General features: G+C 45.4%; 3 protein-coding genes across 4 annotated transcripts; 2 read left to right on the forward strand and 1 right to left on the reverse strand.

Moving 5' to 3' along the window:
• Positions 1 to 52,254: 52,254 nt before the first annotated feature.
• Positions 52,255 to 73,350, forward strand: Slc34a2 (solute carrier family 34 member 2). Its single transcript, XM_034509514.2, has 13 exons — positions 52,255 to 52,575; positions 60,859 to 60,973; positions 61,065 to 61,202; positions 61,620 to 61,748; positions 63,049 to 63,192; positions 63,700 to 63,811; positions 66,195 to 66,390; positions 67,197 to 67,292; positions 67,890 to 68,010; positions 69,097 to 69,264; positions 69,755 to 69,871; positions 69,966 to 70,090; positions 70,623 to 73,350. The coding sequence occupies exons 1-13, from the start codon at positions 52,459 to 52,461 to the stop codon at positions 71,256 to 71,258; spliced, it is 2,214 nt and encodes a 737-aa protein (XP_034365405.1). The 5' UTR covers positions 52,255 to 52,458; the 3' UTR covers positions 71,259 to 73,350.
• Positions 73,351 to 106,407: 33,057 nt separating this feature from the next.
• Sel1l3 (SEL1L family member 3) lies at positions 106,408 to 217,240 on the reverse strand. Of its 2 annotated transcripts, none has more exons than XM_076938501.1 (24): positions 217,015 to 217,240; positions 203,780 to 204,350; positions 191,308 to 191,434; positions 189,225 to 189,346; positions 188,103 to 188,218; positions 185,055 to 185,113; positions 177,176 to 177,308; positions 174,943 to 175,057; positions 172,605 to 172,745; positions 157,504 to 157,715; positions 156,048 to 156,227; positions 147,412 to 147,531; positions 146,136 to 146,276; positions 141,952 to 142,014; positions 139,046 to 139,222; positions 136,064 to 136,191; positions 132,032 to 132,115; positions 123,271 to 123,361; positions 123,052 to 123,136; positions 120,990 to 121,099; positions 116,382 to 116,509; positions 115,693 to 115,795; positions 115,545 to 115,617; positions 106,408 to 107,481 (listed from the first exon to the last, which is right to left on the reverse strand). In XM_076938501.1, exons 1-24 carry the CDS (start codon positions 217,189 to 217,191, stop codon positions 107,342 to 107,344), a joined length of 3,396 nt encoding a protein of 1,131 aa, XP_076794616.1. In that variant the 5' UTR covers positions 217,192 to 217,240; the 3' UTR covers positions 106,408 to 107,341. The 2 variants fall into 2 exon arrangements, with proteins under 2 accessions (XP_076794616.1, XP_034364956.1); XM_034509065.2 differs by having other exon boundaries at positions 174,925 to 175,057; positions 217,015 to 217,239.
• Positions 217,241 to 270,512: 53,272 nt separating this feature from the next.
• Positions 270,513 to 281,724, forward strand: Smim20 (small integral membrane protein 20). Its single transcript, XM_034509137.2, has 3 exons — positions 270,513 to 270,731; positions 280,322 to 280,378; positions 281,084 to 281,724. Exons 1-3 carry the CDS (start codon positions 270,617 to 270,619, stop codon positions 281,119 to 281,121), a joined length of 210 nt encoding a protein of 69 aa, XP_034365028.1. The 5' UTR covers positions 270,513 to 270,616; the 3' UTR covers positions 281,122 to 281,724.
• The last annotated feature ends 6,634 nt before the right edge of the window (positions 281,725 to 288,358 follow it).

Here is a 288,358-nt window from a genome sequence, read left to right on the forward strand (position 1 = left end):
AGGTAGCTACTCCAAGCCAGCGCCCACCCCTCTAGGAAGGTGGAAGTGTCCAGCTTTCCACTCGACATGTTGACTTTCAAGTTAAACTTTATAGGACTGAGTGACAGTAAACAGTAGTCACTTAGCTTATCACAAGCCCCTGCTCTTAAAAATGAAAAGTCTGGAGAGCTTTTGTAAGAACAATATTACAAACAGACGTTATTTGTTTTCTGAACTGAAGAGCTGATCCTGTAAGAAATCAAGCAGAACAAACAGAACCATGAGAAAACAGAACTCGTAAGAAAGTCCTTGCTCAACTTCCCCCAATATCTCGTTTTCTCTTCAGGCTTAACTCAAATACTCAAAAAATTGGGGAATGCAAAGGGAAGCATCCTGTTTGGTGTGTCAACTTAACTGGAGCAGTGGCAAAGTACCCAGAAGGACTGAGAACTGACATGGGAGAGGACCCTTCTGATACTGCTATTGCTAACCTGAAATTTTGTGTTGAACGGAGAAATGAAGCAAGACTTAATGCTCGCCATCCAACTGGTAAACTTCCAAAGCAGGTTCCAAGAATTCGGTTGTGTTGGCTTCTCTGTTGCCATGGACCTTGGCTGGCACTGTCAGACCCGAACTCCCTAGTCTCACTCATGATAGCCTTCTCCCTTTCCTGTGCTCCTAGGCTTATACAATTTTATCTACCCAATTAGTATCCCTCACTCCTCCAATTTCCCAGAAAGCTTTTGGCCCTGGTGAGAATCGGGCAGTTACAGTATCCATTAGTCTGTTACGGAGACTGGATGTCAGCCACCTGAGGCTGCTTCCTGATGACCCGAAAGAGGTCACTTCCAGTTGTCTTTCCGGAAAACCACGCTGTATGAGGTTTCATAAAACTGCAGGCTTTAGAGCCCTCTCATTATGCAAATTTGGGACTTGGGCACTTTTTTTTTTTTTTTCACTCCCTTGGTAATTATTGTCTGGCAGTAGAATTACTGCTGATTGTTTTATGGTTTTATAACTGCGTGTGGTGGCTTCCTAGCAGTTCTGGGCTGAGACTGGAGAGTGGATGTCCTTCGGCATTTTAAGACAAGGAGTTATCTGTGAAGTAGGCAATATAAGAGGGAGAGCCAAGGAGTTATGCTCAAGAGGAGATCTTGCTTCCTCTTTTGTAAGTCCTTTTGTGGAGCCAGTGTCTTAGCACGTGGAAACGAGGGTTGGAGAACTCTGTATGGAACAGTTCCAGATTCTACTTCCCCAGCTAAAAGTGCACCAAGAATGTCTGCTAGGGACACACTGACACTATGTGCTAGGTCTGGTCCACAACATTGCATTTTTTTTTTTTTTTTTGACAGAGTCTGGATGTCCTGGAACTCACTCTGTAGACCAGGCTGGCCACAAACTCATGGATCCTGGGCTCCTGCCTTTCATGTGCTGGGATTAAAGTCATGCAGCCCCACACCAATCCCCCCATCCAGTGTTTATAACAGACAGAGCTGCAGGGCAGTGTACACACTGTGGTGTCACTTGCTCTTTGGGCCCCAGCTCCTGACCCTGGCTGAGTGAGTTGAATGTGTTAGGCCATAGGGAACTTGCATTCTCTCTCTACAAAGAGAGAGGCCTGTCTTGGGGTTCTGACTACAGTAGTGATCAGCAAGAGACCCATGAAGAGGCTCAGTGTGGTGGTATACGCCTGTGACCCCATCACTGGGAGGCTGAAATAGGAAAATACATAGACTCTATTTTTAAATAAATAAAATAAAGGCAACACAGGAGCCCCTTTTTTGTTTGTAGACATTCTTGGGTCTTCAGGGTTGCTCCCTCTATCCAGGCCCTCCCCCACGTCAGTGTCAGATGGGGGACACTTGGCCAAGACATATCTTCATCTGGGCTGAGGGTATAGCTCAGTGGTAGATCCCAGGCCTTGAGTTTGACTCACACAAAAATTGTGCTTGTGTGTTGTGTGTGTGTGTGGGAAGGGACTATGTGGGGGAGGGCCCAGCTCTTCATGGAGTACTAGGATCTGGTGCAGGGTCACAGGAGGTCTGGGCAGCTGACTAATGAACTGCTCTGATCCTTCCCAGTCCAGTCATTTGGCAGTTACGGGGCTCACAGAGGGACCGGTATGATACACCAAACCTCTCCAACTCCTTGTTTCTCTCTAGGGCTCTTCTCAGAGGCAAAGGCTACCAACCAAACGGTCTCACATCATAAACCTTGAGATATAATATTTATCGCCATTCTGCAGGCAGGATGTTGAAATGAAGAAGAAATAATAATTCTAAATCTCACAGGAGGGCTTGGGCAATCAATGAGGTAATTGATATGAAATCGTTTGGACTCTCTGGGAAGCAAAGTATGACAAAATTTAGGCTTCATCACTGGATGGATCCCTGATTGTAGTCAATGAGTAACTCGCTTGGCTGTGTAGACGGTGGGACTGTGTGGGTTACTCTTGGATCTCAGGGTAAAATAATTCTGATCAATAAATCTGTGGACTTGATATAACCATGATGCACCGGCCTCAAGTCATTTCCTCTTTCCATTCCCCCCTCTCTCCCAGCCTTATTTTCTTCTTTTATTTATTTATTTTTCTCTCTGTGACAAAGTCTCTTAATGTAGCCCTGGGTGGCCTGGCAATTGCAATCCAATCCTCCTGTCTCTGCCTTCTGGGCATTGGGATTACACGCGTGAACCACTGTGCCTGGGCCCCGCACCTTGTTTGAAGCAGGGATTCACACAGCCCAGGCTGGTCCCAAACTAAGTAGCTACTGAGTGTTGAGGTTACAGGCGTGTACCATACTTAGCATCTTGCCATCGAATGCTGCCTGAGGACAGTATCAAGTCCTACTGAAGCCATCTCTCCTTGGCTTCTAATTCAAAGCTGGAGCCCACGTTTCTGTTCTTGTGAATCTCAATAATGTGGGCTCCTTGAAACAACATGGCAGTGTCTGTCTGCTTTGACTAAAAGAACCTCAGCCACTCCTGTGCTTTGGAAACAATTGGATTCTGTGGGACTAACAATCGTGTTCCTGGTTCACTGACCAAAAAGAATAGCTGTTCTCTGAGCTCTGCCCCCTCCTCCCCTCCAGGAGCCAGAAATCTTCAAAGGAATTCCCACTCTTTGGCCCTCACCCTGATCAGCCTGCCTGCTCATTGCAGCAAGATGCAGCAGTCGAGGCCACCCGTGTCCCCTGTGTTCCCATCATCACTGGCTGATTCTCTTCTATCCACTCTAGCGCTCAGCAGTATTTGATCCTACTTACTGCTTTGCCTTGCAGCACTCGGCCAACTCGGCCTCCAGAAAGAACATCGGGCTCTCTCACTCTCCGTCCACATTGCACAGCTCCTGGGGCCACATTTGTTCCTACCAGGGTTTGGCATATTACGGCCGTAGGTCAAGTCAGCCTGCACAGGTTCTCGTGGACTTTACTTGAGTGCGGTGATGTCTGCTGCTCACATGTGCCTGAGGCTGCTTTGTGCTATGGCAGAATGAAGTGGTGGCAACAAGGGACATGTGGCTCATGAGAGTGAAAATATTTACAGTGCGGTCCTTAATGAGAATGTGTGCAGAAAAAAATAGCGTGAATTATCTGGGGATGGCCACACCCCCTGCAACACTGGCCACTCCCGGTCTCCCTGGATTCTCGTCCTTTTCCTATACCTTTGGCTGAGTGCAACCAAATCCAGACCCTGCCCTCCTTCAATTTATCTCTTTCTGAAAGGATCTCACATAGCTGAGGATGGCATTGAACTCCTGAACCTCCTCCTTCAATATCTCAAACACTGGAATCACATTTAGGCACTGCCAACCCTGGCTTACATATATGCTTTCACATCCATGGGTTTAGGTTCCAAGCTTCTCGACAAATGGCGAGGCCTCTGCTTCCGATGGCCTTGAACTCCTGATGAGTCTGCAAGCCTGCTCTCGAAGCAGCTCCTCTCCTGTCAGTGGAGGCTTTCTACTTGCTCAGGACAAACACAGATGCTGCCTAGATTATAAAGTGTCACAAGGTAGAAATGTACACGGTGTCCTGAGCATGCTGGTTAGTCTAGCCTGACTCAGACACTTACCTTTGCCTACAATTGGGCACAAAGTTAACAAAGAGAAAGCCTACTTCTGCTATATGGCCTTCATCTATTTGTTTGTTTGTTTGTTTGTTTGTTTATGAGGCAGGGTCTCCTGCCAATTATCCTCCTACGCAACAGGCCACATACCCACACACCATGTACCTGTGAGCTTGAAAACTGTAAATTTGAACTATTTCTTTGCAGAGAATACTTTCAAATTGACTGGTGGTTTTCAATATGTTAGTTTTTGACACAGGGTTTCTCCGTATAGCCCTGGTTGTCCTGGAACTTGCTCTGTAAACCAAGCTGGCCTTGAACTCAAATATCCACCCGTTTCTGCTTCCTGAGTGCCGGGACTAAAGGTGTGCACCACCAGACCTGGCATTTCCAAATGAAAGGCCTTGAAAACTTCTTGTTTTTCTTTGGTTTGCAGAATCTAATGCCCCTCTTCCCTGGCCAGAGCTGCACAAGGAAGAACTGCCCACATTTGGGCTGTGGTGATCAGAAGAATCCATCTGTGGTCCCAAGTCCACATGGGATGTTGTTGCCTCTGCAGAAAGCCACAGCAGGTGAAGACTTTTAATCTCAGAAATTCTTCCTTCCTCTGGACCCCCTGAGTCAGGGTTCACCTGATGGTCAGCGCTGTTGCCCTGCTGGCCAGGTACAAGTCTCCTCTGTCATGATCAGGAGGCTTCTAGTGGCATGATTAACTCATGACCACCGGTCCACAGAGGTGCAGGGCCTTCCAGCCCTTGGACTCCAGGATGCCTGCATGCCAGCCATGTATAAACAGACTATCATAGTCAAACTTTGCTCCAGGAGACTGAGTTTAATCCCTTGGCCTTGGCAGTACCTCCGTTTGGTTTAGCTTTTAATCTTCTTGCAGTGTATTTGACTTCGGTAAGCTACAGAAATCCTAAGGTTCATGAAGAGAAACAGAACACTAGAGAGAATCTCAAACACCTTGCACCCTGGCTCCAAGCCTGCCTAGCCATGGTCTCTGGTCATTCTGCTCTGAGTTTTTTCTATTCTTAATTTCTGAGGCCAACCTATCATTCCAAAGTGGCTCTTTATTGTCTAGCCTTTCTCACTCTCTCTTTCTCTTATTCTTTTCCATGGTCACAATGCTCTGTCAGGCCCTGTCACTCTTATTGGTTGCTGTGTGACTGGGCACTCTGAGGTTGGCTCTCCATCAGACTTGGTTTGGGGTTGAGGCTGTGTTGTATGCTGGACAGGGAGCTCTCTGAACATCAGAGAGGAGGGCAGGGAGTCATAGGATCATGAATATTGAGACCACCATCAATGCACAGTACAAGGCCTGGGTATCATGGGTAGTATTGAAACTGTTAAGTTGTCTGTGGGTCCGAGTTCTGCCTGCCTCAGGGCACAGCCACTGGGGAGGCAGAGCTCAGGAAATTTGACTGTGCTTATCTCACAAGAGACAAAGAAAGTTTGCTGTTAAGAGCATTGACTGCTGTTCCGGAGGTCATGAGTTCAAATCCCAGCAATCACATGGTGGCTCACAACCATCTGTAATGAGATCTGATGCCCTCTTCTGGGGTGTCTGAAGATAGCTATAGTGTACTTACATATAATAAATGAATGAAAAAACCTTTGGGCTGGAGCGAGTGGCGACTGGAGCGAGTGGGAGCCAGAACGAGAGGGAGAAGGAAAGGGGGGAAACAAAGATCCCATCCCACGCAGAGGCGCTTGAGAAGAGGTTGGAGAATTTGAACAGAAAGGAAGCCTGCCTGGCCTGGGAGGAATAAGTTTCCATGAAGAAGCTGGTGTGGTGATTTACGTCTCTAATCCCAGTACTCAGAAGGTAGAAGTAGGAAGATTGCTCTAACTCTGAGGGTAGGCTGGCCTACCCTACACAGCAAGTTGCAAAGCTAGCAGGGAATTATATAGTGAGACTCTGTTGCAAGCAAACAAGAACAAGAAGAAGGTTCCATTAAGAATTGTGTGGAAATACCAGGCCCTGTTTCCAGAAAATCTGACAGGGGGATAGCAGCTCTTTATAAAAACAGAGTTTCTGTGCTCTGGCTTTGTGCAAGGCAGAACCTCAGGCACTGTACTCACAGAAACCCTGGACTCCTCAGAGCATCCCCAGCAGGTAGCTACTGGAGATGGAACCCATTTTACTGTTCTGGAAACAGCACACGATTGGAAGGAAACTGCCAGTGCTGTAAAGTCAATGCATCTTTCTTAAGGCTCACGCTCTGAGTATGCCCTGCTGCCCCATAAGCCCCTGCTGCACCCCCACCCCAGCCCTGCTGCCCTGTAAGCCCCTGCAACACCCCCCCCCCAGCCCTGCTGCCCCGTAAGGCCCTGCACCCTCCCCCCAAAAAGCAATTCTAAGCCCTGTTCTGCATGCTTGCTTCTCTCCAAGTGATAGCTGGTAAGGCGATGTGCCCCAGTCCTTCGAGGGCCAGGTGCCACTGCCTGGCCTCTCTCCTTCCTCCCTCTGCCCTAGGTCTGGCTCTGGAACCTGGAAGGGTCCTGGTGTGGTGCTGGCCAAAGAGCTCATGACCTGAATGACAGCTGATTCCAACGGGTAGCTCCGTTACCCTCCTGGTGTTTTATTCTGGGGCCATCCTCTCTCTTTCTCCTGCCCATATGCAGTCCACTCCAGCTCTCCTCCTTTCTGCTCCTCTTTGGTTGCTCAGGGTACATTCACGTGCCCCTCAGGTGAGCAGAGAGCAGTTGGTTTATCTGATAGCAGGGTGGAGGCCATTTAGTTGGGTTGTGCCCTAAGGCTCCCCTGGGCCTGGTCCACTGCAAGCTTTTTGCCTCAGCAGCTTGGTAAACAACCCGCCTCATTCCCATCCATTTTACAGATGGGGTAACTCTAATCTTTGTAATGATATTGTACAGCAAGTGGCCTTCTACCTGGGCCTCACTAAGGACTCCTTTTGCACACTAATTAGAAGATCTAAAGGAAGAGTCACCCCGCTCAAGCCGCTGGTGCAGTCCCGGGGGCAGAGTCAAGTGAGGGCTGTAGGAAGGTACTGTCAATGCCGGGTGTGGTGCCATACTCCAGAGGCAGCGGCAGGAAGATGAACAGTTTGAAGTCAGTTGGGATGCTCTGTCTCCAAATGTAAATATAAACAAGTAAGTAAGTAAGTAAGTAGCCAGGTGTTTGGTTCGTGCCCGTAATCTTAGCACTGGGGCAGAGGCAGTAGAATTGCAACAGTTTGAGGCTAGTTTGAGGCTAGCCTGGGTTACAGAATGAGTTCTAGGCCAGCCTAGGCTATCCAGTGAGACCTTGTCTAACAAACAAACAAAATAAACAAGCAAACAAACAAGAACACATAGGAGCTGTGGAAACAGTTCACTTCAGTAGATAAAGTGCACACACATACACAATTAGAAATACACGCATTTTATAATTCTGAGGGCTCCATATCCCCATTTCCCAAATCCTTGGCTGTCCTAGAACTCACTCTGTAGACCAGATTGGTCTCAGACTCAGATCTGCCTGCCTCTCCACCTCCTGAGTACTGGGATTAAAAGCATATACTATCATGCCTAGCTTTTTTCTTTCTTTTCGTTTTAATCATTTTTTATGTGTGTGGATGTTTTGCCTGCGTGTATGTCTGTTCACCATGTGTGTGCAGTGCCTCTGGACACCAGAAATGATCATCAGGTCACCTAGGACTGGATTTACAGACAGTTGTGAGCTTCCATGTCGGTGCTGAGAATTAGTACCCATGTCCTCTGAAAGAGCGAGCAACCAGTGCTTTTAACCCCTGAGCCATCCATCCTTCTGGCCTTTTTAAATGCCAATATCTGAACCCTGATAATTCAATTGGATCATCCTGGGGTGAATTGTGCAGCCTCTCCTGTGTGCCCAGGGGCAATGCAGCTCAATGTTACTGTTTTAGATTTATCTGTTTATTTTATAATATTATTCGTATGGGTGTTTTGCCTGCATGTGTGTTTGTGTGCACCATATGAATTTTTCATGCCCACAGAGGTCATAAGAAGGCTTTGGATTCCTTGGAACTGGAGTTACAGACACTCATGAGCCACCATGTGGGTGCTGAGAATCAAACCCTGGGTCCTCTGGAAGTGCAATAAGTGCTCTTAACTACCAAGCCATCTCTCCAGCCTCCAGAGAGTTACTGCTAGGATTCAGGTACATCCTATCCAAACATGTTGGTGAAAATGCTGATTCTTAAGCCCCATCTGTGGCCCACCGAGTCTCAATTTGCATCTTAGCATAGTCTCAGACTGCAATGCGCTTACACGCCACCTAGATGTCTGCTTAGGATTTTGGCTTACCTGAATCCTGAGTCTCACATTACCTTTGGGCTCCTAGGCTGTGGCTGTCATTTCTATAGTGACCCACACTGATCTCTCTAGACTTTTGAAATCCTCTTATCTGTACTTTATCTATTAACTTTTAACCTCAGTTGTGCCCGAGAGGTGGGCTTACCAGGGAGCCTCGTTCTAGCAAAGACAATTAGTTCTGTTGCACCTAACTAGATGCTGAACTACCACAGAGATGCTGCACTCTTGTAATCCCAGCACTTGGGGTGGAGGTGAGACCATCAGAAGTTCAAGGCCATCTTTGGCTCTTGAATGAGTTTGAGGCTAGCCTCAGCTATATGACACACTGTCTCAAAAACAAAAGTAGGACTGGATAACTTGGCTGGTAGAAGGCTTTGCCTATGAAGATTACAAGGGAGTTTCAGGACTCGGATGAGCTCTGTCTTCTCCCTGCCTGCAGACTCGGTTTTCCATGAACACACCTCACGTGAGTGAGCGAACTGGTTTCTCCTCTTCCTTGCGCCAGTGTACACTAATGACGCACACCCCAGCTGGAAACCAGGAACCCAGAATTCAAACATGGAAAGATTTTTTTTTTTCCTGGTACCAGGAAACATGAGCCAAACATCTTGTATGTAAAATTTGGCAGAAACAGCATAGATAGCACATTCTGAGAAAGGTAGAGGCTGATGATCTTCACTTCGAAACTGAGCCTGTGCCCACGCTGTAGGCACACAGCTCATGTGATCTGATAAAAATAGCAATCTGCTGAGAGAAGGCAGCTGATGGCAATCTAAAACACCAGGGTATAAATTAGTGTCAGCTACCTGTTCAGCCATGCACTTGTCACAGAAATGATTTGACTCCATTGGTCTGTGCCAGGCAGTGCAAAAGTACCCCCTGAAATTCATGTTGCTCCATTCTCAGAGGGACACGGAGACTCATAGACTGGGGGAAAGAGGCTGGGTTGCAGTGTGCATTTGGTTAGGGTGAGTGGGAGGCACCGCAGGGCAGGGCATAGGAGGGGCAGAAGAGGAAGGTGAGAGGGACAAGTGTCACAGCACTTGTGAAAACTGGGGAGAGGGTGAGAAAATGGGACCCTGTGCACCAGGCAGTGGCAGTGCATGTCTTTAATCCCAGCACGTGGGAGGCAGAGGCTGGTGGATCTCTGAGTCTGAGGTCAGCCTGGTCTACAGAGTGAGTTCCAAGACATCCCAAGCTATACAGAGAAACCCTGTCTCGAACCAACAACAAAGGCATCCCTAGGATCCTGGAGGTTGCTAATTGATCTGGAGGGTCTGAAAGTAGGGAGTAGGTCTGGGCCCAACAGGGACATCATAAGTTTGGACCTGTGAGCAGAAGTCCATGATCCCATTTGTCCTGGCTATAGTGTGTGGTAGTTGGGTTAGAAGATAAAGCTGAGTTATGTGCTGGCTCATGCCGTTGTCCCAGCACTGGGGAGGCTGAGGCAGGAGGATTGCTTTTGAGTTCTAGGCTGACCTAGGCTATACAGTAAATTCTAATCCAGTCTGGGCAACAGAGCGGGAGTCATCTCAACTCTCTTTTCCCCTAAAGAAATGACCTGGTATCCCAATGAAGCATTATTTAGACAGAGTCTGTAGGGCTTGGCTAGACTGAGATGATCCAGACTGGTGAGATGGCTTGGTGGATAAAGGTGCCCTATTCCAAGCCTGATGACCTTTGTTTGATCCCCAGGACCCAAATGATAGGAGACAAATAGCATACAGGGCTGCTATGACATACATGTGAGCCCTCCCAACCATACAAATCTGAAAAATATAGTAACCACTTTTTACATTATATATATATATATATATATATATATATATATATATATAACTATATATATATAATATAACTATATATATATAGTTATAATATATATATATATATATATATATATATATATATATATATATATAATATTTGGGTTTTCGAGACAGGGTTTCTCTGTGTAGTCCTGCCTGTCCTGGAACTCACTCTGTAGACCAGGCTGGCCTTGAACTCAGAAATCTGCCTGCCTCTGCCTCCCAAGTGCTGGGATTAAAGGTGTGCGCCACCACTACCCGGCTTACATTTAATATTTTAACTGTGGTTGAGGTGGAGTCTGATGTTGCTCAGGTTGGTCTTGAACTGCTGAAGTAGAAGCCAAGAAATCCTCTTACCTCAGGCTCTTGAATACCCTGCATATTTTAACTTTTATGTATAAAGGGGAATCTCATAGAAAAGAAAAGAAAAGAAAAGCCCCCCCCCCCAAATGTTTTGTCTTGAGACTATAGATATTTTATCTGGAAACGATAAACTCGTAGAGACATGACAAGATAACTAGATTTGCAATTCTCTCCAGCAGACGAAGATTCCAGATGAGCTAGTCTATGCAAAGCTAAGTGAAGCTTAGAGTTTACTCCAGTGAGCTTTGTCGTACAGGCTCAGACCTGTGGCACTTCTGTGACAACTTGTCCATTTTCTCTGCTGTTAGAGAAGGTGTGTGGCAGATATGGTCACAGAGGACACTGAACACTTGCTTTTACTTTGTTTTATTCAGTACTAAGAAGTGAACCCAGAGACTCGCATGTGCTAGGATTCATTTAGTTTTATTTTATGCGTATGAGTGTTTTCCTTGCATATATGTATATATACTGCATGTGTGCTCAGGGCCCATGGAGATCAGGTGCCCTGGAACTAGAGTTAGTGATGGTCAAGCTGCCATGAAGATGCTGAGAACCTGCATTTTTAAATTCTCTTAATCTCTGGGCTCTTGCTCCAGTCTGTCCCCAGTTTTCATTTTATTTTGAGAACAGGAACTCCCTAACTTCCCCAGGCTGACCTTGAACTTACCCTGCAGTCCAGGCAGGCCTCGAACCTATGACACCCCTGTTTCAGCCTTCCAGATAACTACTAGTCTCCCACCCCACCCCTTTTCAAGAGGATCTTGTCATGAACCCCAGCTGGCTGAGTGTCCCGAGTGTTGGCATAATGGCCTTGCGTCACCAAACTGGATGGAGACAAGGTTTGAAGAAAAAAAAGAACAGAGTTTGTGGAGACGGTGTTCTAGGTCCAGACAGCAGAGATTTAGCCATGCGTTTCCTAATGCCAGTTTGTTAATCTAGCTCAAGCCATGTCTACTTCCCCGAGTCTCAGTTCCCTGTGATGAAAACAGGCACAACGAGATCCACATTGCACAATGGTTTTGACGGGATAAGCGTGCTGCCTAGCTCAGGTCAGCCCTGTGCACTGATGCACACTGGTCTTCGAACATACTAGCTATACGAACATAGTAGATAATTGTTTATTAGAGCCGGCACTGTTGATCATGAACTAGCGTGTGTGGGGGTCAGGAAGTGAGCAAAGTAGTTAACACCACATCTATTGAGTGCCTTTAGTATACCATGAGTGGTTTTTGGTTTTTTTGTTTTTTTGTTTTTTTTTTAATTTTAAAAATTTTTTTGCCCAGCTAATTTACTCTCTATACAACTCCTGGCAAAGGGTGCACTATAATTACTTCCATTTTATATTGAAGAACTTGAAGCAAGCAAGGTTAATTAAGTTGTTCAAGATTATACCCTTTTGAGACAGCACATGGTAGGTGTGGGGGAGCATTTGCCTGGCTTGTTTCAGGCTCCTGCTTCAATCACTGGTACTGAAAAATATTTTTCAGTTAATTAACTTGTTGAAAAAGCCTACGCGTTAGCTGGGTATAGTGGTCTATGCCTGTAATTTCAACACTCATGATATAGTGACAGGTGGATTGACATACATTCAAGACCAGCTTGGGATCTATATAACAAGCTCCAGGTCAGTCAGGATGACATACCATCAGCAAAATCAACTAACAAGCCAACCAAATAAAATCAAAACTAAACCAAAAAGCCTGCACAATACAACAAACAAAGTCAAACAAAACCTGCCAGACAAATTGGCACAGTCTGTTCCTAGAATCCAGTGTGGCTCCAAGCCCTTTACCTGTAGCTCATCAGCATGTGGCATGGACCTACAGTACTCATGTGTCTTCACTTCTGCCTTTTGCTTACAAGCTTCAAAGTCTCCCCCCCACCCCCAAGAAAAATGACCTGTCATCTGCGTGGCTGAGATTATTTTCTCTACCAAGACTGCTGACTAATCTAGATAAGATTTATATTATTTGCTGAATCTGTGTCCCAGGCTCCACCCCTTTATAGTAGTGACATGTTATATTCCTCAGGGCCTCATGGCCACAGGGTGCTTGGGAAATGCTGGCCTGAACAAAGGTGACTAGTTTGGTATGGTAGACTGAGGGATGTCTTAGGGACTTTAGTACTGATAGAAACTGTGGATCTCAAACGGATGAGTAGATAATAGATAGACAGACAGACAGATAGATAGATGATAGATAGATAGATAGATAGATAGATAGATAGATAAAGGCTAGAAAATGGCTCAGTGATTTACAGTACTAGCTGTTCTTCCAGAGGACACAGGTTTGTTTCCCAGGTTTGTTTGATGTAAAAGTATCTTTTATTTGCCTGATATAATTGTCATCTCTGAGGCTTACCTGCCTCTGTCTGCTAACCTAGGCCTAGTCCCTAGGGAATGAGACTAACCTTCATACAATCTAAGCCAAGAATCTTTTCAGCCTCTTCGACTTGCTGCTGAATAAACTCACTCTTCCTAGTTCTCTCTGGTCTCTGGCTGGCTGATTCAACTCAGCTATTCCTGCTCAAACTCTTCTCTAACTCTAAGCTGACCAATTCAAACTGGCTTCTTTCAACTTCTGACTGAATTACTGTGCTTGGCTTCATACTGACTTTAGCAGTATGTTCTAATCTTCCAGCTCCTTCTCATTTTCTGGATTGTTCTGTCTTCACTTGAATCTAGCTTGTTGTCTTCCTGCAACATTTTCTTTCTTTGAGCTGAGGTCTCTTAAGTAACCTTTCTTTCTCTCTGTTTTTATGAGAGTTGGGCATACACTAGTCTGTCAAGTCTCTCTCTGATTCATCATTTTGTCTGTCACTCAATTAGATATAATTTTCAAGCTGTTTCCTTGTAGAAACTAACTTGACCTTCATTTGGGATAAAGGTATGTACTAAGGGTGTGTCTGTATTCCAGCCAGAGGGATTAAAGTCATGTGCTAAGGACATGTCTATATATTCCAACCAGAGTAGCTCTGTTGCTGGATTAAAATCCCTGTACATCTATCTGTATGTAAGCAGACAGACTCTGGGCCTGGTGTAGGGTTTTGAAATCTCAAACTCCACCCTACAGGGATACACTTCCTCCAACAAAGCCACACCTCCTAATCCTTCTAATCCTTTCAAACAGTTCTACTTCCTGGTAACTAGGCATTCCAATATGAGCCTATATTCAATTCAAATACAAAGTTTGTTCTTATTTAAATCACCACACAGGGGGTCTAACGTCCTCTTCTGTCCCCCATTGGCACTTCACATAATGTGGTAAACAGACATATGTACAGCCAAACATTAATACACATAAAAATAAAAACAAAGCCCTTTCTTGTCTTTGTTTCTATCTCTTCTCTTTCTGATTTTTGGATTTATTGAGGCAGGGTCATATGTAGCTCAGGTCAGTCTTTAATTCACTATGAAGCCAAGGTTAAGTTTGAACTCTTGATCCTTCTGCCTTTGCTTTCCATACATTGAGATTACAAGTGTACACCACCACACCTGGATAAAGCCTTTTATTATTAGAATGTATTATCTACCTTATCATGCTAGGGGCATGGATAGAAATCATACTTAGTACTTTATTTAAGGATGGCATTCTTTAAGCAAAAAGAGCACTCCTTGAAATAGTAATTTTCCTGAAGGTGACAAGACTCAGTTTCATTTTGAAGAAGGTCACTCAGTGGGAATCCTGCTACTGATTGATATAATCCAGAGACCCGACTTTCTAGAAAGTTCTTCCTTATGTTGAAACGAAGTGGGCTGAGGAGATGGCTTAAATGGATAAAGTGATTGCTGCACAAGCCAGAGGACCTGAGTTTTGTCTCTGCAAGTCACAAAATCCCAGCTCCAAATAACTGGATTCCCTGTCTCTACAGTCCCAGCACGCCTACTTTGAGACGTGAGGCAGACAGGAGAATCACCTAGAAAGTCAGCTGGCATGGATCATTATCATCATCGTCATGGTCATCGTCATCATCATCATCATCATCAGAAGCAGCAATGAGACTCCATCTCAACAAGACGGAATGAAAAAAATTAAGTCTCAAAAGTCGTCCTCGGATCACCACATGTACATCACGACAAGTGTTTGCCTGCAGTCTCATCTGTGCACACACATAGAAATAAAGAAATAAACATGTGAGTGAATATAAATGAATAAATATTTACAAAGCAAAAATATCAAGTGTGCTCTGCTGACCTATATTCAGTTGCTAAACTTTGCTGTCTCAGTCTAGGTATTTTTTTCTCGTCTTGTGTGTCTGTCTTTCTTTTTCTCTTTTTTTCTTTCTTCCCTTGCTTTTTTTTTTTTTTTTTGAGACAAGATCTCTATGTCCTCCTGGCTTCCCTAGTGTTCAGCATATAGACCCAAACTGGACTCAAACTCTCAAAGATCCTCTTGCCTCTGCCTCTGAAGAGCTGGAATTAAAGGCATGGACCACCATGCCTAGTTTAGTTATCATTCTTTTCCATATGACATTTAGATATATCAAGAAAGGCGTTGTGTTTCCAAGTGATTTCTTTCCCCTATCTTTTTTTTTGTGTTTGTTTGCTTTCTTATTTGCTTGCTTAGAGACATGGTCTCACTCTACAGCCCAGGCATTGCTCACAACCAACATTACGTGCTATAAATGCAGAAACCCTAACTCAGCTTACTGTAAGCAAGCACATTTATAATGAAGGAGAGATCTCAGGAGTTCACTTCAGCCTTTGGTATAGTTCTGTGTGGGAGTGCAATGCCAATAGGTCTTGAGTGTCTTCTGCAATGTTTTTATCTTGGTTAGAAGTTTGGTAACTGCTGGGCAGTGGTGGCGCATGCCTTTAATCCCAGCACTTGGGAGGCAGAGGCAGGTGGATTTCTGAGTTCGAGGCCAGCCTGGTCTACAGAGTGAGCTCCAGGATAGCCAGGGCTACACAGAGAAACCCTATCTCAAAAATCAAGAAGAAGAAGAAGGAGAAGGAGAAGGAGGAGGAGAAGGAGGAGGAGGAGGAGGAGGAGGAGGAGGAGAAGGAGGAGGAGAAGGAGGAGAAGGAGGAGAAGGAGGAGAAGGAGGAGAAGGAGGAGAAGAAGGAGAAGAAACAACCTGGAAATCATTACAGCTGAGCCAATAATACACACCTGTAGGCCCAACAGTTGAGGGCTAACAGCAGAAGTTCAAGTGTACCTTCTACTCCAGAGCAACCCCAAGGCCAGGCTGAGCTGACTCCTGTGCCCCAAAAAGTCTTATTACATCACTACCCTTGACTCATTACATTCCTGCCTTCAAACTTTATTGGTGTAGGAACACAAGTTGTCTACTTAGTCAAATCAACCCCCACCCCCAACTCCCATATCACCTTTGCAGTTAAGAGAGGTGGTATCACTATTCAAAATTTGAGTGAGAAAGCAGCAGTGTATTCTAGAAGGTCAGAGTGCTGGTGCCCAGTGGTCTGGCAATAGAGCCAGTGATGCTTTCTTCTTTCTCTTCTTTTCCTTCCTCCTCTTTCTCCTCCTTCTTCTTCCTCCTGCTCCTCCTCTTCCTTCCTCACCCTCTCCACAACCTCTATTTTTCTTTTTGAGATAGAATCTTACTCTATAGTTTAAAATGTCTAGGAACTCACTATCTGGTCTAAGACTTTGCCACCATGCCTGATTCAACTAATCTTGTCTTGTCTTATCTTGTTGTTGTTGTTTTTCCCTTGAGATAAGATCTTATGGTAGGGGTTGGAGAGATGGCTCAGAGCACTGACTGCTCTTCCAGAGGTCCTGAGTTCAATTCCCAGCAACCACATGGTGGTTCACAACCATCTATAATGGGATTGGATGGCTTCTTCTGGTGTGTCTGAAGAGAGCAATGGTGTACTCACATAAAATAAATCTTTAAAAAAAAAATCTTAGAGCTGGGCAGTGGTGGCACATGCCTTTAATCCCAGCACTTGGGAGGCAGAGGCAGGTGGATTTCTGGGTTCGAGGCCAGCCTGGTCTACAGAGTGAGTTCCAGGACAGCCAGGCTTACACAGAGAAACCCTGTCTTGAAAACAAACAAACAACAACAACAACAAGATCCTTAGGTTAATCTGGAACTCACTCTGTAGTTGAGGATAACCTCTGATGCTATTTCCATCTCCTGAGTGCTGGGACTACAGGCAAGTACCACCATGCTCAGTTTATGTGGTGCTGGGGACTGAACCCTTGGGCTTCCCTCATGCTAAGCAAGCACTCTGCTGATACATCCCCAATCCCACTTGTCTTTTAAGTTCCCAATTAGAGACAAGGGATACAAAGTGCAACCGGAGAAGCTCTGTGAGAACCGTACATTTAGAAGGTGGCAGAACCCCGGCGTGTGCATGCCTGACCGCAAAGCCTCATTCACAGCATCTAGCGGAGTTCTGATGACTGGAACTGAACCGTAACGAAGGCATCTCCACTTTCAATGATTCAGTAACTGCAAGTGACAAAGTAACCAGTGTTAAGTCTTAGTGGTTGATAAACTCCCCCAAAATGTGTCATGTAAGCTACACGTTTTTCATCTGGAATTCCTGGCAGAGGTAACAGACCATTTCCATGAGTGGCCAGAGACCCACCAGGGTTTTCCCAGCACTGGGGTAGGTGCGGCCATAACAGGAAACCAGTCACCCCTTCAAGGGGATTTTCATTTCCTGGTAGAGATCTGGTGCTACCTGGCATGGGTCATTACACATACAGCCACGGCAGTATGTGTCCAGCAGGGTCTCTGGAGTGGTCCCTCAGTGCTGCTGCGGCATGTATCGCAGAGCGCTGCTTTAAGACAGAGGTGGGAATGCCTCTGCACCCAAGGAACGCTCTCTGCTGCTGCTCTGCACACTGCTACGCATTCCCCTTGTCTGACTGAAAATTGTTGAAATGCCACCCCCAAGGTGAAATTATATCCACGTATTGGTTCCTCTCCTCATTGTTGTGAAAATTACCTGACAGAAGTGACTTATGGGCTTATTGTGGGTACAGTCCACAATGAGACTGTCATGGGGACATGAGCTTGAGGCTGCTGGTCACATGGCACCTGTAGTCGGGAAGAGCGAGAGCTGAATACTGTTGCTCAGCTTGCAGTCTCCTCTTGATTTGTTCCTATACCCAACTCATGGGGTGATGCCTCCTACGCGCGGTTAACACTGTCTAGAAGGTTTATCTTGGGTGACGCTAGATTCCGTCAACTCAGCAATCATTAATATCTACCACGTTTGGTATTGGGAAGATGGCCCCATATATGTAATCTGCGTGCTGTGGAAACACGAGGACTTGAGTTAAATCTTCGATAGCCACATAAAAAAGCCAGGCTTGGCGCACCATACTGCATGTAATCCCAGTACATAGGATAGAGGAGGATCCCAGAAGCTTGCTACTCAGCCAGTCTACATGAATCAGTAAGCTCAGATCCAATTAAACAAACAAACAAACCTATTTCAGCTGCGTGTGATGGCACACACCTTTAATTCCCAGCACTTGGGAGGCAGAGGCAGCCTCTGTAAGTTTGAGACTAGCCTGGTCTACAGAGTAAGTTTCGGGACAGCCAGGGCTACACAGAGAAACCTTGTCTCAAAAAAAAAAAAAAAAAAAAAAAACCCACAAAAAAATAAATTTAAAAAAAAAAACCCTATTTTTAAAAGTAGCTGTTATGCCAACAGGAGAATAAATTGTGATGTAACTACACATATGATCATATGTGAAATACCAGTTTAAAAGACTATATTAAAGCCTAGTGGTTTTGGTACATGGATTTAACCCTAGTCCTTGGGAGACAGAAGCAGGTGAATCTCTGAATTTGAGGCCAGCCTGGTCTACAGAGGGTGTTTTAGAATAGCCAAGGCTACACAGAGAAGCCCTATCTCAAAAAAAAAAAAAACCTATAATAATAAAAATTATAAAGAATAAATTGAGGTGGCCACTTATCACTATTAACCAATGTAAAAGAGGTAGGGTTGGGCAGGTACAGTGAGTGACTAGTCTCTGTAATTTCACGACGTAGGAAACAGAGGCAGAAAGATCATTGCAAACAGGGGCTGGTGTCACAGGTGACATTCATGAAATCCTGGATTTGAATCTCAGTGCCACACAGATTGGGTATATCAGTGTATCTTTGTGATCCCAGCACTTGGAGGAAGAGGCAGGAATATCTGAAGTTCAATGTCTTCTTCTGTGTATTGTGAGTTTGCGGCCAGCTCAAAAGCAAACACAAACCAATCACAACATCATCAAAACAAATAAATAAAGACAACAAATGTTGAACCAAAGCATAGATGGATATACAAAAAACCAAGGCCTGATTGGTGCCAGGCTACATGTGACATGGAAATAAGCGTGCAGACATGAGTAGTTTCAGATGACAGGATCCAGGAAACAGTATGAGCATCCAGATGACAAGTCCTTGGATGGAAGGAGAGGTTTCTAATGGTAAAGGGAAAACACAGGCATGCCAGCCACACCTGTACTCTCAAGCTTCCTAAAGAGGAAACAGACAAGAGTTCTACCTGGAATGCTGTATTAAGCTGAGTGGCACACAGAGACGAGGCGCTTTTGAAAACTCTATAACTTAAGCTGGCTTTGAATTCACCAAGGCAGATCAGGGTTGGCTGTTGGAGAGTCTCTTCATGAAAACTATGATGTGATTTAGTTAGCTGTTCTTCAAGATGGCACAGGACTGGGACAGATGGTTTAGAAAAGCATGTGTGGTCCCACTAGACTACACTTAACTACACGGACCCAGGGAAGGTAGTGTGGTGCTCATGAAAGACCCTGACTCTCTCAGGGCCTGTCCTATGGCTTCACCACTTAGAGGAGTGTGACAAATGCCTTTACCTCTCCACCCTCTTCAACACCTTCAAGGTGTTGGGTTTTGTATGTTTGTTTGCTTTTGTTTTCAATAAGACAAATGAGATGGTGGCGAGGATAAGCTTTCTTAACTGGGCTATTATGAAAACTAAATGACACAGAAATAACAAGATGAGCAAACACAAGTGTGTTTCAGTGTCTCAGGGCCCTGCCTTTGGACTGGGGCCGTTCAAACTCCTTTACCTTCTTCTCAAGGCCTTCCTGCTTCTACTCCCAAGAACTGGGGTTGAAGACTCCGAACACCAGGCCACTACTCTCCTTTTAGAGAGCAGGGGACTGGTCTGCTTCTCAGTGACCTTCAATGTCATCTCTCTCTGCTGCTTCTGCTGGGATTACAGTTGTATGCTGCCATGCCCCTTTATGCAAAGGGATCAAATGCAGGGTTTTGTGCAGTCTGTAGATGGACATAGAGTTGGGACAGCTCAGGATGACTTGGAACTCGCAGCAGCCCTCCCCCCACCCCCTCAACGTGCAGGGGAACTACAGGCATGAGCCACCAGACTCAGCTCAGGAAACAGCTGCCAGTTTATACACGTAGCACAGGCCTGTCATCCTGACACTCAGGAGGCAGAGGCAGGAGGATGGAGACCAACTTTGGTTACTCAGTGAGAGGTTGTCTTCAAACCTATATGAAAACAAGCATGTGGTGTTGCAAGCTTTTAAGCCCAGTGCTGGGGACGCAGAGGCAGGCAGATCTCTGATTCAAGGCCAGCCTGGTCTATAGAGTGAGTTCCAGGATAACCAAGGCCACACAGAGAAATCCTGACCAAAAACAAAACAATGCTCCCCCCAAATGCAGAAGGAAAGAAGGAAAGGGAAGGGAAGTGGAGGGGAGGGGAGGGGAGGGGAGGGGAGGGGAGGGGAGGGGAGGGAAGGGAAGGGAAGGGAAGGGAAGGGAAGGGAAGGGAAGGGAAGGGAAGGAAAATAAAATTGCCCAACCAACAACCCCAGCCATCTGGTTCCAGACCCTGTGTCCAGTCTCAAAAGAGACAAAGTACTCACTTGCAAAGACACAGTACGTATTTTTAACTCTTAATTCTTGGGTGGGAAGGTAGATGAAGAGAAGGGTGGGGACTAATACCAACGTCCTGGCCAGTCAAATGACAAACATGTACTATGGGTGGATCTAGGACAGCACTGGGTGGATCTTGAAGCCACTGATGCTATCTGTTCTCACACTTGGTCCATGCCTGCAATGCAGGGGTGGGGCACGAAAGAAAGAGAAGTCTACAACAAATCAGATACTTTTGGTTTTATTTTATGGTTGATAGTCACTGTCCTCCTGTTTTAGCTGCTAGAGGATAGGCCAACCCTCTGCTCAGAAACCAGTTTTGCATTAGTTTGTTGAGATAAGGCCTCAGGTATTACAGGCCAGATTTGAACTAGGTTTGTAGTCCAGGACAACCTTGAACTCCTGTTCTTCCTGCCTGTGTGTCCGACTTCTAATCAGTTTGGGTTAATAGGTAGAAAGGGAATTCATCATTAGGTATCTAGATATTCAGGCTGGGGAAACGGAGGCACAGAGGGGGGGTCTGTGCAGACAAAGCCTGGGGCACAATGGCAGTATCCTTTGCCTCTCCGGCAGAGCTCACAGCCTTAGCTCTCATTCCAGCATACAGAGGTTCAAGGACATCCACAGAAGTTCTTTTTCTCTCTCTCTGCCCAGGGATTAAACTCAGATCAGTAGACCTGGTAGCAAGTGCCTTTACCTCGGCGCCATCTTGGCTCTCTTCCACATTTCTCTTTTTCTGAATAGGAGTGTTTGGGCTTACTTTTCTACCCCCTCCTCTTCCTCCTCCTTCTCTTCCTCCTCTTCCTCTTTCTCTTCCTCATCTTCTTCCTCTTCCTCTTCTTCCTCTTCCTCCTCCTTCTCTTTTTCCTTCTCCTCTTCTATCTTCTCTTCTCCATCTTCCTCCCTTTCCCTCTCCTCTTCTTCCTTCTCCTGCTTCTCTTCTTCTCCCTTCATCCATGCCTCTTGGTATCGCTGGTTTAGTTTGGCTTTTGAGAAAAGACCTGATCTCAAACTCACTACAAAGTGATTCTCCTACATTCACCCCCCCACCCCACCCCCAGTGCTGACATTACAGGCACATCCTGCCACACCCAGTCGATGTGGTACTAGAGACCAAACCCCAGGGCTTATCCAAATGAGACAGCATCCAGCTAAGTGAACTACAACTCCAATGCTGTTTTGTTTTGAGTCAGAGCCTCACACTGCAGCCCAGACTGCCCTAGAACTCACCGCGTAACCTAGGCTTGCTGAACCTTAAATTTCTGCTTTGAGTTCCGAGTCTATGTCCTCTTTCCCACTGTTCATGAAGGGAGTTTTGCAAGAACCGAGGGCAGCAGATACTGGTATCCAAGTGAGGATTCTTTTCACACAGAATATATGTAACCATATAAGTCCACTTAGAATATAGGAACTCTTTCAAGTAAATGTGTATCTTATTAAATGTAAGTGCCTTCATGCTTTGAAAAAAAAAAAAAAACCAAACAAACCAGAAGTAGCCAGACACACATGTTCATGCCCATGACCCCAGCGGAGGCTAAGGCAACAGGAATGTTGTAAGTCGAGGTGGGGGGGGGGCATCCTGTGCTACATATTATTAGCCTAGCCAAAGATAATTAATACTTGTTTGAGGAAATGGAACTTAGTCTTTGTCTCCTTGAGACTGTGGTGAGAAGAAAGAGGCAAGGCCCTGAACTGTAAGACTTCTCTGTGTAACGGTCAAGGCCTCCATAATAATTTTCTAGGCTTGCTGCCAAAGAAAAACGTTGACCCTTCAGTAAAAATGTCTTCTGAATTTCTTTCTTTCTTTCTTTCTTTCTTTCTTTCTTTCTTTCTTTCTTTCTGTCTTTTTTTTTTTTTCTTTTTGGTTTTTCGAGACAGGGTTTCTCTGTGTAGCCCTGGCTGTCCTGGAACTCACTCTGTAGACCAGGCTAGCCTTGAACTCAGAAATCCACCTGCCTCTGCCTCCCAAGTGCTGGGATTAAAGGCGTGCGCCACCAAAGCCCTGCGTCTTCTGAATTTCAAGATGGGAACAATAGAGCATTAAGCCAAACATGAGGACACACACTGAAGCAGACCCCGTTCATTGAGAGGAGACGCTCCCCAGTATGAGAGGATTTTGCCTGCGTGAATACGGATGGACAAAGGCCACACTCCCAGAATCCCTCCTTCTTTGTTCTGAGAAGTTAGCTAAGCAGGGTGCTGGATGATGGCTGTAGAAAAGAAGTAGCCCTACAGGTTGCAGCCTGCTAAGATTTCTAGATACTGCCTCAGTATAAGAGTACCCTCCTCTAGCAACACATGGATCCAGCCCTGGAGACACACAATCTAGTGAGGGAGATGGTAGTTCTGCAAGCAACAAGACTCCAGTGCAGGGAAGCTGTGTGGAGCACTATGTTTGGAGGAACGATGCCTAGGCATCCTAAAGATGGACTTTATGTGTGAAAATGAAGCATCGGCCAGACTGGGTCCTACTCAGTCACACAGGGAAAGATGGAGCAGTCCTGGCTGTGGCCGGAGAGCATGGTTATGCTGCTCCACAGAGACACACCCAGGTCCAGTGATGGGACCGCAGTAATTGGTATCAGGCATGGGAAAAGGGCTCAGAGATTGGCCTTAACTTAGAGATGGTTCAGAGCAGACTGGTGATGGATGGAGGCAGGCTTAGAAGGAGGTGGGTGGGCATTAAAGCTGAAAGAAGAGTCAAAGGTGACCACTTGGCTCTGGGCGAACAGCCATAAAATAAAAAGGCATTTTTTTTCTTTTTTATTGTGTGTGGGTGGTGAGGAGTATGTGAGGCAGTGGTGAGCTTCTGAGGGCCAGAGGACAACGTGCAGCTATTGGCTTTCTTCTACCTTGTTGAGGCAGCCTTCCTTGTTTCAGCCACGGGCCAGCATCTAGATGAGCCCCTGCCTCTACCTCCCTTCTTGCATTAGAAATGCTGGAGTTACAGATGTGTGCTAACAAATCTGGCTCTTTTACACTGGTACTCAGGATTGAACTCAGTTTATTAGGCTTGTATGACAGGAATGTTTACACACTCAGCCATCTGGCAAACCTCAGTATTCTTGTTTCCTTCCTTCCTTCCTTCCTTCCTTCCTTCCTTCCTTCCTTCCTTCCTATTTTTAGATCATGTCAAAGGCAGGTTTGTTGGAAGCTACTCTCAGGTGGGTGAGTTCAGTGGCTCCAAGGACCAAGGCCAGGGAAGTCACCATGGGGAAAGGGGGTCAGGAGAGAAAGAAAGAGAAGGGGGCGTAAAGGGGGGGAGAGGAAAGGAGGAGAGGGGAGGGGAGGCGAGGAGAGGGGAGGGGAGGGGAGGGGAGGGGAGGGGAGGCGAGGGGAGGGGAGGAGAGGAGAGGAGAGGAGAGGAGAGGAGAGGAGAGGAGAGGAGAGGAGAGGAGAGGAGAGGAGAGGAGAGGAGAAGCAGTATTCTTGTTTTCTGAGACCTGGTCTCACATAGGTGAGGGTGAGAGCCAAGGATGACATTGAATCTCAGATCTTCCTGCCTATACGCGCTAGTGCTGAGACCACAGACACACACAACAACACATTTTTATACAGGACTAGGAAATGAGCCCAGGGTTTTCTCCATGCGAGGCAAGCCCTCTACCAACTGAGCCACATGCCCAGCTGTCTGGAAGGCAAGTTGAAGGAAACATTGTGTATGCTATTATTAATTTTATAAATCAGCAGAGACACTGTGAGAACAAAATCACTAAATACTTTAGTTTTCCTCATGGCTTCTTTCTTTGTCCTAGACCAGCTCCAACCCAATCGCCATAGCCCAAGAAAAAGCACAGAAGATGAATCACCATTTTTAGCAGAAACTGAAAACTTAGAGGTAATGTGAATACACTGGTCTTTCTGCTTCTGAGACAAGAGAGACTACCTAACCGTTGGAAAGGGAGATGTGGGTTTAAAGTTCTCTCTAGCCTGGTGTGGGAGCACACAGCCCACAGCACTCAGGAGACAGAGTTAGACAGATCTCTGAGTTCAAGACCAGTCTTGTCTATATAAAGAGTTCCAGGCGGGTTCATACTGAAAACCTGCCTCAAAAAAAATTCTTTTTTGTTGTTTTAAGTATTTAAAGGTTTAACTGCTTAATAGTCACCTTGTATACACAAGGTCCTTGAAACAATTAGCACGTGAAAAGTTTTGTGTGGCCCATAACATTCTCCTTATTTAGGAAGCATTGGGCAGACTTCAGAATGCGGCCTTAAAATAGTCACTAATCACATTCTAATCTGGGAGCTGTGAGTCTGGAAGCCCAGCCACTTACCTGGGCAGCAATTAGCACGAAGTCAGCCCGTGTCCGTTTCTCATTTCACACTTTATAACCCCTTTAGTGCTACTTCAGCAGTAATGGAGGGGAACTATTTAAGTATTTATATATGCCAAATCACACAGGCGACTCTTAGCGGGGCAATAGCTGGCATAGAATTTAGCAGGGGAATTCTTGTCTATTGAAATACACACCAGTTTTCCAGTTGCACCAGTAGCACCTCACAGTCCTGTTCCTTCCCTTCCATGTTGGGCCCTCGGTGATCACCCCTGAAGCTGTGTGATTTTCTTGGCTGGGTTTAGGAGATAGCTACTGTAACTGTGATGCTGCAGGTCCAGACGTGTGGCAAGCTGCTGTAGTAGCAGTTGGTTGAGGTGGGTCAATCTCAATCTCTCTCTCTCTCTCTCTCTCTCTCTCCCTCCAGTGCTGAGCTTGGATTGGAACCCAGAGTCCTAGACAAGTGATCTCCCATAAACCTTAACCTTTACCCCAGTGACACAGTTTCTGCTGTCCTGTTAAATGCTGCAGTGACACACTTGTCATTCAGGTAATTGCTTGGTGAATTTGGGTTTTGAGTCCTGATAAACTACACAACAGGCCTAAATGTCCATGCTCGTCTCTTGTTTCTGTTTCTCAGATGCTGTTTTTGTAGTTGGCCACCCGTCTTCTGGAAAACATGTTCTCAGAAGTTTGAGAGGCCTGAGCTGGCCCCAGGGAGCTGCATGTATGAGAAAAATCTCTCTATCTTTTCCTCCCTCCTCCTCCCCAGTATTAAGAACAGAGCTAGAACATGTGCCTGTTAGGCAAGCATTTAGGTATATCCTCAGCTGCTGCTATTACAGCTCTTCTTTCTTTGTATTTTTGAAATTAAAATATAAGTACAGCCGGGTGGTGCAGGGCACATACCTTTAATCCCAGCACTTGGAAGGCAGAGGCAGGTGGATCTCTGAATTTGAAGACCACCTGGTCTACAGAGTGAGTTCTATGATAGTCAGGGCTACACAGAGAAACCCTGTTACAAAAGACATACATATAATATATATATATATATATATATATATATATATATATATATATGCACATATAAATATGTATGCATTAATATATTTACATAGTATATAACATATACTATGTAAATATATATTAAATATATTTACATAGTATATGTTATATACTATGTAAATATATTTAACATTATATTGTATTATATAAACATATTTTATTCTAATATATAATATTATGTATATAATTTCTCCTGTCTATTTCCTCCTTTCAACCCCTCCCTTGTATTCCTCTTGCTCTCATTTTGGTTTCACTGTTGTTACACACACACACACACACACACACACACACACACACACAATTTCAGGTCTCTGAAACAAGTTCTATGTTCAGTAAGGGACCCTGACTCAAAAAAGGTGAAGAGTTGCTGAGAGAGACACTAATGTGTACCTGGAGCTTTTACATGTGCATGTGGGCACACACAGACACAGACACATACACAGAAACTCTTGTTCCTGGAGTTGAAGAATGACAGAATGGTTCTAGAAACTCAATCAAGTACCATCTTTACTGGGATTACACACATGCCTGTGGTGCGTGAAGCATAACTGGACTCTGTCCCAGGACTTCTTGCTGGAAGCAGGTGAGCATTTTATGAACAACCTTTAGGGAAAGATGCCAGGTGCTCAAATGCACAGAAATTAATTCTACAAGGACATCAGCAATTCAGAGGGTGTAAGCGGTGTCACAGATTGTCTTTTGGAGCTGAGTTGGACCGTTGCTGTACCTAGAGCAATCAGCAAGAGGCTTCTGGTCACATAGCTTCCTGTCAAAGAGTCAGACTAAGGAAAGTTTCCAATGTAGTCATTTTAGGATGACAGAGAGTAGCACTGAGACTAAAACACCTCCAGATCTTCCAGTGAACTGATGACGGTCAGTGTTCAGTTATCGATTCTAGTTTTCAGCGCAGAGACCTTGGTCACTAAACCAAGGAGAAGGAGGCCATCTCATCCATAGAGATCCTTGAGTCCATGGCTGACATAATCTTCAGGTCCTATAGGACAGCTTTCTGACTAGCTACCAGGCACACAATAGCTCCTTTTAAAAAACCAAGAGTTCTCTCCAATAACTCATTGGCAAGAGAATGTGATTGTCTGGTTTCCTTGTCTCCAGCTTGGGAAGCTGCCAGCGATTCTCTGAGGCAAGAAGTCTTCATCTGGGATGACTGAGGTCCAGGAGGATGATGCAGAAATGCAGGTCGTGAGGAGGAGAACGACTTTATTTGCATCTTCCTCAGCCAGGCTTCAGGAACACCCACTGTCTTCCATTCCCTCGGCCACAGACTGCTTAGCTTAGCGTTCTGATATATGTCCACACATACAACAACATCTATTAGAACTTACAATTATTTTGCTTGTTTAAATATCTCCTTGCCTGTGGTCTCTTCTGTATTAAAGATGAAATTGCCATTTTTTCTTGTCTCCTGTCCTCAGCATCCGTGCTTGGTTTATGGCAGATATTCAGTATACCTTTACTGAATGAAAAAGTGAATGAAAATACAAACAAACTGTGTATGAATCTTCTATAAGGCCCTATAATTTTTTAATTTTCAGTAACTAGACCCTAGTTGCTAGATATTTATTAATATGAAGCTGGGTGCGGAGGTGCACATCTTTAATCCTAGTATTTGGCGGCAAAGGCAGGCAAATCTCTATGATTTTGAGACTAGCCTCATTTACACAGTGAGTTCTGGGACGACCATAGCTACATACTGAAACTGTGTATCAAAACAAACAGGAGCTGGAGAGATGGCTCAGAAGTTAGGAGTACTAGCTGTTCTTCCAGATGTCTTGATTTCAATTTCCACCCACATGGTGGCTCACCACAGATTATAACTGTAATCCCGTGGAATCCTGTGGAACCATAATAGCTCAGGACTATGGAGAACGTCAACTCTGGATATCTTAGATGAGGATGGCAGGAGTAGGCTCTTTCCCTATTGCAACCTGGCACCATAAAGTCAGCTAGCTCTCCCACATTCAATCCTACATTACCCTGACACTCCTTGTTTGACCTTATAAGGTTTCCACCCTGCCCCCTACAACCCTGAGTATGCTGATGAAGCATCTTCCAACATCTCTGTCCTGCCCAATGGTGCATGGCCACACAAACCTTGCCCTAGAGAAACTGGGCATAAATACCCCTTCCTCCTTCCCATCCCCAATAAACAAACCAGTTTTATAAAGCTGTTCTTGAGTGTATTATCTTTTGCCACACAACCCAATGCCCCTTTCTAGTATGCAGTACAAAGCATACTAGAAAGTACAAATAGACAAAACACCCATGGATAGATAAATAGATAGATAGATAGATAATTTGTTGGGTTTTTTTTTTGTTATTGTTTTGTTTGTTTTGAAACAGGGTTTCTCTGTGTAACAGTTCTGGCTGAACTAGAATTTACTTTGTAGACCAAGCTGGCCTTGAACTCACAGAGATTAGCTTGCCTTTGTCTCCTGAGTGCTGTGATTAAAGGCATGCACTATCATGTCTAACTCATAAGTCTTAAAAACAAACAAACAAACAGCAATAATAAAGACACTTATTAATTTGAGGGCTTAGTTGGTATACTGTATGCCTGGCTACCATGTATGGAGCCCTGAGTTCAGTCCCTAGCACCAAATAAAGTTGGGTATCTTAGTTTCTTTTGCTGTGACAAAAGTCATGACCATGTCAACTTATAGAAAAAAGATTTAATTGGGATTACTATTTTGGAGAGTCAGAGTCCATGATGGCAGAGCAAAGGCGTGGTAGCAGGAACAGCTGAGAGCTCACATCTTTTTTTGTTGTTGTTTGGGTTTTGAGGCAGATTCTCTCTATGTAGTCTTGGCTGTCCTGGAATGTTCTATGTAGATCTGGCAGGTCTTACATTCACAGAGATCCTCCTATCTCTGCCTCCCGAGTGATGGGATTAAAGGCATGCCTGGATAAAAGTTTATATCTTGATCCATGAGCAAGAGGCAGAGAGAGAACATTGGGAATGGCAAGCATCTTTTGAAACCATAAAACCTGCCTCCCAAGGACATACCTCCACCAATAAGACCACATCTCCTAATCCTTCCCAAACAGTTGCACCAAATGGGGACCAAGTATTCAAGCATATGAGTGTATGGGAACTGTATAGAGTTACACATCAAGTTTAAGGCCAGACTGGAATACCTAAGACCCTGTCTTAAAGTAAAGGAAATATACATTACTAAAATGAATTGTTTACTTTTGTGCCATCTTGATGTCTCTTCTATATCGACAGTAATTTAGCAGGGCATAAAGGCACACACATGTAACTACAGCACTCTGGAGAAGGTTAGAAGGCCTTTAATCCCAACACTTGGTTAAGGCAAGCAGATCTTTGTGAGTTCGAGTACAGCCTGATCTACCTAGATAATACCAGGATAGCTAGGACTATAAAACAAGACTATCACAACAAACTTAGTTACTAGCTTGTCCACAAGGCAGTCTACTAAGTTCTCAGAAGTGTGAAGACCCTGTCCCCACCATTATGAACACATTCATTCATTAATTCTCTAACATTCTGGCTTCTTTTCCTGTCTACATTTCCTTGGCTTCACCTGATGATGTCAGACACCATAGTAGTTGTCTATTTATTAAGAGAAACTGATCTGGCCAAGACATTTCCTAAGGCAACACACCTGCTAAGCTTTGTATGCACCTCCTAGTTTTCTGTAAAGCCTTAGCCTTACCTTCTCCAATCCTATTTCCTACTAACCTTTACATGAGCTAAAAGTCACTTATTCTATAGGGTTTTGTAAGGGTTGGCTGAGTGGAACATCATAAGCACCATCAACATGATCTCTCTCTCTCTCTCTCTCTCTCTCTCTCTCTCTCTCTCTCTCTCTCTCTCTCTTTGAGTCAGCTGTCCTATAACTTTATATGTCATCTCAGAACACCTTGAGTTCATGATCTTCTTGCCTCTACCTCCTGAATGCTAGAAGTACAGATATCCATTGCCACACCCAATTTTGTTAGAGTCAAACTCTCATAAGGTGTGAAGGCTAGGCTAGCCTGGAACTCTGAATGTAGCCAAGGCTTGCATTGAACTCTTGCTCCTTCTGGTTATGAGATTATAGGTACATGCCTCCATGTTCTTGGCTTCACAGAGTAGAAAAAGGATGTCCACAGACCTCAGGATTTCTTCATTTGTTTAGGCACTGAGGAACTAACGTTTCAGCACTATTTCAAAATTCTATGCAAGGAACTAATTAGTTCAGCTCAGTTCCGATGCCTCCTCTGGTCCAACCAGTTGGGTTGGGGGTGGGGAGAACACAGTCTAAGCTTTCCACCAGAGTGGAGAGGCAGAAGATCAAACTTTGCATAGCAGGATGAGGACTTCCTGTAGCATTCAAGCCCTAGGCTAAGTAGCTCACAAGTTGCTACCTGTCCTGGATAGTTTGTCCTCAGTGCTTTAAGGCACTGAGATCTCCAGTCTAAACTCAAGAGAGCTGTTCTAACCTGGGATCCTATCAAGTACCAGGGTTTCAGAGACTCAATGGCAATAGGACATGCACCACCTGAGGTGAGACACAAGCTTCACCTGTCCAGGCAACCCCTGTGACCCTGGAGGGGGAGGGCAGCCTGTGTGGAATTGGTGACCTTAAGATGTAAAGAAGGAATGAAAATCCAATTCCTGGCACCAGGGGTAGGTAGCGTACATACGGCTAATTCAATGTAACCTCTGCTCTTGGGGTCCATGGGAAAAGAGAATGGGAAGAGAGACTGAAAATGACAGAGTTCAAGAAAGCAACCCATTCCTTAATACAGGTGCAGAGGTGACCTGAGCCTTCTTGATGACTCTTTTAGGGACACAGCCACAACTTGGGCTCTGCACACTGTGTTCACTATCCGGTGTCCCTTTGGTTGAACAAGGCTTTATTCTGAACCTTGTGACCAAGCCGGGAGTAAGTGAATTCCTATCAGAAGGGCTGTGGTTTGGTGCTCCTTGGACTCCACAGTTAATCCCAAGTGTGAGCTGCTGGCTGCCACAGCCTCCCCTGCCCCGCCCCAACCCCCCATACACACTCCAATGGACCAAGAAAGGATTAAGGGCCAATTGGCTGGGCAGGTTAGATCCTCTGGGCACATTCTTAGGGCTGCCCTCTGAAGCTTCTTTTAGGCCTGAACCATTTAAAGTCCCAAGGAGAATGATGTTCCTGGTCTGACTGAGATCAGCAGGAAGTTGTGTGTCTAGGTGGTATTGAAGATGCCAAAGGACTTAGACTGTCAGAGACAGGCTTACTTTGACAATTAGAAAAGTGCATTCTGGGAGCCTGTCCTGGTTTGCTTTCCATTGCTGTGGTAAACACCATGACTGAAAACAACTTGGGGAGGAAGGAGTTTCTTTCATTTAACAGTTTCCTGTCCATTGAGAACAGCTGCTTACTGGCTCGCTTTTCTGGCTTGTTTGACTACTTTTCTTATGTAATGCAGGACACCTGCCCAAGCGTATGTTCACACGGTGGACTGGGCTACCCCACATAATCAATTATTAACAAAAAAAAAGTGTTTCACAGACTTTGCTACAGTCTAACCTGATGGAGGCAGCTTCTGGATCCCCAGATGACTCTACCTGGTGTCAAGTTGACAGAAAACTAACCATCTCAAGGTCCCACGAGGACATTATAAAATTTGGTCGTCTGTGACTTAATCACCTCTAGTGTACTTACTCCCGATGGTGTCTCATAGCTTTCTGATTCATTTCTATTTTCTATTTTTACTTATTCTGTGTGTGTGTGTGTGTGTGTGTGTGTGTGTGTGTGTGTGTGTGTGTGATGTCTTATTATATTGTACAGGTTAGTGCTGAATTCAAGAGCTGGGCTCAAGGAATCCTCTCATTTCAGCTTCTTAAACGTCTAAGATACAAGTACATAGCACCACGGCCAGCTGTATTATGTAGCTCCCCACCCCACCCACACCACCTTTTATCTCCCCCCTTCCTCTCCCTTCTCCACCTCCCTCAACAGTGTCTTCTGACGTGACTCAGGCTGATCTTGAACTTCTGATCCTCCTGTCTCAGCTTTTCAAGTGTTGGGATTACAGACATGCACTTGGAGGTTAGTATTTATTTACAAACGGGTAATAACAATATTCAGAGAGTACCAAGTTCAAGAACATACAAATGTGCACAGGTAGGAGGTCTCCCTCCCAGCCCAGGCCCTGAAGGCCCCAGTGGTAACTGGTAGTGTTGTCTATGTTGCTCCAGGGAACCAACTGATGGACACGAGCTGGTGATTTGAGGAATTTTCTGAAAGCTAAGTGGTGGGTTTCTGTCTTACTCTGAATTCCTATTGCTGTGATAAGACGCCTTAGGGATGACGAGGTTTATTTCAGCCTATAGCTCTGAGTTCACACTTCATCACTGAGGACAGTCAGGGCAGGAATTGAAGACAGGAACCTGGAGACAGGAACCTAGAGGCAGGAACTAAAGCAGAAGACAATGAAGGAGTGCTGCTTACTGGCTTGCTCCCCATGGCTTGCTCAGCCTGCTTTCTTATATGATCCAGGGCCACCCAAAATAGGCCGAGCCTCCCACACCAAGCACTAATGAAGAAAATGTCCCACAGGTTTGCGTACAGGCCATTCTTATGGGGGGCATTTACTCAACTGTGGTTCTCTCATTTCATGTACCTTCTAGCTTAGCTTGTGTCAGGTGGACAAAAAAACAAGCAAGCAAACCAAAAGCCAGATCAGACCAAAACCAGTCAACCCAGGAACCTGTTCTTTATTCTACTGAACCCTAGCCATGCCAGACACTTCCAGAGATACTGAGGGGCCATGGCATAAGACCAACTCTGACAGCAGAGGCTGGTCCAAACTAGTCCACATATCCTTGGATCTTTGGCAAGGCCCAGCCTCTCTGAAGATCTGGGGCGAAGGAGGAGGGGTAGAGAGAAAGGAAAGGGAGGGGAAGGAAACAGCTCCTTGCTCCATGACTCCTGGCCTGTGACCAGGCACATGCATTGCTCATAAAATTCTTGCGAATACCTGTTCACAGTCTGACATTTGACAGGATGCAAGCTGCTTCAGAGCCAGACTGGATCCATCCTCAGCACCACTGTCTACTCATTAGTTGGCATGTGCCAATGCTTAATAATGCAACAGCCTGGCTTAAGTTCTGGATACTTGCCATGTCAGGCACTGTACCAGGCTTACTGAATTAGCCCGGTTCTCAACACAGCCACTGTCCTTGCTGCACAGAACAGGAAATAGAGCACAGAGAGAACATGCCACGGCTAGGGCCAAGCCAGAATGATATTGCTGGTGTTTGAACCCAGGCACACTCTGTGTGACTAGCCTTGCCTGCTTTCCCCAGAACTTTCCTGGCTTTGTTATTTACTCATTCATTCATTCATTTATTCATTTGAGATATTGTCTTATTATATAGCCCAGGCTGGCCTAAAACTCAAGGCGGTCCTCCTGCCTCTGCTTCTTGAGTCTTAGGATTTTACAGGTGTGGGTCACACTCAGCCTCATTTAGTCTTAAATCTGAATGTTCTACGTTATCCATTAGGATAAGCCTAATGCCTCAGCCTAGAGTGAAGTGAAGAAGTCTCCTGCTACAGTCACAAAGTTAAAGGGATTGTCAAAAAGTAATCAATAGGAATAATGTTTTGTTTTGTTTTATTTTGTTTTGTTTTGAAGACAGTTTCTCTGTGTAGACTTAGATGTCCTAGAACTCATTCTGCATATCAGGCTGGCCTCAAACTCATAGATCCATCTGTCTCTGCCTCCTGAGTGCTGGGATTAAAGGTATGTGCCCTTCACCTAGCTTAGAAATAATGTTTAACACAATATTTAAAAACAAAACAAGCTGGGTGATAGTGGTATGTGTCTTTAATTCCAGCACTCAGGAGGCAGAGGCAGGTAGATTTCTCTGAGTTTGAGGCCAACCTGGTCTACAGAGCAAGTTCCTGGACAACCAAGATTACACAAAGAAATCCTGTCTTAAAAACCCAATATAAAAATTAAAATTAAAATAAGTACAATGAATGTATACACACACACACACACACACACACACACACACACACACACACACAAACACACACCAACTGTATAGAGTATATGGTAAACAAATTGTCACCATTTTCCCAAGATGCTTGGGAGCAGAGGAAGTAGATGCAGTGAAGAAAAGCCTGAATGTTCTCAGGCAAGTCAGAGAATGGGGTATCTTGGCCCCCTCTTTTCATTCCTCCCAGTTGGCTCCAGAGAAGCTTCTAGTATTCCTGAGCTATCGACTGATGGCTGGCAGGTCTCAGGGGCAGTGGGAGAGCTGCTGCCAGGAGGAGTTAGTGGTCCTTGCTAGGCAATGCAGAGATATCTTCCAATGTAGAGTGAGGCTCCCCAGGGCCAGGCTGTTGGAGGAAGGCCTGCACATGAGACACAGAAGTGTTTCTCTTGGCTGCTGTAGGAGAGAGGACATGCTAGATCAGGAAAGGCTCTGAGAAGCCATGTGCTGGAAAACTGAAGGTCCAATGCCAAGGCAAAGCTGTCATATCCCAGAGGGGGAAAAGGCTCGACTGGTACAGAGGAGGATTCTGCTGAGAAGGGACAGAGACAGAAGACACCTTCTCCATTAACTTCACTTGACCCCTCTCTCCCTCTTTGCAGTCCTGGATTACTCTTGCAGTCATCACATGTGGTGTTAGTGGACTCTGCAGGGAGACCTCAGAGGCCAGAGCCTACACAGCCTCCCACCCATTGCTACAGGGACCTGCCGCTTCCCTCTGGGAAGGACACTCAAAGGCTGCTCCTTTGTGAGCTGCAGTTACAGATCCAGAGTGACTTGGCTTTTGCTCAGGTGTCTATTTTTGTATCCACTTTCCATCTCTAGATCTGAGATAGCTGGAGGTCTAAGTGCTGTGTTAGTGGCTTTGCCACTTGCCCGAGATTTATCAGAGCTCATTATGGGATCTCAGAGAACCAACCTCTCTTGACCCGAACCTTTCTGCTTCCTTCCTGCATTCCCATTAACAGAATCACCTCTTAGTTGTTCAGGCTACATTCCTACCTGTCCCTGTATGTCTTTCCTTCCTTCTATTGGCAAGCAAAGTTTTCTATGGACTTCTCCACTTAACATCTAAGGTCTCTGTACAAAGCTTGCTTGTGCCTTGCATTATGGGCACACTTCATAATGGCAAGCACCTCAGTGCTTACCTGCCCTTGCTCCTATTCCTTGGCACATTGTGTCTGCATCCATCTAACAGAAGCTTACCATAAGACAGGAACATCCAGATCTGAGTCCCTACGCCCAAGCTAATAGAGGCTAACAGTAATCCCTTGGAAACTGAGGCAGGAAGGAAGGATTCTTTCGCCAACATAGTGAATCCCAGGACAAACTGTGCTATTAATTAATTAATTAATACCTCTTTCATTTAAAAAAATATTTATTTATGTGCTATGAATACACCATGGCATGCACGTGGAGGTCAGAGGACAACTTGCAGGAGTGAGTTCTCTCCTTCCACCATGTGATTGGAACCATCTGTCAACAAGTGCCTTTACCCACTGAGCTATCTTCAGTTCCTTATCTACCTTCTCCCCCTCCTCCTTCATCACCACCATCTCCCAGCACTACTTCCTCATCCTCTTCCTCCTCCTCTTCCTCTTCCTTCTCCTCCTCTTCCTCCTCCTCCTCCTCCTTCTCCTTCTCTTTCTCCTTCTCTTCCTCTTCCTTCTCCTCTTCCTTTCCCTCCTCCTCTTCCTCCTCTTCCTCCTCCTCTTTCTCTCCCTCCTCCTCTTCTTCATCCTTCTCCCTCTCCCTCTTCCTCTTCTTTCTCTTCCTCTCCTCCTTTTCCCTCCTCCTTCTCTAGATATGGTTTCCTGTAGGCAGACTGGCCTTGAAATCCTGAGCTGAGAAGGATTTGTATTTCTGATGCCCCTGCTTATACTTCCTGAGTACTAGGATTAGAGGCATACACTACCACACCCAGTTAAATTAGTGTTGGGTATTATATCTTGGACTTCAAGCATGCTAGGCAAGCACTCTACCAACTGAACCACATCCCAAAACCATAAACTCATTTTATAAATACTTTTACATGATTTATAAACTTGCCAACACAGCTTGAACAAACAATGCTAAAATTCATTTATTTACAACTTACTTCATAAACTTCACTTATACTTTTTCTTTTGTTCTTTCTCTGTGGTACTAGGGAGCTCATGGTACCCCAGGACCTCATGCAGTCAGGCTGGTACCTTACACGGAACTACAGCCACAGCCTTGTTTACAGTGTGTGTGTGTGTGTGTGTGTGTGCGCGCGTGTACACCCGTGTGTGTTCATTATGAGATCTCAACTCCTTAGGTAACTGAAGATGATCTTACACTTCTAATCCTCCTACCTCCAACTCTCAAGTACTCAGACTACAAGCATGAGCAGGGTGGTAGTGGTGCAAGCCTTTAATTTCAGCACTCAGGCAGAGGCAGGTGAGTCTGTGAGGCTAGCCTGATCTATGAACCCTGTTATGAAAAATCAAAACACAACCAAAATATGTGCTACCAAGCCTCGTATGTGGCTCTGGGAACCGAACTCATGACCTTCTGTATGCTAGACAAGTGCTATCAACTGGAGTGTATCCTCATTTATGTTAATATTTTTGCTATTCTGTCTTTCTTTCGTAAGACTGTTACCCTGTCACCTAAGCTGTCCTGAAGTTTGTGAAGTGTGCCTCTTGTTTCGGTTTCCTGTGTGCTGGCACCATCCCAGCTGACAGTATCTCTTTTGGCATTGTTTGATTGTTTGATTTTGTTTATGGAGATAAGGTCTCCTGTAGCTTTGCCTGGTCTGGAACTCGCTGCACAGCACAGTATGGCCCTGAGCTCTGCATCTCTCCTTTTTACTCCCAAGTGCTACAGTTTCAAGCTCGTGCTACACTGCCCTGCTAAAGCTGTAGCCCAGGCTGGCCTCAAATTCTTGATCCTCCTGTCTCACCCTCTTCAGTGTTTGTCTCCTAGCACATGCCACCATGGCTGCTACTTCGCTTATTTCTGAATAAGACTAAATTTGTTTGTTGATAAAAGGATAAAAAAACACATGGGTCCAGGGCTGAAGCCTTTTCTCAGTCCTGTCAAAGACCCTGGGGTCCTAAAGGAGGGGATTTCTCATTCACTTGCTGATGTCCTCCCCTCCATCCAGGTGGCAGTATTGTAAATTTTCATCTTTCTTGATTTCTTTCTTTTATTTTCATCTTCCTTTCTTTCTTTTGCATTTTTAAAATTAAATTGGATTTTATTGAATTTTTTTTGTTTATTTGTTTTAGTTTTCGGATACTTTTAAAAGTATCCTTTCTGTGTAACCCAAAAGGCTGTAAATTTGAAGAACTTCTTTCTTCTCTCTTAATCGATTCTCATCTCTCCTGGGCCCTAGGCCTCAGGTAATCCTCTGTCAGGTAATCCACTCCTGCCTGATTGCATCTCTCCAGGCTTTGCTGAATTCATGGTCACATAAATCTGTGGCCATGCTGACCACCGCAGCAAGGCTGTAAAGGACTCGCCAGTGCCAAGCTGTGACCTTGAGTCGTGTTTTGATGGAGCAGAGAGAACTGCTGATAGAGATGAGGGAAGTCACAGGGCCACCAAGCTGCCAGTTGCACTGTGAGCAGAGCTGGGAGAGGAAATGAATGACACATATCACAGGAGCCAGAGACAGGAAGAGTTTCAAGAGAGACAATTGTCAAAACTGCCAAAAGATTGACACTGAGAGGACAGGTGACAGCCCGGAAGCCCCTGGAATCTCCAGAGCTTAGTCTCAGACCCTGATGGCTGGCTGACAGTTTTTGGTAGCAATCGCAGAGGCCAGCATGTGTGGCAGAGGCATCCCTTCAGGTAGTCACGGGAATTTCTCTGTCCCCAGGAGCTTCAGGAAGTCATCCCAGGTATTTCAAACATCTGTCCAACTCCCTGAATCTGTTTTTGTTAGGGCTAGAGGAAGAGGACAATCATTTAACTTTCTTTCAATTCCCTTTTCCCGTCTCTGTGATAAGAACTGACCATGTTTTTAACCCTGTCAGTTTTGAAGTAAAGATGGAAAGGAGTAATGGGGTGGAATGTAGCAGACTCTAGGCATGAATTTTAGGGGTAACTCCCGCCACTTCTAAGATCTGCACAGCACCACTAGCCTCTGCCTACTAGTAACAGTAGCAGCCTTTGTCCTCCGCTGTGACAGGCAACAGTGCCTCCATGTTTCCAAATGTCCTCTGGGAGCAGTCGCTCCTTCCCACATTGCTTTACCCCTTTGAAACAAGAAGAGTTTATCAGTCACCAAGATGGTCTCAAGTCAATGATTTCTCTCTCTCTCTCTCTCTCTCATCTTAGATAGGGCCTCACACATGCCAAGCAAAGAGCTATAACCCAGCTAGAGGGTTTTAACTCAAGAACCATGATTTTGCTGGGGACATAGCTCAGTGACTAGAGGGCAAGTCTGGAATATCAGAAGCCTGGGGTTTGACCATTCACAATGGCTAAACTGGGGTGGTAGAGGAACACAGGCAGCCACACTTCAGAGGTAGAAGCTGAAGGATTAAGACTCCAAGCTTAGCATGTGGTGGTGGTAGTGCACACCTTTAATCCCACCACTTGGGAAGCAGAGGCAGGTAGATCTCTGAGTTCGAGGCCAACCTGGTCTACAGCACGAGCATTTCCTGAGCAGACAGGGCTATACAGAAAAACCCTATCTTGAAAACCAAAACCAAATGAAACAAACACAAAAAATATTCCAAGTTTATGTCCAACCTCAGCCAGCCTGAGGCTCACCCAGGCTACATTAGACCCTTTTAGCCAGGGTGGGAACAGGTTTGTGATGCCAACATTTCCCAGGGAGGCTGGGGCAGGAGGGCATCTAATAGGACTAGGCCAGCCACACAAGACCCTACTTCATAATATCAGCGCCCCAGGGACTAGAGAGACATCTCAGCAGTTGATTGCTCTTGCAGAGGACCCAGGTTTGGTTCCCGGCATCTACAAGACGGCTCATAAGCATCTATTGTTTGAGGATCTTCTTAGACCTCCACAGACGCTAGGCACACACATGGAGCTCAGAAATCAGAAATACATGCAGCTATAACACTCACACACATAAAATAAATCTTTTCTTGTTTTTGTTTTTTTCGAGACAGGGTTTCTCTGTATAGCCCTGGCTGTCCTGGAACTCACTCTGTAGACCAGGCTGGCCTCGAACTCAGAAATCCGCCTGCCTCTGCCTCCCAAGTGCTGGGATTAAAGGCGTGTGCCACCACTGCCCGGCAAAATAAATCTTAAAAAAATCCAACCATTCACATTTGGTAGGAAAGGAGCAGGCTAGACTTCAGGAACGTGTTGAAACTGCTGTAGCCCATGCCCTGGCTATCACTGGGACCCTTTCCTGGTCCTTAAGGGTGTATTACTTGACTCATTCATCTCCTAATTCATTCCAGGTTCTGAAGGATTGCTGTTTGCATGTCTCTGATTCAATCCGGATCAGCTGAATGCTCTTGGGCCGGTCACCCAGTTTCCTTGAGCTGTTTTTCTCTGTACTTTCCGTCTCCTACAGGTGGGAATTGTATGGTACTGGGGCTGTCAGAGAGATGAGATGGATAGCTAACACACTTGGCCAGGATTCGGGTGTACCTGGCTCGGACGGAGCCCCCATTTGAACCAGCCATTGGTATCATTCTCAACACTGACATCATATGCAAGACAAGATAGCAGGGACATCTTGGGTGGACAACAGGTGAAGGTAGAGTGGCCACAGCAGCAATGTCTTCCTAGGGAAAGACTCAGGTCCAGCCACTTTGACTGTTCTCTAAATTAAAGTCAGGTTGTAGGGTAGGCGCGAGACTCTTCACTTCTGAGTTTTCTTTTGGGGGTTGGTGAGTGGACAAGCAGGGAGTAGGAAGTGGACCTGGGGCTGTTTCTGCCTCCCTAGTGCTGAGAATTTACCACCAAGCCTGGTGACCCTCCTTCCTCCCCCTGCTACCCCTTTTTTTGAGGTGCAGGGATTTTCTGTGTAGCTCTGTCTGTTCTGGACCCCTGGATCTACCTGTCTCTGCCTCCCAAAAGCTTTAATTAAAGCCATGTGCCGTCACACCTGACATCTCTTTTAAAACCATTAAAACAAAACAAAACAACCTTTCTTTTACAGGCTGGAGGTTGGGTGAAGGCTTTAGCGAATAAAATGTTTTCTGGGAGCTGGGGGTGTGGCTCAGTTGGTAGAGTGCTTAGCATTCGATGAGTCCTGGGTTCTATCCACCCACCCCCCCCCTGCACTGCAGGTGTGGTGGTACACGCCTGTAATTCCAGCTTTGGGGATGGAGGCAGAAGAATCAAGAGATCAAGGTCATCCTAGGATGTACTGCAAGTTTGAGATCAGCCTAGGTTAGATTAGATCCTGCCTCCAAAAGTGTGCAGAGAGAGCCTGGGGGAATAGCTCAGTGGCTAAGAGTGCTTCCTAGCTAGGCCTTAGCGGGAGGCAGAGGCAGGTAGATTTCTGAGTTCAAGTCCAGCCTGGTCTACAGAGTAAGTTCCAGGACAGCCAGGGCTACACAGAGAAACCCTGTCTAGAAAAACACAAACAAAACAAAACCCCCAAACCCCAAAATGAGACAAAGAGAGAGAGAGAGAGAGAGAGAGAGAGAGAGAGAGAGAGAGAGAGAGAGAGACTGTTTCCTGCTCTTCTAGAGGACCTGAGTGCTTATAAGTCTAGATCCTTGGGGTCCTAAGCCTCTGGCTTCCACAGGCACCAGCACACATACTCACACACACACACATATTTATTAAGATATTAAAAATAAATCTTTAAAAAAAAAGGCTTTATGTTTCCAGACTTTTATGGAGCTGGGTTGGTGGTGTATGCTCCTCAGCAGTGAGAAGCTGAAGCAGGAGGATTGACACAAGTTCAAGGTAGATGACTTCCTTGTTAGCCTGGAGCTACACAGTGAAACACTGAAAACAAAACCAAAAATGGTTTTAGGGCCCTTACAACTGCATCCCCTCCTAACGACAGGGCCTCGGCTACTGGGCTTCTGTCCACGAATCTACTGAGTGAGGGGACCACATTCAGAGTCATTGTATAATTTCTTTGTTACATTGGATCATGTTGCTATATATTTTTTCTGAAATGTTAGTTTTCAGTGACAAAAAGCATTCTAGTTCACCCAATGAAAGCCTAGTTCATCCAATGATGGTCTAGTTCACTCAGTGAAAGTCTACTTCAACCAATGAACATGCTACAGTCTTCCCAGGTGTGAAGGCACCATTTACCTATTCTGAGAACAGTTTTCCTTCTTTTTTTTTTTTTTTTTTGAGACAGGGTTTCTCTGTGTAGCCCTGGCTATCCTGGAACTCACTCTGTAGACCAGGCTGGCCTCAACTCAGAAATCTGCCTGCCTCTGCCTCCCAAGTGCTGGGATTAAAGGCATGTGCCACCACCGCCCGGCTCCTTCTTTATTTTTTATTTTGTAATAACTATTTCATGATTTTTGTTTGTTTGTTTTGGAGACAGTGATTTTCTGTGTAACTCCCTCTGTAGATCAGGCTGACCTTGAACCTAGATCTGTCACAGCCTCTGCCTCCCAAGTGCAGAATTAAAGGCATGTACCACCATTGCCAGGCTTCCTTTACATTTCTTAATAGATTTCATTCCATCCCCCCTCAACTGTACCTACTTGAATTAATAACAACAGTGGAGAGTAGCTGTCTCACCGTTTGTTTTCAATAATACTTCAAACAACCTCTGCTGTCGGTGAAGTTTTAATATGTGCTCAAGGAACAAGGGTAGTGGCAGAGTGGTCTGTGAGCAAGCCACGGTGGCATATATGTATCAAACACATATATGTAGCAAACCCATTATTTTGTATGTCAACTAAAAATTTAACTTAAAATATAAAAAGTAAAGGTCTGAGCTGGATATGGTGGCACATGCCTTTAATCGCAGCGCTCTGGAGGCAGAGTTAAGCAGATTTCTATGAGTTGCAGGCAAGCCAAGGCTATGTTGGAAACTATCAAAACAAACACACACACACACAGAGAAACCTGAGTCTGAGATGGCTCATATTTGGGATGGGTTTTCAGTTGATTCCTTTAACTCATGAATGTATCAGCATTTCAGTGTCTGAATTACTAATTTGGAGGAGCTTCACATATGGGACCAACCATACTGGTTTTGTTGTATTCAATGTGGAAAATTTTCTTACCAAATTTGCTTACCATGACAACTGACTAGCCAAATTCATGGCTTTTTGTCTAATTTATCCCTATTTTTTGTTGTTTGTTTTTTAATCCTGTGATCTGAGTTCTTTTTATTGTGTGTGGTGGTTTTGGTTTTGTTTTGTTTTGTTTTTGAGCCAGGGTCTCACTATGTAATCCTGGTTTCTGCCTCTCAAATGCTGGAACTAAAGGCGTGTGCCATCTATCATGCCTGACTGATCTTAGTCTTGAAGACTATGTTCTTCAGCTGGGACTGGCATCATGCCTGAGTTAACTTTCCCTGAATTGTGAACTAGTTAGTTAACTCTAGAAGTACACTGATAGTCCTTAACCTTTTAAATGACCATTTGTTTGAGATAGGTTCTTATGTAGCCGATTGTGGCCACAGATTTGCAGTAACAGAGATTTGTGGTAACAGAGGCAGGCCTCAAATTCTTGATTCTTTTGCTTTCTCCTATAGAGTGCTTGGCTTTGTGCCTATGGTATATAGGTGAAGGCATGGATTCTCTGAAGCTCTAGTTATAGGCAGTTGTGAACTATCTGATGTGGGTATTGGGAATTGAACTTGGGTCCTCTGGAAGAGTAGCAGATACCTTTAATCAGTGGGTCATCATCTCTTCATCCTGCATTTGTTTTGAGACATGGTCTTAGTCTGTAGCCCATGCAAGCTTTACGTGTCAGGATTATCAGTAGGGCCTACCCTGCCTGACATAATTCTTTTTTTTTTTTTTTTTTTTTTTTTTTTTTTTTTTTTTTTTTTTTTTTTTGGTTTTTCGAGACAGGGTTTCTCTGTGTAGTCCTGGCTGTCCTGGAACTCATTCTGTAGACCAGGCTGGCCTCGAACTCAGAAATCCGCCTGCCTCTGCCTCCCAAGTGCTGGGATTAAAGGCGTGCACCACCACCACCCGGTGCCTGACATAATTCTTAACATTAAAATTGGCTTTAGACTGGGTGCTGCCACTCAGTGGAATGTTTGCCTATATGTTTAAGGCCCAGGAATGGAAACATACACAACGTTTTGAAAGCAAATGATCCCATGTTATAGGAACAATTTTCATGGTATGTCACCATTCTCATAACCTCTACATAAGTAACTTTATAAAAAAAAATATCTTGGGAACTGGGCTTGGTGGTTCGTGCCTATAATTCCAGAGTTTAGAAGCTAAGACAAAAGAAATGTCTCAAGTTTGAGGCTAACCTGGGCTACCAGCTTGAACTACAGGGTGAAACACAATCTTAAAAAAAAAAAAAATAATAATCCAGGTGTGGTGGTGAGACATGCCTTTAATCCCAGCACTCAAGAGGCAGAGGAAGAGGGATCTCTTGAATTCAAGGCCAGCCTGGTCTATGGAGCTAGGCTAAGGACAGCTAAGGCTATACAAGGAAACCCTGTCTTGGAAAACCAAAATAAATAAATATAAAGTAAAAAGTAAAATTAAATTATAATGTTAGACGGACATGGTAGTGCATGCCTTGGTCTCAACATTGGGATGACAGAGGCAGATGTATCTCTGTGATCTCGAGGACCACCAGAGCTATGTAGTGAGACCCTGTCTCAAAGAATCAAAACAAGCCAAAACCCAAATCAAAATCCTTAGTGGCACAGGTTCTAGGCCAGCCAGTGCTACATAATGAGATCCGAAACAAACAAAATCTAAAACCAGTTTAGTTTGGTCGTAGAGCATTCCCCCAATACTGCTCCTTCCTCAAAAAAGAAAAAAAAAAAAATAAATAAATAAATCTGGGTAGGGTACCTACGGCTTTGTGGCTCTAAGGGTGTGGCCAAATTACGTAGCTTAGCCTGGCTGTATAAAAGCCAGTGTCTGATGGTTGGTTCTCAGTAGTTCTCAGTGGTTGTTCACTCTTCAACTGCTCCCAGGATTGCTCCAGCTCTCCAACTGTTAGGATCACTCCAGATCTCCAGGTACAAAAGCTATGGGCTGAGGGTTTTAGCAATGGTTTCTGTAAAAGTGGAAGTTCTGTGTGTGAAATGTTAGAGGCAGGCACAGTAAAATAGGTTGTCCTGTTTTCTAACTATGATGGCTTTGTATGTGTTGTTGGGGAGTAACTTTGCTTGGTGTAATAGGGGTGTTCTTATGCTATAAGCCACCCCTCAAGGCAGCCTGCTGGGGAACTAAGGAAAGAGTTGCCTATGCCTATAAAAAGTTGGCTGTTAGGGGTCTCACTCCTGATGCTTCACAGAAACTATGTTGATTGAAACTTGGGCCAGAACATGACCATGGCCTGAGCTTTGAGTTTATCTGAGAAATGGAGGTACAATCAGAAAATAATTTAACAATGTGTGTGTGTGGCCTGAACGGTTCAGGTGTGAAAAGTACAGGGTTCTGTCATCCCTGGTTGATTGTGTGGTAGAGGTAGTGTGTAAGAGGATGGGGGATGGCTCCAGGCTCCCTGGTGGCAGAAAATTAAAGAAGATTCAACTCAAATCCCAGGGTTTATCCCCATGTCGTGTCACTCTATCTTTGGGAAATATGGTTTCTGCGATGATTGTGCCTGCTCATCGGGAGGTCTTTGCATCCTTCAGAAGAAGGGTTGATAAATGGAAGATAGAGCTCATGCATGGCTTGGAATCCAGGCTCAGCTGATGGTCACGTTGCCCTTCTTTGGGTATTAAGTAAGAGGGAAGTAGTGTTGTCTGGGGTGGTTATGGGGTACCTCCTTTGGGGTGGATCTACAGAGCCTGTTTGCAGCAGAGTGTCCCCAACTCCATGAAAGGCAAGAAGGAGGAAAAGGAAGGAAAAAGTAAGATTCAGCCGGACTAGAAAAGATTTGCAAATGCTTGTGTGGGGAGGAGAGATTCAATCTCTTCAAAATATTTAGTGACAAACATTCAGAGCAGCTAGGTGGAATGGAACATGCCTACAAGCCAGTATTTGGAAGTCAGAAGTAAGAGGTTTGGTAGTTTAAGGTTACCCTTGGCTACAGACCCTGAATGTGACAGTGTTGGCCTAGCATGCCGGAGCATCCGCCTGAGTTTGACCTCTAGCACTATGTAAACCAAGCATGGGCGTGCATGCTTGTAATCCTAACAGCCTATAATCTCAGCACTAATAATTCCAGTTCCCAGAACGGAGATAGATAGGGAGATCAGAGTTTAAGAGCATCCCTTACTATCTAGGAAGTTTGGGCTACATGACACTCTTAGAAAAAGAAAAAGGGTGGTGGTGGTGGCACACACCTTTAATCCCAGCACTTGAGTGGCAGAGGCGGGCGGATCTCTGAGTTCAAGACCAGCCTAGTCTACAGTGTGAGTTCTAGGACAGCCAGGGCTACACAAAAATCCCATCTTGGGGGTTCCGGAGAGTAAATAAATAAAAACTAGAAATAATATTAAGTACAATTCAGGAGGTCAAAAAACAGTTATAAAAGAAATGACACAATCATATTCCAAATGACATGCCATGCTGGTACTACACAAATCAATCTTATTTACAAGGTCCCATCTGGACACTCTGGTTGCTTATCAGCTTTGAGTCAGTGGAACAACACTAAAAGCCCCACAAAATGTGGGATTAGGATAATCTGACTTTTTAATGAAAAGGTATCTTATAGCTCAGGCTATAGCTGACACTCCCTTCTCTTACAAAAACTTGAGGTTACAGGCACGCCTGGCTCTGGGGTTAGATGCTTGCTTAAATCTGTAATATACATCTTAAAACACTGACCAAAACAACCTAGCTTTGGTCCAAAGGGGAGAATTCATACTTTCTTTGCACCATCTGACTGGAAAAGGGGTAGGTAAGCCAGCCAAGCCAAGGACCATAAATATATCACTTATAAAGCAAGTGTCTCCCATGCCTGCCCTTTACAGGAGCCCCACTGAACAAGGCATTCCTTGAAAGTGTAAATTACTGAGGGCTTTCTGAGTTTGTAAGAGATTTCAGTGAGTCTCTGTGATCATTGAGAAGCTTATCAGGTGAGAGGATGGTGTCTGGGTGATATTTGGGGGATGGCTGTAGCTCGTTGGTGTAAGTTCATGTGATACCTCTCACCTTCCCCAGCTCCCTCCCAGTCGACACAGTGACCTGGGTTCTGTAAGGGGTATTTTGGGTTAGATATGTTTTTTTTCTTTGCTTGGGAACTTAAAATGCTTCAGGGCAGGAGATGTGTTCTACTTAGCCTCCAGGGTCACACTTCTATTCCTACGCTCTTCCTCTCAGCTACCATCTGGCCACTCAAGTTAGATTGGAGGTATTTCAAGTCTGTGTGTGTCTCTGTGTGTGTATGTAAGGAGTACATCAGTCAGCCATATCCTCGAAATCTTTTAACTATTTAGAGACAAGATTTCAGTTATCCAGACTGGCTTTGAATTCATTCTGTGAACTGGGCAGTCCTTGAACTTTGATCCTCCTGTTTCAGTCTTCTGGGTTGCTTGGAATATATTATATATGTATACATATTCCTGCATTGAATACTCACTGCCTGTGAGCCAACCTCAGCCTACCGACAATGGAGAATGGAAAATAGAGTAGTGTTACTCAAGAGGTCCGTATGCCCTTCAAGGACTGGGAGATGGAGGGAGGTGGAGGAGTTCAAGTCATCCTCTACCTCAAGCAAGGTTGGGATAACCTAAGATACATAAAGCTGGTAACATCAAGGAAATTGAACCTTCCGAGAATGGGACCAGGAAGGTCAATAGCCCTGAGACAGCATGCAAGGGGGAGTCTGAGGAACAGCAGGAAGACACTAGCTGGTAGTGAGTGAGGTGGAAGATTTTCCACTGTATTGAAACTGATAGTTAGAAGGACTGGGGGTTGTTGCTTGGTAGAATAGTACTTGCTTTGTAGGTAACAAGACCCAGAACTCTGCAACTCAAAAGGTTTAGTGGGAAAGGTCAGAACCTGATCAGGACTCTGTCCTTTGGCCATTGGATTTGGAGGAGAAAGTGGTGAAGTGGCTGTACATCTGGGTAACCCTAGAAATCCATGCTGGGGAGATTTGGGTTCTAGCTCACAGATAAGCACACACACCAGGATTCCCGATCATAAGTGAGCCAAGGCTGACCTAGAAACTGCTATACAGATAAATGGGTATAGCTTTTATTTAACTCATAATCCTCCTACCTCTACATTTGAGTGCTGAGATTACATGCACGAGCCACCAGCAACTTCTGCTGTTTCTTCACCCTAAAAGTTTAGCTCAAATTACAAATGTTCTGGTGCTTTTCTCTTTAGTGCTGGGGGTCAACACTGGCTTTGAATATGCTAGGCAAGTGTGTCACCATTGCTTGCGTTTCCCAGTCCTCCCTTCTGACACTGTTCTCTACCTCTTCCTTCTCACGTGTTTGAATCGATTACACGTCATCGGCTTGTGAGCTGCTCTAAATGAGAAATGGGAAAATGCAGCCACCCCTCGCCCGCTACGAGCGAGCACTCCTAAGAACGCTTTTGAGAACTGCTTTTCAGGATAGTCTCTGCATATTTATGAACATATCTAAGTGAGGTTGAAAACGGACAACCATTCTGTCAGCCCTGTGCTCTCTCCCCTTCACATTGCCTCATTTAAGCCTGGTTCTTTGAAGTCTGGTGCTTTCTTGTGACGGTGTAATGCATTCGCTGACAATTTCTTGAATTCTGGCCTAAGAGGATGGATTCTCTGGCAGTAAGCCTGACCAATCATTCTAAGAGTATCAAAATTGCCACAAGGCCTGGGAGAAGCTCCTGAGAATGCAGGAGCTCAAAATGGATTTGCTCTGGTGGTTTCTTGGGAGCCACTGTCTCAGGCATTTATGACACAATCCACTTCAGGCCCTTTGCAGCCACTGGCTGGTCAGGGGAGAAAACAGAGCCAACAGTTTGCTCAGCATCCTTAGAGGAGACCCCAACAGGCAGGTCTAGCCTGGCCCACTGAGTTAGCTGGGGCCGGGCAGACAGTATTCATTATCTCCATCTTCTGCCTTCCAAACCCAAGAGTTTGCAGTGAGCAAAGCCGATCCGGGCTCTGCCATTTCATTTCATCCTGGGAATTTCCCCGGCCTGGTGACTCAGAGGGTGCGGTGTGGCACCAAGGAAGAGACATTAGATAGAGCCTGGCTGTGGGTGGCCTTTTCCCTCTCACATGGCAGTCATTTCCAGTTCTTAAAGAGCTTGAAGTTCCAGCCAGGGGCTTAGCAAACAGGCAAGAAGGGAAGAGGCTTCCAGAGATGGTGGCCAGAAACAGGCCAAGGTCCATTTGCATCTGAGATGACATCAGGTCACTGTGAACATTGGCAGTCCACACCTACTTTATTTGACTTTCCCAAAGTTCAGGGTTTTTTTTTGTTTTTTTTTTTTTTTTTCATTTCTCAGTACTAAGGATTAACCCCCAGACTCTGTAGATGCCAGGCAAGTGCTTAACCACTGGGCCACACTCCCAGCACATGATAATTTTTGAGACCGGCTGGCTTGAGTTGAAAGGCACAAAGAGATCCAGGATAATCTTGAACTCTAATCCTCAACTTCCACCTCCCTGGAGCTAGAACTCCAGGCATGAGCCACCACACCCAGCAGCATGCATTTATTTATTTATTTATTTGTTTAAACTCAGCCTGGGTGCCTGGCTTCTCCAGTAAAGTCCAAAGATCTTGCTGTATCTGCCCTGAGAAGGGCCCAGCTCCAGGACTTCTCCCCCAAAGTTGAGCACAGCACCCCCTTGTGATCTATGGTTGATGGCTGGAGGATTGCTGTTTCCCCACCTGCCAGGCTGGCTAGCTGGCTGGCTGGCCTAAAGCAGCCAGCATGTTAAAAAAGATGTTTTCTTCTGTCACCTGCTGTGACTTCCTATCTTCACCACCCTCCCCCACACCACCACCACCACCACCACCACCACCACCACCACCACCACCACCACCACCGCCACCACTAGCTCTACTGATACTGTAGATGGGGCAGATTGGAAGGTGGAGAGATTTGGGGAGGCAAGCTTTCTGAGGATGTTGGGTTTCTGGAAAAGTCTTCATCTGAAGAGAAGTCAAGGGCAGAACAGACAGGAAGGGCACTAACTACCCTGCCTTTTAATCAGGTCTGTCTTTCACTGGCCTACTTGTCACCAGTATGTCACACACCATGTAGTGTGACAGCATGTGTGGGTATAGGATAAATAGAGTTAACAACCTTTGAGAAACTACAACATTTTCACCACCTGTGTGTTAGTTAGGTAAGAGAGTATGGTCTGTACACTATACCCATTTAACAGGTGAGAAAACTGAAAATGTGGATGGATAAGCCAGTTTGTATCCTTGTTCAGTCATCTAATCTACTCTTGTAAAAGCCGTAGCTGTTCGGAGGTTCTCCTTGCCCATGATTGGCTTGAGCTGTTGATTTCATCATTATGAAATTATGAAACAGAAAATACATCGTCTACTTGGTCCATTTTCTATTGCAGCCAATGTTATATCACACACTGTGTTAGTCACAGTGAAAATGTTTATTTTGGTTCATAGTTCTGGTCCAGAGTTCATCTTGGTAGCCTTGTTGGTCCAGAAGTGCTGCTAGAAGATGTAGAGGCCCAGCCAAACTGGCTTTCATTGTAGACCATTCTCCAAATAACCCATCAGCCATTAATCCACTAATTGCATAGATAGATTAATTCATTCATGAGGGCAGAGCCTCGGTTATCTCATACTGGAGATTATAATTTGGTTTGTCTTAATGTGCAGAGTGGGTGCCTCATGTCTATCACCCCAGCACTTAAGAGGCTATGGCTGAAAGATGTGAAGTTCCAGGCCAGCCAGTCAGGGCTTAGCATCCTTTGTTTTGTTTTGAGAGCATACCCTATTTCTATAGTCAATGTGAATAGGGCAAGGATCTTAGACAGTGCCTCACTGAGGAGCCCAGGCTTGCCTGGAGCTTATGCTCTTCCTTCAGCTCAAAGGGTGGGAGTTTAGTTATACATCTATTTAAGCTCTTTCCAGTCAGTGGTCATCCCCTTAGACAATATTAAAACAATACAAAATATTTTTTTCTTAGAGTAGTGTTAGGGGCTCTGAGACCTAAGGCAAAACATAAGAATATTTTTCTTTTTTTAAATATCTTTCTTCTCTCTCCGTAACTTCTGCTGCCAGATACTCATTTCAATTCAGCCTCAAACCTGAAGCAAAATCAGTCCTCCTGCCTCTGCTTTCCTAGTGCTAGGATTATAGCCCTGTCAGGGAGACCATTTTTAAATTAACGATTAGCACTGTGTTCTTAGATAAACACGCACAGTAAGTTCTAGAATACATAACTCCGAGAGGAGCCAGACTCCATAGGGAAGACATAGGGAAGAAGGGAAATTCAATTGCAGAAGGTTTCTAACCAGCGTTCAGAGCTGTGAACGACTGTAATAGGTGAGGAATAGAAAAATGACCCTGCTAATAGCTTTTTTTTTTTTTTTTTTTTTTGTGGGTGCTGCTGAGACAGGGGACTTTCTCCACCACAAGTTGCACAGTTACATCATGCAGTAAGGGATTGAACAAGAGATCCACCCCTAAGAAGCCACACACATAGCCTGTGCAGAATAACACGTGTGTGAGATACTTATGGAATGATGGGGTGCTTGTAGGTTTACTAACTGATGATAGAGGTTCTCTAGTTTGTCATGAGATGGGATCTTACTGTGCTACTCCTGAGGAGCTAGACCACAGGTGTTCATATCTGTCAACTCTATTTTGCATGGCGGGCTAAGCACATTGTAACACCGAGGCTTAGCTTATAAGAAACTTTATTAGAAATCTAGTTGCAAAGATGGCAACAGAAAGCATAGATTTCAAATGACCTTACAACGCTGGTGGAGCCCGATGGCCTGGTTTACATTCTGTCACGCACTGTGACTTTGGGCAAGACAATCTCTATCTCAATTTGCTCATCCATAAAACGGAGATGATAAACTTATCTTGTAGGAAGAAATGAGTCACTTAACGTTTAACATCTGTGTCCCGAGCAGAGTAAGCAGGGCTTCTCATGTGACAGCCAGCAAGGAGCTTGAACCCACTGACCTCTAAAGCGCTGGAACTTAGTAGGGCCACCCAGTGTTTAGGTCAGGCCCTACCGCATTGTTGTTGTTGTTATTATTATTATTGCTGTAATGCAAAGCTTAAGCAATGTGTGGTGATGTACATCTTATCCAAAGGGGGTGCTGCGGCAGGATAATCTCAAGTGCAAGGCCTGACCAAGTGCATCACTACTTGGTCTCAACCAAATGGAAATATACAGAAAGAGAATTAGTGAGACTTATGAATTGATCACAAAGGAAGTGGTCATTCCTAAGACTAGTGAGCTTGGGCAGCCCATACTGTTCTCATGGGCAGAGTGACTTCGGTGGCATGTCCTTGCTCCTGAACTTAACAGTTATACAACTAAAGCATGCATTCCTGGGAACGGAGTGGGTGGAGAGTGCAGGCAGCCCCGCCCACCGCTGGGTACAGGAAAGGCTGAGTTCCTGGATCATGATCATGTGGGGGTGGACTCCTTTGACTCGGCAGGCCTGTGCTCTTTCAGAGGTGCTTGCTGTGCACCCCCTAGTTTGCCCTATAGAGCAAAACACTAGTCCTCAACAGGGCCAGCAGGTGGGTTAGCTTTCTTCCCTGTCTCCAACTGAGTCCTGTGCTTTGTGCTGCTGTAGACAGTATTGGCACCGGTGATAAGTCTCATAACCTTCCTATCCCTCCACAACACTAAAAGGGCCCTTTGAAATGCAAGGACAATTAACACACTGAGTGCGGTGAGCCAAGGGCACGCATTTCACACCAGAGAAATGGGAGGGAAAAGCAAGGCGGAAGAGCAGGAAGACAGGCAGCGAAGATCCTGAGAGCTTATCCCGGAGCAGCTCTTCCAAACATTAGTTATGGGTACCTGGAAACCTGGAGCTTGAGGCAAAGGAGTGAGACCTGGGCTAGCTCTGCTTTTTGTGAGCCTGTGCCATTACCGAGTCTTACTTAATCTTGGCTCCTGGGCCTCAGGCAAGGCTTTTAAGCTCGGATCTGAGGCTAAGTCCACAGTTTCCATCCTTTTCAGAACTAGCCCCGGGGGGCTTCCCGGAGCTGATCTCCTGGCCACCTTACAGTGGGTGGAGGGGTGGGGGAGGAACACACTGACCCAGAGCACCTACACAGAGACAGCAGCCCTTTTCTAGGCCTGCCACTCCCCAGCAGTCAGTCTTGAGATCCATGCTGACCTTGTTCTAACTGCCCAGGCCAGACAGGTCTCAGGGCAGAGGCACCTGGAACAATCCTGGCTTTGTGTTGCGAAGGATCTTGTCCCTGAACTTACAATCTGTTGCTCAGTGTCTAACCTCTCCAGTCCGGGAGACGGAACAGCACAGAGACTCACTGGGAGAACGAGGCAGAGGGCAAGGGGCACAGCTGGCCGGCATTCGCAAGAAGCCCCGCGTGTGAGAGAGGCAGAGATTCGGGGCGCGCGGGGCGCCACCGGGGCGCAGGCCGTTCGGCCGTTCCTACTGCGGGCCTGGTCTGAGGTTTCTTCCCGCAGCTCTCGAGGTGGCGATGGGCTCACTAAGCCGGCAGGTAGGCAGTGCCGTGGCGGCGGCGGCGGCAGGCGGTCCTGGAATGTGCGAGGGGCGTGATGACAGCGACTGCCGCCGGCCTCTTTGCGCAACACCTTCGCTGTATATATACCGGGCGCTCAGCCGCGCTCCACCTGGGTGCCTCCTGCTGTCCCTTACCTGCGAAGGGAGCGCTGGTGAGTACACCGCCGCCGCTACCGCGCTGCCGGCTGCTTCTGCTCTCAAGGACCTTCACTGAGTTTTTAAGTGACTTCATTCTTGTAGACACCCCTCAAGAGACTTGACTGGCTCTGGGCTGCAGAGGATATAAGAGCACATCTTCCTAAACTTTTAGAATTTTTTTTTTTTTTAAAGATGGGTTGTGACTGCTGTCAGGACAACTCTTAAAACTAGTGTAGGTGGACATGCCTCACCTGGAGCTTCTGTGATAGCTGTGTCTGTGGCTTGGGGTGGGAGGATCTACCAGGCTGGCCTCACGCTTTGTCTGGGTTACTACCTGTGTGACTACCATTAGGTCCCTGCTGTGCAGTGGCTCTCCTCAGGACACCTGGGTCTTTCCTGCAAATTCTAGGTTTGTTCTGGCTGCTGGAGGATGCAGACTCTTCTGGGGGGACTTGGCCAAAGGGTTTTGCCGTTCAGATAGATGTCTTTAGCAGAACCTAGGGTTTGATTTCTGGTTCTTAAGGCAGAGAGACATGCACAGGGTCGGGGGAGATAGTTTGTTCAGTTCAGAAAGAGGAGTGCTTGTTTTGGGGATGGGGACAGGTACCTGCCATAGGTAGGTTTTCTTAAAACCCGTGGATCATTGGACCTGTACTTTCGGTTCGGGGTTTTCCAGGAGAGTTTTGTCCTAGCAGGGTGGCTCTGTCATCTGTGTCCCCTTTCCTGTCTTGTAGACTGAAACTTGTTCCCTGTTAGGCATTTCTGGAAAGCCTGAGCCTCCCTCCTTACAGTGAGCATTGTTTGGGACTGAGAGACCGTCTTATCCTATGCCAACTGATAATGTCCTTTTCTGTTTTACAAGCTTTTGTAAATGGTGGTAAGAAGGGCAGGCTTTGTAATCCTTTTGGATGCTACACAAGTTACTCTACCCACCTCCCCTACCCCTCCGGGGTACCACTGTAGCGGCCAGACACAGAATAGCCTGAGTTTGAGAAACAAACAAAACAAAAGACTCAAGAAAAAAATAGTATTTGGGGGATTTGATTTGGAATATACTAGATTTCAATAAAGATTGTCACATGTTAATAAATTTAGCTTTTTAACTCTCCTAAACAAGGCAGAATAATAAAGTTACAGGTCAACCACAGGACACATTGTCAACCTAAGGGTTAAACTCAGAGCCTTATGTCGCTGTCCCACTGAGCTACATAGCAAGCTTTTGGGTTTTTGAGACAGAGTCTCATGTAGGTCTAATTATCTAATTAGTATCTTTCACCGAAAATCTAAAACTAAAAAAGGCATTCTCCAATGTAAGACCCAGAGCAGTTAGTTGCCCTCCCTCCTCGTTTTGAACAAATACTTGTTGCAGCCCAGACCATCCTTGAGACTTGTGACAATCCTCCTGCCTCAGCCTCTGCAGTGTTGGGATTTCAGGCATGCAGCACTAATGCCAGCCACACCTTTCTGCTCACACAGTTCCTCCCCTTCAGGGAATTATTCTGATGCTTACAGGAAGCTAAGGGGCAGCAGTTGTTTCACCCTTGGTAATTCTGGGTCATTCTTCCAGAGTGTAAGAACTCCTCAGGCCTCCTGAGAACGTTAGGTGTGCCAATCTCCGAAGCTGGTTCATTTTGATTTTGAGCATTTTCCTGTATCTCAGGTTCCCTCTTTCATATAGTCCTACAGTTAGTACTAACCAATAAGCATAAAGTAAATCTCTCCCTTGGTAGAGTGGTGTTAAAAGTTGGTCTCAAAAACCACCACTAGCTGAGTTTGCTACACACCTGCAACCCCACTACTTTGGAGCGCCTGAGATAGGAGGATTGCCCTGAGTTCTGTGGATTACATGGTACATCTGGCCCCCCACCAATAAAGACAACCCTAAAAATGCTGGACAACTAAGGGAGTTAATACGTGTACATGACTTGAGCCTGAGCCTGTGAGTCAGAATTGACATTGAGCCACCTGTCAGTGACAAGCACTCTCCTTTATTTACTTCAGTGGTCATTCTTGTGCTATGGCCATGCCTGGTGAGAGGACACAGCGCCACTGACCTGGGCCATTTCACATTTTCATCCTTGGGCCTTAGCTAGATGAGCTCTGAAAACAGCTAGTCCCAGACAGATCCTGGTTGGAGAAGCCCAAAGAATGCAAAGTGAAGGGCGTGGGTGACCGCCAGGCACCTCACATTTCCCTGTTTGAGTCCTAGAAGAGCCCAGAAGTTTCCCCTTCTGAGCCTGCCAGGAGGAATGAGTTCCTCTTGGCATTGTGTGTGGCTGCATGAAATGGAGCCAAGAGTAAGGCTCGAAGCCAGCTCTGCAGAAGTGGGCCTGGGGTGCCCTCAGGACCTGGGGCACTTGTGATCGTTCTTGGTCTTGTGGGCAATTAATGCAGTGTCTCTCCCTCCTTGCTTGCTGCTTCTGGCAGGTAACAAGAGTGCAAGAAAGAACATGGTGTTGGACAGGAAAGCAGAGAGAACAGTGGACACAGGGGACACCTTTGGAGGGGCCCAACAGTTAAGGCCTTTCAGGAAGCAGGTTGAGTGTCATGTCTTTGGGTCAGTGACCTTAGATTCACATGAAATCCCTTTATCTGCCCTGCTTAGTATTCTGTTCCTTCCCCAGAAGTCATACCCGGAGGACAGTTGGGTCTGAAGTCTTTGTTGGGGAAAGCAGCCATCCATTACAGAATTTTTGATCACTATATTTGGAGATAGGGTCAGGGACAGAGGAGTGATTCCTGCGGTTGTAGTTGTGCTCCTGAGTCTTTGGTGATTAAATGGGGCCTGAAGGCTTCCTGATGTCTCTGGGCTGTGAGGTTTATGGTGTATGAAAAGGCTTCTGGCTTTGAAGTGTGTAATCCCTGGGTCCTCTCCCTCTCCCTCTCTCCCTCTCTCCCTCTCTCCCTCTCTCCCTCTCTCCGTCTCTCCCTCTCTCCCTCTCTTTCCCTCCACCTGCTTTCTCTCACATACAGGGCTGTGTGACTTTTGGCAGGACAATTTTTTTTCCACTTTGCCTGCCTTATTGTACCCTTTCTTACTGTAGGAGTCATGTCACCCCAAAGGCAATGGTGTGACTTCCCTTGTTTTCTTTGCTTCTGTCTCTGTCTTTGAAGGATCATGTCACAAGGTATCACTAATGTCCTTTGGAGCCCTTATTGTGCCTTAAGGCTGGCAGTAGTGGATTCATGGGCACCATGTAGTACTTAGACAGACTAGTTCACGATGTAACTCATTTCCCCAGTTGGGTGACTGTGCCAGATACTGCTCAGACTTCTCCTACATATAGTATCAATCTTCATAACAGCTCTGGGAGGAATATGACACCGTTTCAGTTTTGAGATGATGACATTGAAGCCTAGTTTGTTTAGTGATTCCACCTCCATCAAGGTTCTGGGTCTCGTAGCCATGTGCCAGAGAAGTGTTACTTGCAGATACTTGGTGGGTCCATGGAATGATGACCTAGTCCAGCGGCCAATTGTGGGTTTTTTTTTTTTTCTCCAGAGTCCTAGATGCAGGCTCTGGCTCGTTCTGCACAAGAGGCTGAGAGCATGGAGCCAGTGTACCAGAGCAGCAGAGAGGCATGGCTGGATGGTTGCCAGTTGTCATACACGTCCTACTTTCAGGGCACATGCAAGAGTCAGGAAGGGGATAGAAGGGAATGGCCGAAGATGTAGGGCTAGGTGGACACTTTTCAGAGGCTTGCCCAAGATGGCTGTGCCAAGCATGTGGATCTATGGATCCTGTCCTGATCTACCAGAATCTGGCCTAAGAGGTGATGGAGGACAGACAAAGAGCCCCAGCTATTGAGTACCAGATTGCTTCATAGGGGAAGCATTGTGCCAAGTAATTGGGCTCAGAATAAGGAAGTTTCCCAAGAAGGAGCACAGGTAATCAGTAGAAATCCATCTCCCCTTTGGCATAAACTAATAATAAACAGCCCCGGAAGTGGATGAGGACAATGCAGACTTGCCACAGAGACTGAGGACATTCTTGTTGGGTTTGGGCCAGTCATGGAAATCTGGTCACAGAACATATCCTAACAGAGAAATAACCACCCGAGTCACACTTGACTGCTGTGGTAAGTTCCTTGGTGGGCTGTGGCATGAGGCCACAGTTTCTAGGGAATAATTGCTCTAGCCAACAAATCTCAGCCAATCCAACCCGCAGATGTGATGAGGGACAGCCTCACTCAGGTTGAATTGCTACTTAGTCACAATTGGTCTGGATCATTGCATTGCCTCTGCGGGCCTGAGTTCTGCCTTTTCCATTTGCTTGCTAGGTTCATCCCTGGGCACTGGAAGAGCAATGAGCTGGCTGCTGCCCTGAGAGCTTACTTTCTATTTGTAGAAGTGAGGTAAAAAGTTCAGGAGCAGGGGACAGTCCCTCACTTCCAGATTAGAAATGGGAAATGGCTCTAGAAATTTCTCAGTGAACCTCCAAGAATAGAGAGCCCCTTATGTGAGACCCCTTCATTCCTCCAGTAACCCCCTCCCAGATAGCTCATGGCAATCCTAAAGGTTTGTGTGTATCCATCCTGCTTTTTAAAGATTTGTTTCACAAAAATTTTTTAAAGATTTGTGAAACAAATCTTTAAAAAGATCTGGCCTACAGTTTGCCATTTTCCTACACTGGTCTTTCAAATTCTGGGATTGCAGGTGTTCATTACTTTGCCCATCTTAAGGTGGCTTTTTTTGGGGGGGGGAGGGGGGGAGGACAGGTGTCTGAGACCAGGTCTCCTTATGTACTCCTAGCTAGCCTGGGACTATGTGTAGTCTAGGCTGACCTTGAACTCAGATTAGCTTGCCTCTTTGTGAGTGTTGCCACTGGGGTGAGCTTCAATGCTTAGTCTTAAGAGTCAGCTCTCCCCTGAGTTAGTCACAACACCCAGCTTGAAGTTTTAATTCTATATCGTAGTGAAAAATCTTCCCATGGCCATGTTAGAAAGATAACTGCATAACCACAAGGGCTACAGTGTGCTGGACCCCCATTGACACAGTTGTCATTTTACATACAGGCAAAAGCCTTACCCAAGGGTGCGGAGGCAAAGCTACCTAGTGAATCCAGGAAGTTGCAGTCTAAAACTCCAGCTTTCCTCTGGTGGAATACTAGGCTACGGTCCCTTGGGATATTTGACAATATTTGAAGATACTGTTAAATTTGGGGTGAGAGGATCATGACATTTAGTAGAAACATGGTTGATGCTAAATATCCCTCAGTACCTTGACCCGCATGTCACTGTTGTCAATGTCTAGGAAAACAACACCAGAGATGTAAATCACACCAATAAATGGCCTGCCACCCTTTCCCAATTCCACAAGTAAAATTACACTAGAGGGATGACAAAGTCATGTTGATGTGACTCCATGTTGTGGGTGAGGCCCCAGCCTGGCGGGACTGTATAAAGTTGTCTCTTGGAAAGAGGTGGCTAGGCTGCTTTGGCAGTAGTGTTTGCCACTCCTTTTTGTGCATAAAACCTGATTAAGAATGGACGTTGGGTACCAGTGTGGCACCGGGAAGCTCTTTGATGCTTATTAAATGGTCTTAGTTATTAGAAATGAATTAAGAGGTGTCATAGTGGTGTGTGATGAAGTGCCAGATGAGTCACTCGGTTGGCACATGCCAGGACCGAGAAGGGCAAGGCCAGAGCAGAGAGGATGTGGGCTGAGTAGTGAAGCAGTCACCATCATGCTAGAAGTGAAACTCCAAAGTGGAAGGATCACTCTGGGGGAGGCACACCTAGAGGAGAGGCATCAATCCAGGGCAGCAATGGGCAGTGGAATTTGGGGGTGTCCCTGTGTGCTGGGAACATTCATCTGTGGGAGATGTGGAGTCACACTTGGGGAGCTGTGACTTTCATCCAGTTGGGAGCTTCAGAGGCCCCCGGCTGGTAGGATGGTACCTAAACTGAGGCAGGAACTGCTTCCAGTCAGAGCCAATAGGCCTGGGAGATTTGGGAGCCGTCAGGGATGGCTTTGAAAGTCGGGGACAGTGATGGCAAGAGTTATAAAACAGGATTGTTGTACTGGAGGGACCATGTGTCTGGACTGAAGGATGAAGAATTAGCTTAAGTTGGGGCAAACTTGAAGTTGAGACTGCAGCAGGTGTCCAACAACACTGTACAGGTTGACAGCCCCAGGGAGAATGCAGGCTGGACATTCCTCCTGTACATACACTCACCTAGGGCAGGCAGGAAGCTCTGGTTTGAGCTCTGAGTCATAGACTCTTCCCTCCTCCTTCCAGCTTTGTGTGCTCTGGAAGTGGCCTTCAGCTCACTCTGCCTGTGAGCTTAGGCGAGATCACTCCCCACTTGTGGTGTGCCTTTGGTCTGAGCCGTTTCATACCTGATGCTCACTCAGATATCCCTGTTCATTCCTTCTGTCAGGATAGACAGGCCAGGGAGTCCCTGTTTTGGAAAGCGGGGGGCTGAGGTATCTTCTCACTACATTATCCCATGTTGGTCTGGAACTCACAACCTTCCCAATCTTACCTCCCAAAGATAGGATCTTAGTGGGTTCTCTGCCTGACATTAATTCAGGGAGTGGTGTACACAGACTCTGGAGTGGGAGACTCTCTCAGATAACTGGCTTTCCCATCTGAGACCTTTGGTGTTTTTTCTGTGTAAATACCGTGAGGTCACACCATAGAGAGGTAAGGGTGCGGCAAGCCTATGCAACTGTCTTTCTTGTTGTTGCTGCTGATCTTAGACATGTTAGACAAGTGTTGTACCAATAGCTAACTCCACAGCCTAGGATTATCACCTTGTACTCATTCGTGTGTGTGTGTGTGTGTGTGTGTGTGTGTGTGTGTGTGTGTGTGTGTTACCATAGGGCCCTAGTCTATAGCTGAGCCTGATCTGGAATCTCCTATGGAGCCAGACTGGCTTCAGAATCATCATAGGCCATCTACATGGCTACAATCTGAAGTTGGATAGATGTGGGCATCTCATCCCCACGCTGAACCCTAGGGGATGATGTTGGATCTTTGTTACCCTATTGTAGCCATGCTAGGATAGGACATACTGTGCCTCTTATTCATAGTAAAGAACACTCGCCTATGTTTGCCACCTCTTTTGACCTGCTGTGACACCTTGATCTGCTTCTATCAAAACACACTTCCCTTCCCCATTTCTTATTTTACAAATCTGTAAATGACTGAGCAGAAAATATCTTTTGGTCTGTGTTGTCCTCTATTCAATAAATAGGTATTGGGCCATATCTCAGGACAGGCAGAACTTCAGGTCCCAAGGATGACCTTTTCTTGGTAGTGCCTGTGCTTTGTAACCTGGAAATAGGTATCAGTTGGATCCTGGTTCTGGTTCTGGGAAGCCCTCTCAGGAGAACTGATCAGGATAAGGGAGGTGTTTCCTGAGAGCTAATGTTCTTCCCCTTCTAGTTCCCCAAAGAGTTGGTCGTTTTGAGAGTTTCCCAGGTGTGATCACAGCATCTTCTCTAGCCCAGGCTCCTCCAAAATGCCACTATATAACTCAGGCTGGCCTGGAACTCTAGAAGTTAAGTTACCATGTGCCTCAGGCTGCTGAATGCTGGGATTGCAGGTGTGGGACAGCACACTTAGTTACCACAGCACAGTAGATTAGACCCTGTGGATGCCACTTAATTTGCATATCTTGAATTACTGATGAGGCTGGAACTCGGGTTCTAGTCAGAATTTTAGCTGCTTGTACTTCCTCTTCTGTGAATCTTCTTCTGCTTCGTGGTGTCAGGACAGACTGCACGCTGTGGCTAGCCAGATGAGCTGGCTTGTAACTGAGAAAGACATTGTGGAGAAAATGGGTTACAAGGAAGTCTGCAGAGCCTGGAAACAATGCCCCTCTGATAAAGGGCCATTATTGCTGGTGATAGCTAGTACTAGCTGTGATTTATTAGACCTGTATCTCACTACCGGTCTCGAAGCCCCACATGTATGAAGAACTGTGTCCATTTTACAGAGGAAACTGGTATTGTGTGCCTACAGGCATAAAGGCACTTGGTCCAGAGACACATCCACTCATGAGTGGCAGTATGACACTCACAGAAGCCCCAGATGGTAGGGAACACAGGTGGGTTGTCTAGAAGCCTTAAACATCACACACATGTGGATGTCAAGACCACTGGGTGAGGTTTGATGCAGATTTACAGCTGAACTTGCCCCACCCCGGCTAGCCAATGGAGACCGTTGGTACAGACACCTGTTTGGTCTCTCCCACTCCTAAGTAGTAAGATTTGTAAGAAATGTCTTTTCCTTAGGCAACTGTGACATCTGTGGCTGTACCCTTAAGCAAACTCTATCTTCATTACAGACCATGGCTCCTTGGCCCGAGTTGGAAAATGCCCACCCCAACCCCAATAAATTCATTGAAGGGGCCTCAGGTCCACAGTCTAGTGCACCTGCCAAAGACAAGGAGGCCAGCAAAAGTAAGTGCCACTCACCAACTGGGCAAGCCTCCCTTGAGGGCCCATGGAAATCCGGTTCCCATTCCTCATGACCTTTGCTACATTGTTGCAGCCAATGACAGCGGGACTCCTGTAGCCAAGATTGAACTTCTACCCTCCTATTCCGCCCTGGTTCTCATAGAGGAGCACCCTGAGGGGACTGACCCCTGGGACCTGCCTGAACTCCAGGACACTGGGATCAAATGGTCAGGTAAGTGGATGTCCAGCGGAGGCCAGAGAGAGGACCTAGCTGGTCCACAGCATTTACCTTTGTGTACCAGGGTTCAAAAGAAGAATAACTAGGGGGCTCTTTGTTCTTTCAAAGTACCAGGGCACAAGGTCATGACAGGTTTTGCATATGCTGATTATGTTAGGCTTTGTAAGAGGTGCTGAGAATACATCCAGAAGACCTGGGGTGAGCAAGCACTTATTTTTATTTCAGGGGTGAGGTTACAACGCTCTTTCCCCTCTGACTCTCGAAACATGCAGGGGTGAGACTGCCTCACACCCAGGCCTTGATATAGAAGGGAGAGCTGTTAGTTGTTAGTTATGCAAGCTTCCTTGCTAATCTTCTCTGCTCCAGCCCTAAGGACTCTAACTGTTGTGCCTTTCCTCTTCCCCACCACAGAGAGAGACACCAAAGGGAAGATTCTCTGCATTTTCCAGGGGATTGGGAAATTCATTCTTCTCCTGGGGTTTCTATACTTGTTCGTGTGTTCCCTGGATGTACTCAGCAGCGCCTTCCAGCTTGTTGGAGGTAAGGATCCTGAGGTGGGAGGTGGCTTATTCTTCACTCCTGATTTTTTTTTAATTCCAGTGGGCTTCTCACAAGCCCTCTCATACTTAGCATGGCTAAGGTGGGTGAGGCCAAACCCATCTATCTTTCAGCCCTTATAGAGCAGAGAACTCAAACACCTAAGTGGCTTTGGATTAAGCTAGGAGCCTGGGCTGGAGCTAATGTCAGCTACTAGAATCCTTTCCATTGTCCCCAACCCCCAGCAGGAAGCTGCTTGACTCCCTTTATCTGCAGGATCCCTGCTGCCTCAAGGCTTCTGTCTAGAGAGTTTGAAAAAAGAATGATCCCTTAGGCCAAAGCAAGTAGGAAAGATCAAAGCCACAGTAGGTACCTTCCTGGCCTGAGCTAGGACACATGGGCCAGTGCTCCAGAAACCCCAGAAGGAAATGCCCATGGGTGCTTTGGACCCTCTCTGGGTGACAACAGATAGATAGCACCCCGAGTGACCCTGTCTGGAATAGTCCTTCCTAAGGTCCCTCCCACATGGAAGAGATGACCACGGCTCAGAGGTCACTTACTAACCACACTTTAAACACAGCCTGTAATGAATACAGTGGGATTCCAGAGCACAGCTCAGGGTAACACAAAAGACTGTGGCTTGCTTTTCTGCTTTTGCTGCCTTAGGCTAGATAGAAGCAAATAGTCTTTCTTTTTGAGACAGGGTCTTTATGTCACCCTGGCTGTTCTAAAATTCCCTCTTTAGACCAGATTGTCCTTTAGCTTTCCTATCCACCTGCCTCTGCTGCAATTAAAAGCATACACCACCTCATCCTTCCCAATCCTGTATTATAGGGGCAGGGTTCACTATTTCCGATTGGCTTCGGACACATGGACATCCTTATGTCTCTGCCTCCCAAATTGTGAGATTAAAGGCATGGGCTATCATGCCTAGCTGACGTGACTCGAGAGATGAGGGATGGGTGGTAGGTCACTCGTTAGGGACCACATTATTGAATGTGGTAAATCTCCCTAACCTTTAGGGACATTCATAAGGGGCTCGGTCTTATGGACAAAGTCTGGTTGACTAAGGGGTGGAGGGTGGAAGTTAAAGATGGTGGAACTGGAGGCTCACATGGACAGCCAAACAGCTTCCCTCTTAAAACAATGCAGGGGGGAAAAATATAAAAAAGGAAGAAAGAAATATGGCCAAGCTGAGCTGAGGGCTGGGTTCTTACTCTATAGCCAGCTGGCCTTGTGTGGACGCTTGGGACTCGTGGCACCATCCACAGCCACCTTCCAGTGAGTACTGTTTGTCTTCTAGGAAAAATGGCCGGCCAGTTCTTCAGCAACAACTCCATCATGTCTAATCCTGTGGCTGGACTGGTGATAGGCGTGCTGGTGACAGTCATGGTTCAAAGCTCCAGCACGTCTTCCTCAATCATCGTCAGCATGGTTGCTTCCTCACGTGAGTTGGGGGACTCGCTCTCTGGTTTATTATCTAGGCAGTGCCACACTTATCTTCCCATCTTTTTCTCCCTTATGGCAGTATTTTACTTTAGCCAAAATTTAAAACTTTTGCTACATAGTAAGTTTTGAGGCCAGCCTAAGTTACACAATATACAATATTTTGAAATAAGTAAATAAATAAAAATGTGTCCTCAGCTCTGGGGCTCATCCATTCCCTTAATCACTGACTGATTCCTGGGATCCTGTGAGATGGGTGGACAAAGGGGCTTTTTAGGGGGTCTGCTGGTATGCTAAAATTATATCCAATAATGGGGAACATGCAGATTTGACTCCCCTCTCTGGATTTCGATAGCTGTGCAGTGTTATGTATGACATACCACCTCACAAAGAATCTGAGAATTGCTTTCTAGAATAATTAGCTGCAGTGTGTTCATCTCGCATTGGGGTGTGTGGAACATGGCTCCCCTACCTGCAAGTTCCCTTACTGTTCTTTTTTACCCTTCAGTGCTGACCGTGAGGACTGCCATTCCCATCATTATGGGTGCTAACATCGGAACCTCCATCACCAATACGATTGTGGCGCTTATGCAGGCAGGAGACAGAAATGAGTTCAGAAGGTAGGTGATTTAGAGCAGGCTTTGTACTCACTATTTGTGCCCACAATGCCCTTAAGTAGTCATGAAGGTGTGCTTGACTGCTAACCTGGAAAGAGTCTCTAGAGTCCAACAAGGGTTGGGAATCCCAGGTTAAAATCCACTTACTACTGATCTGTAGAGCTAGAATAATATCCAGCACCAATAAGTTATTGTAATGATTAAACAGCCATACATACAGGCAAGCACATGGCATCTTGTCTGCCTGAAAAGAAACACCAGCTAGACATGGACTGCTGGGTGGTAGCCTTGAAGCAAGGCCAGTTGGGTGGGGTAGACTTTGTTGTCTCACTTAGTCATAGATAATTATAACTTCCTAAAACTCTCATTTTAGGCTAGCTCTGCTAATACTATCTCTTCTGAAAGCCAGCATGGGCAAATATAGCTTATGACGTGTGAGGTACGAAAATATAGGGCAGTTGGAAATAGACAAAGGGAAACCCTCTGTCTCAGTGTCAGAATGGGAATGAAGGACATTCCCCAGCTTCTTTTCTGACCAACCAGCCACAGACTCTCCCCAGAGCTTATTAAAATATAGAAGTGATTCCCAGCTTGTCTATGATGCCATCGTGGTGCGGTCAAGAAGCTGACATTATAGCCGGGTTTTTGGGTAGAATGGTCATGTTTGTCGTGTCTGCCGGTGAATCAACAGGGGATGCTGTCACAGTGGTCCATCTACCTGAGCCACCTCTCATTTGGTCCCTGATGACATGTCTTGATGGACATGATAACACACATTAAGACAGGCACTCTCTAATTTGATCTCCTCATGAAACCAGACAGCCTTCACTATATCCCCCACCATGTTCATCTTGAAGCCAATGGAGACAAAGTGATGTCATTGACTGGCCCCAGCCAGGATTCCAGTTAGGTTTCAGTTCTGGAAGGATTTGGCTCATCTCATTTACACCATTGCTTCCTTGTAGCCTATGGAAAAGAAGCCTAAGTAAGACCTAATGAGTTACTACATGTTGGTATATAACTGACTTAGCTCACCAACCCCCCTTGAATATGTACATTTCAGTATGCTTTGTATAACCAATATTGGTTACATGTGGCGTCTTTCTTGAAGATTTGGATTATTGCCTTAGATAGTTATAGTAATTATTGTATCAGCTGTTTATAGAGCTCCTGTACATTTTACCGAGCACCAGGAAATCTGTGACTCGGCAGTGTATGAAAATGTCTTTGGTTGCCTTCTTCAGGAAGAATGAATGAGACTGTGGCCATACATATACCAAGTACACCTAGTGGTAGTATTTTCAGACATGAAGATGTTTCTAGAAAGAGCATTTTAAAATTTTCATTGAGGAAAAAGGCTCAGGCAGAGTTGTTGCTTTTGGCCTTGCTTGGCATAGTTTCTTAATTTGAAAGGTTTTTGTTTTGTTTTGTTGTTTTGTTTTTTCCCTCAAAAGTTTGAAAATTGAAGGTTAGGAATCCAGGAGCTGGAGAAATGTCTCACTTATTTTTCTCTCAGAGGATCTGGTTCCCACCACCCCTATGGTGGCCCATAACTGCGTAGTTCCAGTTTCTAGCTTCTGATGAGACTTGTACTGGTGTCATTCACATACACTTAGACATACACATAGACAATTAATGGTGGCTTTTCATCCCAAAATTTGGGAGGCAGAGGCAGGTGTATCTGAGTTCAAGTCCAGGACAGCCAGAGCTGTTGCACAGAGAAACCCTGTCTCAAACAACCCTCCCCATACTCAAAAAAGAATTCAGTTCAGAAAGTTGATTGTCTGCCCCACTACTCTCTACCTTTCAAAAGACAGGTTGCCTTCCAAGCAATTTAAAAAGTGGGTGGTCTAGGCATGGTTAAAGGGGTGGCTCCATGGTCTTTGTTGGTCTTGCAGAGGACCTATGTTTGATTCTCAGCACCCATATAGTGACCCTCAACTACAGTAACTCCAGATGGTCCAAATGGCATGAGTGTGGTACGCATACAAACATCTAGGGACAAACAGTCATAATTCTAAATCTTTATTGATTTTTATTAATTTTTATTATTGTGTTTGCCTCTAATGTGTGTATGTATGCACCATCTGCATACCTGGTGAGACTGGAATTGCGGGTTCTGGGAATCAAACCCAGGTTCTCTGGAAGAACAGCCAGTGCTTTTCACTAATGAGTGACTCTTTCCAGGCTTAAAATTTTGGACAAGGAGGGCTTGGGGGAAGTCTTAATGCAGTTCTGCTAAACAGTGGTTGTTAGGGTTCCACTCCTAAAATACTATACTGGTTAGCAAAGTCTTCCTAGACCAACCACCTGTGTGTACTTAGGTGGATGTCTTGCAACCCCTCCCTCAGAATATAATATGGCTCTGGTGGCTTCTTTCCCACAGGGCATTTGCAGGGGCCACTGTCCATGACTTCTTCAACTGGCTCTCTGTGTTGGTGCTCTTGCCTCTGGAGGCTGCCACCCATTACCTGGAGATCCTGACCAACCTTGTGTTGAAAACCTTCAAGTTCCAGAATGGAGAAGATGCCCCAGACATTCTGAAAGTCATCACAGACCCCTTTACCAAGCTCATCATCCAGGTAATGGCTATGTTAGTATAGCTTACATCTCGGTTAGCCGAAAGAGGCCAGGGAGCAGGACACAAGCCATAGGAGGCAGAAGTTAGGGATATCTGTTAGTGTCACCTGTATTTCTTTGACATAGCCTGGTTTATCCTATTAGGAGTGGGGGCTAACTGGGTGAGGTCAGGGGTACTTCTGAGACATAAGCAGTGAGCGTTTGTGGGGTGTAGATGTCATAACAGTTTATTGATGGTTATTCCCCTTTCCCAGCTGAGGCCAGTCATTGATTGGTCTGTCCTAAATATGGGTGGAAAAGGCCAGCCATGACTTGAACTTAAATGGTTGGTCTCTACAACCTGCTGGCTATCAGTGCCCTTGCCATACAGTCAAACGCTCTGAGTGACACTGTGCCAGTTTCTAGGACAGTGGTTCTCAACCTTCCTAATGCTGTGACCCTTTAATATACTTCCTCATGTTGGGGTATACCCCACCCCCATCATAAAATTATTGTTGCTACTTCATTCATAACTGTAATTCTGCTACTATTATGAACCTTAATGTAAATGTCTGATTATTTCCAATGGTCTTAGGTGAACCTTGCAAAAGGTGTTGAGAACCATAGGTTGAGAGCTCTAGGGGATAATGCTGTTCTCAGTGGGAGGTTGGGGACAGGGGAAGGTATAGATCTTTATGTGTAGGGTGTGTCCAGTGGCTCACATTCATAGCCCCCCACACATCCAAGGCCCCCTGACAGCAACCACTCTGTCAGGCATCACTTCTGAGGATATGCTGACCCATTTTCCTGCCCCCATTGTCCCCCTCAGCTGGATAAAAAGGTCATCCAACAAATCGCGATGGGTGACTCAGCAGCGCAGAACAAGAGCCTGATCAAGATCTGGTGTAAAAGTATAAGCAACGTGGTAAGTGTGAGAAAAGTGGATGTTAACTGAAGGGTTCAAAAGCAGCAAATCAGAAGTCAGGGAGGGAGAAAAATTAGGCAACTGGAAGCCACATTTGGCCTCTGCCTTTCAGGGAGACAGCCACCTTTGCATCACTGTTAGATGTGCACACCTCGGCCTGGTATAATGCTTGTGTGTCTCACAGAAGGCTGACTCTTTGGCTTGTTTTGGAGACTGTGAACCCTGTGCCCCACAGCACAAATGTAGGCTGCAGGGGCATCTCACTTTCCAGACTGCTTTCTGAGGAGACACACATCATGGCTTGTACTAGGAACTTACCCAACCTGCTGTGCAGTGTGGGTGCAGTTCACCCTTAATTCTGGGGTGTAGTATATGTATGCATGCATGCATGTATGTTACACTCAAGGCTGGCGATGAAATAAAAAAAAAAAAAAAACAGATTTGTTCCCATGGTTCCAAGAGATTTTCAAAACTTTCAAGGGAAGGAAAGCACCCTATGATGGAGCCATTGTACAGATCCAAGGATAATGTCCCATTCGGTTCCCACTTTGTTATTTCCTACCATGGCTGCACCTCATGTTTGTCATTTTTGTTTAGACTGAGATGAATGTCACCGTCCCCTCACCTGATAATTGCACCTCTCCTTCCTCTTGCTGGACTGATGGCATACATACCTGGACCATCCAGAATGTGACCCAGAAGGAGAATATCGCTAAATGTGAGTGATAATTGACTGGCTAGCCAGCTGGGTGGAGCCCAGTGATTACTATGCGGGGCCTTCTGGTGACTCCATGACACCTGAAGAGCTTGTGATGAGATTCCACAGTGCTCTCTTGGTGTGCCTTAGGATCCCTTGGTCAATAAGTCAGGGGTAATTGATGGCTGGTTTGATTATGGGGTCTGTTCACTTAATGAGCCCCTTCTGAGCAAAGCACTAAGCCCACCTGATAGCTTCCATATTTTAGGAAGCCCTTCATCCTTTTAAGCTTTCCAGAATCTTTCTCCCCTATCCTACCACCATGTTTTGGTCTGATCATCCCTGCAGAATCAGGTGAACTTGTCATCACTGATGCCCCAGTTGCTATCTGTCAGAACGATGGCTTGGTTTCCTGGATTTGTCATAAGGAATACATAGGAAGAACTTTATGTCGCAATGCTTTGTAGTAACAATCACTAGTGAAAACATCAAGGGGTCCAGTGGTAGAATTGGGCTGGGCACCAGGGCCTGCCCAGCACAAGCTAAGTAGTTTAAGGACTGTTTCAAGGCCTGGTGGTGCCTGCTTTTAATTATAGGAGGTAGAGGTAAGAGAGAAGATCAAGTTAGTCTCCCTGTTGGAGACCAGCCTTGGCTTTTACCAGATCCTTTCTCAATATATATATATATATATATATATATATATATATATATATATATATATATATGCTGGAGAAGTGGCTCAACTCACATACTGCTCGTGCAAAAGAACTGCAGCCACCTATTCAGGTAGTTTCCAACCACCTCCTTGTATGTCTAGGGTAATCTGACTTTTGTTATATACAGGTAACAGGGATGGTATACACAGACAGGTGTGCACTCAGACAGGTGTGTGCACACACACATACACACATAATCTTTTTTTAAAATGGCTTTTTAAAAGTTGTCTTTTTAAAGTTAGCAAAACAACATTGGGTCAAGGCAAACTGCAAACGATATACCATATGTCTAGATACCAGGCAAGATTGTTTCCATGAGAAAGAAGGAATAGATAACAATCTGGTCAGGGTGGGCCCAGACTTCCTGACAAGCCTGTTTGTGTCTCTTCAGGTCAGCACATCTTTGTGAATCTGAACCTCCCAGATCTTGCTGTGGGCATCATCCTGCTTATCATTTCCCTGCTGGTCCTCTGTGGCTGTCTGATCATGATAGTCAAGCTGTTGGGTTCTGTGCTCAGGGGACAGGTTGCCACTGTTATCAAGAAGACACTTAACACTGGTAGGTCCAACACTTGACCCTGTTTCTAGCCTTTGGGGGTGGTCTTGTGTGTGTGTGTGTGTGTGTGTGTGTGTACACCTGAGTAAGGTCCTGAACATTTACATCTCAGCGTTGTCAAGAGAGGGATCCCTGTACTTAGGTGTCTGTCAAAACCAGGGGCCCAACTCTATGCATACAGTGCAGGCTTGAGTTCATAGGCCATCCTGGAGTATGCAGTGGTGCCAGGCCAGGCTAAGGAGGAGCTGGGGGCGGGGGGTATTTTTAGATCTATCTTTGTCAAGCTGTATGTTGGTCTTGCTCCTAGCCATATCCTTGGCTTAATGTGAACTTGGCAGGATGATGTAGATTAGGGAAGGGTTTCAGAAAGCTACCTGGTAATTTCAGGCCTTGTGTGGGGGTCCTAACCCTTTGCTCACCCTAACTTGCTCCTCAGTCCTAAGGAAGTTCCAGCGGTCCCTGGTACTCATGACATGCCCTCTTTGTCTTCCAGATTTCCCCTTTCCCTTTGCCTGGATGACTGGTTACCTGGCCATCCTTGTGGGGGCAGGCATGACCTTCATCGTGCAAAGCAGTTCTGTGTTCACTTCTGCCATGACGCCACTTATTGGTGAGGTTTTGTCCCTGGCTTCTCTGTCAGATCCCCATTGCCTCTTCCCAGGGTTACTTGGGCTCATGCCACGTGTTCTATGCTTTCTCAACAGGTATTGGGGTGATCAGCATTGAGAGGGCATATCCACTCACTCTGGGCTCCAACATTGGCACCACCACCACTGCCATTCTGGCTGCCTTAGCCAGCCCAGGCAGTACCTTGAGGAGTTCCCTCCAGGTCAGCAACTGCTACTGGGCTCTGGGTGGGATAAAACCTGTCTGTGTTTTTGCAGACAGTGGTTTGTTTTGAGTCAGAATCTCATGAAGCCCATGCTGGCCCCAAATTCATAAGAAATGGCCTTAAGAGGTCCTGCACCCTCCGTGCTGGGATTGGATGAACAACACTGCCATACTTAGCATGTAGACTATTTTCTAATTCACTCTGTTATATCCACAAGGAAGAACTAAGATCCTGGGAGAAGCCACAGAGAGCTTTGTATGAGGACAGTCAAATATATGGGTTCCTAAGAGTTGGGCATGTAAAACATCTACTCTGCTGAGACAATGGGCCCAAAGCATGGTGAAGGGATGGGCAAACCCTTGTCAGGTGACACCTTCAGGGCCTGAGGCTGAGCTATTCAATGGGGTTACTTCCTTCTTTCCCTGATCTCCAGACAGTAAAGTGTGTGTTCACAGAATATAGTGCTGTGCACAAGCTCAGTTATACACAAGGATGACCTTGGGTGACCTTTCTTCCCACTCTGTTACAGATTGCCCTGTGCCATTTCTTCTTCAACATCTCTGGAATATTGCTGTGGTACCCAATCCCATTCACCCGTCTGCCCATCCGTCTGGCTAAAGGCCTGGGCAACATCTCCGCCAAGTATCGCTGGTTCGCAGTCTTCTATCTCATCTTCTTCTTTTTCCTGACCCCGCTGACAGTGTTCGGCCTGTCTCTGGCAGGCTGGCCAGTGCTGGTGGGTGTGGGCGTACCCATCATTCTGCTGGTGCTCCTGGTCCTGTGCCTCCGGATGCTGCAGTCCCGCTGCCCTCGCATCCTGCCCCTGAAGCTCCGAGACTGGAATTTCCTACCCACGTGGATGCACTCTCTGAAACCCTGGGACAATGTCATCTCGCTGGCTACCACCTGCTTCCAGAGGCGTTGTTGCTGCTGTTGCCGCGTGTGCTGCCGTGTCTGCTGCATGGTGTGTGGCTGCAAGTGCTGTCGCTGCAGCAAGTGCTGTAGGGACCTGGAGGAGGAAGAGGATGGAAAGGAGCAAGATATTCCAGTCAAGGCTTCTGGGGCCTTTGACAATGCAGCTATGAACAAAGAATGCCAAGATGAGGACAAGGGCCAAGTAGAAGTTCTGAGCATGAAAGCCCTGTCCAACACTACAGTGTTCTAGGGGCACCTAGGAGTCAGGGGTGAGGAGGACCTAAGTCCCATGGGATCCACCCCTCCCATGGGTGTCTCCTGCCACCTCATTAGGATTCCTGATGAACAGTTAGAGTGTCAGTCTATAGGTGAATTGGACTTATCTTGTCCCCTACTTCTCAAGTGCCTCCCTCTCAGATAATAGAGAGATTTAGACTGTGAATGTGACCCCACAGATGACCACATCCTCCTCTGGCCTATGATGCTTTCAAAGTCCATCCTCACCCAAAGGCCAAGTGTTAAGGGAGGCATTAGGGAAGGTTCTGGAAAGATCCAATGTAAAGAGTATTTGTAAATTATATGTATAAAGCAGTCATTTCTTGGTATAAAACCTCAGTCACATCTTTTTCTTTCTTTTTTTTTTTTTTAAAATCAAAGCCCACTTCCCCTACCCCATAGCTCCTCCTACTCCTCCCTGCTCCAGAGCAGCCAAGTTCAGACCCTTAAGTAATGGTTTGGAGCCTATAGTTGTGAGCCTTTCTGGCTTATATTGCAGAACATGTTCTCTATCAAGACTTTCTATGGTGTGGTCAGGCCAAGCAGTTGACCACAGTGTCCTCATCTTCAGCTTCCTAGGATGTAGTGACATAGGGTTGGGGTTCATAACATGTTTGGCTCATATTTGGTTTCTATGCCTAGGTTTCTAGACTAATCTAGAACAGAAGGCATTGTGGCTACAGATTAATGGTGTTCTTAGAGTGATATTCCTGATGGAATCTGTAAGACCCTGTCCCAAGCCCTCTCCACTACCACCTGGGAGTATCTGCTTATGAAGGGTCTGTTTATCTTGTTTTGTACAAGGAGACTTTCTGGGCCAGCTTTTAGTGGTCTGTTTCATCCATCCACTCACCCTCTTGCTCATGCATTCACCGATCCTTCCAAACATGTTCTTCCAGAGATGAGCTTTGCCCCGCCCCCTTCCATGCCTACAAGGCTCCAAGGGAATTAGGGAGGAGATGGATGGGAAATGGATAAATGTCCTTAGAATCAAGATGAAGCCAGTAGGGTTTGGAGTGACTGCAGGGTGGGATCCTATCCATACAGGGATACCTTTGATGTGTCTTAGAGCTCACATGTAATACTCATGACAGCTCTGCAACCATCCCCACCCCCCCTGTAAGAACAAGCCTCAGCTTGACTTAGGGCAGGCTGTGTGTCTCCACAAGACCATGTCCTCCCCAACCCCTCCCCCCCATCATACTCCATATGAAGAGGCTGAGAGATGCCAAACTGAGCCCCTCTGTAGATAAAAGTTCCCAAAGAGTCATTTATGTGGCATATATTTGTAGCATCTGTACAGAATTCTTCATAACTTATATAGTAAATAGTGATGTGTTTTATAGTGTCTCATTTGGAAACGAGGCAGGGTTCTTTTATGTACTGTGAACAGAAAGAGCACCTTTGTATATTTTGTAATACTGCCTTTAATACGACTCTTGAGGCCATGCCACACCTCCCTGTAAATACGTAAATTACACCCCAGGAGGTGGCTTTGCCCTCTGTTGATTTGTTTTTTTTTGTTTTTTTGTTTTTGTTTTTTTTTTTTAAAGATGGAATCCTTGTTCCTGTGTTAATTGTATATTAAACTGGTTGAGGGAAGGGAGAAATAAAAAAATCACACCCCCACAAGAAGTGTGCTGCCTCCAATTGCAGGGTACTGCAAGCATGAGGCATTCTTCCTTACTCAAACCTCACCATGCACCACCAGGACAAGCTATGTAGCTTGTGGGGTCCCTGGTGACACTTTTAGACACAGGATTTAGTCCCACCTTCAGTTTTCTCTTTTCCAGGTCATGGGGATCAGCTACTGAGAGCTATGCTAAGTAAAGCATAGCCTTTTGTGGGTTATTGAATGTTACCAGGTTTGGAAGCAAAAGGTTTGTGTGGAAATTTTGAAATCACATAGCTGATGTTTTGAAGCTATGTGCAGGCTATCTTCAGTCTTGTTTTAGAAATTTTAAAAATTTTATTTAAAAATAGAAGAGAAGGGAGTGGGACAGTGATTGGATGTAAATTGAATAAGTAAAAAATAAATTTAAAAATAAAAATAAAATTAATTTCAATGTGGTGATGTTAATTATTTGACTTGGACACTGACAAAATCTACAGACTTCCAACTTCAGCAAGAATCCCTGGAATTCCCCTGGAATCCCTTCGGCGGTTTCTATGTATAACCTGGACCAAATAAGAAGGCATGCTTTACCTCCTGGCAGCTCAAAAGATGCTGGACTCACAGACCCCACCTTGGCCAGAACTGGGGAAGGGTAATTTATTTTACTACTATAGCACACCACTGACCTTATGCTAAAACAAGTGAATAATACAGAGAGCTGTCTGTCAATCTTCCCCATAGTTGACAGGAGGCTCATTCTGAGGGAATTTAACCAAAGGAGCCCCAGGAACCAGAGGAAGGTGGGCAGGGAGGTTCAGTCCTCTTGCTGTGTGACAAGCAACCCCAAACTATATGCTATAAACACCATTTCATTGGTTTACACTAGTAGTTGTCAGGTCTCAAATGCATACAGATTGAGCATGGAGACAGTTCTGCACATTTCCTGGTAGCATTTACATTGCATTGGGCATTATAAGCAATATATAGACAAAATAATTCAAAGTGTACTGGAAGATGTGTGTAGCACTGAGCAAAATGGCAGTGTACCATCCCGTTGTACAGAAGACTGGAGCCTCTTGGATTTTGCTGCAGTGGGCAAGAGGTGGCCCTAGAATAAGTCTTCACTGGGGATCCCAGGACAATGACTCTTAATAATCACATGAGGACAAGTCCAGTTTCAAAAAAAACCTGACACTATCAGGGAACTAGGTGCAGAGTTCAGGCCTCCAACAGACCTAAGTTCAGCGTCACTATACAGTGAGACTTGGCCCCAACAGTCACTTCAGCTGGTCTGGAGCTGCTGGCAGTGTAAAACACTGTGCATACATTTTGGCTGAAGATAGCCCAATGGGATGAAAAATAACTTTTATATGTAAGGACCTATAAGAAGTGCCTGAACTGAAGTGTAAAATACACCCTGCGTTTAGAAGATTTTAAAAACAGGAATATAAAAGTCTTACTGGCATTTTATACTGAGTACCTGTTGAAATTACAATATCCTGTATAGTTTGAGTTAAATACAACCTATTAATATTAATTCACCTACTTATTGAGAGGATGTTGGATCCCCTCAAGCTAGGTATGGGTGCTCAGAACTGAACTCAGATCCTTTGGGAAAGAAACAAGTGTTTTTAACTGCTGAGGCATCTCTCCAGTCTCATACTTGTTTGTTTGATTTTTTGAGACAGGATTTCTCTGTGTAGTCCTAGCTGTCCTGGAACTCGCTCTGTAGACCAGGCTATCCTCAAACTCAGAAATCTACCTGCTTTTGCCTCCTGAGTGCTGGATCAGGTGTGTGTCTGTATGTGTATGTGCACGCACGCGTGTGTGCTTGCCTCCACCACCACCCAGCCTTTTTGTTTTTCAGACAAGGTCTCACTCAGACTTACCTGGAACTCTCTCTGTGTAGTAGCCCAGACTTGTCTGAAACTTATAGCAAAGGAATACTGGAATTACAGTAGTATGCCACCACACTGCTCGTTTTCCTCTTAAAATATAGCTACCAGGACATTTCGTTGCATACCTGACTCCACGGTACATTTCTGATACAGGAAGCATGAATGATAAAACCACAAGCTTAGCCTACCAATGTGTTGGAGTCTTGTTTCCTTTAAATATGAAATGTGGCTTTTCTAGTGTTCCTAGAGCATTCTAAAATTAATTTTACACCATTCAACAAGGAAACTTTCCTCTGTGTTATATGCAGCTAGGATGGATGAAACTACTCAACCTTATAAAAACATAGGTATTCTCTCTCCAAAATATTTTTATTAGGGATAAGATCAAGATGCCTTTAATCCTAGGAGACCCTGACAGAGCTAATAGAGATCGTACCTATCCCTGTCTGTCACAATAAAAACCTGACAGCCTCGTAGCAAGACATAACTGAACAAGACATTTTCTTGGGACTTTTAGCTTAAGGGAGGTTTTTAAGGTCTTGTCTGAGATGTGGCAATTTGGAGTCATTATTTTCCTTATTGTCATTGTATTTACCTCCCTACAAAGTTCCATATTTTTAAGGTTTTAAATATGTGCCAGTGTTATACATTGACTAATTGCCATATGAATTAGACACTTTGGAGACTTTAAGTGCACTCTCAATCCAGCCTACAATGATATTTCAGATAATGATGGCTATGTGACCTTCGTTCAAATGCACCTGTTGAGATACCTCCAACACTAGTGATGATAAAAATCTATATGGCTCTGCTCCTGGGAGTGTGCCCGATGTGGTGACTGGGAGAAATGCTATATTTAATTACATTATCAGTGTCTTGAGAGGATGACCAAAAAGTGGCAGTTGTTAGTGTCAATGAAATAGAAACCAGGTCTGAAGAATCCCTGAGCATATAACACTAGTTAGATTTCATCCGTGACCCAAGCCTTGTCTTATTTGTATAAACTTATGCAAAAATTAACCTCAGTGCGTTTGTTTGTTTATTGAGGTCCAAGTCTGCAGCTGCACACACTCTGAGTACATTCTCTGTGACCTGAGCTCCCAAGCTGTTTCTTATAAATGCCTATATTGCTATTCAATCTAGGTATAAATGCCTATACTGAGATGGCTCAGCTGATGGAGGCTCGGGCTGAAGATCTGTGTTGATGCCTGGAAACCCACATATGGGAAAGGTACAAGGAGAAAATCCACTCCACTAAAGTTGTCCTCTGATGTCAGTATAAGCACCACAGCACATTCAACCCTCCTCCCTACACATCACATATGTGCATGCACACACACTAATAATAATGAATAAATGAATAAGTAAATAAGTAGATAGATTTAAATGCCTACATGAAGAAAAACAACTCTTTTCTACCAATCAGAGATAGCCAACACACCATGGGTTTCTAGTGCACAGACTGAATGGCGTAGCCACAACACTGACCAATGACTTGCTTCGTTTGCCTTATCTCAGTCTTCCTGCAAAGCCCCCCTTCTGGAACCATGTCACAGCTGCCCGCCTGACTCCTGAAGTCTTGTCTGCTCCCATAAGCTCTCAGTGTGCCTCATCTTATCCTCTCAGCAATCTGGGGCTGAATCTACTCCTCCCTTCCATACTCTGAAGTTCAAATTCCTCCACTGAGTCCAGCGGAAACTTGATGATAACCAGCTGGCTGTAAAAGTCGCCAGAGGGCAAGCATGCTGTGTGATCAAGTTTTTCCGACTGGCTAAAGTCCTTCGTTCCAGCTAGCATGCATTCAGGCTTCTGGGGCTCTAGTCCTTCCAGACAGACAAGGGCAAATCTTTAGCCAGATGTTGTAATACACTTATAGTCTTATCGAAATAAAAAAAAATTCAGGTCACCCTTTTTTTTTTTTTTTTTTTTTTTAATTTCCAGATTTGCCTTTTCTTTTTGAGGCAGGGTCTTATGCATCCAAGGCTATCTTCAAACATGATGTGTAGCCGAGGATCACCCTGATCTTCCTGCTCTATTTTTTGGATGCTGGGATGGCAGGCACACACTGCCATACCCAGTGTATCTAGGGGATCAGATCCAGGGCATGAAGGCTAGGCAAGCACTGTACAAGTGGAGTCACATCCCAAGCCTGCGTCTCCACATTTCCACCATTGTAGGAACATGCACATTCATAGTGTGAAGGAGGGAAATGAGCAAGCCTGTGGCTGTGTGTGTGTGCACAGATGTGGACAGCTGTGTGTGTGTGTGCGTGTTCGCGCATGCCTGTGCATGCATACATGAACACCTAAGTGTTACTCCAGTCCCTGGATGTTCCCTTTGGGATTCACCCTGTCTCTAAATCCACGGGGTTCCAGTTCCTTCCCCACAGTTGAGGATCTCTTCTCCCTCACACTGCAGGTGTCCTGTCTCCTGTCCCTGGTCGTTGAATTGCAGCTTGGTCCCACTCTCTCCTTTCTGTCAGCCCTCAAATCATCACACCGGGGCTATTTAAAGCCACATGATTTCCCCCAAACTTGAAAATGCAATAGAGCTGATGACATTATCACATGGAAAGTTTAAATCTGAATCCCCCTGGTCTGACTTTCTCCGTGGCTTCCCGACGTGGTGCTAAAGCCTGTGGACATCAACCTCCAGTCAGGCACAGGGCTCTCGAAGTCCCTGCATTGCAGATGTCCATAAGGAACATGAGCTAACATACAGGACAAGTGAGATATGCACACCCTTTACTACACAGACTGGTTGAACTTCCTTCAAAATTGCAGGTGTGGGCTGGGGAGATGACCCAGCAGATAGAAGTGCTTGCTCCATAGCCCTGACACCTGAGGTCATGTCTCAGAACTCACAATAAGAACCAGCTCCTGAAAGCCATTTGTCTCTCACAAGCATGTCATGGCACCCACGTGCCCACATTCACACGAACCCATGACACTCCTACACACACACTAAGACATTCAATAATTAAAAGTCACAGATACCCTGCTGCACCTGGACATGAGCAGTAAAATGATTTTTCTCTTCCTACAAACTTTGCTTCCCCCTGCCCTCCTGTCCCCCCAAACAACTTCAGCCAGACACTGTTCCTACGGAGGGATCTTAATTTTGCAGAACCCGATGAAATGCAGGACCCAGGAGAGTTGGAGATCAACTTCTGTAGAAATTGTTCCTAGTCATTCTGACTAGGTGGTCCTTAGTTTGGCCTTTAAGAATCTGGGCAAAGGTAAAACTCTAGGATGACTCCTCAGTCGAAGCCTGCCACGCCCTCCCCTCCTCTTCCCCTCCCTTCCTATCTTTCCTTGGTTTTCCTTCCTCTTCTTTCTCCTCTCCTTCTATTTCCCTTCCTTTTACCCCCTTCGCCTCCCCCTGACTGCTTTCCCTGCACTATTCCTTTTTGCTATGACATAAAAAAATCTATGGTTATTATGTGGTCATGAAGTTACAAGCCATTGTTTGTTGCCCCTTTGTATTTTTCTTCTGCCATTTTCCACTTTTCTCCCATAATGAACTTATGTTATTTTTCATTAGTAAGAAAATAAGATAAGAGATGGAAGGCCTCAATTGGGAACCTGGGCTCTGCCCCAGAGTCTATTCTTGTTCAGGGACAATGCCTCATTTCCCTCCATACATACTGGTTTTTTTTTTTGTATAACTCAAAAGAAATATTTCATTACATTTCATTTTAGTGTGTGTGTGTTGCCACAGTACATATGTGGAGGTCATGAACAACTTCCACATGGGTCCTAGCATGCATAGGGTTCCAGGTTCAATTCCCAATACCACAAAAACAAACAAACAAACAAAGAAGCTGGGTGGTGGGGATGCATGCCTTTGATTCCAGCACTTGGGAAGCAGAAGCAGAGACAGACAGATCTCGGAGTTCAAGGCTAACCTTGAACTGGTTGACAGAATGAGTACCAGGACAGCTAAGACCAGGGAGAGAGAGAGAGAGAGAGAGAGAGAGAGAGAGAGAGAGAGAGAGAATGAACAGAGAAAGAATAACAAAGAAATCATTAGCTCCATCTCCTAACCCTACCTTAACATCACCCTGAGCAACAATCTTTGTGAAGTCAAGGATTGATTGGTGTGTACTCCTATTTTTCTAATAAATGCTAAAGCAAATGTATAGTCAAATTGTTATAATTTTTTTTGAGACAGGGTCTCCCTATGTAGCCTTGGCTGACCTGACATTGCTATGTAGATCAGGCTGGTCTTAAACCCATAGACCATAGACCATAGACCAGCTTCAGCCTCCCGAGTGCTAGGAGTGCATGTGCCACTATGCATGGCAGATTACTAGAACTTTAAAAGTTCAAGGAGATATTACATGTAACAGCTCATGCTCCCCCATGGGCCTCAGTACAGGCATGGGGGGTGTACTGAAAGCACCTGTAGGCTGGGTACCTGTGAGGCTGGTAGACACACTTATGTTTATTGTGAGAGGAAGCACAGAGAGGAGAGAGGACCCCAGATGCGGGAGGAGGGACAGGGGAAGGAAGAAACAGCAAGAACAGCAGTGGGGCCTCAGATGTCATGAGGCGAGTCAAAGGAGACAAGGTGGTGCTTTCCTAGAAGAGGGAACAAAGGTCAGCAGGTGAGGGTAGTAGGACCTTAGGACACGAGAGCATTGTCTGTCGGGCAGGTGGTGCTAGGAGGGAAGCAAGGGAGAGAAGTCAGATGAAGATAAAGAAAAGCCTGCTCTTGTGGAAGTGTTTGAACTCTGTCCGGATATCCATGCAGGGGGTTTGAGGTGGGGGCAGGAGCTTTAGACCTGGGAGTCATGGGATCCATTGTGCAGCTGGAGAGGATCTCAGGGGAGTGACTCTGAGCAGCTCCAGTGAAGTAGGACACTGGCTGTCTGTACCAACCTCCACACGTCCTGTTTCCTCCGTCTGTGCTTCCCTTGGTTCTTAAACACAGCTTTCCAACTGGACCAGGCCATTCATTTCTGTAGAAATAAGTGCTTTGTTCTGTTTGTGTTGTCTCGAAGAAGCTGCACCTGCTTGGTGGTACAGACCTGACCTAGAAGCTGTTGGCGGTTCCTTCCCCTGGTTCATGCTCCACAAGCAAGGCCAGGAGGCCCCCAGAACCCCCATCAGTTCTGAGCATACCTTGCCCCCTCCTCCCTTGTCTCAGGGATTGTGTTGCAGTGATCTGTAGAGCAGCCTCCCTCTGGGTATGTGTGCATTTCCAGTGATTACAGAAGCCTCAGCCTTCATCTCATCTGGTCTCAGTTTGTCCACCTGTCAAGTAGGAGTGTCCTATCAATATATACACCCCATGAGGCTATTGTGGAGATGACAGGAGGGTAAAGCACTTACCTTATGCGGCATATAGCTGTCCAATAAAGACTTGGTATGAATATTATAACTCATCTTGTCATGGGAGATTTTATAGTCAGAACCTGCTCCCCAGCACCTCCCACAGGTCAGGCTTTGCTATGTGTCTTCAGTACGTCAATCAAACAGATAAGTAATAATAACAATGGGAAGAGGTTGGTTCAGTGTGGCCACACTGGAGAGAGGAATAAAGAGGTCTAGGACCCTCTAAGTGCATCTTTGACATCACAACTCGAGGTTGAAGTTTAGAGGGAGGATCAGAAGTAGGCATAGCTTGGTAGTACTGGTCAGTGTGGTCTTACCCCCATCATCATTGGTTCTGCTCCAGTTTCTATTGCAAATTTGTCTGACTGATTGTCAAAACTTGATGACCTCTTTCCAGGAAACAAGCTCCCTCACCAGCTATCACCAGGCACCTGACTTGCTTCCTCTCCCAGAATAAAATTCAACTCCAGTTTCTTAAGGTGGCTTATCCTTCCCTCCATCCCTTCCTCCCTGTGTCTCTTCCTCCCTCCCTTCCTTTTTTCTTTTCCCCCCCTCTCCCTCTCCTTTCCCTCTCTCTCTTTCTTTCTTTGAGGCATGGTCTCTCTCTATAGTCCTGGCTGGTCTGGAACTCGCTACATAAACCAAGCTGGCCTGGAACTCATAGAAATCCACTTGCTACTGCCTCTCAAGTACTGGGATGGAAGGTGTACACTACCACAACTGACTAAAGTTTAATCTTTTCTTTTGTTTTATGTATATAGGTGTTTTGTGTGCTTGTAGGTCTCTGCACTGCTTATATGCAGTACCTGAGGAGGTCAGAAGAGGGCATCAGACTCCTCTGGGACTGGAGTTACAGATAGTTTTGAGTTGTTACATGTGTGCTAGGAATTGAACTCAGGTCTCTGGAAAGGACCAATGTTCCTAACCACTGAGCCATCTCTCCAGCACCACAGGGTCTTTGTCTTAATTATCTGGTATTCAAAGGGAGGTCATAGTATATGTTCTAATATCTACACTACTGCTACCTCTTCACCAGTCATCACAGCTTCCCAGCACATCCCAAATTAGGGCTTAAAATAACAATGGTCACTTCTCTTCCAGGGTTCTGGGAGTGAGCTGTACTCAGCAAAATGGTGGCTTCACAAAACCTTGCAGCTAGACGGTGGCTGGGATTAGAGTCCATTCAAGATCTTGTTTTGTCACGGGGACTACAGTTAACATGTAGCCTGGACCGATTCACCAAAAGGCATGCAGGGATCAACAGAAAATGTTGCAAGAAACCCATGAGGTTGTGTCATCTTTTATGACCTAGCTTCAGAAATCACATTACTAGCTGGGCCTGGTGACATGACACACATCTGTAATCCCAGCACTCTGGATGTGGAGGTAGGAGACTATCCTGAGTGACATAGAAACTTTAACACTCTCCCTTTACCTCTCCCTCTTCCTCTCCCCCCTCCCCCTCCATCCCTCCCTCTGTCCCTCCCTCCCTTTCTCTCCCTCTCTCTCTTCTCTCTTCTCTCTCTCTCTCTCTCTCTCTCTCTCTCTCTCTCTCTCTCTCACACACACACACACACACACAACCACTACCACTACCACCATCAGAGAAACTCCAAAGCTGCTTCTGCAGCGAGTCTCTGACGACAGTGCTCTTCAGTTGTGGGAAATAGAATCTATCTTTTGACAGACACTTGCAGGTACATTTTGAAACCAACAAAGTGTACCCTATGGTCGCAAACCATTTACATTCCTCTCTTGTGTCTTTTCAAGACCTCTATCCCTTTTGTTTGCTACAGCACCAGACCTAGTTAATTGGCCAAGAGCCAGTCACCTACATTAACTTCAAGTATGCATGATGATCCTAGCCAGTGATTTCTTAGGTCTACATGCCTTGAGTGTCATTTCTCTTAGTCCAAAGTCCAATAAGATCAGGACGTAAGTCACAAGCCTTTTACATGCCCAGCATTCACTAGCAAGAAGATCTATTGTAGATTCCCACATTCAGGGCTGAGGGGTAAGACTCTCCTTTACTGATCCAGTTTATGGAGCAGGGTTGGGTCCTTGTGCTGGGAATGCTACATAGCCAGATGTGCCTTAGAATATAAAGCTCTGATTTTCCATAAGTACACACACACACACACACACACACACACACACACACACAAACTTTAACACTCTCCCTCTCCCCCACCCTCTCTCTCTCCCTCTCTCTCCCCTCCCCACTCTCTGTTATATACATAAAACTAAACACTACAACTTGAAGCACCTGAAACCACAGAAACTGATAGTCTCTCATTTCTGAGGACTGAAGCTCTGACATGAAGACTTCAAAAGAGCCATGTTCCTGGCCACCACCATGTGGTGGTTTGAATAAAAATGGCTCCCATAGATCCATAGAGAGTGACATTATTAGGAGGTATGGCCTTGTTGGAGTAGGTGTGGACTTGTTGGAGGAATTGTGTCACTAGGGATAGGCTTTGGGGTTCAAGTAGGCCTAATGGTTCACCGTTTCTTCCTCCTGCCTGTAGACCCAAACTCTCAGCTCTTTCTCCAGCACCATGTCTGCCTGCCACCATGCTTCCCGCCATGATGATAATGGACTAAACTTCAGAACTGTAAGCTAGCTGCAGTTAAATGTTTTCCTTTTAAGAGTTACCATGGTTGTGGTGTCTCTTCAGAGCAGCAAGACAGAAAACTCTCAGCTCCTCTCCAGTACCATGTCTGCCTGCCACCATGCTTCCCACCATGATGATAATGGATTAAACCTCAGAACCATAAGCCACCTCCAGTTAAATGTTTTCCTTTATAAGAGTTGCTATGGTCATGGTGACTCTTCACAGCAATAGAACCTGTGGGGCAACCCTTTCTTTGACATTTTTTTGTTGGAAAACACGTTACACTCCTCCTCCAAACTCAAAAGGCATTCTGCCTGTTTGGCTTCATGGTGTCTCTGTCTCTGCTATTCCCATTTGCAAATTTCTCCTTGTTATAATGATACAGGCCACCCAAAGGAACTCATTCCATTCACTTTCCTTGGTGACACTTCTTTTAAATCAAGATACATCATGGGGCTTGAGGTTAGGATCTTGTGGTAGTTTGAGTGTAATGTTTCTCTCTCTCTCTCTCTCTCTCTCTCTCTCTCTCTCTCTCTCTCTCTCTCTCTTTCTGGTTTTTTGAGACAGGGTTTCTCTGTACAGCCCTGGCTGTCCTGGAACTCACTCTGTAGACCAGGCTGGCAGAAATCCGCCTGCCTCTGCCTCCCAAGTGCTGGGATTAAAGGTGTGCGCCACCACTGCCCGGTGAGTGTAATGTTTCTCATAAGTCTCGTAAATTTTTTTCAAGATAGAGTCTCTCTGTGTAGCTCTGGCTGTCATGGAGGTCATTATGTAGACCAGGCTGGCCTTGAACTCACAGAGATACACCTGTTTCTGCCTCCCAAGAGTCTTAGGCATTTTAATACTTGGCCCCAAGCTAGTGGCCATTTGGAGAGAATTAGAAGGTGTGACCTTGCTGGGAGAAGAATGCCACTGAGGGTGGGCTTTGAGGTTTCAGAAGACTCATGTTGGTTTCAGTTAGCTCTCTCTGCCTCCTACTTGTGGTTTAAAATGTAAGCTTGTGCCTCTCAGGGGCTGCTCCAGCTGCCTGCCACCTGCCACCTCTCTACTCTGCCATCAAGGACTTTAATTTGCTGGAACCATAAGCTCCAAATAAATTATTTTTCTATAAGTTTCCTTGGCCATGGTGTTTGTCTTAGTCAGGGTTTCTACTCCTGCACAAACATCATGACCACGAAGCAAGTTGAGGCGGAAAGGGTTTATTTACCTTACACTTTCACATTGCTGTTCATCACCAAAGGAAGTCAGGACTGAAACTCAAACAGGTCAGGAAGCAGGAGCTGATGCAGAGGCCATGGAGGGATGTTACTGGCTTGTTTCCCCTGGCTTGCTCAGCTTGCTTTCTTATAGAACCCAAGACAACCAGCCCAGGGATGGCACCACCCACAATGAGCCTTCTCCCCTTCATCACTAATTGAGAAAATGCCTTACAGCTGAATCTCATGGAGGCATTTTCTCAACTGAAGCTCCTTTCTCTGTGATAACTCCAGCTAATAAAAAATTTACTAATACAGACCTCAACATATTTTTTTTGAAAACACAGTTTGACTCATAACATCTGGGCTCAGTGAGATAGTTTTCACCCAGATCTCTCAAACAACTGTCGTCAAATGCTGACTTGGGCTGATGTCATCTCCTCTCTACTTGTATGTGATGCTGTTATCAGCTAGAATATATCTTGAGCTCTCTTCACAGGGATGGGGATCTCAGAGCATCACTGTCAAAGAGAAGAAAATCAGACTCCATCTCTCAAGGGCAGACTTATTAATGAATTCATAGATATATTTTAAAATCACTCCCTTTGTTCTCTAATCATTCTTACTGTTGTTAGGAAAGCCATTTTGTAAAACTCTGACCATGATATTCTGTTACAGTTATTTTTGTGTGTTTGTTATATATATGCACATGTGCATGTGTGTCCATAAGTGTGCATGCATATGTATGTGTGCATGTAAAAATCATAAAGTTGACATGAGGTGTCTTCTTCGATTGCTTTCTGTTTACTGAGATGAAGTCTATCTGAAAGCAGAGGTGCCCAATACAGCCAGCCTAGATAGCCAACTTTCTCTTGGAAACCCTTTTCTCTGTGGAGATCACAGGCACCTGCCATGCCTGCCCAGCTTTTTACACAGATTCTGAAGATCTCAACTTGGTCCTTATGTTTGCACAGTAAGCACTTTAACCACTCTGTCATCTTATGCCACCACAATTCTTTAATAGCATCTCACTGCTGGTGAGAGGGAAGCCAGACTTTTGTTGTTGCTCTTGTTTCACTGTGTAGATCAGGCTGGCCTTGAACTCACAGAAGTCCACCTGCCTCTGCCTCCAAAGTGCTAGGATTAAAGAAGTGTGCCACCACATTTGGCTAGAAGCCAAACTCTTGAATGTGACCTATGAGGCTTGCATTTCTGCTGTCCTGTCTACCCTAGATTATGTAGAATCCAGGGTTGTCAGTGTGACATCTCCTTGGAAGTAACAGAACATGACTTCTGTTTGAGGAAGTTTCCAGAGCAATGCGATGAAATCAAAGCAGGCCTATGCAGACACCCAGAAGAGAAAAGATTCCACCCAAAACACTTGGCTGGAAAGACAACACAAGTCACTGTATCAGAAGTGACTTGTGACTTGTGCTTGCCGAAAGCATGAGTGTATGGTTAGCCACAGAGGCCTTTCATCACCAGCCCCTCCAGTGATATCAGGGGAGAGGAGATCTGGTTCAAGAATCCATTCTGAAATTCCTACAGTGGCTATTTGGATCCATTGACTGAGTGACTCCATGCTCAGCTGCCCTGGCTTTTAGGTTTTGTGGGGGGGGGGGGGGGGGAGGGGAGGAGGAAGAGAACATACTCTAAGTACTGCTTTGGGGGGATTTGAGTACTAACACACATCCATATATCTCCACAGATGAATAAACTGAATTTCTAGCATCCATCATCAGCCTCTTGGGGGTAGATGGGAGCCAGTCTACTTTGCACTGTGCCTAATGGGCAGCTGCAGAGGTGAAACCTGAACCCTGGACTCCAGAGGTGAAACCTGAACCCGGAGGAGAGTCAAAGGGAGGCAACTGGGATAGAAGGTCTGAGGAAGAACTTCTTCTCAGAACCTTGCAGTCACTTCCTTTGGTCCTGAGCCCTTGATCCTCTGCCTCACCCTAATCTCAGCCTGGGACACTCATGAGTAGTTGCCATGATACAGCGTCATCTCTACTCACAGTCTTGCTGTAGAAGGGAGGATAGCTTCGAGTTAAGGTTAAGACCTACTCCAGCTGCCTCCAGTTAGAGAGGTTCTTTGAACAGAGAATCAGGCTCCTGATGTGACCAAAAAAGCAGGCAAACTTTCATGTCTTTTAGATGCCCCATGACTCCAAGGACAGGGCAAAGAGAGCCCTAGGGTGATAAAAGTTTCCATTGACTCAACAGAAGAATGAGTATCAATGCTCTGAGTGCCCACACAATAAGACTGTCCAGGGGTAGAAGTCTGCACCCAGTCCCAACCACACCAGACTGACTAATAGGCAGGTGTTCTCTAGTGTAAAAAACAAACACAAGACCCTAGACTTTTTCTCATCTCCATCTCAGTCTCTGCTAATGGAGAGGTTACCCAGTTCAGCTGTTGGTTGACCCTGTCCAAAAGTCACTATGAGGTGTGGAACTTGGTGGAAGTCCTTTATTTTTTTTCACATGGCTTGATCAACCATGGGTTGCTGATGACATAGAGAACTCTAGACACCACTGGGTAGGATCTTAGGGTTCTGGGATGAATGGAGATGTCATTCACAGAGGTGGGACAGGCGGACAGCTCTACTTGAACCCATCACATCCAGTGTGAGTGAAGTGACGGGTAAGGAGATCTAATTTGGAATGAGATGAAGGGGACGACAGCTGTACACACGGGGACACTGAATGCTATTGCATTTTCAGTGTGAGTTATGCAAGGGGCACAGGATGGGAGAGAGATGGAACTAGAGGACAGGGAGAGGTCTCAGACTTGCCACCCATCTGTCCTGGCCAATGTCTTGGAACTCCTTTCAAATCAGTGGGGTAATGTGGCGAGGCGAGACCACATCAGGTTGTTCCCAGTTTGCTACTTGAGATTAATGTATCGTGAAAGGAATAAAGGACGTGGATGGAGCCAATTATAAAGTCAGCAGTGTTAGGAACACCAGCCAGCAGGCGTTTTCACCCTGGGGACTTGCCATTGGTCCCGTGGTTTCTCCTTCTTTCTTCACCTCTCATCCCAGCTCGATTCCAGTTAGCTTGCCCCAGAAAGAAAGCATCTCATGGAGTGGAGCCTTTGGATGAAGAGACTGATGTGGGTTCTGAATTGAATTCTGGACTGCCACTGACCATCAGAGAGAGTGTGGGCGGGTTACTTTAGCCTCTTGAGTCTCAGTTTCTGCAGCTGTGAAATGGAGGCTGAGCACCTGTCAAGAGGCTGGAAGGTTCAATGGGCTTCTACCTGAGATGTGTTTGGCAGGCGGCTCATTCACATTCCACTGATGATAGTCACTTCCGAGTCTACTTAGCGTGTCTGGGTTTTGTTTTTCAAATGATGGTTGTTCATTTCTATAATCTTAATAGGAATGGAGGAAGTGATTATAGCACAAGTTTTTTGAGGAAGTTTTCCTTCCTCAAAACTTAGTGATAATGATAGTAGATTTTTTTTCTATGTGTGGTGTCTTACACAGTCTGCCTCAAAGAATCTAGAATCACCCTTGGAGACACTCTGGTGTGTCCCAGAGGGATTATCTAGTTAGGTTAATTGAGGTGGGAAGAATCACCTTAACTGAGAGTGGCAATGTTTCCTGGGCCAGGTCTCCAAGCATAAGAGGAGGCAGCTCTCCAGTCTCTCAGCATCTGACTGCAGATCCCTGTGACCCATAACCACCTCCTGCCTCTGCTACCAACCCTTCCCTGCCCTGATGGACTGCGTCCCCTTCAACCGTAAGCAGAATCAAACCTTTCCTTTCTTAGGTTGCTTTTGGTCAGGTATTTGGTCACAGTGATGAGAAAAGTGACCAGTTCACCATGGATAAGTCACTTCTCATGTCACAGCCCCGATTTGGTATTTTGCACACACAACTCACTGTTCCCCACCAGTTCTATGAAGCAGAGGTCACTGCAATCTGATTTTACACAAGAGAAGAAACCCTAATAACACCTCTCAGAGAGAGCGAGCTTGAGTATACCAGAAGTGGCAGCTCACTCAAGAACTTTCAATGAGGAAAAGTGATCAAATCTCTCCTGCCTCAGACAGGGCACCCACAGCAAACCAAGGTACTTTCCCACCAAAGTCCTGCTTGGGGCGCCTGTGCATGTATGGTGTTTATTTACAGAGCCTATGCGACCCCCAACAGAGTAGCACCATGAAAAGTCTCACGCCAGCATGGACGATGGTATCCCCATAGCTACATAAACTCACCTTTTAGTTAACCTTCTACTGGTTATGAACTCTAGCACTTCCCTAGACTATGAAGCCCAGGCAATTAGGGCACAATGGGAAGGCTAGCTGGGAGTCCAGAGGGGAGCAGCTGGAATCTCAGATAAAGGTCCAGTGACCCTCTCCACCCGGTCCTTCTGCATGCAGACTCATGCAGTCATCAGGCTCAATCTTGAGCATGTCATGCAGGGTAGCATAGCTGCCGTCATAAAGGTGACGATTGTTGTGCTTATAGGACAGTACTTGGCAAGAGTGGTGCACGCCTCTAATCCAGCACTTGGGAAGTGGAGGTAAGATAATCACAAGTTCAAGGTCAACCTTGGCTACTTAATGAATTTGAGGTAGTCTGGGCTCAGGAAAAAAAAAAAAAACAATAAAACAAAGCAAAAATAGAAAAGCAGGTTCAACTTTCTCTCCTTGCTGGAACGTTTATTTGTTGGAGAACATCTTTGTCTCTCTCATTTTTTAAAAAGGTTTTTAGGTAAGTGTTTTAATTTTCTTAAATTTAAATTAATTTTTAAAATTTAAATTAATTTTAAATTGTTAATTGTTTGAGTAAGGGTGGGGCACACATTGGATCCCCAGGAAATGGAGTCACAGGCAGTGTGAGCTGCCATGTAGGCACTAGGAATCAGACCTGCGGTCCCCTGGAGGAAGAGCAGCCAGTGCTGTTAGTTGATGTGCTATCTACCACTCCAGACCCCTGAGATGAAATCCTTATACAACGAACTACTATAAAGTGAAAATTCAACGCATTTATTATATTCACAATGCTGTACAGCTACCAGCTTTGCCTAACTTACAAACATTTCCGTTACTCATTAAGTAGTGTCTTCCTATTAAATTCCACTCTAGACACTGGGACCCACAAATCTGTATTCTGTCTCTAGATTGATCTATTTAGGTCATTGCATATAATGGATCATACGTGTAATACTTTGCTTATTACAGTTTTTTTCCTATTAAAATCCACCCTGGACACTGGGACCTACAAATCTATCTCTAGACAGATCTATTCAGGACATTGCATATAATGGAATCATATACATAATTTCTTTTAGAGATAGGATCTTACTCTGTAGCTAAACCTGGCTTAGAACTCATTATGCAGTCCAATATGACCTCATATTCACAGTAATCCTCCCATTTTAGCTTCCTGAATGCTAGGATTACAGGTAAGAGCCACCATGCTTAGTTCAGTGTGTTAATTTTGCGTTTGTTGTTGTTTCTGGTTTCTGGGTTGTTTTAGTTTTCTTAGTGTAGTGTTTTTCAGGTTTCTCTACATCATGGCATGCATTAGCATCTTCATGATGAAAGATATCCTTTATTGTGCATGCAAAGCACAGCCTGTTTATCCATTCATCAGTCAATGGACATTTGTCTTGTTTCCACCTCTTGTGTGTTACAAGAGATGAGCATGCGTGTACATGCACCTGTTTTCATTTCTGTTCTCAATTCTTTGTAGCTCACAGCTAGGAAGAGGACTGTGGTGCTGTGTGTCAGTTCTTCATAAAACAAGTTAGAGGAATCACTGAACTGTTTTTCTCAGAAGTTGAGTCACCTTACAGTTCCACCAGTAAGATTTCTCAACATGCTCAACAACACATGTCATTTATTTTTGTGATGTTACAGACTGATCCCACAGCCTTGTGCAGGTTGGGCAAGTACTCAACCACCGAACTACAACCTGAGTCCCAATACTTGTTCTTTCTTTCTTTCTTTCTTTCTTTCTTTCTTTCTTTCTTTCTTTCTTTCTTTCTTTCTCTTTCTTTGTTTCTTTCTTTTTTCTTTTCTTTCTTCCCTCCATCCTTTTCTTTTTTTTCTTCCTCCTCCTCCTTCTCCTCCTCCTCCTTTTCCTTTTCTTCATGATCCAAATGGGTTCAGAAAGTGGTATCTCACTGTGGTTAACTAATGATGTTGTTCCTACTCCTGTATGTTCCTTTGTGTATTTTTTTTGAAGAAACATCTCCTCAAGTCCACATATTTTTAATTGATTTGTGTTTTAATCAGTTTTGTTGCAAAAAAAAAAACCAAAAAAACCAAACAAACAAACAAACAAAAAACAACAAAAACAACAACAACAAAAAAAAAAACCACAGGCCGAGTAATTTTAAGCACATGGGGTTTATTTTGTTCATAGTTTTGTAGGCTAGAGAATCTAAAAGTTTAGCAACAGATCTTTGTTTTGTGTGATGTCACAGTGGGAGGTGACATAGTAAGAAACCACACAGAAGAGTCAGAAGCCTGTCTCTGTAGTTACTAACGCACTTCACAACAGTGACACTAAGTAGTTCACATGGAAATGATGTTGATATAATTACATCTTAAGGGTGCCAACTCCTAATATCTACAATGCAATCTAATTTCAATGTGAGTTTTGATTCTTGTTGAGTTGTGAGAGTGCCTTAGACAGAATTATTTGACTTAGAATAGGTCTATGTCCAGATAAAGCCATCATAAATTGTAATTATCATAGATCAAAAAATGCACTAAATAGCCCCAATGTAGCAATCACACAATGAAGTATTGGTTATCTTCCAGGTATTCATCTTTCTGCTTTGCTGGTAACTGGTTCCCAGACCTTAGCACAACTGACACCATGACAGAAATACCATTCAGGCCACAAAACTCAACATGTAGACAATATCACGAGCCACAATGGAAATAAAGACCTAATCCATTGAAGTCCATAGTTATGGAAAAGTCTCAAAGTGTACTAACCTTCCTTTTGGGTATCTGTAGTTCTGCTTCTTCCTGTTTTTGTTAACTGAAATATGTCTGTAGAGTGTAGTTTCTACTACCCTGCTTTAAGCTCCAGGCAGACCAGGCTACCAGCCCTTATCCAGGTTCTCTTAGATCTGTGGGTGAAAGACACACACACACACACACACACACACACACACACACACACACACACGCTTATTTTTAATATGCTTTAGCTCAATGGCCAGGCTCTTCTAAGACTCCCTCAACTATCCTGCCCTTATCTACATTCCCAGCTCAACATCTCTAAATCTGCCCTCAGCTTAGTTGCATTGCTAATCTCCCACCTGCTACCCCAGGCCTAGTAGCGGAAGCAGCCAATGGTCACTCCACCCAAAATCTGACATGGCTGATGGCTCTCTCTCTCCCTCTGAAGCATGGTGAATCCCTTTCCCCCCTCCTATGTCTCTTAGCCTGCCTGAAGGAACCTGGAATTCTTGCCTCTTCTGCCCAACCATTAGCCACTAGCTAATGGTTATTGATCAATCAAGAACCAATTGGGGAACAGGACCTTCAGTGTTCACAAGCAGATTCTCAATCAAAGCAATAGAACCACCCCAAATAGATGTCAACCCAGGATATGGTTTTTGTGCTTAGAAGCTCACCCTGAGAAAGGATTGGAGATACATGGGATTCCTAACACTCAGTATAGACAGCAACAGGCTAATAAAGACTTTCTATTGGTTTAAACTCAATAAATACCCCCACAGTACTGCCAGCCTTGTGAGGACAGGATATTATAGTAAATGTTGCTTGCCCATGCAAAGACGACAATTCAAAACTTATGGTACAATCCTTCTCAATACAAGCCCCAGTTTGCCAGGTTTTTAGATACTAAACTCTGACCAGATATACAGATAGACAGTTACTTTTCTATTGCTGTGATAAAACACTATGACCAAGGTGACTTACAGAAGAAAGAGTTTATTTGGGGCTTATGGTTCCAGTGGGATAATAGCCCATGGTGGTGGAGAAGCAATAGCAGGCTGTTGAAGCAGCAGGGGAGAGCCCAAATCTCCATCCACAAATGTGAGAGAAGCTAACTTAAAATGCTACTTCTTTTAAAACATCAAAACACCCCTTTCCCCAAGTAATTAATATACTTCCTCCAGCAAAGCTGCACTCCTACCCCCACCAATAGCCACCAAGTAGGCTCCAAGAATTCAAATGCCAGAGGCTTTATGGGGCACCTCTCATTTGAATCACAACAGTTTGCAAACATTTCCCCATATGTAGGCTGTCTTCTCAATTCATTAATAATGTCTTTTTAATTTGCTTCACTTTCTTTTTTTAAAGTCTTGTTAGGGAGGCCTGGCAGGATAGGATGGCGACATCCTTTTGAAGACAGGGGAGGAATTGGATGATGAACTGTCAGAGGACGGACTGGGAGGGGGGGTAACAACTGGACTGTAAACATTATTAAATATAATAATAATAATAGTAATAATAATAATAATAATAATAATATAAGAAAAGGTCTTGTTAGGTATCCCTAGCTATTCTTGAGCTTCATATGTTTCCTGGGATGGCATTGAACTCATGATCATCCTTCTGCCTCAGTCTTTCAACTGCTGGGCTTACAGGTACACACCACCACATCTAGTTTGATAATGCCTTTTGATGCACAGAAGTTCTCATATCTGATCAAGTCCAGTTTAACCGATTTCCCTCTTTTTTTTTTTTTCTGCACATGCTCTGATGTCACAGATCACAATCCATCACCAGACCCGAAGTCATAGCATTTTCTCCCAGGTTTTCACAAGATCCTCCTGGCTTTAGCGGTTAAATTCAGAATGTTGATCCACTTTGAGATTTTTTTTTTATTATTATAACTCTTTTATATGTGAAAACTCAGTTTTTCCAGCACCAATATTCCAGAAACCCTCACTGGATGGTATCCCTCTATGATTACACTTCTCTGAAGTAGGCATGAACAAGTGGAGAAAAGCTGGTGACCCCCTCTATTGTTCTAACCACAGGGGAGATGCTGGGATAGGCTCCTCAGCTTGCCAGAGGACACTGGAGGGAGTTTCCAGAGCTGCAGGGCTTACAGTAAGTGAGAAGAGTGTTTGGTTGATGCCTTCATCAAGGGTAACTTGAGTGGCACAGTTAGAATGATTTGAGTCATAAAATGCATAAGGCTAACAATACATGATACAAACCATTACGATAATATCTAAATTCCATAGTTGGAGCTCATGCGTGTGACTGGGGAGGTGACATGATTTCCCATCACTTGAAAAGTTTACTTCCTTTATTTGCTTTCCTAATACTTTTGAATGCAAAACACTGTCCAGCTGGTCATTACAGCTAGCATTTTACTGTATGCACCTTTTTGCTAGGGCCTGTGAAGTATCTTTGTCTCTGCTTTACACAGGTGGAGACAGAGGCAAAAATAAGTTAATATTCTTGCTTAAGGCAGATTTCTTTTGTTAATCTATGTAAATGCATATATATTTTTAGGAAGCTTCTATAGTAATATATTTCCATATTTCTAAGATGTAGAAGACGCTGAGAAAGGTGTTTCATGCCTGTAATCCAAAAAACATGTACATGGTCAAGCAAGAAGATGGCCCAAAGTTTGAGGACAGCCTGGGATACATAATGAGTTACAGGCTAACCTGGGCTATAAAAGGAGATCCTGTTTGAAAAACTAAAACCCCAAACAAAACAAACAAACAAAATATAAGAACTGGATCTGAGCTCTGAGTTCACATGCTCTATTCTAGAGAGTGTCAGCAGAAACCCAAGCAATTTTAATTAAAATACAAAAATATAAATAAGCCCCAAACAGACCCAACTAATTAAATCTGGAGCCTTTCTTGCCTATATACATATTTCAGCCAATTACATGGTAATAGTGTATAGGCCTCCAGTCAATTAGACCAGAGCCAATATAGCTAAGTCCTTTAATTTATCTAGATAAGACAGGCATGGGGTACACAGTATGTATATTTTTTTGTTTTGTTATGTTTATTTGCTTGTTTTGATTTTTTTGTGTGACCAAACCTAAACATGTAGTGTAGGCTGGCCTTGAACACTCTATACAGGCTAGGCTGGTTTCAAACTTTGGATCTTGTGCTAGCCTCTCCCGTAGTAGGGCTATAAGCCTGAGCCGTTGTTCTGACTGCATATAATATATTTGATACTTAAGTACACATTGGAGTTATCACTATAGGTAAGCAAATTAATACATTTCTAATCTTCTATAATTAGTGTGTGTGTGTGTGTGTGTGCAATGTACCTACAACCTGAACTCTTACCAGATTTTCAGTGTACAACACCCCGTGGATAATTCTTTTACTTCCTTATTTAAATCAGACCTTTTTAGAGGGAGTTTTTTTTTTTTTTTTTTTTTTTTTTTTTTTCTCTTCTGAGCCTGCCAAGCAGATGATCCCAAAAGCTTTTCAAAATTGGTTCTGATATGAAGCTCTCGGTTTTAGAGTTCAGAGATCCAGGGCAAGTCCTGCCCCTTCCTTCATGGCAGATTCAGTACAAGGGCATCAAACAGATGAGGAACTGTCTGTTTGGGATTCTCTAAGCCTACTGTCCGGCAGAGACAAGTCCTGTGTAGCATACTGCTTCGCTGTTGGAGGCTGGAGTGGCTGCCAATTCAATTAGAAAAATAAATGTCTTAAGCCAGAGGCCACACCGGCCCATCTCAGCCCAAGGCAGCAAACTGAGAGGGCCATGGGCATTTCTGTTCATCTGTCATCTCCAGTCCTGGAAATGTATCCCATGGGAATTAATATGGAACATGAAAATATTTTGGTACAAAGATTATTTTCTCTTCATAATTGATTACGTAATAATAACCCAAGATCTGACGTGACATGAAATTCTCATGTAAAGGATTAAATAAATCAGATAAAATACAATTTGAGCATTAAAAAAGATGAAGTCATGTTTTGAAATAGAAAGTTGTTCTAGGGCTGGAGAGATGGCTCGCTCAGTGGTTAAGGACACAAACTACTCTTATAGAGGACCAGAGTTTTGTCCCTGCTCCCCCGCCTTAGTTGGGTAGCTCACATCTACCTGTAACTCTGGCCCCAGGGGGAATCTGACAAACTCTTCTGGATTCCACAGGCACCTGCACACACATGAATACCCCACTGGAAAACCATACAGAGAAGTTGGGAATGAAATGTGGGGGGTCCACAGGCCTGCAGTGAAGCTGAGACCAGGGACTCCCAAACTCCTGGACATCCAGGTGCCCCTGAGTTTAGAGGAGTTGGGAGCAGAGTTGGGGGGTGGGAGGAGGTGACGACTGAGGATGGCAAAGAGGCCAGGGCCCGGGGCAAAATGGGAACTTCAGCTTAGGTCATTGCCGATTGTCCTTAGCTCAGAGAGGCCTTCTATGTGAGACTTAGGTTGTGGCTCTGTAGCCGAAGGCCTTCTCCATGCTCTCGATGAAAGAGACAGTCCATGCTTGTCCGAACTGTTCATTGACTATTCACTGTGGAAAAATGGATGCGCACCAACTCCTCAGGGTATGCCAGAGATTAAACACCTTTTGCAGGGAGAAATGTCTCGTAGGGTGCAGGGAGGCATATACCGTCTCAGGTGGGTACACGAGTGCTGAGGTCTTAGATCCACTCAACCTTACCATGTTTCCTGGCACAGTTCACGGTCCCACAGAGTCCCTCTCCCTAGCCCACCCGGAGAGCTGAGAACAGACAGTGTCCAGGCTTCGAACCCTCTCTCCTCACTTCTCACAATCACGATCTCCTATAGCATGTGATTGACATGTCTCACTGCGGCTACAGAGCAGTCTCTGGGCAGCCAACATGCAGGGAAAGTGTATAGGACTCCACTGAGTGTACAGGGTTTAACTGACAGGTGGTGAATCTCTGTACTCTGTCAGACTGGAAAGAACCCACAATTCTGTCTATCTACTTGTGAGGGTATGATGGGATAAATACTCAAAACTCCCTGCAGGTGGGACTTTCTATTGACTTTATGAAGCTGGTTTCAGGGCAGAGCCTTGTAATCCTAACACTCAGGAGGCTGACACAAGAAGTTCTAGAGTTCAAGGCTAGCTTGGGCTATCTAATGAGAGCTTATCTCAAAACATAAAAACTCAATTCCCCCAAACTTGTGTTTACCACATTGGAGAGCTAAGAGGTAATAAAGTAGAAAACTCTCGTGTGTGTGTGTGTGTGTGTGTGTGTACATGTCCCAATGTAATAACTGTATTTTTTTGGTATCTATACCTAAGAACTCCTAGCATGATCCTGTAAAGAGACAGGTGCTTGTACTAATTGCCACGCTGCTTGTCCTAATAACAAACAAGAGAAACATGGATACAATAATGATAATAAATTGCATGGAGTTATGACCACTCAATGCAATGGCTATCTCTGGTGCCCTTCCTACCTCCCTCCCTCCCTCCCTCCCTCCCTCCCTCCCTCCCTCCCTCCTTTCATTTTTTCTTTGCTTCTTTTTTATATCCTTCTCATCCCTCTGTCTCTTCCTTCCTTTCTCCTACACATCTCTCCTCATATCCTTCATCCCCCACATCCCTTCCATCATTCTCCCTCTCTTCCTGTTTTTGAATTTTGCTAGTATTTGTGTGTGTCTGTGTGTGTCTGTCTGTCTGTGTGCCTGTCTGTCTCTGTGTATCTCACACATGGTATGGTATAAATATGGAGGTCAGAGGACAGGTTTTGGGATTCCATTCTCTCCTTCCACAATGTGTTCCAGAGATTGAACTCAGGTCCTCCTGCTTGTGTGGCAAGTGTTTTATCCACTGAGTCGTGTCATGGACCCGATTCCTGTTCTTTCTATCCCGGCTTTAGTAAGAAGCTGAGTTCTAACAAAGAGATGCCAACAAAGTATTTGCTACTGAGCTGATTAATCATGCTGTGACTGCTGGTAAAAATGCTTTAAACTAATGAAGAGCTGCCCAACCTTGCAGCTCTGCGGGTCCCAGCTGCATGCTCAGTTCTCTGATGGTGGTTTTTACATAGTTGGCCAGGATACCCACAAGGATGCTCTTGCAGACCTCTCAGTGGGAAGGTAGGAATGTACACTTGACCAGCCTTTCTGCAATTATGGGCTGGGGTGCAGTGCGTGGTTGAGTACCTGTTTTGCATGCACAAGTGTCTGGATTGAATCTCTAGCACCACAGAAAGAAAGCAAGAAAATACGTAGTTGATATTATAGTTACCTACAGTGTGTTTCTCCCAGTATCCTATAGAATTAGGATTGTGCTGCTTAGTTTGTTTTTTTGTTGTTGTTGTTGATTTTCGTTTGTTCATTTGAGGGGGTTGTCAACGTGACAGAGGATATGAATGTCTTAGAAGAGGGAACCTCAATAGACTAAATGCTTCCATCACTGGCCTGTAGGCAAGTCTTGATTAATGTGAGAGGGTCCTGCCCACTGTGGGTGGTGACACCCCTGGGCACATGGTCCTGGGTTATCTAAAAAAGAAGTTGAGCAAGCAAGTAGGCAGTGCTCTTAGGGTTGTGCTTCAGTTCTGGGTTCCAGGCTATTGCCCTGATTTCCCTCAATGATGGACTAGCATTGGGACATTCATGTCAAATAAGCACTTTCCTCTGACAAAATTGATTTTGGTCAATGTTCCTTGGTTTTGTCTTGTTTGTTTTCACAGCAATAGGAAGGAAATGAGGACAGGAAATGATACCGGAGAGTGGGTTATTGCGCTGACATTCATGACCACGTCTTCCAGAGGACTGTGGAAATGCTGGGCTGGAAAATGCATTGAGTACACAAAGCCAAGGGGCTGTTCTATGTCCTGTGAGAACGTGGACAATACAAATGTTGAGAGTGGTGTAGATGGTGGACGCTTAACTTGTAGTTTCAAGGGGGAAGCAGAGCCTTATCATGGCCATTTACATGATTTATTTAAATGAAGACTGTGGGTCCTGGTCCTTTGGAGCTAAAAAGTTAGGTGTGATTAACAAGAGACCAACAGCACTGAAATGAAACCTTGCTTTACTAGGACAACTTGATCTGGTTAGCTGGGGCTGAGAACTCAGGGTGATTAGTAAGAGACTGACATCACTGAGAGGAGTATTTCCTCAGAACACACAGAAGCTGTGCTCCAAAGGGGTTGGGGCTGCATCTCAAGTTGTCAGCTCAGTTTGCCAATGTGCAAGAGTCTCCCACTAATGTGGCATTAGTTTTATCAGAAAGGAGGCTGCAGAATTGAAGGGGTTATGGTGGCTTGGCACTGTGGGAGGCCAGGGGACACCGCTGGGGAAGGTGCAGACTCCACTGCAGTGGAGATTCAAAGCAGGGTCTTAGAGATTCCAGGAGTGTGGGATATCCACCAATGACAGAGGCAGGTGTGGAAAGGGTCTGAGTCTGTGAGACGAGCTATTTGAGCTGCGGCTGGCAGAGCTGAAGAGCTAGAACTGCCAAGTCCTTTGGAGCTCAGAAGACCACGAGTGAGTCCCAGACACTGACACTGAAGGGTCTTGTTTCTTTTGTTTTGCTTGGTTTGTTTTTCTTTTCATGGTTGGACTCTGGTTTTGTTTTGATCTAGTTATGGATCTACTTTTTTACTCTCGGAATTAGAAAGCATGTGATTTACTTTGGATTTTACAGGAGCCCATACTAAGTTGTGAGATTTTTGGTATTTTCAAGACATTTATCTTTTAAAGTGTTTGAGTTTAATTAAAAAAAAATAATGTATATGCATGTTTTTTTTTCCCTGCAGGTATGCCTATGAACCACTTACATGCCTAGTAGCTATGGAGACAAGAAGAGAGCATCAGATCTCCTAGAGCTGAAGTTAGAGACAGTTGTGAGCTGTCATGTAGGTTCTGGGAATCAAACTTGGGGATCCTGGAAAAACAGCCTTGCTCTTCTTCATCAAGCCAGCTGTACCCCATGTTTGAAGTTTTGAAAGACTACAAACTTTATTTTGTTTTCATCTTTATTATTATTTTTTTTTGAGACAGGGTTTCTCTGTATAGCCCTGACGGTCCTGGAACTCACTCTGTAGACCAGGCTGGCCTTGAACTCAGAAATCCACCTGCCTCCCAAGTGCTGGGATTAAAGGTGTGCGCCACCACTGCCCGACTATGAACTTTAAAACGTTATACTTTAGAATAGATTTTGCAGGTGTACTAGAGGCAGGTGGAGATGAGACCAGGAGGGATCAGACTGGGGAAGGAGGGATAGAGGAAGCAAGTATAGGAGAAATAACTGAAATTGGGGTACATCTGGGAGCAGTGTAGAAACCTAGTGTGGTGGAAACTTTCTGAAACCTTATAAGGGAGACTCTAGGGAGGACTCCTAGTAACGGAGTATAAAACCCTGAACTCGTCATCTTTCATAACTAGGCTAGGCGTCCAATGGTGGGACTGGGACACCAACCAAACCACAAAACCTTCAAGACCTACTACTTGTCCTGCCTGCAAGATGTGCTGGGGCAATGGTGGCTCATAGTTTATGAGCGTGACCAATCAATGACTGGTCTAACTTGGGGCCCAACATTGTCCGGATGGCCACAAACCACAAGCTGGATGGCCCAGAGACTTATGGAAGAACCAAACACAACTGGCCAAAAATAAGCAAATCAATCAATCAATCAATCAAAGTCAATTAAATGATTCCTAATGATATATTCTGCTATACTCATAGATCAGTGCCAAGTCCAATTGCCATCAGAGAGTCTTTGGCTGCTGATGGGAGCAGGTGCCAAGACCTACAGCCAAACATTGGGTGGAGCTCAGACAGCCCTGCAAAAGAGGGAAGGAAGGATTGTAAGAGTTGGAGGGGTGGAGGAGACCAGGAGAACAAGGACCACAGAACCAACCAAGCAGGGCTCATAGGGGCTCACAGACTGAAGCAGTGACCACAAAGCCTACATGGGTCTGCACTAGGTCCTCTACATACACGTTCTGTTGTTTAGCTTAGGGTTTTTGAGGGACTCCTGACAGTGAGAGTGGAGGTGTCTTTGACTCTTTTGCCTCCTCTTGGAACCCTTTTCCTCCTGCTGGGTTGCCTAGTCCAACCTTGGCGTGAGGTTTTGTATTATTGTATCTTGTCATGCTATGTTCAGTTGCTATCCCTGGGAGGCCTGCTCTTTTCTGAAGGGAAATGGAGAAGCAGTGGATCTGAGAGAAAGGAGGACTGGGGTGGGGAGAGATGGGACTCGTGGAGGGAGGGGAGACTGGAGTTTGGATGTATTGTATGAGAGAAGAAAAGTAAAAAGACAAAAGTTATACTTTATTTTATACTGTGATATTAGTACAAGTTAAGGGCTAAACAGGAAGAGAAAGGTTATGGTTTCATAGAGCTGTGTTTGTATGTCGAGTTGATCAGGGATCAACTTTGCTGGCTAGTTATTTTTCAACTTGAGACAAACTAGGGACATCTGACAAGAGGAAACATCAATTGACACAATGCTTCTGTCAGGTGTCATAGTAAGTAAGCCTCTGGAGGCAGTTTCTTGATTGGTGATTGACATGAAAACCACCCTTAGGCAGGTGGTCCTGGGCTGTATTAAAAAGTAAGCCTCAGCGAGTCTGGAGTCTCGAAGAGCAAGCCAGTAAGCAGCTCTCCCTCCGTGAGGCCACTCTAGTTTCTGCCTTGAGCTCCTGCCCTGAATTTCCTTTCTATGACAGACTGTAAGTAGGCAGCTGAGATATATTGTTACTTTTCCAAGTTGGTTTTTTTTTTTTTTTTTTTTTTTTGTCAGTGTTTTTTGCTTTGTTTTGCATCAATAGGAAGAAAACTAGACGGAGGAGTGATTTGAAAATTCCCTTGCCTTTAATAACCCAGCAATTACATCCAGGAGACAAAACAAATATCAAAGAACAGGGAGGCCTGACTAAGGACAAAAGTATGTTCTGTGCTCGTCTATTATTCTGGGGAGGTTTGCCAATGAAAGTACCAAGAGAGTAACAGGTGAAAAGACGGTTTTCATGACTGTGTTACACGTATAGGAGCTTACCAAGAAAGAAAGGAAACCGAAGTAGCAGAAACAGAATCTTAAGTGTCATTGTAACCAAGGAAAGGGGGTTTGTACCTCAAGGAAGAATGAATCACCAGATCACCGTACCTAGGAAACCTTGGGGTGTTAGTGAAGGATAAAGGTTTCAGAGAGGTTTTTGTTGTTGTTGTTGTTTCGTTTTGGTCTGCCTTAAATGCCTTAGGTTGGCTTACACAGTTGGCTCAACTATGAACTGATTCTTACTGATCACGAGTCTCTCTCCTCTCCTGGTACGAGAGGGTACCACTCAAGGAAAAAAATTGCCTTGCTTTTAGGCAGAGAAATGGAAGGCAGAGATCTTGTCTGTATCTATTGATTCTTAAGAATTCTTAAGTAGCATAGTCGTGTGGCCTATCCTGGTCTCTAGTTGCCCATTCACCCCAGAAGAAGGAGAGTCTTATGGAGCATGTGTGGATCCCCACACCCACAGGCTGGAACCACATGTACAGAGTCCAGCCTGGATCTGTTGAACCACATATGCCCCCCAGGTCCCTGGCTTTGAGCCTAGAGATCTTGCTGTTGTTTCTTTCTCAGAATTGTAGCGATGGCTGATTCACCTGCCAGGTGCAGGAGGTGTGTATCTTGATTTGCAGCGGTACTGTGGGAATCAGAGACATTTGTCCAGAGTCTCAGATTTCGACACTCCGAGAATGCAATTGCGGTCACCTTTACACGGAAGGCTGATTTACTGTGGTTTCTTCACACCAGAGGAAAACACCATCTCAGAAGAGGGTCCTAAGAAGTGCCGACTGAAACTTTGCCAGATGACAGTGCTGAGTTTGGTTCAGCCTCCTTGAATGGACTCAGGCTGGTCATGGGTGAAAATGCAATAGAGTTACCATGACCGACCAGAAGAGGAGTTGAGTTTCACCATGTGGGACAGCACATCTGTCATTCACTTGTAGAAAGTTATACACTGCGCCAGATACAGTACTGTGGTAATAGCTTTGATAAAGGGGACAAGGACAAAAATGTTCTCTGTCTCCTTTGTGCTCAGGAGTGAACTACAAAGTCTGCTTGGGCCCCAGGAAGTCACAGTTTGGAGAAACAGCTCATATGATTTTGAGAGCTTGTAGATCCTCTGAAAGCAACAACAATACACTCACCCTGTCTCCTTCAGCCCTTAGGGCCTATGGCTGGGTCTGGGTCTCAAATCCCCAGTGCCCACTCCACCTCCACCATTGGAGGCTTGTGCTTGAGATCAAAGAGCTAGACCAGGAAGTGGCCTGGATGCTGACCCCTGGGTTGTGTGATGGGAAGGTTGGGGTGGTCCTCAGATCTGTCAAGCCACTTGAGAGTATCTGAACTCTAATCACCAGCAGAGGTCAAGATATTTTCTCACAGGACACTGTAGTCTCCATGCTGGTCAAAGTCTGTGTGTTGTACATTATAACGGAGCCTCCCAATGCATTGGCTGTCACTGGGATCCCTGCTTACAGGTGTGACAAAGCAACTTGAGGGAAAGTGGACTTATTTCATCTTACAGTATGAGAGAACATGGTTAACCAGGAAAGGGAAGGGGAGGCTGCAGGAGCTTGAGACCAGATGGCATCTGCAGTCGAGAAACAGAGAGAGATGGATGTAGAAGTTCAACTCACTTCTCCTATTTCACTCGATCCAGAACCCCAGCCCATGGGATGGCACGGCTCTCATTTAGTATGGATCTTCTCATCTCGACAAAGCTAATCTGAAACCTCGTTCAGAGATACGCAGAGGTGTTTCTTCCAGGTGATTCTAGATCGTGCCAGCTTGACAGTATTAACCATACACAGCCATGTGGAAAGCAGCAGCTTGGTGGGCGAGAGCATTCAAGCAAGATTGACATCTCTAACTCCAGGAGGAGAGGAAGTAGCTGCACATGGAGCATTTGGAATGGCTCTCGGAAGTGATGTTAGTACTGCCAGGCTTGAGGATAGCTTGGGGTGGAATAGCTAGATAGACCCCCCAAGTGGCCTGGATGCTGGCCCCTGGGTTGTGTGATGGGTAGGATGGGGTGCTGTCCTCTGCAGGATGACTCAGCCCTCTTCTGGTGCTGAAATTCTTACAAGGCTTTCCAGAATCTCGTTAGACATGCCCTAAGTTCTACTATGTACAATTTTTCTTACAGCCGTGGCTCTTTGTAATCATTTGCAAAGCCTGCAGTATCAAACTGTCACAGGCTGGGTGGCTTGAGCAACAGAAATTTATGGTTCCGTGGAGGTGGAAACTCATCAAGGCGGGACACACTTCTCCACCCCCTTGATCTGTTCCCCTTGAAGGTGGGGGAGTTGTGCAACTCCCATTCTCCTGTGGAGCCATGCAGAGGGCAGCCTTGGACTTCAGGGCTCCCCTCATTTTAAAAGCAGGCTGATTCATCATGCGCAGATAGGCTTGTGTGTGTGTGTGTGTGTGTGTGTGTGTGTGTGTGTGTATTAAAGAGAGGGCTGGGGGAGGGACAGAGAGAGAGAGAGAGAGAGAGAGAGAGAGAGAGAGAGAGAGAGAGAGATTTTGTTTGATTTTAGAAAGGGGCTGTTTAGCAGAACCTACTGGAGCCTTGAGGGGTGGCTACGCCCAGACCTCAGCCTGCACACCGACTGGCACTGTTCTCATCTATGCTCTTCCAGCAAGACACTCCCTGGCTGAGTGGCTGGGTCACCAGAGGTGATATGGAATGTGAGCCCAGTTCTGGAAAATCAATCAGATGCATCTTTGTAGAGAGAAGAGAAAGCATAAAATATGAGCTGTCTTGGCCAAGTCAGCTGGTTTCTTTATACTGCTTCCTGGGAGAGGAGCAATGTTTGTGGTCTCTATGCCTCAGACCCGCCCCTGAAGCACAATCCTACTTTCTCTCAGTGACTCTTGGAAGCTGTTTGCCACTCTGAGAAATGTCAGAAGGACCACTTTCAGCTTCCTGAGCTGTGAAGGGGACAGATAACTCTGGGTAGCCACAAGTCTCCAGCTTCTATCTGCAGTTTCCAGAAGGTGAGTCTGGGCTTGTGGAGAGCCTGTCTGTTGAGTTCATGCACCACTGAATTTCTGGGCCATTCTGACCAACTGGAATACCATGGGTCTCCTAATCAAAAGGAGCTCAACCATGCTCTCCCCCCACCCCCTACCCCACCCCGCCTTCCACTCTTCCTGCAGTACTGTGTGCATACTCTCATCTCTAGGACCATGGCCAGGTAATTCACCCCAGGGGACATCTCTTTCCATCTACCTTGCCAAAGTCTTGCCCACCTGCCAAGGCTCAGCCCCACCTTTGTAACGATTTCATATTTAACAGCCACACTCATTGCTGAGTATCTTGAAACAGCTGTTGTGTTGTTGTGGTAGTGGAGTTTAAATGTATTTATATGATGCGCATATGTATGTATATATATATATGTATATATATATATATATGTGTGTGTGTGTGTGTGTGTGTGTGTGTGTGTGTGTGTGTGTTTGAGACAGGGTTTCTCTATATAGCCTTGGCTGTCCTGGGACTCACTCTGTAGACCAGGCTGGCCCCAAACTCAGAAATCCTCCTGCCTCTGCCTCCCAAGTGCTGGGATTAAAGGTGTGTGCCACCACTGCCCGGCTCAGATGTATATTTAAATATCTTTTCTCTTATCTACAATCAAGTTTTCCTTCTGAGTGTGCACTCCCTGGACATCAGTAACGGTGGGTGGTTACATAGGTCGGAAACACTATTTTGTCCAGTGTAATAAACTAATAGGTTTCTTTGGAAAATCATGCTTGGAATGTGTCACAATGCTCCTCCTCCCCAATCCCACTGGAAACTGATGTAATGCTGGAGCCTGCTGGGAATGTAATGAAGGGATACTGTCCAGCCACTACAGCGGACCTGTCATGGCAGCCTACTGTCAGGCTATGTACTATCTTTCTCAGGCCATTCTCATCAGATTCCTCTCACTGATGGTCCTGCTTCCAGCTTCATTGGTGCTTAGAGATTCCTATGGACACAGCTGCTGCTACAGTGCAGAAAGTCAACAACTGTGTCCTGACACCCCACCCCCACCCCATGTGCATCTCTCTCCAGGACACATGCAGATGCCTGGATACATTCAAACTGTGCAGAAGAACTAAGGTCATCTCCAACAAGACACATGTGGTAGTTTGAATGAAAACATGTTCTTCACGGGCTCATGTATTTAAAGACTTGGTCCCCAGTTGGTGATGCTGTTTGGGAGAGTTGGGAAACCTTTAAAAGGCAGTGGCTTACTGGAGGAAGTGTGTCACTGGGGGTGGGTTTCAAGAGTTAATAGCTTCGACCCACTTCCAATTTGTTCTCAGTGCTTCCTGTGTATAATTGAAAAGGTGATCTTTCAACTTCCTGCTCCTGCTACCTGGTACTCTGCCCATCCTGCTGTTGTGGAAATCTACTCTAAAACCCCATCTGGTGCAAATAGCAATAGCCACAGTGTGGTTCACAGGTATTTGAATGCTTGGGTCTCCAGTTGGTGGTGCTGTTTGGTGATGTGGTATAGCATTGCTGAAGAAGGTTATGTCACTGGGGGTGAGCCTGAAGAATTCACAGCCTCATCTCATGTCTGGCTCACTCTCTCTGGTTCATGTTTATGTTGAAGATGTTCTCCCAGCCTCCATCATACCTATCACTTACTGTGTTAACTTCCATGACGTGGATTCGTATCCCCTGGAACTGTAAGCCAAAATCAACTCTTCCTTTCATAAGTTGCTCTTGGTCACGGTGTTCTTTCACAGAAACAGAAAAATGACTAGTGAAGACAAGACTGAGAAACTGCCCCTACGTCCGTGAGCAATGGGACACAGGATATTCTTGCAAGGGTGTGACCCACTGGATAGTGTAGCTGTGAGCCGTCAGCATTCTAAGATGCCACCACACAGGGAATGGATGTGTTTGCTCTCCATAGAGGTTCGAGGCAGAGCCCAGTGCCTTGTAGGGCTCCTCACATTTCTCTCCCAACAGCACTGTCGCCCCGGACTCAGAGCGCTTTCCTGTGGTCTCCACACACTCACAATCTCTCTAAAGCCTTATGAGATGCTCAAGAAGCAGATCTTTTCCATCTACTAAAAAATCCTCATCTTATAGCACAAGAATATGAAGCCCAAGGAGGTTTAATCCCAGCATCGCTGAGTAAATTGCAGGACCAGGATTATCAGAGCCTGAAGTCTGGCCCTTTTACACATGGCTTAGATAATTTTTGCTCAAATGAGAACAATACACACGGGAGAGAGGGGGTAAACTGGAAGGTTAATCTAAAATTCAAGGAAAAACTCATTTCAACCCAGATAGAGTGTGAGGCTGGGCAAACATCTCAGATGTAGGCTTAGGATTCTTGGAGGGGAGCTCCCTGCTGCCTTCACTCCCACGTTTGTCAATGGTTAGCAGGACAATTGCTTTCCTGTAGGGTGTTGTTTTGTGTGTTGGGGGTGGGGAGGCTCCTAAGGAGAACACCTTAGCACTTTGAATCATGACCACAGTGACAATGAAAAAGAAAAGAAGCCACTTCCTGGTAGCCAACTGTAGAAAAATAATTTTATTTACTACTGTAAATAAAGTAGTGCAAAGATAGTTTGAACCCACAGTATTGCGTTACTGATTTATTTACTACTGTAGCAGCACAGACACTCTGTTCCTTTTTGCCTTCTACACACACACACACACACACACACACACACACATACACACACCCCTATACAGACACAGGCAGGCATAAGGGGTGGTGATGAACCTATGAGCTAACAGCTTGTTTTTTTTCTGCATATTCCATTGCTGCCAGTCTATTCTAACGGTGATTCATGGGGAAGAAGACTACACTTAAATTGTAAAGATTTACTAGATGTTATTGCATGTATGATGACAGAAACATAAACGATACCCAATAGTGTCATCAAATGATTTGGAAGCACTATGACCTCTAGAAAAAATCCACAGGAAAAAAAATGTAAACCAGTGTACAATGCTATTGCCTTCCCTGTATATGGTGTTGTGTTTGTTTCAAGGCTGACTGCTGGGTTTGGGACTCAGAGAGCAATCTGCCAGTTGGGCTTTTGCGGAGCAGGATGTGGCAAACAGAGGTACTGAAGCATCATCAGCCTTGGAGAGAAGTTCCTGTTCTCTAGTAAAAGGGGATGAAGAAAGACTAAAACTTTTAAAAATGCCTCTCCATGGGTGACTATGATTCCTAGGACAGTCACCAGGAATGAAAGTCCGCCACCTCAGCTCACCTCCCCCTATTCCCCTATTTTCAAGGTCATCCTTGAATTTGTTTGATAACCACAGTCTGCTCTGGGTATGTTCTTGTTTAAACACAAACAAAAAGACACCAAGTGCAAAGCTGGTATCCAGTTCACAAGACTTTCAAGGTATTTATCAGTATAGCTCCTGGCCCCAGCCTTCCCGAACCAGCTGTTGAAAGGATGGTCTCTCAGCTGGAGAGACCAGGGGTGCACAGTTCACCCACGAGGCTCAGGGTTGTTTGCCATCATGGGTGGGTCATGGTCGGAGGCATCTGCAGCTGGAGGCACAGCTGGACTTGGGGTGGATGAGGCGGGGTCTGCCGAGACCCAGGCTGGTGCTGGAGAGGAGCCACTGGCTGCGGAGACACATACAGAGTTGAACATTTGAAAGAGGCCCATGCAGAACACCAAGCCCTACCCAGTAAGGGGGGTGAGAGTGGGGGTGGGGTTGCTCCTTGGCTGGTGGCTGAAACTCTAGGTAAATAGACAACCTTGAACCCATTATCTAGGTTCTTTGAACTTTGGTGTCCCGGTCTATAAAATACCAGGTTGGAATAGCTGTGTAAAGCTCCCTGGTGGTTTTCACGGCCTGTGGTTCTAAGTCGATGCGTGTCTGCAAGGATATTTAGGCAAAAAGTTGCTGTGATCAGTTTCATGAGCTATGACCCTATTCCCCTCCCCACCCCATGATGTCAATATAATACAACCACAAATAGTGTCAAACAGTCAGAGGAGAGCTAGTTTTATTTACATTCTTATCCCATTTGAATGGTGTGTCAAATTCAGCCCAAGTTATTTTATCTAAATAATTGCACAAAACAACTGAAAAAAAATTACAATTGCTGTATTTCCACAAAGTTATTAGGTTTCTGTGGTTTTCAATATATCTTTAAAAGAGAGGATAATGACCGCGATTTTAGGGGAGCGTTTATCAAGTCTATGTCAGCAGCAACTTTCTTTTCTTTTTTCACATGTATTTAGTGAGTGTTTTGCCAGTGTGCATGTTTTTGTTGTACTTGAGTGCCTGATGCCTACAGGGGCCAGAAGAGGGCACTGGATTCCCTGAAACTGTAGCAATAGATGGTTGTGAGCAGCCCTGGGGGTTTTGGGAACTGAACCCAGGACTTCTGCAAGAGCATCCAGTGCTCTTAAAAACTAAGGCATCTCTCCACCCCCACCCCCGACTCCCCCGATGTCAGTAGTGTTCAAAGTGGTGTTTCCTTCCCAAGGACAGAGCCACTGTTGGGAGACATTTCCACCTGTCACACCTGCCCAGGAGTGGGGATAGGATGATGTCATCTACTGAGTACAAACCAAGGATCCTGTTAAGCCTCCTGCAGGACTTGTGACAGCCCCACAGCAATGAGTGACCAGCTCTGGATGCCATTCATGCTGGAGTCCACAAAGCCTGCTTTATGAGTTAAAACCCATAAGTGCCCCCAGGTGACGGTGGGCTCTGACCCACCTGTCACAGCTGTGTGACTTGGGTGAGTTATCCACATGCTCCCACCTCCAAGAGATGGAGATAATGGGTGGCTCTGTGGCACTGAATCAGTCCAGGGCTTAAACGAGAAAATGCACTTAAGAGGCTTAGAACAGTGTTTGGCCGGTGTAGGTATGCAGGAGGTGTTACTGGGGAAATGTGTTAAGATTTGTTCATTTCAGGTACATGGCATTGGAGATAAAGAGCGAAAGCATTTGTTTTCTGGATGTCTGCAGACCCCATCCTCTCCTCCCCACCACCGCCTCCCTCGAAGCTCCAGGATAAAACAACATGAACCAACAAGCCAGAAAAGACTAAGAATTGAATAGTGTTGATGTTTACCAGCTGGGTAATCTTGAGCCAGCATTTAGCTATAAAGTGGCAGTAGCAACATTCAGAGCTGTGTGATGAATGGTTAGCTCAGTGGCCAGAGTTTGTGCAGACACAGCTAGTTTACCTGTAAGCAGTGATCTTAAGAAAACTTGGTGGTGTTTTAGCCTTACTAACTTTGTAGAAAGTGGGTGGGGTTATTTTTAATCTTATGTATCTTTTTTTGCACTTATTTATTTATAATGCATATGTGTAAGTGTGTGCATGTGCCAGGCACACATGTGGAGGTCAGAGGACAGGTTGCAAGAGCCAGTTCTTGTCTTCCAACACACGGGTCTGGGGATCGAATGCAGATTTTCAGGACCGGCACCAAGCATCTTTAGCTGAGCCATCTTGATGGCTCATTGGAGCCACTTTTAAACGCCAAACTGAAATGTATGTACTAAAGAAAGATGCCATCCCATGCTGACAGTCCAACTCTTCAATGGCTCTACGTCACTGTGGGACACTCTCCCACTGTGGGAGATCGGACTTCCTAGCAGGTTGACTTTCTGCATATGGACAGGACTACTCTTTAGGGCCTCTTTCAACAGCCACAGGAGATGTGGAACCACAGAGTAGAGGAGAGGCCAGATGTTGTGGGATAGTGGAACATTACTAAGGCTCAGAGGCAGGTGACCAAGTGAGGAGGTTCAAAGACCACTGTGCCGCAGTCAGGAGGCCCAGTCTGGGTGTGTCTTCTTTACTTGCTGTTATCTACCCCTGGGCTAGATACTGACTTGTGGATATTTCCTTTCTAACTTGTTAGAATCCCTGGTTCCTCTGTTTCCTCTCCTGGGAATAGGAGGGCTTGGAGCAGCTGGTGTCTGGACCCCCTTTTGCCATAAGATTTGCCTTTCCGGTGACCTCTGTGGGAGTTAATACAGCACTAAGGCACAGACTTTCAAGCTTAGGGAATGTCTAAGTCACCATGGTAACAAGATAAATCAGCAATTGGTTTTCTGATTAAAACAAAAAGTGCCAATGTGTAAATGTAGAAAGAATACCTAATTAGCACTGTCACTACTTAATGCTCCTGAACAGGGACAACAAGGAATGCTGCTGTCCCCCCAGCAAATTTGTTATTATCTTTGTGAGGGTTCTCTCCCTTCTGTGGGGGCTGCAATCACTGCACGAGCCCCCCTACCGCATGCCCTAATTTTAAAGTTGCCCCTTTGTCTCTGCTCACCTGGAATGCATGCTAATTTTATTATTGGGCTAGAACTGAGGTAACCAGGAATATCATCGTGCTGCTAAAAAAATTACAGAGTAATTCCAAAGAGAATTGATTTGTGGATTACTTGCTGACTGGGGGATCATTTTCTGTACATTAGTGAGAACAATCAGGAGCTGGCACACACAGGACCCCGGGGGCCAATGGCAGCCACTGCCTGTTTTTGTATGGCTCACGATCTAAGAATGGTTTTTAAACTTTTAAATGGGAGAACCAAAAAAAAAAAAAAAAAAAAAAAAACACAAGAAGAATAAGATTTTGTGACGGTGTGAAAGCATTTGAAATTGAAATTCAAATGTGTCCACAGTAGGTTTATTAGAAGCCCAGCCACAACGACAGGGTGCTCCAGATATCCAGGAACAGAGGAGAAAAGCCAAAGCAATTGTTATCTACCTCCTTAGAACAGTGAGCTTCCTGGGTGTGGCTGGGATGGCAGAGCACTTTCCTAACTCAAATGAAGCCGTTGACTCCATCTTTAGCACTAAACTGGACTAGAGATGTTGGCCTACAATCCTTTGGGAAGGAGAGGCAGGAGGATCAGAGGTCAGGCTCTACAACAGGGCAAGCTTGAGGCTAGCAGGGGCTATGTGAGACTTTGCGGGGGGTGTATGTGGGGGGGAAACCCTGTTATAGTCATTGCTTACATTTGGCTGCCAGGTAGATCAGATATCGGCAGTAACAAAAACATATGAGAGCGTATACTGAAATGGCAGGCCAGGGGGGAAGAATAAGTGACACAAAGATGGCCCTGGAAATCTCACACCGTGTGTGAGTTAGTCCTCAGCAGCCCGCAGAGTCCAGGACAGGTACAAGATTCCTGTCACTAAACGGGTCTCTAAGCACAGGCACTGGAGGGCATCAAAAACTGGGGACCAGGACATGTGGGGAAGACTCCTTGTGTGAAATCCCTGACTTCAAGACTATCAGCTTTCTCCATGAGTACTCTGTGTGTGGCGTTTCACTGTGCTTTTAGCAGAAACCTCATTAGCTGGAAATGTAGGAGATAGAACAGAGCAGAGAAAGGTTTAATTAGTCTCACTTAGATTTTACATTCTGTTAAAAACAAACAAACAAACAAACAAACAAACAACCCTAGGCTAACCACAGCCAGAGAAGGATGAGTCAGTGTGGGACATACAAGGGCAACGTGAGGATAGACTGGCCCAGGCTTCATCTACCCAGTCATCCCTGGGAGCTGGAAGCTCTACAGACCATGGTTTATGTGGTGTATTCTTTAGACATCAAGTTTAGAATCGTGCTGCAGATGAAGGTTTTTTTGTTTGTTTGTTTTTGGTCTAAAATGAACAAGACCAGATGGGTTTCAGAGTTCACATTTGGGGCTTAAGTTAGACTATGCATAATGAAATATCTTATGGTCTCAAGTCAGAATGTAAAATTCATTGTTTCATATATATTCCTTATGTGCATAGATTGAAAGGTAATTTCATGTGATATCTTTGGAGCCCCTGCATTTTGACTGCAACCTGTTACATGAAGTCAGGTGTGGAGTTTTCGTCTTGGGGCTTTGTGCTGGCACCCGAGTTTCAGGGTTTAAGAACGCAGGATTTAGAGTCTTTCTGATTCTGTGTTTTCAAATTTCAATTTTTCAAAAGGAGGACTCTTTCTTTGAAATGGCATTTCTGTTTTCTCTTCCTCGTGTTTTTTTTCTCCTCCCTTCAGGGAGGCAGCCAGGCTCCAGGCTTCTTTTGTTTGAGAGATGTTTGCAGCAGACACAGGTGGACATTGACTCTGGACTCACTTTACTTGGGGATATTTGGGGTTTCAAAATGGCTGCTGCTCCATTAAGGTAATTAGGCTTGGTGTCTTTGGTGCAGAAGGGAAGGCAAGTGCTTTTGAAACACTCTCAAGCAGTGAAATAAAGCTCTTTCTAGAGTCTGAGAGGGGGACTGAGCTGTCTGTGGATTGTTCTAGCAAAGTGCCCTCCTTCTCTCCCCAGGAGCAACCTGAAACTGGAAGGCACCAAGGAAAATGCTAATGGTTCTGTGAATAGGTGAAGAAGCCCAGGCAAGGTGACCCAGAAGCTGTGTAGGCCTGGAACAATGGGATTTCTGCTCTCAGACCTGTGGTGATCAAGTAACTCCGGGGACATTCTTACTCTAAGAAGCACTAGTCTCCTAAAAAAATATAGCTGCTTTGAGGAAGCAAGTAACCATAAACAAGTGTCCTTAATGGCAGTAAGAGATATGCAGTACTTGTCCCCTATCTTGTTACTGGTGATGGATTGCTAACACATTTGTTTAAATGCTTCTAGAGTAAAAGTCCCACAACATAGCAAAAGCATGCTAGGGTTTGGTTAACGCTAACCGAGGCAAATCAGTCTCATTAAGTATGATCACCTCCTTGTGGCAAAATTTTCTAATTGCAGACAAAATGTCCCACAGGACAGGATGGACTCTGACAGCTACCAGCTTATACACACACCAAGTCATCTCACTTAGTTCTCTTGGCTGCAGAGAGAAGTAGACAAGATATTCTTTCTTCCATTTTTATAGACTAATCAGAGGCACAAGCAAGCTTCTCCCTTGTTCAGCATTGTCCCACAAGTAACAGCAGGGTCAGAATCTCAGAAGCTCCCTTCCCCACCGCTGGTGGGGCTAACTCCTGTCCCGCACCACTGAACATGAGACCATTTCATGTGGCAAGGGCTGTGGCAGGTTGATGCTACATCGGAGAGCATCAAACAAACTTGGGAGAAAAAAACGAGGCTTACTGGAGCTGAACACACAACAGATATGAACAACTTGCTGATAAACCATTAAAGTGTAAAATCAATTGATTAGAAAACGAACAAACTCCAAAATCCTGAAATGAATAGAACCCCAATTTCCAGTGGCAATCTTCACCCCGTGCTGTTTTGGGGAGGCTCCAGGCTTTCAATCCCACACCTTCTTTACTGACTACCAATCAGCACCCAAAATGAATTAATATGGCGGTTTCCCTCCCACATCTGCCACAAGTACCAGTCATTCACTTCCTATGGTGCAAAGAAGGGACACATGGGCTCCATCAGCTCCCCAAGGAAATGCCAGCGGCAGAAGCTCTGGCTTCTGTGCCTGATCATCTGCCCATCACCTCTTCAGTCACCTGCTCTCCCGGGTGAACCAATCTTACTTCAAAATGGCTGGCATGTTCCCACTCTGAACAAGGATGTTAGACATCAGTAAAAGGAATGAAGAGATGCTTCAACTCTCCTCATGAGTTCACACAGGACTGGTCGGGCTGCTGTGGGCAGGCACATTCTGGAAGCGTATGAGCCTCTCCTTTTTATTCTTGCCATTCCAAGCATATTTTACAGAACTACAGAACAGTGGTGTGGGCATGACCCAGAGGCCTGCTGCAAATGTCCAATCTAGGCTCACTTCATCAGAATCGTCATGGGGTCTGATTCCTGCATGATTCACGTGCCCAGTAAAACTAAGACGCAGTAGGCTAGAACTTATGTATGGAAACATTATTTTGTAATAAGTTATATTCTTTTACTTATCCTTTATAGTGCTTTTAGGGCAAATATGTGTGTAGGCAGGTTGATTATGAATTTTATTTCAAGATTCTAAAACCAATTAGGAAAGATTCCTACTGTGAAAGGGGTAATTAGCCTGAAATAGCCTATAACATCTTAAAATGCTGAGGTTTTGAAAGCACGTTTTCAGTTTACATCCTACATCCCTCTTGACCTCACTTCCTTAGCCCAACAGGGTATTTCACCTCTCTGGCCTCAGTCTCCTCTTCTGTCACATGCTACAATGAGAATTAAGTTCTTTTTTTAAAGATCTCATCCCAACTAAATCTTCTATGGCTGTCAAGAAGAAAGTGGGGATACACCAGAAAAGGCAAATGAAAAAGTTTGAAAAGTGAGGGAAAGCGAGGGACAGAGTGGCCCAAGGAGACGGGACAGGGAAATATGTGACATATGAAGGGGCAGGAGGGACATGCAGGCGGCTGACAATGAAAACCAGAAGAAGCCAGTGTCTGATAGAGAAGCTCCCATCCGCCCATGAATTTTCATGGCCACCAGCTGGCATACAACCATTAAGGCAATTTTCAGCAACCTTAACAGAACGGCATTCATAATAGTCACAACAGCATTTCCACAGAGTAGAAATGACAAAGATAATTTGAAATGGAAAACACTGACAAGATGCAAAATAAATGTGCTCTACCTGGCAACAAACTCAGCCACGAGACAGAATGCACCCTAGCAGGCGCAGAGGACAAGGTCTTCAGCCTGGCAGGGCTGTGGTCTGCAGCCTGCACCTCCTCTGGTAAATGAGAGGAAGACTGCATTCACCTGCGAGAGAGAGGCCAGCCTACTCCTCTCACTTTTCATTATCTGCTACACAAATACCGCCTATGCGAACACTCAGCTGCACGACCCTAATTACCCTAATTACCCATTTGTAAGTGTTTCTGTTGGTCTTTGTGATCTATTTCCTTTTCTTGCTGCCATTGGTGGAAATCTGTCACATTCCACCAAGAGACATTTGTGGGTTTGAGCCTCTGCTAAGTATGAGATATTAATGTGAATGGTAGAATTTGGGTCATCCTTTAACCCCAGAAAGACAAATAAAATAGCTAACCATCCATTGAGAGGGTTTTATGTGCCACTTAAGTAAAACAGCTCTTGGTTAACCATAGTCACCATTAGGATAAGCGTCTTAGATGCATTATTTTTAAACTGCCCCCCTCATTTTATGTCCTTTAGAAGTTATGTTAGATTCTCTTTTGATCGATGAGAAACTGAGAGATCAGAAAGGTTGAGTAACTTGTGCTAAGTCACACAGCTACTGGGTACCTAAGTCTGGAGTCTAAACCCAAACAGATGTGATGAGAGTACTCATTCTGTTTATGCTAGCTTGAAAAAGAACTGTGTGTAGCAAGAACCGAAGTGGACTCTCCAAGTCTACCCGGCTAGCTAGGCATGCTTGCACATAATGAATATTAGCTTACTCTCTCATACTTTTGGCTGCATGACTGGAATGACTGACTGGGAATGCTTCATTCAGTAGCTGGGTTTAAAATGAGGTTTTCATGCATATATAAGAAAAAAGAAAACACTTTAGTTTGTCTCCTTTTTTTTTTTAAGCTCAAAAGATAAACCAATAAAACATTTTTTAAAAAAACTTTGTGATTTGTAATAGTCTGAGGATCCCTGAAATTTGGGGACGGTGAGACAACTCCTTTGTACCATGCATGGCCATGCTCAAGAAATGAAACATGACCAAGATTATGAGGAGAGGACGTGCCACTTAATGGGAGAGAAAAAGAAGCCCCTCTCTCCTTCCCTCCTGTCGGAACGTTAAAGGAAGCTTTACCTGAGACACACTGGAGATAAAGCACCATCCAGGCGATCACCACAGACAGCAGGAAGGTTCCCAGGAAGTAGATCTGCAGACATTTGGAACATGCATCAGAGGACTGTGGAAGAGCAGAGCCTTGGGAGGGCAGGGGGAAGATACTCACCAGGGCAGACTGCAGAACAGCACCCCAGAGAAGCCGCAGGTGAAGGTAAAGCCAGGCCAAGGAGCAGGGGCTAAGGGACTCCTCGTTACTGAGACTCCAGCACCTACAAACAAAGCCCAGGGTGCCTGTGGTATCACTGGCTTTGGTGGCACCAGCCGTGATCCGTCCCTTATACCCACATGTATTTGTTTTTGCATACCCAAACTCCCTCAAGATGGCAACAGAGAATGAAACTAATTAATTCTAAGTACTTTAGGCCCGATCTGGCATTTGGAGATCCTAGCAGAAACTTCTGGAAAGGTCATACCTCATTCCTAAGGAAGACCCTGAGCACAGGATTTACTGAACAGTATTTCTGAATGTCTATCCAAAGTCCAGGTGTAGGATGGCCTCCTTATCTTCTAGAAAAGGTAATTAGGTGAATTTTTTTTTGACCACTCTCATGGAAAGTCTTGGTCAGCACTTGAACTTCAGATCTAGAACATCCTATGACAAACCTGAAGTTCAACGGAAAGAGATGGGCACTTGGGCTTAGCTGTAGTCTCTCTGATAGAAATAATTCTGGCAATATTTTCTACCTACCATTTGACATCACAAAATCAGAGGGATGCTAGCTTGAATTGAGGCCAAAGCGTCACCCCCTTGGGTCCCCCACCATTTGCATAGAATCAGAGTGGCTCAGAGCTCACCTTTCATATAGCTCCCGGAGTATGGAGGTGTTGCTGGGATGGAGTGATGGGTCAATTTCCAAGAACTCCAGAATGTGGTGTGGGATGACAGCACCTTCTTCTATCAGTGCAGCGAGGTTGAAAAATCCCTAAAATAACAAGAAAAGCTGAGCTTAGTAATTCCTGGAATAAAACCCAGACACACACCCTTCATCACAATGTAAACTTTTACAAACTCTAATTTTTTTTCACAGTCCCTAGAGCCAGATGGTTTTGTCATGTTCATTGATGAATTGTTCCCCTAAATATATGCATGTGAGAAATTTATTGGCAGGAGAGTGGGGAGGTTTTCAAAGAACGCTACAGTCCATCTGCTCAAATGCTAGGAAATCGAGACACCTTTCCTTTCTCCAGATCCCACACAGAACTTGGGGAAGTGAGTCCTTGCATCATCAATGAATCCTTAATGCTGATTAAATCCATAGCTTAAGGACCAAGCCTTTGATAACCATCAGCCTACTGGATTCCAGATAAGATAAGCAATACATGAGCACATATTTGGGATGTTCTAGGTAAGTATGGAAACACTTCCATGATTCCTCTTGGTGCAAATCTCAGCTATAGGAAAATTTCCTACCTCTTTCTTCTATATTTTGTTCCCTACTCTCAGAGCAGGACCTACCCTTTGGACTCCGTAGTTCTAATAAAAGAATGTCATTCAAGAGCCAGATGATAGAGATGTGTCTAAAACATGGGTACTATAAAACTATTTCAGAAAGAAATAACCCCTTCAACATGAAGGTATGTGGCCATACTAGATGCAACCCCCCCACCCCCCCCCAAAAAAGTAAAATGGCCTTTACTACTAGAGATCTACAAAGAAAATCTGGTATTGTCCTTCAAAGAATATCTGGTCATGCTGTAATGGCCTCCCTTTGACATTGTATTTTAATGGCCTCTGGTACTAGTTTATAGGCCATACACATGCACCATGTTGTATGCACTGGGACCCACCAGCCCATGCAACCATGATGGACACAATAGCAGCTAACTTGTGAGTACCTTCTGTGTGGGAGGCAGTGTTCTGCTTTATAAACATTCACTTAATCTCGTAATGTGAATCAATATTGGTCCTCTCACCCTCCTTATTTTACAGATTAAGAAACTGTAGTACAGAGAAGTTAAGAGATGTGATTGGGGTTACCCCGCTGGAAAATGGCATATCTAGGATGCAAATGAGAGAGGATGGGGTCCAGAAACTCTGCTCAACCCTTAGCACACTGCCAAGCAGCCTCTAGATAGAGTATGATGTGTCTTTAAGATGCATACACACATTCAGCAGAACTCGCGCCATTCTCCTTGCTTTGAAAGGAACTCTTAAAACTTGAAGTGTTAGAAGAAAAGAGAGAAAGTGGTTATAAAACTGTAAGGACTCTGATCAATGGGAAAATAAGATCAAAATAAGTGGCAAATAAGTAGGCTAGGCAGATGAGAGTTTGTATGTAGTGCGGTAGCTTAAGATTCATTATCAAGTAGGCAACTTTATAAAGAACTAATTATGACTTGAGTTTTTTAAAGTATCAAAGGACCAATAGATAAAGAACCAGGCAAAGAACAAGAATAAAGAATTCACAGAAAGAAGATATGAAGAGTAGTTCATCATCAACAAGTGCAGATGAAACGGCCCTCCTTACCAGTAATTATGTAAAAGCAATTTGAAACGAGAGTCAAGTGTCAGCCGGCAGCTACTCAGTTAATAAATTAAACTATCCATGTCAACAAGGTTTCTGTCATCGTCCTCTGCTTGTCTACTGCTCCCTGAGATAATGACTGGAAAATATAAACCGGCAATATCCTACTGTGTAGTCAGAAAACAATTGAGACTCTGTGACTCAATAACAAGGTCTCTCAGCATATAACTGAGGTATTCAAATGAGGGGGAGAGGTGGAGCCCCTAAAGTGTTGATTACAGCCAGAGAGGAGAGCAGAGAGGAGATCTGCTGGGAGACTCTCAATCCCAAGAAAGCAAGAATAGTGGGTTCCCATCTCCTTCCCCATTTTTTACCCTCACCACTGACCTCTGTCTATAACACAATAGGACTGGAAATATGAAATTTGGAAAACTGCCAAATGAAAGACTAGCATTCATCAGTGAGTGCCAATGAAAAGAGACTGTGTAACAAAATGTACACAGTGTATCAATGGAGCAATAAGATTACTTTCCAGGTAGCATGCTCCCTAGAGATGATGTAACAGACATATCTGATGAGCAGGGACTGGAGGGGAACGTGAAGACATTGTGAAGAAGTGAAAAGCCACAGTCCAGAAAGATGAGTCAGTGGGTAAAGGTGCTCGCTACCTGTCCTGATGACCTGAGTTTGATTCCCCAGGACCGACTTGGGGGAAAGAAGAGGACCAATCCCTTAAAGTTGTCCTTTGACCTCTGCATGCATGCTATGACATGCTTGCCCATCTCCATATACATACATATACATACATACATACATACATACATACATGTTAAAAAATAAAAGGCCCTGCCATGGAACTGCAGGTACATTTATTATTTTCAAGGTGTTTTGTTTGTTTTGTTTTGTTTTTGTCTTTTAAGATTAAATTTTACTGCCTTTCTTAAAACAAATAAACAAACAAAAACAAAACACAAAACTGAAAGTCAAGTTAGCAGGCCTAATTTTAAATAATGGCTGATAGCCAAGGGAGATTGTTTCTTTTGCAGATCTGGAAGAAGTAATATTTGATAGATCATGTTCATTAAGCATACTTGGCATGGGATCAAGCTTTATAACAAACATCTCATTCAGTACTCACTTCCCTCGGGGGGAAGGGTTATAATGACCGCAGTTGACAGATTCAAGAATGAAGAGTTGAGGGTCTAGTGACGTGTCATGTGAAAGTAACTGAATGGGAGAGAGGTGGGACTTTTAACCCGCCCCCTAGCTCTACTGATATAATGCCTCTATAAAATAAAAGAAGTCTGCAGCAGGAATAAGCTTCCAACTTTGCTCTGTGATCACAAACCATCCACCTACACAAGCAGGCGGCAACCCTTCCATCCTTTATTGTAGAAAGGGACCTGAGATCTTCCTATAATTCTAATTAGGAAGTCAAAGGGGGAGGAGAAAAGGAAGTATCATTAAGACAGTTAGCAATTGTAGCAGTCAAAATCTTCTAAAACTCTTGGCAAACCTGAAGATAAGCAAGATGCTTGAATAGTTTTCAGCTATCTCTCTGAGATATCTATGAATTAGTAATACAAAAATATTAACTTTACAGAAATTGCCTGTTGTAGATTCATTGTGAAATGTCCCCCACAGGGTCATGTCCTTAAACACTTAGTCCCTGACTGGTAGAGCTCTTTGGGAAGGATGTAGAACCTTTAGGGGTTGGAGCCTTACTGGATGAAGTGGGCCAGGGCAACTGGTCTTCATGCCCTACAGCCCAGTCTCCCTTCCTGTTCACACTCTGCCTTCGAAGTGTGACAAACCTTCCTTCTTGTCACATAGAACTGAAAGCCAAAAACCTTTCTCCCTTAAATTGCTTTTGGTTATAGTATTTTATCACACCAGATAGACAAAATAAGCTTGCCACTGATAAGGCATTCAGACTGCATGCATTGCTGATACGATGCTTGTGGATACATAACTTCTGTAGTACCTTCCACTAAGACAAGACATTTCTGTGTAGCCTAAACTAGTCTGAAACTCACAACCCTCCTGCCCCTGCCTCCTGGGTACACTAAGTACTTACTATGCTTTCATAGGTATTTTTGCCCCATATGTATGTAACCTCAATATATTCATAAGAAAACAAACAAACAAACAAACAAACAAAAAAACAGACCCAAAGAGTGGGCTGTTCTACAAACTATCTAATCAGGATTCTTCAGAAATTCAAGATCACAAAGACATAGAAGGACTGAGGAATTGTCACAGCTTGGAGATTGGAAGGAAAGGTAACATCTATATGTCACGTGGGATCCTGCCTGAGAACCCAGAACAGAAAAGGGACAGTGTGGAAAATGGGTGAAACCAAGTGAAGAATGGAGTTAGATAATGCCCTCTCTTGACATCTTCATTCAACAGGGGCTGTGGCACAAGAGATAAACAGTAGGAAAGCTAGATGCATGGTGCCGGGAACTCTCTGGGCTCTTCGTATAAGCTTTAAGTCTGAAATTTATAAAAGATAAGGTTCCAAAAAGGTTCCAGGGGATCAAGACCCAGTACTCCAGTCTTAGTGCATGTACAAGCCCGCTTCCTCCTGTGGTTATACTTCTAGGGTCTTGAGTTTCTACTTCACGGGTTAGTATTATGGAACATGGTAGAAATACCGTAGGCTTCCGGCAGAGACGAGGCCTTGGCTATTTTGCTTAAGATCAGTTATTTGGCCTTGAACAATTTATTACCTTGACATATGTCTGGGTGAAAAACATTGTGAAAATTCCAGCCCCATGGGATTGGTGTGAGGCCGGCATAGGAGAACACAGCTTTGTCTTGTAGTACTGTGGGAAGGGTGTGTGGCAAGGAGGATGGGTGACATCCAGTCATGCTCCTGAAGCCACAGAACAGGCTGGTAGGTGCTGGGCCTTGAGAGACAGTTACTGCTACTTACCTGCGAGTCTCCATCCAGGGCTGCTTGGGCGTACATCTGCACAGACAGCTCCAGATCTTGGGACTGGTTTTGGTGCCCATAGTAGTAAAGGTCTCCCATTTTCAAATATGCTGCAGAATACAACCATGTATCTATTTCATGATGCTTCATGGTATTTCAGATAGTTTTATTTCCAGGGGTGTCTAATCTGCTCCTCACAGGCTGGGAGAGCAAATATGCTTATTTGGGGTGACATTGTGATATAACATTATCATCTAAGATTTCGGAATCTAGAACCATGCAATCAAGTTACAGAAAAATCACACACACACACACACACACACACACACACACACACACAAAATCCATAATGCTGTATTAGTGTGGTGGTGCACACCTTTAATTCCAGCACTTGGGAGGCAGAAGCAGGAAGATCTCTATGAATTTGAGGAGAGCCTGGTCTACATAGTGAATTCCAAAATGGCCAGAATTATATAGTGAGACAATAAAACAAACAAACAAATAAACCCCAAAAGGTCACCTAATTTTTTAAACATTTTTGATTCTGATTTTGACTGTATTCTATATTATCTTAGGCTACATATGGATACCCCTGTTTTAGACCAACATGTTTTATCACTGACATTTCCTATTATAATATGTTTATACAGGCTTGTAAAGCACTGTTCTAGCGTTAACTATCAGCCTCTAATTGTAAAATTGACACAACCTAAAGTCATCCAAAACAAAAATCTCAGCTGAGAAATTGCCTAGGCCAGATTGGCCTGTGAGCGTATCTGTGAAGACCTGTCTTGATCAGTAATTGGTGTGGGAGTGTCTAGTCTACTGTGGGTGACACCATCCCTAGGCAGGTGGTTCTGGGCTATTTAAAGAAAGTCCATATAGCAAACATAAGCCTGCAAATGAGAGCACCAGAGAACAAACCAGCAAGCAGCACTCATTCCTGTCCCCAGCTCCCACCCCAACTTACCACCTTAATACAATGTGACCGGGAAGTAGATGCCAAATAAATACTTCCCTCCCCAAGTTGCTTTCAACCAAGGTGTTTCTATCACAGCAACAAGGCAAGTAGAACAAGCAACTTTACGTTTTCCTTGGTGGAAGTCTTATGTCCAGAGTGCCCCCATCTATAGGCATATTGTATTTCCCTGTTGGCTCCCTGAACATATCTGCTGGGAGAATCCCCATCAGCAGAGTCATAACCCATCCACTGAGGTTGTGTCTGACATGACATCACAGCTGCAGTGCTGTGCAGCCTGTCCTTCATGTGTCTTGCAACTTTCCGACTTTCTCTCAGCCATGTGGTTTATCCGTTTAGATGTATAGCTATAACTCAACGCCCAAAGAAAAATGCAGGCTCCATCTCTGAAGGCGGCACAGGGTACATTCACCATGTGGAAGTCCCATGTGCTGGTGTTAGAAGAGCATAAGGGCGAATGGGAGATAGGAGATGATTTGGGGATCAGCTTTTAGGAAGCAAATGTCATCCTTAGGGTACAAGAGGGTATCAGAAGATGGTTGTGATAGCATCAGGGCTTCATGGTCCCCTGTGGGCTGAGACCAAAGATGACAGAGCTGCATGGTGGAGGCTAGGACACTAAAGGGCTACTGCCAGAAGCTAAGGGCAAAGAGAAAGATGAAGGCAAATCTGGGCTTCTCTCCTCCTCCCATGATGCAATCTTCCAACAGTGCCTCCAATTGATAGATGTTCACCTGAAGGCCCTGGGCAATGGAGACTGGGTACAGATGTTCCTGAAAGCTGCCCTCTACCCAGAGACTGGGAGTGGAGGGTCCAGGAGCCCCTCTGTGGCACAAAGACAAAGGACTAGCTCAGGGAACTGCATCATAACAGCAGATGTCTTGGTTTGGAAGAAGTTGTCAGATTGCAGGAAGTGCACAGCGGGAGGCTGACAGCAGTTTAGCCCTGACCTTAATCACAGACATTTTTCACTTTCTTCCCTAATTGTTTAGAAATATCACACTCCATATCAAACTGTTGGATGGCCCCTGCTACGGAAACCTCCCCTACACTCCAGCTTAGCACCTGTTTTTCTGTACATACCAAATGAAGGAGCATCGATTTGAAAAACAGAGAAATTATAGTATCGCCAAACACAATTAACGCCCAAGTATCTCCCAGCCAGGTCCTAGGAGGGAAAGAGGAGAGAAAGTTAATTCACTAATATTTCGGCCCAGTGACTAATTTTGCCCCTGTAGAACTCAATTCATTATCTTTAGCCCCGTAGCTTCTACTGAGAGAAGAATAGAATACATTACTTACTGGCCGCTCCTCGCAGATGTGTGCTAAATTTGTCTGTGACACTTCAATTCCAGTTTCTGCTGCTAAAACATAATACAGCAAAGCTTCATGCCTAAAAATAGATGATTAATAATAAATTTCATATAGTGGCTCTTACTAATACTCAAAGAGCTTTATATTCAAACATAAGAGGGCACAAAATAAGCAGTTTTTTAAAACCACAAAATCATGAGGTTTTTTTCCCCCCTCCTTTAAATAAATACTGTTGTTAAAAATACTGCCTGCACTGATTTATTTTCTCTTAAAAGCTGAAGGGACAGATAAGGCCAAGAGCTGCTTGATACAACAGCTACCTCTACTGGTTGAAAGGCATGTGGCCATGCTGGCTGGGGACTCTCTTGCAGGTCCTAGGTTCTTGAAGCCTTGCTTCCTCGTTTAGGATGAGTGGTATTAAGAAACATCCCAGAGCTTTACAGCTCTCTGTTTCATGAAAGGCTTTCTAGGGCTTAGGGTTCTGAACAAGCTTAATTAAGCTGGGCTTTTGTTGTGCATTAGAAGTTTGACAAAAGCAGGGTGGTTTACAAGGGCTGGATAGTAGACAAAACGCAAAAGAAAATAAATGCTGAACACAACGAACAACTGTCTAGGATATCTGCATGGAGCCTTGACAAGGCCTAGGGCTGTAGATCCTACATCCTACATCAGTGGTCCTACATCCACTGAGAGAGGGAGGGCCATGAACCCAATGGCTCTGGAGGATGAGGTAGTCGTGCCAACCCAAAGAGCATCGAGAATGTGTCCTCCATGGTCCTATACATCTCGCCTGTGGGGTTTATTCTAAAGGGAAAAAGCAGAGCTACGTACAAGAACTCGTAGTCAAGGAGTTCGTGGGAGGGCTGCTCATATGAAGCATAAGAAAGAAAAAAGGATACAAACATGTATGTGACAACTAGTGAGTGGTACAGGTACTCCAAGGTGTAGCTGCTTCCAGATGTGGCCATTCAGAATAATGTCACAAGACGGTGGCTGGTGCATGCCCATAATCCCAGTGCTTGCAAGGCAGGAGGGGGTTGGATTCAGAGTTCAAGGTCATTCTTGGCTACATTCTTGGTCATTGAAGGCCAGTCTGGGCTATAGGAGACCTTGCCTTAAAAAACTAACAAAACTGGGGTCTGGGCTTGAAGCTCAGTTGGGAGAGTGCTTCACTACCATATACAAAGGTCTGGGTTGAAAAATAAAACACAACAATAACAAATAAGCATGTGTATGCACACATGCAAATGCACACATAGAAGACAAACGTCTTCTGCCTGATGCTAACTTGTCTCTCTTCTTATCGATCTCATTTGGTGAGAGTGCATGTAATTTTTATTTTTTCTTTTTAATTACCTGCTTCCTTAATTTATGTATATGACCCAGTTTATGAGTAAAAATGAATCATAAGTAGTTGTTTCCAAAGCTTATTCTTCATTCGGAGCAGTTGGTATTGGCAACGCTTCCTACATTTTAGCTCCACTTAGGAAGTGGATGGAAGAGGGGGGAGAGTTTGGGTGAGACAAAGACAGGTGGGCAGACTAAAGTCATCTCTGTGTCACAGCTATGAGAATAGATTTGGGTCACCCAGTCTTGAGACAAAGAGGCACTTGGAGGTCAAACTAGGGTGGTTAGAACTTCAATCAGACACATGTGGGCAGACACATGAGAATTAACAAAGAGTTAATTCTCATCCTATGAGATACCCAAAACAGTAGACCTATTAGCTGTGCTAAGGAGAGGCAAGGTGAGCTAAGCAGTGTCCCCTGCAAAGACAAGTAACAAGTTCGTAACTGGACAGTAAATATCACAAAGGCTGAACACTGGTTTTTTGGTATCAGATTCTTCAGAACAGAGCTGACCCCAAAAAACATACCAGTGGAACCCAGCAGAAAGCTACCTCCTTCTGTAACAAGGTTCTGTTCTTATGTTCTGTCTGTCTGTCTGTCTGTCTGTCTGTCTGTCTGTCTCTCTCTCTCTCTGTGTGTGTCTGTCTGTCTTCTTTTTAAGATAGGGTTTCATGCACCTGTACCCCAGCTGGCCTAAATTTGTTCTGTAGCTGAGGGTGACTTTGTCTCCTTTTCTCACTTTCCTAGTACTGGAATTACAGGAGTGTATCACCAGCACTGGTGTTGGAGCTTGAACCCAGGGCTTTGTGGATGCTAGGCAAGTACTCTATCAGCTGAGTTACAACCTTAGAGCTATGGTCTCAACATCTCAAAGAGTTTCAGAGATATTTGGCTTGTACTCATGCCTTGGTTTTTACCCAAAAGGCACAAGAGCCTGGTGAGGTACCACATGCCTTTAGTCCCAGCACTCAGGAGGAGGCAGAGGCTGGAGGATCTCTGAGTTTGAAGTCAGCCTGGCCTACATGGGGAGCTCCAGGACAGCTAGGACTGCAGAAGGAAGAAGAGGAGGAAGAGAAGGAAGGAAGAGGAGGAAGAAGAAGATGAAGAGGAGGAGGATGAAAGGAAGAGGAGGAGGAGAGGAGGAAGAAAAGGAGGAGGAGGAAGAAGGGGAAGAGGAGGAGAAGCGGCAGCAGAAGGGAAGGACATGGTATTGATTTTCAACCCAAGGTCAAGGTCTGGGCTATGAAGAGATGGAATGTGGCTCACATTAAAAAATAACGATACAAGCTTCTCTAGTGCAAGAGAAACTTCAGCTGGTTGTGAGAACTGAGGAGCGAGAGGTGAGCATGAGGTCGGCCTTCTCCATAAGAACAGTCACAAGGAGAAAGCTTATGACCGTGCCTCATCTCTCAGGTTACCTTGGTGATAGGGGAGAAAGGAGACTTCTGTTGTCCAATTATTATATAAACCAAGAGGAAAGTTTGCAGGATTCTGAAGCATTTCCATCAAGGAAGAACAGAAATCCATCAAAATGAGATGTCCAAAATCATCTATGTCAACAGAAATTTACCTCATCCTCCATCTGGCAGAACCAATCACCTGATGCCTGTGTGGCTGATGTCATCACATCTCCTACTGAATAGCAGAATACTCCATAGGGGAGGAGACACTCCAGGCTAACCTCCTCCACTTATTAAAATGTTTGCAGGGCGGAGGAGACAGCTCAGTGAGGAAAGGGCTAGCTGTGTACTCATTAGGACCTGAGTTCAGATTCCCTGTGCTTGTGTAAAAAGCCAGGCATGACAGAATGTGCTGGTAACCCGAGAGCTGGTGAGGACTGGGGTGGGAGAAGACAGATACAGGCAGATCTCAGGGGCTTGCTGGGCAGCCAGCCCAGTTGAAATGATGGGCTCCAGGTTCAGCAGGACTCTGTCAAGAAATAAGACGGAGTACAATATAGCAACAGAGGAAGCAACCTCACGTCCACCTCTGGCCTCCACACACACATACCCGTGAGACACAGACCTTCCTACATGTAACTCCCAGCACTCGGTTGACGATCGCAACCCGACATCATGCGGAAGTGTTATTTACAGACATCTCTACTCTTGCACTCTGGCACAAACATTTGCTCAGCATATGCTCATCTTCAGAAGCTGAAAGGCGGACTTCAAAGTTTTCCCATTCTTCCACCGAAGCCCCTCAGGGTTGAGAAGGGTAACTAGAATTCCCATGCATGAAAGCACAACTCTTCCAGGACAGTTGCCGTGACAGAGAGAGCGAGTGAGCACAAACAAGAAGGGATCCACAGACAATGGACTGAGACACAGCTTCTGTCTTCTCGTCTCAGACTGGCACAAAATGTTTGTAGCACTTTCCTGATGATGCATCTTCAGAACGGCTTATCTGGACACCTGCTGTGCGTGGCTAGCCTAAGCATCTCTGAGTGGCTTCTCCAACAATTATACTATTTCCTCTGTGCTCTTTTGTGCTAATAATGCCTGAAGCAGCTCAGGCAAGATGAGGGGGAATAATAATAATAATAATAATAATAATAATAATAATAATAACCAAAACAAAACCAAAAGACCAACACTTAAGAGTCTCTGGTGGAATTCATTGCTGTATTACAAAAAGGTGAGTCTCTTTCATCCTCAGCTTGGCATTCTTCTTTGTCTAGCAACAAGGCAACTGTATGCTGGCTAACCTCTAGGGTTAAGTGTTTGGGGTACATTGAGGACAAAGGACAGTCAAACTCGAAGATAAAACGCACAAATAAAGCGGGCAGAAATGAAGCATGACAGCTGGCCCATCCTTGCTAACTCCTTCCGGTGTCCGAGGACCGCCTCCGGCATGACAATATTGTACCAACGCAGCAAAGTCCCTTTCTCCATCACAGTCTCCCCTTAGACAATCCCACATAAATCTTAGAACAACAGGAAAAGCCACAAGCACATCAAACTGACACAGGCAATTTGGAAATAACATCCAGAGGCTGGGGACATTGATGGATGCTTTAGTTCTATTACAGCAAAATAGAAGGTACCTCACAGTAGGGGGTTGAGGGGAAAGCACTGTCTATTTCCTGTTTGCCGGTGGGGAGGGCTGGGAAGCTGGGAGAACAGGAAACCTTAGAAGCACTTTGCTCCAAATATATTTTGACAAAGATCTTCCCACTGTGATGGAGATAGATGATATTTTTTCCTGTCAGACGGAGGTCTCAAATCCAGACTGACTGCATCAGCCATATTTAGCATCAGTATTAAGACTGGCAAGGACGAGGAAGAGCAGAGACGCGTAAATGACGGCAGGACAGCAAAGGGAAACCATTTTGGGAGACAGCTAGCTGGCATTGCTGTGTGAGGCCGAACATGTAACAGATACCTCTGCAGAGATGCAGGGACCCCACTGGCAAGTTTAATTGTCAGCAGGTCCTCCACCAAGTCATCAAGCCACACGGGGCTTCAAGACGACAACAACAACAAAAAAAAGGCAAACATGCATTAACACAAGAACCTTGGTGTGTGACAGCTGTGGAGAGCCCACAGTGTTATCTAGAGGCCAGAATCGAACTGTAGAGATATGCTAGCTTAGAAACGCAGTTGAAGAATATATAATGATCTTAATAATATAAAGGTCGGAAGTAAGCCAAACTAAACCCACTGCATGCAAACATCCATGGATAGAAGAATCTAAAAGCAAACAAGAGGTGGGTGCATAAGACGATCCAGTTAAGGAGTACTGCTGGGTCCTGGGGCGATGCTGGTATTATTCAGTCTGGGAGGGGCCTGCATCATAGGACCAGAGCATTGCTTACTGTCTCTGCCTCCTCAGATTTTCTTCCCTTTCTATTCTTTTTTTCCCTTCTTCCGTATGGAACCCTGGCTGTCCTGGCACTCACAGAGATCTGCCTGCCTCTACTGCTGACTGCTGGGATTACTACCACACTCAGCCATCTCTTCCTTCCTCCCTCCTTCCTTTCTCTCCTTCCTTGATGAAAGGTTTCACTAAGTTGCCCAGGCTGTCCTTGAACTGACTACACAGCACGGGCTGACCTCAAATCTGAGACCCTTCTGCCTTAGCCCCCTCAGTGCTGGAATCCAAGGCATGCACCCTGTTGTGGGTTGCCCTGGTGCTATATTTTGATGTTAATTCTGCTTCCTCAAGAGAGGCTGCCCTACCAAGGAGTGAATCATGTACTCAGGTGACTTCATGTGAACTTTCTCCCCATTTTAACTGGTCAAATAATGGCTTAAGCCTGCTGTTTGGGCAGTGGGAAGGAAAGGTGGGACCGGAGGTTTTAGAGAGGGGAGAGAGGAAGGAAAAGGAGACAAGGAGACTGAGGAGACAGAGGAAGATGGAGGAAGAGGAGGTGGAAGGAAGACGGAGCAGAACCACGTGTCCTGGAGAAGCAGCAAGTAGCCGGGATCTCATAGCTGGGGAATAGAGGTAAATCTGCCCAATGTAGGCATGCAGGTTATAAATATTATAACTGAGCAGTGTGTTCTTTACATGGACTCATTGGGGTTAAAGACTGACTACAACAGCACCCTACCCTCGGTCCACACCCATTTTCCTCGATAGAGTAGACCTGCTGATCTTTACTGTTAGCTTCTGGGCTCATGCCTATGTGATACACTATTTTGTGTGGGGCTCTATTAAGTGAACAAAGGAGAACCAGTCAACAGCGTCAAGCCATACCTTCAGTTCAAAAGCTTGGCTCCCTACACTTGGATTCTGAACTAACTCCCTTTCCATTCTTGTCATCAATCAAGTAAAAAGTAGATACTTTGTCACTCAGAATCCCATCAGTGTCCCAGGCTTTACTGTGTCTTAATCAAGAGTTGCTCTTGCTGCAAATGGAACGGCTTAAGTTTTCCAATCTTGTTCCTCTTTTTTTCCCCTTTACTTCTGCTTCTGCAATTTTCTTTGCTAGAAACTCTGCTCCGTGCATGGCTAAGAGGACCTTCTATCCATCCTTCAAGGCTGTGTTCTCCCTAATTCTGTCGTCAAGACTGCCCCAAGCCTCCCAAGCCAGGTAGCGTCTTTTCCTCATCCAAATTTCCAAAGATGATGCCACCACCCTTCATTCTCCTTAGTTAATTCATTTAGCAGTTTCTGAACACTGCCCAGGTGCTCTTCCGTGCAGGGCACTAGAACACAGGCTGTGATAACTGAGAAGCTAGGAGCAGGCGTGCCCCAGGAACAAGAGCAGGGGTGGTGATGGGCAGGATTCCTGGGTAGAAGAAATGGCAAGAACAGAGGCTTGGAGACAGACTGAACACGGGTCACGTTAAAAAAAAAAAAAAAAAAAAAAAACCCAACATGTAGAAGAGGAAGGATGGTGAATGGTCCCCAAGATGATGTTTGTCATCCTGTAGCCAATAGCAAGGTGCCCTATATTTAGGTAACTACACTAAACTTTTTTTTTTTCTTTAAATAATGCCTTTTATCCTTTGAAGTTTTTTTTTTTCATACAGTTGGGTTTTTAAAATTTTTTTTTAATATTTTTAATTGTGTGTATTTGTTTGTCTGTGTAACAATGTGCCCATGAGTGCAGGTGCCCACAGAGGCTAGAGGTATATATGATATTCCCCTGCAGTTGGTGGTGAGCTGTCTGATGTGGGTGCCAGGAGGCAAACTCAGGTCCTCTGGAAGAGTAGTGTGTGCTCTTAAGCACTTAGCCAACCCTCCAGCCCACCACAGTGAATCTTAACAGAATCAGAAATGCACACAGAACAGTAGCCCCCTTCTCTTCCCCTGCCACCTATAGTGTAGGTAGGGGACCCCACACTATGGCTGGGTTTTAAGGAAGAAAACAAACCATGTGCATCCCTATTCATCCAAGCCTCCCTGGCAAGTTTTAAAATGTGTGAGCTGAAGTGTTTTGTGAAGTTTAATTCAAAAGCAGGCAAGAAAACAAACCCTCTGTACGGAAACACAGGCCTCAGTCACCTGACTGAGGTCTGCAGGCCTGAATGTGTTTACAGACACATTCCTCTTTGAGGAAAACACCACAAAGGAACACTTTGATAACTGGGTGTTTAGTTCACCCTAAGAAGCTTGTGAGAGGAAGAGCCAGGGAGGTTGGGAGGTTTGAGATTTTGTTTGTTTTGTAGCTAGAGTTCTGCTATGTCTTGGCTAGCCTGGAACTCGATATGGAGATACAGCTGCCCTTAAACTTGCTGTGATGTTCCTGCCTGGTTCTCCAGAGTGCTGGGAGACTAAAGGTCTGCACATAACTCCCAGCCCCGGGGTAGAGATTATTATGAACTAAATTTCACTTGGGAAACAAGATATAATGCAAAACAGATATGGCAAGGCATGTTCACAACTGGGGACAGTCTTTTCATTTAAAGAAACTTTTTCCTGATCACGAGAGGGGAAGCCATAGGTAACAAGCTGTTCCAGGATGACAAAACAAACATTTGTATTTGTGCTGTTTCAAGAGCCTCATTTCCCAGCATGCTTTGATTTAAGATCCTTGCTCACTGATCTGTTGGCTCAGCTATGGACCAAAAGGGAAAATGGCATCCTTTTGGGCCTATGCTTTTATTTTTAATTAAGGTTCGTATCAGAGTGTGATCTATTCTAGGTCTGGTCTAATGTCTTTGAGGCAGTGGACCGAGGGGATTTCTCATGATTTGCATATCCATTTTCGTTATTATGGAAATACCCAGATCATTTAGGCAATAAGCCAGCCAAGAAAATGTGGCCCGAGGGAGCAAAGATGGAGTGTTAGACTCCACAGAAGAAAGCAAAGTGAGGAAAGGAGGCAGGTGGGAGCTGCCCACCGATTTATAACAGTCATGGGTTTGCCAAAGTTTGCCGAGTAGCTCATCTCTTCAGGACAGGATGGGCTGGCTACCCATGCAAAGCTCAGAAAGGGGGCATCTGTTAGTGAGTGACAGCCAACAATCCTGGGTTCCTAGGTATGGCCAACTATTTGTGAAGGAGAAGGCAGAGCCTTGACCTTACACACTGGTCTCTCTTCTTCCCTCCAAGCAAGTGGATATGCTACTGGGCTCTGAGTCACATGCTAGGGGAAAAAGAGGTCTTACCAGGGACTGCCTGTGGAGTTTCTAACTCTACAGCCAGGAAAAACAGGTTTGAAGGAAAGAGAAATTGGAGTATGTGCGTCTCTCAACTTGATGAATGTGGACACTCCCCCCCTAGAGAACTAATTTTTGTGTATAATTAAACATGGAAATGCAATGTTTTCCAATCAACAGCCAATCAGTCTGTGTGACTCTGAATATCATTACTGACTGGGAGGCTGTGATTTCCCTGCAAATTGTTTTTAGGTTTGCATTTTTAAGGTTCTTTCTTCTAAGACTATGTTGACAGGTTGAACGTGAAGGGCCCGGGGAAGTTTGCTCTGGCGTGGGTCCTCAGCTTACCACAGACCCTCCAGGTAGGCGTTGAGGCCTTTGCGGATGACATGACCCAAGTATCCGTTTTTCTCGGCCACATGCTTTGCCCATCTGAAAAAGAGAAGAAAGAAAGGGGAAACCATGCAGGCTGCAGCAGATTAAATAATCACCTTTCCTCATATGATCTTCATAAATCCCACTTGGGGAATATTTTCTTGTTTGAATTTTTATAAAGCAACAAAGCAGAACAGAATATTAAGAAGGTAAAGAGAATACATTTTGAGAGCTCTCGTTCAATGTCCTCATTTGTAAATGCTGAGTGGCAGCCTGCTCTGGAAACAAAGCCATGTAACACACATAATATAACATTCTACTGATATAGAAAGACATCTCCACCAAGGGTTCTATATAACTGCTCCTATTAAAATAAGTTTACTGGACCTATCAGTACAGCCCAGAGGTACAACAGTGACTTAGTGTATGTCAGGCCTGGGTTCAATCCCTGATAACACAAAAATAAAAACTAAAAATGAATCCATTTACTGATATATGGTTCAGTGGTTAAGTTTTCTGTGTTTTAATCTGTTCCCTAATGTATTCTGGAGGGGTTATTAACAATTAATTACTGTGTTGTAATCTGTAGACCTAAACAACTAAAAAAAAAAGTAAAATTTTGCCAGGTGTGGTGGTACACACCTTTAATAACAGCACTTGGGATGCAGAAGCAGAAGAAATGTTGTGAGTTTGATGTCAGCTTGTTCTACATAGTGAGCTCCAGGACAGCCAGAACTACACAGAGAAGCCCAGCTCAAACCAAACCAAGTCAAACCAAAAGCATAAAAATGAATAGCTTTACGGGGAAAATAGAATAAGTTATAAAACAATTAATTAATACAAAAGAAGAGTAAGAGGAACAAAAGATGAGAAATGAACCAGATAAAGTAAACAAGAAATAATAAAATAGTATATTTTAAAGGCTTATTTACTTTATTTGTATGAGTATTTGGCTACACACATATATATGTGCACCATATGCATGCCTGGTACTCTCCAAAGGAGGTCAGGAGAAGGCACTGGATTCTCTAAAACTGGAGTTACAGATGTCTGAGTCCCCAGGAGTGTCCTCTGCAAGAGCAGTAAGTGTTCTTAACCACTAAGCCATCTCTCCAGCCCTAAAGTAGTAGATTTTAAAGCCAAGTATATTTACAATCGCATTAAATGTAAGTGGGCTAAATATGCCCATTAAAAATTAAAAAAAAAAAAAAAAAAAAATTAATTAATAAACCCCTAAAACTGTCAAATGGAATAATTTATATAAAACTCAACTATATGCTGCTTATAAGAATTATACATTAAGGCAAAAAAGTGATTCATTAAAGGACAGAGAAAGAATTAAAGTAAACAGAGACTAAAGCCATGCCCACTAACAGAGATAAAAAGGACATTGTAAAATTATACCAGAGTTCTGGCTGGAGAGATGGCTCGGTGGTTAAAAACACTGACTGCTCTGCCAGAGGTCCCGAGTTCAATTCCCAGCACCGCCGACTCATAACCATTTATAATGGGATCTGATGCCCTCTTCTGGTGTGTCTGAGGACAGCTACAGTGTACTCACGAACATAAAATAAATAAATAATTCTAAAAAAAATTATGCGAGAGTTCACTCAAAAAGCAAAATAAGTCTATGTGATCTAATTACACAAATCCAAGATGTACTGTACAACACTGTCGTAACTATAAGGAAACAAGTCAAGTCTACATACAAAGAGAGAGTTCTAACATACTTATTCCAGCAAATGGCTTAACAAGCAGAACAGGAAAAGCCAGAAGGAATACAGAAGGTCTGAACAACGTAATCAACAAATCTGATGTAGTGCTGTATGCAGACTTTGAAACTTTGAGTTTTAAAGACAGTAGAAAGCACCTAACAAAACTGTTCATATGCTGCCCGCCAAGCATGCTTCACGAGGATGGAGGTCACTAGAATATGCTCTCTGATCATCAAAGACAAAGGAGTACTAAAGAAATCTACAGAGTGAATGTTCGTCTCAAATACCCTACACAACAGTGAGAAAGGGCTTCAAATTAGCCTTAGTTTTACCACTAGGGCAAGGTCAGGATGGATTTGACCCCAGGTGTCTTTAGGAAAACATCCTTTTAGAGAGCCAGGCTCAGGTGAGATGTAGCCAGAGGCATGTTTCCTTTTTCCTATAAAGGGTGAAGTATCTTGACTTTGAAGGGCACAGCTGGGCTTTCTTTCTTTGCTTTGTAACCTGTTATACATGCTAAGAGCTTGCAGAGCCCTGCAGAGAAGGTACCAGCCCAAATCCCACCCATGAGCCACACTGGGCGAGACTTTAAAAAGCATTTTGGGTAAGCTAGACTTTAAAAATGACCCTCCTTGGTGGCTGAAGAGAGGGGTCAGTCGTTAAGAGCACTTGCTGATCTTGCAAAGGATCCTGGGTCTGTCCCCACACAGGGCTCACAGTTGTTCATAACTCTAGTTCCAGGGGATCTGATGCCCTCTTTTGACCACTATGGGCACTGCAGTCAAACAGTGCACAGATATACATGCAGGGAAAGCACACACACACAGAAAATACAAGTTAGTGAACCCTTTCTGAAAATGTGCCTCCTCAACTATCTTCAGGAGGCTGTTGCAGCATTTCCAACAAAACACTGGGAAGAAAAGGAATGAGAAAGAGTGGGTCCAGCCTGGGGAGCCAAAGCATTGCCAAAAAGAGATGGAAGGGAGGGGATGCCCCAGTACAGGACAAAGTCAGTCTCAGGGTAGCAACACTGTTCCCCCAAAAGATTCCAGGAAGGATAATGCTGAGAGATCAATTGATAGAATTCACTATGTGTTTGATCAAGGTTATGGAAAATGATGACACTGGAGAGACAGCTCAGCAGTGAAGAGCACCCTCTGCTCTTCCAGGGGACCTGGGTTTGATTCCCAGGCTCCGGCTTTCCACTTTCTGTAGCTCCAGTTCCAGGGTACTGACCCCCTTTTCTGGCCTCCTTGGGCACTAGGCATACTACGTGGTATACAGACATATGTGTAGGCAAAGCACCCATACACATAAAATAATGAGATAAAGTTAAAAAAAATAAATAAAGGTTTATTTTTCAAAAATAATATAGAAAATGGTACACACATTATATTATAGAAAATGGTTCTCTATAGAGAACAACAATGATACTTCCTCAATAGATACTTAGACAAGAAAGAGAAAACTAGGATAGCGTGGCTGGTGGCTTTGTGATATTAACTCAACCCTGATACTGTTTTAACCGGGATCTAACTGGGATTTAACTATTTAACCAGGATCTAACCGGGATTTAACTCATGGAGAAGATGACAGCAGACAGGAAGCCTCACTGGATCCCGGAAGGTAGCATCCCTAGACAAGGCCTGTGGTGAGAACACAGTGCCTAGAGGTGGAGTCCGGGAAGGAAAGAGTAATTGTCAGACAGTGACTTATTCTATAGACCAGGAACTGGAGTGGGGTGAAGGGTGGAGGCAGGGATTTCTTGTTTTGCCTTGCTGAATTTTTATAAGTAAAAAAATATAAGATACTTCCCTGTCGATTATCTGGTCTTCTTTTACACTCCAATTGTATGGTTTAGTTTTATGGATGTTTCACCCACATGTATAATACACGTGTGTCTGTGGCTGAGGTTGTCAAAAGAGGGCCTGTAAGTGGTTATGAGCTGCTGTGTGGGTGTTAGGACTTGAACTCGGGTCCTCTGCAAGGGCAGCAAGTGCTCCTAACCTCTGAGCCCTCTCTCCAGCCCTGGTTGGTTTTTGTTTCTTTTAAATTTACACTCCTGTATAACTGACAAGGGTAAAAACTGAATTTTAAAAGGTGCAAAGAGACATAAAGAAATCAGCAGAAAGGGGAGGGAAGTGGGAAGAGGAACAAAATGGTGGGGGGAAGAGGGAGGGAGGGAGGGAAGGAGGGAGGGAAAGAGAAAAAGAAAGATATCCCTTTTATTAGGCAAGGTGAACAGAGGACATGGCTTCTTAATGGAAGGTGACATCTGACAGAATCTTACACAACAGCTTTCTCCGGATCTCTAGGGAAGGTCTCCAGGTTGCCGGTCATATAGTAAAGAGAACACCACAGTGTCCCTTCGATGTGTCCGCCTTGTGCAGCTTTATGGAAGTATTCGCCAGCCAGTGTCTGTACAGGGAGATAAACAAGAGTCCCTCTCATAAGCGCAGAGTCCTCCTGACCACACTGTTCAGCAGACAAGGCCTGGAGGTATCTTAAGGCCAATGCTATCACAGGTTTATGTCTTCCGATTCTTTAAAGCAAACCAGGTCAAAAAATAGCTCCAAAAAGACAGCCCATCCCAGAGGCACAGGATTCCGTGGACTAGGTTTACCCAATAAAGAAGACACCATGTAACCTGGAGTGTGCTATGGCCTCACTGGGTCCTCACAAAAGCACTGCACACTCAGTGGAGGGGCGTGACAAGAGTCACACTGGGTGACAACTCAAGCGTTTGCTTTCGTAACCTTGCTTAATACCGTTCTTTACGCTCATGCACAAAAACTGTGCATCTAGCAGCAAAGTGAGAATTAGAACATGGCAGGGAATAAATCCACGCTCACAGATGTGTAGGAGGGTTACCAGACATTGGCAGTGCATAAAAATATCAGCTTTAGTGCAGGCAGGGAGAGGGAGGGAAGAAAGACAACAAACATTTGGGATGTGTGTGTGTGTTTATATGTGTGTGTGTCTGTGTGTACGTGTGTGTGTGTGTATGTCTGTGTATGTGTGTCTGTGTGTGCGTGTGTGTATGTGTGTGTACTGACTTCTGCTTATCACCGTTATTTTTCAGAAGGTGATGAACTATTGTTTTTTTGTTTTTGTTTTTTTTTTAGCATGGGTTTTCTAGGCAGGAAGGGCTGGTGATCAAATCCCAGCAGCTTTCTGACAATCTCTGTGCTCTGTGGCCTTATTCTCTCCAAACCTTTTTTGTTTTCTGTTTTCAAATATAAAAAGACAAACATGGTGGTATATACTTATAATACTTGTAATATATATATATATATATACTCGCAATACTTGAAGGAAGATCAGGAAGTTTGATCAAATAAGTTTGAAGTCAGCCTGGTCTAATGGAGAACTCAATTTTTTTTTTTTTTAAATAACAAAAGTGGCTTTTGATAGTTCCTAGTGGGACGTGCAGCAAGAATTACATGAGGAGAAGAATTCTGCAGGGTAGACTGGCGTCTCACAAGGAACACCTTCCAATCTACCCTGATGCCTCTTGGCAAATCTAGGGTGGCCATAATATTGTCCATCCCAACACTGGTTACTCACTCTTAATCTCAATAAATGTTTTCACTGACTCCTCCCTATTCTTATAGCTCCAATCCAAATGTGGTAGTTTGAATATGTTTGGCCCATGGAGTGGTACCAGTAGAAGGTGTGGCCTTGTCAGAGTGGGTGTGGCCTTGTCAGAGTAGGTATGGCTTTGTTGGAGGAAGTGTGTCATTGTGAGTCTGGGCTTTAAGACCCTCCTCCTTGCTGCCTGGAAACCAGTCTTCTCCTAGCAGCCTTCAGATGAAGATGTAGAACTCTCAGCTCCTCCTCTACCATGCCTGCCTGGACTCTGCCATGCTCCTGCCTTGATGATGATGGACTGAACTTCTGAACCTGTAAACCAGCTCCGATTAAATGTTGTCTTTATAAGACTTGCCCTTGGTCATGGTGTCTGTTCACAGCAGTAAAACCCTAATGAAGACACTAGGCCATCAGCAAAAATCCTATTTCCTTGACAACCTTTGAAATATTTTTGGTAGCCTATCATGAACAACTCTGGCTTTTCACTGTTCCACCTCATGTGGATGTTGGGTCAACTTCCTGTCCTGTCCTTATCTCCTCCCTAGTCAGAGTCACTAGGACTCAGGAGGGGTCTTTTGAAAGCCCCCATCACTTGAGTTGGCCCCGACTTCAAAACTATTATTGATACTTTCTTATCTCCCTTAGCTCAGAAGTCAAGTCTCACCAGGGCCTGGTCAGGGACCTCCTTGGCTTTTTCTCCTGTCTGTCCCTAGTCTCTCCTTCTCTCAGCCTTCCTGCTGGTCCTCTAGCGTGCCAAACCTGTTTCCTTCTAGAAGTTTGTGTCCTGACTATTGCTTCTTTCTGGAATGCTCTGTTAAATATCCATAAGATCCCTTGAGAAGCTTTTACAGGGTCACCTTACCAGAGGAAGTTTTCATGGTCCCCCTTCTAAAACAGTATCCCTCAGTCTCCTCCAGTCCCAGACTCTTTGTTCATCTCTTCATGGAAGGGGCTGTTGTATCCAGTGCTGTGTCCCCAAAGCCCTTAAGTAGAGGGGGCTATATGTCACAGTTCCGAGTTACGATTTCTATGACTGTGACCATGAAAAGAGAGGATTCCCATATCACACCAGGGACCAGGTCCCAACTCAAACTAACTATGTGGCTTTAATGACTCAGAGACCAGTGGTCTATTCTATAAGATGGACACAGTCATAGCTGTTTCAGAGGGTAGGATACATGAATCTGCACTTCTAAAGTGGTTGGTATTTGGGGAAGTACCAAATAAACACCAAACATGGCCTCTGCTATTTACTTTGTAACTCTGGTCTCACTCTTTGGCAACTCTATCAGCCCTTGTTCCTTTCTGGTCCTTAGAAGGTCAGTCTCCCTGAGCCATCTCCTGCTCTCCCATAGTGGATCATTTCCCTTTCCATCCTCCATGCAAGCTTTCCTCCTCCACAAGGACTTTGTGGCTGCCCCGGCCTTCCATGGAAGTACGTAGATCATAAACACATCTTTTCCTTAAGGTCATCATGCCTCCCTCACTACACCCTGAGATCCTTGAGGGCAGGCCCACGTCTCAGGTCCTACTCTTACATCCCCTGCCCCTTCCCCCCACCCCCTGCCACCACCACCTCCAAACCCCACTGCCACCATGCCTAGTCCAGGCTGGGTACACCTTCCACAAGCATTCCAGACCAGCCATTGACTGGATGTAGGGCTTTCTCAGGTTCACTCACCAGATTCCTTCCAGGAACTCCTGGGAAAATGCCATCCAAATACAGGACCCCAAGATTGTAAGATGCATCTGGGTTCCCCATTTCTTCTGCCTTTAACCAGTACTTGGCTGCTTTGGCATAATTTTTCCTGAATTTGTGGTAATACCATCCCAGGCCATTGACGGCCTGATGCAATCCCTAAATTTTAGAATAAGAGGAAAACTGTTATTATTAAATTATTATTATTATTATTATTATTATTATTATTATTATTATTATTATTAAATCTAAAGGCATCTGGAGGTGTTGCTGTGGCAGTATTCTTCCCAAGTCTTCCCCTTTCTCTTTTTCAAGGGGCAGATGGCACTAAAGAAAGCTAACTGCTAGACAGCATGAGCCTGGCTAAGAGACTTCCCAGGTGGATTCTGCCCGGCTGCTGCTGGGTTTTCTGCCTTCCAGCTCAGTAGTGATGCTGGTCCCCAAATCATCACTCAATGCCTATGGGCTCTTATGCAATTCGCCTGCAGATGCCTCTCCTCACCCGGCAGGACCCAGCGTGCCCTTCACATTTCATGAGAACTGGGTTGCAGCAGCATGTTTGAGTTTGACTCCTGAGCTGGCTTGGGATGGTTTCTAGGTGACCCGCCTGCCCATCTGTTGATTTTTCTGTCCTAAACACCAACAAGTCTCTGAGGGCAGCAGCTGTGACAATCCACATGCATCTCAGAGCAGCTTTGGTGCTCTGAGATGAGTTGGCATCCCCAGCTCTGATGGGACTCAGGGTCTGATAGGGGCTGGAGCAGCAGGGAGGGATGGAGAGGTATGGTTTCAAAACTGAGCTGGTAATGCTGGCTCCAAGGAAGGGGCTGTTTATGTCAGTCTGTGTTTGAGCATCCTTCTTCTTACTGAGTGCGTTTCAATCCAGAACTCTCTCCTACTCTCATTGATGCTTAGATTGTGAAAGCTTGGGTGTCTTACAGAGCAAAAATAACCCTGAGAGAACCTCCTGCTCTGCCATAACACATCTGGGTATACACTGAGCTATCACTTCTTGCCTGACCAAAAGACCAGGGCTGGAGTGGGGGTGGGGGTGGAGACCAACAGTGCCCTTGTGTCTGCGGACTTGTAAGGACAGAGTTTCATTATGGAAGCATGTCGGTTTAGCCTCCCCTTTCATCAGGGAGGGACTGGCATCTTAGGTTTTTATGCCCAGCACAGGGTAGACACTTAAACAATTGCCATGAATGGTGTGATCGGAAGCTACACTCTGAATGCAGGAGCAAACTAAAACCCTACACCCTTAAGGTAGAGGGTTGTACCTACAGGCCACTGAGACACCCAGAGTAAGAGGACCACTTGAGCATAGTCAGTACTGTGACATCCACAAGAACATTCTGTTGAGTCTGGGACAATGTAAATTCCCTGCAGACTCTGTCTAAAGAAGTAATAGATCAAGCCATGCTATAAAATGGCGATAAACTCTTTGGGGACATGTGCATAGTAAGAAGACATCTGAATGGCTTCTCATGGCTTACTTGGAGAGGACACAGCCTATTTTAGATGTACCTGCCACCTGCCGGAGAAGACCTGTGGAAAGCTAGGTCTTCTCTGAGAATTACACTGGGTTCTGTTCAGGAACCCACAAGAAATCCTGTTCATATTGCTTAGTACCCAACCCTTGTTCTGAACATCTCTGTAGCCGGATCAACACATCTACCCCTGTGTGCCTTCTAATTCCAAAACCAAGTTGTAGGCGACCTTTCCCTACAGTCCCTGTGAAATGCTGGGCTCCGAGTCCTTGCTGAATGAAAGAAGGAGAGCCACAAAGCACTTAAGGACACAGAGACTCTGTGTGATCCGCTTTGTAAACTGAAATAAGGCAGACTGAAGGGGGAATTCACCACTGTGTGGGGGAGGGGGACAAAAGAGATGCAAATTTCACATCTGCCCCAACAAGCCTCACACAACCCCACCTGAGGATGCCCTGGACACAGTAAATGCAGTGACCATCACTGGACTGCTTATCTATTTCTGTGCATCCCTTGGGTTGGGTCAGTAGTAGGCACGCACACAACAAGCAGGATCTTGTGCACTGCTGGCACCAAGATAGAAAAAGAGCCTTCTGGCTCACTTACTCCCTGCTTCAACTTTCTAGTCTAAAGGGCAGGATGCTCTGAGCTTCCCCAAGAAAAAAAAAAGTTGAAGAGAAAAGTTAGTGTGGTTAGATTCAAAAGCCTTGAGAACAAAGGATGAGCCAGGGACCAAAAGGAGCGAGAGAGTCCTCTGACAAGTGGAGAACCAGAGTGGCTTCTGTGAATCTATTATTGTGCATATCTGTACATAGGTGCAAGTGCGCATGCATTTGGACTTAAAGTCTGCACACATGTGTGTGCATGTGCGCACCTGTGTGTGTCTTTATTCAAGTGCTATTATGGCCTCCATTCTGCAGGATTCTATTGAAACCTGCTGCCTGAAATATAAATAGTGACAAAGGTACAATAATTCATAAAGCTCTGACCTTGGTAAGCAGTCCATCGAAGCACAAGAAGCAAATGGGGATTGGTCGGAAGAGGGTTAACTTTCCAGGAAATTAGGCTTTGGTTTCCCTAATTCAATGGCCTTTCTCCTCATTCAATTCCAAGGAGTCCTACAGCTTATCAGGGCAGCTCGTGATTATAATTTTAGCCTTCAAACAAAATCAGCCCAGATTCTACGGGTGGCAAGGCACATTCAGCCTTTGAATGGTGTTGTCTTCATTGTGGAAAGATTATGTGTCTGTTATAACTTAAAAATGACTAGTCACTGTGCTGGGGGACCCCCTCCCCACCTCGCTTCCACCTCAGCTTTGTGGAAGAAAGCTGGCCATTTGCTTCTGAGAGTGTGGGCGTGTGAGGAGCTGTTTCCTCCTGACAATATGCATGGGTTACCTTGGAAGCAGCTTTCCTCATGAGCTCTAAGGCAAGGCGTCTATTCTTCTTAACCCCTTGACCCTAAACATTGACAAACAGCAATGATTATGAGAAACATAAATCCCAAATCCTTACAAGCATCACACAGACACTACAGCATTCAATATAAAATGCTTGCATTTAAACCCCGAGCCTTTAAAAAAAAAAAAAAAAAAAAACCCAAAAACAAACAAACACCCCCCCCCCCCCCCCCGCACAATCTTAAGTGGTTCTAGGCTCAGTAGTATTTCAGGATACCGTCATCATCATTATCACCATCATCTTGCTCAAGTTTGTGAAACAGCAACAAGCCCCAACTTCCCGCTTCATCAACCATCAATCACCTCCATTGATTGTGGAAAGAACTGTGTCCCTGTCACTCATACATGCTGGGGGAGAAGCTTTGAAGCAGGTTTGGTCATCCCGGGTGCTTCCCTCTGGGTTATCTAATTGACACCCAGATAACACACGTTATCTGTGTTGAGACAGTCAAGAGTTATTGGCTCAGGTCTCCCAGGGCTGACACTGTGGCTTCTGACTCAGTTTGAGAGTGTGCTGAAAAAGAGCCAGGACCCTGGGAAATCAGTTGCCTGCACCTGAGACAAGAGGCAGAAGCTAACAAGTTTCTTTCTAGCAAACGTGAGATTTCCAGAAGAGGCAGCTTGTCCTCTGTGTATAGAGACAAGCTTTGGAGTTCTTGTTGCAAAAAGAACCTAGCTTGGGTGTCTAGAGAACTGTGTGAAGGAAATGGTGGGTCCATGAGTGGGGAGGGAAAGGGGCCCCGAGGGGAGCCAACTGAAAATCTCTGTTGCTCCAGATTTATCCGTAATCATGGGCCCCTTCCACCTTCCCAAAGGCCCAGCAGATCCTCCTGAGCTTAGATAAGACTAATGGGGTCACATGATGTGACCATGGAGAGGGCTTTCTTTTCATGAATAGGGAATCTGCTCTGTTTGGTTGGCTCTATAAGAACTGAAGGTGGTGATCAACACAGAGTGTGATCATGGGTCAACAACCACATCACCACACCTAAGCCTGCAGGGGAGCCCCTAACCTCCCATCCATCTCAGACTTCCCAGAATTATATGGTATGTGAGAATGGGAGGCAGGATCTGAACCCACAAAAGCAGACTAAGCCCTGACCATCATACTATTTTTTTTCTACTGTGTATTTTCTATCCCGAGAAAGTAAAATGACTTCTAACTTCCTGCATGGTATGGGAAAGATACCATGTTTGCTTAGCTCTGTAGTTTTCAGGATTTCCAATAAAAGTAGAAATCCAATGAATTCTACCCAAGTTTCTACTGGACCTTAACTTATTTAATAAAATCAAAGAAAAGGTAGGATGAAAATATTTTTCACAAGTATGCCTGTGCTGGATAGTTTATGTCAACTTGCCACAAGTTAAAGTTATCCAAGAGGAAGGAAGCTGGGCTAAGAAAATGCCTCTGGCCTGGTGGTGGTGACACGCACCTTTAATCCCAGCAGTCCAGAGGCTAAGGCAGGTGGATCTTTATAAGTTTGAGGCCAGCCTGGTCTACAGAGCCACTTCTGGGACAGTCAGGGCTATGTAGGGAAACCCTGTCCCGACCCACTCCCCAAGAAACAAAACAAACGAAAAAGAAAATGCCTCCATAAGACCCAGCTATGGAGTATTTTCTTAATTAGTGACACTAGGGAAGAGCCCAGCCCATTGTGGGTGGTGCCACCCCTGGGCTGGTGGTCTTGGGTTCTATAAGAAAGCAAGCTGAGCAAGCCATGAAGAGCAAGCCAGTAAGCAGCACCTCTCCATGGCTTTTGCATCAGCTCCTGACTCCAGGTTTCTGCCCTGGTTCAGTTCCTGTCCTGGCTTCCTCTGATGATGAACAGCAATGTGGAAGTGTAAGTCAAATAAACCTTTTCTCCCCAACTTGCTTTTAGTCATGGTGTTTCATCACGACAATAGAAACCTTAACTAAGACAATGCCATTACACCATTTAATTAGTGAGGAAGAAGAAGGAGGACAAGGAAGGACACTTGGAAGAATTAGATCGGGAACATGATAACTTTGGACCCCAAGAAGAATCAGAAACAGTGGAATAATGGAACCTAGGTTCATCTTTCTCAGTTTTGAAGGAATTAACCAGGCCCAGAACAAAGGTTCATGGATCTGAAGCACATCCCTGAACCCAGATATCCCTGTTTCCAGAGTAGACATGTTTCCAGTAGCCTTGCTTGCTAATCTAGTATTCTTGTCAGCTCAATCACACAACTTCTTGCAAAGAGACCGAACCATACGCTAAGCAGTGCTGAAAGTTCTTAAATGAGACCAAGGCCATACACCGGCAGAGTGTGTGCTTGGTGATCAGCCTTTGAATACAATGACAGGGAACAAACAGTACATCAAAGTCAAGGCTTCCCCATCAGGGGATGCCAGATAATATGCACGTGGCTGCCTTGGAGCCATGGCTTCACTCTGGCACCATCTTTGCACGTGGTATGTTGGGTACCCTGCCCAGCCAATGCACATCACTACCTTTTCACCCAGGATGCCCATTTCCATGGGAGGCCCTTCCATGTGCACTGTATTTTAAAAGAGCTCCTTGCCAGAGGCGACACTCTTTCCTGAGATGATGATAAAGGCTTCCTGCGTGTTACCCAGAGATAGCTTAGCTAGAATTCAACAACACTGGGAAGACAAAAACAGCTTTATGATCTGGGAAATGAGAGCTAGGGAAGCATGTCATCCACAGTCACAGATGCACACACGTAGAATGTATCCCAGTCTACACTGCCAGATCCTGGTGGGCAGAAACAACGCCTGGCTCATGCCTTCTCCTCTGGACTTTGCACGGTGTCCATCACCAACTCTGGTGGACAGGTGTCTCTCCTCTACCCCACTTCTGCCCTCTGTCTTCTCCTCCAGTTTTCGAGCCCTCTGAGGCCAGAGATGTGTGACTCACGCTGTGTCCCCCCACTGAGCATGGAGCACACAGCTGGCATGTGGCCAGCACAGAATGGATATGTATTAGATAAACACACTGGCATATGGAGAAGATTCAAATAATTTCTGTTGATTTGGTGCCTGGAAAGAGAAGGTCTAGGCCTCAATTTGGAAACCATAACAACCGATAGGCTTTCAGGCTCCAATTAGGGTGTACAGGATAGAGCTGTAGCAACATCGTGGTTGTCAGTGAGTGACCACAGCTGTGGAGCTGGAGACAGGCCTGGCCAGGCGCACAGGTGACATGTGGTTATTTGATGACATTCATTTGGGACACGGGCACAAGTAAGGTCCAAGGATTTCCTTACCAAAGACAAAACATCTCCCTTTCCCAAGCTTAGGTCTGCAGCCCTACCACCCTGAGTATACTTGTTCTAGTCTGATCTCAGAAGCTAAGTAGGACCAGGTCTGCTTCATACTTGGATGGGAGACTTTTCTGAGATTAGTGATTTTATACATCTGCATTTGGACATGCAAACCACAGATTTTAAAGTCAGTCCAACTGGATCCCTGTTTCAGTTTCGAGATGCACTGGCTGGGTGCTTCTCTTGCTTTATATGCATATAAGACACTAACACGACATACAACATCTCCCAGGCCATGAGAACTCAATGTTCTAGTTTCTTGTGAAAGGCATAATCATGTTACAGCCCTCAAAGCCTGCTGGTCATATTGTTTCATTCAATTCGTGATTATAAGCATCACCCCAGAATACATAAGGTTCTTCAGAGGTATCAACATGGGGGTAGAGGTGGGACTCTAATACCTCTCCTCCATCTCCTGGACTCTTCCCTGACCTTCCTCCTTAGCTTGCAACCAGGTTCATTCATTCTCCAGCATTGGGACAGTTGAGATCTGGCCCAAACACACTCTGTTGAACCAGAGACAAACGCGCAGCACCGTGGGGCTGGCGGCCATGTACCAAACCATGAAATATGGGTGTCACCTTCAGAATGCCACAGAAGTAGAGAGAAGCCAGGTGTCAACTATAAGACTGTCAATTAAAAATGCGCCCAGGGAAGTGCTTCTGATTCTTCCCTTTCAGTGTGCCACCCTCTCCATCACAGGTGACAGCCGCTTGTTCTAAGACTCTCTGTTTGCCTGCACGCCCACAGGAAATGTCTCAGGATGTCTATTATAAGAATCGAACAATTTTAGTCAAATTAAGTGATTCTTACCTTGAATAGCACAATGGCATAGTCATATATGAGCGCTGGATCCTCGGTCTCCAGGGCACCCTTAGCATACCACTCTATAGCAGCCTCAGGGTTCTTGGCCACCCCTTGCTGTCCCCAGAAGAGCATCTGAGCCAATCGTTGCTTAAAGACAATAGCAACTTAGAACAGTGAGTTTCCTGGGTAATGTTTCGAATGACACTTGAGGGAATGGGCGAAAAAGCCTAGTGTAAACTGTTCTAGGCTGAATGATCGGCCACAGATGGGACATCTGTATCAATCCCCGAAGGTTCACAGAATGTCTTAGAAGTGGGGGGCAGCATTCCAGGCATGCCATGACTGTTATACTCTGGTGCGCATGCATGTCTGAGAACAACTTCTGGAAGTTGGTTCTTTCTACCAGTGAGTCCCAGAGATCAAATTCAGATAACCTAGGTTATCTTGGTGGCAAGTAACCTTACCCACTGGGCCATATCACCAGGCCCTTGTACACTTTTAAAAAAAGGATTTATTTACTATTTTTATGGGTCTCAGTGTGTACCCAAGAAAGTTTGGGTGCACCACATGCATGCAGGAACCTTTGGTGACCAGAAGAGGGCACCAGGTTCTCTGGAGTTGGAGTTATAGCCACCACGGGGGGGGGGGGGGGTGCTGGGACCTGATCCTGGGCTTTCTGCAAGAGCAGTAAATGCTCTGAAGGGCTGAGCTGTTACTCCAGTCTTCCCACTGCACCTCTTGAATCCACAGCAGGTGTGATGACCTGCACGTGGCATCTATGAAGACATCTACCATGGAAGGGGGAGGGCTAGGGAGATGCTGTCCCCAGTGGCGCATGCTCCTGTAAACAACCCTAACAGAACTCAGTGGGTTTGCCCCTTCCCCCTCCTCCCCTCCCTTTCTCTCTCCCTTTTCTTTCCCTCTCTCACGGAAGTAGAAGAGAACTAGTTGGGAAGAAGAGAGGGATTCGTGGGAGGCATAAATGAAATTGAAAAACATTATGTATGTGTATGAAAATATCATAATGAAACCCATATCACATAACAATTAATATATGCTAATAATAACATTTAACACGTCTTAAGTTAAGAATATAGAATTAAAGTACATGGAGAAGCCTCATCCACCTGGCTCCAAGGAGGCAAGAGCTCTAGGAGACATGATTACAAACAGAAGATACAGCAGCATCGCTTTAAGCCACCAGGGATGAGGAGGTTTTGTTACTAAAGCAAAACCTCATCTGAAATCACTGACAGATGCTCCAAGACAGGCTTATGCATACCTGTGCTGCCGCATTGCCACGGGTGGCTTCGTGCTTCAGCCACATAAAGACATCGCCGTCCTCTTTGGTTTGGACTTTGAGTATTTCATCATCTTTGAGTCTAATAGTTTCAACATATGCCTAACAAGAAAGAGAAGCAAAAGGGGAGGAGGGAAAGAGAGGAGGTAAACACCCAAATGCCAGGAGCATCCACAGACTTAATATCTTCAAGCCAGCAATTGTTCAAGCGAAACCCATATGAATAACTTAAATCTGAGGCGTGACTACACTGTCACGGGAATGAATTATTTTTAAACGAATGTACCACGTCCTGCATATCTGCATTGATGTTTGATGCTATCAAAGTATTTGTTTGGGGAAGTCAGGATTTTTTTTCCACTCCCACTTCATTATTTAAGCTTGTTCAAAACTTGCCTGGTGTCATGATTCTCAGATCCAGCTCTCATTCCCGACAGCACCAAAAAGGGTAAATTGATATTTTTCTATGACCTTAATCTTTACTGAAGCATCATTATCTGACATAACTAAATATGTTTATTTCACAGGCTCAGCCTCAGTTCTGTTATATCCCCCAATTTGCAAATGTACCTTGAAAAAAAAAATCAAGCATGCTAAATTCTTAAGAATTTGAGATGGGAATGTTCCGTATGTTCTAAATGATGAACCCAGAGGGAAAGTTCACCGGGGAATTGGAATTTGCACACAGCCCGTCAGATAGTTGATTTCTTTGAAGAAAATAAGATCCATCTCAGTGTATACATTCTGGCTGTGTGTTAGGAACTGGCTCCCGTTGTTTTGTGGACATGCTCTTACTGCATGCCACAAGGGGACCCGGAGCAAGCCATCCACTCTCTGCCACAGGCAGGTGTGAGATATTGGGAAAGAAGCCTGAGAGAATGAGGAACCAGACCTGATTTCCCTTCTGACTGCCTTTGTTCATTGAGAAAATTATTCAAGTGCAGATTCTGGTCTGGTCCTTACAATGTCTCTCAGCTGCCCCCTGGGATGGGACTGTGCGGGGGGGCCCTAAAGGACTGGGACTGAGGAGTCCTGCCAGGCTCAGGACCCAGCGCAATTTATCCTGCCAAGTTCAACACAGAAGCAATAATGGTGGCAGCAGGATGTTTAACACATCTTCACTTAATCCCCACAACCAAGTTGTGATTCACTCCTCACCCCCACACACCCCCAGTTTACAGACAAAGTAATCAACAGAGGTTCCTGAAGTGAATACATGAACTCAGCTCAGGTATTCACTTCAGGAATACATGAATTGCACTGCCATGAAAGCCAGGCTAGTCAGGACTCCACTGAGATCCTCAGTCTGGGAGAGAGCAAGTCCGGCCAAGTGATAAACTCCGCATGGCTATGGCGGGGGTAGGTGAGACCTCAGCTGAGACTCCAAGAACACTTGTTTTCTGTGAGGAGCCTGGGTTGGGCAGAAGCTTGATCTGCCTTGGTAAAGAATTCTCTGTTTTATGTTCACCTGGAGAATTCCGGTGTTTTGGTTTTTGTTTGTTTGTTTGTTTTTTTATTTCCTTCCTATCCTGAGACTTGAAAGAAAGAGTAGACACATAGAGATAGTTCTCCCTGGGAGCTTCTTGGGTCTCCCCGATCTTGGCATTGATGACTTACCAGTGACCTTCATGAGTGGTATACCAGGTATTACCCCTCCTCTTTACCCCAGTGGACACCCACGCCGGCTAAGCTGGTAAGACCATCATGATCCACGAACCCATTGCACACATGCAGATATGAGCTCATGGAAGTTAACTAAACTGCCCAGATCATAGCTTTAAGCTTAGGAGTCTAATCCAAGCTGGCTTACACGCATGACTGGCCCTTAGTCTCCCTTGAAGGAGCAGTGCCCCTGAAAAGAAGTATCTGGTGGACTGTTTCAATGTTCCCTGTCCTCCCAATCACAGTGGACTCTCTGTGGGCACTGTTAGCTAGGTCTTGGCTAAGTCCACATCTCTGGGGAGGAATCTGAGCAACCATGCATAGCTGTAAGAAAAGAACAAATTTGCTTCTGGCTCCATGGCCTTTACACCCACCCCTGTGTATGCTGCAACTGAGCTTCGAAGCAAGAGAAAACTATCGGGACCATGTCCATTCCTGTTTGACACAGGGAACTTCAGTTCTAAGTCACCACTAGCTAAATGTGAGCTTTGGGCAGTTACTCTATTTAGGTGGTACTGCTTATCTGCAACCAGAAAAGGTGGCTTAGTATAGTACCTCCCACCTCCCAGACACTCAAGGTGTGACCCATTAGTCTGTGCCATACAAAGAGGGAGCTCTAGGCTAAAATCTAGACTCATGTGCTGGGTGACTGTTGGTGACTAGCTCCTCTGAGCTACCTCTCCAATAAGATGGGAATAATATACTGACCCTACAGGTTTACAGACCTATATGTAATCTATGCATATCTATAATCTATATACAGTTTATGCATATCTATAATCCCTGCACTGGGGAGATAGGATCGGGAGGATCAGAAGTTCAAGGTTATCCTAAATAGTTTCATGCTAGCCTGGACTACATGAAAAAGAAAAAAAGAAGGAATAAAATGTGGAGACGATGTATAAAGGCCAAAGAGTTTTTTGAGAGCTCATATCTGGTGCTGAGCTTCGTTCAGCACGTGGATGGACTGTGTGAGACGCGGACTGTGTGAGACGCAGTCATGGTGCCCAGGTGGCAGAGAAGAATGGAGGCAAGAACTGCCCAGGCCATCACCCCTACTGTGAACAGACTGGAAGTGAGCAAGTCAAATCTGACCAACCACACCATGTGCTGCACCCAGGCAGGGAAGGGATGCCTCTCCAGATTCTGGGGTCCCCAAAGTGGCAGCTAGAAGCACATCAGGTGCCTGTGCCTTCTGTGAAAGAAGATGGCCTGCAAAACCACCTAGAGTCAGAATGACCTGAAGAGGGGCAGCTCAGTGTTGATCATCCATTCAGATGGCATGCTGTGGCCAGAGGAGGGGCAGGATAGTCATGGTGGGAGTGAGGCAGGTCTGCAGAGCCACGGATGCCATACAGGACTGTTCTGAGAAATGCCAAGGTTTCTGGAATGCTCTGTAGCTGCTTTTTTCATAAATCAGTGTCAGCAGAATGAGCAGCCCTAAAGTTCACGTCTTATATCACAGGGTTAAAGCCTGGTGCCAAGTCCCAGGAGGACCAGTGTCTGGAAACTGCCAGCCTCAGATCCCTGGACCAAGCATCAGAGAAAGGCGCCACATTGTCCAGGAGAAGCTTCACCTCCTTCCCTCTGCCCAGCCTGCAGGATGCCAAGGGTGCTGTTCCCGTTAAAAGGCTGCTGTCACTGCTTTCAGGAAAGGCCAGAGATGGGAGGTTCATGAAGTGTTTTAAAGTGGGGTGGAGAGAGAGAGAGAGAGAGAGAGAGAGAGAGAGAGAGAGAGAGAGAGACAGAACGAGGAGGAAGAGGAAGAGGAGGAAGAGGAGGAGGAGGAAGAGGAGGAGGAGGGAGAAGAGAAAATGAAGCAGGGACAGAAAGAGCAGAGGAGAAGGAAGGAAAGAGGAAAGAAACAAGGTGATGGGGAGTGGGAAAGAGAGAGCAGTAGAGAACAGAACAAGAGAGGAAGCTGGACAGAAGGGAAAAGACAGACCTCAGGATGGGACAGCTGGCTGAGCGGCAGCTGGACAGCCTCAGCAGCTCCATATTCTCTGGAAATGCAGCCTTCTGAAGACTTGTGGGCTGCTGCCCAGGCAGCCCCAGAGAGCCAAGGAGAAGCTGGCAAGAGGCAGGGCCGGTGTCCTCGCCAACGCTTACACCTGCTAACCATTGCCAGTTCTAGCCCGTTGTACTGTTGGCTCCCTATGTGAAAGGGGGTGGTTCTTAGGGGGAAATTTAACATTTTTGTTTTAAAGTGGAGGTGGGAAACGTATTGACTACACCAGTAGAGAGAAGGGAAGCAAGATTCCATAGGTGGTCATAGGTGGAAGCCACCAAGGTCCTCGCCCTGGAAGCTGTCTGTTGCAGGACTCTAAACCTTAACTACACACTATAAGAGGCGCTTCTAGTATACATACACTCTATAGGCATGGCCGAGGCGTGACAGAGGTGTGACTGGGTGCTATGTGGGAGCTCCAGCAAGGCCATAGAAGATGCTGTGGCTGAGCATATGGTACAGTAGGAGGGTTCCAAAGGAAATGGTAGGGGAGGAGAGAGAAAGCCAGGCAAGGAAACTGGACAGGGCCAGGACTGTGAGCAGAGTGCTGTGGCCAAGACTGGGTAGCCAAGAGTTAGGATGGGTAGAGGGAGACAGTGCCAGTAAAAAATGGCTTACATGTTTGTCTCATACATTCCATCCTGATGGCATTTCCCCCTCCCCCTTTCGCTAGTCCCTCCCCCCTCCCCCAAATCTTCTCCCCTCCTCTCAGAAAACAGCAGGGTTCCTGGGGACATCAACCAAACACAGCATAACAAGCTATAAGCCAACACATACCATCACATCAAGGCTGGACAGGCAACCCAGTAAGAGGAAAAGGATCCACAAATAGGTAAAAGAGAAACAGCCCCCAGCCCCACTGTTAACTTGCCATTGAAGGAATGAGGATCCAATGTTCTGTCACATGCTAGGGAAGCAATGGCTGCCTGTATTTAAAAGGAAGTAGTAGAGAGGATTTAAAACAGTATTGATGTACAGCAGTGATGGGTCTTTGAGATGATGCTATGCCAATTTCCCTGCTGTCACTATTACATTGTATGTATTGAAATACTGCACCATGCCCAATAAATACATCCAATTATGTGTCTATGTAAATAAAGAACTGACTCACCAAAAAAATAAAAAAGCCTTATATGCTCTGTGGTAGATTGGGTACTACAGGGACAGTTCTTAACCCTAACTACACAGTATAAGCGTAAGAGGGGTTTCTAATGTATGGATGCATGCGCACACACACACATCCCACATATACATACATGCATGCACACACATGTATGTACATGCACATTATGCATTCATGCTAATAAAAATGCATACATACCATATCACATACACACATGTGCATTGTTCACAAATGAACACACATGTACATATACAAATAAACATGCACATGCACGCGCACACACACCCCTCAGTATCCCACAGGGATTAGTTCCAAGACCCACAAGCAATGAATCCTTGATTCTTGTTTCTTATCTAATGTGATATGGTAATTGTAAACCCAGAGCCTCAAGCGTGCCTTAAATGTACTTGACCACTGTCTGTCCCACAGCCCTGCCCCTCCTCCACGTTCTAAATCACTGCTAGATTACTTATAATACTTAATATACTGTAAATAACATATAGATGGCTATTACGCTGTGTTTCTTAGGGAGTAGTGAAAAGAGAAGAAATCAATACATACTGAGGGCAGACACCTTGTCCATTTGGAATGTTTTCAATCTCTGCTTGGCTGCATCTGAGAGTGTGGCCTCTCAGGAAGAAACTAAACAGCACCATACACACATATATTACCTTCTGTTTATGTGCAATCATCGTTAGGGATACTGGGGAGTCGGCACATCAACATTTGAATTAGGAGGAACACAATTCTGCCCCTAAGATGTGTCACAGCAGCTCAGGGGATAGACAACAAAGGACATGAGGACATGGTAGCAGTGGATATGGGGAACAGAGAACATGGGGTGGCTATTAAACGGCTGAGGGGTCAAGGCCACCCCCATTTCTTAGTGTGACCACTGGCATCCTCTGGGGAGGACTGTTAGCAGTAGAGGGAGGGAGATGCGAATGGCAAGCTTCCTTTGTGACATAAATGAAGAGTAAGAACCTTGTTAAGTGAAGATAAAGATGGAGTACTCTCAGTATGCAGAGACAGCTGTGGCTAGGGGTGTGACTGAGGCCCTCCAGGCCTCCCAGAAGCCTCAGAGAGAAAGGGGGTAGGGGGTGAGGGAGGGAGAAAAGAATGGGAAGGGTGAGAGAGGGAGGGAGGGGACAGAGAGAGAGGGAGAGGAAAGGAGGGAGCGAGAGTGAGGGAGAGGGATGAGGAGGGAGGGAGGGAGGGAGGGGGAGAGAGAGAGAGGGAGAGGGAGAGGGAGAGAGAGAGAGAGAGAGAGAGAGAGAGAGAGAGAGAGAGAGAGATCGATCTAAGAACTGGAAGAACTGGGCTGAAGGAAAAGAACTCATTTGGAATTTAAGCCACAGAATAAAAGGAGCCCTTCCAGTTCTACCTGAAGCAAAGTCTGGATCAGTCACAAGTAGGAAGCGGAGTGAGAATCCCGATAAAGATGAAGTGATGTGAACCACAAAAGCAAAGACGCAACAAGCATGAAGAAAGGCCTCATCGACAGACCCTTCGTTTGTTAATTAGAGGTCTGGCTTTCGAGAGCCCCTCTTCGGCTACATTATGCTGGTGAATTAATAGATACCTCAACAAAAGGACACTTAGATGCACGCGTGACACCTGCTTCAATCCTCAAGAAGCCATTAATTACGAATTCTTAAGAAAATGAGCGATGACACAACCCTAAGTGTATAATTCCTACCCACAGTGCCTAATCACACGGCCTTTCAGCTGCGAGACACATCTTTCCTGCTCGTCTCTCCTCCGGTTCTGACCAATTAAACATTTTCGTTCATAATCATAACATTTCACATGCCAAGTCTTCAAAAGAAAGGGAGCTTGTCAGCATCGCGCTGCTTCCTGCTGCTAATTGATGCTGAATTCGAGTTCTTAAACGCGGGATCTATACATGTTGGATGTGACGAACATGGTTGGGCTTTGTGGAGAGGTGAAGGCAGCCTTTACCTTACAACCCGAGTTTGTAAAAATGTTTTTTTTTTGGGGGGGGGGGGCACAGCAATATCTCTTGACAAAATGATATTAATTGCTGTGAGGGCTGAGGTCAAAGTGTGCAAATCACTTATGTACAGAGAATAAGAGAAGAGTCAGCTTAAGTGTGTGCAGGCTTATTTGAAAAAAACTGATATCATCTAACGGAGTTAGAATATCTCCATAAAGACAGACTTTTTTTTTTATGACTCTGTCCTTTCTCTTCCTCCTCTTCCTCCTCATCTCCTCCTCACTCCCTGCTCCTTCTTGGGACAGGGTCTCACAAATCTCAAGCTGGTATTGAATTTGCTATGTATCCAAGAATGACCTTGAATTCCTGATCCTCCTGTCTCTTCCCCTGGGGTGCTGATTACACCTGTTTTCATGTGGTGCTACGGATTGAACCGTGTCCACGCTAGAAAAGCAACCTACCAGCGGAGCTCTGTCCTCAGGCCTGCTCCGGCACATTTACCATTCACTGAGAGGCTCATTTCTCTGAGTGGTTTATTTCACAACAGAAGAGTGACCACTGTAGTTTTTTTTCTTTTCATTTTTTTTTTCAGAAGCCAACTATTTCCAAGTATCAAACAGCATTTTTCTGCACTGTGGGTTTCTGACTCAATCCCAGGTCGGTTTGGTTTCCAGTTAGTCACTAGGCTTGGGATTCAATGATTCTGACCCAGCCAGCTCTGTCCCGCAGGCAGGTCTACCCAGTAGGCAGGGAAAAGCGAAGTTCATAGCATAGATCACAGACAAATACTGCCATGGAGCTTCATATTGTCTGTGGCTACACAGACCCACATGCCCCATTTATTTCCACATTTCCCTGGCAGAGATCAGCAGGTGCAAAAAAAAAAAAAAAAAAAAAAAAAAAAAAAAAAAAAAACCCTACCCTACAGTCAAAGCTTGAAATACTCACCAGCTGGCGCCCTTTATCAAGAGGGGGAAAACCCTCTCAACCCTCACAGCAAACCAGTCTCATTATCGATGTGAACCATCTCACACACCTCTGTGTCCCTGAAGCCAACCAGCCCACTGTCCCCTCTCCCATGCCTAGGTCTGTGCCATCAAGGAAGCTTTCCCGCTATTCGTATGTAGACACCTTCACTGGCAGCCTTTTATTCTTGGTCTGGAAACAAGCCATCAGTGAGTCTAATCTAACACATTATGCTTTTTTTTGGCAGATGTGAGCCACTGATAGCTTTGTCCAATGAGTCAGCAAGATTGGAAAAACTTGTCATGCGTAGGGGCTGCCACTAGGCCCCCTTGTCTATACCCTTAGTGTGTCACGGTGATGTCTTTAAGCGTCAACCCCCTGGGAATGGAGTAGCAGGCTCCATATGAAGGAGCCCTTTCTCAGACATCCAGCGCTGGGAACAGGGATGGACATCAGGCTGGCCTCCCCCTCCCTGTGTGTGGTTAGACCGTGCTTGTTCATCATGTACAGACAGAGGTGCTGGGAGGTTAATGCCTTTCTCCCTCCTGACATCTCCAGACCTCAGCATCTCTCATATGGACAAAATGCTTATGTTTCTGGTATGTTTTCTTTTTTCAAGATCAAAATCTGCCTCAGGAGCCCACCTCCTCTTCACATACCAGTTTGCCCACTCACAGACAGCTCACAGGCGTAGGCTCATGCCTGAAGACAGCCTTCGAACCTGCACAGATGTACGAAATGGGAACAGAAGATAAGGCACTAAAACTTTTCTCTCCATCAGACAATGTGCATCCTCAGAGAGCCAACACATAAACCAGATGCAGGTGCAGACACTATCACATTGCTTGCTCAGAAGGCCCTGATAACCAGGCTGCAAGCACTCCCAAACATCTCCGCCATACCTGGTCTCCCTGCAGTGTGTGCTGGTCAAGGGGTGTCTTTGTAGCAATGTTGCTGTAGTAGGCATAGGACAGTTCCCAGTCCAGTGGGTAGCTGTCAACACCCTGGTAGTGTTTGTACCCAAGATTCATTGATGACAACCTCTCACTGCCCTGGCCTCCAACCAGACTGTACAGCATGCCCTATTAAAAAGAAATTGATAATTGATAAAATGTTCACAAGACTGTGTAGATAAGATTATAAAATCCCCTAAAGCTGAAAGGTCATTTGCTCTGTTCCATCTCTATAATCCCAGCCATCCTCAGCTGGGTCATTAGGTTAATGTACCAAAAAACAAAAAACAAAACAAAACAAAAACAACAACAACAACAACAACAAAAAACCCTAAAGCAAAAACCACACACACACACACACAAACAAGCAATCATATGCAGAGATCAGAAATTAAAAAGTGATCAGATCAGAGAACATAGTGTTTTCTTGTGATAGTGTTATCTGTCAATGTGACTATGCTGGCAGGGGCCCAGCATCATTTCTCAGGGAGTCTGGTAGGCTGTTTCCAATGAAGCTTGGAAATGGGCGTCTGAGTAAAGCAGATGGTCCTCCCCAGGGTGGGGGCCCAGCATCCTATTGAGAGCCTGAAAAGAACCAAAGGCAGGGGAAGGAGGAGCTCATCCCTGTTGGCTTCCTGCCTGCCTGGGCTGGGACTCTGATCTTTTCCTGTCTAAGAGGTAAACTTTCCACTACCAGCTCCCCTGGTCAGCTGGCCCTTCTGGCTTTGACTAGAAACCTACCAGCAGCAGCTCGCCTGGCCTCCCACTTGCAGATGGCAGAGCAGAGAACTTCTCAGACTCCATAATTACATGGGCTGGTTCTTCAGAATAAATCTCTTCCTATATATATAAAATCCCATTGGTTCTGTTTTCTTTTCTTTTTTTTTTCTGGAGAACCCTGACTAATACACTTAGGAAAATGTGACTCTAAATGTTAGGCACGTTGCATAATCAATTTGGATTCAAGACCCAAAGTAAAACTGTCTACTGCGGAATTTATTTTGATGGCAAGAGGATAGATGTGGCGACAAGAAGATCCAAAGACTTTTATTAGCTAAAAAGTAAACAGGGGTGAGGACCTCAACCTGAGGACCATTGAGCTTATCAGGAAAGAGGGTCCTGATTTTGATGGACAGGATTTCAGCTGGCTCCACTCAAACTGGCCCTTGGATGGCTGGCCAAAACATGAAAGCCATGTGCAGAAATGGAGAAGTGGTTTTTTTTGTTTTCTCTCCCTGAAAACAGGTTATTGTGTAGTTCCACAGCCCAATGACATTTTTTTTCCCTGGGTGTAGAGCTTTTTAGGGGACTCCAAGGAGCTGCAACACATCCGGTGCTAGCAGGGGCATCTCTCAGCACACATAATCCAGGTGACAGGTGCTCCTGGACTCATAAAATACTCCACCTGCAGCTGATCCCGAGGTCCATTTAATCCAGTTTCATAGAAGACGGTGAGGTAGTAGGATGCTTTATGGTATCCACAACAGCTGGAATCCATCAGAAAGGGGACGGCAGAGCTAATTTGGTGAAGGCCATCAATGCCGGAGAGTCTCTTTACAGCCTTCTCAAATATCCTCGCACCGATTTCTAATACGGAGTCATTTTGGTTCCATGGCACTGTAAATAACACAATCCGCAGCACACGGAATTAATTACCACAGGGCTGATGTGGCTGGAGAAGAAGGAAGGATAGCCAATTAAGTACCTTTGTTATTGACTAGGTGGGTCCTGCAGTACCTTGAAATATACCACCCTCCAGGGAAGTAAATTAAACCCTTTGGGGGAAGCTATGGTGTCAACTCTGTAAAAAGCTTTTCCTCTGGCACTAAATGACAGCCTAGTATCCCGGGGAAAAGGATGTGCCTCACATAGCTGAGAAGATGCCTCAAGAGAGTAATTCACTCAGTGTAATTCACCGCCCAATCAGGGCTGCTGAAACTTCCAGAGAGACTCTTCTTCTCAGACTCGGAAGAAGAATGTGTTTTATCCCAGAAATAGTTCCTTGGTACCGCTCCCAAAATTTGAGAAGGAGCGTTTTATTTTGAGATGCTTCCTCATCATCTTTCGATTCCAGTTTTGCTTGTGGGTCTCTCGATATAATGAAAGGAGTGAGTCAACTCCTGTGGAAGGCTTACAAGCCACCAAACACGGGGTCAGGCATCCTACGCAAATGAGGCCATCGGATCCGCACAAGCTTAGATGGTTGATACTATTATTAGCTCCCTCCTTCACCACAAGGGATTAAGGCTGAAGCAGCAAAATAAGTTGTGTACAATTACAAGGCTGGCAAAGGGCTGGGCCAACCTTTGAACCCTGCTAGGCAGGTCACGCAAGCCAGAATTCACACTCACCCCCTTGGGGACAGGCAAGCAGCTACATTCACCAGGCCTCCCAGTATGCATGAGGACTTGTCAGGTCAGCCTTAATATGCTTGGTGTTTTTTTTTTTTTTTTTTTTTTTTTTTTTAATGAAACCTCTCATAAATCTATATGCTGATCAATGTCCAAGTCCAGAGGCCAAGTGTGACGGCCCCATAATGTGACTGTTAGAATCTTCTAAAATTTGTCTTTGCTACCCATCTCTTTTATTTATTAATGCAGCCAAGAAATGCTTCTAGGACACGCAAGGCACTATTTGTAGGCGCCATGGTACAAAAGACCATACAGGATGGAAGATGTTATTTACAGGAAACACAGCACTGAAGTTACGTGTAAACAGGGCCAGCTTGAATGTTAAGTTAATGTCAACTTGGACTAAAGTTTTACCTGCCTAGAAACTGGTACTTCATTTTCTTCATCCTATTAGAAAAAAAAGTTATTTAAAAAAAATGTTCAGGGGGCCAATAGATAAATCATGTTTCTTAGCCTACCAGTAAGAAATAGCTGAAAATTTATTGTGGAGAATGAGAGGTTTGGATTAAGTTTATTGAAGACTAATTCCCTTGCAGTGATTCATTTTAAAAACAGGGGTCAGAAGGTCTGGGGAGTTGGCTTAGTTGGTAAAGTACTTGCCAAAATGGTATGATCACCTGACTTTGATCCCTAGAAATGACATAAAAAGCCAGGTGTAGAGGCATTTGCTTGTAACTCCAGTACTGGACAGGCAGATCTAGGAGATGTTCAAGGCTTGCTGACCAGCCAGCCAAGTGGAATTGGTGACCCTCAGGCCGATGAGACAGTCTGTCTCACCAAACAAGGGACATGACATCTTAGCAACAATATTAAAGGTACCCACTAGTCTCCACACACAGGCATACACACACAGCACATGCACGTACATATGTACACATACATAGAGGTACATATGTACACACACAGAGAGAGAGAGAAAGAGAGAAAGAGAGAAAGAGAGAGAGAGAGAGAGAGAGAGAGAGAGAGAGAGAGAGAGAGAGATCCAGGGCTGGAATCATGAACGATGATACATTCGTTTACAAGTTGCTTCTGGACCCTCTGAAAGGTAGACAAATTCCCAGCTCCAGCTGCATCTGCTTAGGCTCTACAGAGAGATTCCCAAAGCCCAGAACCACGGGAGCTGGAAAAGCCATCTTACAGCCTGAACAGCAGTGTGCCTTTTCCACATTCTCTATGTTTGCATATTTGCTTGCTTGCTTTACTCTAGAAAGACATAACTATTTGTTATGTAAGAAACGTAACTATTTGTTTTTGTAAGACAAATCAAACAATGCAAATGGTATTAAATAAAACAGAAGTCTCTGCTCCCCCAGTCTGTCTTTTGTGAAGATAAAAGCTGGTAAAAAGCTTGGTACCTATGTTTGGAGAGTTTTCCTTTGTATGCACAATAATTCATGTATGCATGTATTTACATATATACGTTTTCTTTTCCCCTGTGGCATATTATGCCACTGTAGATTCTGACTTCATTTTTATATGTTCTAAGTTTTTTATTAAACTTTACTTATGTATTTGTGTGTGTGTGAGTGTGTGTGTGTATGTGGAGGTCAGAGGACAACTTGCAGGAGTCAGTTTGTTCCTTCCCCTATCCGTATTCCAGGGATTGAAATCAGGTCTTCAGGCTCTGTGATAAGTCACTTTACCCACTAGGCCATCTCACTGGCCCAACTTTCTCTTTTAAATTAATTATGTATTATTAACATCTCTCTATGGGTCTCACAAGACTGTAGGGGGGTGATATTTAGAAAATGGCACCTGGTCTGACTTGTTCCCAGGCAGCCACCATGTTCCCGCTGCTCTTCGGCTCTGATGGGAACTCTGGCTAGTTAGATGCACAAGCCCTGGCACTCACAAGATGCCAGCGTGGGGGATGGCTCTGCCAATCCACAAAGTTTGGCTGAACCCCAGACACTATCTGCCATCCTCACAGTACCTGGTAGAAACGAGACTCTTGAAGCTTAATGATTATCTAAAGGATTTATATATTTAGAACTGCTCAATCAACAAGATGCCCACACAATTAGAGTTGTTACCCAACATCTAACCTTTTGATAGAAGTTGCTATGCAGGACAGCTTTCGACCCATCTGTGGTTCTCCATGGCTGATAGCATTCTTTTTCTCCTCCCCTTCCTCTCTGTCTCCCCTCCCCTTCCTTTTTCTCCCCTCCCCTTCCTCTCTTCTTCTCCCAGCTCCACCTCCTCTTCTACTGCCTAACCACAGAGCTCCACTGCAAATACGATGTAGCAGAATAAACATTCTGCTACACAAGTCAATTCTGTTTCATGTTCCAGTAATGCAGAGGAGGGGTAGAATAACAGCTCAGTTGGCAATGTGTTCTGTGCAAACATGAGGTCCTGAATTCAGATTCCCAACACACACACAAAAGCGACACATTGTGATATATGCCTATAACCCAGCCTTAGGGTGAGTGAGACAGATCGATCCCTGAAGCTCATTGGCCAGCTAACATAAGCTAATCCAGAAGTTCTACATTCAATCGGAGACCTGTCTAAATAGAGGCGGGACACAATTGAGGAAAGACACCAATGATGAGCTCAGACCTTCACACACACTTGCACACACATGTACACATTCTCCCAATATGAATGAATGAATGAATGAATAAATAAATAAATAAATAAATAAATAAATAAATGGTAGTAATTGGGACACCAGAATTCCCTTTAGTTCCCTACATTCTCAGTCATCCAAGTGGCAGGTAAAACATGGCAGAGTATGTTCCAATGTACATGTTTCTGTGCATGCTCTATCATACATCTTCCTGGGCATACTCACCCTCCTGTATACTCTATCAGGTGTGTCTCATCTGCAGTTTGTGGCCACATTTGGCCAAGAGCAGTGTGAACTCAGCCTAATACAGCATCTAAGCTTACTTGAAACATTATGAGATATTTGTTTGTGATTATTATTTTTTTTTCAACTCAATTGTGTGGTTTTAAAGCCTGAGTGCTGTGGATGACAACGTCCCATGACCTTATTAATCGGATGGCCACGCCCTTGAACTTGCATCATCTCTAGATTCCTTGTGTCTACTACATTGGAAATGCTAAGGAAAAGGGTTTTACCCTGAATTGTAAGGATTAATAACAAGCAAAACATGTGTCTGTAACATGTTCATTACTGATTTTTGTAGGTTTTCTTTTTCAGTGCTGGGAATTGACCTGAGAACCCTCACACACACCAAGCATTGGAGACCACAGCTCCACCCACCAGCCTGCTACTCTAAATACCCTTGATCCATCATGCACTGATGCCGAGTCCACAGGAACAGAGGGCCAACCACACCACATTTACAGCTGAACCAAGTTCTCTATTTTTAGACTCTTGGGTTGCTTCGTGTGATTTTGCTACAGCCAACAATGCAGCAATTGGCAGCCCCGGACACTTCTCTGTTTTCCCGATGGGTTTATGCCCACACGATAGCACCTTTTCCCACCAGGACTCTGAGAATCTTATTTGGGGGGGGGGGGGGCGGTTCCCTGTGTCCGCTAAGGGAAGCACTCCACTCTACGGGACCATTCCCCTGATAAGAACGTTCTCCATGGATTCAGTGAACACAATAGTACAGAGATCCTACGGCTACTTATTTATGTATTTAGTTTTGAACATGCTCGTTTCATACGCCCCTGTGTGCACATTCCTGGCAAAGTGGCATCTGAATTATCGTTAACGATTCATCTTGGCCTCACCTCACTGCCAAATTCCTAAGATGATGGGTTTTGCCTGAGCCACAGGGATGCCAGCTTTGTAGGCTCAGAGGATGGGAGGGCTCCAAAAGAAATGAAACTCTAAATGAAACACCTGCCCCTCTGACCCCTGGCACAGAACCCCAGAAATCATTATCAGGAGCACCCAGGTAGCTGAGACTGCTGGAAAAGTTGGAACAAACCCAGAATCCTCCAGTCTCGATTCTGGGCCCCAAAAGCTCTACAGACTGAAAGGGCTTGCTCATTTCTTTCTTATATTAAAATTCTTAACTCCCTCCCAGAAAAATATCACCAATTGGTATTTTCTCTGCCCAAGATTCTAAACAATTTTCTGCACTGGTGAATTTAATAAAAATAATAGTGCTAAGGTAAAATTACTCATTTCACCCAACAGTTAAAGTTCGGATCGTAACTATTGTCTAAAATCAAAGCCATGGTGTCTTTGGTGATATTAAACCCAGTTTAATGAAACTGTTAATTTCATCCATCTGGTTCAGCATATGCATTTTTTTCTAGCCGATCTGTAACTAAAAACATGTCTTGTTTGAGGAGATTAATAGTATAATGAAGAAACAAACAAGCAGAATGGGAGATTCCCGTTTCTCCATTTCCTCTCTCTTTCTGTACCAGACGCTAAGAGAACAAAAGGCATAGGCGCCATCGCCTCAGCACGGGATGGATGCCTTATTTCACTCTCCCTTCATATCAGACGGGGTGTGCTGATTGTCAGAAGAGGCAAATGGAAGCCTCTGAGAAGATAACCATCCACTTAAGGCCCACTTAAGAGCCGAAGCTGGTTTCTGATTGAGAATTCAGAAGGAGAGAGGCAGGCAGCCTTGCTCCGTGTGAGAGGGATGGAGACATCAATAGGAAAGTCATTTTGAGCGTCGGCCTTCTGGAATGGCAACACGAATCCAGAGTAGAAGTTTGAAAGAAGAGAGCAGAATAAAGAGGAGCTATCATGCCACTGTCATGATGCCACTGTCATGAGGAGCCCTCTTCATCAACTTCACTGACTTAAAAAACACTCAGAGAGTCCCTCATTTGCATTCTGATCTGAGGTCCTGATGGGCTCCAAGAAGCTTCAAGAGCCGGCTGATGTGCTCAAGTTCAGCACTGTGCTTTTCAGCACAGGGAACACCGGTTCTATCCACGCTGTGCCTCTTTCTCCTTCCTTCTAGTACAATGGAAACGCTCTGGAAATAGGTGTTACTCTGTGTTGCTTAGGAGCAAATAGCAAGAAAAAAATGTCTGAACGTGTTCACAATATGCTATTTCTTTCCTTGTTATTTTTACTGTTGGGTAGTGCTGAAGACTGGTCCAAGGTCCTCACATCTACCCAAAGTTCCACCCATCCGCATTTTCTAAATATTTACCTACAATTCAAAAATTTGTACCTTCCTTCCTTCCTTCCTTTCTCTCTTTCCCTCTTCCCCCTGTCTTCCTCCATCTCTCCTTTCAGGATTGTATTGGGGGGCTGTGGAAAAACTGTAGCCAATTTCTTTGTTTTCTTCTTCATAACCTCTGTATAAATATATATTTAAAACCCAACAATACACACTTTCAACTCCCAATAATAAAGGTCCTGTCTCTCCCACAGCCAAGCACATTTCCTAAGAGAAGGGAGGCCCTGCCACTACTGGGTCACGTAACTGAATTTCCATTGTGTCCATCCTCTGTATTTTAGTGTCTTCAAGCAAACGGTAGAATGGTTGGCGAAATCTAAATCAAAGCAGCATTCTGGTGCAGCCCCTCCCCCTCAGCAGATTATATGGAGACACTTCTCTAAATCGTGCTCCAAAGCCTGGGGCAAGAGGCTCTGTAGAAACCAGGCAGATGGTGTCAGCCCTGGGAGAGAAGCCCAGGCTTGGACCTGGCCTCATCCCAGAGCACCATTTATTGGCAGCTTTTAGACTTCCTCTAGGCACCAGCACCAGCAATATGAGCTTAGTGGTACCCGTGCAGAATGGAGGGAGAGGAGACCATCAATAGTTCTGGTCTGGGGTAAATATCCCCATGGGTACACAACCATCACACCAGCCTCACTCACACACATCCCTACTGACTTTATGGTACCTGGTCTTAACCACAGAGCTCTGCCTAACTGGATGTGAGCCTTTGAGGTCTTCCTCATTGAGCCCAGCCCTCAAGTCTGTAGTCCAGCCCTCCCGCCTCCCCCCCACCCCCACCCCCCAGTGTCGGTTCACCTGGCATCTCACTGGTCCTGGTGCCAGAGCACTCTTCAAAGGGCTTTTGATTTCAAACTACTCCATTTTGACAAGGACGGTGTGACAGGAGAATACAAGAATGAAATGGACAGAACAACTCTTAAATAATAAAAAAAGAAAGAAAAAAAACCAAACAAAAACAAAGCCCAAATGTTAACAGGGCTATCTCCATGCTCCAGCAACTATCATCTTCCTAGAGAATTCAATGCTCAGGAATGACCTATCCAAATGCCCTGCTGAAATCTCAATCAGAAGATCTTGTATTGGATGCTACCCCAGCACCCTGCACAAGTAGAAACGTAGGGACAGAGCAGGGATAGATTTCCCAGATCAAGCAAGGGAATCAGGATGCAGAGCTCATCGCTGGGATGCTGGGGGAGGGGGATCCTGAGTGCATCTATATGCACTGCAGCTGGGTTCCCCAGGAGTGCTGCCATCTTTAATTCAAAGGCTTGCAGACTCTGTGAGGTGAAGAACAAGCCCTGTTATACATTGAGACTGAAGACACCATTGGGAACAGCAGAGTTTTACAGCATGTTAGCACATCAGCTGTCAACGTTTAGCAAGCCTCCCCCACAGCGCCCCCGGGCACTTGGCCTAGAGCTGTGTGTGGGCTGGTCCCACTCTCGGTGTGGTTGCCCCAGGGCCTAGCACAGTGCCAGGAGGAACTCAGTCTATGGGTTCCAAACCGACTGTGCAATGTATATCTGGGCGCCTGTACACCTCACCATCAGATTATAGCCAAAAAGCCCTTTGAAGAGTGCTTTGGGACCAGGACCAGGATGAGAGCCACATTTCCAAAATTCTTTGGTATTCATAGAACTGAAAAGATTCCAGTCTACTTTCAGGAACTCTAGAGTGCGTCCACAGCTCCAGGGACCTGAGCGGTGTTTAACAATGGCAAGATGGTAGCTCCCAAGAGGGAACAGATTCATGACGGAAGAGGAAGGAGAGAAATACAGCAGGTAGAACAGGGAACCCAGCGGACTCTGTCAGGCTGGACGGGAATGGCAGCTTTGCCAAAGCAGACCTCGATGTTGGGTCTCCTAGGAGTCAAATTCATCACTCCTTCATGGGAGCAAGGCCTCTGCCAAAGGTTCGAGGATGGTAAGAACACTGATCCCTGGGCACTGGGAGGCGCTTGGCTTCTCAAGATTTTTTTGAGGTGAGGGTCTTCAAGACAACAGGGAAAGCTGCTTGTGGTATTGGACATCTGGAGTCCCCAGCACTTTCGAAGCTCAGGCCGGAAGCTTTCTGTGAGATTAGGGATAACCAGGACTACATGCTAAGCCCTGTTTCAAAAACAAACAGCAACCGGGAAGATAGCTTAGCTGGCAAGGGCTTTTCCCACAACTGCGAGAACCTGCATTTGATCCCCAGAACGCATATTAAAAAGCTAGGCATGGTAGTACATGCTTCTAACCCTAGTGATGGAGAAGTAGATCCTTGGGACTCACTGCCTAGTCAAACAAGCTTGGTGAGTCAAACAAACTTGGTGAGCTTCCAGGCTAGAGGGAGGGAGACTCATAAGACAAGGGGAATGGTGCCTGAGAGTGACCTCTGGTCTCACACACGTGTGTGTGCACATGTGCATGCATACCCCACACATACACAAACTCTCCATAAATAAGCATACACACACACACACACACACACACACACAAATAAAGGAAGCTGAGGAGGATTCTAAACCAGTGGTTCTCTCAACCTTCCTAATGCTGCAGCCTTTTCATACAGTCCCTCATATTGCGCTGACCCCCAACCATAAAATCATTTTCATTTCTCCTTCATAACTGTAATTTTGATACGGCTGTGAACCATACTGTAAATATTTGCTATGCAGGCTATCTGATGTGTGACCCCTGTGGAAGGGTTACTCACGTGACCCACAGGTTGAGAACTGCTACTCTAAGCTATGCAGTGGAAGGAGACAGAGCTCACCATTGTAATAGAGGAAGGCAGCAACTGGGCAGATGTACAAGGGGACACAAGAGGAGGAGCTGTGGACCTACAGAGATGGACAAAAGGCACGAGGAGGTGGACTGAGTTGGAACACGAAGGCTGCTTATCAGGGAGGAAGGAGAAAAGTGAGCCATGTTCTTTGAGAAGTCTGGGCAGGATCTTGTGGAGGAAGAATCTGTCACTAAGCAGCTAGCACGCCCCGAGAAGCTTTGCTGGCACTGTGGAGGACCCAAAGCAAAAACTGATCACTTGGATGTTCTGTGCTGCCCTGCACAAACCATCCCCTGAGGAGATCATAAGGGCATACAGAAGACCTAACAACCCTGAGTCAAAGCAGCCCATCCATATAGGCCAGTCCCTCATACCCACACGGCTATTTTCTGCCCATGAAGTTCTTTCCTAGACAAGCACATTCTAGATTCTGATAAAACCAGACTCTCCACAGTGTGTAAAATGCTGCATAAAACTTATCACACCACATAGGCGTAATGGTGGCTAGCATCAAAATAAGTAAGAAGTAAGTGTTGGTTAGGATTGGAGAACATGAATTCCTTGTGCGTACTGTGAGTAGGGACAGAAAATGGTACAGCTATTGTGAAAACTGTAGAGGTTTGTCAAAAGGCTAAGCAGGACTTCCACATGATCCAATAGTGACCCTACTGCTGGATATACAGATCAAAACACTGAGAGCAAACATGGCTGAAGAGAGGCATTTGTGTTCCCACGTTCAAAGCAGCGTTCCTCACAATAGACAAGGAGTAGGAGGGACCCAAGTGTCCATTAGTGCAAGACTGGATAAGTCAAACGTGGCCAGGACACACAATGCAAGACTGTTCGTCTTTAAGAAGGGGAGGAGATTTTGATGTATGCTATACCATGGGTGAGCACATCATGCAATAAACCAACAACTAAAAGGTGGATGGTTTCACTTCGAGGGGCCATTTGAGATGGTGGCGCCTGCTCACAGTAAACGAGAGTAGAATGGTGGTTTTCAGGGACTGGGGCAGACAGATGGGGAATTTTTACAAACAAGTGTATAATTTCAGTTTTTCAAGATATAAAGGGTGTTGGTGATCTGATTCATAGCATTCTTAACAATACTGAAGTGTATGATAAAGAGATAGTCAAAATGGAAGTTTTTATGTTAAGCATATTGGCACAGCCCTCAAAGAATTAAGGTGTAAAAAACAGCTGACCTCTCTAGGTGGAGACATACAGACTAGTCTACCTCATCTCATTTGCAGATGGAATGGAAGCTTCTCCACCCCTGCAAAATTCCATCTCTCCTTTGAAGTGCTGGCTTCGATGGGAAGTGGATGTGCCATCTGAAATCACAGTGTGTGTAGGGAAGGAATCACCCTCAAGTCTGAAATGTGTAGGTGCATAGGCCCAGAAGCAGAATGTTGACTATATACATGAGGAGATGTTTCCAAGGAAAAGGGATCAGAACTGCCACCATCCTGTTTCATCTTCTCTGTTAAAAAAAAATAGAGGGCTGGAGGGATGGCTCAGTGGTTAGAAGCACTGAGTGCTCTTCCAGAGGACCTGGGTTTGATTCCCAGCACCCACATGGTGGCTCACAGATGTCCATAACTTCAGTTTCAAGGGATCCAATGCCCTCTTCTGACCTCCCTGGGTACCAGGCATGTATGTGATATACATATATATGTAGGCAACACACACACACACACACACACACACACACAAATAATAATAAACTAAAAACAGAAATACTAATTCCACAAATTAATTTCTCTGAAGACATAAAGAAACCTGTCACTTTTCTTTTGGCTCAACTAACTTGTTAAAACATGGCCTTGCTGGGGATGTGACTCAGTGGTGGCATGTTTGCTTAGCACACACAGGCCCTGGGATCAATTGCCAGTGAAAGAAAATAAAAACATCTTGTCTGATCAAAACTTGGGCAGGCAAGATGGCGCAGGGGATAAGGTGATTGGAGTTGGATCCCGAGAACCCATGTAAAGGTGGAAGGGAAAAACTCATCTCACAAAGTTGTTTTCTGATCGCCACATGTGCACTGTCATGAACAAAGACACACCATTCACACACAGGGAGAAACAAATTAACAGTCTTCCCTTATTCTTTGTTCTGTTCTGGCTCATGGACGGCATTCAGCCGACACCTGTTTCGTGAATAAGGGGATGAACGATTGGAAATGACTTAAGAATACACTCAGTGAAAGCCTTATCTTTTGTGCCTATTTCAGTCCTACAGCAAGAGATCCAAGCATGGAGCATCTGCCGCTCGAGTCCGTTTTCATAGCTTATCTCAGATGTGGGAAATGCCACAATATGCATGCATTCATGTGCTTTGTATTACTGTAAGTGAGATTCTTGGGGTGTGGTATTTTTTCTTTTTTGAAAAGAGATTTGGTTCAAGGCACAGCTCTGGAAGTTCAAAGGGGGCGTTGCTAGCAACAGCTTGGTCCTGGGGATCATTTCACAGCAAGAGCTTGTGCAAGTGAGAGATTTTCTAGGGAGAGAGATCCAGTCTGGTCTTAACTCTTACAATAACTCTACCTCTTTAAAGGTCAGAGGTCCCAGGAGAACAGCCACGCTCCCTTCTGTGAGTCATGCTTGCAGTGTCTGAGAGACACTCCAACTAGTGCTTACTTTTTGCGTGTGTGCTGCATGTGGAAAACAAAGGTTCTACAATCCCTCTCTGCCTTAAATCTGAGACTGTGACATTTACCAAACCTGGACCTCGCCAATTCAGCAAGACTACATGGCCAGCCACTCCCCTGGATCCTCCTGTCTCTGCCTCTCCAGCACCTCACCTGCATTATAGCCATGTATTGCCTCATCTGGGTGCTCGGAATTTAAACTCAGGTCTTCGTGCTTGTATGGTCACTTCTCCAGCCCCTGACTCCCGCCTCTTGAACCTTCCCTTTCCTCCCACAATGCCACACTAGAGACCAAGCCTCTAACATATGAACTCTTGGGGTCAAGTGACAGCCAAACCATAGTGAAGAGAGGCTTAATCTAGTCTACTGATCAATACGGCAAGACATACCAGGCTGATAGTACAGAGCGAACACAGACACACTTTCTACAAATGAGTTGTGAGGAGCATGCTGGGGCTAGCCAGACACTAGCAGAAGGATGACCTTATCAGAAATGGTATTCCAGAAACCAGGTACACGGGCGTAGCAGCCTTGCTGCTGTTCTTTGGATAAGGGACCATAACAAAGGTCCATTAAACATGTAAACTGATTTTCTACCTTCAATTCTCAAAATCAAGTTTTCTGCATTTTTCTCAACCTTGTTAGGAAGCTGGGTATGAGATGTGACACCAGTTTCTCTCTCTTGGGTTAGCCAGATGATGCTATTACAGACCCAAGCAAGAACACCATACCAGCAGAGAAGAATTTGATGGGTATGTGTACCCTCCCTCTGCAGGAGGCTTCTGGGCTCTTCCAACACAACTTAGAAAAGCAGATGCCTCTGCCAGAATAGGGCACCAGCTTCAGTAATTTACCTTCCTTTCCACTCCTGAGTCCCCCTGCTCTGAGACAGTGGGGACAAGCTGTGACTGTGTGCTCTAGGTGGGACTTGCTAGATCTAGCTTGTCCTGCAAGCTCACAATTTGAGTTTTTCATTTGATTCTATTTCCAGGCCTCCACGGAGAATAAAATAGTCCTAGATTCAAACAAACAAAACCTTGAGCTGTAAAAATAACATGGAAACATTTGTATTGAGAGTATTTTCTTAAAAAAGAATGTATTGTGAAAATGACTCGATCCTCCTCCCCAACAGCGAAACTATATTTAACTATGATCAGAAATCACAGACACGAGTTTTGGTAGATGTGGTGGGAGGTTCAGTTTAAACTCCTCAGTGTTCTGCATGCACACCCTCTCCTTAGGTCTTTTTAGGTGTGGGGCAATCCCACCACCTCATAAGGGCTCAGGGCAAACCTGGGCTATCTCTTCCCAGTCATCAAAGCAGTTGGGGTGACTGGGTTTCCTGGGGACACAGAGACGGGTCAATGTCTAGTGGTGTCTTGGAGGAGAGGAGTGGGCATGGTTGGTATTAATGGGTGGAGAGGAACATAGAGCAGATGTGCACAGGAGGACCCCAAGACAAAGACCCTTCCAGCCCAAATGAGTACAGTACTGAAGAGGAGAGATGTTTCGTTGCTCAGATCAAAGCCCTGCACACTCTAGGCAAGTGCTCCACCTCTTAGCTACATCCCCACTCCACCCACAGTGTTTCATATACATGTCAGCTTACTGAACCAGGAGGGAGGGATTGTCACAGGAGTCTCCCACTGCTTCCTCCTCCCCCGTCCATTCCTCTTATTCCTCTTCTACCACTACTACCACCTCCATTATCACATCCACCACCACCACCATCTCCACTATCACCATCACCACCATCACCATCAACACCACCTCTACCGTCACCACCATCATCATCACCACCATCACCATCAACACCACCTCTACCACCACCATCACCATCAACACCATCACTGTCACCTCACTCTGTTGTGTAGTTGACGGAATGAGGGCTCAGTGAAGACAAGCATTTGCTTAAGAGCACACAGCGAGTGGCGTTAAATGAAGTGGAAGCAGGTCACCCAGCTCCAGAGACCACGATGTCACAGGGCATATGCTTCAGATCACCCAGCAGCCATGGATGCTGCAATGCTACCTTTGCCATATCCCTTGGTTCTGTCTCCATCATTCTGTCCTACTCAGACCTCCAGCCTTTCTTCCAGGACCTTGTAATCCCCTCCCTGCTCCACACTCTCCTAGCTCACTCCCTGTCGCCAACTGCTGTCAGCGTAATATCAGAAACTCCTCTGGTTACACTCTGCCTACAGCCAGACACCCTCCAACTAGTTGCAGGGACCTAAGAGGGGAAGCCACACAGATTCCAGCTGGTGACTAAGCTTTGGCTGAGCCCCTTGGTCATCTCTGGCTTCCCATCCCTTAGTGTCCTGTGCTGTCCCCCCTCCCTGCCTCTGCAACACCCACTCCTGCCTCTCTTATCTGGCAAATACCTCAAGAATCAGTCACAATGTCACCTCCTCCTGGAAGCCCTTCTGGGACACCTGAGTCTAGAAGCAGCCACTCCTCTCTTTGTGCCGTCACTTTCATGGCTTTTATTAGAACGGCTTACAATTTATCTTTGTCTTTAAGCCCGTCACTCAGAGTAGGGAGCCTCCTGCCATCTCACTCAGCCAAGTGACTGAGCATTCCTGTAGTCAATATTAAAGAACAAAAGATCAAATATCCTGTACAGCTTGGATTCTTCCAGGATGGGCAAGGTCGGTGTGTAAAGAAAGCCCACGCCTTGGGACAGTGCCACTTGCAAGAGGTCATTCTCCCATTTCCTCCACTCAAGGGACTGGTTCCTGAGCTGGAACACAATGAGTCTTTTTTTTTTTTTTATCACTTGACACATGTCCCTGCCGGGTGCTTCCCCTTGTGACCAGCTCCTCTTTCTAACAGGCATGGCTTCAAGATCTCCTGGGGCCCTACAGTGTGTACTTAACTAAGCCAAATACAACTTGCATTGGACCTAAGAGGAACCCATTAACATCCAGGAAGGACCTTCAAATCTGAGATGACAGCGAAATGTACTTCAAGTCAAGAGGCTCGGGTCCAAATGCCTAAGGGTTGGGTGATGTCTAACCGTCCATGACAGTACATGGTAGGAGGCGAAAACTCAGAGAAGAGGGGCTGTGGGCAAACAGAAAATGCCTGGACCCAGCCCTCCCTCCGGGTAGGAACAGAGGTCCAGAGCAGCTAGATCTTTGAGTATTTTTTTCCAAGTAAAGCTAGAAATTTGCATTTTTCTGAAAGTTTTTAGATACCGATAATGAAATTCTTTTCAAACACGCAGAGAGGTATTTTGCAAACTAACTCCATTTGGAGGCCAGCTCTGGCGGCGGCCTGTCCGTTATGCAGCCCTGGCTTTAGATAAAGAATCGCTTGAGTGATCCCTAAATTTAAGTTTTTGGAAATGTGCACAGATATATTCAGCGCTGTGGACACACAAGGGCAGAATTTAAATCTGAAATTAAACTAGAACACTAGGGTTAAAAATAACATTAAGGCATAAATCACCAAGAGAGAGGAGAGAGTAGACAGAAAAGCAGGGTGCCTTTCTAAGCTAGCTCCACACCCCAGGCAGAGGCTTAGTTACCAGTCAGCAGGTCCATCTGCAGCAGGGTCTGGAACAAGCTGGGGTGCCTGTCTCTCAGCTCCTTCCCCCAGGGCAAGGCTCTGCACACCTCGGCTCTCCCATACTTGCGCTTGAGGTCCAGGTAGGAGTTATGGAAGTCACCTGCACAGAAGCAGAAGACATCACCCCCTCAGGAGCGGCAATGACCTTATCCCTCTGAAAGCTGTCCTTCGCAAGGGGAGCTTAGGATGGAAGGACAGGCTTAATATTCCTGGATTTGGCTCGGGTCTTTCGGGGATTTGAAACTGGCCATGACACCTCTGTCTTGGGGTCAGCATTTGGCACCAAGTCCAAGAGAAACATGCCAAAGATGCTAATGACTGTTGACTGGTTCTACAGACTGAACAGCTGGCCTCTGACTTGTTCCCAGGAGGCCCATAATCTAGGTCATTTTTGCTGGCATGTGTGCTGAAGAATAAGACCCCAGAGCCCCCAGGGAGGTGAGGCAATTGAAGGCTTTAGGAGAATCTTCCTGATGTCACTAAACAGGTCGGCATATAGGGCTAGCTTTTCCACTCAAGGTCTCACTCCTGGTGCCATGTAAGTGATCCAAATGAGTTTCCTCTTTGGGACATTACTATTCCTGTGTGTCTGCCCCCTCTCCTGGCAGCATCTTTGTTTCTGTATGATTCAGCAAGCAGTGAGAGCAGCAGCTGGGGATTAGGACAGTGTATTCTTTTTAATTTTTTATACCTGCATGTATATGGTGAGGGGGCACACGTGTGTGGGTATGCCTGTACATGTGCACATGCGCATAGAGGCCAGGGGACAGCCTGTGGTGTGCGTCATTCCCAGAAACATCATTTAGCCTTTGAGATGTGGTTCCTCACTGTCCTGGAGCTAGCTCGACTAGCCTGGCTGACCAGCAAGCCCCAGTCTCCACCTTTCCAGCACTGGGATTCCAGGCAATCATATCCAGCATTTTTATATGGGTTCTTGGCACGGAACTCAGGTCCTCATGCTTGCAAATACTTTACCAACTGAGCCATCTCCTTAGCTCAAGATCATCTATTTTTAAATTAGATTTTTGTTCAGGGTGGGAGGATCCTGTGTGTTCCACACGGCTCAAGTGGAGAGCAAAGGGTAACTCTGAGAAGTCAGTTCTCTTTTTCACCATGTGGGTCCCAGAGGTTGAATTTAGGCTGTCAGGCTCCGTTGTAGGTGCATGTACCTACCTAGTGGCCTCTCTAGCCTGATAATCTGCTTTTGAATAGAACTGCAGGGGTGTTGACCACCTGCTACCCACTCTGACCACTATGTGACCCTGTCAGACTGGGGCATGGCTTAGGTGCATCTATGGACCCCTCCTTCCCTAGCCTGGAACTGGAAGTTCCACTCAGAGGCATGAGATACTCAAGGCAAGATTAAGATACTAAACTAGCTCTTGCTGGTGACAAACATCCCACAGGAATTTATCTTCCAGAAGGAACATATGTGACTAACTGTAGTGTCACCACATCAAACATGGAGCTCTAAAGCACAGAAAAATTTACAAGTGCTAAATCTATGCTGGGACCCTAGGAGAGAAGACTCAGCTCTGTCCACACCCTGGGTGAGAAAGGAGATCCTGGGCCATGTGAATCCTCTCGAAAGCAGTCTGTTTGAGATTCATTCCTTCTGCCGAATTTACTGGTGCCTTCCTGAGCTGATCTGAGGATTTAAGAATAAAACAGGACCCCAGATAGCAAAGACATTTTTCAGATATTAATGGTCCAAGACAAAAGTACACTGATGTGTACAATAATTTCTAGTGATTACTTTATATTTTCCAATGCATCTTCTCTTCTCTTCTCTTCTCTTCTCTTCTCTTCTCTTCTCTTCTCTTCTCTTCTCTTCTCTTCTCTTCTTTCTCTTCTCTTCTCCCTTCCCCTCCCCCTTCCCCTCCCTTTCCCCCTCCCATCCCCTTCCCTCCTCTTCTCCTCTCTTCCACCCCCCCCCCCCCACATGCCTTCTAGGTAGAAAGAACACCAGGCAAGGTTCATTTGTATTCTTAAACAAGATTGATCAGGTATGGTGGGAGATTCCACCAGTTTACGTTCATGGCAGTTGCTGGTGCTTGGGGGCGGTGGGGGGGGGGGTAGGGGTAAGGATGGAGGCAGAATGCACGCTCTGGTTCCCATCGGTCTTTGGAAGCCTTGAGGTACACCTGGCCCTGTTGGTATCTGGGCTGAGTGATATGTGGGATATGTTTCTATTTCAGTCCTCCCCCCACCCCAGAGCAAAGCTAAGCGTGTCAATGCAAATGCAGACCTTAAAACGCCCTCTGGGGCTGCGTACTTACATGTCTCTCGCCTCTCACCTCCAACGTGGACTGTTGCAGCATACGAGGATATTATGTCTTGGACCTCAGCACACCGCTCATAATATAACTTGATTTGTTCAGCCAGTTCCTTCTCAAGGAAAGGATTAAGAATCTGCGGGAGGGTAAGAAATTGCATGAACTTCAGTCGTCATCAAATGTCCTCTGGCTAGTACCTACAGAGGTGTGTTCAGCTGTCTTAGGTCTCACCAGCTACCATCCCGCCTGGATATGCAAACCAGTGCTATTAAGTGTGCCAGTCCAGCTTCTTGTGTGCTACCTTCTCATCTGCAAAGCTTCTTACACATCAGTAGAGACCTGTCCCCCTCCACATGTAGTCCCCAGAAAATTGCATTCATCTCCATTTCCAAATGTTATTTCTACCTAAGCTGGGTCTGCCACCTGAGGCCCGCCTTCTGTTTCCTTCTGCTCTGTAGCAGCCTCAATCTGCAGGAGCCAATGAAGGGCCACTGCTCCAAACCACGACTCCGTACAGCCTTAACATGTGGCCAGATGTACACACGTACCTCAGTGAACCCAAGCACGTGGGAATTAACTCCTGTCATATGACTTATTAAGAGAAACGGGCCAAAGTCCCAAAGAGCAAGCCCCTCGGGACCAGGGAACTTAATCTTAACTCTGTTTTCAAATGTATGTCTGGACCCAAGAGAGGCTCATAAGATGGGCTCACTGGGTTATAACCAGCAGTGGTTTCTTTTGTGTTTGTTTGTTTGTTTGTTTGTTTATACAGAAGGATCCAAAACTTTAGAGCACATTAGAGGAGAAGAAGGAGGAGGAATTCTTAGTAAAATAATCTTCAGTTTCATATATGAATATATATATGTATATGTTGTTCATTCTATTAATTAGGGTATCTTCAAAACATTGTTTAAAACCGGGTCTGTTGACATCCATCTGTAATCACATCTAGTCAGTAACGTAAGGCAAGAGGAGCAGAAGTTTAAAGCATGTCTAAACTCCAGAGTGAGTTCTAGGCTAGCCTGGACAACCTAGTGAAAACCTGTCTAAAAAAAAAAAGTTTAAAAAAATGTTTTTAAGAAAGGAAAAAGTCTAAAACTGAAAAAGAAAGAAAGAAAGGAAGGAAGGAAGGAAGGAAGGAAGAAAGAAAGAAAGAAAGAAAGAAAGAAAGAAAGAAGGAAAAAGCAACAACAACAAAAAATCTCAGCAGTATTCGAGCCCCAGTACCAAAACCTATTTTTATTTTGTTTTTGTGAGCAGGGTTTCCTGGGTCCCAGGCTGACATCAAACTTGATCTTGAGCTCTTGGTCTTTTTGCCTCAACCCACTGACCACTGGCTTCACCGGGGTGCACCACCATTCCACACCACAACAGCGAAATGTTTGAAGCTCAGCCTGACCCATCTTTCTTGCTTCTCCTCTCAGCCCAGGGTCTGGCATGCAGTAGCTACTCTGAAGCATATACTGCACAAGTAGATCTGTGATTTTTCTTTTCCTAGCTATCCCAAAGATAGGGAGCAAGTCGAGGCTTCCTATTTGTTCTCGTGTCTTTGCCTGGACTCCACTGGGTCGAGGGAATGAGAAGACAATTTCCTCTCGGGCATCTGGTGGGGTCCTCAATCTCCTTAGCAGGGATGAGAAGACACTGTTCGGAGGCTGTGTGGTAGGGAGCCATGAGTCTTCTACTAGAATGAAAACAGCTAGAGTAGTCCTCCATGGGCATGTTAGGATATGTGTCCTAGGTACAGTAAATTACCTCGGGGTCCAATGCCCTATTGAATCTGGCTCTCTGTGGTCCACCCACCCCAGCATGAGCTGAGGTAGGGCTTCTAAGAGGATGAGTGAAGATTGGCTGGCACAGGGCTTTAATTTGCTGGAGTATTGCTTCTTCTGATACTTTAAATAATAGCATAGAAAAGAAGCTTTACCAAATAACTAAGATTCTCTCCTTTCATTAGCTTAATCACTGGATAGGCAACAGCTTGATAAAAATCTACTCTATAATTAAGCTAGTAGTTATTAAAACAGAGGAAGTAAATGGTTCCCATTTTATGAGTACTAAATGAACCGCACGGTAACAGAAATCTATTATTGGGCTGGCTCAGGGGAAGCCTCAATATTAATTATGTTTGGTGGCTGAGCCCACGCATGCTTCCGTCCGCTTGGGTAAATCTTTTGTTTACACTGTGTTTCCTGCTCCCAGTGGCCCATAGTCACACACACTCCTGGCAAACTTCTTGATCCCCAAGGCTCACCTGTGTGGGGTGTAGGCTGCGGAGGCGATAGTATTTCACTGGTCCAAAAAACCCTTCGATGCCTGCCACATACCTGCTTCCTCCAATAATGAAGTAGCCAGCTGTGTCGTTATAATAGAAATCTTCATGGAAGCTAGAGAGGAACACAAAAGATTGAGGCAGCCCTGGAGTCTGGGACCTGATTATCTTAAAAGAGACTCAGTCATGGGCATCCCTAAACCCCTTGACCTAACTCAAGTTGCCACAGGCCTCTCAGACTGGTTTGCAGCAGTTGAGCCCACTACAGGGTCAGGAGGACCTGGGCTAGACCCTGGCTCTGCTATCAGCAGCTGTGTGAACTTGTCCCAACCACCTAAATACTAAAGACTATTGTCCTTTGTAAAATAATAGTTCTCCACTCAATGAACTGTGAGGATTTGATGCACTGTGGTTCCAGGCAAACACCTAATATCTACTACTGTTTAGAATCGGGAGAAATATTGGGAATTATTTTCCTTTAATATTTTGTCCTAAAAGGCAAAATTTTTTATTGAGCAAACAGAAAGCAGTTTAAGGAGAAGCTTAAACTTTAGACTATTTGATAAGGACGAGCAGTTAAATTCATTGAGGAGGAGGCATCCATGGCAAGGCCAAGGGTCACGGCAGATACAAGAGGCTAGCAACAGGTGATGTGCCTGCCCCATGTCTATATTGCTGGGAAGGAGACAGGGACGAAACAGATAGTGGGTGGTGTGTATAAAGGGCACAAAGGTACTTCTTGCAGTGTTCTTTATATTCAAGATGGGAAACGGAAAGTCCCAGGAGTCTACCCAGGAGGGATGGCCAGCAAGAAAGCCTTGGACACAGCTTTATTTACTATGTAAATTGAAAAGAGGGCAAACCTGGAAGAAAAAAATGCACTAAGTTTAAAAATGAAGATGGGGGCTAGGGCGGTAGCTCAGGTGGTACATTCACAAAGCCCTGGGTTTGCACCCCAGCACCACCACATAAACTAGGTATAGTCTATAACCCCAGCACTCAAGAGGAAGAGGAAGGAGGGTGAGAAACTCAAGGTCACCCTCACCTACTGTGAGTCTAAGGCCAGTGTAAGCCACAGGAAACTCTGTGTGTGTGTGTGTGTGTGTGTGTGTGTGTGTGTGTGTGTGAGAGAGAGAGAGAGAGAGAGAGAGACAGAGACAGAGACAGAGACAGAGACAGAGACAGAGACAGAGACAGAGAGGAGAATACGTTCTATCTGTGTAGAGACAGTAAGCAGATTTTTTTGTATTTGCACAAACTCTGAAATATATTCAGTAAACTAATGAAATTATTTCCCCATAGGGCATGAGGTTGAGGCTGGAGTAAATCAGGAGAGGAAGAGGCAAGGCTTGACTGTATCTTTGTTTTTATTATTTTCTCTTCCTTAGTGTTGACTTGATAAGCCACGTGCACTCATTACCTATTTAGAAACCAAAGTAGGACTATATGACCATGTGACCAGAGCATATGTGAACAGCAGGGTAGGTAAGACCCAAGACAAGTCAAGTGAGAAGCTAGGCAAAGAGAGAGCTATGGGCAGAGAGGGCAGATGGAAAGCCAAGAAGAGAGAATAAAATGACAGGCAGGCTGCCAGAAGCCAGGGAGCTGAGGAAGCCAGAAGCCAGGGGGAAAGCAAGCTCCTGACAGGTGGCACAGGGAAGGCAGGCAGCCCAGGGTTATTCCAGGACAGAGATCAACTGACTGCCTCTGAGCAAGACCCTATTCTTTAGCAAGTATACTTGGTCAGGGAGGAGGCTGGAGAGGGTGGAAATTGGGCCTATGTGTGTCTGTCTGTCTGTCTGTCTGTCTCTCTCTCTCTCTGTCTCTCTCTCTCTCTCTGTGTGTATGTGTGTGTGTGTGTGTGTGTGTGTATGTGTCTGTGTGTCTGTGTGTGTATGTGTGTATGTGTGTGTGTGTGTGTGTGTGTGTGTGTATGTGTGTGTATGTGTGTGTGTATGTGTGTGTGTGTGTGTATGTGTGTGTGTGTGTATGTGTGTGTGTGTATGTGTGTGTGTGTGTATGTGTGTGTGTATGTGTGTGTGTGTATGTGTGTGTGTGTGTGTGTATGTGTGTGTATGTGTGTGTGTGTGTATGTGTGTGTGTGTATGTGTGTGTGTGTGTGTGTGTATGTGTGTGTGTGTGTATGTGTGTGTGTGTATGTGTGTGTGTGTATGTGTGTGTGTGTGTATGTGTGTGTGTGTGTGTATGTGTGTGTGTATGTGTGTGTGTGTGTATGTGTGTGTGTATGTGTGTGTGTATGTGTGTGTGTGTGTGTATGTGTGTGTGTGTGTGTGTGTGTGTGTATGTGTGTGTGTATGTGTGTATGTGTGTGTGTGTATGTGTGTGTGTATGTGTGTATGTGTGTGTGTGTGTGTGTGTATGTGTGTGTGTGTGTGTATGTGTGTGTGTGTGTGTGTGCCACTGCCACAAGAAATGAATTCGCTTTGGCACATGCAACACCTACGGAAGAGAAGGCCTTCCTTCCACTCTGTGTATTTATCTTTTCAGAATCAGCCTTGAAGGACTATGGAAAATGAAGCGCTCTCTCTCTCCCTCTCTGTCTCTGTGTCTCATTTTCCTGTCCTCCCCCTCCCTCTCCCTGCCCCTCCCTCTCTCCTTTTTTCAAGAGAGACCACAAAGTGAGTAACTCTGACTTGCAGAACAGACCCTGTTTCTCAGGACCTTGGAAAGACTGTGATGGTCTAACTCACATGAGAGTACTTGGTGCTGGATGGATGAGAAGCTTTATTTTGAATCAGCTTGCTGGAGGTGCCCCGGTTCTCTGCAACTCTATTGGTGCTCACGATACACTGGGGGTGCTCCCTAGTAGAGGGTCTCTGGAGCCCTCATTCCTTCCCCCACTTTTAAACATGAAAATAATGTCTATTTATAGAGTTGTTGTGAGGGTTGACTGGACTACAAATTGAATGGCCAAAATGCTCCAAAATGTTGCTGATTTCAGAGGGTTTGGGATTGATCCCAGTGTGTGCATAGGCTCAACCGGTTGAGCATCCAGAATCAGGAAACTTAGAAAACCCCAATTTTCTGAAATCAGAAATGTCTTGGACATCTAAAACGCTCTAAAATCTGATGTGACACTCAGACATTGCCAGACTTTGAGCATTTAGGTTTTAGATTTGTGGCTCCTCGGCAGTTAATACATAAAGTACTTAGGACAGTGGTGTCACACGGTAGACGCCATGGCTGCTGCCTACGGGTGTGAATACTCATCTCACCGCTGGACTTCTGCTCCCACCATCGGAGGCACACGCTTACTAAGATGTGTTCGTTTCTCAGACAAGACACTGTCAACTCTATGTTCATTGTAATCCTGGTACGAACCTCAATATGTAATCTATTAAAATAGAACAGGGGAAAAAGACAGTTCCTTCCATTATAGAGCAAGTTAAGCTGGGTCTGTAAGTCCAGCCACTCAGAAAGACGAGTCAGAAGGACCAAAAATTCAAGGTCATCCTAGACAACATCTGAGACTCTGCTTCAAAATAAAACAACAAAGGCTCAGTGGTAGAGTGTGGGCCTGGCATGCAAGACCCTGTCTATCCAATCTCTAGTAACACACACACACACACACACACAAACAAAACCCACACTTGTATGCAAATTCAACAAAGGAAAGTTATTTTAGCGGTGGAATTATAGTAAGTAATTATGAAAGACTGAAGAAATCTATGAAGGGCTTGGGGTTCAAACTGTTTTTGCAACTGTCTTCTTGAAAAGGGAAAGGGAGAAAAATTGTGTGTTTTCTGGAAAAAAAAAAAAAAAAAAAAAAAAAAAAAAAAAAAGACGATAGCAAACTCCAATTTTCCGAGCAAAGGGAAGGACCTGTCTGGAAAGTTTGATGCAAACTTACACAGCGGTCCCCAATCATAGTCCTTAACCACTCAGGGGGTGCAGCCCCAAAGCCCCTGTGGGTGACTAAAACCTTGTATTGCTCCAAAGTCTACCCATGCTGACTTCCTGCCCCTGTATCGCCACACCTTTGATAAGCTTTAATTAATAAATTCCACGAGGTAAAGGATGAGCAGTAGCAAGTGACAACGTAGAGCAATTTGGGCCGAATACTATGATGAGCATACGCAAATGTGGTCCCCCTCCAAGTATCTTTCAGTGCTGTGCACATCCTTTCTGTGTGAGTGAGATGGTACTTTGGAGAGGCATCTAACAGCTCCTCTGGGAGTCCCAATTTCCAGCATCACTTCTCGTATGCTTTGGGACATGTTTAAGTGGAGAGGGGATAATATGAATGCTGGTGTTTTGACAGGATAACTGAAGACCCAGCTACGTAACGGGCAGGTAACACCCACTGCATGGATGCACAACCGAGGGCAATGCACAGTACAAAAGACTTCATCCTGCTGCTCAGAACAGCGTGCACTTTAAAATGTATACACTGTTTACTTCCGAAAATTTCCATTTAATAGTTTTAGGCCTCTGCTGACTGTGCATAAGAAAAACCATGGAAAGTGGGTAAGGAGGAACTACTGTATGTTTTTTAGTTAGCATAAGATGCTTAAGGTAAGGGTCCTTGCTTTTCCTGGTTCTTTTTCTTCCCCCCACTTAATAACAAATTACTTGGTCTCTATGTTACTGTCCAGTAATTTTTGAACTGTCATCATTATCAACAATCAATAGGTACATCTATCTTTGTCTCCATCTGCATCTCTACAGTATGTTTCCACATTTTTCTCCTCTGAAATTCTCATCGTTTGCACAAGATTGTAAGAGAACCCTTGTATTGTGCACAGTTTGATGGTCATCAATTTCCCCGGCATGAAAGCTGAGCTAGACTCCTCTAGAGCTCAGACTAGTCTCTTTGGAAAACCTCAGACAATTGTCTTACCTCTTATCTAGACATAAAGGGCCCTGGTTTATTACCAAGAGCACTGGAGGCCGGAAGATTGACCGGCGTTGCTAGATAAACCCCAATCAGAATTAGGACATAGCCAGACTTGCAGTTATTTCTAGAAGAGACTTGAGGACCCTTCACCTCTGGTCATTTTTTTTGTCTGGGGTCAATTCCTCAGGACCTAATCTAAGTTCTGAGTCTCTCAAGCCACTTTATCCATTTCTTTCCAGCATTTCTGATAGCCTGTAACTTTAAATTTATTTGTGAATTTGTTCTACTGAACGATTCTCCTTTATCGGATACCTTTCCCATTTTCCTGGGAGTAGAGTCTGCATTCTCTCTTTTTAATCTTCTCCCACTCCTAGAATCAAACCCTGTGTTGGGAATGTGAAATATGCTCAATAAATATGAGATAGACAGATAGATAGATGCACGGACAGATGGATGTAACCTAAAGGTATCCCTGTCACCAAAAGTCACTCATAGGCACTTACTTTGCCAGCACAAGCTGCTGAACACTTAATTTCTGTTCCTGTGACACTGCCCTCACCTTCATAAGATAAAGCCAACACTACATTTACATTTCAAGAGCAGACAAGAGATAGCAGGGTGTCCTTACAACACTCACAACCCAACCAGGAAGCCTGCAACTGATGCTGTGCCCTTCCCTAGCTTGCATCACTGTAAAAGTAGGGCTCTGCTTTAGATTCCAAAGTTGGCAATGAAGAATATCAGGATCGGGGCTAATATGACTAGTTATGACTCATTGGATGCTCTACCTGAGATACTGAACTGGCACAAACCTCCCAATCAGTCCTGGTCTATGCTCATACTGGTTCTGTTGTTATAGAAGTCTGATACCCTGTTCATAGATTTTTTTTTTTGCATTCATTTTTTTTTAAATATTGAATCAAAATGTCTTTTTCTTATGACTCTTAAGTTGAGTTGCTTCCCTACCCCACCATCACCAGTAAGGGCTCCCAATTCACAGTACCAGTTTTATCCAAAAGAGTCATTGCATAGAGACAGCCACACAGGGACCTAGAGGAATGTCCTGGCCACCTCTCCTAGCATGTGGCCTTGCTAACACTGCAGATTCTGGAGAATGGAGACGATGAAGTTCTATTGCCATAGCCACTCTTGTTTTTGGTACTGGGCTCTGGCCATGCCAGCATTGAGCTGCTGTCACTCCTATGATGTCATGTTCTTGGAATGCCACCCCTTACTCTCTCACACTGTGACCTGTCTACATTCACTTGTATTGGTCTCTGGGGTTTGGGGTTTTGTAGAAAAGGAAGCCCCCACGTGAGAAATGAAAAGCCACCTTTGAAATCCATTCACTTGCTTAAAATGCCCTGGGGCTGGAGTGGGTGGGGCCAGAGAGGAGGGGAGTACCACTTTTAACTTACATCATGAGACAACCCATAATATCTAGGACTCGATGAATAGATTTCCAAAGGAGCCTCAGATCCTGTCGGGCTTCTCTGTCCCTTGATTTAGTCATAGATTTTCCATAAAGAAAACCTGCCTATGTTGGATGCTTCCAATTCTGGCACACTTTAAGACTTCCACTTTATTCTTAGCCTCATTCTCTATGTTTCCAAACAGCTATGGACTCCCTCTTGACCTCGTGGCAGTAAGCAATGATACGTCCTTAACCTTTCTAAAAAACCCTAATCTTTTAATACACACACACACACACACACACACACACCCCAATTGATCTAAACTCCTGGACCTACTAGAAACCAGTGAGATTTACATGTAAACAAGAATGGTTGAAGAAGCCTGTGGCTTCTCTTCCCACCTCACTCACTCTCTGTTCTGGTTCCCTCGGTAGCCAGTTTCTGAGGGAATCTGGGTATCCAGCTTTGATGGGGTTTCCCAAATACCTAATGAAGGCTGTCTGTGCTTGACGCTATAAAACCCACTGTTACATGTGGGTCTAGGAGCAAATTAGAAATCAACAAAGCCGGGCAGTGGTGGCGCATGCCTTTAATCCCAGCACTTGGGAGGCAGAGGCAGGTGGATTTCTGAGTTTGAGGTCAGCCTGGTCTACAGAGTAAGTTCCAGGACAGCCAGGGCTACACAGAGAAACCCTGTCTCAAAGAAAGAAAGAAAGAAAGAAAGAAAGAAAGAAAGAAAGAAAGAAAGAAAGAAAGAAAGGTAGATCAACAAAGCACAAGGCAAGGCCCCCAGTTCTCAGCTTCTGCAAATGCTATGAAGACCGTTACAGACGGATGAAAAGCTGTGCCAGTATCAATAGCTGCACACATTTCAAATCTAGATTATGAACATAAATATGAAGACTGTCTCCTTTTATGCTCTACATGACACCAAAGTTTCCAGCCGTTCTCAATGAGCAACATTAATACTAAGATTTATTTTTGTTAGAATCCTTCATAGAGAATAATTCTCAAAGAAAATAAATTACAAAGTGCCACAAAGGAAGAATTTATGGTGAGATTTGGAAAAAGGATTGACTACTTTCTCCTGCTTAGTACCAAATTATGTGTGTATGTGTGTGTGTGTGTGTGTGTGTGTGTATTATAGAAAGAATGAATGCCTGTTAAAAGATAAAAATTCAAAGCCTAGCTTGGGTCCAGAGATTCTTCGATGGGTTCTGGCACTGGCCACCAAGCCTGACAACTTGAGTTTGATCCCTGGGACCTACATGGTGGGAGGGGAGAACCAGCTCCTGCAGACTGACCTCTGACTTCCACATGTATATGGTGGCTGACCTCTGCAGGTCAACATGGCTAACTTCCACATGTACACCATAGCATCTGTACATATGCATGTCTGGTGCACACATGTGAGGAGGTAGGTGGAAAATAAGATGTAAAACCAAGAACAGAATAACAACAACAACAACAACAAAGTCTGGCTTGGAAAAGCTGAATGAGGTATGCAGAATAATCTTAGGGTTGAAAGCTACAGCGTGAAGACTCCTTAGCCCATCAACAGACTACTGTGGATGAAAATGGCACTTACCTAATGGTCTGATTATAGTAGCTTTTCAAGTCCCATCCAATGCTGGCAGTGACCACTATCTACATTGGGAGAGAAATATACAGGTCAGGTAAGGCCACACACCCCACGTTATAAATATATACGATTTTTGGTATAAATTACTCATGAAATGTGCTTGTCCTTCTCCTGATTAATTTCTACAAAAATAAAATTAACAGTTTACTAGCCCTGGGTATATTTTAAGACTTAATAAATTTAGCTCTCCCCAAATGACTGGATGCTGTGTCTAAATATATCTACAATGCAATTTCTGCCAGTGGGTTTTATGCTTCCAGACTTTAAGCCAGAGGTTGACGGATGTGTCTGTCTGTGCTTCCAAACTTCTTGTGAAGAAGACAAGGAAGTACACCTGACAGTACGAGTAGGCTTAGAAGTTTTACTGGTTTTACCAGAGCCATGGCAGGGTGGGGGAGAAGCCTGGTGCTCTATGTTCTTCACTGCTGGTTGATCCCACCGCCCTTCTGGTAAGCAACAAGAGTCATTACCCTCATTTTGGTGAAGACAATGTTTTGTTTATGATGTTATGTGTTGTCTCAAGTAGGTTCTTCTTAGATCTAGGACTACTTGTGTGAGTCCCTGGGACTAATGGGGACACTTTTTCTCAGACACTTCTATAGGAAGTGTTTAGCAAACCTGTCCTGATCTTTCTAGAATCTCAAAGACTTAGAGACCACCCTATGCCTACGGAAGACAAAGGAAACCACTAGAAACCAACCGTACCAGTCACAGGGCGTGTGAAAAGAGAAAAGAACCCAACCAGTTGTGTCTCTCAGAAACCACTTTTAGTGATTGATTGACTTAGCCAGAGCAGCAAGTGTGGCAATCCCACCAGAGGTTTAAACCTATATACATGAAGAAGTCCAGCAGAGGCAGCAAGAAAGACAAGTCTGGAAGTATCTCAATATCTCAAACCCACTGGCAGAAGAGCACACACAAACACACACACATACACACACATGCTCTTGAATGTTGTACACACACACACACACACACACACACACACACACACACACACACTCACGCAGAGAGCCCTGTTTTTTTCCACCTTGTTGCCCTTCCTACTTCTCTGTGGCTTCATCACACCACACATTACACTACGCAGCTCTTCTCTCCACCTAAGGTACTGTATCTTTTGGTTGTTCAACAATATGGTTCTCTACTGCCTTGCAAGCTAAAGTCCAAATTGAAGTTTCTGCACATTCTAGCCCCAAGGACATAACTCTTTTTTCCTATTAATTTTTTATGCTCCTCAAGTTTATATATTGGAAATTTAACTCCTAAATGTGTATGTTTATGATATTTGGAGGTGAAAACTCTGGGATTCATATCATATGAAGCCATGGGGATGAGTCCCTTTTAAGGGATTAGCAGCTACTTAAGAAGAGACGCCCCCAAATGGCCCAATGGGTAAGGGTAGATCCACGAAGACTGACAACCTGAGTTTCGTTCCACACGGTGGAAGGAAGGGCTTGTATCCCATACGTTATCTTCTGACTTCCATATAATTACGGTGGCATGAGAATTCCAGCACTCACATATACACACTAAACTAAGCATATGTGTATCGATGTGATAAAAAATTAAGAAGAAGAGAAAGAGAGAGATCTCAGCCAGAATATTCTCTCTGGCTACCATTTAGTGATACCATACCATGTTGTAATGCAGCAAGAGGGTTCCCGCTAGACGCCAGCAAGAGCTTTCAAAACTATGAGGAATTAACGTTTTGTCTCTGGATAGTCTGTAGCAACAGTCAACTTGGCTTATCTGTGAACTTCCCAGTCATAGCAGAGACCCCTGTTCCTTTCCTCCCCATTTAAATTCCGGCCAAACATAAAAGCCTTGTACACGAACGCTTCCCTGAGCATCCCAGCATGGAATGCTGTCTTCCTTCTAGAAATCAATATGAATCATTTGGCAATTAAGCTTGCCTTATGACTTCTCTTCACGTGCTTAATGTTACTCCCATAAATAGTCTGTAAGTAACTGGAGCCTGGTGCCTTCCATACAGCAGGTGCAGAATCAGATCTATGAATCTGCTCTGATGATGTGATGCCTGTCTTGGTGGCACAGCATGTACCTCTCATACATGGGCGATGTGGACCTCAGCTATGGTACTGCAGATTTTCTAAGGAAAAAGTAGTATACAAAAATTTCCAGCTAGCGTCTTACTAAGTCCTCTCAGGAAGGTGGCGAGAGCTGACCTGATTAATTTTTTTTTTTCTCTTCAGAGCACAGAATGGTGGGAATGTTAAGCACAAGGGAGGACCATGAGTTATCTAAAGCACGAGACAAACAAAACGCCTCCTCCAGTTTTGTTCCAGGAAAATCACAAATCAATAAGAAAAGCTGATGAGAAAATAAAGTAACCAGAAAAAGCTAGCATGCTGGCATCGCATCGATGGAGAAATGGAATCGTCTTCAATTACAGCAACAGATTTCCCACAATCCATAAAAACCTCTGTTATGGGGGGTTTGAGAGAGTTATGAGCAACGTTTTATGTACAGAATAGATAAAGACCCTCCCTCCCAACACAATCATCACTTACATGCGTTGGTTATTACGAGTGTGTTTAGTGCCAAGCATAAGCAATTGTTTCGACTGCCAAAAGCAGTCAAATCATTTCTAAGCTGAACTAGCCAATAAATTCCTTTAAAAAAGTTGTAGATCTAATCTGGCCATGTGAACATGGCCGATGTGATTGTGACAGTTAAGTGCAGGGAGCCTGTGTCCCTAGGGGAGAAGGGCTGAATAACTCAGATAACTGTGGCTACAGTATTTACTCATTCGCCACAGAGTGGAAAGAACCACTTTAAAAGTTAATTAAATGGGATGAGAGTCTTATGATTTAAACTTCCATCTATAAAGTTCGATTTAGCAACAGCGTAATTGTAAAGGGTGCATCGTTAGCCAAATTCCCTCCCAGGCTTTGTGGCTCTTTGCCTTCGTAACAATGTTTTTTAGCTCAAAAGAGATGTCCCCAGGACTCCAGGCAGAGTAAACGCAGATACCTGGCCTCCATTGAAAGAGATGTCCAGTCGGCACCACTCCTTCAAAGGGAGGGTGAATTTGGTTTTTACAGCCAAGTCTTCTCCCTTGACGAGATGCATTTGAATATGCAAACTGCCTACAATGAAAAAAAGACAAGAGGTCATGGGGTCACTGAGGAACACTTCATGGTATGAAGAGGCAATCCTTTCTCAGTAACCCTCCTAAGAAGTTACAAGACTAAACCACAGTCCCTTTTTTCCCTTTAAACAGAAGCCAAGCCAAGCCAGGTGCCATGTGGTGAACACTTTAAGTCCTAGCACCAGAGGCTGAGGCAGGAGCATTGAGAGTTCCAGTCCCAGACCAGTCTGCTTTACACAGCAAGTTTCCCTCATCCTACATGGGGAGACTTTGAGAAAGAAAGAAAGGAAGGAAGGAAGAAAGAAAGAAAGAAAGAAAGAAAGAAAGAAAGAAAGAAAGAAAGGAAGGAAGGAAGGAAGAAAGGAAGGAGGGAAGGGGAGGGGGAGGGAGGGAAAAGCAAAACAAAACAGAATGAGCAACATCCAAAAATGCATTTGTACGTATATTTCTTTGTAAATATGGTATTTATTTTGAGCCCTTAAGGGGAGGAAAAAAAAAGACTTAATTTGAAGCTCACAGTTAATTCCCTATGGTCTTGTCTGCATAAACAGCACCCAGTTTCTAGTTTCAACTTCTATTTCCAAATGAAAACAAAGAGACCTTTGTCTAACAACCTGAACCCAAAATTCATCTGTATCTCTCCAATTTATTTTTCCAACTTTGTACACTTGTCATAATTCTAGAATTATTTTTAGTAAGATTACTTGACTGAGTCTACCCAAAATAATCAAGTGTGTGTGTGTGTGTGTGTGTGTGTGTGTGTGTGTGTTTAATGCAAGGAACAAACCTCTCTTTCTCCACTCCTGTTTTAGTGGATTACACATCAAAGTGGCATAATTACAATCCCCATACAATCCCCACTGGCTGCTTGCAAAACAAGGCACATTTTAACCTCCTAGAGCCGTGGCACTGACAATATCTCCCTTATCCCACACAGATGCTTCTGCCAGGAGAAAGAGTGTAAGAAAACTACAAGATCATTCCTTGGCTCTGTGTATACTCACCTTCTTCCGTAAGGAACACAGAAGGCGTGCCGTACATCTCATTAGAATCAACAAAGTACAGAATTCCACAGAGGCTGGCCTCGCAATAATGGAGTAAATAAAGCCACAGTGAAACGGTGACCCTAAAGGAGGGAGGCAGAAAAAAATTCTGCTGATTGATATCATCCAAGAACAGGTAATTACAGTTAACAATGACCAAGTAAATTGCTTTCTTTCTAACGAAGGGGTGGATTTGCCTTAGTGCTCATCATGGGAGATCAGCTTGCAAAGCCTGAGATTTTTAGACAAAAGAGGTAGTTAAAGTAACTGCAAAGATAGGAGTTAAGCTCCTTTGTACAGAACTTGCTGATGTTCCTTCTACCTTGCACTGAAACGTTGGGGGGTGGGGACTCTCTGAGATGCTCACGTGCCAGCAATTTGAATTCTTGATTGAGGCTGATAAAAAACGAGACGGTGAATAAAAATATGGATTTTAATAAGAGGCGATGTGATAAGGAGCTATTCTAATATCTGTGATTAGAAGGGGGAAAAAAAAACCATAAGTAGGGCTTTTTGAGCAATTTTGTTTCTTTCAGGGATAAAAGCCCCAACTGTGATGCTCTGTAAATGACCTCCCCACGTGACACACGGACACAAATGCACCATCCTACCTCTCATGTTTGGGTGCTTTAGGAGCTCAGTTCTAGCCAACCTAGGTGATACAGTTCATTTAATTGTTCCATTCCCACACGGGGCTATTTTAGTTGGGGGAAAGGAAACAAAAAAAGAAGACACTATGGCAGAGTAGATGGCTCCGTGGGTAAAGTGCTTGCCTTACAATCACGATGACCTGATAACCCAGCAACCCAAGAATAGTGGTACTTGCTTGTAATCCAGCTCTGGGGAGGCAGGGACAGGAGAATCCCGGGGGCATGGGGGGCGGGGGAGGGGAGGGGGGCTCACTGGCCAGCCTAGCCTCTTTCGTAAGTTCTAAGCAAGTGAGAGACCCTGCCTCAAAAACGAGTTGGACAACTCAACTTGAATAGCTAAAGAATGACCTTTGGCCTCTGAATGCAGGCACACATGTATCTACCTGCACACAAACAAAATGCACACACATGCAAATACAAAAGGGAAAAATTGTATATCTCTGACTTAAGGAACGAGGATTAGCAGTAGCCAACTCAACTCGGACAGTTTCAGCCAGGATACATGATACATCAGCCATTCAGGAAATACTTGCTGAACACTAGTAGGCTATAAGCTGTGCAAGAGAGCAATAGTTCAGAGACAAGGAGCAGGGAGTCAGAGTGTTTGGTCTATGACACATGACTCAATGTTAAACAAACACATCCTGCTTTTGCCACTTACCCCAGTAGCTAATTTGAAGCCTGGGTTAAGGTGGCAGTGGCTCTCAGTTCTTTGGAGGATACAGCCAAAGAACTCGTTCAGAATATTCTGGGCTTTGCAAGCTGGCCTTGAAGTCAGTGTCACATTATGCAAACAGATGGTGTCACAGACTTCCCTCCTGACCCACCCAGCTGAGCAAGCTCATGAAGATAAGTTATTACAAGGAAGCTTAGCGAGAACATACGCTCGGCGAGTGACTCAAGATCTTTCTACCGCCAGCCGCACAGGAAGAATTAAATCACTCGGCTAAATCCATCTGATCTGAGGTGAGCTAGGAGCCATTTCCAGCATCTTCAGCTCAGCAGAAGGAAAAATAGATGTGGATTCTGCTGAAATCAATGGAGGAGATCAGAGGTCCTGAGGGTTCTAGCAGTTCATCCAATCTTCCAGGACCAAGCGGGCCAAGGCCGTGACTACAGTCTATGCTGGCTGTGGGTGGCTGCACCTGAAACCTCAGCAGACCTAAGTTTCAACACCTTGCTGCCTGCTCTCTGGGACCAGCCCAAAAAGATGAAGGAAAACGGATGACTCCTATGTGCAGAAAGAATTTCCACCTAACATTAACATTTCCTGGTTCTCCTATTCTCTTTAAGCATTTGTTCACAGAGCCTCAGAGGGGATTCTGCCACTAGCCTGCCAGGTGTTCAGATACAAACAAGCCCGTCGCACCAGCCCTCGACCTTCCCACCCTTACATGGGGTAGTCCACACGCTGGCTTCGGGTGGCCTCTAGTTCTCGGTTCTGGAACTTTGAGAGCTTCTTCAAGATGCCTGTGTTTTCTCCACTGGAAGCATAGGGGAAGCCGAGGAGGGCAACTGCATCTGCAAACATCACCGAAGTCACCTTCAGTTCTCTCCAGAGAAGCAGCCCTTCCCAACTCACACCCTTCTTGGCACCCTTAGTTTCCACCAAATGCTTAAAGCAACAGCCTAAAACTATGTGCGAGCATTCACAGAACACAGAATCTAAGCCAGGAAGCACCACATGAGGCACATCACCAAGACTGTCCTCATTTGTTCTCATTAGAATCTTAGAAAAAAAAAAAAAGTTTTTGTTATCAGTCCCATTCTGTGGAGGGGAAGTCCAAGGTTAAGTTCACAAAGTTCAGAAGCTATAAGGACAGATTTTTAGGTTTAAATTCTGACATCCATCCATCCATCCATCCATCCATCCATCCACCCATCCATCTATTTTCAAGATGGGTCCAGGGCCTTGCACAAGGTAGGCAAGTACACTCAGCCATTAGTTACATCTCCAGCTTTTGTGTTCTTGGCCACATTGCATACAACCCTTTAATGCTAGGGAAAACATTTTCAATTTGTGTTACAAAGATGCTATCACATTGACAGAACTCCTGATAGTAGTCACTGCTTTACATATCACACGTGTATGACCTTGTTGAATCCTCATTATTATGGCCAGTGTACAGACTGGAAAACAGAGGCAGGATTTGCCAACATGGTAACTAACATTTGGTGTATGACAGGCAGTGTGATAAGCACATTCCAAGGGTCATATCAAGAAACTTTATGACAAAAGATCAAGTGGGACATCAGCACTTTCACTTCCGAATTTTTTCACAAACATGGGACTCTAGAGCCTGGGCATATCCTTGGCAGATCGTCTAGGGAAAATCAGGCTCTCCAGTTCCTTATCTAACAACTCCTGCTTTAACGAAGGCTAAGTATACATTTCTATTCTCCATATTCTCTTGGCCTAGGAATAGCCATGCCTTTCTCGTTCCTAAAATTCTCCAGGATTTAAACATCCATAATTCAATGATAGAAACAGCCTACTCTTCCTAGGACTCTTGGAGAGAAGCGTTGGTTTCCGTGAGAGTCGTCAAACGTAGAGTATCAGTACATATTACAGGCGTTCTCAGCCTGGGACACTAATCAGCTCAGCTCAGCTCCCAAAGAGAAACAAGAAACTGTTCTAAGTGTAGCAGTACCTTGAGTTTAATATGATCTGAAAATCTCAAAAGCAGTTTTTAGAATCTCCAGCCCTTGTATATATATTTAATAGGATTAAGCAAGCCAGTTCCTTCAAAGCATCTAAATCATGAAATGAATTTCAGATCCATTCGGGAACAGAGGACTTGCTGGTCTGTTATGAGTGTGGAGATGGAAGTTGTCAATGGAAATACTGCAAAGAGGTCCTTAGAATCTGGATAGTTTATCAAAAATGATTGATTTGAGCTCAACCCTGGCTTGCCTTCTATGTGTTGAGAGAATCAGAAAAGACCAGACAGCCACGTTTGTACCAGGAAGCCTGAAGCATATAAGGTTAGCAAAACACCAGGAAAACAAAGCTTCGAGAAAGAGGTTTGCTCACCCTAGGATCAAAGCACCCCACAGCCAAGGACTGTGGAGAGAGAACTCTCAACCAAAAATGTCTAAAATAACTTTGCAAATGGTTTTTTTTTTTTTTACATTTGTCTTGGTGCCCAACAAAAGCAAAGGCACACATATGTTCTTACCAACTCTAGCTTTAATAGTTCTGTTGTGTTTTCCCTCTGTATGCATCCTTTACAATTAAAACCAATTAGCAAGAATGACAGTTTAGAATCCATCTAAGACAGGAGAGCACGTAGGCTTGGCCATTAGCTGACAGTAGCTGTTGAGAATGTCAGACAAATGTTCCTTGATTTATGATGGGACTATATTCCAAACAATGTCAATGGGAAAAATTAAATACTAAAAAAAGAAACTTAATACCTTAATCTGCCCATCATCATTGCTTAGCCTAGCTACCTTAAATGTGCTTAAACGTTCACATTAGCCTAAAGTTGAACAAAATAATTTTACACAAAATTTATTTTACAATGAAGTGTTGGCTCATGTGATTCACTAATACTGTACTAAAGATGGGAAACACAACGGTTTTGTAGGTCTGATTCTGCACTGTCAAAAGTTTAAAAATCCCAGGGTTGGAAGGATGGTTCAGTGGTTAAGAATACTTGCTAGCCCACCAGGAGGACCTGTAATCACATTGAGGTAACCATGTAACAAGCCAGCCATGGTCTTGTGCATGCCTATAAACCCCAGGATTGATTATCATTGGAGCTTTTGGCCACCAACCTAACCCCAAAATTCAAACTCTGGGTTCAGAGAGAGAACCAATCTCAAAGGAATAGGGCAGAAAGCAATAAAGGAGGATACCCTGTGCCCTACTTTGGCCTCCATGTACACACACATGTGACTACACTTGCATACACATGTATACATACCCCCCTACACACACACACACACACACACACACACACACACACAGAGAGAGAGAGAGAGAGGGGGGGGGTTGAAAATTCCTAAATCAATCTGTCATATGTCAAGAACTAAACTAGAAAGTGACAGTTATCACCTACCATCAAAACATTTACAGGTCAGTTAGGTCCCAAGATACATTTTGTGACATATCCAATGGTCTCTGCATGGTTCACGAACGTAAGGACCTTCCTTCCTTCCTGCCTTCCTGCCTTCCTGCCTTCCTGCCTGCCTGCCTGCCTGCCTGCCTGCCTGCCTGCCTGCCTGCCTGCCTGCCTTCCTGCCTTCCTGCCTTCCTGCCTTCCTGCCTTCCTGCCTTCCTGCCTTCCTGCCTTCCTGCCTTCCTGCCTTCCTGCCTTCCTGCCTTCCTGCCTTCCTGCCTTCCTGCCTTCCTGCCTTCCTGCCTTCCTGCCTTCCTGCCTTCCTGCCTTCCTGCCTTCCTGCCTTCCTGCCTTCCTGCCTTCCTGCCTTCCTGCCTTCCTGCCTTCCTGCCTTCCTGCCTTCCTGCCTTCCTGCCTTCCTGCCTTCCTGCCTTCCTGCCTTCCTGCCTTCCTGCCTTCCTGCCTTCCTGCCTTCCTGCCTTCCTGCCTTCCTGCCTTCCTGCCTTCCTGCCTTCCTGCCTTCCTGCCTTCCTGCCTTCCTGCCTTCCTGCCTTCCTGCCTTCCTGCCTTCCTGCCTTCCTGCCTTCCTGCCTTCCTGCCTTCCTGCCTTCCTGCCTTCCTGCCTTCCTGCCTTCCTGCCTTCCTGCCTTCCTGCCTTCCTGCCTTCCTGCCTTCCTGCCTTCCTGCCTTCCTGCCTTCCTGCCTTCCTGCCTGCCTGCCTGCCTGCCTGCCTGCCTGCCTGCCTGCCTGCCTGCCTGCCTGCCTTCCTGCCTGCCTGCCTGCCTGCCTGCCTGCCTGCCTGCCTGCCTGCCTGCCTGCCTGCCTGCCTGCCTGCCTTCCTGCCTTCCTGCCTTCCTGCCTTCCTGCCTTCCTGCCTTCCTGCCTTCCTGCCTTCCTGCCTTCCTGCCTTCCTGCCTTCCTGCCTTCCTTTCTTTCCATTCTCAGAGCCCGGCACAATGCCCACTGCTTGCTAGGAATTCCCTATATATTGGTGACTAAATGAACACTTATAACTATATCCAAGTTAGAATTCAAGTCTGTCTCCCTTTTTTTCCCAACACTTTTTTTTTTATAATTCTAGAATATGCACCATGCTACCTAAGACAAATAATCCTTTCAAATCCTTTCTTCAATTCTATTTCTTGAATTCTTCTTGTATGATATGAGGTTGAAGAATGATGAAGCAACATTCACACACACACATATACACATGCATGCACATGCGCGCACACATGAGTGCACACACACTGCTATAAAGGCAATGCATGTTTAAAATTCTTCTAAAATATTTTTTGTTTTGTTTCTTCAAACTTTAGTGGAGCAAGAGCCACTGGCTATTAAATGGTACAAATCCCTTCATTTGGAGAGAAGAAAACTGTCAATGTCCTGATGAAAATTGTGTAGCTAATAAGAGGCCCAGCTCTAACTCAAACTGGAGCTCCCCACAATACACCAGGAGCAACACACAGCACGTCATCTCTCTCTGCCCATCATCATTGCTTAGCCTAGCTACCTTAAATGTGCTTAAATGTGCACATTAGCCTAAAGTTGAACAAAATAATCTTACACAACACACCTACTGGCTGCTGAAACACCAGAACATTTCCATACTGGTTAGTTCACTAATGCTGCCTTGAGTTCCCAACGGCCCTATCACCTTCTCTGCCTCCCTTTCAGTTCAGAGCCCGGCTCAGCATAGCTGAGATGAGTGGAGGGGCCATCCAGCATCACCCTGCTTCAGCACAAAGGCTAACATCCCACCATCCCACCATGAGGTAGACTGGGACCCCTACCTCTTCTTGGTTGTTGTTGTTGTTGTTGTGTGCGCATGTGTGTGTGTCAGGATCAGCAGTCTTCCTTCACTACTTTCTATTGTTTTGTTTTCTTTTGGAGACAAGGTTTGTCTGTATAGCCCTGGCTGTCCTGGAACTCACTTTGTAAACCAGACTGGCCTTAAACTCGCAGAGATCTGCACGCCTCTGCCTGATATTAAAAGGTGTGTACCACCATGCCTGGCTCTGCACTCTGTCTCTCTCTCTCTCTCTCTCTCTCTCTCTCTCTCTCTCTCTCTCTCTCTCCCTTCCTCCTTTCTTTTGAGACAGGGACTCTCACTGAACTTGGAGCTCACCAATTCAACTAGACTGACTAGCCAGTAAGATCAAGGGTCCTACACACACACACACACACACACACACACCTAGTGCTATGTTACAGATGAGGTGCCACACTACCCAGCATTTTACATGGGCTCTGGGGATTAAACTTAGGTCACCATGCCTTCTTGACAGCCTTTCCCCAAGTCCCTGTTGCATACTTTAGTGTTATCTCTGGGTGGGCGGGGTCTAGAGGACTATTGTAGTCCATCATCTAGTCCAGCCAAAGGACTGGGATCCTAACTCTGGGGAAGGTCCTGTCTCCATGCAGCAAGACCCTTCTCAGGATGAGCTTCAGACACACCGGAAAGACACACTGAGAAAGATCCCCAGCATGCACTTGGAGGAATTAGGCATCTCCCTGCGAGGAATCTCCATGGCTAGTGGAACCTAGGGACATAGAAAGTACAATTTTTCAACCCTGAGAAGAAATGCTTTCCAAACAGGTCCCTAAAAGGCAGTGGATACTGGGTGCACGGTTGCCTTGAAAGCCAGGTCTGAAAATAAAATCAGTATGTTCTTATAGGGATAATTTCAGTCATAAATGCCTTCAAAGAGTGTCTGGGAGATGAAGTGGGTTCCTTTGGAGGTCTGTGGAATATCTACTCTCAGGAGTCTGAGAATATAGGCGCTGGTCCTTGGAACTCATCCTTCCAAACATACATATACACAAAGATTCCCTTAAGGATGCTTAGAGAAGGAACATTGTTAGAAGCAAAAGAAAGGAAAGTCCTTCAGGGAGGCTGGGAATGTTCAGTATGTAAGCTGCTTCCTCTATAAGGATGAGTTCAGATCCCAGGCACCTATGCAAAAAAAAAAAAAAAAAAAAAAAAAAAAAAAAAAAAAAAAAAAAAAAAAAAAAAGCTGCGCACAGCATCGTTCACTGTAATCCCAGTGCTGGCAGAAGAAGACAGAAGGAAGCCAGGAGATTGCTAGGCCAGCATATCTAGCCAAGTCAACAAGCTCATGAGAATAATGGAAACCTACCTCTGACCTCTGGCCTCCACATGTGCACATGCTGGTATGTGCACCCCCACATACATGAGCACAAACACACATAAAACATCCTCCCCCCACACACACTTGACCTGTCTCCCGTCCAAGAAGACAGGTTAAACAAATGATGGACCGACCATCAAGCAACAGACTGCTAAGGATCTGTCAAAAAGAATGAGGCCAGGCAGCATGGTCCAAGGGAGAAAACCCTCTGCTGTATCGCTAATTAGTGTGAGGCACAGTTGCACCTAGGCTATCGTTTGCTTGGGGAGACAAGGAGCTAAACTTCAGGCTTCTCTGTGCAGAGGATTATTCTGGAAGGAGAAACAAGAAATGCTTGTACCGAGTTTGCTTCTGGGAAAAGGACCAGAAGCCTGGAGTGGGCGGAACCTCTCCTTCCCGCTAAACCTTTTTTTCTTACACGATTTGAATTTTTTACCAGGTACATGTATTACCTTTGCAGCTAAGGAAGACAGGAACAAAGGCTCTGAGCATTTCTATGCAGGCAGAGAGAAGAAGCCAGCTGCAGTCCACTGGCCTCCCCACCCCGGGCCTCTGAGGCTGTTCAGCTCAGCCCAACCGCTTCAAAGAGACAAAGTCCAGTGGGTGAAGGAAACATGATTCACATCGATAAAAATTCAACTTAAAAAAAAAAAGTCTTCCTTCTAATTTAGAACCCGGGTTAGGGGTGTGTTAGCATATCTCAGAGATGCGGCACAGCAAAGCCGAAAGAATGGAGGCTTGGACTCCAGTTAAATAATCTCCCCGAGCCTCCGTTTTCCCCTTCATTAAGAAGGGGATGAGAATAATACTGTCTTTCCCTTGAGATTGTTATAAGGATTAAATGAGACAATGTGCCTGGAAAAAGTGTTTTGTTCATTGTAAAGAGCAGTGCAGATACAAGCCACTAATTAGTGTTATTATTGGAAACCTCAGACTACTGTGATCAACTGGGGATGGGGGGCTAAGTCTGTGGTTTTTTTTAAATCCAAATATATAGCTTATAATTAGAAATGGATCATCACATCGTTGGCCTGAATAAGCCCGATGCACATACGGTTTGTTTGGGAGTCGGTTTTATTTTTTCCACAAAGACAAGTCAAGCCTGGATCCAAGTCCTGACTTAAATTTCAGTTATTTTCTTGTAATGGAATTTTGTTATAAGAAGCCATACTTTCAAGTGGCAAGATGGCCCAGGAGGTAAACGTGCTTGCAGCCAAAAGTTTAAACCTTGGGACCCACGTGGTGAAGGAGTTGACCCCCTTCAGGTTTTTCTCTGACATCCATACACACACAACTTGGCATATGCATGCTCCCCCACACCAAAGAAATAAATAACTGAAATTTTAAATATCACCTATGATACCCCAAGAGTTTCTTAGCAGACACTTGTTGTGAAGGGAGGCACGAGGGCAAAGTGGTCACTACGGTTAGTGTGGTACTTGAAAATCTTCCCCACATAGTCCTGAATAACCTCGCTCACACCTGACATTCCACCTTCAAGTGCAAATAAGTACTTCAAACACCTATCAAGCAAGCTGCTGGTTGCATCTTCACCCCATGGCGGATGTCAACAGTCAGTTGACATGACCCTTCTCATCAGTGCAGACTGGGCCTCAGAACCCTCTTAACTTCCTGCTGCAGGAAGGCAGCACACATCCTGTGTGCCATCCTGCACATGGAGGGATACGGCCAGCCATGTCCCAATCCCCTCCCCCATCCAGTGCTTATAGCTCCCTCTGTCCTTTCCTCCTTTCTGATACCTCCATCTCCATTCCTCTGACTGTGAAAGCTTTGCTTAGCTATCAGGTCTCTGTCCAAATGTCACCTCCTTTGTGACAAACCCCAGTGAAGCACCTAATAAACATATAGTAGCTTTGTCTAAGATGAGTGGCACGGAATAAATAAATAATAAATAACTAGCTTTATAACCCCAGGTGACTGTCTAACCCGATGGTTAAATATGCTGTTTTGAAGGCAAATGATTAAATACCAGCTCCAGCTCCGTAGTTAGTACTTGTGTGACCTGAGACAGATCATTCTACGTCCCCAAGTTTACTTCCCCATCAGCAAGTTTAGACGGCAGAGTGCCGGGTAGAGCAGCTAGACTCTTCCCACGGCGTCTGGCACATGACAAGGACTTGGACACAGAGAGTGGCTGTGACTGTGCCATTGCTGTGTTTGTCTCCCACACAACCACCTTAAAGTGAGGGACTAGGTCTCCTCCTGTGAGTTCCCAGATTTGGGGAAGAAACTGGTTGGTAGAGGCTCAGTTAATCTTTGTTTCATTTAGCTGAACACAATACACATCCCAGGAGAGGTACACGCAGAGGGCTTGGGAAGCCAGAGGTCAGAGAGGCAATTTCTGATTGTGGAAATACAACATGCTCATGAACACACATATATTTGTGGTTGGGACAAGAGGAGGTGGCAATTTGAACTGACACTCAAGGTTGAGGGAAGATTTCAGAAGGGACACATGGAAGATGGCAGGAGGTAAGGCTACATGCTAATGGAGCTGGTGGCACTGCCTGGGACAGTGTAGGACAATAAGTATTCTAGGTCAAAGGAACTAAATTAGGAAGACCTAAAAGTGGGAGTGTCAGACTCAACCTACCAAGGCAGAGCTGAGCCATGGGTGGTTGCAAGAGAAGTGACTGGGACCCTGCAGCCTCAGCCCATGTGATAAGCCATGTAGGAAGCTCTGGCCAGTGGTCTGTGTGCAGAGGGTCAAGGGAATATTCAGGGCCAGCTCCACACCTCGCTGTCTTCCACCCCATGTGGCATCAGCGTGTTGTCATAGTATGATCCTCCTCAGAACACAACTCAAGATCTTGCGTTATAATGGTCTACAGGAAACCAGAAAATGTAGGTATTTAATTACAGTGTCCAGTGGTTGTAGCCTATGGAGGAGACCGAAAGGATAATGCCAGGCAAAGTCACTATCTCACACCAGGGGGTCATGGAGGCGGGCATTTTAGCGCAGGGATGAAGGAGGTAAAGATGCAAGCTGAACAGAGATTGGGAGATGAGCATTTTAGGTGGCAACACTCACTCAAATGTCCCAAAGTGGGACTGAATGTGGTCTGTTTAGATAGAAGCAAGCAGACTCATGTGGCCAGGAGATGGAGCCTGCAAAAGCTGCATGACAGCATGGCTTGATCCCAAGCAGCAGGATGAGGGGGTTCGAAGGGGGAATGAGGTGACCAGCCTGCACGACACAGGGTTCCAGGAGAGAGAGGAGGCAAGGGTGAAGCTGGAAAGCCACTAAGAGGCTGTGGTCAAAGTCCAGGAGGGTGGTGACTTAGACAAGGATGCCAGCAGTACACCTGGCAAGGAGAGATTGAACACATAGCATATACAGCTTCAGCTGTCGCCAACAGCACTGGCAGACTCTCTCCTGAGGGTGTGACAAGGGAGAGGTTCTGAGAGTGGCCCAGGTTGAATGTTAACTCCAGCCCCACCCCACCCCTTGTTTTCAGTGAGTTCAGGAATGAGTCAGACACACATTGGACTTAAAGGATAAGGCCCATCCCCTCCCCCAAGGAAACAGACAGCCATCGGCCGGGGAGCCACAGGCGTTGCTTGCCCAACCATCTGTGCCTCCATGGCCGGAACATAACAGGGACAGGTATGCAGAAGGGCATGTGTCAGAGTCTTGGTTCAATGTTTCTGAAAACTGTTGACTTTGGATCTAGATTGGGCTTGCCCAGAAGAGATGGATGCAAACTTGCCAGCTGTCCTCCAAAAGTCAGTGGTTCAGCCTGGGCCTTTCTTGAGCTACTCAACTACCTACCCTCGAACATAAGCTAAGCTAGTGGCAGAAAGGACTTTAACCATTCTCCTGGAAAACCCAGGCATAGGGAGAGTTTGAGCCTTTTTATAAACAACAAAAAAGATGAAGCCAGATAGAGGTACAGAGGCAGGACCACATAGGGTGTGAGATGGTTGATTCAGAAAGCATTTCTCAAGCCCTGTCTCAAAGGGACTGCATTTTATAGGGGGGTCCTGACACAATAGGTGCCCCTGAAGCTCAGCTGGGGTCTCCTGATACTCTCAACTGGCTATTGCCTGGAAGCAAAGGAAGAAAAATGTTGCTGTTCAGAACCAGGCTTCTGTCTAGCCCCTCCGGCCCACAGCCCCATCCAGAACAAAAGTCACAGCATGTCCCACAGCCTGCTATACTCACTCAGGTGACTTCTCTTTTAAAGAGAGAGGAAAAATGGTCTCATTTTGATAAACAAATCATAGTTACAGGTACAGGGCTGGTATGAGAGTGCAAAAAGCTCCCGCCTCCATTTTCGGTGACTTTTAACTCCTAAGAAAGGTTTTCCTGTGTACTATGATTTGATTAGATTGGTTCTCACGCCAAAAGTAATGTTCTCAAGAAGGTGGGTAGAAAATTCCCACTGTGCCATTCCTAGGCCTTGCAAACAGGGCAGGGAACAACAGAAGAAAGAGAAGGTAGCTCCGGTTTTTCAGGGCACCTCGAGAACAAGCCAGTTTATAAATGATTTCATTACAAGACATCCCGCTTGCAATTTGGTCATTTTTCAACGAGAAAAATATACATTTTCAGAACATGAAATGAAATCATTAAGCCTGATGAAGTCAGTGGCAAAGCAAAACTGTGGCAGCATGTGCCCTGCACTGCTCCCTTCTTGACAAATCAGGGGTTCTTGTAGAAGGCGCTCAGGTACGGGCCAGCATGGCAGCCCTGCCTGGAGGAGGGTGGCTCACCTATGTATGCACAGTTCCTGTATTCCAGATATCTAATTACCCAGCTCTTCCCACAGTTCATGAGTGTGCATGGGCGCGCGCGCGCGCGCACACACACACACACACACACACACACTACAAACAAATGCAAATACTATGAAACCTGAATCGAGTCTACAGACAACAGTATTCAGTTGAAGGTGTTGGTTCCCTAGTTTTAATACTGTGCTGTGATTACAGAATGCAGTACCAGTGGGAAAAGCTGGACCACTGCACAAAGGAGTTTCTCTACCATTTTTATCATTACTAGTGGCTCTAATAATAAAGTCTTTAGAGTCAAATAAAGAGCTTTCAAGATACCAACTGTTTAATGTGTGCAGCAAGAACTATGGACCTATACGGCCACACACACACACAAACACAGATACTAAGCCACTTTGGGACTTACTGAGAAATTACCACACCCATTGTTTCCCCAGATATCGTATCCCAAAGGTGAGAAACAGCATGTCACTAGAGGCAGAGCATGGGATTATGTTCTTAAGTCACCTCACATCCCAGATCTGAAAAGACTAGGTCTGAGGAACTGACTGTGGAAAGGTCCATTGTCACGGGCTGTGGAATTCCTGCACCTGCCAAGCCAGCCTGGGAGCTGGGCCATAGTCAAAACAAGATCAAAGTCCTACCCACAGTCCCACCCCCTAGCCCAGGGATTAAAATTTTTGGTGCATCAGAATCCATTTCAAATGCTGAGTCTGTTCCATCTGCAATACTAGTAGATGAGGAACATTGTGTTTAAAGCAAAAACACTAGATAATTCTGTTGCAAGTGCTCATGGGTAAAAATAATACTAGACCTGTGTGGGGCTCTGGGAACAGACCATGCTGACTCCCCATGCCAGGTAAGGAGAACTGACAGGTGCTCAGTACCCCCAGAGCTTCTCCTCACATGGGAGGACTTTGAACCCATTTCATAGGTCTCCAGCTCTGATGTGTATGGTAGCTGTGGAATGACCCAGGATCCCCTGTATGGATCCTGCGTAGGCTATTACCACACAGCATTTAGGATAAAATGCAGAATTTAGACTCTCCCATCAGTGTGGCAGCTTGGTGCTAAGGGCTGGTGATGGGCGAAGCAGCTGCAGCTCATTCCGTACACATCACTTTGTTCTGAGAGAAAGATCCATGAGCCTATTTTATAGATTAAGGAAACAGAGGCTAGGCAAGTTCTGGCTACACACTTAGAAGTGACAGAGCAGGTTGGCCCCAACCACAAGTTACTACCCTGAGGCACAACGTCCCTTTCTGGTACAAAGGTGGCTTTGGGGTCTCTCTCATCTCCTCCAGGATAAAACATTCTTCTTCTAAATATCAGAAGCCATGGGGCTTGCTGGGGAGCCAGTCCTTCTTTTCTGCGGCTTTATTGTTTCTAAGCAGCTCACTAGCTCTCGAAGGTTCTCTCTGCAGCCCCTTGATTCCTTTCTGTCTTTCATCTTTCTCGCTATTCTCCCTTAATCTTCCTCTTTTCTTTCTTCCTTTCTTTTTTTTTTTTTTTTTAAATTTTGCTCCTTTTTGTTTCCAAGTCTAAAAAGACAGACACAATAGACCTTTCCAGTCTCCTTGTTTTACTGATGCTAACTTAAGTATTTGCTCCTGGGCCCAGCACGAAAGCTCAGTGGGTAAAGGTGCTTTGCTGCGAAACCTAATGACCTTAGTTCTATCCCTCTGACTGACAGGGAAGAAAGAGAGAAATGACTCATGCAAATTGTGCTCTGATGTCAATGGCACACACACACACAGACACACACACACACACACACACACACACACACACACACACGTAATTTATAGAAGGAATTTGCACCTGCTGTCATGGGATGACACCGGCAATCTCAAAACACAAGAATGTTCTCTGCCAGGAGGCAGGTGACCTACCACTTTCCAGAGGACACTGTGGGATCCGATTGGCCCAGAGGCTCCAGAGATAGTCCATGTTCCACTCCAGGCACACCTGATGATCCTTGAAAGGCCGTTCAAAAGGCGGGACCGTCTGCAGCAGGGTGTAATTCTTTGCTACTGCATGCAGCAAATTCTCCTCCCCTCGGACATTCAGGCCCCCGCCACTGTGCCAGTGAGTAATCCAGGCTCGGAGAATCACCGTGGACACCGAGATGGGGTGTCTGATCAAGTAGTCATCCCTGTACACCATAATGCTAGGAAACTTCACATGTACTATCTGTGTCCTGCTGGTATGAAGATGCTTCTCATTCCTCCACCTCTTTTTGTACACGGGAATGCTACTTCTGAACTCGGATGAGACAACCGCCTCCAAATTGACAACACAAGGCTGAGAGCATAAATACTCCACGGAGACTTCAGAGACATTGCGGACGCTCCCTTCAAAGGCAGTAAAATAAATAAAGTCTGTGTACGTTGTGCTCTGTTCTGTTCTGGGCAGGACCGATGTCGTCAGGGAAGTCTGCCTGCCCAACGATGGCACAAAATTCTGAAAAAAAGTGAAAGGGTAATACAGAATGTTTTTAAAAACATCATCTTATTAACACGTGCATAAATTGCTATTTTCTTGGCATTAAAAAGCCACAGATCTATGTAAAAGCAATGAATGCAGACAGTAAGAGATGTCAAAAGCACGACCATTAGACTGGAGAAAAACCAACACACACAAATGAAGGCTGGGCCATGCTGAAGTCTCTCCCTAGGCTCAGGAACATCTGCTGATCAAAATGTGGCTTTCAAAGCTGTGTGCCAATCATTCCCGAGCTGGCTTCCAAAGGATGAGGCTGGTCCCTGGCAAAAGTAATAGGGAAAGGAACCTGTCTTAAAATGAAAGAGGCAAGCCAGCTTCAGACATGTACAAACTACTTCAAATGGTGGCCAGACGCTGCCAATCAAAGGGCTGGAGAGAAATTGAAAGGGCATCACCAGGGAACATAAAAAGAAGGCCAGCCTGGCATATTTATCTCTTGTAAGTGTGGAGCCAGGGCAAGCCTGCAAGCCTGCAAACCTTCAAGCCTGCAAGCTGAATGGCTCAGCAAGAGGTCTCTGCTGCTCCACACAGGCAAGCATGGACCACAGCTGCCTGGTCCTGTTCTTTCATGGTGCATGATGTGGCCGGTGCCAAGAAAGATGTTAGCAGTGTGCCCAGTTGGTTGTTTCTTCAAGTCCTCTCACTGTGTGCATTTCTACCAGACATCTGATGAACTTGGTCACAAAATCTAGGCAATGTTGTTAGCCCGAGGTAATGAACTATGACCGGCTGAGCCCTTCTTGACATGACTTTGTGATTCAGGTGTCCAGAGCAAACAAGGTTACTGTGACCACTTCCCACCCATTTTGATGGCTACGAATGAAAGAAAAGAAGTGAAAGGGGGAAACAAAAACCTAGAAGGCAAGCATGGCTGAGCACGAAGAGAAATCGGAATCTGCACACTGAAGGTGGCAGGATAAAATAATACAGCCTTCATGGTAAAGACTAAAGCCACTTCTGTTTTTTTTTTTAAATTAAAAATGTTAAGAACCATGTGATCTGATCCCATGATTCCTCTTCCAAACATACCCCAAAAGGTTGAAAGCAAGAACTTGAGGAAATAGTTATATGCTGACATAGACACACTATCCCAGATAGCTAAAAGCAGCTCTCGTGTTCATCAGTGATGAGAAGAACAGTAGTCTATACACACTACAACGGTATGGGATTCTGCTGTCCTATAAAGTGAATGGACCTTAAAGATATGCTAAATGAAATAAGCCAAACACAAAACAGGAAGTACTGTATGAGGTACTTACAGGAGAAGGTAGAGGAGTCAGACTTGTGGAGACAAAATAGAGGAGGGATTGCCAAGGTGTGTGGGGTGGGGTGGCGTGCGGGATTCGTGGGCGATGTTAGAGTTTCATTGAGAACAGTAGCAACTGTGCACAATGTGAGCTTACGGAACACTACTGAACCCCACCCTTCAAAATGGTCAGCTTTGTAAATGAATACCGTATCACAGTCTTAAAGGGAGAGGTCATTTCTTTTGCCAGCCTTGATTATGAATGTCTCTAATGCCACCACTCAGGAGGCAGAAACAGGAAGATCCTGCCAAGTTTGAGACCCACTTGTTCTACATAATGAGCTCCAAACCATACAGAGGTACAGAGTGAGACCTTGTCTTCAAAGTGGGGAAGAGGGGTGGCAAGATTGCTCACTGGGTAGAGACACTTTCTGCCAAGCCTGATGACCGGAGTTCAATCCTGGAACCCACATGCACACACACAAGAAAAACAAATAAATACTTATCTTAAAAATGCAAAGCTACTCTGGTCTTACAAAGAAAGAGAAGGAAGATTTTTTTTTTTTTTTTTCTTTCAGTGTTGTTTAGAGCCATGGAGAAGCAAAAGTGGATGAGAATTGAAGTCTTGTATCAGGAAAACAGACCTGTCAATAGTTTTTTTTTTTAAAAAAAAAAGGCAAAGTGAACACGTCCAATGTGCCAATTAAATGGTAATCAAGACCAATCCAGATGACCAATAGAAGCACAATGGGGTGGAGGTCTAGATCAGGCTTAAGGGAGAAATGAGATTCCATTTGGGCTTTGTAGGGTGAAAGAAGTTCTACAGAGGACAATGCAAGGCAGAACCTGAAAGTAGCAGAAAAAGCAAAATCTGGGCAAGCAGCAAAGAACCAAAATGTTCAGGAGAAAGTAGTGTGGCTTGGCCAGGGACCAGAACCACGGCAGAGATACAAGCAGGCATGAGAATCTGAGACGATGATACAGAAAGAGAGCAGTGGGTGCCAGTTCAGAGCAGGAACACTTCCCTCTGTATCCCGGTTCGGTCCGTGAAAGGGGTGGTGTTTTCTTTTGGACTCAGTGTATGAGAGGATTAGGGTAACTGTCCAGCAGAAATCTGAGCTACTCATAACTCAGTGATGAGGATGGCCCCACTCATGGGAGCAGAAAAGCAAATTAAAGCCACACAGAGATGGCATTGTTAACCTACTAGACTCTCCAGATCAAGGTTAGATTTCAGGTTCTGCTGGCTGCAGTGTGGGGAGGCACATTCGGCTGCTGGTGGCCATTCCTGCAAGCAGTCAGTCAACACCTACCCAAAGCGTAAATGCAGTAGCCTTCTGGCCCAGCAATCCCACTCGAGGGATCTTATCCTACAAATACATGAAATCTGTAGGAAAAGGTGTAGGTAGAGGCTTTTCATGTCAGCACTGTCTGTCACAGTGTAAGGTAAAATGTGTACATGTCCACAGCTTAAGTAAATGAAATATTTCCAGTCCCAGAGCACTCTACAGCCAGGAAGACTGGCGACTTTTATATACAGATGATGGGACCATTTCCAAAGGCCGTTTTGGGTTTGTGACTTTTGTTACTCTTGCCATTTTTAAGTGGGTTTATAAATACCATACTGGATTGCAAAGCACACACACACACATGCACACTTACCGCACACATGCATACATGAAGACACACGCACACACACTTTAAAACCCAAATCACTTGAATACACATAGGATCAGTTGTTGCCATGCAACATGGAATGATGAAGAAGACAGAGTAGGGGGCAGATATGTGTGTTTATCTCATTATAGTTTGCATTCCAGACCACATGAATATTCAGAGTGGAGAGCAACCATCTTAAGAGAGGAAAGTGTCAAGTTTCCACAAATGACAGAAAGTGAATGGAAGGGCTGGCCATTCCTTTACAGGCATCATGGGCAATGTGGGGGCTGAGTCTGTAAGGAGTAAGAACATCTCCAACTGTCCACCCCTCTGAAATTAATTGTTTTCTGCTCTCATGCATACCACTAAATTACAGGGAGGAAACACACATTAACAAAAATCTTATAGTTGGAAGTGGAGCAGGAGCCATTGGTGATGGCGAGCCCTCTTCTTTGTTTTGCAGACAAGGAAACAACAAGCATCTGCCCCATCTCCCCACTGCTCGGCTAGCAGAGCTGATCCAGGAGCCAGGCTCCTGTTCTTCACCTTCACAAACCCACCACCGACACAATGCCCACCCCAAAGCACATCACAGCAAGACAAGATTCATGGCTGCCTGGAACCTCTGGGCTGCATCCTCCTTTTGCACAAATAGAGGAACTCAGTGTTGGTCCATAGGAAGAATGCATTCATTCAACACTCAAACAGAATTTCCCCCAAAGCCAGCAGTCTCTGGTGCCTATGGACCTGAACAGTTGGCCAGAGCATCTTATGCCTGGGTGACACTTTCCCGTAGAAACCCATGCAGGAACCTTTCACTTCTTGAGGCCAGACAAAGCCCAGAGTCCAAAGCCTTCCTTGGTACAATGTGCACCACAACCTGTTCTCTTCTGAAGAGTGACTCTGGAGCATATTCTTTCTATACCTTCTGAGAAACTCACCCAGGCCCAGTTTTCTTGCTTTTATTTTAATTTTTTTCTAGCACATTTTCAATGCTAAAAGGAGAGAGCTCCCTTTTGAACAGAAATGAAGGGGGAAAGCCATTTGATTCCCCTGCGAAGTGTGGTTCCTAATAAGCCTGTTCATTATTTTACATCTGATTGCTTGAAAATGCGCCCGTCACACTTTTCTGCATTAATAAGGGCAGCGTGCCACAGTTTGCCCGGCGCGTTACACTTGTCACATTGTGGCTGACGGAGGTGGAGTCACACCTCACCCCGCACCTCTCCAGGGCCTGCCTTCCAAATTCTGCTTCAAAGAAAATGTCTGGATACTTATATGAAGATTATTGTATTTTCATCTGGTTCTAAGCCCCGAGAGTCAGCAAAAGCAAACAGAAAGAATGCAGATTCAACACATATGTTCTCTTGTGTGATAGTCAGGAGGCAGAGCAGACACTTGTGACATGCTGGAAGTATAAACTATACCCTGAATTTCAAAGCCTTGCTATAACAAAAGGTTACAAAGTGTCTTATTAATGGTTTTTATATTGATTGCACGTCAAAATGATATTTGGATACATCAAATTAAATAAAATATATTAAAATGAATCCTACCTGTTCTTGTTTGCTTTTTCAATGTGGTAACTACCGAATATAAAATTACAGATGTGGTTTGAACTGTATATGGATTATGCTATTCTAGATTTGCGGTCATTGAACTTGTTCTCTCTCTCTCTCTCTTAAAGGCTAAATGGTAAAAAAGCAGTCATCCCTCAGTCTCTGAAAGGCATTGGTTTCCAGACCCCAAATAGTAGCAACATCTGTGGGTGCTCAGGTTTCTTATACAGTACAGGGTAACTGTGGAACAAGTCCTCCTATGTGTCTAACGGGAACACATGTGTGTGTGTGCACGCATGCAGATGTGATGGCCAGAGGAAGACCTTTACTGTTGTTTCACAGGTACCATCTTTGTTTGTCTAGGTGTTTTGTTTAGAGGGTGTTGTTGTTTTGAGACAGGGTCTTTCACTGGTTTGAAATGTGCCAAATATGCTCAGCTAATTAGCTAGCCAGTCCCAGTGATCCCCCTGCATCCACTTCTCTGGGACTGGAGATAAAAGTAAAATAAAATAAATAAATAAATATAAAATAAATAAAAAATAAAATAAAAAAATAAACACCATCACATTCATCTGATTTTATTTGGTCATTTGTTTTTTGAAATAAGGTCTAGCTATGTCACCCTGGCTAGCTTCAAACAGGTTATTAGACCAGGCTGGTCTTGAACTCCTAGAGATCTTCCTACCTCTGCTTCCTGAGTGCTGGGATTAAAGGTGTGTGCTACTATGTCTGATCAATGCTGAACTTTTTTTTAAAAAATGTGTTCTGGGGGTCAAACTCAGGTCCTTGTGTTTATAAGGCAAACCTTTTACTGGCCAAGTCATCTTCCCTGCCATCTTCCTGTATATTGTAAATGATCTCTAGGTGACTTATGTCATGTAAATGCTTTGTGTATAGTTGTTATTCAGTTTCAGAAAAAAATAATGAGGAAGCACCTATACATGTTCAGTACAGATGCAATCGTTTGTTCAATATTTTTGATCCTTGATTGGTTGGACTTCAGGGATCCGGAAGCTATGGGATGTGAAGACTGACTCGTCTTGGGTATCTCTGGCCACTTGTACTTCACTGTGGTGAAAAAACAGTCCACAAGCTATGACTGAAGGAGGTTGTTGTCCCATACATATAACTTCTGTTCACAAACAGGCACACTGGCTGGACCGGCCCATAGTTTGTCAACCACTGTCCAACAACATCCAGCTTTTTTCTATGTGGAGTTCTGAGACACAGAGTGATAGAAGCTAGGCCCTGTATGGAGTTGCAATGGGAGAGATGGGATAAAAGACTCAGGAGCAATGACCTGATGAGGCCTGGCTGTGTGCTTCTCTAAGGCTCCCGTGTGGTAGGTATTGACATTCTGCTATTGCTTCTTTTGGTAAAGATTCAAATTGGATAAGAACCTGACGCTAGGCTGGGCAGTGAGGTAGCTTATTTGAGAAGTGTGAGAAGTACTGTGGTAGCTGGAGTGCAAACGGGACTTCAGGAAGAGGACAGCATTTCTGTAATATGATAGGGATATGTTGGTCCTAAAATCAGCCCATGTGTCATGCGCAGAGCATTTGTCTACGGCCTCTGAGCAGCCCTTAGGATCTCTAGTCTTTGGAACACCTACGCAATGAGGCAAGCTGGCTTCTCCCAGGCTAGAGCAGGCCCAGAGGGCAGCTGCCTCACCGTGAGCTGTGGCTACCTCTGCTATGTACAAAACCAACACCGATTAGTAACACATCACACTCTAAATATTGATTAAGCCAAAGCTGATTTCCTGGCTCAAGCCATGTGTGTGGTTGTCAGCTGTTTCCTGCCAGGAAAATAAGGCAATTAACTTGAAGAGTTCCAGCTTCAGGCGTGACACGTGTCCAAGCGCCATAGGTATTTTCTTGTGCCAGGTTGCATTAACATAAACTAAAAGGCCTGCCCCCGCTTTCTTAGGTCTAGAAACTCCGAGAGCCAGAGCCTATATCCTTGTCATATCTTCAGATTCTGAAAGAGACCTTAGCATACAGTGGGAATTAGTATGTTCCTTGAAAAAAAAAAAAGCAGTAGATATGAGGGCCTGCCAGGTGTTTGAGTGGTCAAGCTCCTGCCTTACAGCCCTCCCAGATAACTAGAAACCAAAACAGCTGATCCAAACTTAAGAGTGCACTGTCCTTCCTTACTGTCCCAACTTGTCCCATGAAGGATGACTACGACTCCCCACTGAGCCTCCTTGGCTCCCTCTTACCACCAGCATTACCAGCTCGAGGAACAAACCTTGAGCTAAGACCTGAGAGGTTCCAGAAGGTGGCACCAACTGGGTCAGTTGGGACGCCTCTCCACCTCTTTTCCTGCTCCTGGTCTTCAGACAACCAGCCTGGAATTCTTCCATGCCTCCAGAAAAAAAAAAATGTAAAACCTATTTTTTTGTATTAAAAAATTTTCCCATTGACAACCCCCAACCCCACCCAGCTGGAGTCTGGTTCATCTGACAAGTTCATTCTTGTTACCAGGATAAGTAGTGCCAGATCTCTGAGCTTGTAGTCTAGGCTTATGAGATAATGCAAGGGGGAAACCCCACCACCACCACCAAAACCAAACAAACCTCAGGCTCACCGCAGCTCTAAGCTAGGCATTCAGGGTGGGAAGGGGGAACTTCTGGCCCCTTCATATCATGCTGTTTAAGCGACCATATCAACGTTCCACTCCATAAACTAAAGAATCGCTCTGTTCACTTGGGGCTGGGAAAAGACTCCAGAGCCCTCGGGTAACTGGTTCTGGCAGAAGGGATCCCCAATCAAAGTCAAATTTAAGAATGTCATGCACAGTCACAAGACATAAACTGTTTTGCCTGTGTAATTGTGCACTGTAATATTTTTAGAAAATAAAATAGATCAGTTAATGTGTGTTCATAATAGAAGAACCAAAGTTAGAAACCTTAACTCATTGATTCAGCCTGGGCATCAAGGACAGATGAGCCCATATATCTTCCAGATTAAAAAAAAAAAACAAAAAACAAAAAACTATCCACATGGCCTAAACTTCTTTTAGGATGAGTGCATTTGATTCCTTTAAACAAATCAATAAGAAGTGACTCCGTTCGAATAGCCCTGTTCCACAGAGCTAGGAAACCAGCATTCTTCTCTACATGGTCCACTAGGTATTGAAGGAATGAACAGGGATTGGAGAATCTGAAATCATTCACTCTCACCACAGGAAGTTCATTTACACCTACCAGTGTGTGGGAGCAGGTCAGATACGCAAACAATAACTGCATCTGTTTTTTTTTTTTTTTCTCATTCCTGCCGGCCACCCCATCCATCACCTAAGAAGACTGGCTCCAGAACACTCTCTCTCCAAACTGGCTGGATCAAACTTTCCATGGCCACAAAAGCAATTGTATTAGCTTAAAAGTCCTATTTTGTCCAATTTCTGCTGAGCCAATAAGCAAAACTTCCCTTGATATCCACAAAGCATGCAATTATGCAGACCGAGCGATGACGTCAACATGGCCTTCACCATCAAGATATGTCTGGGGAAACATTTCCCATCAAGCATGGCCCACCCCTTTCCCAGACAGAGGGAACCAGAGATGTACCATCCCAACAATGATCAATATTTCTACTTGTGTCAGAGACCCTCAATACTAGTTAGCATGCATGTTCATTCTAACTCAGACCCTACAAGTATGAATAAGGTTGGTTTGGTTTTATTTCATTGGGGGCCGATTGTGGCACTGTGGTGGGTGCAGTCAACTTTCTCTCCCCAACCCCCAACTTACTAGCACTGTCTCTCTTGTTTTCTAGAAGCACCCAAATAACATTCTCAGCTAACTTTCCTGTCTCCACTCTTTGTCTTAAGGTAGATCCAGAGACTTCGGCATCCCATCTTATATTGGGAAGGACCAAGACACCCTCTGGTCAATCTGTCCTACATTTTGCAGGGAAGAGACAGACACACGGGCCTGGATGTACACTCCAGCATGAATAAGCCATTCTCCGGGTGAAGACAGAAGGCAGGAGTTGCCAAGGCACAACCCTGTCAGCAATTCCTCAACCTTTCCCTCAGATCCTCCCTCTGAGGGACAGGACAAGCCAATAGAAAGAGTAACTAAATTCACTTTGGACTATTTATGGTTTGCTCCAGCCTATCCATCATCTTGGAGAATTGCTTGGGTCCTTTATTTCTTCTCTACCACATTTTCTATTGCTCCTGCACTCTTGGCAGGCAGCGAAAGCAGGAGGCAAAAGGCAAAGGGCCACGGCGTGGGAGAGTCTAGAGGGATGGCCAGGATGAACAGGGATATCACTGGCAAATAGGGCATTTGGAGATTACCTCTGAATTCCAAATATCCACAATCACAGTTCCACAAGCTGAGTAACTGAAGGTCCTTAAGATTTGTTCAAACTTTTTACATCCTGTGTTGCATACTGTGAAAGGATAATAAATAATCCTGGGTGGTAATGGATGGGCTGGATGCGCTTACAGGGGTTCCGGTACAAGACTATCACAGCCGCTGTCTGCTAATGCCCTCTTTTTATATCTAAGTTGCTAATGTCCTCTTCTTTCTTTGTCCCTATTTGTCTAACAAGCTCAAATGTCCACTCTGAATACTTCAGATATACAGCTGACATCCATATTGCCTACAGTGAGATTTATTTTCTCGCTTAAGGGGGAAAAATTACTCATTGGAGACTAGAGTTCAGTTGGCAGAATTGCCTTCTAGAAGCTCCAGTGTCAAGGGCAGGTCTAGGGGCTGTTTTAGCCAGGCAAGGGGAGGAAGGGAAGCACAGTGGTGTCAGAACACAGCAGGAGGATCTATGGGCCAGGGTGAAGCCTGTGTGAGGAGACCTCTCAGCAGCCATGACTTCAGCAGAAGCAGTTCAACCATTTGCTTCGGAGGCCCTCAGTCTCTCTGGAGGCTCTCTTCATCTTGACCTTTGGTGACCTCAGGATTTTCCAGCAGTCACTGGAACCAGGAATCATCTTTTCAACAATCTGCCTGGCATGGCTTCTCAGCCTATCTTCCAGGCCTCACAATTATTCGTGCTCTGGCAGTATCCTAGCTACAGGCACAGGACTCCGGTGGGCTGGGCTGACACCAAAGGTTACTTTGTCCCAGCCAATGAAGAAGGGAGGTGCCCTTCCTCAGAATCCTGACTCCAGGTGATAGACTCCCTCAGAAGGGCATGTTCAGAGAGCTACCTGCATACTGGTCTCTGTTAGCAAGCCAGTATAAAATAGGAATGAACCACCACCGCGTCATAAGCGAGTTGGCATTGTGGCACCCACTGCTCGGTCACCATGGGCTTAGGACACAATGCAGCTCAAATGCTGCACCTGGGGTTATTTTTTTACCTCACCCTTCCCAAAGGTAAATAGTTTCTGGGTTTACTTTTCTTTCCCTTCTTTCTTCCTCTTGGGCATCCTGTTCCTATCCTGTGGCCCATCCTTCCTGCTCTGTGCATCTTCGGCTACTTTAGACATGACCTCACATCCTGGACAGTTGCACGGCGGCTGGTAATTGCTGGAGCTCTGCTAATACACTATACATTTATGCAAGAGGGGAATGGTCTATTGGAAGCAAACTCCAGAAACATGACTGAGCTAGCATGGGTCTCTGGGAAGGAGGCTGACGTGGGCTTCATCTCAGGCTGTCTGTGTGGCTTGCAGCAGCTTGCTTAACCTCTCTGAGACTACTCTCTCATCTGAGTGGAGATCACAACAGCTACTATCTCAGTGATACTATATACTATATATACTACTATCTTAGTGATACTATAAGGTATCACTAAGATTAATACTGGGCAGCGGGCACACGTGACTTAGCACAATGGAAGCTATTCTTACGGCTTTCAAGTTCTGAAATGGCTTTCACCATGAACTCTGGTCTAGACATTCTGTTCCACCTGCCTGCCTCTAACTTCCTCCCAACCAGTCAGTTCCTCCAGGGAGCACTCTTTGATCAAGGAGAACCCACACGGTAACACATCACCTCCTCATTGTTTCCTGGTGGGGTCTCTCTCTCTCTCTCTCTCTCTCTCTCTCTCTCTCTCTCTCTCTCTGTGTGTGTGAGTGTGTTGTGTGTGACAGACTTGTATATGTTCCCCAGTTCACACCCCAAGCATCTCCAAGACCTAGAAGCCCCACCTTCCACAAGTATCTCAGGTAGAGCATACAATAGGAGCACAGTCACCAACACACGTGGCTGGCTACTCAGAGCAAAATGTGGAGGCCGCCCCTGGAATCCAGCTTTAGTTTAGGTGGGCAAACCCCTCTCAGTCAGCAATGATGGCTGTCTTGTTCATTCAAGTGTCTGATATCCTGCTATCAGACGCTGCCCCCACCCCCACCCCCACCCCACCCCCAGTAGGAAGCTCTCTGTATCCACCCCTCACCCAGCTACCTAGATGTCTGCCCATGTTGTTCTCTCCACAGTCCACCTGCTCACTTCCCTCAGTCGCTCCTGTTGACGCTTGGGTCATTTCCTCTCTTGGATCTGTCCCTACGACCCCCCATTGGTGAGCATGGAGCTTCAGTCTCGGGTCAAGTTAGCCTTTAGATTTTTACACTGGTTACTCTGATTTTGTCAGCTGTCAAGAAGTGCCCTTCCCCCAACCAGGCCTTGAGAGTCTCATGTGGAACTTTCCAGATCATCTAAATGGAACTATTTCATGGACTGCTCAACTACATAAATTCTGGCTGTGCACTCACCAGCAGAGCCCTGTACGCAGAATCATCTGTTTAAACAAAACCCCTGTCATCTGTCGTGGCAGCTTTATTTATGAGTCTGTGTACTGTAACCCTGTGGCATAAATATTAAATAATAACATCCCTTGGGCAAAAAAAAAATCATTCCCATTACCTGACATCTTCTTATGAAAATATAAAGTAAACCCAACCACAAAAAAAAATAACATTGGTTAATTCTAAAATACAAGTATAAGCAGGGACTGTTCAACAGGTAGAGAGAAGGGCACAGTTAATATTTCTATTTCTATACTGTCTTGCTTCAAGAAATGAAAGAGCCACGAAGTAAAGAGTGTTGAAAACAACAGCAAACTTGCATTGGTGCCAAATTTCTTCAAACCCAAATTCCAAGTCCTGTCAGCATCTCCCCACAGATGAGCTTTGACGAAGACTAGGATGCAAACACTGGCAGCGCCACATGAATGGGGTTCTGGACAATGACATTGCTCGTTTTTTAAGCATCCTGTGAATTTCCTATTACATCAGTTTCATGATTCAGCATTTCCCCTTTCATTTATTTACAGTAATATACGGCGAGATAACCTAAGCTTTCCGCAGGATCCTGGAACATAAGGTAGGCTGGGCAGCAAGGGTGTAGGCTTCTGTAAATTTACTATTGCTCAGAACTCAGGAATAAATGGGAGAGAGCAAGTCATCCAAACAACTGGGAAATAGCTCCTCAGCTTACTCTGAGGGTCTCAGTTTCTCTGGTATTTAAAATAGGTTACTGCCATCTAGTTCGTGTAAGTCTAACAGAAGGCAAGAAGTGTGCAAATTGCAAACTGACATGCATAAGCCAGACGCAGCGCTGAAATGACAACGTTCAAGACGCAGCTAAAGTCACCACTCTGGCGGTAAACGTGGTACAAAGAAGTAGATTTCCTCCTGGCACCCGCAACTTGGCTGGAGTGACCAAGGAGTTGAAGCGCCTCTGGAAACGCAAGGTGCGGTGGCACAGAACCGTCTGGGCCAGAAGGACCCGATGCAAACTCAAAGGAGAGTCGGGGGCTGGGGGACTGGGGAAAAGGAGAAGTTGGGCACAAGAAGGAAAAGAGCTTCAAGAAGGTGAATGACAAGCCCAGGACAGGTGGGGACAGGGCTGGAGAGCCATACTCCAAGGGGCGGGAAACGAATGCAGGGTAGGGAGGGTCCAGCGTTGCTGCGGACAAGAAGGGTACTCTAGGGGAACCTAGCCCGGGTCTCCAGCGAGGCGGTGAGGAAGAGGAATGGACTCCAGAGAGAGTAGCGGGCAAGTGCGGTCCACGCACCCGGGTACTCATCCCAAGGGCTGGGAGCACCCGGGGCGCAGTGGCAAGGAAAAGAGACAAACTCGCAGCGACGTCCTCACCTCTTGCGGTTGGGGTCCCAGGCCACCCCCACCCCGTCCCCAGGGCCCGCGCAGAAGGAAGGACCCTAATAAGGGTCCGGCGCTCACCAGGTAGCAGAGAAAGAGCAGCGCGCTGACAGGGCGGCCGCCGAGGCCCGGGGGAACACTGCCGCTCGGGGGGACCATGGCTGCGGCCCGGGGACCGAGAGCGGGCGGCGGGGGCTGCTGCTGCTGCTGCTGCTGTCGCCGCCGTGGCCACCAAAGCCCCGCGCCGCGCCACTGCATGGCGAGGCCGCCCGGATCCCGGCCGGAACAGGTCACCTGGTGCAGGGACCGGCCCCCGCCCGAGGCGCCACCTTCCCTCCCGCCCCCGGCCGGCGGCCCGCCGCGCGCGGGGCCACCTGCCGCTGCCACCGGACCCGCCGCCGCCGCCACCACCGCCGCTCCCGCCGCCGCCCCCGCAGCCCCAACCGAGCGCCGGCTCCTCCCCGCTCGCAGTCCCGTCCCCTCCCTCCCTCGGCCTCCCTGCCCAGCCCGCCTCCCTGGTCGCTCCCTCCTAACCCACGGCGTCCACCCCTCCGGGCCGTGGGCGCCCACACAGGTGGGGACCGCGTGGTCCCGCCCCCCGGCCGCTGTTCGCCCCCGGGTCCGCGGGGCTCTCGGTCGCCCCCATCCCTTTCTCTTGCTTCCTCATCCGCCCCTTCCGCGCCCTTGCAGTCCGCGATTCCCCCCCCCCCCACACACACACCCCTTCTACTACCCACTTTCTCTGTTTCCTCCACGTCCTTTCTCCCTAACTCCCTCCCTTCTCCATCTCTCCCTCCCGCATCTCTAGCCGGTGCCCACCCTGCTGCTTGCCGCTCATTCCCACTTCGCGCCCGGGCACTAGGCAGTGGGGTTTGTTTGGTGGCTTGGGGGCGGAGGGGTAGTGATGGCCCGGGCGCCATTCTGGCAGGGCGGGGGCCGAGGGTGCTTTCTTGGAGTTGAGCCACCCAGCAGCTTGGCTTCTAATCCTTAGGGATGGATTTTGACCCCTGCCAACCTCCACCTGTCTACCTGCAGGGCTTGGGGCCGCTTTCCTGCTTACACGTTTAGAGCCCAGGCTGTGCCCCACCCTGCTGCCTGATTGGCGACGCGTTCTGGATGTTTCCCCAGGGTTTTGAGTGGTGTGGCCGCTGCTGCCTCCGCGCTCTTTGTTTTAATTGTCCGGAGTATTGGCGCCCAGAGCGGGTTTGTATTTGATTTGCATCCCTGAGCCCTGGCTTCCACTTAGACGAGGAGAAAATGAATTAATTGGGCCAGTACAATCGTACCCAATCCCCAAATGAAAGGAGGTGAAGCCCTTGAAGTGCACAAACAGCTTTTTTGAAAATCAGGGCACATCCTAGGCTTTGGGGAGGCAGGGTGGGACTGGATGCTGGTAGACTTGGGTTCTGTAGCCAGTCGCAGATGAGATGGGCCTCTTGGACAGGGCAAGCAACTCAGGGCTTGCCCTTTAATTCTGGGAAGTGCTCGGCTGTCTTGCTGCTGAGAAAACTGTTTGGGGACCAAGGACTAGATAGTTAACCCATCTTGAAAAGTTTGTCCCTTTGGCACTGGCGTGGATTTGTGTGGATGGAAACTATTAATAGATTGGAAGTCACGTAACACCAATCCTTTCCCTGAGGAGTTGTCACTACTGTGGTCCAAGTCATGCCAGTCAGGGGGTGGGGGTGGGGGAACAGGAGTGAGGATAAGCCCAGAGTTGGTCCTGGACCTGGCTACAGTGGGGATATCAGCAGAGAGCTGGGAGTCCCTTGCTCATTTTTTGGGGTTTTTTTTTTTTTTTTTTTTTTTTTTTTTTTTTTTGGTTTCTTAGGTTGCCTGAGCCAATCACAGCTAGAAGGCTCTCAGACCTTAGTTTGGTCAAAGGCACCTGGAGTGCAAAGCAAATAGATGACAGATTGCCCCTGCAGTTCTGTCTCAGTGGGTCCTGGATGGTGTTGAGAAGCCTCCTGGTGAGTGAGTTTCCAGGGTGACCACAGAGAATCAGGGAGGTCTCACTTTCCGAACCATGGGCTTACAGGAAGGATGCTGCCTGCCTAGCCAGCTGCAAGCACAATAAAGCGCTTGGGAAGTTTGACAGATGTTGCCAGGATGCCTGTCCCACTTCCACAGAGACAAAGCACTTAAAATTCTCCTCTGTGATGCAGGGAACTATTTATTCCATTTAGTGTCCAAGGGAACAAAAGATGGGGTGGCTTTGTCCCAGTTCCCATCTGTATTTTTTCCATCAAAAGAAAAAAAATACTCCACAGATTTTTTTTCCTGATTTTTTTTCCCTTTTTTGAGACAGGGTCATGATTCTACGTTCCCAAACTGGCCTGAAGCATAATATCTTCCAGTGTCAGCCTCCTGAACAAGGACCACTACATTAGGTTGTTAATATATATGTGTGGGAAAATGTTGGCTTGTTTAAGAGAAGAGGGTGTCAGAGGCAAGATAGAATTTGTGTGTGTCCACCTGCCTTTCTGGGCCTTTCTCCAGAGTTTCTGTCGTTTCTTGCGGGCCCAGATTACTTCTGTCCTCAGGGAACTGAATGATCTTCCCGGTGGCTTGTGGTTAGAGATACAGTTTTCAAAACTTCGTCAGTCAGCTTTAAGCAGCTGCATTTCCCCAAGTGCAGAGGTATCCCACTAGAGATGGGCCATACTTAATGTAGTGTTCTGTATCCAGATGCATGCGTATTAGTTTGTCTTCGGTAGCACTGGGTATTATCCCACTCTTTAGGAATTCAGAAGTGGGCAGGAACATCTATTTTCATCTGGAGCAATGGGCACACTTCAGAAAACTTACCTAACTACAGTTTGCTTCCCTAAAGTGACCACTGATTAACCTTGTTGTCCAGGGAATGAGAATGGGCTTGGCTAACGACTCCTATATTGGAAGGGGGCAGAGAAAAGTCAAGAATTCACCATATAGTGATCTTTGGGTCTAGAAGACACAATCACTTATTATCCAAGCCTATCTACTATCTGCTTCAGTAGATTGCTTGAAGGGTATGGCTTTATTTTGGAAGAAAGCCCCTTATTTGGAAACAAATCTGTTTTCCCCACTGCCTTGTGGAAGGACTTGAAACTCCATCATCACAATTCATTGGTTTGAATTAAGCTTTTATACTCCACTAAAATCCAAAGGCCCCCAGGAGGAGGCTGTTTGAATCTGGCCTCCCTTGTGCCTACCTTGGTGTAAGATAGTTTATCATCTCCTCATTAAGGAGACAGGAAGGGAAGAGCAAACAAACCTATACCCCATGCTGAGCAAAACCAAGGCAGTCAAGGAAGTTCAGGTGACCCAGTGGGAGAAGATGCCAAGGGTCTAGAGCCATGGGGACTGGGGAGGTACCCTCTGTTTAAATAGCCCTGCTCATCTCTACAAGAACCATCCCTCAACCAGTTATTCTCAAACCCTGAGGTGGTTTAAGGTCAGCAAAATCATAGCAAATGTAGTTGGCCAGTGAGAAACTTGATGAGAAAAAAAAAATTAGAAAAAAAGAATCTAAAACGTATTCTGTCAACATCATTTAGCCAAAAGGACAAGGCTTTTTTTTTTTTTTTTTTTTTTTTTATTAAAGAATGAGGGAGGTAGACAGGAGCAGCAGTGCAAGCCTGTCAAGCTAGCACTTGGGAAACTGAGGCAAGAGGAGCAAGAGCACAAGACCAACCTAGAAAACATACAGGATGCTGGCTCAGCAGCTTAGTGGGTAAAGGCCACCAAACCCGATGGTCTGAGTACAGTCCTCAGCATCTACATGGCAGAAGAAGAGAACTAACTCCCAGGGTGGGGAGCTGGAGCCCCAGCACCCACAGGAAAGTCAGATGTGCTGGCTCCTGCATGGGACCTCACCACTGGGAAACAGAGACGGGGGTGTCCTTGGAGTTTGCTGGCCATCCAGTCTAGTCAAAACAGGGAGCTCCAGGTTCACTGATACACTGACCAAGTCTCAAAAGAAATAAGATGGGGAGGTGAAAAAAGATACCCTGTGTTGACCTCTGCCCTTGTGCACATCTGCACAAACGAGTACTTACACATGCACCCCCCCTCTCTCTCTCTCACACACACACACACACACACACCATAAGTAGATGATGATAGACAGATGATAGATAGACAGATAGACAGGTAGATAATCATTTAGATATAATGTAATTTGCTTGTCTCACAACTTTTCTTTGTCTCCTTCTGCTAAGGGTCAGTAGGAACTCACCTCTGACCTAGTATGGTCCATATGGACACTTGAAAACTATGTCCCAGGCAAAGAGCATTCCCAGCATAAAGAGATCTAGTCCCATAGAGGCACATGACCCCTGGGCATTAAGAGGTGGAAAGGCACTCTGAACTGTGGCCTGTCCCTTCTCTGATTCCCTCCTATATAAACCTCCAGAGCCCAGGGAAAGGACACTGGCTCTTGGAAGCCTTCTGCTCTACTTAGGGTTACTATGTTGTGAAACACCATAACCAAAGTAACTTGGGGAAGAAAGGGTTAATTTGGCTTATGCTTCCACAGCACTGTTCGTCATCACAGGAAGGCAGGACAACAACTCAAATGGGCAGGAATCTGGAGTCAGGAGCTGATGCAGAGGCCATGGAGGAGTACTGCCTACTGGCTTGTTCCTACTGGCTTGCTCCTCATAGCTTGCTCAGCCTGCTTTCTTATAGACCGCAGGACCAACAGCCTAGAGGTGACCTCAGCCCAGATGAGCTGTGCCCTCCCACATAAATCCCTAAGAAAATGTCCTATAGGCCTACCTATATCTATAGCCAGCTCTTATGGAGACATTTTTCTCAGTTGAGGCTGCCTCCTGTCCAATGTCTCTAGTTTGTGTAGTTGACACATAACTAGGCAGCACACCTTCTCTCGCCCTGTCGAAAGCACAGTCAATCTAGTAGCTACTGGTCCCTTCTGCCTCAGGTCCTTCTTGGTCAGTAGCTTATTCCCCTCAATTAAAACAGTGTCTTGGGAAGCAGGGCATGTTTTCTGAGTGCTGCTGCATGCCTGCCACATGCCTCACGAACAGTCCATTCCCTGAATCCTTCTCATGTTCACTTGTTCTTTCTCCATTCTCCTTCCCTCCCTGCCTCTTTTCCTCTCCCACCCGTGTTATCTCCCGATCTGTTTCCACACACAGGGCTCCCTTCTCTTTTCTGCAATTCCAGTTATTCAAAGGGTGGAGAATGAACTGCAACATTTGCCTTTCCCACCCAAATAGAAGAGAAGAAAGTAAAAACAGAAGGGACGTTTACCGTCAGTCAGGCCGTCCTCCCAGGAGGAAAACCATGGCCTTTCCTCTCGACCATAGACGGATGACCTCTGGCCCAGCTGTATCATGATGGTGTCCTTTCATGTTTGGTATTTCCATCCTCTGGCAATCCCTAGAGTGTCTCACCCGAATTCTTTGTTTCAGATCCTCCCACTTCTTGTCACTCCCCCCTTGTTCCTTCCTTAGATCACCCCACCAGATTCCATCCTCAACTCCTCATGAACCTTGAGCCACGACCAGCCAGTACTTCCTGAGACCGCAGAGCCTGGCTCTGAGAAGCGTAGAGAGGCAGGACTGGAGTGCTGGAGTCTTGGTGTTTTGGGGAGGCGGATGTTGAAGGTCTCAGAATCACTCTGGCTGGAGCCCTGGTATGCTCCGGAATGAGCTCTATTTCTGGGCCTGTCAAATGAAATGTCGTTGCTCCTAGTTATTTTTGGCTCTTTGCCCTTCTGCATAGGTGCGTGTTCAGCTCAATTCTTCCCTCACCCTGAGCTGGGGAAACAGGCAGCTTCCCTTTGCCAAGCCTTTCCTGGGTCAGGAACACCTGCGCCGCCAACCAGCTCACAACAGCAGTTTCTGTCCTGCACATGGGTCGTTTGGGCAGAGTACCCGTGGGCTAAAGGGAGAAATTCTCTCTGGCCTTCTTGGACCATAACTGAAGAGCTATGTGGGCTGAGCATCCGGATCAGTTAGATGCAGGTGTCCACAGCCTCATCATGCTTCCTGTCCTGACAAGTAGGCTTTCGGATTCTTCAGCCATCCTCATAGGGACTTGGGGTAAGATGGAGGAACACTGCAAACTCAGAGAGTGCAGAAACACCAGAGCATCTGGGCAAGGTACCCAGAATGCAGAAAGCCAAGGGCCTGGGTCTGTAAGTGTAAGGACATCTTTGCGTGAGACGAGAGCACGTGTGTGGAAAAAGAATGCAGTGGAGAGAAGTTGGGAGTGAACACATAGATGTTTGGGGGAATAGAATAAAAGGGTGGGGGACTGACTTGTAGCCAGGAGAGAAAGTATCAGACAAATCAGCAAAAAGACTGCACATGGGAGCTCCTGGGAAAGCCTGAGAAAGGATGTGCCTACACGTCACGACTCTGTTTCGTAACTGACCCTGCAGTCCTCCAGCAACCATTAGCATGGATTTGGGGCTTCTGGTTTATTGGGAATGTACTCTATCAAGCCAAAGAAAACAGCAGCAGCAAGGCAGATACTGGTTAACAAGCTCCACACCAAACCGGGAAACGCAGAGAAGGTTCGACAGACCTGGGTCCTCTCGGCAGTAGTTCTCTCTACTTCCTCCCACTGAGGCAAGTCTTCCTCATCCTTATCAAAGATCCCTTTGATATACCTATTCAGTGAGTCCATATGACAAGCCTCTGAAGCAGGCCCCGCCAGGATCATCAATCTTATTTTACAGATGAGAAAACTAAGGTACTTGAAAGGCACCCAGGCCTACGGCTGGAAGGTGGCACAGCTAGTTTGAATTCAGGCCTGTATTTATTTATTAGTTATTAGCATCATTGTGGGCCTGGGGGGTTAGGCCTAGGGTGCTGTGTGTGTTCAGCAAGCATACCACCACCAAGATGCTCCACAGTTTCACTCAAGGCAGTTTTATCCCAGGCCTAATGCCCCCCCTCCCAACACCAGTATGTCAGACTCGTGCTGTGAGGGACTAATGAGGTAGCCAGGCTCTGCCCAGAATGTGGAATCCCACATGGATTTCAGACTTGGATCTCGGCCGCTTCTTCACTAGTTACAGGGGAACATAGGTTGCTTTGACAGACACACCTTTCTAAGACCCAGATGACCACTGCCTGGTTGAGTTACCTTGGCCCGGCACTAAAATAACTATTGGACCTCAGTCCTCACGTCTGTAAGATTTGGAACAAAGTGGCTGCTCTGCCCACTTGCATGGTATTGAGAAGGCCAGGTGAAGTATCACCATGCATACATGGCACAGGGCACATTGACAGGCCCTGGATAAGAGGAAAGCATTGCCAGTGTTTGTGTGTGCTCACCAACTTCACTTAAAGGCTCATGGAGAAAGATGCATGATTTCAAAGACCCTGGAAAATAGACAAAGGTGCATACACAACACCACTGGTCTCTAAAGATGACTCTAGACTCTAACCATGAGCCATAGCCCCATTAGGGTGCTGTGGGAAGTCTGTCCTCTTGGAGATGCCAGCTATGGTGTGAGGGATGCTGTGATTACCATCACTTGATGAGAAAGCCCAAGCTAGTCACATAGAGGGGGAGAGTGATTCAAGGCTGGTCTCTAGTCAGCCTAGCTGTGCCAGCCCAGGTGCTGGTGGATAAATGAGCATCTCCAATACCCAGAAGTCCCTAGGCAGACGACATAACAAAGTCTTGTCAATCTGCTGACCCGTGAGAGATAAAAATAGTCATTTGACCTCTCATCTTGTAGGCAGCTTGTTCACAACAATAGGTAAACAGAACAGAACCCTGGGCAACTTGGTGTTTTTTATAGCGTATTTTTATTTTAAATGCATTGGTGTTTGGCCTGCATGTATGTCTATATGAGGGTGTCAGATTTTGGAGTTACAGACAGTTATGAGCTGCCATGTGGGTGCTGGGAATTGAACCCATGTCTCTGGAAAAGCAGTCAGTGCTCAACCACTGAGCCATATCTCCAGCCCCCACAACAACTTGGTATTCTTAACTGAAACGTGTTGTTAGTCCAGAGCTTCCTAGCATGCAAAGCAAAAACGGGAGCAGGATGGATTAGCTGCATCTGTTGTCTTGTAGTAGTATGACCTACATGAAAATAGAGCCAACCCACTTCAATGTTGACAAATCAAAATGAAAATTAAAACTGTTCAGGAGACTGCTATGTTTACCAGAATTATATACATCCCAGTCCTGCAGATTCTGTAACCTCCCCTGCTAGGGCAAACCAAAAGAATCACAGTTATCACAAAGAAGGAAATGCCCCTGTGGGTGACTCTACCAGATCAGCTCAAGCCTCCCCCCACCTTGTTTGGTTTTCATTATCTCTTGGGCCTACTGCTTCAGACTCATCCCAAATTAAGTCACAAACAGGCTCAGTGACTTCAGGGTCCTAAGCAGGCAGAATTAATGACGAAAATAGAAATGCTGAAAATAGTGGAAACCAAAGCAGATTGGATGATTTATTCAAACCTTGAGGAGAAACGACTGTTCAGCCCAGAATTGAAATTTAGACCTGAGCTTTGTAATCAGCTAGGATGTACCTCTTTCTGGAATTATCCCTAAAAAGTGGAAGGGAGAAAAACAGAAACTCTGTGTGGTGTCCTTGGGTCTGTATGTCGGTCCTTTAAGAAGTTCCTGGCACTTCTGAAAGCTGTTCTTCATGAAGTGATCTCTGAGGTCAGAGAGGTGAGCAGCATGGAATTTTAAGAGAACAGAGAGTGTGTGGTTTGTGTTCTCCCCACCGTGGTTCTGGGGATGAGCACACCTTGCCCTCTGGTCTCATTCTTAGATGCCCAGATGGTCATTCTTTTCCCTTAGCACCTTAACTGGATCCAGGTAACTCTTTGAAGGTAACAGAGTTGTCTTTTGTGCCTCAGCCTCGCCTTCTTGGCCACTCATCTCGTCAGTTTACTCTCCCCTAAAACGGACATCACGGTCTTCCGTCTGCTGACACTTGGAGAGAGCACCAGGCACAAGCCCCAGAGTTCAAGGGTTCCTGGCTCTGAATTGGAGTCAACATTGTCTCATCTCAAGAGAGTTGCATCTGTGTCTTGTTTCATTCTGCAGCAAGCCTGTGAAGTAGGTTGCTGTGGTTGAATCGTGGTGTTTAAAAAGATACATGGAGTCCAGCTCCCCATCACACCTATGGCTGTGACTGGGTTTGGAAATAAGGACCATGTGGATAGAGTCACGGTGAAATGATGTCACAGGGTGGACTCCAGTTCAGTGACTGGTGGCCTGGTAAGAGTAGGTGTGCACAGGGGAGTGACAATAAGACATGGAGAGGATGGCCATGGAAGGCTGGGAATGACATCAGAGCTGTAAGTCCATAAGGCAAAGAATGCCTGGAACCAGATCCTGCAGAGGTAAGGAAGGGTCCCCTCTGGAGACCTGGGAGGGAGAAGAGCTGTCCACAGCTTTACTAGGGCCTTGGGTTTGGATTCCCTCTTCCTGAACTGCAAGATTATACTTTCCTGTGGTTTTATTGTTGAGACCGCATCTCCTGTCCTCCAGGCTTGTCTCCAACTTTATGTGTAGCTGAGGATGACCTTGAACTCTTGACCTTTCTGCTTTCAACTCTCAAGTGTTGAGAATACATACATACTCCATCATACCTAGTTTATGCCATGCTGGGGTCTGAATCCCAAACTCAAGATGCTAAACAAGTAAGCTACATCCCAGTCTCAAATTCCTACTGTTCCAGCAGAAGGCATTATACGTCAGAGAATCTAGAAAAACAATTAGCTAAGTTAGATGTTAATTTCCCAGTTTTAAATCCAGCGTTGTTGGATACTTACTATGTGCCAGGCTCGGTGCTAAACTCTGGAACCCAAACACAAGGTAAGGAAATAAAACATAGGGAGCAAAATTTCCTGAGCAGGCTTGTGACTTTCTGAACTTATTCCATTCTGTGAGCTCCCCAGTGTCCAGAGTCCTCAGACCCACACACCCCTGCCTATCACCGGTGTCTGATTTGTGTCAGTGTCTGATGTAAAGCAACCTTGGAGGGCTAAGCCAGTTCCTGGTTTTGCAGTTCCTGTGAACTGAGGTTGAAGGGGTCCTTCAACCAGTAGAAAGGTGGCAGTGGGCTTGAACTTCTCTTCCTGCTTATTCATGATGTAAGTAAACTGAACACAAATAGGCACTAAGTTATGCATGACTGGTATGCAGTATTGTCCCCAGCCTGGGGTCCTGGAATGGAGAGCAAAGCCTTTACTGGGAGGCGTGACTTCCCAAGGACAGCCCTGGAAGAGACATGGCAGGCTGTGGCTTTCGCCCATCTGAGACCTCAGAGCCCTTAAGAAGTTTCCATGTTGGTTCAATATAGGACTGGCTCCTTAGAGATTTCTGGAGGCAGGCCAAGGAAGACCTCGCTCTCCTGTGTGCTCTGAGAGGCCGCAGAAGCTGCGACCGATGCCCTCCTGGATGCAGAAGGAGTCACTGGCCTCATTATATGCATGTACCACTACTGCTGTTTGAAACTCCAATACTGCTGAACAATTCAGAAATAGATCCATTATGGGTCTGCTCTCGCCCCAGGGCTTTAACACAGGTCACCAGAAAATCTGAGATTTCACAGTCAGTCCAACTCTTAAGAGGGAAAGAAACAAAAAAAGCATAATCACAAAAAATAAATAATAAAACATAAATTCTCGGCAGCACTTCTGCCCCTACCCTCACCCCAGACTACCAGGAGCCCCTCTTCACTTCTCTGCTGCCTTAGAATAAACAGCTCTTTAGTTGAACTCGAAATCTAAATTCTCTTCGGCTATTAATTGATAAGAGCATCTCCTCTTACCTCTCATGCTCTGAAGTAAGATTAGAGTGTAAATAAACTAGGTCAGGTTTAGCAAAACGGATGTGAATTGTTCTCTTCATTCCTCTTAATCTTAAAGGAATAACGCGGGTCTGTGCATCACTGTTCAACGAGCAGTTACATCTCTGCTCCTTCAGTCTCCAGCCAAGTCAGTGCAGGGGTCTCTAGGAGTATTCACCAGACCTCCAAAACTCACTGAGATCACACACACACACACACACATACCCCATAGCTTTCTGCCTGATGAGAGACTGTTGAGTTTATGGAAAGACTTGGCTGGGTTGGTATTCATTTCTTAGACTAGATTGGCTCTCCTGTGTGGCAGGGAGACAGGGTAGGAAAATAGGAGTTTCCTGGGCTACCCATAACCACAGCGTGCCCAGCATTTCGTGGGCATTTGCACAGCACATTAGAATCATCACCTAATTATTAATCTCACTCTAGAGCTCTTCTGAACGTATGATGTCCACAGACGTTAATGACGGCTTTTATCTATAGGTCTGGGACTGAGCCACTGTGATTGACAGTGCTTAGGGTAGTGTAGGAACTGATAGAACTGTCACAGGGATGAAGGGTTAAGCTGTGGGAAATGAAAGGACAGGAAGAGGAGGAGGAGGAGGAGGATGGTGTTGTTGATGAGGAGGAGGAGGGAGGAAGGAGAATGGAGACAAGACTGTAACTTTAAACCCCTCATTAGGAAAATGGGGCAGTTAAGGAAGAACTCACCAAGTAATCTGCTTAAACTTTAATTAATTATTCATTTATATATATTTATGTGGCACACTTTCTCCAGGGAACCCGATGTGCTTTGCAAACATATTAAATAATTAACTCTCTCAAATCTGAGTGGAAAGGCAGCTGAGAGACTCTGTAAGTGGACAAGAGGCTTGGGGAATGGCAACCAGAGTCTCTCTTCGGGCAGAAAAATCCCCTGTGCCCACATTGAGGACTAATGCGTACTTCAGGGATGCATTCTCGAGCCTCTCCCATTGGGCAGTCCAGATTGAGCAGGTCTCGTTTGGAGAGATAGATGATGATAGATGCATTAGATAAATAGATAAGCAGATATGGGAATGAGCTACTACCAGAAACCATGGGGAAGCACGCTGTTAGAAGACAGAGTGGAACGCATTTTGAAAACATGCCGCCTTCAAGATCAAAGTTAGGACATATTTTAAATCAAGAATATCAATGACGGTATTACATAAAGCAGAATTGCCAAGGCCGAACGGCAAACAGGGAGCAATAAACATCCACTAACTTGTGTTTTATCACATTTTCAGTTCCTAAAACTGTACTCTCCATGCACTGTTGACAGGATCCAGGATGTGGTGCACGTGTCCCCGCGCTTGGGAGCTCGAGGTGGGGGAGGGAGAGTCCCTGTGTGCTTGAGATCAGCCTGGGCTGCGTGTATACATATCCAGCACAACCCTGCTCCCCTGACTATCAAGCAACAGTAACATACCTTTAACAAATCTGGACCATTGGAGGTCAAACACAACACAATAGAGCCAAACTTAGCAAATTATAAAAAGACAAGAGACAGTGGCAACCACGAAGGGCAGAGCAAGGTCTATCTTGAGTGATCGTGATCGGCTGCTCAGCAGAAGGCTCAGGGGCACTGAGCTTGGGCATGATGTGTGTGTTTGTGCATGTGTGTGAAAGAGAGCACATGTGGTGGAGGTGGGCAGGGACACAACTTACTAGGGTTGCTTCTCGTATTCCACAGGGGGCTCTTACTCCCTACGTGGGCTCCATCCTTTTGCTCAGTTATAGCAACTGACTTCTGTACACTGCATCTTAAAACTAGGAAACCGAGATGCACATGGAGATCTCTCCAGCCTTGGAGAGATGGAGTGATTAAAGCCACGATTTGCTTTTAGCCAGGTAAACATTAATGGAGACAGAAGTAGAGGGTGAAATCAAGACAGCAGGCAAAAGGGAGAGAGGCTTTCCTTTTATTCTAGAGTAGGAGATGACCTTCTACTCCATCCTCCACTGGGGAATGAAAATCTAAAAAGACGGAGTGGTAAGGGGAGAGATGTTTTTAAACAAACGGAACATTTTGTTGTTGTGGAGACAAAGTCTGGCCTTGATCACTCCACGTAGCAAAGGGTGACCCTGAACTCTTTAAAAATGTATGGCTCTTACACTATTTATGTGTGTATGTTTGTGCGTGTGTGAGTGGGAGCACACATGTGCCACTGTGCACACGTGGAGGTGGGGGTGGGGCAGCTTCCTAGAGTTTGTTCTCTTATCCCACAATGGTTTGCTTTGTTTGTTGTCTTGGTTTGGTTTGGTTGTTTGTTTGTTTGTTTTTAAGGCAGGGATTTTCTGTGTAGTCTCAGCTGACCTAGAACTCACTGAGTAGACCAGATTGGTCTTTTTTTTGTTTTTGTTTTTGTTTTTGTTTTTTCGAGACAGGGTTTCTCTGTGTAGCCCGGGCTGTCCTGGAACTCACTCTGTAGACCAGGCTGGCCTTGAACTCAGAAATCCGCCTGCCTCTGCCTCCCAAATGCTGGGATTAAAGGCGTGCGCCACCACAGCCCGGCCAGATCAGTCTTGAACTCAGGGATCTGCTCTTCAGAGATTAAAGAAGTGTGCCACCTAGCTTAGTATCTTGTTTTTATGGTTTTGGTTTCTGCTTCCTGTGTACTCCAGGATAGCCTATGAACTTCTGGCCCATTTCTCCTGTTTCTCTCCCATTTTATCCCAGATGTGCAGGGACTCTATAGATACACATCACTGCATGTGCTCTTTCACATGTGTGCCTAGGGTCACACTTACTTTTACCCACTGAATCATCTTGTCCTCATCTTGAGCTCTCAACCTTCCTGCCTCCATTTCCCAAGTGCTGGGATTGCACAAAGTAAACGGGCCTGTCTGGAAACACTATGGCTCCCAAGCTAACTCATCTCGGGATGCCTACTTCCATCTAGTTTTATTTTGTTGGGTATTTTAGAAGTCTCTCTCTGTCTCCTCTATCTCTCCGTCACCCCCCTTCCTCTCTCATAAATGACTTGGTGTACAGAATAGATTGATTTGAGCCCAGACTCCACCAATTATTAATCAAAGGCTCTGAGACGCCTTGACCTTCCAAGTCGGCTTTGTCCATGGAAAATGACAGCAGCCACCTTGACGATTGCCATGTGCATTGCTTCAAAATCTGGCCAAGGACGTGCTTGGTGACATACACAAATTCACGGGGTTTCTAATGTTGTTTTGGGGAGTGAGATAAAAGTCAAATTGTTGAGGCACACAACTCCACCCCCCCCCCTTCTGTGAGACATGTCTCATATTCCTGACTGGAACTTTCTAGAATCACACTCTACTCTAAAACACCCATTCTTTTTTAATGTACTGCATCTTGTACTAAGCCCAGTTTTAGTTGGCTAATTTCAGCATTAGTCAGGATCAGTCTTTAGCCCTAATGTAAACCCGCACTTTCCTGCCTAAGCTTACAGTGATGTGAATAGCAGAGAACCACTAAGCACAACAAGAAGAGACTGTCTTTTGCCTTCAGGGGCTATAGATAAATTCTCCTCTTAAAGATAGACTGCAATGCATGCTGGCTGCCTGGCTGTTTCTGCTATAGCTTATATTCAGGTCCATCCAGGCTTCTGAACTCCATTCGTATTTTCATAGATGCTATTGTTTGTGTCACTGCCTTATGGCTGAGTCTGCAGCCTCTCCTGACATGATGGTATTGGGAGGTGATTTGATTCTCTGGGAAGAGCCTTCATGAGCCATATTAGAATGAGACCCAAAGAGCTTTCCCTACCTTCCCACTCTAGGAAGGCATATGGAGAAGGCATCGTATACAGTCAAGGTACTATGGATAAGTTTAGGTGATACTTTATTATTTATATAGTAGATCTATTGAAAAATTTATCTATTACATATGATAGTTATAGCTATATATACATATATAATTATCATCTTTCTATATCTATGTATTTCCTATCTCTACCTGTCATTTATCTATCTGTATCTATGTATCTATCTATGTATCTATCTATGTATCTATCTATGTATCTATCTATCTATCTATCTATCATATATCATATATCATGTGTATCCATCTATCTGTATCTATATCTATTATCTATCCATTTATCTGTATCTATGTATCTATCTATGTATCTATCTATCTATGTATCTATCTATCTATCTATCTATCAACTATCATGTATCCATCTATCTCTATCTATCTATCTATCTATCTATCTATCTATCTATCTATCTATCAACTATCGTGTATCCATCTATCTGTATCTATGTATCTATGTATCTATGTATCTATGTATCTATGTATCTATCTATCTATCTATCTATCTATCTATTGTCATGTATCCACAGATCTGTCCATCATCTGTCATCTAATGGGTCCACTCACCTATACGTCTTCCCAGTACACCAGCTATAAATTTATGGTGGGTAAACATGTTTGTGGGACAGTTATCAGTCCTGAAACTGTCTACTTAACCCACATAACAAAAAGAAACAGGCAGCAGATTAGGAAAGGCCTGGTGGGCTTCAGGAGGAAGAGCAATGCCCCTCAGCTAACAGCAAGGCGGTCCCCCAATTGCAATCTCATTAAACTCCACACATGCTGGGGATGCATTCAGCCACTGCTTTTAGTTTTATTTTCAGAAAAAGGACAGTAGAGATCCAGCGAGATTTGCCATTTTTCAAGGTCACACACGGACAGCATGGTAAAGAGGTAGAAAGCTGGCCGTCTCCAGTCCACAAGCACTGCACTGCCTGAGCAGTGATTTCTGTCCGAGTGGAGGACGCTGGGCAGCTGACCCTTGTCAGAGAGCCCCACTCTCCTGGGAAATTTTACAGGGCCTTTCCAATTCCTCCACACCACAGTTAAGCATCCAAATGATTCCATTACAGCTTTTAATACCCTTCAGTCTCCCACCAAATCAAGGCGGGAGAAATATGTAAAGTCTCTAGGGGAAACAGCCAACCATTTCCTTTCTTATTTCTCTAAGAATGAAGCAATTGCTAGGCTTTGGTTTCTTTCTTTTTTCTTTTCTTTTCTTTTCTTTTCTTTTCTTTTCTTTTCTTTTCTTTTCTTTCAAACTTTAAATTAAAATGCTGACCTGTGGAGTCTTGAGCTCAAAGTTCCTCAATAAATAGAGAGGAATCCATGAGAAGCAGGTTAAGGCAGAGCCACCCGCATCCACATGCTCTGCGTCTGACGAGTTTGAGAAAGAAGGCTGGTCTCGGGTTGAAATTTTTTGACCACATACCACAGCGGGGCCCAGGGGGATTCTAATTCAAAACAGGCCTTAGGCTGAGAAGATATTTGGCTATTAAACATTTGCCACAAAAACATGAAGACCTAAATTTGGTGCACAGAACCCATGCAGAAAAGAAAAAAAACTGTTGAATGTGGTGGTACATGTCGGTAATCTCAGAGAACACAGAGGTAGGAGATCTCTGAGGAAATCTGCACACTCTGTGTACAAGTAAGAGACTATGTCTTAAAAACAAGGTGGAGAGGAACTGAAGAAAATACCTGAGGTTGGCCTCTGGCCTTCACATGCATACACATGTACATAAGCCTGTACACTCTTGCATACCTTGTATGCACACACGCATCTGTACACACACATGAACACATCCACACGGAGAGACAAGCTCAGCAATAACTGCTTTGTTTCATTTTGTTTTGTAAGAGCCTCCACGTCAAGTTTGTATTCATTAATATGTTTCATTACAGTGATTCAGAAGTGGGGGAATTCCACAGCCCCTGGTAAACATATGACAAGGTATGGAGACATTTGGGGTTGTCGAAGCTTGGGAGAGGGATGACACCTTTGGGTAGTGGTCACATCTCTCTTGAAGCACAGCAGGATCTGATCCAAAACAGACAGGAGTGGCTCTGAAACTGAGCCCTGCTTCGAGTCAGTTATCATTTACGTGATAGTCAACACTCTCTCTCTCTCTCTCTCTCTCTCTCTCTCTCTCTCTCTCTCTGTGTGTGTGTGTGTGTGTGTGTGTGTGTGTGTGTTGTACTGAACACACATGTGCTCACTTGAGCTTGCACTTGTAGAAGACAGGGGTCAACACCAAGAATCGGCCTCTATAATTCTCTACTTTCTTTCCTTCTTTCTTTCTATTTTATCTTCCTCCTCTTCCTCTTCTTCCTCCTCTTCTTCCTCCTCTTCCTCCTCCTCCATTGGTTTTTAAGAGCCAGGGCTTCTTTGTGTTCTGGAACTCACTCTGTAGATGACTAGGCTGGCCTTGAACTCACAAAGATCTGTCTGCCTCCACCTTCTGAGTACTGAGATCAAAAGCTTGTGCCACCACTGCCCAACCCTCTTCACCTTATTTTTTAAAGATAGGCTCTCTCAGTGAACCTGGAACTTATTATTTCAGTTAAGCTGTCTGACCAGTGAGCCCCCAGGACCTCCCTAACTCTGCCCTGCCCTCACTGGGGTTATGGACATGCTCCACCATACCCAGATTTTACATGGATGCTGGAGCCAAACTTAAGTCCTTGTCTTTTCCAGGGAGCACTTTACCCACCTAGCCCTCTTTCCAGCAGCTCCTGACCTGCATCTGCCTGGGGTGCCGCAGCACCCACTCTTTGCAGATGCAGAGCATATAGTGTTTAGCATGCTGTGATGAGTTCCTCCCCCTCACGGATGTTATCATGTTAGACACTGCAAAAGCTTGAACCAAAAAGAAGCTTTTCCGGATCTTTTAAGCCTGCAAATGTTGGATACCTAGACTATGAAAAGCCATTATGATATATTTTATTCTTAGCTTTATACATGGAGTCAAGAGTGTTTGTATTTTGAAGCTTTGGAACATACAGGGCACATATTACCTTTTGGAAGAGAGATTATGCCAGCTGGTTGGTTGCCTCGTGTTCTATTAACATTGAAACCAGGCTTCCCTGTCAGGCCGTTCCGGGTAAATACATTCAGATCTGCAAGCAGTGAGCACAGGCTTCCAGCCCAAATGGCTCTTTGTATATAGAGGAGAAGGAAGATCCAGACCACTGGAGCATGTCTCTCACCAACCCTGAGCATCCTCCTTAGCTCAGACTTGGGAGATAGGCTCACAGCTGTCGGGGGGACATCTGTAATTGAGTCAGGCTGGAAGGAGCTCTACAATCCTCTACCTGTGCGTTTCTAAGTCTCACGGGCCACACTGAAACTGGATCCCTTCCTGTCTCCTGCCTGTCTGTCATTTTAGCCACCTCAGTTTTGCCTAGGATGACGATGAAGCTCCTTTAGGAGCCACAAGGCCTTGTCAACACACTCTGCCCCCACCCACTCTTGTCACACTGGTCTTTGTGCCTCCTCCAGAATCACACTCTGTCACCACAGGGCCTTTGTACAGCTCCTCTTGTTTCTTCAGGCTTCCCCTCCTGATCCTTCATTTTGTTAACACACCTGCATACTTCACCAAGGTCATCCAAGCTATCACTTCCTCACGGACACTTCCCAGGTCTCCTTGGCACGACTTTACAACGTCTCCCTTCATACTGCTGGAGTCTTACAATTACATGTGTATAGTTGGCATGCAGTCTGGCTAGGACACATCACGGTATCCTAAACCACCACGTTCAGATGCATCTGCATAAAGTGGGTGCTAGGAAACCATTCCTGAACCATTTGATTCTTAAAATCCCATCTCATTTACAGATTTATCATGTGGTTTAGGACTCATACACCACAGCTCCCATGTGATGGTCAGAGGAAAACACAGGAGTGCTGATTCTTCCCTTCCACTGTGTGGGGCCCAAGGCTTGGTGGCAAGTGCCTTACTCACTGGGCCACTTTCCTGGATCCTGAACCATTTAAATGCCAAATGAATGAAAAATAAACAAATAATCACAACCGTCCTGAGATCTACACTCAGAAGCAGAATGCTAGGGAGGTCAAAAGGGCATAGGTCCCGACAACCCTATGGGTCCCTAGGATTTGTTAGATAGTATATTTCAAGGTGCAAAAGGGAAGTCTTGCTGACAAACCCTGGAATTCAGAAGACACCAATCTACCTCTGTGAGAGCATCATTAAGTTAGGAAACAACTCCCACATGCAGCTGTAGGATGAGACCAGCTCGGAGACACACTGGCAGCGTGGCTCAGTTGAGTTCTCAGTGTCTCTTCCCATCCCCGTGCTTCCTAACCATGGACTATCCACAGCCTTGTTTTACATTTCCCCTGGTGAGGTTAGCCTTCCTTCCTGGGTTGTGTGTTGTACAATACCCACAAGGCCAGCACTACCACCTGAGATATTTAAATATGACTTTGAGAAATGGGTCTGTCTTCCATATAAAAGCCTACAGTCACCACGACAAACATGACCGCGATGTTGAAAAAAAAAAATCCCTAAATCAAGAGATGCCACCTTCTCTGCATATTCATGGCCAAAATGAATATTATATATGACGCTTGGTTTTGTAAGCATTCAGATAAAGCAGAAGGCGAGAATGCAGATTTACTTATTTTTATCAATGAAAACAATTCTACTTGACCAGCAGAAGAATTGTTTCCTCTGGCTTGAAGAACAATGCGCCTGCAGAAGGCAGTCATGCCTATTAGTCTCTGAGCAAAGCTTTATTTTTATATTATTGTGTCATTTTATGCACAGTCCCCAAGTGCCTTGTCAATGACAGCCACTCATTAAATCATTTGAACTATCATATAAAAAATAAAGATAGATTTTAAGCTACACTGAGCCAGGCAGTTGGTTAGCAAATTCTGACTGCTCCCTGTGGGGTCTGGAGTATTCTTTCAGGTGATGGAGACTCACAGGAAAGAAGCACATGGTCGGTTGCCTCAGGAGGACTTAGGGACCAATCCAAGCAGCAAACAGATGAACCATTTAGCAGAATAAAACTGCTCAGAAAAAAAAAACAACAAAACAAAACAAAACCTGTCTTTGGAAAGTGTTGTGAAGGTCGTCAGTACAACCAGGTTTCAGAGTTAATCGAGACAGTGGCCGATGCTGGCCATGAGTTCAAGGTTAGAGGATCCTGCCGTGAGTACTGGGAATGACGGCACGCGTCAGTGAGTCCCAACATGTGGTGACAGCGAGGTAAGAAGATTGCTATGGGTTCAAAGCCACCCTGGGCTACATGTAAGAATCTACTGGGAGGGAGGGAGGGCGGAGGAAGGAAGGAAAGAAAACAGAGGGGCAAAGCAAGCGAGGGAAGGAGGGAGGGAGAGGAAGAAGGGAGGGGCAGCCAACGGCAGGGAGGAAAGAGGAAAATAGACTGCGTACACCCCTAGGTGTTCAACTAGCAAACAACTTTCTTTAACTGGGGACAGGTGAAGCCTCAAGATGAACTTAGAGCTCCTACAAAGATTATTCTCCTTTCTGAGAAAAACTATAAATTTTCAACAAGGACATAAATGTGAGTGCCTTGCGGAAAAGAATAACGCAAACCCCAGAAAATGCGGAGCAGGAGCCCTCCAGGTAAGGGCATGGGCCAATAGAACCATCATGAAAACTGCTAGCCTCAACTGCTTTGCGGCAATATGGAACATCCTCCGCGCGCGCTCCCACAATTGCAATATGGAACGTCCTCCACGCGCTCCCACACTGAATGCTTTTTTGGTGCTATTTTTGGAGGCTCTAGAAACTTTAGGAGGTGGAGTCTAGCCAGAGGATGTAGGTCACTGGGGGTGGGGTATGTTATCCTTGGCCCTTTCTCTCCTTTCTCATCTCTCTGGCTATGGTTACCACTGCCACGTTCTTGCAAAGTGAACAGGGTCCAGGGGCAGCAGATTGAACTTTCTGAAACAGTGAGCCGCAGGCAATCTTTTCCTTCTTTAAGACATTCTGTCAGGTATTTTGGTCACAGCTACACAAACTCAGCTAAAATGTCCAAAATATACCCACCACTCTGCAATCCACTTATATGCTAGTGTCTTATATGTATATTCTATACGTACAGTGTCTTATATGCATAAAATCCAAATTCATGTTCATGTTTACCAAGGAAGAGTCCCAAGAATGTTCATGGCAGTAGCATCCAACCTAATCCGCTGTATACTACCCAAACGTCCATCAACAATGCTGTGTATGATTAAACGTGAATGTACTCACGCAATGGAATGCTGAATGGCATTGGAAGTCAGTGTCCTGCAACTACAGATGCTTCAGATGCAGGCAAATCTCAAACATCGAGCAAAAGAAACTGCATGAAAAGGAATTCATGGTGTTTTATTCTATTTAGATTTGTTTGTTTGTTTGTTTTGTCTTGAGATAGACTTTTTTTGTTTTGTTTTGTTTTTGTTTTTGTTTTTTTTTTTTTGGTTTTTTCGAGACCAGTTTTTTTGTGTAGCCCTGGCTGTCCTGTGACTCACTCTGTAGACCAGGCTGGCCTCAAACTCTGAAATCCACCTGCCTCTGCCTCCCAAGTGCTGGGATTAAAGGCATGTGCCACCACTGCCCGGCGAGATAGACTTTCTCTATGTAGCCCTGGGTGCCTTGGAATTCATTCTGTAGGTGACTAGGCTGGCATCAAACTCAAAGATTCATCTCTGCCTCTGCCTCTGCCTCTGCCTCTGCCTCTGCCTCTGCCTCTGCCTCTGCCTCTGCCTCTGCCTCTGCCTCTGCCTCTGCCTCTGCCTCTGCCTCTGCCTCTGCCTCTGCCTCTGCCTCTGCCTCTGCCTCTGCCTCTGCCTCTGCCTCTGCCTCTGCCTCTGCCTCTGCCTCTGCCTCTGCCTCTGCCTCTGCCTCTGCCTCTGCCTCTGCCGCCTCTGCTGCCTCTGCCTCCTCTGCCTCCTCTGCCTCCCAAGTGCTGGGATTAAAGACATGTTCCACCACCACATAGCTATTATTTTTAAATAACAAAGCCAAAAAAATATTATCCCAGACAGAAACTTCATCTGGGGAGAAGATAGTGAGGCTCCGGCTGACGGGACATTTGCTTACCTTGTATCCATGTTTTGTGATCATTTGCCTGGATGTGTGCTTACTTACTTCCTGTGTGCTTTTTAGAATGTGTGTTCCATAAATCATATTTCAATAATCAAAAACATTTGTTTACTGCATGGAATCCTTAAAAACAAAAAGCACCAGTATTCAAGCAAATATTTTGCTTAGGAATGGAACTACCTCCCACAACAGCTGCCTTAGAGTAGCAAATGTGTTCATCCTGTGTGATCTCATTCAAAAGCCATTGGTGTGTGTGTGTGTGTGTGTGTGTGTGTGTGTGTGTGCGTGTGTGCACATATATGTATGCGTATATGTGAGTGCATAAGTATTTACATGTGTGGACGTATACATCTGAGATCATGTTTGTACTTAGGCGTACATGTGTGATGTATTATCTGTATGTGTGTGTATGTGTGTGTAATATATATTTATCTCATATGTGTGTAAGACCTGGGTGCTAAAAGGCAGGTAGGAACATATCAAGTCTCTTTCCCAGCCTAGACAGGTGGAGGATGTGGGGTGCATCAAGGACACTATTCCCTGGGGATTTTGCCAAATATCAGCACCAGACCTGTGTTTTCCTAAAGATGGGGGTCTAGGGAGAACAGAAGGCAGAGAGCACAGCTGGCTAAGAGGCAGCCCATGACAGGCACTCACTAGCCCTCGTATTTTACGCGTGGTTGCATGACTAACAACATAACCACCTAGCCATCTTCAGCGACCTTCTGAAATGGCAAGAGTGGCCTGGCCAGATCTGTCTGGTTTGGGTATTTACTCTCTCTCTTTTCTGGGCATGTCCCCTCTACCAATGACTTCACCAACCAGTTGGAATTGACCACTTCATTAAGGCAGCAATATGAGGGGCTTAGTGCACAACTTTAGTCTCAGCATTCAGGAGGCAGAGGCAAGTGGGTTTCTGTCAACCAGAATTACACAGCAGTTCCAGGCTAGCCAGAGCTACACAGTGAGTCCTTGTAAAAAAAGAAAAAAGAAAAAAAAAGAATAAGGAAGCTGCTCCAAATTTTTCTGGTTCAATCAAAAGGGCAAAAAATGACCTTGACCTTGGAAAATGAAAACGCAATTCTCAGCAAAGTGTCTCATTAAATCACAAATATCTTGGATCTTGTTTGTTAGTCTCCACTGCAAACACTAAGCTCAGCAGTGAATCAGCCATAGCAGTTACCAGGTATACATGTATCCCAATAAAACTTTATTTACAAGAACAAGCAGTGGTTCAAATGGGATCTATTAGCTTTTAGTTCTCAGACCCCTGTTCTGAGGTTCAGCCATATTTAGGACTGAGCAAATACTGTTGGGAAATGGATTAATTTTCTGAGACCTTGAAACAAATGACAGAAACAACACCAGATAGCACACTTAATGTGCACCACATTGAGTGGCTCTTCTCTGTGCTCAGAGGCCATCAGAAGCAACCCTAGCCTGAGAACTTTCTGGGCTTGCACTCACGCTGAGCCTCTGTATCTTTCCCAGCCTCTCCCCTTGCCTCTGTAGCACACACCATGCTGGCCAACAACAGCCTTCCTGTTTCTGCCTCTGACCTCTTCCCTGTACTGCTGCCCCTCCTCTAGGAATCTCTCTTTCCTGCTTCCAAATGGGCTTTATCCTTCAAGAGATCCTTCAAGTGTCTCTACCTTCAATTTTTTTCCCAGGCATCCCTGGGCTGGGGTGATATCTCTTCCATATTCCCACAGCACTTTGAACAGAAGCACACTTTCTCAACCTTTTCCCAATGTATCTCTAATGGCTTAACCTTATCAGGTGTAGTAGAGTTTGGGGTTTTTTTTTTTGTTTCTGTTTTTGTATTTTTTTTTAATCTGCTGTTTCCTTGCTGGGTTGTGAACTCCTTTCAAATGCAGGCTATGCCTTATTAATCTTTGTTTACTCCGGGGTTAGCTGTGGATCTGGCATGGAGAGGCAGCTGAGCACATGTTTGCACACTTGTTTAACTCACGGCAGAGCCTGGTTGAGCTAGGGCCACTGGGGCTCTGTGGTATATGAGTCACAGCTTCGACTGCTGTTTTCATGAGACACTTCCAGCGAGTTAATAAGCAAGTCTTCCTGACAAGGCATTTGGGAACTGTTCACAAATGACAGAATATTAAAATCAAATCAAGTTCAAAGGTAAATATACAAATCTCTCTTCTATCTATGTCCTCTGCATTCTACATATCCTTCAAATCACACACACACACACACACACACACACACACACACACACGCACACACGCACACACAATTATTGTTCTAGTTGCTTCAACCATTGTGTGCTTTTGGCAAATACATTTTTCTCCTTCATAGGAATCTTATAAAAATCTCATTCTCATATTGGCTATGAGACCGTTGTACATAGTCTTTATAAAAAACTTTGTGGATTTATCTCCAGTTCCATTCAGAACACCAACAGGATGGTTTATTTGGAGAAAGCCCAGCAATCTCCATGTGTGGCACTTCAAGGTGCCAGCTGGATGCTTCTTCTAGTTAAATCCAGGCAAAAATAAAGGCTACCACACAGCAAATGTCCCCAGCCCCACCTCTTTATTATTTATCTGGGGTAAAAGGGCAAATTGGTGTGTGAGACTACACACGTGAAGGTGATCAAGGATCACTGTCACGTCACTGGGTTCTGTGTAGTGTTGGTTTCTAGAATTCTATTAGTCTAGAAAAGAGGGCACAGGACAAGCAGGTGGGGGTGGGGGATAGGGAATATATGTGCGATTCTGAACTGCACACCGCCTCACCCCCCACAAGGTCAATAGGGGCTACTTCACAACCTTCAACTGCAGCTATCTAGCTTTGTTCTTGTGGGGTGGTGGTCAGGGTTCGTGGCTTATCTATACCCTTGCACACAGTATCTCATAGCAGGCAAACCAGACAACCAAGGCAAATACCCTCAGTGCTTGGCACACCCAGAACCTCCACCCACCCTCCATTCCTCGGGAAACTCAGATGACTCCTTTTTCCTCATCTATCTCAGGAATTCTGTGGGAGCACATCTACGAGAATCCTCTCGGCTTTCAGGGTTGACTCAGTCATAACTCAGTTAAACAGTAACACTGTCATTTCTCCCCTCCTCTCGGTCCTTCTGGCCAGCTTCCCTTGCTCCTCTACAACTTTCCAAGGCAGATCTCCAGCTGTTCAGAGCTCGTCAAGGCCAGGGAGACCATGAATAGAGAGGAAGCCAAAGATGCTTGAAATTTATGTCTTTTGTGTTTGGCTCCTCTCCTCTGGGTCCGGACTCAGCAGGGCATAAATAGATAATCAAAGATTTTTTTTTTTCCTTACTTACCTTGGTAGGAATTCTATAATCAGAGGCTGAGTCTTCTCTTGACTTTGTTTCTTTAAACTTTCTAGATTGCACTGAGAATTTCTCTGATTTTATTTGGAAATATTTATACCTTTTAAGTCAACAGCCCTGGCAGCTAATCAGAAAGTTATGTGTACGTTAGTATATACTCTGAGATCTTTAAAAATACCACCTTTATGATCTTTTACAGTGTGTGTGTGTGTGTGTGTGTGTGTGTGTGTGTGCACGTGCGCACATGTGCCAAGAGAACTACCTAATCGCATGCACAACCAATCTAATAATCGAGGCTAGGGGATTAGCTAGCTCACTGGCGGAGTGTAGACAGGCCTGAGTTCAATTCCAGCAGTAAAAGTGAAAGAACACATACATGGATCTTTCTCTGTGTGTGTCTCTCTGTCTCTCTGTCTCTGACTCTCTGTCTCTGTCTCTCTGTCTCCCTCCCTGTCCCCCCCTTGTGTGTGTGTGTGTGTGTGTGTGTGTGTACTTGAATACAAGTGGTTGTATTCTGGGATCCACTAAATATGGTCCCTGCCCTGCTCTCCCTCCAGCCTCAAGAATGTGGCTTCCTCAAGCCTACCTAGAGCATGTGAGGTTTTCAACCCCTGTTAACAGAAGAAATTACAAAGATTCAAAGTTTTAGTTGGAAGTTAAGTAAGTCTGGGCACCTGGTACACAGCATGCTGATCTCACACACAGCACGAGACAGTTTATAGAACTGTATTCTATACTTGAAATCTGCAGATCTTAAGTGTACACACATATACACACACAGTAGTAACTGAGTGGTATGACAGATATGTAAATTAATTTGATTATAACAATCATTTCACAATGTATATGTAAATCAAACTATCATGTCGTGCATCTTGAATATACATGTTTTATTTGTCAATTGTTCTTCTCTGAATCTGGAAAAAGTGATAATAATTGAGGATACTTTTTTTTGCAATAAAGGTCTACTAGTATGAATGAAATTAGGACTTTTTTTAAAAGATGGGGGATAACGTTTTGCTCAAGTAGGATTTACAGTTGGCATTCTCTGAAACCCATTTGGGTTGCAATTGTCCATCTGTAAAGAACCTAGAACTAGGTGGTGGACTAGGTTTGGGCCACAGGCTGTATGGTGCTTAGACACAGCAGTGGCACAGGTAATTGATGTTAATCACTACCCTAGAAGTGGAAGACTCCAAACAAGCTGTCCCTGGTAGTTCCTCTCCTGGGGAGCTTTGTTCTTTGAAAACCAGAACACTTGGCCCTCATTGATTTTCCTAGAGGAGACACCATATAGACCGATAAGTATCTTGCCTCTGGTCACAAATCCCACAGCTGGCCACTTCCTGGCTTTGGGGTTTAAATTGGCTACTTTACTTTTCTGAAACATCATCTCTTGGTTGGGAAAATCTCTTGGTCTGTTTCCTGCTGCTATAACACAATCCTACAGACAAGAAAACTGCAAACAATAGGAGTAGTTTAGGCTCACAGTTCTGAAGGCTGGGAAATCCAAAGTCAAGAGGCAATAACTAGTGGGCACCTGCTTATTGTACTACAACATGGTAAAAGAGGGGGTGGCAAAGTCCCCTCTTCATAACTTACCCATTCCTGTCATCACACTATTAAATCTATCCGTGCTAGCACAAGCTTCAAGGCCTAATGCCTCTCAAAGGTCTGGCATTTTAATACTATTAAAATGGCAAGTACATTTCAACACGCTTGGGAAGGGATGCTCAAACCACAGCAGGGTATAATGAAGGTACCCACAATCCCCACACTCAGGTTAGATAGGATAAGGCAAACGCTTGTCTCAGGTTGTACTCTATACATGACTGTTCATGACTGTTGCTTTGCTCAAATAGACCAAGCAACAGCCATGTTTTAAATTAAACCCTTTCCTTAATTTACTTATTCTTCAAATTACACCAGGAGACAGTCGTTATTGTTATTCCCATTTTCCAGAGAGGGTGTGCGATTGGGTTAGATCACACAGCCAGTGTGATCTAAGAGCCACCTGGACCCAAAGGTGTGTGGCTAACTCCTGTTGGTAGGTGGTGTTCCTGTAAAAAGCCTTTGGAGAATCAGAATTCTTCTACCCTCCTGAGCTGTCACAGTTGGTTAGCTGATGCCTTACATCTGCCCATTCATTTACTCAGCCCTCTTCCATCCTAAATCAGAAGAGAGGACTACAGAATGTCCTAGAGAGATTTACTCCTGGCTGCTCCCAACCTCCCATGGACACCTGCTTCTTAGAGCAATGGACAGGAAGGAGAGGAGGAAGGGGAGACCGGTAATATCAGCATGCAGCAGAGGGTCTGGGAGAAAGCTTCCTGCTCAGAAGGCAGCAGGAGCATTAGCGCTGACCTCTTTCTGCTCCTGCTGCCTGTGAAGCACCAACCCCACCACCAGCGCGGCACTGCGAGGCGAGTTGACTCGACTGATTGAAACATGATTGTCCCTCTTAATCAAAGTGATGTCATTCTCTGATTTCCGAAAGTGAGGGATGGTGGAATTAATGACAGCTCGAGTGGGCTTCTAATGGCCCAGGGCTTTGTAGGGGCCCAGGGCTCCGAAGTCACTTGCATTTCAATGATGTGCTGTGGGATTTCTGCACTAACAAGGGTGCTATAAGTCTTAATTACCCAGAACCAAGGCCTCACCTTGCTGTGTGTCCCTGGGGAGTTTCACTGAAGTCAGTGAGAGCTTTGCCTGCAGTTCAGCACCGTGAAAACCTGCCTGCAAATGTTTGCAAATTACCCTGAGTGCCTCGGAAGGAAACGGGAGGGAATTCTTTATTTTTAGAATGCTGGCATAGCCTTGGCCCTGCCTTCCTTGCCGTCGCATACCTGTGTGTGACTCAAATCTCCCTCTGATACAGATTAATTCTCCATCATGGGCCTCTCTCCTCCTCCACTGTAAATGGAGGCACCTTGGAGGTCTTGCCCTTAGCCTAGCTGCTGGTAATGTCCCCGAGCTCCAGCCTCTGACTCCACAGCAATCTCTAGAAAGCATAATGTGCTTTCCATTACAGGACTGATTGGGTCTCCCTTTCCCTTGAAAGCAGAGGACATCAAGTGCCTCCCAACCTGCTCTTCTCTCTCTCTCTCTCTCTCTCTCTCTCTCACACACACCACACACACACCACACACACACACACACACAGAGAGAGAGAGAGAGAGAGAGAGAGAGAGAGAGAGAGAGAGAGACTGTCACTCTTTGTTAGATCAAACATGCTCCCTTCTCCAAGTGGCACCTTGCACTCACTTAGCCACCAATGCCCAAACTTGTTTTTCCCCTTTGGGGACAACCTCTGTCCACCAGATAGAAGGGTCTACAGGAGTGGAATCATTGCTTACATTCTTACATCTGTACTCCTGAGTTACCACAGGATCAGGAGGAAGCTAGACCACATTACGTCACATGGACTTTACCTGTGAGCACAATCCTCACTAAAAGTGCCAATAGGCCTATTCCTAGCCGGTGTTTTGGCAACCCTCTTGGAGGCGCTTCACTACCCCTTGCATGCAGAACAGGCTTTTGAAACCAGAGCCTGATCTTATCACTGCCTTTCTTAAAGCCTACAATGTAACCCATTGTCCAAACTGGAAGGCCTGGGTCTTAATCCTCTGGGCACTGTTGCCACCCACTCCACCTCTCAGAACATCTGCTGTCACACTTGGAAGGTCACTTCCTCCAGAGGCCTGCCGCCCAACACCCTCTACTCTGGACCCTCCCTGCAGACCAGATCCCATTACAAACTCCACACTGGCCTGCACACGTCCTGGTACTGTTTTCATCTGTCATCACCTAGTGCATAGGAGACCTGTTGTGCCAACAAGTGATTGATAATTATCTGTTGATTGATGAGACTGAATCAAAAGAATCACTGAACCAGATACTTCATAAATGTTGAATAGTAACAACCAAATTGCAATCCAGGTTAATCTTATATCAGTATCTGCCTTCTTATGGCTTGTCCTAAATAGAAAGATTCATTGGGAAGATATTAAAATAATGAACTGTCATGCCACAGACATATGTGCAGGTGGCTGAGTGTCTAGCATGATCGATATACAGATGGACCCTGGGGTTCAGGTTTTCATTTCTTTGAGACCCTGAGCCTTGTAATCAACACCTTCCCAGCAGAGCAAACTTCCACTGAATTTTAAACCACCCTACCTCCCTGCTGCATGTTCCCAATAACAACAAAACCCAAATAAACACACACACACACACAAATGCCGAGCACCAGGCTAGCTCTGATCATCCAAAAAAAGCAGTCTTGACCATCAGTGAACCCTGCTTCCAATCTGCCTCTTCCCCGTGCACCATTCAGAAAAGCATCACCCTCTGGAAAGGAGCTCTAGAGAATTCAAACTTGGTAATTGCCTGAACCACCTGATGTGACTCACCATGACCCTGACTTGCCTAGGTTTCACTTCTGAATGGAGTACCTCAGCTACTAGATAGGTATTATTCATTCCTGGCGTGACCACAGACAGAGATGCAAGCAAGCACTATTAACACATCACCAGTGATAGGTATGCAAATGAGAAGGAACAAATATGAAAACAGCTCTATCTGGCATTGCTGCTACCTTGCCTTGTCTGAAATTCATAGAAATATTAATCCTCCTGAATGCTTAGGAATGCATATGGGGTAACATTCTCAAGGAAGCTAATAATTATCCCTTGTTAGCTAGATCAACTAACGGCAGTCTTTCACTGCAGGGACAGAAAAATATTGTGACGTGCTCTGTTAAGCAAAACGAGGTGGCAGAATGAATTAGGACATTTAGACTAACAGTAATAACGGCATTTGAATCTAGCTCCTTTTTACAGATAATTGATAACATTGACAGGAAATAGACACAGAGTTAATAGAGTGCATTATTAATGGCTGATTGAGACACCGGAGACAGAATTTCTCTCCATTGCCATGTTGTTATCACTAATATTTATTAGACACCCACTGTGTCTGGTATGACTCTTATCAGAGGCTGGGATAATAATAAATCACTACCTGTCAACCTTGTGTACAGTAACTGCATTATGTGTCTAGGCAGCCCTCTTATTAAGACCTTGGAATCTATTAAAAGTCTCATTTTGAAACAATAAAGCAAGAGGAAGAATTTATGAATTGCAGGTCTTCAGCATTAACCCAACAACAGCCTTGGAGAGGAAAAGAATTCTTCAGAGAAAAAAAATTAATTCCTGCCAAGAAAAATCTAGGAACATAAGTTAGCGAGGCCTACCAGATGCCTCCAACTATGCTGAACAGGAACGAGGTACATTCTAATTTCACAGGAAAAAAGTTTATAGGCTAGTCTGTGAATCGGGCAGCATCCAGAAGGCTCCTCTACCAGATTCTCAATCACATGTGTAACCCACAGCGATGCCCTCACACATCCAAGACCCCCTCTGATCTTTGGATCTGATCAGTACTGCATTTGTCACCATGACTGATAAATCCAGACATAACTCTCCTACTCCAGTCACTACTTTAATCTGCATAGTGGAAGGGCATGTTGTTTGCAAGATTGGCTGTAATAAAGCCTCACATCAGTGTCTGGCTGTCTCTACAATGCGATTATGTTATCTACCACTAAAGTGGTGTGATCTACTGATTCCTCCCTGAAAGAATTGAGAAAAACACTTATCAAAAGAATAATTATGGTTGTGATATTTTGGCAACTTCTGAGCTTAGGCCTTAAGAAACCCTTGCAGCTTCCAGTCCTGCTGTCTTAGAACACAAAGCCACATTAGGTAAGAAAGCCCAGGCTAGCCATCTTGATGATCAGAGCTCTTGTCCACAGAGAACAGCTAACAGCCAGTAACAACTGCTAATTATATCCTGTGAGGAGCACAAGACCAATGAAGTGTATGCAGTCACTCCTTGATACCCGTTTGCATTGGACTATCTAGGTCCTGTCACACTGCCAGATGACAGCTGCTGCCCAAGGGACCCCAGAAGCAACCAAGCAGAAAAGCCACCCTGTTGAGCCCAGTGCAAGACGCTGACCTAAGAATCTCGGACAAATCAAATTGCTACGATTTTGAAGGACTCAAGTTGGAGCCATTTGTTACACAACAGTGGGTGGATGAAGAACAATGACAGATACTTTATATTTGACACAGGACTTTAGAAAAGTGACTCTGTAATACCAACCAACCAGAGCTCCCAGGGTCTAAACCACTAGCCTTCGAGCACATAGGGAGGGACCCATGGCACCAGCTGTACATGTAGGGGAGGATGACAGTGTCAGGCATAGGTGGGTGAGGAGGCCCTTGGTCCAGTGAAGGCTGGACACTCCAGTGTGGGGAAATCGTAGGTGGAGAGGTGAGAGGGTGGGTGGGGGTACATCCTCATAGAAGCAGGAGGAGGGGGATGGGATGGGGGCTTCTGGGTAGGGGGGAAATGGGGAAAAGGATTACATCTGAAATGTAAATAAACTATCCAATAAAAAAAAAAAAAAAGAAAGAAAAGTGACTCTGTTCTAACCCCTCTAACAACAGCCTCTGGGATGGCGTTAACTTGTGAAGCTAAGGTGTTTCTTCTTGTTTCCTCCCCGTCACCTCTCACAGTGGTTCACACTGAGACTGGACTGTTTAACTTTCCTTTGCCAAAAGGAATAATAAAGATCCCAAAATGCTTGTTCAGTAATTGGCTGGCAGCAGGATGACAGCATGTGTGGAGATGGAAGGCATCCCCAGATGCCCTCCTCTGTCCAGATAAACTGTGCCCACTCTACCCAGCTGCAGCACCATTGCCAAGGCCCTGAAGCCTTCTGGGAGGCTGCTGGGACAGGGACTATTGGACACGGTTAGCGATCTCCAGAGAAACAAAACCAACAGAAGCTGGTACCCAGAGAGGACTGGTTCAGGACCCACTGAGGGTGTCAAAATATGCAAAAGCTGAAGTCCTTTATATCAGGTGACATAGCTTTGCATAGAACCCACACACATCCTGCTGTGTTCCTTGAGTCACCTCTAGATTACCTACAATACTTAGTACAAGGTAAAGGCTATGCAAAGGGTTGTTATGATGTAATATTCAAGGGATAATGACAAGGACAAAAATCTATATGTTCCTTGAGCACCACTGTCTCCTGAACATTTTTGATCTACAGTTGGTCAAATCTGGGTATGGAGCCTGTAGCATAGACACTCTTCAAGGCAGACCAGAAGGATGGAGATACAAGCAAGTGTTCTATTTTGAGTTCAAAGGTAGTCTGTGTGCAGAATCTTTTCTTCTTGGGAGGTCTTCCTTTTTCCATTAAGACTTTTGTCTATTTGGATGAGGCCCACCCATGTTATTGAGGGTCGCCCATTTTCCCCAATGACTATTAACTTACATGTTAATCTTATCTAAGAAATAGCTCAGAGGGGTTATGAGTGTAACTCAGGTGGCAGAGACCTTACCTAGCATGTGCAAAGTTCTGGGTTCAATCCTATAGATTGCATAAAATCCCCTGGTGGCATATACCTATAATCCTGGCACCCAGGAGGTGGAGAAAGAAAGATCAGACATTTAAGGACATTCTCAGCAACATAGAAAGTTTAAGATATCCCTGAGCTACCTTAGACCCTGTCTCAAAAATCTAAACAATCAACAAAGAAAGAGAGAGAGAGAGAAAGAAAAGAAAAGGTTTCACAGAAATGCCTAGAATAATATGTGACCTAATTTCCACGCAGTGAAGCTTAGCGAAGTTGACCTGTAAAATTAACCACAGGAAGTGCTGAGTTGATTTGTGTCCCCTAAAGGACAGCCTGCAGACCTAGGTCCAGAGTATTATAGAAAGCACCTTACTTGGGGATAGGCTTTTTACAGAGGAAAATAACTGATGACAAAATCATCAGAGTGGGTTCCAATTCATTATTGTTGGTGTCCGTATAACAAAGGAAAATCTGAGCCAAGAGATAGACATGTGCAGGGGAAACACATGCGAAGACACGGGGAAGACAACCATGTACTTAGAGCAATGCATCTATACACCAAGGATAGCTAAGGGATCCCAGGAAACATCATCAGAAGGGCATGTTAGCAGTGTGGACTGGCCAACACCTTAACTTAGGACTTTTCACCACTAGAATTTTGGGATACTAGATTTAACTATGCAGTCCAGTTGAAGACACTTTACATTTATAGTTGCCCTAGCAGAAAGCAGAGAGCTGAGAGTCTTGCTTCCAGGCCCTGCTTACAGGGAGGGGGATGGGGCCTGAGAAAAGGGGCCTTCTTCCTTGAACCCATGGTTCTATCCTTTAAGAAGCCCTAGGAAATGGGTCTGAAAGAATTTTTTTCCTCAGAAAGCAAGAGTGATTCCTACTTTTCTGGGTCCCTACCAGGGTGAGAGTATGGAGCGGTTGACTACGAGTCAGAGGTAGAGACTTTAGCCAAGGAACCTGCAGAAAGGATTGGTCAAGCTATGTCGTAGCCAGCCTGTGGCTGTTGGCTATGTAACTCTCCTTGTGGTAGACAGATGGGAAGGCAATACCATACATGTTGCACTGAGTTTCCAAGAGGACAGTGGTACAGGCTCCAGAGCCAAGCAGACCTGGAGCTGTCCTGGTTCTACTACCTGACAGTTTATAATTGTGGCTTTATTTTATACTGTGTGTGTGTGTGTGTGTGTGTGTGTGTGTGTGTGTGTGTGTGTGTTCCAATCCATAGTGCATAGACAATTTGTGGAAGGCAGTTCTCTCTATAGGTTTTTAAGATTGAACTCAGGTTCTTCAGCTTTGTGACCAGAACCTTTATAGGCTAAGCCAACTCACCAGCCCATGGCTTTTCATCCAGGGCTGTCCTTGCTACTCTTCCCATTGCTGCCCAGTGAGAAGCATTCCCAAACTCTCTGTCAAAAGCAATTTAGTGAAGGAAGAAAGGAGGGAGGGAGAGAAGGTGCGAGAGAGGGAGGGAAAGGGGGAAGGAGGGAGGGAGAAAAAGGAAGGAAGGAAGGAAAGGAGGGAGGGAAGGAGGGAGGAAGGAAGGAAGGAAGGAAGGAAGGAAGGAAGGAAGGAAGGAAGGAAGGAAGGAAGGACAGGTTTGCTTTGTCTCACAGTTTGAGGGTACAGTCCATCGATGGTAGAGAAGGCACAGCAGGATTTTGAGGTGGCTGGCCACACTGTACCTACAGTCAGGAGGCAGAGAGACATGAAAACTGGTTCACAGACGACTTTCTCCTGTTTACTGCTGTCCAGGCACCCAGGTTAAGGGATGACACTGCCCTGGCCTCAATGATAAGGTAATCTAAGAACTCCCTCATATATATTACCAGAGGCTTGTCTCCCAGGTGATTTTAGATCCTGTCAGGTAAACAATCAACATCAACCCTCACAAATACTGAGGCACATAACCCCAGGGACGCATTCTACCAACTCATGTTATAAATGAGGCCTGTAGCTTAAAGAGGGCTGCCCAGTCTCCACAGGATGAGAACGCCAGCCATGATTCATAGACACCCCTGACTCTAGCTTCTTTATTACCAAGCCTACTAAACAAAAAACAGGCCTTAGGAATACAGATTAAAACTCTGTTTTCATTCAAGCCAAACAGCAGGCCAGAGGCAAGTACTCTGAAAGAAGTTAGTATAAGTACCCAAACCACCAGATGGCCACCCTCTTTGGAGATAATTATGACTGACATCACCCTCTCCTTTGAGAGTATGGAGAGTTTGAGTTTGCCCCCAGCGTTAGCTACTGGAGTTGCCACCATTTTTTAATGAGTTGATATTTTGCTCTCCGAACATGCCCACAAATGACTTCACTTTATGTGGGGAGTTCCAGGGTCACTAAAAGCAATTGGGAAACTAAAAGGAAGGTGGGCTGTTGCTTAAAATGTGATGCAGGAGATCCGAGCTGTAGCTGAGTACAACCCTAGGCAAATCAGCAATTAATTCAGGCTGTGGTCCCAGCAACCCTGGAGATGGAGGCAGAAGAATCAGGAGTTCGAAGTCATTCTTGGCTACATCATGAGTTCAAGGGCAGTCTGGGCTACTTGAGACCCTGTCACATACAAACAAAGAAAAACATCCTTGAACCTATTCATAGGCCAGAAAACAAATTAGCCTAAAACCAGTCCTGTTTCTGGACCAGCACGCAGTGTAATTTTGAAAACAGAAAGAAAAGAGTAGAAGCAGACGGGCAAGGCTTGCAAGCAGTGTTGCTTCGATAGAGGACTTCTTGGCTGTCTCAGTGGTCCTTCCAGCTGCTTCAACACTGCTGAGGGTAGACAGGAGTGATGGGGGTTGAGTATCAGTATACTGACTGACTGGGTGGGTATCTACTTGAGTGTCAGTGTATCACTAAGATGACCTTGCAAGAGAGACTGGAAAGTGACCATGTGAAGAAGCCTCTGTGGCAATCCCAAAGTCCCCCCAGGTATGGGTAAGGTGGGGGAAGGGGGACCTCAATGTTGGAGTATGTATTCAGGGGCTTCTGCTCTGAGGAGGACCTTGCCTGCACCCACTCAGAGGTGCCTTGTAGTGGTTTTCTACTTGGTAGTTTTATGCTATGAAAAAGGTCCCTAACTCATGTTTAATTTCCCTTGGGGAGACAGCTTTGAAATAACGATCAAATCTCCTCTCCCCTCTTTTTGCTACTCTAAGCAAACTGGGAAATATTTTCCCCTGAGGGACAATAGTCCGGTCATTCATGCAATAATCATTTTAATGCTATTTGCTTCTTTTCTTTAAAAAAAAAAAAAAAAAGAATTCTAAGACTGCTTGCATAGACCTCTTCTTAGTCAATATTTCTATATTTCACGGGCAGAAGTTCAGGTTTTGGGGGAGGGAGGTGTCTGATGTTTACTTTTGTTTTCTTTTTAGAAACTCGGCTTCGTTGCCAGGGACAGCCGTGAATGGCTCATTGATTAAATTAGCTGTCATTTGTACAATGACTGACAAGTATCTGGTACTCCCATTTCATTCTCACACAACCAAGAGGGGTATTATGCCCATTGTGTAGATGGAAAAAATCAGCCTCAGAAGAACTCTCACGAAGCACCACAAATAGACGTGAACTCAAATTGCCTGATGGATATGGAAATACCTGGCACTGACTGTTCTGAGAAGTGTGTGCAGTCCGTGTCCCTGAGCTGGGTTATGAGCTACCTCATTGTACAGATTAACCCTGGGAAGTACAATGGGGTGAATGGTTAAGATTCAAACCCAGTTCTGTCTTACTGCAAAGAAGCATAAAAACAGAGAATGTTGGGCAGGCAAGATGGCTCACTGGATAAAGTGCCTGCTTATGGTGCAGGCATGAGGACCTGAGTTCGGATCCCCAGAGCTCATTCAAGATGGTTGTGGTAGTGCTTCTTTGATCCCAGAGCTCCTGTGGTGAGATGGAAAGCTGAGGTGAGAGAATTTCCCAAAGCCCATTGGGCTAGTGAAACTGGCAAGCATCACAAGAACACACCCTGTTTCAAATACGATGGAAGACAAGGACTGATGGTTGAAATTGCCTCTTACCTCCACACTCCCACCGTGGTAAACATGTCTCTGCATTCACACAGACGTACACATATCTATACACACGTTCTATACTCAAGGTTTTATAATAATAATAATAAAAAAAAACTAAAAACAGTAAATGAAACAAGGCCACAGAAAGTATGTTAACAGATCGGGCTTGGCCCTAACATCTTAGAGGTGGTAGAGATGAGAAGAGGGGGCTCCCCCATGGTCCTGGCCTAGACAGTCCTTAGCTCAGAGCCTTAGCACTCCTGCTGAGAAGCCCTCCCTGCCAAGTCAGTGAGTGGATGAACTCTATTGAGGCCTTCCTTTGTCATCATCAGAAACACCAGAGGAGCCTGGACAGAAGCCCAGATGCCAAGGAGAAGGTATCTAAGTCACACAGTGCCAGCCTCATGCACTAGGCAGTAGGGGGGTCTCCCTGCCCCCCCCCCAAGCTGATGCAAGCAGAAGGGAACATCTGGTAAGTATCCAGGTCCCAGCAAGCCCAATTATCCTCTGTAGTCAGTAACCATGACCCTGGGCCATGCCCAGCCCTTGCACACAGGGTGTGGGTGGATATGGATACAGAAGAGGCAGCTGGTACCTAGCCCATTCTTCCTCAGCAACTGAGGACAGCCTTGTAACCACCCTTCAGCACACACACATCCCAAGTTCCTCAAAGTGACGAAAGTCTCACTTACAAGTTAATCAAAATCCTGTTGGTGAATGGGGAGGTGGGGGGGGGGGGAACGTGTTAATTAAAATCTCAGAAGATGCCAAGGGAAACAGCCTGCAGATGCCTTGTTCCCATGCTAATCTTATAGGAGTCACAGACATCAGGAATCCTGTGATTAGGCCTGAGCATGTCATCATGACAACTGGAATAAGAAAGATTGTGAACTTTCCCAAGACCCCAAGGTAATGAAATAATTAACAAGAAACAGGCTTTTCCTCTTGTCCCAAGGGAGGTTAAGTCTGCAGGTGTCTTAGCCCTGCAGTCACATATCTTGAATGTGTGACTAACATAGGAAATGGGAACGTACATTCATTCACTGAGTAGTCACTGAGCACCTACTATGTGCCATGTGCTCTGTAAGGTGCTGTAGACACACAGCAGGAGGACAGACCCATTCGCTTGCCTTCCAGAATGGGGGAACAATAAATGTTCCATGGGTACTTTAGGGGTGATGGGGGGGGGGGAAGCAAGCAGGACAATGAAGACTGGAAAGAGATGAGGACATAGTCAGACCTGTGGTGGAGACAGGTCCTGATGTAGGTGTCCTAGTCCATTTTCTGTTATCATAACAATACCACAGAGGGAATAACTTTTAAAGGTCGAAGATATATTTGGATCTTCATTCTGGAGGCTGAGAAATGTGACCTTGGCTGGCGAGGGACACCCTGGCTGCAGGTGTGGGGTCTCAGCGTACCACATGGCAAGGCAAAAGTCCCTGCCCAGGTCTTTGCCTCTTTTTCTTAGAAAAGCCACCACCTTAGAGCCCCACCCACCTTGATCTCCTTAATGAACCTTACTTATTTCCCAGAATTCCCACCTTCAAAAGCCACAGTCAAATTCATTTTCCACTTACCCAATGTTTCCCAACAGGACTTAAATTTCATACAAGTTCTGGTGTGGGTACTGAAGCCAGAGCACAAACGTCACGTGAACAGATCACAAGTAAACCCAACAGAATAAACCTTTCAGACAAAGGAGATGCAATGTAAAGGTCCTGAGGCTGGCTGGGTCTTTATTGATGTGGAGATGTAGACAGTGACAGACCATCTAGAAGCTTCTTGGAAATAAGATATCAGGATATGACCCAGAATGATTAGGTAGTCTCTAGGACATTTGAATAAAAGATCGTAAGTCTGATCTCAAGCTCTCTCTCTCTCTCTCTCTCTCTCTCTCTCTCTCTCTCTCTCTCTCTCTCTCTCTTTCTCTCTCTCTGTATGTGTGAGAGTGTGTGTGTGAGTGTGTAAGTGTGTGAATGTGTGTGTGCATGCACATGCATATGTAGATCAGAGGACAACCTTGGGTGTCATTCCTCGGGAGTTGTCTACCTCATTTTTTTTTTTTTTAAAGACTAGATCTCTCACTGACTTAGAGGCTAGGCTGGCTAGCATAGCACTCTAAAAAAATCCACTAGACTCCACCACTCCAGTGCTGGGATTACAAATGGGTACCAGTATCTTTTTTTCTTTAAAATATAAGTTCTAGGGCTCAATCTTGGGTCCCTGTGCTTTAGTGACAAGCACTGTATAGAGTGGGCCACCTTCCCCAGCTCTCTGACTTCGGTATCTAAAAGTGTAGCCTGGTAGCAATGTGGAGACAGGCTATAGGGTAGAGATGGGACAGAGACAGAAATATCCGGTGTGACTGACAGTCCACAAGGGATGGCAGTGTTTGTGATGCCCCCTGTGACAGTTCTAATAAACCTTAAATACATGGGTAAATGACATTTTTAGCATAGGTTTAGATAGCACTTGGCAGAGTTCTCAAGTTTCTGAATTCCCGAGTTAAGGTCGTGTTTTGAAAAAGCCAATGTACGATTTTTGCCTCCCTAAGGCTGAGGAGTGGACTTGGCACAAGCAATAATTGACCATAAAGGGTTAAGAAAAGTTGGCTGAGCAGGAAAAACACTTTGCTAATGTCCAGGGTGCACAGGGGCTGCATAACTGTGTCCTTGAAATGTCAAAGACACGCTTGCTCGCTTGCCCATTAACATCCAAGCATGGAACTAACTACCTTTCACAGATATCCTTCAAGGACGCTATGGATGCAGTAAGGTCGGAGATGGTCCTAAGACTGTGGAGGTTGCTGGAGACACGGGAAACAGTCTCTGTGTCTTCTTTTTGTCAACTGTAGCCATTAACATAGCATAGTAGAAGCCTCTTTTCTTTTCTTTTTTGTTTTTCAGGCTTTCAGGCAACCATGTAGTTATGTGCATAAAGGACAGAGATGTAAAAGGTTAGTCAATGTAGAACATGCTGGAATCGGATCTGTCTTCTCCTTGAATATGAAGTGTCCACTTCATGTCTGCTTCTCTGTAGAGAGCAGCCTGCTGAACACAGATTGATGCTCCAGGATAAAAATGGAATCTTTTCCAACTAGGCTCTCACTGAGCAGGAATATGGCCTTGGTTCCTAGCATCAAGGAAATCCACACTCCAGCTAGGGGGGAAGTGATCCAGAAACTCTTGAGTAGAGGGGCACTGGCCCGAGCGGGTGTGCTGCTGAACCCTGAGCCTCCATCACTTATCTTGGCAGATAGGAAATTGGAATTTGGGAGGAAACTTTTACATCAGTCCCTCGGATCCAATAATACTCCTGCTCCCTGCTGAGGCCCTACTTATGCAGCTCTCTGTTTAGCAGGCTGCTAAGGGCCTCAGGGCTGGAACTGTGGTGACTGTCCCTACTCTCAGAGCAGTTGGTGGTGGTTCCCTAACACCACTGGCCTTCAGTACTGCTTTCTCTCTTCCTGCCCTTCCCAGGGACATTTCAGCAAACCAGAACAGTGTGACTTTGCCTCATTGCCTGCAATGTCCCTGTACCACCCTCATCTTAGTTTATATTGAAGTCCTCATGTGCTGGTTTGGGTTTTTGTCAACTTCATACAAGCCAGGGTCATCTGGAGGAGGGAACCTCAAATTGAGGAAATGCTCCCATTCGACTGCCTTACAGGCCAGTCAATGGGAGCATTTTCACAGTTAATGTGGATGTGGGAGAGCCCTGCGCACCATGGACAGTGTCACCCCTGGGCAGGTGATCTTGAGTTGTATAAAAAGAGTAAATTGAGCAAGCCATAGAGATCAAGTCAGTAAGCGTTGTCCTCCCATGGTCTCTGCTTCAGTCTCTACCTCCAAACTCCTGCCCTGACCTCTAGCTCTGCCTTCCTTCCTGATGGGCTGTGCTCAGAGTTGAAAGAACCTTTTCTTCTCCAAACTGCTTTGGGTCATGATGGTTGTCACAGTATAGAAAGCCAACCAGGACACCTAATCTCTAGTATGTGGTCCTGAGGAGGGTAGAGCCCTTACAATTGGCAGTACCTTTAAAACATACCACAAGTACACACACACACACACACACACACACAGAGAGAGAGAGAGAGAGAGAGAGAGAGAGAGAGAGAGAGAGAGAGAGACTAGACTTCTTCACCCCACTTCTCTCATATGAGGATATGAGAAGAAGTCAGCATTCGGGGAATGCAGCCCTCACCATATCTGGGCTCTGCCTCCCTCTGATCTTGGACTTTTCAGCCTCTGGAACTCTGAAGATGAACATCCATTGTTCAACCTGCTCTGTCCATGGTCTGTGCCAAGACTGTGGTATTGCAGCAGAGGAGAGACGGAGTAAGAGCACATGCACTTACTAAATAATAATGGGCAAGGCTTAATCTCTCTGTGCCTCTCTTTCCTTTTCTGCATAATGGGGATGTGAATCCTGTCGGGGTAGCGATTCTCTGTAACAGATGTTATGATGTGCATTGTAGAACAACCTCACTATGGTTTGTTGCTACTGTCCTAGTGTGCTTTCTGATGATGTGGTAAACACCATGACCAAATGCAACCAGGGGAGAGAACAGCTTATTATTTTATCTTACAGCTTACAGTCCATCACGAATGGAAGTCAGAGCAGCAACTCAAGGAAGAAACTTGGGGCCAGGAACTGAAGCAGACGCCATGGAGGGGCACTGTTTCCTGGCTTGCTCCCCTATGGGTTCCTCACTTTACTTCCTTATATAACCCAGAAGCACCTACCTGCCCTGGGGTGGCACCACTCACACGAGGCTGGGTCCTCCTGTATCAATCACTGATCAAGAAAATGCCCACACAGACTAGAGGCTGACTTTATAGAGGCATTTGCCAGTTCCTCGATCCCTCTTCCCAGATGTCTCTAGTTTATGTCAAGTTGGAAAAAAACAAAAGCCTAACTAAGCAGCACACCTCCTGTAACTATTGCATGATAAGCATGGGTTGCACATGCTCTACTATCTTATCAGGGGCTTAAACTTAAGTATGCAAAAATACAGAGTTGCTTAAGAGGTGACCTATGTTATAGTTGGCGAATCATGGCGATGGAAGCTGTGGTAGGCTGAAGAGAGCTGGAAACTCTGGGTCTCTGCTTCCATTCAGAGCTCTTCTGCTCCTAGCTCCTTGCTGTTGGTCTTCATGGTAGCCAGTTGAATTGGCTGGGGATGATCTGCAATGCTAACCCATCAAGCTCCTGATTCCCTGAGCTGCTCCCTTTCAGAAGCACGCCACCATGAAAGCTGCCATCTGACAGTGACATTCTGACACTGCAGGTGAACTTCACCAGTCAACTGCGGAGTGAACTTGATGGGCAGTCCGACCCAGCCAACCCTCGGATGCCTTCGGCTATCCCAACATTCGTTCATACTACATGTTGATAAGAGTCCCCAGCCAGGGGATGGAGGGATGGCCCAACAGGTAAAGATGCTTGCTGCCAAAGCTGATGACCTGAGTTCAATTCCTAGGATCCACACAATGAAGAGAACTAACTACAAAAAGCTGTCATCTGATGCCTCACATACACTGCGACACATGACATGTGTGATAGTTTATATATACTCGGCCCAGGGAGTGGCACTATTAGAAGGTATGGCCCCATTGGAGTAGGTGTGTCACTGTGAGTGTGGGTTATAAGACCCTCATTCTAGCTGCCTGGAAGTCAGTATTCTGCTAGCAGCCTTCAGATGAAGATGTAGAACTCTCAGCTCTGCCTGACTGTATCTGCCTAGATGCTACTATGCTCCCGCCTTGAAGATAATGAACTGAACCTCTGAATCTATAAGCCAGCCTCAATCAAATGTTGTCCTTTATAAGAGTTGCCTTGGTCATGGTGTCTGTTCACAGCAGGAAAACCCTAACTAAGACACCATGCCATGCATATGCTCCTTATCCCCCACCCCACACACACAAACACACACTAAATAAGTAAATGTTAAAATAAATTTTAAAAAAGTATTTCCAATCAGTCATCGAATGGCAAAAGATAACAATGGTTTTAGTTTTTAAGCAATCAGTTTGGAGTAGACACGCAGCCACAGACAGTGGGAGTTGGTTTTAGAAAAAAGGTGATCTTCAAGCTACCACAGAAGGAAGGGTTTAGGAACGGCTTGGCAGGACAGTGACAGAGGCTCTTAGGGGAAAGCCATCACACATTAGGTTGGGAAAGAATGAGTGAGCACCAGAGGCACCTGCACAAACGAGGGCTGCTAGAGAGGAGGGTGGAGAGAGTCCAAGAAAGCAAAGGCCAGAAGGCTGTCACACCAAATCACTGTGGCTTTGGGATAAGCTCTTCTCATTGTCAGGAATCAAAACTCATTCCTGCCCTTTTGAGTGAAGGGGTTTTGTGGGAAGCAGCACTTGCACTTACGAATGGGAAGACAGGACTCTGGGGAGATTAGAAACTACAGAAAGATTGGACCTCCCAGGAGGACAGGGTTGCAGGCCGTGTACTCTATATGGTGCAGCCCCTCCCATGCTCTGTGAAGGCCACAGTGTGATGTGTAGCCCCAGCTGCCAGATATCTTAACTTCCTCTCTGATCCCTGCCATCTTCTTTGGGGAGAGGGGACCCAAGAAGAGCAAATATGTCACAGCCCAATGTCTGCCTTTGTGCTCTCCCCACCTGGACTCCTTTCTTAGAAATCCACAAGACTCCCTGCTCCTCATTCAGGGCTTTGTCAACTCCTAACCCACATCCGATTCTCATCACCTGTTCCATCTTCTTCCTAGATCATATGGCTTCTATTATTTCCCTTTAAAAATATCTGCTTTTGCAGGGCTGTGGTGGCGCATGCCTTTAATCCCAGCACTTGGGAGGCAGAGGCAGGCAGATTTCTGAGTTTGAGGCCAGCCTGGTCTACAGAGTGAGTTCTAGGACAGCCAGGGCTACACAGAGAAATCCTGTCTCGAAAAACAAAACAAAACAAAAACAAAAAAACAAAAACAAAGAATAAAAAAATAAATAATATATCTGCTTTCAAGAGGTATGGCTGTGCATGCCTTTAATCTCAGCATTCTGGAGGCTGAGGCAAGTGGATCTCTGTGAGTTTGAAGACAGCCTGGTCTACATAGTGAGTTTTGGGCTATCCAAGGTTATGTAGAGAGACCCTGTCTGAAAAACAAAAGCATATGTATGTATTATATGTATGTATGTATGTATGTATGTATGTATGTATGTATGTATGTAGAAGATGGTTAGATGGCTCAGTGGGTAATGATATGTGCCACCAAGAATGACAATCTGAATTTTATTCACAGAACCCATCTGATAAAAGGAGAGAACAGACTCCCACAAGTTGTCTTCTGATCTCCACATGCATGCTATCACATGTGTGTACCCACATACATAAACACACAAATCATATATATATATATATATATATATATATATATATATATATATATATACACACACACACACACACACATACAGCATTAAAATGAAACTGCAAGGACTAGATGGACCTAGCTTTGGTTCTTAGCACCCATGTCCCATGTCAGTCAACTCACAACCACAGGTCCAGGGCATCTGATGCTCTCTTCTGATGTCCACAGGTACCTATGTGCATAGGATGCACATAAACCCACACAGACCCACCTACATATGTCTAAATAAAGATAAGTAAAAATTTTAATACAGGTAAAAATATCTGTCTTTAGTTGTTTCCCCAGCAAGAAGGGCATGTTCCGTGACGACTGCACAGTACCTGTCCAATGCTGGGAGCTCCTGGCATGCGGTGGGTACGCAAGATAAGTAATGAGTGAACAAATACTCAATCCCCGCAGTAGTCCGGGGCTTAAGGTATCTTGTTACTCCTCAGCAGGAGGGATTTGCGGATCTTTGGGCTAATTCTCCTCAGCCCTTCACCGCTGCCTGCTATTCCCAGGCATCTCCTCCCGTCTACTCTGTGACAGCTTTTGTTTCCCAGCTTGTGCTGACTCACAGCCACTGTCTCTCCCAGCAGCCTGTGGCAAGCTGCTACCATCTTTCTTCACATACCTGTCCAGCTCCTGCCTCCCCACCCCCACCCCAGCTTTCCAGGTGAAATCCCAGACGCAGACTCCAATTTTATCGGCCCATTGTCACGGAAAGAAGTGAAGAGGGGTTTTGACTTTGGGTTTATTTTTGGCTGTGTTCTGGGTCAGACTTCCTTCATGACTCAATTAGTTATGGTCACAGGCCCAGAACATCTAACCCAGGAGAAAACTATTATTTTGCTCCTCAGAGGTGCCTGCATATAGCAAGGTGGGGTCACAGGCTTCTGAGGGGGGCAGCTCCTTTGCATTGCCATGTTGGAAGGTGACCTAACCTTTAAGAGGTGGAGCCAGAGAGTGGGAACTAAGACCAATTAGAACATAGAGGCTATCACCTTCAAAGGGAGACAAAACTGGTTTTGGTTTTTAAGTGGCAAATTCTGAGACGCAGATGATCCAAGTAGGAATTTAGGAAGGAAGAATTCATTTTTGAGAGAGTGGTGTACTATTGCAAGATTAGGTTGGACGAGAAGAACAAGAAGTGGGCTCTCCCCACGTTCTGGCTTCTCGATCTATCACGTGATCCCTTCACATTTTCTCCTGCCATTGCTGCCTTCTTCGGGAGACAAATTAATCTTTTTTTTTTTTTTTCTAATCTTGGGCTCAACCTCCAAAATGATAAGCTAGATAAACTTTCCTTTATAAAGTTGACAGCTCGGGGTTTTTTTGATATAGTAAAAGAAAATGGACTAATACAGCTATCCCAGGAGTGAAACGGCTTAGTGATGGATACCACTTAGAAATGGTGTATATATAAGACCCAGCCAAGAAGCCAGAGAGGAATAATAATGTCACGAACCATGTCAGGGATAGAGGTGGTGAAGGGCGAGCTGAAAGCTCAAACTGAAAGCTTTCTATCAGGTACACAAGACTGTATTCTGTAGAAAGCCTTGGTCCTACATATACTGGAAGTCACAGACACAGGGTTAAATGGATGGTTATGGTTACACAGTATAGACCTGTGATCCTCAACCTTCCTAAAACTGCAACCATTGAATACAGTTGTGGTGACCCTCAACCATACAAGTATTCATGTTGCTGATTCATAGGTGCAATTTTTCTACTGTAATGAATCGTAATGTTTCTGTGTTTTCTGATGGTCTTAAGCGAACCCTATGAAAGGGTCATTCAACAATCCCAAAGGGGGTCCTGACCCAGAGGTTGAGAAACACTGCTATACCAGGAAGTAAGCCAAGGGAGATATCTGGAAAGATCTTTGCAGAAAGGGCAGACAAAAGAGGAAAATCTCAAGGAGCGAGTGATCTAAACTGGAAATATTTGCAAGGTACATAGCCTCGGAGAATCTTAGTACCCTTTCACAAGCAAAGCCTCTCTTCCTGCTCCAGACCTCAGCAGCAAGAGGTCGGGCAGGGGAGCCCGCACAGACCACTCAGTAACAGACCGCGAGCATCCAGCCTGCTCTCCCCACAGCCAGTAACTGCACTTCTTGGGGATTCACAGTGTTCTAAAAATACATCCATCGGGCTGCAGTGCCACAATTAGTGGAGCTGCTGTCCCAGGAAACTCTCGTCACCATTTTGCTTAGATCAGAGAGCGGATTAACTTTGATGTCTGTCTGCACCAGGCGCAAGACACCACTGGCGGTCTGCTCCCTGCAAGTTTTCAATCTTCACATGCAGGGGAAGAAGGGAGAAGTGCCTGCCAGGAGCCCAAGCCAATTTTTTCCTTAGTGATTGAGATGAAAATATGCACCCTAGGGATACTTACATATTTGACTTACATCCTATCTTAGTGTCTCTCTCTCTCTCTCTCTCTCTCTCTCTCTCTCTCTCTCTCTCTCTCTCTCTCTCTTTTTCTCTCCTCTCCACTTATACCTTCCCCCAGACCCAAACTTCCTTCTGCTTTCCCAAACATTAGCATAGCTATGGAGCCTCAAGGCCCTCATTCATGCCGCCACGTGTTGGAGGCATTAATTGTGTTGATTTCTGTATCTGTGAGGGCTCCTGGTGGCATGGACTGAAACTGAAAAGCTGAGGTTCCCTTAGAGCTTATTTGGAGCACAGGAGCTGACCTGCAGCCTATAACACTCTAGGATCAGCCTGCAAGGAGGCACCGCCAGGGAAGCTCAAAGATTATGCGGAAAGGGGATCTGTAAATTAACCTCACCAGAACATCACCATGGAAGACATCGGAATGAGTGTTAGAAGGTCATAGGTGGATAAGGGAAGTGAGAATGGGCTCCCTGGGATGGGCTTCTTATCCTGGATAACACTGCCAGGATAAAGGGGGTTGGGTATTTAAACAGAATGAGTGGAGAAAAGAGAGACTCAAGGGCCCTATAAAATAACCACCACGGAGTCCATTCCACTTCCAACCTAAGGGCTTGCCCATTCCCCCAAAGGGAAAAGGGTTTTACTTTCTTTCCCAGGCTTGGTCTTCTGTCTTTCTCAGATGTTCAATTCTTTGTTCATCCTGGAGAACGAATTCTGCAAGTCCCTAGACAATGACCAACAACACCTTTGTATGTTTCTTGGGGTCTTTCATCTGGGATTTGAACCTGTGAGTAGGGAAAGCAAGGCCTGCAGGCGAACAGGTTGATCTTTACCGCTAAGCAGAGAACCAGGATGACAGCTTATGCCAAGTCTTAAAAGCCAAGACACAGGGCAAACCAGACCCCAAGGAACCTCCTGGGTGGGGGAGGGTGGGCTTGCCCACCTGGGAAAGAAAGGTCTCTGCTCCATAACTGCCTGATCCTACACCCAGCTCTTGGATTCCTGAGCTGTGAGAAGCTAACTATAGGCACCTAGGGATGGGCTGTCTGGGGATAGGAAGGCTTGCTGAGCCTTGTCTGTCTTTCTTGAGCTAGACAGCTCTCTCTCTCTCTGTGTGTGTGTGTGTGTGTGTGTGTGTGTGTGTGTGTGTGTGTGTGCGCGCGCGCACACATGCGCATGTAGGAGAGCTTAGTTACATGCTTTACCTGTTTGTTCTGAGTGAATGTTCACGTGGCTATTGCTGGGATGACAGGACAAATGCCCCCTACACACACACACACACACACACACACACACACACACACACACACACACACAGGAGAATGAAATGGCCAGAGAGCTGTCTGGGTGGCTGGGGTTGGGTTCAGTGTAGAAGACTGGAATAGGCAGGAAGCCCTGGGTTCATCCCCTGCCCTGCCAGTTTGGAACTGTAGGAGACTTAAGAGTCTTTCCAACTCTGTACCGCTAGCATTAAGATGGTAGACCGGGGAAAGCTCTGTGAATCTGCAGCAGCAGCCCGGGGACAGGTGCTAGACAAGCTGCCAGTAACAGCTAGAGGCAAGAAAACTGAGCCTGCTTGGGTGGGAGGTTGCAGATGAGGACTCCCCTGGGTCATAAAGCCTGCTCTTCAGTGTTTTCCTCTTCTGTTGGTTTCTGTTTCTACGCCCCACCCTCACCCCATGCCCTGGACACCCCACTTTTGTTTTTACTTTCCAGGCTGAGGAAAAAGCACATTCCATGTTGTTGAGATTATAGGTATTGTCCTTGCTTCCAGAATATAGATTTGAGAAAGGGAGGGGGGGTGGTCAAAAGGAAGGCTTACTCCAGTGGCTTTATTCAATGGTGGATCTTACACAGGCAAAAAAAAAAAAAAAAAAAAAAAAAAAAAAAATGAGATTAGGAATTCCCTAAGGCTCTGGGTATTGGAGTCACATCACAGAACAGACTCTTGATAATGAAGAAGAGAAACAGGTATCCACGGCCAAGTCAGTAAAATCTCCAGATGACACTCTAGAGAGGGAGACAAAAGATCTGGAAGATGTTTGTGATGGTTTGTATATGCTTGGCACTATTAGAAAGTATGGCCCTGTTGGAGTAGGTGTAGCCTTGTTGGCGTAGGTGTGTCACTGTGGGTGTGGGCTATAGACCCTCACCCTAGCTGCCTGGAAGTCAGTATTCTGCTAGCAGCCTTCAGATGAAGATGTAGAATTCTCAGCTCCTCCTGCACAATGCTAGCCTGGATGCTCTGACCTTGATGATAATGGACTGAACCTCTGAACCTGTAAGTCAGCCCCAATTAAATGTTGTCCTTATAAGACTTGCCTTGGTCATGGTGTCTGTTCACAGCAGTAAAACCCTAACTAAGACAATGTTCCAGTATGTTCTTTTGTCTAGAGATGTCATCGACAAAGGCTCTCCTAGACTATGCCATTACCTGTGGCAATCTTTCTATCCATGGGCCTTAAGAAAGAAATGCCTGGTGTTTTTCTGCACATGCCTAGAATACAAGGAAGACCTTTGTGGGAAGTAGCAGAGACTATGAAGAACCAGCAGGGTAGAAAGTCTCCATCGCTGTGAATAGATCCTGGTGTGGCTGGAGAGCTAGACTGACGACTTTCTTGCTGGGCAAACAAAGCTTGAGTGGCCATTGCAGGTCCTCTTTTCCTACGTACTCCACAATTTCTGCCAAGGGTTGACAATGAATGAAGCACTTTTACAGCAGGCCCCAGAAGCAACAGTTGGTCACATAGGTGTAGCACAGACCACTCTCCTCTCTAGGCCAGGAGAACACTCGGGTTCTGGAGGCAGACTGCCTCGTTCTCAGCACTTGGGTGATTTTCCTAGGTTTTTGATTCCCGTGGTTGGGGGGGGGGCGGTGCGTAGCATCTAGTTTCACTGATGTCATCTACCTGACTGTACTCTTTCAGGTAGGACACTAATCTCTTCTCTACAGGAGTAGAGTCATAGGAAAGGCTGACACAAAGAACCAGTTCCTACTGAAAAATGGGCAGGGTAGTGGGAATGTAGCAGTGACCTACACGCAGGTCCAGCATGTGTCTGGTTCATTTGGGTCTAAAAAAACCCATAGAAGCCACAGAGCCACACCCAGGAAACACTGACTTTGCCAGGTAATTTAGATTGGTAGTTAAGAGATGAACCCCAGAAGCAGAATCTTCACTGTCATTTTCAAGCCATTGTAACCTTGGGCACGCATATTGGTCAGTGTTCCCCAGCAACTTGACTGGATTTAGAGTAACCTAGAAACAAGCCTCTAGGAGTACCTGTGAAATTGTTCCTACAGAGCTAGGTGGTTTAAGAGGATAGGCTAAGGAAGAAAGACCTACCTTGAATGTGGGCTGGGGTCCCAGGATGAGTTGAAAATAAAACTTGAGAAACTGAGCCGAGCACCACCATTTGTCTCTCTCTGCTTCCTGACTGTGAACGTGTCATGACCTAGCATCCTTATGTTCCTGCCTGTGCACCTCCACGCCTGCACGCTTTCACGCCTGCACGCCTGCACGCCTGCCAACCAGGCTGGACTATACCCTCAATCCATGAGCCAGATTGAGTCTTGCCTTCTCTAGTTACTGTTGTCTGGTGTGCTGTCGCAGCAATGAAGAAGCAAGCCATTGTCTTGAGCCTCACCTCCTACCTCTGCAAGGCTTGGAGAATACTAACTGAGACAGTGACTGCACGGGATGACTATTATATGAGACTTGGTGGCAGTCCTGCCCTTCCTAGGGATGCACAGGCTCCCGGATTTATGGTCCCACCAAGGGTGTTAACTGAGAGGACACTCCATAAAGAACACCGGGAGCTCTTAGGAGCCAGGAAGCAAAGGTGCAGTGCTTTGTGTTATCCCCACCCCGCTGCCAACACCCCAAGGACAGCAGGCTTTACTATTGTATTTGAGGCTGCTGCTATGTCATCTTCAGTACCCTAGTTCAATAAATCACAGTTGAGGGTTTTTTTTTTAAAAATTAACAATTCCTCTTTTTCATCTCAATCAATCACTTCGGGCAGGGCTTTGCATAGAGCAGGCACCAAATAAATAAATAAATAAATAAATAAATAAATAAATAAATGCCAAAACTACAAGTTGAATAGATGGGGCAGTGGGAGAGGAAAAACTGGGGGAGTAGAGTTTTCCCAGAAATGGGAGAATGCTGGGATCAAAGAGATGGACTTGCATTCAGTAGAACTGGAAGATACAGCTATGGTCTGGGGACTAACCCTAACAATCTGCAAAAGACATGGGTGGCATCCTAGCTTCCTTTCTGTTGTGACAAATATCCTGACAGAAAAGCAGCTCAGGGAAGAAATGGTTTATTTCAGCTTAACTGTCAGGCTACAGGCCATCGTTTTAGGGAAGTCAAGGCAGGAACTCAAGCTGGTCACATCACATCTATAGTCAACAGTAGAGAAAAACAGATTCATCCATGTTGACAGCTGCTTCTAGCTTTCTCCATCCCACTGTCTGGGGATTGCTGCTGCCCGAAGGGGGCTAGGGCTTCCTACCTCAATTAGAGGCATCCCTAAGAATGATAACTGAGATTGTCCTCTTGCCTCCATATGCACACGCATACGCACGCACGCGCACACACACACACACACACACACATCCAAGACTTCAACACAAGCTGGCTTCTGTGAACAGGGGCTTCGCTGGCTCAGACGAACAATGGCAAGGGGGGGGGGTGGTGGAGAACAAGCAAAAGAAACTTAGTCCAGGCACTTATTCAGTTGCCATTTAATCGTATGGAGAAACTAAATTCAAGGTCCCAGACCCTAGGGCAGCTGGGAACTTCTCAACAGCTGAACAGCTTCTGTTGTAAACAGTTGTCTGAGTCCAGACATCTCAGGGACAACTTGTAAGGAGACAGTGGTCTGAGTCCAGCCATCTCAGGGACAACTTCTCCATTTTGCTGGCAGCATCTAACAAGTTTATGTTCCCTGGACTAAGAACAAACTCCTATCCTACTTTTTCAAATGTTTTCTTAATTGTCTGTTAACTGGTAAAGAATATAGAAATTGCTGTTATCTAAACCAAGGTACATAAGTTATAAAAATATACAACAAATACCTGTTATGCCTTAATTAACCACATGCAGCTGACCTGCTCCTTCCTCCCCTTATCACTCTAAGCTCTGGATCAAATGTCTTAGAGCACGAATTAAGGACCTTGGGCTCCAGACCTAATGTCTAAGAGAATGAATTAAGGGCCTTGAAGCCAGGTGCCCTGGAGAAGGCCCAATTTCCAACAGGTACTACCTTGTTTAACCCATAATATCAAAAGACAATTGGATAACACTGCAGCTCACCCCAGTTTCTCTTGCTTTGTGTTCCCATTCTTTAAAAATATTGCACCATCTCTCTTTGGGTCCATGGTTCAGATCCCCAACTGTCCACCTCTCTGAGCGCTCAGAAAGTAAAGCTTTCGTTTTTAAGCTTCTGTAACTGAAGTATGAGTTTTCTCATGGTTTCTCAGGTTCAGGGACTACTTTGGGTAAACCTGGTTCAAATTGCACATCAATGTCTGGCTTCTCTCCTACAAGACTGATCCCATTCTCAGGGCCTTGGCCCATAGCTCCAGCAACTCACTCTCTCACAATCAAATCCAGTTTTCTGGTGTAGCTGAGACAGAGTCACATGGCCAGACGGATGCAACTTCATTGGCTCAAGTCCTAGGCCAGCCAGTCCACAATGGAAGAACCTGGGTCAGTTTGGGGATGTGCTTAACTGTCAGGGAATGGAAGAAGCAGAGTGGGGACAGGAGGACCCACTTATCTATGAAAGGTGGGAGAGGAGCTGCTCCCCAAAGACATTTAAAGATGGATCCTGTACTGCTATGATAACAAGCATACACTATTGGGGCTCTTCCCTCCTGTGTTTAATTCATGTATCACACGTTTCCTCTTTGCTGTGCAGTCATGTCTCCTTACCTAACAAGCTCCTGAGGGGGCCTGAGGAGCAGCCATCTTACTGCACAGTCATTTGTCTTCCTCCCTGCACTTCCGTTGCCTGTGGGACTGCATCAGTCATCGGCAACAGGCTGCATCCAGGATTAGTTATCTTTTCATGTGTTTGTTCCGTGGTAGGATCCTGGAGAGCAGAGGTCATGTCTTATTCATCTTGTGTCCCCCTTGGCACTTTGCCTGCTGTTCGGGGGGCATAGCAAGATAGTCCATAAATCTGCTGACAGATTGAACGACTGATTTATATGCTGTGAGAGCCAGAGGTAGATGGAATCCTGATTCAACTACAAAACTACAGAGAAAAAGACCTGTGTTCACCACATCATTTCTGAGCGATTGCAGATCTTCTCTGGACTAAATAATGTTGCTGAGGTCAAGATAAATACCTTCTGTGCAGCCCAGCCTCGCTACTGGTGTCATTTCTATTTCTAAGAGATTGAGTGAAGGCCCAAGGAATGTTGGTCTTTGCTGCCCAGCCCCCTGAGGAGATCATATCTTCTGACTCAGGCTCTGTAAAAGGAACAGGTGCAGAGGTGGAGGAAAGTGATCTCCACGGGATGAGGGAGCAGGTGTCAGTCTTCAGAGGCTGCGCCCCAGGCAAAGAGCCAGAGCCCTAGGGACCTGCTGTTGACTCTGTGCTGTTCCCAGGTTTTAACAGTTTTTGCTCGCAGCCCTCTGTTAGCTTTGGGAAACCCTGTCTACTTTCTGAAACCCCTGTATAAGTCCCTCATAACCCAGCACACACAACATGGAGAGCAGAGAGGATAAGGGATCAAAAGGTAGATCACCTTGGATGCTCAAACATCCTCCATGAAAGGCTGCTTTGGTTCAGAAGACACAGTGACTAATTTTGCAAATACCTTGCAATCCTTTAGAACCAGGCGATTTGTTCCTTTGTGGCTCATGCCCACAGCTTTCAAAGAGGGAGGCCCAGTGACTCGCCCAGTCTTTCAGAGGCTTCTAGCCAGTCACCAGTCACAAAATGTCACATTAATGAGGGGGAAGGGTGAGAAAGTGTTGTTGGTGACAGAAGAGTAAAACAGGAGGTGGCAGTTGGAGCAGAGAAGGAAGGACTAAGACACGGGGCGAGTAAGAGGTCAAAAAAAGGGCACGGGAAAAGAGTGTAGTCAAATACGTGTCTGCACCGGCCACCAGTGCCTCACCCTCCACGGTGGCAGCCTGAGTGCGAGGAGGCGGGGCTTGGTTTGAGGCTCCGCCCTATGCCGCGCCCTTCCTGGAGGTCCCAGCCCTCAGATGACCCCGCCCCACTGAGAGACGCCTTTCCGCCCAGGCCCCGCCTCCGAGCCCAGAGACTCCTCCCTGCATTCAGATCCCGGAAGCGAGCTCTGCTCCGCCTCTTCCGAGTGGGGTCGCGACCTTGAGGCCGGGAATCGGGTTTCCGAGCGTGCCGGGCCCTCGCCGGCCCTGCTGCCCCCTTTCTCGCCATGGCGGCGGCCCGGAACCTACGCACCGCGCTCATATTCGGAGGCTTCATCTCCATGATCGGCGCCACCTTCTACCCCATCTACTTCCGGCCCCTTATGCGGCTGGAGGAATACCGTGAGTGACCTCTGACCCCGCACAGTGGCTGCACCCACCGCTACCCCGAAGCCCTTCAGCCTCTACCCGCTCTGTTCAAGGAGTGCTGAGGAAAGAGGTGGATTTAGGAGTGAGGCTACCCGGGTTCCAGGCTCGCCCAGTGCAGCCCAGTGACCTCGGACAAGTGGCCCCACCTCTGACCTTCAGTGTTGAGGCTCTACATATCTATTGCAGGATCAGCAACAGAACTGTGGAGCATCTTAAGGGTCACAGAGGTGATGTGTCTGAAAGCAGCCTGCACACAGCAGGTCAACACTAACAGGAGATCACACACACTTAATATAAACTGAATATTTAATGTGTTGGGTTAGGCATATACAGAATCGTTGAATTTGCACAGCCTTCCCTTGAGGTAGATGCTACCCATTTTACAGATGGAGGTCACACAGCTAGTAAGTGGTGAGGGAAACGTTCCAACTGAGGCTTCTGTCTGCAGAGTCCCCCTTCCATCCACCCAGGCTGAGGTGGTGCTATAGTGGGAGCCTTGATCATCCTGAGTTGAAAGGTGTTTTTATACTGCATCATTGCCAGCCCCTAAGATGTCTTGGAGTGGAAATATTTCAAAGCTAAACTGTTAACCTGGGTTTTTTTTGAGTTTTTCCTCAAATCGTTTTTTTAGATTCTGCTGGTTTCCTTCATTTTTAAGCTGGTTGCTCACATGACAATGGCGAATGCCCGGGGAGTCATTTCCCTCCTTAATCATTCAGGTCCTATCATTCTAAAAGCCAAACTCTCCTTCCTGGAGACCTATACCTCAGCAAGGATTAGCACTTTGATACATCTGAAACCATCTGTCAGAGAGGAGAGATGAGACATTAGAGGATCATTTTGTTCTCCAGGAAACCTGAATCATCTTGAAGATGGAATCGGGCCAGCCCGACCTCCCCCCCTCCCCCAGGGAATTATTAGCTGAGGCTGAAGCTTGGCGATTTTGAAGCTTCATGTAAATTCTCTGACCATCTCCAGTGCCATAGCACTTGGTTTCTGGAGGCGAAGCATTTTAAAGTACACACACGAATCCCCTAGCAACTTCTGTTCATCAGCTCAGACTGAGATGGTCTCTGTGCTTCCTGCCTTCAAGTCTTCCCGCATGCGCGTGCGTGGAAGGAATGCGGGCTTGTGTAAGGCTCTGCAGAATTTGTCTCCATCCTGGATGGATCCCTGCCCCAGGCTATTTTATTACAGCTTCTAGAGTTGGTCTTGAGACAGAAGGTCTGCTGTGGGTTCCCTTAGAAAATCCCAATTCTGAAGACAGGGGTATGGCTCTTAGCCAGTGTGCTGTGTCCTCTATCTGGAGATGGTTTTTGCTTGTCACAGCTAAGGGAGAGAGAGAAGGGGAAGTGAGTAGGGTGTTAGTATCTACTAGGTAGGAGCCAGGATACATTTTCCACGGTGCACAGAAGTCACCTATGAGGAAGCATCAAAATGTGAGGGCTACCCTGCTTTTAATCAGCCAGTCAAGAGGAATCATGTCTTCCAGGAATACTCCCCAGTCTTTGGCTGACCAAGTTGCTTTAGGTGGGCAGGTCAGACTCTAAGGTTACCTACTTACCTTTTAGCTTATTTTCATTAATTCGGCCAACTTCAACCAAAAGTTATAACTAAATCTTTAAAAAAGGAAATACTACTTACTGAACAGCTAATTTTTATTGGAGGTCTTTTTTCACCCTTCCAAGCACTTCAACTCTACTAAGCCATGTACTGCTCATAGAAACCCTTGGTGGTAGCAGCTGTTAGCTGAATAACGTGTAGGCAGGGTATCTCCTCACACTGAACCTCGCCTGTTCCCCCGGCTATGGTGATGGTGCACTGAACTGAATTTGCAGGCTTAGGGTGAATTAAGTACAGTATTGCTTGAAGAAGTTCCTAGTATAGTCTCATATTAGGGATTGTATAAAAAAAAAAAAAAAAAAAAAGAAAAAAACACTGTTAAAAGGAGGGCTTGGTGAGGAATGGGATACAATCGGGTGTGTGCCCAAGGCCGGCTGGCCTGGCAGGAAGCATGTCCAGCTGACTCAGTGTGTGCTCAGGAGCTGGGAGCCTGTGGCGCAGGTGAGCTTCTCGGCCCATTCAGTTTTCAGTATTTATAGTTCATAACTGCTTTCCTTTCTTATGTTCAGAGCCCGGATTTGAGCTGTCATTTATGCCTGGTGCAGTTCAGATGTGGGGCAGACCTGGGCTGGCTCCAGCCTCTTCCCCTGCCACCCTTCTCTTTCTGTCCTAGCCATGTGCATCTTGTGTAGTGCTTTAGCCCCGGAGTTCCTGCACCTTTGGTCACTAACGTCACTGTTTGTCTTTACTCACCAACTCTTCCTCCTTCCCATGTGCCCCTCATGCCTTCCTTGTGTGCATTATTCTTTTCTTTTTCTTTCTTTCTTTTTTTTAAAGCTTAAAAGAAATGTGTGTTGTTGAAGGGTCCACATATGGCAGCTTGTATGTGGTGCGATGAGAGGACAACTCTGTGGCGTCATTTCTCACTTCCCTGCTTTAACATGGGCTGGGGGGGGGGGGGGGTTGGATTTAGGTCATTGGGCTTGCGTGGCAAGTGCTTTAGTGGCTGAGCTGTCTGGCTGGCCCCAGTTGAGGTCTTTCTGAAATACACCTGGTACTACTTCTTTGGTGAGAATTTGTCATGGGAACCTGTTTTGGTTTGTTAGGAAATGTGGAGCCCTCTGGGTTGTTGGCACTGGTCCTGCCATTTGTCCTTCAAGGGCAGTCATCTGGCTTGCTTAATTAAAACCCTGCAGTTACCCACTGCTATCCTCAAAGTCCAGCCAGTGGAGGTTATTGAAGTGTTTTAACAAGGTGACTAGATTCACTGTGTGCCAGCTTCAGTACCACTGTGGGGAAGAGGGACCTGAAAGGAAAGAAAGAGGCAGAAAGATTGGCATCGAAAACACTGTCAATTTTTGGCATCAGGAAGTGGTACACAGCCTGTATCAGAATGCTCTAGGGATTGCTGAACTGATGAGCCTGTCTTAGTGTTGTGTTGCTGTAAAGAGACACCATGACCATGGCAACTCTTTAAAAAGAAAGCATTTAATTGGAGTTTGATGACAAGTTCAGAGATCTAGTCCATTTTCCTCAGGGCAGAGAACATGCAGCACACAGGCAGATATGGTATTGAGAAGCAGCTAAGAGTTCTAAATCTGGATCTGTAGGCAGCAGGAAGAGAAAGCCACTGAGCCTGGCTTGGGCTTTTGAAACCTCAGTGCCCTCCCCTAGTGACACACATCCTGGAGGTATGTGCCACACCGACTCCAACAAGGCCACACCTCCTAATTTTCAAATAGTGCCACCCCTGGTGACCAAGCACTTAAATATATGAGCCTATGGGGGTCATTCCTATTCAAACCACCGAAAGTTCCCAGAGTGAGGAAGAATGGCTCCCATCTCCCTGACTCCAGCAACTAGAAGGTGGTCCTGGTGATGGTGGCAACCAATTGGGAGGCAGCAGTTGTCCAGAGGCAGACAATACCCAATCTGGAGTTGGAGGGGGCTGCCAGCAGTGTGCATTGGGCCTTTAGCCAGTGATCCAAGATAGGAAGACATAGTGAGTACTTAGAAGAACACCACGAAGGACTGATAAGTGGTCAGCAGAGAAAAGGCCCTCAAAGGAGCCTCAGATGGAGTGGACACAGAGAGGCTTTAAGTTAAGAGAGCCCCATAGCATCAAGAAGAAAGCTCTTCATGGAAGGGGTGTGGTCTCAAGTTAGGTTGCTTGGAAATAGTAGAGATTAGTGAAAGTATTCATTAGACTTATGAAAGAGATGGTATAAATAAAATTGGTTAATGCTTTCAGTGGTTTCAAAGTGAGCACAAAGATTGCAGCAGATTACAGAGTAAGTGAGCAGGCTGTTAAATGGACGTGTCTATTGGTAGGGGCATGGCCACCCTTAAAGCAGACTGAGGCACTAGGAAGAACAGAATCTTGCTTTTAGTTTGGGCTGGGAGCCATGGGAACACCAGGAGAGTCCAGGAGACTGAGGTGCTGGAGAGAGGGCAGTCTATAGAGGGAGGTGACATGGGTTCCTGGGCTCGGGCAGACACAGCCTCAGGCAGAGTGAAGGCACCAGTTTCCACAACTCTAGAGAAAGGGCAGATGTGGATGCAGGGACATGTGGCCCTGGCATGGCGCGTTGTGGGCACAGTAGGTCACAGCTTCTGTTGTCTGACACGGGATGGTAAGTGAAGTACGTTGTACAAGTGTTATCTACTAACTGCCTAGAGTCCTTTAGCCTTTCCTGCCTCTGATGAGGCTGACAAGATGGTTCATTGGCCACTTGCTGCCAAGCCTGCTGAGCTGAGTTTGATGCCTGGATGATGCATGGTAGAAGGAAAGAAGCAACTCTACAGTTGCCCTCTCACCTGTGTACCTTTATTAAGCCTAATGCTGTACCACCCAGGTAGGCGAGGAAGGGGAGCACAGGAGAGTGTCTTCCAGCCAGGTCACGGAGTGAGTACATCATCCTGCGGATGCAGTCATAGCAGCCCTCTACACAGACAAGGAGTGCCGGTCACAGCCATCTCTCTAGGCCAACAGGATGACTTGTAGTAATATAGTAATGGCAGCGAGGCCAGCTCAGGCTCTTTGAAGTAGTCATGGCAGAGCAGGTCTTCTTGAGCTGGCAGCAGTCAGCTGGGAGTTGATGTGACTTCTTCAAAGTAACCACAGAGTGCTGACATGAGCACACTCTGGCTGGCTGCTTGGCTGAAGGTCCTCCAGGCAGCCAGGATGTCAGGGAAGGGTCCAACAGCTTTCAGTTAGGAAACCCCTGCACCTCAATCACAGGGAGAATAAACATCAGATGGAATGCTTACAAGAAGGACTTTGTATTAATACAGTGATTCAGTAGCCCAGGGAGAAGTTCTCATCTGTCCTGAGGTGGACAGTCCATCCCAGAATGCTCTTTGCTGGGCTTCTGTGCCAGGCCCTCCACCTGAGCTGTTGGTTTGCTCCTGCCTCTCTGCTGCTTCGTAATTCCTCCTTGCCTCTGGCTGCCCTGTGTACATTAGTTATTCATTCAGATTTAATGTTCCAGAGAGTGGACTGCCGCTCTTAGGGGCTCGTGTCACGTAGAGGCAAAGTGTCAGGTCCCTCAGGTCAGCCTGCATGTGGGGACTTAGGTCTGGCAGAGAGTATAGGACTGAGCAGGTCCCATGATGTCTGCTCCATCAGGATAGGCTCCAGTAGGCAGCAGGAACGAGAAGAAAGCACTCACTGTGGGTCAGCAAAAGAGAGCCTAGTGATAGCTATGTAGCAGGCCACTGTGACAAGTGTGTCTCAGTGCACTTCCTTTTGACATTCAGTAAGATCTTTAGCTCTCTCACTGACTTGTCAGGACTTGAGTAACAGTTGTTCAATGGAGTGAGTACAAGGTCAATCCATCCATGATAGCTCACATCCTGTTTTAACTCTTGGGGAGTGGCAGTTAGCCTTGGGGCTTGATGGTCTGACACCAGTGGTTTGGGTACAGTTCTGTGCTTCTGGAGGGAGCCTAGGCGTTGCTTTTTCCCCTTTCTTCCTGTTGCTGGTGAGGTTTGTCTGAATACTTAGTGGATCATACTTTGAAGATATGTCTTATCCTACCTACAAGCAGTCCAGTTTGGAGTCTGGCTCTTTAAAAATAGCATGTATTTCAGGCATCGAGCTCAAATAGCGAGGTAGGATAGAGTAAGAGCGTTTTGTTTGTTTGTTTGCTTGTTTGCTTTTGTTTTTTATTTTGCTCTTTCCTAGTTTTCGTCTGATACACAGAACTACAAAATCCTCGGGTTTTTACCAGAATGCCCAGAGCTCCTTTATTCCTGACACTTGGGTGCCTTTGTCCAGTGTCACTGCATGTTAATTTCTGGGTGGACACTAGACCCTGACTCCCTGACCTTGTCCACTTAGTGTCTGTCAGGGTGCCTGTAAGAGAGTGAAGTGGCAGGGCAGCGGGGTGACGGGCTCCATGGGTGAGCTGGAGGAGAACTGATTCTCCCGCTTCTCGCCTGTGTTCTTCCTGCTGTCCCTTGCTGCCCCCAATTGAAACTGTGTTGTATATCTGCTAGAACAAGATTACCAGAAACCACTTGATGTGCAAAACGCCTTTCTTGTAAGGGCATTTCCCCTATTACATGTCAGGTGCTTAGAATATGCTTTTCACACCATTCACCGTGTAATGGAGCAGAGTGCAGAGACAGGCTGGTCCTGTTTCCTAACTGGCATTTCACAGCTCTCTGTTCAGCCTGGTTTGGGTGAATGTGCAGACATGTTTACAGTGCAAAGGCAGTGATTGAAGTGGCTGCAGCGGTGGTGTGGCCCACACCCACAGCGCCCTCACTGCCCACTCTGAAATGGTACCTTTGGTCTCAGCCAGCTGTTTCACACTGCTGTTCTGTCCCCTCGGCCAGCTGCTTCACACCTGCTGCTACAGCTGTGTGTTCTCAGTCTGAGTTTCAGTCACCATTCTGTCCCTGCATCCTCCTGGATCTATGACCATTTGGTATCCTTGGTCACTGTCTCCCCCTTGGTGTTTGTGGTTCCTGGCTGCTCCAGCACACTTTGGGTTCTGGACTCGCCTGTAAATGGATTGCAGAGCCTAGTCAGCAGCAGCAAAATGGGACTGCCAAGGAAGTACTTAAGTCTGACCAGCTATTTTTAAACTGGTAGATGCTTGAAGCAGCCATCCTGGAATGGTCATGTGTTATTGGACTTTCTTATCTGGCTCTTTTTCAGTTGCACTTTTTTTTTTTTTTAATTAAGAGAAAGCTCAAGTGACAGAAAAGATCCAAGGATGGAAGCACCAACCCCTGTGTCCTTCACCTGGATTTGCTGCTGGTTAACAGTCACTGCGTTTGCTTTCCTTCCATGCTCACTAGACTGCAGTCATCACCATTATGTCGTGAGCCATTTGAAAGTGGGTTGAAGACATTATGAGCTTTTATTCCTAAGTACTTGAGCCTGCTTTTGCTAAAAACAAGGACATTCTTTTACCTAATCACAGTATAGTTAAGAATTCAGGAAATTTAATATTGACACAACACAGCTGTCTAGTATAAAGACCATATCCAAATGTTGCCATTTGTCCCAATTACACTAGGTTGTGACTTGCCTTTTCTTCGACTGCTGATTGTGGAAGGAGATGGGGAGGTAAATGAGGTCTGGCTTTTCTCTGCAGGCTTGCCTGCTGGCACTTCATTAGAGCATCCTTGGAAAAGCACTTGGGAATCTGCGTTTGTGTGAGGGTCAGGGTGAAATACATCACCAAGTTGCACAACAGATCTATCTCCTACTGCAAACCTTTGCTCGTTCTCAGACTTAAAGTTAGGGAGATTCTTTTACCACCACACAAAGTTCCTCCCTGCATGTATAAACAGCTTTAATAACATTCCGTGGCCCTTTGACTAGAGAGAGCTATCCTCTATTAAAACTACAAATCAAATCTCAGCCTTAGCACCAGGGGGCAGAGTTGAGCTTGCCGGGATACTGGAGTGGGAAATTTTCTAACTCTGGGCCCACAATTGGGTTTTAGGCATTTTACATGGAAACTTGCTCACAACTGAAGTCGGTAATTAGCTTATTTGTTCACGTAGCTAAAGCCTCCTTCTGCCTCCGCTGCTTTTGTGAGGTTCATAGATGTTTGCTCTTCCTCCAGTGACAACGAAATAGAAACCTGTCAGCTTCATCAAGAACATGCCAAATCCTGAGAGACTGGTTTCTGTTTTCCCAATAGCAGATGCTGCATTCTCAAGTAAAGTGTCTTTGTGTGGTCTTCTGAATTTCTGTAAGACTTCCTTAGCCTCTGAGTATTTATTAAAACATTAATGGATCAGAGGAGCAGGTGGATTTAGGTAGGAGCTAATACCGGTTATCACTCATCAGGAACTAGTTTAGCTGGCCTGTCCTGGCCAAGCCACTGAGGTGGCTGCGTCAGGACCCAGATTATGAAGAGATTATAGCCTACTTAGAACAAGTCTCCAGCCTGTCCAGCCTCATTAGCAATTAGCAAGAAGGTGTCGAGACAGGGATTCCTCCCTCACATGGTTCTCCACTGCATGACAGAGGTTGGAGCACAATTAAGCATTCTGTCCCTGCCACCCAACTAACAGCTTCCTCCCAGTGATGCCTGGCAGCCTGCCAGCATCTTGGGCTCTGTAGTGGTACCTGCTTCTTAGAGAACGGGTTTGGTGCATTAGGATGGCCAAGTTTCTTTTGTCTGTGTATCTAGAATGCTTCATAACAATTATTTTTCAAACTTTACCTCTTCTTGCCTTCACAATGTTAGCAATATCTTAGGTCTGGGAAAATCTATTTTTGTTCCTGGCAAGACTCATAACAGTTAGATGTTTTGTTGGCTGGGCACTAAGCACAAGTTTGAGACATCCATACTTTGAGAGTTTGTAGAGCTCAGGTTTGTAGAATGTGGTGTCTTCCATAATGAGAACACCTGTGTTGTTAGGTGTCATTGTCCCCTTGACTTGGAGAAGGTCTGTTGGCATCTGCAGGGCCATAACATCTGTGTTGGAGAGAGGCACTGTGAACCCACTAGGCCACTGGGAATTGGTGACCCACTGTGCCTTGTCTTCTTCCTGCCTGTCTTAGAATTAGATATCAAGATTCCCACAGCCCCCATCACCCAATAAAATTAGTATTGATAACACTATTTATGATTGACTTTCTGTCCCAACGCCAGTTTGAAGCTAGTTTGGTAACTATCAGAGTTGGCGGAACCCTGTTTCTTGTACTTGCCTGTGAAGGTACACAGACTGACCTACGAGCTGAGAGTGGCTATGAAGAAACAGTCCATCTATTAAAACAAAGGTCTGATTACTGCATTTAATCACTGCAACTTAGGAGTCAACATCCTTGGCGCCAAGTCTTTCTTCTAAAAAGCCATCATTTGTCAAGACACTTAAGATAGTATTTCTTTGTTGTCACAGGCTTCGGGTTTCTTCCAAACCACTTAGAAAGATGTGACAGAGAACTTGAAGCCCACACTCATAAAATGCTTGATTTCTCTTGGTCTCCGCCTGTTGTGCATCTCCAAAGTGCCAGGCTTAGCTGCAGCTACAGCGAGCTCACTAATTGGCACAGCACCTGCAATCAATTAGGGAAGCTTCAATTATCCAAACCAAAGCCACCCACCCAAAGATTAATTTTCTGCTCTATTTCCTATCAAAAACATAGCATATTTAGCTTGGAGTCCAGTCCTTGAGTGGAATGTTTTTAGCCACCGCTTTCCTGATAATTGTGCCTGTCCCTTCTTTTCGGCAGCTCTCCTCTTGTAACATCACACCCACCAGCTCCTCAAAGCTGTTCTTTCTGTTATGTGTGTCCTTCCCAAAATGCTGAGATCACAGGAAAACAATGTTGGTTGGGAGCTTTTTGTTTGAAGTGTGGCTCTTTTTACAACTAGGATCTAGCCTCTACAACCTAAAACCTTTAAGTAATGACAGCCCTGAATTGGATCACATTCTTAAGTATGCTTTGTAATTGGCCCATGTAAATAGAAAAAAAAAAAAATGTCCATACCTCCTTTCTAAAGAGTTTGTTCTGTTGTGTTTCTCAGAGAAGGAGCAGGCTGTGAATCGAGCTGGTATTGTCCAGGAAGATGTGCAGCCACCAGGTAAACTTAAAAATTCCAGACAATCCCTTCTGGGGCAAGTGGCATGAGTGTTTGCTTTACTGTGGAGTGAGGGTGGTTTTTCTCTCTGGAACCTGCTTTGTTCATTATTTTATGATAGTTCCTATCTTGTCAGGGCTATCTAATACTTCATGCTAATATTTCAGTACCTGGTACTTTTCACACAATTGCTGGGCCCCTCAAAATACTTGGTAAGTGGACATGAACTGTAATTAAGTATGCAGCAGACCACCTGCTGTCGAGACTCCCATACCAAGCACCTCTGTAAATACCACCCTCATGGGTAGATAGTGTTTAGTGGGGAGCTCTGGGGTTCAGTTTCCTACAGAAGTTCTTAAAGCTCCCTTCATTGATGATTGGGATGTTCCTTTAAAATGATACAAGTTAGCGGAGTATGACAGATTTTCTAGCTTATTAACCAAACTCTTGCAGTCTGGGGGTCCTCGACTAGATCCATTTCTTCCTAGCAGGGAATAATTTCTAAGCCTTTAAAAAAAACTCCCTCGTAGCTGCCATGGCTGCCTTGTTGCAGGGTTCCAGTGGCTGCTCTCACCCATTTCAGTGTCTCAGCCACATGGAAATTGCATGGCTCAATTTCCACATCATCTTGTTTGTTTGGGATCCAGGGGGGTGTGTTCAGTCATTTAACAATGAATCCTGATAGGGTGTTTGTGTTTCTTTCCATAGGGTTGAGAGTGTGGTCTGATCCATTTGGCAGGAAATGAGGCTGTCAGCAAGTCTGATGGGGAAAGTGGACGTCTTCATTCTGTGCACTCTGCAGTGGGGACAATAGATGGCTCACTGTGGCAGCCTGGCTGGAGAGGGAACTCTCATGCTGCTAGCCAGAGCCCTTGTGATAGAGACTGTGCAAAGACAGTGCTTCCCTTAACTCCCTGGAGAACCTGAACAGATGACACCATTAGGAAGTGCCTTGCGGCTCCATTGACTTTGCAGGAGCAGAGGCAGCCTGCAAGGCTGTTTGTGGAAGATCTGCTGCTCATGCAGTCTTTATCACTTCCAAGCTGTGATGTGAGCACAAGCAACCTGTGGGCTCAAGGTCTGTGGCTGCTTTGACACCTTCTGAATAAGCGATTTCAGTGCAAATGGCCTTGCCAAGCTGCTGCGCAGGGCTCTTTGAGCATCTTTCAGTTGATAAAGCTGTTTGAAAACAGGATCCTTGGCACTGTTTAAGAATCTACACTGCTCAGCTTAACCATCTCATTGAAAGTCACTGTGTGTGGCAGTAAATAGAAAGCAAGTTACACCAGACTATACCACACACAGTAGAATCCTTCCTGAGGCTGCGGGTATTAAAATGGTTTCTCTTAGTTTGCTATTGGGTACTGTTTTTATATTTTGTGTGTGTGTGTGTCTTTGTGTGTGTTGTTTTATTTGGGTGGGTGGTTGTTTGTTTGCTTTAGATTTTGTGTTTTGAGACAGAGTCTGTCAGACCAATCAAACCTTGAATTCCCAGAGATCCACCTGTCATTGCCTGGTAGAATTTTTATTTATTTATTTATTTATTTAGTAAATTGAATTTTGATGTGAAGAAACGTTGCTATTGTCTAGATTTTATTTGAGTAGATATCCATGTAGTAATGCCTATTTGTAGACAAGGTAAACAGCGTACTTCTTGTGACAGCTGTTGCATTAGAGTTTTCCAGAGGAACAGAACTGATGAAATGAATACATATGATTTATTAGAATGACTTATAGGCTGTGGTCCACCTAATCCAGCCGTGACTGTCAATGAAAAGTCCAAGAATCCAATAGTTGTTCAGTCCATAAGGCTGGACTTTAGTGTCCACCAGAATCCTGAAAAAAAAGTCTGTAATACCAGTGAGAGCAACGGCAAGCAGGCCGAGAGCACAAGCTTCCTTGCATGTCTTTCATACAGGCTTCCACTAAAAGGTGTGGCCCAGACTAGAGGTATATCCTACCACCTCAGAAGACCCTGATTAAAGGTGGGTCTCCCACTTCAAATGACTCAGTTAAGAAAAAATCCCTCACAGCTGTACCCAACCACTTGGGTTTTAGTTAATTCCAGATATAGTCAAGGTGACAACCAAGAGCAGCCACCGCAGCTGCTAATGGAGTGATAGTTATCCAGGTCCTCACCAGGAGTTGTAGCAGTGACAGTAAGAACCAGTTTCCTCTTGATGCTTATATTTTCTCCCTCCCTTGCTTCCTTGTCTTTGGATCCTTCTGTGTCGGTCTTCTGCCATCCCCTCCTCCCCATGTCTCCTCTTTTCCATTATCCTCTTTCATTTCTGGTGTTCTGCCTTCCCTAGCCTCCTGGTAGATGACTTGGTACTGAAAAGCCAGTCTGTTCTCCGCAGAAAGCCTTGTGTTTCTGTAGCCTGTGTTTTCAGGAGGTGCTTGGTGGCATAATTTCCTAATTGTCAACTTGGCATTTCCTTAACACACTGCTGGCTCAATTATGTAATGACTGGCAAACAGAAATGAGATTGATAGTTCTAAAACCAAAGTCATCATTTTGGGGAGACACTGCCTAACATATAATTGACTTTCAGTTAACAACCCAATAGAGAGAGCTGACTAATTAGTTGTGCATTTGCCTACTGTTTTCCGTGGAGGGGGCACCAAGAAGTTATGTAACTTTAAAGTCAAATCGTGCAGATGCTCAATTGAGCCTTATGACTGAGTACATCTGTTTGGAGGACTTCCGGGCTAAAGGACCGTGGAAGCAGGCTCAGTTTCTCCTGAGTCGGATCTTTGTCCTGGGCCTACCTCTCCCTGCCTTCAGTCTACCTTTTTGCAGTGATACCAGGGCTTTCTATCCTCGGTCACCTTGATGCTTGGAGTGGGAGCATTCTGTGTCTCAGGACTGCAGAGGGCTGCCATATCTGCCCCTTGAGTGGTGAGAGGTGCCCTAGTAAGGATGGACTGAGGGCCTCAGATCCAGGAGTCCTAGTGTGCGCCCCTCTCCCAAGGACAGGGGTTGAAACACTTTGCTTACAAGAGGCAGCTTAGGTGCATTTAGGAAACAGGTCTGCTGTTGACTAGATACATGGATTCTAATTTGGAGATTTCCTGGGGGGTTAATCATTCCCCAAGTGCTTTGAATGGCAGCGCTTCCTACTGTCGCCTTTCTGGGACTAGAGACTTCCCCTTTAGGGAAAATCAGATCATTACATCTTAAACCTTTTGATCTCTGGATAGCTTTACACTTTTAAAGTATACTATCCCAAGGCTGTAAGCAGGAGAGCAGTGGAGGGGGCACCCAAGATCCTGCTTTGCCCTCTGCATGCACAAGCACCATACATAACACATTTTTTAAAACTCCACATTGTGTTCATGCAAATTATATTTATAGAAAATGCACCATATTACTACAATCTTAAAGCAAAAAAAAAAAAAAAAGAAAGAAAAAAGAATTACATTACTTTAAAAGCATCAATTATGATTGTGTAGATTAATAGAATGTTGTGTGAGAAAATTTTATTTTTTGAAACAAAGTAATTTCTGAGACTGGGGGAACAGGTTAGTGGATAAGATCACTTACTGTGTATGCATGAGGACCTGAGTTCAAATCCTCAGCAACCATAGAAAAAGCTAACATGGCCACGTGCACCTGAGACCCCAGCACTGTGAGGGAGACAAGAAACCCACTGAGGATTGCTGACTGCCAGTCAAGCTCCAGGTTCAATGAGAGACCTGTCTCAGAAATAAGGTGGCACGGGGAGAGAGGACAACTAGCCCCCATTCTGGCTTCCAGCCATACTTGTATGTACCCACATATATTTTATATTCATACACCACATACCACATATAAGTACTTGAGAATATCTGTCCCAACAGAAGACCTTCTGATATTTTTCTGCCTTGGATCTGTTTTATTATCTCTGCCTTCACATGAGGACATGGAAGGGGAAATGTCCTCAGGGAGGTTTTGAATTCTTGCTCCTCAGTCAAACCTTTTGAGGATTGTGTAGCAGAATCTCAGCCTTTGCCTCAGCTGGTTAGTTGTCCTGAATGTGTTTTGCTGTGTTGGAGGAGGTTGTAACAGGAGGGGAGGAACTGAAAGCATACTTGCTGTTACTGGGATAAAGAAAGCTCCATCCCACCATTCAATTGCCGGACGGTACCTCCTGTGGGTAGGCTTGCATCTACATTTTTAAACCCACAGCCAGAAATGGCAACACTGCTGAGCAGTTGCAAATTTCAACCTGTGAACATTGAAATGTGTAACAGGACCATTCCCTTTGGCTAAGAAGCTCAAACACTGTGGCTCTGCACTGCAAGAACTGCCTGTGGACACTGGAGAGATGACTCAGGTTAAGAGAACCAGCTGCTCTTCCAGAGGACGAAGTTTGATTCCCAGCACCACGTGGTCACTCACGACCCTCTCTAAATCCAGTCCAGGGCATCTGATGTCCTCTTCTAGCCTCTGAGAGCACCAGTCACGAATGTGGTAAGCACAGATGCAGACAAAGCGCTCACACACAGAAATAAAATTTTAAAAGAAGTGCCTGTCAGTGCTATGTCCGTGGTCACTGTGTTCACCTCATCCCCTTCTCATACCATTTTCTTCTTCTCGCTTTTTAGTTTTGGTCTTAGACTGTATGTTAGATCCTTCATTTAAGAAAAGGCGTGGCTTTTGTGATATGTGTTCACCTAAAAACCCATTTATAGTTGATAGAGGAGATGAAAATCATAAGGATTAAAATAATACAGAATATTTTAAAACACCTTTTTTTAAAAAAAAGTTTATACATTTTTACAGTGCTGAAAAACAGCCCTGGAAGTACCTGGAATTCTGATATATGGCAAGTGACAGAATTGTGGCGTGGACGGAGCCCTGGATGCCAACGGTGGCCTTATTTTAGATACAGCTGTGTATGGGGATCATTACATTATGGGCTTTACCTGTCTGGTGCACCACTGAATTCTCCCAACTGTTGGCACAGCACACAGTGGGCACTCTATCGAGATTGATGGAGGTGATCTTTGGTTGAAGGAATGAGTGAAAAACTGGAGTGGCACTTAAGGACATGGGGTGCCCACCCTCAAGTATCAGGCAGATTTTTTTTATTTGTTGGTTTGTTTAAATTTGATTTAGTAGGAGAGGTGAAGAAATGTAAGCAAGGGGTTTCCTGAAGACTCCAAAACAAAGCCAGGCTGCTCTCTCTAGAGCAGCCCTGATCGTAGTGGTTAGCAGTGTAGTTAGGCTGTTGTTTCCTACCCAGAATGAGCAACAGACACAAGAGAGATAAAGAAGCCTTTGGATTCACTTGCATGTGATGAAGACTCTGGTTGGCATCTTGCATCACTGGTGTGTCTTATTTCTACTGCAGTTAATTACATTATATTTTGCAAAGGTCCCCAGGAGACTGTGAGTTAGAAATAGACAAAGAGCTATCGTTCGATTGTCAGAGTGCTTGCTTGGCATAATTGAAGCCCTAGGTTCAGTTCCCAGTACCACAAAAGGGTAGGTGTGCTAGCCCGCATTTGCAATTCCAGCGCTCAGAGGTAGACGCAAGAGGATCAGAAGGTCAAGGTAATGTTCTGTTATACAGCAAGTTTGATGGTAGCCTCTGAGTCCCAAGACCTGTGGGTGAAGCAGGAAAGAGAAAGAGGAAGGCAAAGGGGAAAGAAAAGAAGAGTGAGAAGAAGAAAGAAAATCAAAAGCAGGTGCTGTGGGTTGCCGTCTCAGGAGTCCCAAAAGTGTGGTGTGCACAGGAGGGAGTTTCCTCTCCCTTGGCCTGCTGTAGTCGGTAGCATCCACAGAAGCTCTGATGGAAATCCCTTGTTCACTGCCTCAGCCCACGCCCACCAAGAGCAGTGAGGGCAACGCAGGCTTCTGGAGGTGCTGAGATGAGCATGCAATAGAGGGAACCCTGGCTCATCTTCCTTTGGCTGGTCCCTGAGGCTGGAGTCTCTGAATCCGGGATCTGGGCAGTGGGTTGAGTTCTGGGTTCCTGACCTCTCTGCCGTTAGGTGGTAGCTGGACCCATCTAACTTGTCTTCCACGGGGTGCTATAAGGAGCTGCTCACTTGGCGTCTTTGATCCAGAGACTCCTCTGTGGAGCTACAGGCCACCACAGTAAGAGCTAAGAACTCACACTGATTGTCTGAACTTTTTCACATTGAGTTTCTTTTTGCTGTTGCTTCTGGGGTTTTCATAAATTGATAAGTACTTTTTTTTTTTAAAAAGCTGTATGATACTAATAAAAATCTGGAAGCAGTAGAACCGTATAAGTGTGACAGCCCTGTGAGACAGTTATTTTAAAATAGGTTTAAATTTTACTAATGGTTTCCTAATGTCTTGGTCTGTATTATTTATAATTATGTACACATATGCTTCTTCTTATATATGTTGATGTATATGTGCCTGTGTTGAACAGCACTAAGAATTTCGAAATATGACCAGTCACCAATTAATTGCTCGCCAGCATATCTACTTATTAAATATTTATTGTGTGCCTAAAAAGCAACGAAGCAATAAAAATAATTATGCTCGGAGGCCTCAAAGAAGAGGAGCGCTGGCTAAGCAAGACCGTCACAGATGTTTGCAGCTGTCTTTCCTACCATCTATCCTGTCTTCCCTGTAATGTCTATTCCACCCTCTTCTCTTTTCCCCTTCTGTCCCTGCTGTGGATGGAGCTGGCTTTATCCCATGCTACAGGGGTAGACATGTGGTCCAGGCTGCCATTCAGAACACTGGACAGTCTTCCAGGATTGGATTCAGGATGAGTACGTGTTAATCTTGCCAGCCTATTACCTTGTGTAGTCAAATGAAGAGTCAGGAGGGTCTCTTGTTCATTGAGTTTGGTGCTTTTGGCAGCCATGTTGACATAATGAAGCAACTAACATCAAAGTTAACTCAGCCGGGTTCTGAGGATATGGCTCACCCTCCTGGACTCACTTGGGTCTGGAGCAAATCAATCTAACAATGAATAAATAAAATTAGTTTTTAAAATCCTCTTTTGTACCAATTTAGACTGGATCTTTATTTATTTATTTATTTATTTATTTATTTATTTATTTATTTTTTACTTTCCCATACCCTTCTTGGGGTTGTACATAGGCTCTGATCATGTTTGACAAGTGCTCTACTTCTGAGCTATATCCATCCCCTGCACCTACCTCTGGTGCATTTCCTCTATTGAGACCGGAGCTTGCCCAGTCTGGATTTAAGTTTGCTCTGTAACCCAGACAGGTCTTCATGGACAGATCACAATCCTAACTCGACCTCCTCACTGGCCTAGATCCTTAGGGAGATGCTGAGTAGCTTTTGCCACTGTATTAACAATAGCACAGCGATCTAGACATGTGTCTCTGTTTTATATTTGTACTTTAAGCTTTGTCTTGTAATGAGTTTCTGTCACCCACTTTCTAAAAGCTGCCAGATACAATTTACCCTTCTCTTGATGACTTGGGGGAGCATATTGATTGGGTCTCCTTCCTGGTCCTTCTCTAGAGGGACAGAGGGGCCGTTGTTTTTGGTGACATCTTTGACTTTCCTGGTTTTGTTTGCTCTGTGTGTGTGTGTGTGTGTGTGTGTGTGTGTGTGTGTGTGTGTGTGTGTGTCTCAGCCTAAGGAGCAGGCATTTGCTCCCTCCCTGGTTTGTAGCCTCTGGCTCACAGTGAGACTGGAGAGTTGGAGAGGGCATTTGGCCTGTTAAATGAAATCAAATGCCCTCGTGTGAGCTGAGAGGCTCTGGATGGATAAAACCACATCAACTTCCTTCATTTCAGCCGCCCCAAGGTTTTCTGCTTTGTATTCGCTTTTTCCATTTCTTCTTTCTCTGGACAGATAGGGGTCCTGGTTTTTCTATTGTTTGAAATCTTTTTACTATAACAAGATGTTCACACTGAAAGATTGTGAGGGCTTACGGCTAATGTTGAAATACTTTATAGTTTAGCAAAATTATTCCTTTTTCTCTTTTTCTTTCTTTTTTTCTTTTTCTTTTCTTTTTTTGTAAGAAGGGACTGTGT

This window comes from Arvicanthis niloticus, chromosome 7, assembly GCF_011762505.2.
Source record: "Arvicanthis niloticus isolate mArvNil1 chromosome 7, mArvNil1.pat.X, whole genome shotgun sequence".
Taxonomy (NCBI): Eukaryota; Metazoa; Chordata; class Mammalia; order Rodentia; family Muridae; genus Arvicanthis; species Arvicanthis niloticus.

Coding starts and splice junctions, on each gene's coding strand:
- Slc34a2 (XM_034509514.2), top strand. CDS start 52,459: ATGACAGCGACTGCCGCCGGCCTCTTTGCGCAACACCTTCGCTGTATA. Junction 63,812..66,194: donor GACAGAAATGAGTTCAGAAG/GTAGGTGATTTA, acceptor TCTTTCCCACAG/GGCATTTGCAGGGGCCACTG. Junction 68,011..69,096: donor GAAGGAGAATATCGCTAAAT/GTGAGTGATAAT, acceptor GTGTCTCTTCAG/GTCAGCACATCTTTGTGAAT.
- Smim20 (XM_034509137.2), top strand. CDS start 270,617: ATGGCGGCGGCCCGGAACCTACGCACCGCGCTCATATTCGGAGGCTTC. Junction 270,732..280,321: donor TATGCGGCTGGAGGAATACC/GTGAGTGACCTC, acceptor TGTGTTTCTCAG/AGAAGGAGCAGGCTGTGAAT. Junction 280,379..281,083: donor GGAAGATGTGCAGCCACCAG/GTAAACTTAAAA, acceptor TTCTTTCCATAG/GGTTGAGAGTGTGGTCTGAT.
- Sel1l3 (XM_034509065.2), bottom strand. CDS start 217,191: ATGCAGTGGCGCGGCGCGGGGCTTTGGTGGCCACGGCGGCGACAGCAG. Junction 157,716..172,604: donor GCAGATGGACCTGCTGACTG/GTAACTAAGCCT, acceptor TGTTATTTACAG/TGCCATGGAACCAAAATGAC. Junction 116,510..120,989: donor CCCTGGATGGAGACTCGCAG/GTAAGTAGCAGT, acceptor TTGTTATTTTAG/GGATTTTTCAACCTCGCTGC.